Here is a 278,764-nt window from a genome sequence, read left to right as displayed (position 1 = left end):
AGTCAGTTTCAGCCCTTGGAAATTTGATCTGTGTAGTTAAGCAGGTTGCAGCCAGAGATTTGAATTTTGATGGTTTTATAATCTTGTCCCTGTTGTTGTGATGTGTCTCCTGAACAGAGCACACATCCTGTGAGTTTATCTCAAGCAGCTACATTACTGCAAATTCCTGCTAGGTACTTTCTACACATCTGGTTCCACCATCAGGTTGTGGGTAAAGAGGCAAGTGTACGTGAACTAGAACAACAGAAAAACCCACGTTTCTTGAGGTCAGATCCAGTGTAAAGGGGGAAGGAAAGGGCTGCCAGGAACCCTCCCACCATGAGTAGCTCTTACCCTGCTTTTCCCAGAGGACAGAAAAGATGAAAGGTGAACAGGGGTTGGGAGGGAGTAGAACACAGGCGGTCCTGTTGCTGCAGGGAGCTGCTGTGGTGCAGTGTTGTCGGCAGCCAGGGGTGTCCAGGGCGATGAACTGGAGGAGGTGGAGCTGACTGGGGAGGGCAGTGCAGGACTGATCCTTCCCAGCACCACCACTAAATCCGTTTTGGTTTTTGCATGACTATAATACATGTCAGAGCTCTTTCCATCTCCTCTGAGGTTCTAGTTGGTCTGTATAGATCAAAAACACAATGTTTATTAAAAAAAAAATCACGCAGAATTTTTGGCACTTGTGTGCGAACAGATTCGAGATGCACAATGGCCTGTTATTCATGAGGAGCTGGTAGGTGATAAACCCCTGTTTGTATGGTTGTGTGCCCTCTCAGGGGAATGCCACAAGGATTCCCCCAGGCTTTCTGCTACAGACAAGCAGGAAATAGAAAATGACTCGGGCAGGAACAAATTGCTCACATCCTATGGAGATGAGAAGAGATTGAATTACAGAGGCAAAATGAGCTGGAAGGAAGAAAGTATGACTGGACTGGGAAACCCCAGCAGAGTATCTGTGTGTGCAGACCTGTCTCATGGGGAGTCACACACCACTGAATGTCTTTGGATGACAAATTTCAAGTTTAAAGAGCATGATTATGAAAATAAACACACAAACAAAATGTTTAGGGAAAGTGGGAAATAGTTCTACCTGTGACTATCTAGAAACTCTGAACTCCTGAGTTTTATTTCTTATTTTGACTTAGTCTTCTGAAACAAACTTGGTCCATTAGTTTCTTCTCTGTGTATTTTAATTCCCCGTGCAGAGCCGCATTTGTGCCCCCACGGGTGTGATTTGAGGACAAATACGTTAATCACCGAGAAGCTCTTAAACACAATGCGATGTGGAGTCATCTAAGTTAGAAGTATAAAAAAAGAAACCAGTCTTGTCAAATGTTGAGATAAAACAGTGCTGGAGGCCAAAATACAAAAGTAAATCATGCATCTGCTTTTAATAGATGTCCCTAAGCCCAGTGTGAACCTTCCTCATATCACATCCATTTGGTGTAAAAGGGCTGCAGCAGATCACTGCGTGTCCAAACATACAGACATGCTATTAAAAAGGGACAAGTTAACACAAGGTGCTCTAGTGGATATAACTCCAAAAGTTTTATTTATAAAATAAGTAAAGCTGCTGAACTTTATTTTCCTCTGTGAACCCTGTGTTTTGTGCTTGGTCCCTGACTCCCTAGCTCGCTGTTCTTCCTGTCCATTATCTACATCTCAGCCTGGTTGTCTGTTGAAATTTAACTGGCTTCTATTGAAACATGTTTCTTTCCTTCCTCTTTATGGTTCTGCACCTATATATGTGATATTTTGTTTGAAACGCGTTAAGTTAGATCCACGTATTTGTGGGATGCATCGAGTTCATCTGGTTACGTCAGCAGAGGAAACTGCGTGGTGTCACACACGTGACACTGCACCTGTGCTGCTCGAGTCCTGCGTCTCCTTAAACAAGTGTGGGAAGGAAGGGATGAAGAAACTATGGAAGATTTTTCCCTTGTTCCTGCATGTTGTTTCACGCTTCCTTTGGATGTGACACGCTGCTCAAGGGGTGTTTTGTTGTCATTGTTCCCTGGTCGCTGCTGACCTTACACGCACACTCCGAGCATCAAAAGTGTGTCAAAAGCCTCGCCTGATGGGACAATGGACAGAGAGCCTTGAGGAAGATGTATTGGGGGGAAAAAACCACCACCACACACACTTAAGTTATCAGGATAATCCGAGAATCAGAAATGACTCTGATGGATGATAAATGTGAGAGAAAGAGAAAAAAGGAGTCAGAGAAGTAGAAATGAGGGAGCAGAGATACAAACTGGAAAGGCAGAAAAAATGATGCAGAGTGAAAGGCAAATGAACACATGAATTGCAGACAGGTGCACGGAAAAGCACAAAATCCTTCCAGAATTGCTGGCTTACTGCTGATTGTTGTTCTTATGTGTTAGTTGCCTCTTTAATCACTGCTATCTAAGAAGTGTCATTGCTTCACAAGCTTGAAGCTGGGAATTGCCAGGGTCCTGCTCATGGCACTGCTGGATTGCATCCTGATATGAGAAAGTCATATTGACTCTTAATTGGCTTCAGTATCACATCTGGGGTTTTTTTTGTATGTATCATGGTTAAACCCCTACGTATGTTTTTGACTAAAAGAAGGGGAAAAAATGAAGAGCTCAAATATATAGAATCTGTATTTTGTGATTTATAAAGTACATACAAAATAATAAAGTGTTTAACCCAGATGCTTTCTTTTTGCTTTCAGAATACTTTTCTGTGAAAGCATACTGTCTGGGTTTTTTTTTTTTGCTCAAGCTCTGTAACATTTCTACACCTTTAAAGATTCACAAGAAGACAGTAGCTGTGTACATCAGAATTAATTGGGCAGCATGACACTGCAGAGAGATGTGCATCCTGAGTGTGGGAAAGTGCCTTGTTAGTGTAGTCTTCTGTGCGTGTTTTCTTGTGGATTTTGCTGTTCTCTTTAGGCAGGGGTGTATCACAGAACCACAGAATGTTAGGGATTGGAAGGGACCTCGAAAGCCCCACAGAATGTGTGTGTGTTTGCATATGTTATCCAGTTCATTTTAAACTTCATTTTATATATGTTTGTTTTTAATTTTAGGAATCTTTCGAAGAAATACCAGCCCAAGAAGAACTCCAAAGAGGAGGAAGAATACAGGTAACTTCATGATCCACTGCTGGGTGAGCGTGAGTTGATGGAGGAAGGGAAAATGTTGAGTTACCAATTAGGATTGGCTTGTAAACCAGAGATTTTAAAGTCAAGTGAAAGAGTTACCGGTATCATAGGATAAACATGCTGATATGGTAGATACTAAGGAGTGGATTTTCAGTTTGAATTTGGGCTGTAACTGCTCTATTCCATTTATATGTTATGGTTTCTGGATGCCTGGTTTGGATTGCTTGTTGATGTACCTTAAAAACGTTAGGCCTGGTTCTCTGAAGCGAATGACTCAACTTTCGATTACTTCAGCAAGAACAGAAACGGTTCTTAATTTTAGCATGAAACTCAAACAGTCTGTGTCAGTAATAACTTACTCAAATGTAACAACACAGATTAGTAATTTACTAAAGGGCTAATGTTACAACACCACAGAGAAACCAGTGTGTATGGATATGGGTGGTGATGGACCACATGTCCTTAAGAGCACTCCTGCGCTTGATGAGATTGTAGATACTCGTTGAAGAGAACACTCTAGAGGAGGAGCTTCCCAGCAGATGGGCTGTAAGCCACAGCAAGAACCTTCTCCTTGGGGTGCTCGGACTCTGAAGTTTCTCAGTGTCAGTGCTGTGTGAAGCATCAGCTCTGAATGGAGGCGTCGCAGCCTGACCTTGGAGGCTGCTCTGCCTCTGGAGCGCCTGGCAGTGCATTCAAACCCTTGACCTTGAAATCTGAACCACTTCAAGTGAGTCTAGATATGGAGCCAACCGCACAATTACGTGAATTTAGAATTTTTGAGTCAGACCCCAAGCTGCTGTATACAACTCATATCAAGAGAGACTCATATTAACAGCCTTTTAATTTTCTTTTCAATTTATTTTTAGTTATCATTGTTTGGGAAGCATGCATTTATGCCATTGCTTCCTGAGATATTGATATTTACACAAGGAATCTTATGTTACCAGCACATCAGCTGTTCTGGTCTGTAGCCGGGATTAGGAATAATCTACCTTTGGGTAGCTATACCATAAATGGGGATTTTGAGTTTACAGCAACCTTTTTTTGACACATCTTTCATGGCTGGAAAAGGATATTGGAGTTAAATAATTCATGTGATGTGACACAGAAGAACTTGTGGATCCTTTGCCCTTTTAAATATACGTTCACCTCAGTGTAGCTTCCTCATGTCTCTGAATAACGTCTGAGGATTTGTGATGCGACCTTTGGGTGCCTCAGACGCTGCTTTGAGACAGCCTGTGTAAAAATTATTTGTTTACAGGCTTGTTGTCCGTCTGTAGTTCTGCGGCTTTGATCCCCTGTCTTTTGCATCCATTTCATTTTGCTACCGTTTCATATTAAGATTTTCTAGTACGTGCAAGTGTGGTGCTTCCAAGCTGCTGTTCTCCCGCTGACCAGCACGGCCAGCTGGGCTATTGAGATGCAGCTCTGTTGGCTCGGTGCTGAATATACCAGTGACATAATCTGCTCTTTTGAAATCGTGTGCACAGATGTTTGTTTCTTCCATTTGATAATACACGACATGTTGTATTGGAGATAATTTTATATGAAAAATAAACCTCGCCGTGGAAAGTACTAAAAAACATGGGTTGACAATGAGCACCTGGTTAGTAAGCTCAGTACCTTTTTGCAAACTTTATAAACTGTAGCTGATTTAAATGCAATGTACACTATGAAAAGTTGTATTTTTTGCACTGTGCTATCCAAAAAGTTGGATGTTAGGCAGGGTTTTGCCCCTGACTGTGCGCTGAATTGTAGCACTTGAAAGAGCGTAACTGGAAATGTTTGGTGAATTGAGATTAGAACAGTGAAGTCCCAGAGCTGTGCTGATAAAAACCCTGTGGTGTTTTAAGAGCCAATGTCAAACTGTCTAAATCAAGATGAACTCACCAGACAAGTGTCAGTGTGTGGGATAGGCTTCCTTTTGAGAAATTCCTTCAAGTGGATCTGTGCTAATCCATATGCAGCCTTGTATAGCAATATGAAATGATGATGCAACCTCCCTTTACAGTGTGTCTGTCTGAAAAGAAAGGGGTCAAAAGTAAAATGTGTGTTTGTTCTCCACAGGTACACGTCAACTAAAGCCTTCCTAGCCACTTTAAATGAAATGAATGACTATGCCGGACAGCATGAGGTCATTTCAGAGAACATGACCTCTCTTATCACTGGAGAGTTAACACGCTATGTGCAGGAGCTGAAACAAGAGAGGAAGTCGGTAATTGATCATTTTCTATTTTTCACATTTCATTGCTATTTAAAATGGGTAATTAATGGTAGAGGAGTTCAATGTTAAACAAAGTTTACTTGTAGTTAATAAACATGAGCTTTGCTAATGAACTAAGCATGAAAAAAGTGGGTTATGTGCCCTGGCCAAGTCACTGAAGCATTTGAATCAAATGTTATCAAATCAGACAACAGTGCCTTCAGGAGAATCCCTGCTAAATAAGGTCAGAGACCCATCTGTGCTGAAGGCTCTGGCCAAAAGCTTGGTTAGGGAGGAGTCCAGCAGCAATGCGTAAAACCTGAAATAAACAGAGAAACTGCATTACTAAGGTTGATTGAAAGAATTATTAGGATCTTGGTTCAGGCTCTTCTCGGTGACAACCAGTGATAGAACAAGGGGTAATGGGTTCAAACTGGAACACAAGAGGTTCCGTGTAAATTTGAGAAGAAACTTCTTCCCAGTGAGGTTGGCAAAGCCTGGCCCAGGCTGCCCAGGGAGGTTGTGGAGTCTCCTTCTCTGCAGACATTCAAACCCGCCTGGACACCTTCCTGTGGAACCTCAGCTGGGTGTTCCTGCTCCATGGGGGGATTGCACTGGATGAGTTTTCCAGGTCCCTTCCAACCCCTGACATTCTGGGATTCTCTGCTTTTTTGTTTAGTTTGTAGACTTTCGTAGTAAATATGGATCATATAAGTACTGAGTGAATGACAAGACAATTGTTGTAATACTGGTGGAGTGATAACAGCACGGGAGCAGCAAAACCCCACAACTGACTGTTTACCTGCTGTTGCTGCTAATTCATAGCCTTTAACAGTTGTCAGTCATGATTGTTTTGTTCTTGTAACATGAATATAAACTGTATGAATTATGAATCCTGTAGATTACTCATTTATGAGCTAATGGTGTTGAAAAGGAAACTCCTTTGGCCTTCAGGCATTTTTCAGACGTAGCGTCTCTCGCTTCATACCGTGAAACACAAGCGCATCCATCGGGCTGGCATCTGCAGGAGAGGAAGGTGCTGGTTGTGTAAATATCACACAGGGTTGATGCTTTGGCAAAACCTTTCATGATACGAATTGGTGCTTCCAGAAATTTTTGCTGGCAGAGTTCTGGTGCTCGCTGCTTGATATGGCATCAGCTATGAGAGCACAGAATCATAGAAACGTTTAGATTGGAAAAGACTCTTAAGATCAGCGAGTCCAACCATGAACCTAACACTATCACGTCCATCACGTTGCTGCAAGCTGTAAGACAAGATGATCACTTCTGGGGTGAGGAAGTGGGAGACCCACATTCTCATCCACAGAATCTCGTATCATTTGGATTAAGTCATTCAGGTGTAAAATCATACAAATGTCCAGTGATTTCAGTATGACTGAGATAAGCACCTTTGCTCATTTTGCTGTGATTTCCCGCCCGGAAGATGGGAATGATGCAGAGAGGTGTCATAAGGATAAATGTGCAAGAGGAACTCAAGTATAGCAGCAAATGTTCAGGAAAATACACCAGACAAGAGCTTCTGTTTCCAGAGGAAACCCCGTTGATATACAATAGGAATTGTGTATTTAGAGTCACGGGGGATGAGGGTGGTGATCTTCAAACACGTGGGGGCTGATGCATGCCTGCATCACTCTGTTTTCATGCTCATTTAGCTCTATTGATTAAAATGGAATTACACCAGCAGCTGATTAGGGTCACGCAATAATAAATCATGTTTCTTTTTCCTTGACAAGTACAAGCCCATAGCTTGTAAGCAGCACAGAACCTGGTAGTATATAAAGCTTTACATTGGTTTTATGCTGGATAAAATGAATTTAGCATGCAATATTTATGTATGTTGGATTTGTTTGACTACGGCGATAGCTGATTTGATGACTGCGTATGTCGTGTTTTTCCATACAAGATAGTTACTGATAGTGAAAATAAGCGAAGAAGCAGCTAATGAGAAATGGGATGGACAGTCTGGAGGTTGGAGAAGTCGGATGATTTGCAAATTCACAGTAGTTTCGTTCAAAGGACAGATACCTCCTCTTTCCTCTGGCCTGGTTTGGAGCTCAGGTCACCGTTATGTTTTTACTGATATCATGCTTTGTTGCGTGGTGGTTTCAGATTGTCAGAAAGTAGTAAGAAAAATCAAGCAAAGACTTTTTGTGCAACTTGTCTATTGTTATCAACAAAGGTTAATCAATGCATTAAACTTTATTGTGTTATGCATTCTTCTTCCATCGAATAGCCCTTGATGTTATCACCATACCAGATGAGCTGTTTTGCCCTCACAGTCGCTGCAGTTGGGTGTAAAGGAGAAAACTCCTTGTGCTGTTTCAGTTCTTCCTGCTGTCCAGTGAAGTGAAACTCTTTATGCTGTAGTTCCCCACTTGGACTTCTTCTTGCATTCTCTTGCTCTTAGTGTGTCTATGCTCTCATGTGAGCAGTTCTCGTGCTAAGACAGCATCTTGCTGGCTGCTTGAAAGCTGAACTGTCACTTGTATGTTATGTGTGAAGGTCATGTCCCATCTGCCTTCCTTTTGAGGTTATTGAGGCCAGGCGCATGTGATTGAATTCCCCTCTGCTGTACGAAGACTTTCATCACCAAGCCGCACAAATGTGTTTGGAATCACTGCTCAGAGTGGCTTGTGCCACCCCAATTTCAACAAGTCACTCAGCACACTTTGTTCTATTAAAAAAAAATCACCTAGACACAGGGGGAATTTTTGTTACCCTCTTTTGGGTGACGCCTGAGAGAACTTTGGAGCAAACTCGTAGCCAGTGCAGCCCAAGCATTGGGGATTTCCTTTTTGTCTTAAAGCTTCCCAGCAGATAGCCTGGTTTAGGTGTTCTCTCAACTACAGCTGAGGAAAACCCTCAATACTGTAGTTTGTCTGGATGGAAACTCAAGAATTAATTCTGGGGTGATTTTGATGTGTGGTCACAAACTAGGTCTGACTCATGGCCTCTGGCAGCAGCTGTTCTCTGTAGCTGTTGCTTAGGTCAGATTTGCTAAAAATGTATTTGGGAGTCATGAACTATCCCTCTCATTCCTGCTGCTGCTTTCACCTCTCCCTTCTGCTCCCCATGGGGTGGCTGGTTCTGCTCAATCAGGCCTGAAAGTCAAATACAAACCAAGAGCTTTGCTGCAGACTGATCTGGGGCAGCACTGGGGTTCTGTCGCTGGGACAGAATTTACCTGGTGTCAATACATTCCATTTTGTGTCGGGATAGAAGGGGAATGGGGAGTGAATGCATCCCTATGGGTACTGCGAGGGCAGCAATGGTCTGGTTCTTTATGATGGAGCGTGTGTGTTCTCCCCATGTGTATTTGTATGATGTGGATGGTCAGAGAACCTTCTGTTTCTTGCAGACCCTCATGTGTTGATAAAAAGTAAGTAATTGGAAGAATTCTGCCACGTTCATTCATTCTCAATAGTGCCCTGTTCTGCAAATAGTCCTGTGGTTTTCCACAGGGTTTCTCAGGGTGTAATACACCATGTCAGACAGGACTGCACAACTTTAGTGGTGTGTAACTGGGGTTCCTTTGGAAGGCACCGCTTCAGGAGGAGACAATTCCAGCTGAATTAGCAGCTTTGATCAGATATTCACATGGCCTGTTTTGGGTTTGACCCAGTTGATGGGTACACGTCAAGAATCACGTTCGCGTGAAAGGTTGCAAAGCAGAACAGGGTTAGACCACAGTATTAAGAGGTAACATTGATGACCGTGTGGGAAGGTAGTCATCTGTTTCATGTCAGCATTCACAGAACTGTCTTGTTCTGCTCTTATTACAAAGGAGAGTGATAAGACCTCAAGAGCATGTTGCTGTTCTTAGAAACAAAGATTTCTTCTGAGGAGACTGTTTCCTGTCTTTGTGGCCAGGAAAAAAAATAACAAGGCTTTTTGCAAATGGAGCTGGGAAAATTGAGGAAAAAGTAGTGTTTTCTGTCTCTAGTTTGCTTTTAATCATTGGCCATTATTTTAGGAATTGCTTGTAACAAAAATGGAGATAGTTTGAATTGAAGGAGGAAGCACTAGGTTGCTGGGACTCTGTTCATATGGAATATCAGCATGATCTGAGTGCCAGTTAGAGAAGCCAGAGGTAACTTTTTTCAATGTGTTATCTAGTTTGAAAACAGAAAACAAAGTGGCCTAATCTGGTATCTCTCTTGAAAATCCTGTAAAAATAGGATGTTGTCAAGTGAACCGTATGCTCTGCATAGAAATGAACTAAGACTTTCTAATACAAACAGACTGTAGATGTGCAAATCCCAAGTTTAACCACACAATCAATTGCTGTTTACTTCCTTAAGAGAAATAGGACTCTCTTGTTACAACCTTTCTTAAATAAAACGTTTCCCGTGGTCAGTTTGACGCAGCACAAGCTGTGCTGGGGAGCTCTGTGTTTCAGGCAACCCTTTTGCTTTGAACTGCCCAGGAATTCCTCAGCAAAAATTGTTTGCTGCTTCAGAAGATGCTTTTAACTACATCTTGCTTCACTATTCCTCTCAGAAGGTCAGAAAGAAGATAAGAAGCATCTTCTAACAAGCTTGTGCTGCCCGCTCAGGGAGCGGGTACCTGTGTAAACCCTCTTACATACCGGTAAAGTTTTGCAGAAATATCCCGCTGCTACTTATTGTCCTGGTGCTGGCAGGAACAGGCTGGGTTGTAGGTGACTCGCTCACTGCTCCCACTGTTTTCGTCAACACGGGTGAAATCCGAGCCTCACAAAAGTCAATAAGAGTTTTGTCTGTGATGGTGCAGTAGCCAGGATTTCTCCCCAGCTGTTACAGGCACAGCCAGCACGGCAATAGAAGCACACGGCTTGCTGTGAGGTGATTTAAAAAGGAAAACCCCATGCATACGATATGTCCATAGTAAAATTTCCTGCTCTTCCTAAAACTCTTCTTCCTATACAGTAACTGAGTGTTCCTTGAGGTGGGAGTTCTTAGAATAAAGTGACAGTTGATCTAATGCAATCTTCACATAAGCAACTTAATACTGTGCTGAACATCTCTCAAATCGTAAGAACGCTTGTGAGACACCTAAAACTGTTTGGTTTTTAGTTGGTTTATCCTGTGAGCACAGAATGGATGGAGGCGTCCACTCAAACTGTGGCCAGTTGTGGGTTGTTCAGGAGCATCCTGTGACATCCCACCCGTACTGTGCTTTAATACATGGGAGAAGCGGGCAGTTGTGGTCATGTAGCCGCTATAATTTGAAGAATGCTGCTATATTCTTAGTTATTTCGTAGGTCTGAAGCTTGGATAAAGTATTTTTCAGGAAAATCTTAAAGTTGGCCTGGTGATTGCTAGCCTGAGATACCAAAGTGTAGATGAAACGGTGATTTAGGGAGGTTGACCCATGAACACTAATAAAAATCAAACTCTTATGGTGTTTTTAATGTGTGTTTTGAATGCTTTGAATTTGTCCAAAAAGCCTGGGGGAAATCACAGTGTGTGAACACCCAGTGCTGCTGCTGCAAATGTCTCAGCGGCACACTGAATGAAGGGTGATGCGTTAATTCGGTGTCTTGCTCATAATCTGAACTTTTTAAATAGAAAACATGACTAGGGCGCATTAGTTTGGAGGAAAAAAAAATAAGTTAATATTCTGTATTGTATCAACTACTCTAAATGTACCACTGTGTGCTGCAGGAATGTGTGACTAAATAAGAATTGTAGTTTTCCATATGATGAACTAAATAATTTGTCATGCTGAATCATCAGTTGTCGAATAACCAATTATCACATTTGATTAGAAAAATTAATCTTTAAATTAGAACTTGTATATTGAAACCTTATCAAGGAAGAGTTTGATCTTAAAGTAGCTTTTGCTAAATTGGGGGGAAGAGCTAAAAGGCATTTGCTATTTTAAAGGGAAGGAAATGAGTTGGCGGAAATTGAAGATGGTGCAGGGCTTGAGGAAGCTGGAGGTTTCCTGTATGACTTCGAGCAGATCATTTAACCAAATGGTCTCAGTTTCCTTGCACATAAATGGGGGTAGTGAAGAACCAGGGTACTTGGAAGGTACTACTTCGTTGCTTTATATAAAAAAAGAGTTTTTGGAAGGCAGGAATCGTCCTTTGAGGGCGAAAGATTTGTGAAAGCAGAAGTGCTCTCAATACGTGCTACAGCTGTTACCATATGTAGCTTTATCTCTCATAACAAGGAGATATATGGGATAATACAACAAGAATTGGGGATTATAAATATTTAGAAAGTGGTTGAACTAAAAAAAGAGCAATGTTGTGGTGAGATCTCCAAAATGTGATGCACCTGTATTTATCAAACTGGAACATCGGTTCCTCTGTTGACTGTTTCATAATCCTTAGCAATGCCCATCTGACATTTCAGTGAATGATTTGTATAGAAGAGCTTCTCAAAAAAAAAAAAAAGGCAAAATATAGCAAAATCTGAGCAGGATGCAGCCGTAGTGCTCAGGCTTGCTGCTTCTCTCCTGTGTTCTTCCAGCAGCTTGTGGAGTTCATTTTACAGAGAAGGCAAATTTGGAAATAACAGGGTTGGCTTGTGCAGAACTAAAATTACATTATTGATTAATGACAAAGTGGTTTAAAAATACGAGCTCAGGGCAGTCCTGTGATTTGATATGCTTTTGATTCTGAGTTCATCCTTCATCCCCCATATTCAACTGTGTTCTGTTAAATTAACCTGGCATGTTGTTTCCTGAGGTTTCTGGGTCATTGACAGCATTAGGTTTCATGCAGCCCAGCTGTTCCCAAATCAAATCCCTTCCTGCACTCCAGCGAATTCAGAGACGCGGGATTGGGAAGCACGGACAAAGGCTGGTGGAGGCTCCAGTGAAGCACCAGGGCAGCTGAGGTGTTTTATTTGCACCTTCACGGCTAAAAAAATATTACATGCTCCATGCTTATTACCAAAAACGTTGAAAAATGCAGTGTTAAATTACAGTTGTTCCTTGGGACCGTTTTCCTGAACTCTCATTACAAAAGCCAGCCTGAAACGTGCAGCGTTCCGAAGCCCTTGGCAAGGGAGGCGCACAATCTGCCACACGCAGGGTTGAAAAGAAATGGGGATTGTCATTATTTTTAAGGCAATACAAGTCTCTTGGCCGTGGCATGACAGAGAATTGCAATTTTGGGGCTTTTCGCTGGTGTCTGGTGGAGCCAGGAGGACAGCCAGGAAATGGCATTAGCAGGTTCACTCAGAAACCTGCTCCTAACGGAGGAAAATACCAGTTACTTTAGTGGAAGATGCAGAAAACCAAGTAGCTGCCAATTATAAAGTGCTTGCAGGCACATTTTTCTAACTTGAGCTGTTTGTGGCAGGCTACTGTTTGAAGCTGGAGCCCTTCTACTGCTGATCTCATGTTGCTAAAGATATATTGAATATCTGATTATGCGCAGGCCTGAGAATGCACAAATTTTAGTGAGCTGCAATCGGATTATCTGATATTTTTTTTACTGCCTGAAGCCGTATCTGTATTGGAGTAAAACATCCTAACTACCAATAAATAATACAACAGAAAGGCAATTTGCTTCCTATTTGTACTTCGCTGTATTATTTATTTTACAGGGTGGTTTGTGAGGGGAATAACCCGTTCTTGCAGTCGCTTGGGGGCTGTGTTAATGTTCGTGTTTGTAGCCGGGTCATTGACTTGTGTGGTGATCTTGAATGAATTGCTTGTCCTGAGGAAAAGCGACTCATGGAGAAGGTAGAGAGGGTAATACCTAAAGCATATTAGATTTTCTGATGAAGACCGTTGTGTGAGGGCTACAAATGGTTAATTAACCAACTGCAACTAAGAGTCTTGCTCCAAAAGGCATGTCAGGAGAAGTTCCTTGTCATTTAGATTGTAGCTGGCATCGCGTATTTAAAATGTGTGTAACGCCTTGGTGTGTGCACATACACACACACCCCGTGTGTGGGAGAGGAGGGTTTCTGCAGGGACCCAAAGAATTGAATGAGCAGCCAGTGACTGGCAAGAAGAGGGTTTGATGTCGAGTCGGAATGAAGATCGGGCCAAACATCAGTTGTTAGAATGTGCCAGTCAAAGGCATCTTGGTGAATTCCACGTAGAGAGAAATTTTGATTTAGAGCTTGTGTTCTGTCAGTAACCAAAGAAATACTCTTCAGATAAAAGTGCTTCAGATTTCCTGGTATGGGAAACCAGTCATTATGAGATACAGTGAACAATACAAGGTAGAATTGCTAAAGGGATTAATTAGCTTCAGTCCAACTAACCACTATAATTGATGCAAATATACATCTGCAGCCTGCTGAGACATTAGATAGTCATCATATGCCTGCTCAAATTACCAGTGTTGCAGAACGCAGCTGTCAGAATCGTTTCTGGGTTTTTTTTTTTTTGCAACTCCTTGAGCATAATTGACTGTTCGTTCTTTTGTTCATAATGTTTTCTTTTTCTCTTTTCTTATTCTAAACAGCACTTCCATGATGGCAGAAAGGCACAACAACATATTGAAACCTGCTGGAAACAACTTGAAGCAGTAAGTGGAATCTTCCTCAGATGTGACACTTAGACCATTTTTATACTGTTTTGAGAGAGACGATTCTAAACATTGTATTTGGAAACAGAAGGGTGTATAGCTAAAAGCTCTAGAAATGGGAATTTAAAAATTCTGTCTCAAATATACTAGTAGACATGACAAGGTCTGTTTTAATAGTACATGTGGCTTTCGGTGGGATCTGTGTCTATCATGAGTAGCATTTCATTTGATACAACTTGAAGAGTGTGCTAAGCATTGCTGGAAGTGCAGAGTCCCTAAGGGTCCTCTTCAGATATTCCGTGGTAAGCTGAATAGCTTCATTCCGCTTGAATAAGTGGAACGGGACCATCCCTGTTGCTCAGAAGTAATTATATTGGAATTGTCATTTGTGTGAGGAATGAAAAGTGAGGCTGCAAGCAGAAGAGAGGATAAAGGGGACATCAGTAATCAAAAGTCCTACTTGCAAATATATGTATCTTAGTAAGTCCCTTGTTGCGCATTATAAAAAGGAGTTAAGTGTTGGAAAGGAGTGGTTTGGTCTACAAGAGCAGAGGAGATGCCAACAGGGAAAAAATACTGAAACACTAGTGATGTTGGTGTAATCAAACAACCTGAAAACACAACAAAAAATCTGTTTCTGGTAACTTCGATTTTTTTAAAGTTCAGAATCCCAGAATGTCAGGGATTGGAAGGGACCGGGAGAGCTCATCCAGTCCAATCCCCCCATGGAGCAGGAACACCCAGCTGAGGTTCCACAGGAAGGTGTCCAGGCGGGTTTGAATGTCTGCAGAGAAGGAGACTCTGTTTCTTTCCCACAACGAAGGCTTCTGTTTCTCGTTTTCAGAGTAAAAGGCGATTTGAACGTGATTGCAAAGAAGCTGACCGAGCACAGCAGTATTTTGAGAAGATGGATGCTGACATCAATGTAACAAAAGCAGATGTTGAAAAGGTAAAACAGAGGGTGGGGAAGCAGTTTGTAAAGATGGATGTGATGGATTTAGTTCCTCAATCCTGCTGGCAGGATAAACCCTCTGAGGCTTAATGCTTCACTTAAGTCAGTCTGTAGTTTAATTAAAAATAGGGAGATCTCTGCAGAGATGTATATTCACATAAAAATTCTCAATGGATACAGTCAGTTTTCTTCAGTAAGGTGATACCTGATTTTAAAATAGATGACATGACTCTAAATGAGTTGATGCAAAATCTGTTTGAAAGAACACCCCAGATTGTGTGATGGTGGAGCTTGCAAGGTCTCCTTGAGGGGGGCTCGTGGTTACCACACATTGTTGGTTGCTCTGTGATTCAGGTAGAACTAAAACTCCAGCCTTCTTAGCAACATCTCAAAGATGTCCTGGTGGAATTGGTGGAGATAAAGTATTACCAACATTGTTGTTCATGGTCCTACCTTTGGAACAGGACAGCTTTTCATGTTATGCAGAATCCTGGAATCCACGCTTGCCACAGGTGGCCCATAACTTTTATGTTTATTTCTCAGTTGCTGTCTGCTTGCAGAGTCATTTGTGGCTTTTACACATTGATTCCCATTCAGTGAAACTTTTGATCCGATGCTTAATTTTAAACATGAATTTGTGTTTCAGCATATCTGTCTTGAAATATTTTCTCTTTAGTTTGTGTCCAAATTAGATGTGCAGAAGGATGCTTAAAGTTTAAATGTCCAAGTCCAGTGATGTACCTGTAACTTAAGGAAGCGATGGAGAGGGAGAGAGCATGTTCAAATAGCTTGGTTTTGATGTTACGCATCTGCTCTGAAAATACAGTAATGTAGGTCAGAAACAGCATATTACAATGTGTAAGGGCAGTTTTGTCTTCCCTGAGTTTGATTCATAGAGGTAGAAAATAGCCACAAGACTTCAAAGGGTTTTTCTTTAAAAAGAAATGAAAAAAAGCGTAACAGAAAAAGACAAGAAAGAAAAAGAAAACTGAAGCTTAAAATATACAAGGTATTTTGTTGCAGGGCCAGAAAGGGAAACTGAATTATAGGTAAGGAATCTTTTCTAGTCCAAGGTAGGCCTTGTAAAATGTAGCTTTTGTTCCTCAAGAGGTCTGCTTTGTTCTGTTCTCAGTTGATTCAGTCCTGGGAAGCCATCAAATACAAATTGTTCTTTCTATCTGTGGGACCTTAAGGTGCTCCTAGTACACCGAGCATCACGGAGGTTGTCTAGCAGATGGGATCAGGGATGCTATTAGAAATAGGGACAGTAAATGTAAAAGAAGCTCCAAAAATTTCCCCGAAGTGCTATTTCACATCAAAGGAAAAAATAACCTCTATGCTCTTGTCATTCACTTGGCTCTGTTGTAAATTCACCATGCAGATTTGATCCTTTGTTGCCCTCTGGATTTGTCAGGGCACTTCACAGCTGAATGCGTGTACAGGATTGTCAGAGATGTAACACCACATGTGGGTCTTTCTGACAGAGGAGGATCATCTCTGCTTGATCTCTATAAAGTGATTTTTAGAATACATTTTTTATAGATAAAATTAGGACTTGCCCTAGATTTATTTCGAAACTAAGGCTGTGTCAAAGGGATACAAAGAAACACGACTTACTATTTGAAATGCAGGGCTGAAACTCCCTGCTTGTACATCCCTTTCTAAGGCATTTTCTGGTCAGAATGAAAGGCTGCATGTTGGCGGTTTATCAGTCTGAGAGGCATTAGGTAAATTCTGGGAAGCAATTCCTGCCCTGGTGCTCTTTCCCTGTGAAGTGAAGCAGAGGGGCTTCCCTTGAAAATTTCTCTAGCTTTGTACTGTATGTATTTGTAAATTATTTATTGCAAAGTGAGGCTCAATGGTATCTTCAAAGAGGAAAATAAAATCAGTTGCTGTTGTGTGTGTTGGCCAATCTCAGGAGAAGGCATTAGTTGACTTCCAGTCAGTCAGTGGGGTAGATGGTGAAGAAAAAGGTTATCAAAATGAGTGGAATGTGAAATAATATTACTGAACAGAGAGAACAGTGTTTTCCAAGTGCTTGTGTTAAACTGGGTTCATCCATGTCAGGCTGTGAATAATGCCCTTTCTTTGCTTCCCCCTGCCCCTGTGACTGGGACGGCTCTTGCGTAATTCCCAAGTGAAAATGGGATATTGTTGAACCAAGCGCTGCTGTCGGGAGCAGCTCCAGGGAGACGCAGGAACCACTCCGCTTCGAATGAAGCAGCATGATGGCTTTTACCTCCTTCTGATACAGCACTTCTGATTTCTCTTGCCACTTATGGTTTTGCTGTTGCACTTCTACTCCCAAAAAGCTCCCAGAAGTGTGGCCCGACACGCAGACAGCTTGGCTGCATTCAGAGCCAGTCCTGGTCACTTTGGCGGAACAAGGTGCTCTTCAAGCAGAGGGATCAGCTGCCCTTGTTTCTTTGGCTGGAGATTGACGCCTTGGCTACTTTAGCTTGTACCTGCAGATATGAGCAGACACTAAAGCTATTTTTTGCATTGTGCATTATAAAGTAATGGAATTCTGCAGTGATCACAATGACACATGCAATCAAGATTATACAGCTGCGGTTCCCTAATGCACCTAATGCTAAGCTGTATGCGGCTCTGAAATACGCGAATCTCTCAATCTTTTAGCCATTGTAGCTTTTGACAAGTGCAGGAGCTGCCACTTAACATGGCCTTACCTGAGGGATAGCTCTTGGTGTTACTACAGTTTGCTAGGATTAAGTCAACAGAATTGTGGCAGGGAAGCAAATTAAGAATTATTTCCCTCGTTGTTTCTCCAGGGCTGTTTTACCAAGGGCCTCAGGGCAGGGCTGGATGTGTGGGTGTCTTGTGCATGGTCCAGCCTCCTCCGCAGGACCAGTGCTGGGTCCATGTGCAGAGGGCATGTGCCTTTGATGCCACTTGCGTGGCCACTGTGGGCTTGATCACCTTTGCAGCCACCAGTCTGGTAGTTGATCTCATGCAGAGTGTGGTGTTTGGCTTTGTGTCCTCCTGGCTGCAGGAACACGGAGAAAAAGGCTGAGTTCGATCCCTGCAATGGTCTCAGGCCCTACTCGGGAATGGAAGGAGAGCAGATTAGGGCCCCTGAGCTCCCTTCCTGTGTTTGCACTGAGCTGCTAAATTACCAGCAGCTGACATGTGCAGAGAGATGTTCAAGCAGCAACACAAAGTGCAGTTTGGCACAAAGTTTTTGTCAGTTCAGTTTAGCAGAGTCACGGTAGGAACTTCATGTTGCAGAAAGCTGTACTGGGAAAAATATCCTTATTAACCAAATAAATGGTGCAACAGGCTGATGCTAATACCGGGAAGCCGTGTGGCTGTTACTGTAAGCCTTGGTTTCGTTTGGATCGCAGGGAGATGTGTACTTTAGAGCAGTTCTCTTTCAAAAACCACAGTGGAGCTGCTTCAATTTTTTGCCCATTTGGGGAAATGGTCTCTGTCCCCAGCGCAGAGCCGCTGTACATATAAGGAAGCGCTCTATTGTTTGTTCCTTCTCCTTAGAGCTGCAATCACTAAAAAGCTGACATCTTTATGGGATAACGTGGTACCCAGTGGTGCCTTTGCAGACTTCTTGCTGAGACCAACCATGGGAAGGGGCGAGAGCTTTGCTGCTTGGTCTGCACAGCAGCTGCGGGGGAGGACGGTGGTTTGAGGCCCTCGGTGTCAAGCAGGATATGTCCCTTTGGTGACGAGCAGCGCAGTTGTAGGTTGGTGACCTAGGTAGTAATTTTGCCAGAAAACAAATTCAGCCTTGAGCAGTAAGAAAATGAGCTGTGGGTTCCCCAGAACTGCTGTGCTGGGCTCGGGGCTCCTCACCTCCTTCAGGTTTTTGTTCCTGTTACGTTAGGAGGATTCCACATTAGGTGGTTTTGAGATTAATGTGTATGTATTGTGTGTTTAGAAAGTAGTTTAGAAAAATATACATAAAGTACAAATTTGACCTTAATGCGCATAAGTCAAGAAACTCCTAACACTGGTAAAAACATGGGGTGGCAATTGAGTATTGCTGTGGGGTTTCGACTGTTCTTTTAGTAAGTCTTCAAACCTAACCCAGAAAGGACAAGTTTGTATTAAGATTTTATTTGCATCCTGTGATATTCAGATATCTCTTCTGGGACAGTGGGGTTTTCCTATTGAATTTGCTTTCTTGTGTTTGTAGGTCATTGAGCTTGTTGCAAGTCAGCTGCCAGTTTGGAATCAAGATTACTCCAAAATTATCCAAACTTATATCCAAAGTTATTATTAGAGAATTATTGTCCCATTCCTTGTTCTCTTGTCTGCCCAATCCTAGGTTGTACCTAAAAACAAAAGAAATGAAAAAGAAAAAGTTGATGGTTCTGTTCCTGTGTTGATTCTGAGATACGTACAAGTTGGGTATTTACTGGTTGGTTGGGGTTTTTGTGTTTGTTTTTTTTTTTTTTAAGTGGAGAATCTGAGGAAATAGATGTAATCTCAAGTTTGTTGAAACCTGTAGGAGCTTTTCCCAGTGCCCTGTGACCTTCAGATCACGTTACGTCTGCCCTATCCAAGACTCTTGGAGTCCCAGAATAGCTTATGATTTGCATAAAGGCATAAAACCTCATAATACAGTATCACCATGACATTAATTTTCTAGACTGTAAATACAACTACCGAGAGATACTGACACTTGATGTTTGAAGTTTCATTTTCTCTTCTCTTATGCCACATTCCCTGAGTGCTCACCATCAGTTTCAGTGCAATGTAAAGAGTCTGTATCTCACCCTGTAGAAGACACATCCGCTTACGTTGCCTTGGGTGCTCATGAATTGAATTGCTGGCAGTGTCTTACTGAACATGGATGTAGAAATGCTGCTACTTTGGAGGATTCTTGGGCTAAGCTGATCTTCCCGCCTGTGCAAACGCCGTTACGCTGTCGATCAGTAAACTGCTTTTCCAGCCCCTAGCCTGCTGCGCTGCGGGATGCAAATCTCTTCATTAAGAATTTACGCATCCTTACAATGAAGGGTGCACTAAGCTATTTTTACTTGAGCCCTGGAGAAATCTCTGATCTGTGTTTCAGCATTACCCTGCATACACTGTTTACAGCACGTGTTGTCAAACAGCGGGCAAGTCCCAACGGGGCTGGATGTGCATCTCCCAAACCCACCAGCAGACCAGAGAGCAACATCTCCAGCTCAGTCACTGCAGCGTTCATCACTGAGGTTCAGTCGGTTAAGACCGTCAGGAGTGAACTCTGCAGCATAACCTGAGATTGTGGTTGCCTGCCTTTTGCAGGCCGTAACTACTTAACAGGCCTGATTTTTTAGGAGATGCCAAGTGACCTGCGCTGTGACAGAGGGGCTGTGGTGTCCCCTCCTTCTCCTGCTCACCTTGATGCACGTACGGGCATCATGAACATCTCAGTGTTTTAGAAGAGGTAGTGCTGTGCAGAAGTAGTGTCAAAAAGTGGACAAGCTCTACAGTGTTTGTCATTAATATGACAGTGATACTTATTGTGGTGAATAGTTCCAGAGGCTTTGCTTTTCCTGTACTCTGCTGGGAATTTATAACAGCAGCAGAATATCAGTGAAATGCACACGTAAGGTGCGTATGGCTTAGTCCTGAACATATGATGCAAGAGGGCTTGGCCTGTGTGTTTCTGATTTAGAGTTAGATATCACACAAGATTTTCCCATGTTCTCTGCATAGAGGTGAGTTTTAAGTAATGCGATTAGGCAGCTGCTTTTCTTTTGCTCCACAAATGGATCTGGCTCAACCCTTCTGTGTGTTGGCTTGTGACGTGGGTCAAATTTCCCATCAATGCAAGTGCAGTCTTTTCTTGGTAATACGTTTGAGTCCATTAGCTTTGCACTAACGTTATTTCTCTGGGTGATGCAGATCCCAATCCCCTTCCTGAACTGCTTCCTTCCTCGTGGTCCGTGTACGGTGTGAATGCCGAAGTCCCCCAGGACAGGCATTTGCATTTCTGGAAGAGGCCGCCTTGTTTACAGCCTGCTGTCTGTGACACTGTATAGAGCAGCTGTTTCCCTTTTGGTATCATGACTAATTCAGCAGGTTTGATTTCTAGTCAATAAAAGAGTTAATGACTGCAGCAGGAGTGGCTGGAAAACTAATAAATATCCGTATGTGTTCCCTGCATGTGCTATGTTTGGTGTTCAGAGATCAGGGAAGAGAAGCAGCAGTCAGTTTTAGTTTAAGATAAGGAAATCCATCTGAATATCTATTTCCTCTTAGCAGTGCTGCTCTGCAGGAAATCTCCACACAGCAGTCTGAGCGGGTTTTGTTACAGCACAGCTCTGTTGGGAGGCTGCTGAAAGAATGGACAAGTCAGGGACAGAAAGGGTGCGAAGGGGAGGCTTAAGAACAGCTTCGAAATTAAGGATCAACTGCAGTTTGTATCAGAAGTGTAACATAGCCAGTTCTTAGCTAATGCAAAGTGCTTGGTTTATACTATACAAGTTGGAAAGCTTGTTTATAGTCGTCCTTATTCTGTTGAAATATTGTAACAGGTGTGTTCACTTGTTGAAGAGCTAAGGGAAAATGAAGCAGAGAGCTCAGAATTTAGCTTTTTGTTCGTAAACTGTTCAGTTTAAGTGAATGTATTGCACCCATAAAGCTGGGCTTTAAGGCTAGCAAATTCATACCGGTAACTTTCTTCAACCCCGGCTGTCCATTCTGCATTGGCTGTGTTTCTAAGTTCTTTCTTGGAGAGAGATGGCTACAGCCGTGCCCAGTGTTCAAAGTATGAGCTAAGCAATCTATTCTACAGTCCCGAAATAATTTCCATTATTTATATTCAGTACTTATACACTGCAGAATTTAATTGCTTATGTTAGTACAACTAAACAGAGCTTCAGAAATCAAACTTCAAAACCTTTATCTGCTTGCCAGTTCGGAGAGACCAAACTGGTTATTGTACAATAGTAAACAATGGAGCTTGATTTGGAGGCTGTGTAAATCAAAGCCTGAAATCCTGGCCCTGTTTTTCAAGCCCATGGCAGAGCTCCCGCTGTTATTAATGATTCTGCAGATGCTGCCAGCATTGCTGCTCCCCAGAGGTGCCCGTTGGTGCCCACTCGGAACAGCCAGCGGCTCCGTGACGTTGGCTGTGTGGGGATTGCAGCCGAAAACCTGCGAGCAATTGAGAGCATTCCTGAAATTGGTGAAGTGTTTCTGAGTCTGCCTTTATCATTAAGTTATTTTGAAGGGATTTTTGGGTAGTTGAGGGGGGGACGGGGTGATTTTTCTCGGTGTGTGTGTTTGCATTTTAGTCTGATGTTGGATTTACCAAAGACAGATCTATTTTGGCAGGCAGCGGCCTGGCAGTGATGCATCTCACATGCTGTCTGGGTTAAAAAAAAAAGAGGGGGAGGAATGGGAGAAAAGAAAGAAGAAAGAAAACTACACCAAAGTTTTGACTGGAAACTCTGCCATTCTGGACAAGAGCGAGTGCTGAGAAGTTGAACTGTTCCACTCAGTGTGGATCAGCTGAATAACAGCCAAAGCTTTTATTCCTGCCCTTTTCAGTTATTCATATCACTCCCACCATAACAGCCTCGAGGAGCTGCATTTTTGTCTGTGTAAACCCAGAAGACAGTGTGTCTATTGACCCTCTTGCTGTTTCTGGAATGTGCCTTAGAAAATTGTTTTCAGCAAAATATCCTTCATTCTTCTCTGTATTGGAGACCGAAATGGCAGAAAGTGTACTTGTTCTTTAAAATTTCTCCTACGCTTCGTTACCAGTTGACTTTCATATCAAACTGGACTTTGGGAGGAGAAGATTTTTGCAGGTAGCACTATACAAAGATTAATAGTTTTAATTCTTGAAGAGACAGCATGTATTGCATAGCAACTTGCTGTTCTCCCACACCTTCAGCATTGCTTTCTTGTAATTTCTTATTGTAAAGCGGAAAGAAATACTCCCCTAGGTACTTTGGTCTTGAAGGATTTGAGAGAATCGGTGTCCCAGCCCAGTATCCATCACAGGCCCTGCCATCCTGGATTCTGTGTGGACTCATTTAAACATCTGGAACTAACTTTTGCTGCTGTTTGAACTTGGTGGTTAGGTAGAGGATCTGCTGGAAATGTGGGTAAAATAATCTTGTTTTATTCCTGCTACCTTGTAGAAGACATAGAAGCCATAGTGTGTGTTGCCAGTTCATATGGCTATTGAGTTCAGTGTTGTAAGTGCTGTTGAGGCCTGAGTTTTTAAATTAAGTGCTGAGGACAGCCACAGGTCTACACACCTTTCAACATCAACACTTGGAAAGTTATTCCTGCCCCACAGTTGGCTGCTGCCCTGTGTTCTCCCTTATCAACTAGCAAGGCTGTTGAAAGGAAGGAAAGAAGTTGGCTTTTGATGATGTTTAATGCCAATTCCGTGTTGGTTTTGAAAGAGAAGAGGTCGTGCATAACAAGCCTGACCTGTGTTTTTATCTAGTTGAGTACATCAGAGCTGTGCTTCCTTTACCTGGAGTTTTCTTCCAGTGTTACTTGTAGAAAACACTCCTGGTGTGGTCGTGCTCAAATCCGATGGCTGTGGCAGTGGAAACCTGGAGTGGCCCCGTGTGCTGGTTTCCAGGTTAATGGTGCTGCTGGTGCTGGGCTCTTTGTCGGTTTTGGGAGAGCTGCTCTTGCAGAGACGAGCGTTGGTGTGTGTGGCATTGTGGTTTTATTGCTGCCGTGAGTTCAGAGAAGAACTGCCTTAACAAAACCAGACTTTGCAGAGGAGGATGTATATATATACATATATACACACACATATACACTGTGCATGTTTCTTTGGGGACAAACATGTTAAAAGGTGTGTTTGGGGTGGAGGGAGTGTACAAAATCGGTGCCTCTCTTGCACATGGCGGAAACAGCCATTGAAGCAAACTGCTTTTCTTCTTCTCCCCTCAAATGTACAGAGCTTTTTCTGCTTTTTCACAATGCTGAAAGGTGACCTCATTCTTTCTCCCGTTCAAGGGGAAAGGCTTTTTGTTGTTGCGTTTCGAATACCCAGTCTTGACATCTCTTAGGATCGAGTAATCCGGCAACCTGTGGAAGATTTGGATTGTGGTTTCACGTGTGGTGCTTGGCAACACGAGCTCCTGCTCGCTCATCCCTGCCCAGCTAAAGGAGATGGGCTGTTGACTGAAACCTGCACCACAGTGTTAACCTCTTATATCTGAATTCATGGTCTGGTTTTCCAGACACCAATTATTCCAAAGCCTTTCCTCCTGAAAATACTGTGCAGAGTAAATATTTTAACGTTAACTCTTAAGAAGCCCAGGGAAACCCTCTTTGAAGCTGTTTCCATGCACAAGTGAGCAGTAAAGAAGGCAAAAACGTATTTTCTATAAAGCTCAACTATAAATTACTCCTGAAATAGCTCCTGTGGCTCTGTGCAGCTCCAGACCACAGCATCCATTACTCTGAATGGGAAACTTAATGTCATCAACCCTTTTTTTTTACCCTTCTATGCTTTAGTGGAGTGCAGGAACCTATAAAACAGAATTCTGTTAATGCTGGAAGTGATGATGTTAGAGTAAGTGACATACTCAAATGAAGTATTAAAAAAATGCTAGACTTCTAAAAAATATGTTTATTTTAAGATCCAAATACCTCATTGGAAAAATATTTAAACTGGTTGAAGCTTGCCAAGTGCATTAAATGGCCAGGAGAAGCAAAACATCACTGGGGCTCTCATACAAGAAATCTTGGGTTTGGAACGTACCCAATTTTACTTACTTGTCTTCTGCCTCTTATTTAGGGCCAGTTAAGCTAGTTTTGGAAACAGAGCGTCTGCTCCTGTGTACATTGAGGTCACAGTTGCTTTGCTCATATCCAGCCAGTGAGCCTGGTCATGAAGATGAACCCTGACGGCTTCACGTTTGCTGGGTCTGCCTGGAAATCCGTAATAGTGGATTTCTTGTTTTTCTGCTTCAACAATGGGGTCAAGGGACAAATTCCTGAGTTGCACTATTAAAAAAGAGCCAGCTGTACGAGTGGGGCTGGGGCTGCTGCAGGAGTCGCTCAGACAATGGGTTGCTCTTAGGTAGGTGAAGAGAATGAGCCTCACAAATGGATATTGATCTGCAGCAGCTGGGACTGGGGAAGGGCTGGGGACAAGCAGACGGTGCCTGTACAGCTGTCCACCGTTCCATGCCTTTGTTTTGCTGCTAAATTTGTGTTTGTAGTACAAGGCTGTATTGTTTTCCACTCGTATTTAATGCGGTTGTATATTAGGGTGTGGATGATGAAGTTAATAAGCTATGTAGCACTTGGGCAGAAAAATTATTGATATGGCTCCTTGGAATTTCGCTGCAGCAGGTAAACGTTCAGAAGTTATATGTGGATCCTTTACCGGAGTTAGTGGACAGTTAAAACTCCTGGGGAACAAGCCAAGTTGGAATTGTCTTGTTTTTATTGGATTTATTTATTTGGTTGTAGCCACAGGGTTTTCCGTTCGATGCTACTGTTTCATCTCCTATTATGCAGTTAGTGCCCAGCATTTTCTCATTGTGCTTGAATTATTGTAGTAGGAAGAATGTGAAGGACATGTTGGAAATTCATACAACTGACTGTGCTTGCAGAAGAAATAGCCGAATTGAGATGAAATAAATTATTAGGTGAGATGTGTGAAGTGGACAAATGGGAGGGAACCGTATGTCTTTGCAAACTGAGATTTGAAACCTTCTGGCAGAATTTGTTACCTTCCAGTTGTGATTACTAAAATATTCCGTGATTTGGTATTTCATGGATTTATTGTCAGGAAACTATTGTCTGCTTGGAACAGGGCAAAGAATAACCCTGTTCTGAACTGCTTTCAATGGGAGCTGGCTTAAAATGTGCTAAAATAATTTTGTGTTGTCTTCCCTGAAATACCCCAAAATACTTAAATATATATATATATATATATATTTTTAGCAATCTTTCTTCTTTCTTGAGGGTGTTATTCTGGAATCAAGGGTGTGATTGGAACACAATACTTTCTGCACACTCGCAGCAATGTTCAAGGCTAAGTCAGCAGCAGCGGGTCAGGAGGCTCCGAGTGCCTGAGAAACAAGTGTGAACTCAAGGTAGTTTAGCTTTGCAAAGCCAGGTCCTGGGCTTAATCCAATCCATGGCAAAGCTCCCGCTGGAGCAGGTGTTTGATCCGGAGCTGTGGGGGTTTGTGGGAGCAGCAGAGTCAGTGCAAACTGGGAGAGAGGGGAACTGGAACCAGTGGGGCAGGACAGGGAGTGAAGGCAAATGGGTGCAGGGAGCTGGGTAGGACAGGAATCATGGAAGAGCTGCTGTGTGAAGGCCAAGAGCAAGGAAGGAAAAGGCAACTGAAACAAACAGATGGGCTGGTACACAGTAGGGGAATAATTTTGGGCAGCGAAACAGATAACAGAAGGCCTTGGGAGGCAGAATTGGAAGGGGTGGAATCTGAAAATCTAAGAGGGTCACTCGGGGACAGATTGTTGTAGGGAAAGAAGTGAGGTTGGTTGCCCTGTGCTGTGCTGGGTAGCAAAGCAAATGATCTGTGTGAGTAAAAATAGGAAGAGGATCATGTCTCGGCTGCTACTCAGGGTTCTCTTTCCTTGTGCACTTCATGGCAGCACTATTTGGGAATGTGTAGATAAAGGACTTTGCAGAGGGCACAGCGGGAGCACGAGTTTTGTCATTATTATGTTGACTAAAGCATGTGGAATGAGACAAAACTGTATTGTGTTGTTTTGTCACTTCCCTTTCCTGAAAAGAATACTGCTTAGAAAAGTTGGTGCCGCCCAACAGGGCATGTGGTGGAGCAAGAAGGGTGTCCGCAAGCGCACAGAGAACGCGCAGCCTGCAAACTGGGCTGGTAGAGGGGCAAATGTGTTTCGGTGTTTTACATGCAGCACGAGCAGAGGTTGTTCACGGAATGCAGACTGGTTCATGGAAAATAGCACCTTGTAACACAAGAGAAGAACAGCAGTGCGCATGTTGCAGGGTTATGCTCGATGTACATGGACTGTTTCACAAAATACGAGTAAACCAAAAACTGAAGCCTTCAGTGACCCATATCCTCATATTCCTGTCCTGCCTACTGGTAAGGATAGTAAGATAAGGAGTAACAATGCAATTTCTGTCCATGTGATATAAATCATAAATTTCTTTTGGCATTTTTGTAGGCACGACAGCAAGCCCAGCTGCGACATCAAATGGCAGAAGACAGCAAAGCGGAATATTCTTCCACTCTACAGAAGTTCAACAGCGAGCAGCATGATCATTACTACACACACATACCAAACATCTTCCAGGTGAGGGTCGCTGATCCAGAGCAACTCAGAGTCTTGTGATGAGAACAGAGCAGCCTGTTGCACATCACCTCCATTCTATGACCCTGTCTTTTATTTTTGGTGATTTCGTCACTGTTAGCAAATTTTAGATGCAGTCTGCAACCCAAGACATGGAGAGCTGGGCAGGAGAAATTGTCCCTTTCTCTTAGACTAGATATCAAGTGATCAATAATATATAAGGAAGGTGACATTGAATTGTCATGAAAATGATGATAGTCTTTGAAATTCTCAGTCTTGCTCTGTTAACTTCTCATGTCCTTGCAGCTGGGGAATGAGAGCATTGTTCGCATTGCTGGGGCAGGAGTCGGCTGGGCATCGTTGCATCTGTAAAGCCTCACGGCCCTGTCTTCAAATCAGACTTGAAGATGTTTAAATTTAAACCACAATAATTCTGCACTAGTGAATGTCAAAGCTCACTGATTCTGTCTTAGGGTGCCTAAAGAAAGACTGTAGAGGAGGAACAAAAAAGTAATCAGATTTAGAGTGACTGAAGATCTGAGTTTGTGCTTGACTGAGCAAGAGAGATTAATGTAGTAGAACAGAAGTTCTAGATGACTGTTCCATTGTAATGGGTCATAAGCATCGGAAGTGGAAAATACAGCCTCTTTAAGAGAGAAAGTGTCACATGCTCATCATCTCATGAGAAATAACTGATATTTGTTTAGCAAATATGCATTTTCTTATCCATAGCTGGAACTTCTTGGCTAAAGGGACACCTCCTCTTTTGCTTCATGGTATTTCAAACCAATGTCTTGAGATAAATTATCCCTGGCATCAGATATAAATTTTTTGCAGTGTATTTGTATTTAACACTAGATCCGGTAAGTGCTCTGATTTGTAGGTGAGCGCACTTAAAGTGCTGCAGATGTATCCTTTTCACTACCAGTGAGCTCTAGCGCTTTCTCTTAGATGTCGAAATAAATTATTTACTAAAGAATTTGTGTTGCTTGTGGATCAATCGATGCAATGGGGATTTTTTTTGAAGTTGACAATGCTCCGCAAGATTCTGGCTGTCTAATGTGAAACAGGCCATTCTGTTCATGCCCTTTTTGGATCGTGTTATAATCTGTTGGTTGAAACTGTGAAGTTCATCTTGATATTTGATGGAAATGAAATGGAATGTTTCAGAAAATACAAGACATGGAGGAAAGAAGAATCGTGAGGATAGGTGAATCCATGAAAACTTTCGCAGAGGTCGACCGCCAAGTGATCCCCATCATCGGAAAGTGTCTGGATGAGATAACAAAGGCCGCAGAATCGGTTGATCACAAGAGTGTGAGTGTTGCACTGTTTGGATTGTTGATTGTTGTCTTTAGTACTGATCACTTGTATGTGGAGACTTAAATCCTGGGTCCAGGCTGCAGCACAAGAGCTTTGTAGTCATAGGAGTAGAACAAAGAATAGCTTCTTGTCCCAAGCTACTTTGTCTGAGGCAGGATGTGCTGAGATTATTTCCCAAATCTACTTAATACCCAGAAATGCCTCTACTGCCACATTTTTTCTTTTTCTTTTAGGAATATTCCCTCCTTTTAGTAGGATAGTTACTTTTTAAAATACTGCAATTGAAACATAGGCTTCTACATAGAATAAGGAAGATGCTGGGCGTGATTCCAGATACCTAATAATCACCAATTCTTATTCGAACAGGTCCTATGGTCCACTTTTATAAAAGTTGAAGGATGACCATGAGCCAGCACGGGGCCCTTGTGGCCAGGAAGGCCAATGGTACCTGGGGTGGGTTAGAAGGGGGTGGTCAGTAGGTCAGAGAGGTTCTCCTGCCCCTCTGCTCTGCCCTGGGGAGACCACCCCTGGAATATTGTGTCCAGTTGTGGCCCCTCAGTTCCAGAAGGACAGGGAACTGCTGGAGAGAGTCCAGCGCAGGGCAACAAAGATGCTGAAGGGAGTGGAGCATCTGCCGTGTGAGGAAAGGCTGAAGATGAAGACAAGTTCCCTGATCTTGGAATGGGAGGTGGAGTCGTGTGTTGATCTTGGGCTCTGGAAGGGTATTTGTTCCCAGCCTGGACACTGCAGGGGTTGGTCCCCGCACAGCGGAACTTCCTTGTCCTCGTCCTGTTGTCCTGTGCCACCGATTTGATGACAGCCCTCACCTGAGATGTTTACACTTGTACTGGATCTGTCCCGTTTCAGGATTCACAGATGGTCATAGAAGCCTTTAAATCGGGGTTTGAGCCTCCGGGAGACATCGACTTTGAGGATTTCACGCAGCCAATGAAGCGGACGATCTCGGAATCCAGCCTGTCCAACTCCAGAGGGGATGGGAAGTCAGAGCCAAAGTTTGGTAGCAAATCCAAGGGCAAGTTATGGCCGTTCATCAAGAAAAATAAGGTACTGACTTGCAAACTTGAGCTTGGTGCTAGTATGTGTGTAGTAAATGATGTCTGTCTTGTCTAGTAATCCTGGCAATTACAGTTTTTTTAAAAAGGATTTTAGACTCAGAAAGTTAATAACCGATCTCTTAATGTGGTGTTTTGTTGTAGTCTTTGGTTGCTTAAGTTTCTTTATATCTTTAAATTTTTTCTGGTATAATTTCTTTAATTATGTTGCAGTTTTTATATTAATTTAACTTTAGTTGTCATGTCTCTGCCATGGTCCATTTCTGTTCCTAACTCAGAGAAGGAGTTGTGTAGCGCTTACCTAGTGCCATGTGTGCTAACTAACGTTACTTTTGGGAAGCTTTAATGTGGCATTACTGTTTTGACACTTCTAAAACTCTCCTTGGCTTTCCATTTGCATTATCTTTTCAGTCTGTGCACTGGGTTCAGCAGTTGGGTGGCTGGGAACAAGGAATTGCTGCGATTTGTTCTTAAGCACAACTAACGGAGCATAACTAACTGAGCAGTCGACTTTTTTAGAAGACCATATTAACTTATGTATCCATTAAACCTTTTTTCATTTCACTGTCATATTTTACACCATAATGCATGGCAGCGTTTATCTGGGGTTACCAGAGTGTGTCAGGGCGACTGGACTGAATCTGTTTTCAGTAACACTGATGGAAACCCAGAGTAGCTTTGTTGTTTGGATCTCTGACCCCTACTTCTAATTACAGAGTTTTAAAATGTACTTGTTCAAAATGGGTCATTCCTGTTGTGTGAGTACAGGGGAGAACACGCTGTCTGGTGCTTCCATCAGTGTAGCCAGAAACAAAACCCAGGACTAACTCCTGAGCAAATTGACAGAATAACTTGTAAAAGTGAAGGGTGCACATTGCTGAGGTACATTTGAAAGCAGGAAAGAATGTGGTTTGTTGTTTTCCAGATAGTAGAAAGGCTTCTGGGCACTAAGGTACCTTCCTTATTTGATCCGTTTAAATTCAGGTATTTGAAAGCTCTATCCATGTGCATTATTCTGAGCTGTCCAGAGAGAACAGGGCAGTTTATGGGGATAGCACTGCATGGAAGAGTCTGCATGAGCCTCCTGCCAAAATACTTCTGTTACTCTTCTGTTGCATCACTTACTAAAACTTCCATTCATCACATTCTTCATTTAACACAACTCTTAAAAACTGCTTTCCCCCCTCTTTTGAACCATGGCCTATAATATTTAATTATTGATTTTTTTTTTTAAATCTGGATTTCAAATATTGGTTTTGATGCTTATTTTCGTTTTGTGTTTTATCTTTTTATTTTGGTTTTTATTCTGTCACTTCTCCATCTCTTATACGTAGCTTATGTCCCTTTTAACATCCCCCCATCAGCCCCCTCCTCCTCCCCCTGCCTCTGCCTCACCCTCTGCTGTTCCCAACGGCCCCCAGTCTCCCAAGCAGCAAAAGGAACCCCTCTCCCATCGCTTCAACGAGTTCATGACCTCCAAACCCAAAATCCACTGCTTCAGGAGCCTAAAGCGCGGGGTAAGTTCTCCTCTGGATACCTCTCTCTCTCTTTTTCTCTTTCCTTTCTTTCTTGCGCTTTTATTGCACGTTCCGTTATGTACAAACTTGTTTTGTTTTGTGAATGAATCTGTTGTGTTTTATCATAACATGCAGACAAATCCAAGGAATCCCAACCCCTAAAGCCATTTGTAGTCAAAAACCCCACAATGAAACCACAAAAAGTACAGTTGCTGATGGAAATTATCCACTTGGGTTTTTTGGGGAGGAGGGATTGTCCGAAGTATGGAAGGAAGAGCTGAACATTAAGTAATTCTCATGTAGAAAGTCATTAATTTAGTAGCCCTGTGTATGTCTGGGGCAGAGCAGGTTTGGAGGAGCACCCTGCAGAGGTTTGCTCTGATCCCTATGCTGTGTGTTTCTGCCTTAATGCGGGGAGTTTTCCCCTCTGACGGGCGGATTCAGCTTGATACACATCACAGGAGGAGAGGAAATTAGGAGGGATTCTAGAAAATAATTCCTCTGATTTGAGTTGGTGCAAATTCAGGCGTTTCCCTGAGAAGACCCGACACCTCTTGCTGTGGCACTGGGAAGGTGACTTCGCGGTGCTCTGTGGCCAAGTACGTGTCTGTGTGCGGTTCTGTGCCAGCAACTTGGCCTCAGCTGGTGCTTCAAGTGCCGCAGTGTTGGCTTGCTTAGTAAGTCTAAGCCTCAAGATAAAACAGGCAAGATGTGAAAGATGAACTGATTCTAGGTGGTAATAAAGTTATTTATTGGGTGCGTGTGCTTTAAACCAGGGTTGCCATGTTGCTGGAGAGTAGGGGGACACTGAATTTAATGTTCCCAGCAGCTCTAAATACTTGAGGTGATGCTTCTCAAGGACTTTATCTTCCCAGAAGCTCGCACGTTGGCACAGTTGTGCTGGCGGAGCGTGGCTTTGGCTCCGAGCTTGATGTCCTTAGAATTATTTCTTCCTGTAAAAACTACAGGGAGAAGACACAAGTGTTTAGTACTTTAAAACATGTTTTTGGGGCAGGCTATAGGCTGTGACAGCAGGGAAGTGGCTACTTGAGAAAGCCCGAATTCTGCTCCAGGGGCTGCACTGACATTTAGGGCTGAGGGCTGGAGTTGTAGAAAAGTAGAGATGACTTCAATGGGAAACTTCAGTGGTTAGTGACAGAGAACTGAGAACAAGTGCTGTAAACAAGATTTTGACTCATCTGGCTACAGACAGTACATTAAAAAACCCTGATGTTTTATACAGAATGGCTTGCACTTCTTTGCTAGGGAATTGCCATTTAATGGGACATTCAGAACCTGAAACATCACAGTTCTGGTGCGTTTCGTTGGGGAAGCGGGAAGTTTCAAAGTTGTCCAAAGGCAGGTTCTGTGAATGTCCCTTTTCTCAGTTGCAGTTTGGCTCAGAGCATCTTTTCTCTGTGGCTTTTAGGGGGGGAAAACAGGCTTTCGATTCCGCTTCTGCAGCAGCAAACCTGGGGACGTGCCAGGCAGCGGCTGCCTCGGTGGCAGGATTTGGCCGTATAAGCAGTTATAACTAATCGCTTTTAATATTTCCTGAAGAAAGACCATTGTTTTGTGTTGACTGAGAAGTCCAAGCAAGTCTCACAAATTCTGTTTACCATATTAGTTTTCAGTGCTTTGTGTGAAAGGTGAACCAGTGACAACAATTTCCGATAGTCTTCTCTGGGATCCCTCAAATTTCTGCTGACGCATTCATTAAAAATGCGCAAGGAAAGTCTATTGCTAAATCTTCATTTAAACCTTTCACTGTGTTCTCTTATATATCGTTTCCTTCCCCTGTTATATCTACTGGGATGTTTGGATGTAAATGCTCTTCCTGCCTGACTCACCCGCAGGGTCAGGGACCAGCGTTCACATCGTCTTTTTTGTCCCAAGGGGCAAATTCAGACCGGTTGGTTCATCTAGAAATAATGAGCCGGAGAGGCTGTGAAGCTTTGGCAGCCTCCTCTGTCCCATTTGAACACTTGTTTTTTAAAAGCCTTTTTTAAAGATTTTTCCTGTATTAAATTTTATAATTAATTTTCTCAGTTCTTTTCCATCCCTCTGTTAAATCTCAAAGTGATGATTTGTGCTCAGGATGAACAGTGATGCTATGAAAACTGGATCTTACCAAAGAACTGAGGAGGATGGAGGGAAACTCTCCTCTATAATCTGCTCTGTACAAAAGTACATGAGTGAAGCAACTTTGGGAAAAGTGGTGCAGGGAGCACCATGTAATGGGTGTTTGGCTTTGGACACTGAAAAATTTCATTAGCTCTAAATATTGTCTCTGCATTGCTGCTTTTGTTCAGAGGCCAAATTCTGCTCCAGCCGGGCACCTTGCAGTGAAGGTGACCACAGGGCATTTTGAGTGTTACTTTAGAGTATTCAACCAAATGTCAAGCCAGGTCCTTCCTGGCTTTGTTGATAAACTCTTAACTCCTACAAAAGCCTGGGTAACAGTTTATTTGAGAGGAAACAGGATCATGCTCCTTTTTTGCATTGGCTTAAGGAAGAAGTGCATGAAAAGGAACTACTTAATGTGAACAAGTCTGGTAGATACCAAGAGCTTAACAGGATAAATAGCAGCAGAAATGCACATTGTAGTTGATCCTTGGAACACAAGTGAGTGAATGGATTCCCATACAATTCCTCCATGAAATCTTTGATATCAGAACGTGTCTGCATAGACCGTATGTTTTAGTGATTTCCTTATAAAGTTTTGGGTTAGCATCTTATGTCGCGTTTGAAAACAGAAATTACGAAACTGAAGTGGAAAAATCACTGCTGACTGTTAAAATGAATTATATAATTAGTAATTATGTCTGCCCAGTCTGGTTTTAATACTTCACCCAAACCAAAAATCCAGTGATTCTTGTTTCCATGGAAGGAAGCAGATGCCTGAACAATTTACAACAGATGCAAGGTTAATGTAGAGGCGCCAATACCCGTATCGGTGATCACTGCCAATATGAAATCCTAGTCTGTTTAAAAAGAAATAAAGTCGGGTGCTGACTCCTGTTAGTGTCCGTGGTTTTCTAATCACACTTCGGTATTTTCCTCAAAGTTTTTCTTCTAACTCCAACAGCAGAAATGTCCATTATAGAGAATACCATAAAACAGATACAGCACTTATCACAGATCAGAGCTAGAAGAGGAGGGGGAGAAAAGTCTCTTTTACACAGTGTTTGAAAGCTGTTTCTAATAACTCTTTAAAAAGACAGAATGAAAGTAGCACAACACTTGAAATCAACTCTGTCTCTTTAGGGAAGTTAAAGCCAGAAGTGAACAAAAAAATGCAGAACCACTTACATAAGTCATAATTTCATTTATGCTTGCTCTGCTTTTTCTAATTCCATTTTGAGGACAAAGAAAACTCGATATTCTGCTAGTTGATATTAATTTTGTCTTCTTTTGTTTTATTGCTATAGCAGCAGTAACATCAGCACCTTTATTTAAAGAGCAAAACTTCTGAACTAACAGCATCCAGGGGTAGAACTTACACCTCTGAATTGCTCCGTGTGGCTTTATATGGATTGGCCTTTCTCTCTTGCCTCGGCGCCTGGGTTGTGATCGAGCAGAGAGGACCCGCGAGCGGGACGTGGATATTACTGCTATTATCCAAGTTCCAGCGTCCAGACGGTTCCATAAGGCACACGAAGCGACTTTTGTGGTTTCCTTTTTAGTGGAAGTTGTTGACTTCATTACAGTGTGATTTGATTTCCATTGCACCGGTTAACGTTTCCCCTTCGCATCCTCTGTAACGCACTGCGCGGCCTCTCCCTTCACCCCCGCGCTGTTGATCGGTGGTTTGTTGTTCTGTGAGCAGAAACATCAAACAAACCACCCCCTCCAACCTGCTCTCTCCATACCCATGGAAATACTCATTATTCTAACGTAAGTGTCTAAATCTGTGCCAAGACCAGGCTTTTTTGGCGGGTGGGGTCGTTAAAGCCGTGGTTTATTGTAGCATGGACAGAGTGATGTTTTCTGACCTTTTGTGTTTAAGCTAGCATTTAAAAATATAACAACTCTGGGTTTTGTGAGAATGCTAAGCTCTAACATTTGCCTAGTTTCTAGGAAGCTTGCACTTAAAGGCTGGTTAAACACCAAGCTGTCTTTTGCTGTAGAAGCAGTAAACACAGCGGTGCCGTGCTCGTCTCCAGTGTAACGGATGTGTGTTTTCTCTTGCTGACTCAGCAGCAGACACAGTCTTTGTATATTCACAAAGAACTCATGAAGAGGACTTTAGGGACACCCACCTGTGCCATTGAGGCTAGGGAATATGTTGTAAGTCCACGCGTATGGTGTGATCAGCCCCATACCGTTGCTACACAGTCGCTAACCCCACTTACAACGCCGGTAGAGTGTGCTGTGGAAATGCGCTTCGTAAAAAACATACAAGGACAATTTGGTGGGAGGCAAGTTGTGTTATGTGCAGGAAAGATCTGCCTGCTAGTTCTGGAAATGCTGAAATTGGCACAACTGAAGTAGCTGGACCTGTGAAACTCAGAGTAAGTACTACAAACAGGTTCCGCACGTTGATTCTAAATTATTTGATGGATGCGGTCTTGAGCATCGTGAGCCAGCCCCTGGTTTCCAGCCGTGCAGCAACACGATTTGCCTCGGCCATGGAGCTCCCTAGAGCTTTCTGAACCTTCCTGAACTACCTGTAACAATGATACTTCATGGAATCATGATACATGACCTCTAAATCTGACACCCAGATAAAGCCGACTATGGGGATATTGTTACCGAACGAGTAAGAAAGAAAATTACCTCCTGGTTGTGATTTATTTCAACTGTGTTTTCTGTAAGTGAGGTTGGTGGCCGTGACTGTCCAATAACACATGGACTTGCTGGCTTTCATGCTCTCTCATGTGTTATTGAAGCTTGTGGCTCTTAGGCTCCTCATATTTTCCCTGCAAGACTAAGCTAGGCTGGGTTAAAATTGACAGCTTGAAACCGATTTGCTCATTTTGAAGAACTGAAGTTTATTTTATCATTTGAGGGAAAAATGCCCTTGTTCTCCCAGCAGCTGTGAGCACGTTTCTAGCTGTGAAAACCCAATAGAATGGGCAACAGTAGTTACTTAGTGTTTAATGCAGATTTATTTCCAGTCTGCTCATATTTGTTTAAAGAAACTGAATCACTGTCCTGTAAAACTATGAACACATTTCAGAAATGGCAAACCGTGAATATGACTTATTTCAGCATTTCGTTGTTTCCAGTCTATGAACTGCTTTATTTGTACTGATTATAACAATCCCTGATGCACTAGTTGGAATTGCTATTAATAGAAGTTCTCTATTTTTGTCATGCTTAACAGCGTAAGAATTTGGCCTACAGTGTCTAGAACGCCTTTCAAATTTGCTGGATTTACAGCAAAAGAATAGTCTTGATGCAGATGTTCCCCGCAGTAGTGTAGTGGCTCTAGAGCGAGTAGCGCTTAGAAACTAGCGCATGTAGCATACATTCCTGCCTTTTATAGAGTGCTTCGTAGGTAAATACTTATTCTGCACCATGAGTCTTGTCTGTATATATGTACAAGGATCTCAATTTGTGCTGATCATGTCTATGCTAAAGTTCACAGGACTGCTAAAGCAATTATGCAAACAAAAGCTGCCTACGCTGAGTTTCTTCAGCAGCTCCTTCTTTCTCCTTCCTGTATGATTATTCTCTCAAATGAATTGGGTTTGTTTGCCTTTTTTTTTTTTAATGGCCTTGTAGCTGAGAGAGCGAATTTCTCCATTGCATTGTGATTATTATCATGTGTTGGCTTCCTAATGGACTGAACTTCAGAGGGAAGTTGCTGTGTTGCTGCTGAATGCATCAGCTCACATGGAGTATTTCCCTGTTTATTTCAAGGCTGTATCTTTTCCTTGGGTGGTTGGCGTGCATTACTGTACAAATTCTGGTAACTAATTATAATTGCTATTTTTGAAAAATGCTGTCCAAAAACATCATAGGTGTGGAGCCACCTTCTTTTTAAATCCAATCCTAAAGAACTGTGCTTTTGCTAAAAATTGAGCGTCTGTTTGAGAGCACCACACCTGAGAGTGTCGATAATAAAATAACGGCGACCTCTTGAATGGAAAGGTGCTGGGAAAGGGCTGACAGATCCCTGCCTGGAGCAACAGGCGTTTCCAGCCTTCTCATTTCAGCTGTCTCTAGCAGAGCACGTGCATTTTTGCACTTACAAGTTTGTTGCGTAGTTTGAGCATTTCACAACTGTCCCCAGGTTGCTGGCAGGTTGCAGGAGGAGCCTGCGTGTAGTTTTGATTCTCCCTTTAATAATCTGGCTGTGTATCTTGCATAGCAGCTGACTCGCGCTCTTTGGCCCAGAGCAGCAAAGCCCTGGAGCACTGTCAGTCTCTGATTGCTTGATCTGCAGCTGTCGTAACGCTTTGCGACACTGGAATTTGGTAATTTTGGTGTTTCCTGGGCAGTTCTGGCACCATCCAGCACTGTTGGGAGCTGCGTGTGCAGGTGATGGAGGGCAGAGGCAAACATGCTGCTGTGTGAGCTCCTTGGGCGTGTATTCTTTTTAGTCTTGCTTTGCCAGAGTAGCTATACAATATTGTTCTGGCTCTGTACCAGGAAATGTGGTAACCTCTGAAGAATTACATCATGTATATCCTTTAAGGAGCTTGAATAAGGTCTTACCATGCTGTCATAGAATCAATTTGGTGTAAAGAGCCTTTTTTTTCTTTATCCTTCTTGATCCTGACCTTGTCTGACTGGATGGCCAGAGTACAGTTGAGACTAGAGTATTTGGTTTTGAATTGTTCAAGAACATTAAATGACTTTGACTGCCAAGAGAGCGCTGTACACAATCCACAGGGATATTTCAGGCATGTTGTCCTTTGGACATAAGCCTGAGAGCTGAGAAATCACTGGAGATCCATGTTTACCGCATCTGGTCACTCGATTTTGGGTTGGTGTTACCCCTTCTCTTAAGCCCTCGCATAGAGGGGCTGATGCTCATGGCCACGTTTCAGCACGAAGTATCAAAGATTTAAAGTGACTTGTATACCTTTGCAAATCCTGAGGCTTTTTTCCACTTCAGAGATGTTACTGTCATGAGAAGAACCACTGTTGGTGTAGGTGCTGTACATAAGGCTATCCAGGGCAGATTTTTCCACCTGCAGTGCTAAGTGACACGTGCAGAGGTCCAACACTCCATTCCTGTTTCTGGCGAGGAGACGGCAGCTGATGGATAACGCTGGCCCATCTTGTGAACTTTTGCACAGATCTGTTAGTGTGACCCATTTTGCCTTCCAACAGCAAGGGGATTATGTGTCATTTTATAGTAACATCAGCCTGAAAACGTTCCTCTTCTACTGATGCACTGTTGTTTTTTTCTCTTTCTCCCCCCCCACCCCATATCTCTCCAATTTTTACATGAAGCTTTCTCTCAAGCTGGTAAGCACATTTACGGCATGCCTGTCCTGTGTTTTAATCACCATTTTCTGTGTGTTTTAATGTGCACTGTGCCACATCTGACATGACACTGAAATTAACTGTTAAATTTGTTTCTTCTTTGTGTTTGCTTTTTTTTTTTTGGATATTTATTAGATAACTCTGAATACGCAGGTCTGGAGTCTAATAGAGGTGATCGGAATTCAGTCTTTCTAATAAGCTGCTAAAAAAATTAACTCTAATATTTAGTTTAGTTTTCACTTTTATAATCTAGGGCTATGAAAATGTAGAAAAACAGTATTAAGTAATTCTGCTACTGTACAAATATACATTAAAACATTAAAGGAAAATAAAATCAAGGTCTCTTCTTGCTGGACCTTTACCAGAGAGAAATGCAAGTCTTTTGTATAACATAGCTGCAGAGTTTGCTTTCCATGTCCAGGTATTACTGGAAATCTGCACCATTATCACCTACATTTTACAGCCCTATGTAGTCCTTCAGAATAACTAATAATGATATTAAAGTTCTTTAAACCGTAACCAACAAGGTTAACTCGGTCTGATTCAAATTTGCAAATGGAGAGATACATAGGAATCCTAAATTCTCTCTTGGATGCAGCTGGGAAGGTTTCTTGAACTACGGTAAGCTGAATGTTACTGAGTTGGAATGGGAAGGGGTGAACAGATTTGGGAAAGCAAATGATGTGCTGAACTTCATACATGTGGTACCATATTGGCTGAGATGCTCCACACCTCGATGTGTTCCCGACAGCTCGTCTGTGTTCCTTTGCCCTTTGTGAGCTCATCACAAGGAGGATTCGAGTGGTTTGCTGACCCACTTCGTCCCAGCAGCACAAATGATTAATTGCTGTTTCAGGAGCTTCAGAGGATTCGCAGCAGTGTCTTAACCACATTAGCTTGAAAGCTTTTCTTGTTCCTCACCGGTCGGTGCCTTTAAGTGCTCTGTCCCCCCTTGGGTACATCATTGTGTACCTGTTCTGTTCATAGCAACTTATTAGAAATGTGTGTGCCACCAAAGCCACCTGGTGTGGCTCTGCCAATGACTTGCTTGGGCTCCACCAGCAATATTGCTTCTCACCAGAGACCTGCGGTGGGCCTGAGGATGATGGGGATCTCTACCTTACCTGCAAACCTTGTTCTTTGGGCTGGTAGTCCAAGGTATTTATACCAGGGAGTTCCATTTGCTGTTATCCTGGTCGCTTTCCTCCCTGTGCAAGAGCCAAAACTGGGGCTGATCAACCTCGTGCTCCTCCCCATTTGTAGCGTCAGCCCAGAAACTGATCCTAACACAGCCTCTTTTGTTCATAGTCCTTTGTTTTGGGACAACAGTTCACAACTTGCATCCTGAATCCCAGTATCTGTGTGCAAGGAACTCTACTGAGCACTGGCTCTGCTGGCCCTATGATAGATAGCACATCAAAAATAGCACAGATTTTCCCCCCCACCTCACTGTTGGAGCATTTTTGGAAAACGTAGGGAATATTCATACTTGAGAGATAGCCCAGGTGGGTTTTTTTTGCTTGAGAGCATGAGACGTGCCCAGCATGTGCAAAAATTGCTCCTTGATTCTTCCTTTTGGAGGAGCAACTGTAGCGTCTGTTACGATGAGAAGCGATTGAGCATGGAATAACGTCTGAGTGAGATCACCTCCTTGTCTTGGGCACGCTTCTCTATGCAACGCTGGTGCTTTGGTCTGAAGCATTGTGAACAGAAATACTGAATGTAGCCCAGCCCAGAGCTTTTGCGTGGAGCTGTAGTGAAGAATCAAAAAGAAAAAGCTTTTCAAAATTCATTTGACTACAGTTACCTCATTCTACCAATGTACAACTTGGGGATGTTTTCAACCATCTCCATCTCTTCTGGTTTGAGCTGAGAATAATATGTTAAAATAGCTTTTCTGGTAACTGCTGGTTTATTTACAAAGCTACATCCAGATGCTTTGCCTTAAAGAGATGTGTATAGCTTTAGTGTGTAGATCATCCATACAATATATTGAATCATTCTCACATCTAATGTGATGTGGGAGTTACTACCAAGCTAAATACTGTTATCATTAAAGAGTGCATTAAAATAGATCTCTTCCATACCGTGCACAACAACTAACGTTAGCACTGCTAGGACTTTGTGTGCTTTGAGTTTCAAAATGAGCGTGACTTACTTAGTTGTTTCCTTTATTTGTCTTAAATTTGCTTTCTCATTGTCTCATGAAATGGAATGTTAGTTACACAGATGATCAAGGCTTAACTGGACACATATGCTGCCTTTTACTGAAAATCAGTATGGCAGCAGTTTCATTAGGTTTGCTTGGTATCATTCCCCCTTAGGAATGAGATGTGGAATAAGCAGAGACCAAAACAAGAAAAGCTTTTACAAATTCAAGATCATGTACAAGAACCTCATTCCTTTATGGTGCAACTAATTAGTATTGATGTTTGTGCACTATAACCCACCCGAACTGTCCCCCTCGCCTTCTTGCAAGACAAAAATAGGTTGTACTTTAAAGAAAACAATATGGATGTATTTTATGTGTCATCTATCTGCTATATTAAATTGAGGGAATCAAGAACAGGGATAACAGTTTGAAGGCAGAGAAGGGCTTTGCAAGCAGTCACACAAAGGTAACCACTGGGGTTCAAATTGATTCTATGGCTTGAATATAACTCTTGGGTTTTACGTTAGTAAATGTGAGAGAGGAACAACTGAGAGACTTTGAGATGGAATGTGGATCCTGGAAAGTATGCAGCACGATTTTTGAATTGCAGAACCCCAGAGGAGGTGCTTCTATTGCCTTAGAGTGTTCAGGAGAGCCCTGACATAAATTACCTGTATGAGACCAACTCAGACTATACAGAACAAGCCAGGAATTAGCGTATGACACAGGAGTAAGGGCAACTTTTATGGGGATGCTGTCTGGAGCAGAGTAGGCAAGGCAGGAAAGATCAGTATAAGAATGAACACTGTTAAATAGAATTCAGTTATAACTATGGATAAAAATAGATTGTTGACTTTGCCATTGAATTCTGGCATTCTTTAGCTCATCTCCCATTAGGTCTTTGGTATGGAAGCAGGACGTGGTCCTGGGATTATTTCTAGGGCATCCAGATTGCTAGCAGTTAACTCTCAGTATGAATGAGAGCAATGCTTCAGACCATTGATTCCGCACAGTTTTTTGCGATATTCTCAAAACGCAGTCCTGAAGGATTCTTTCAGGCTCTGATTTTTCATCTCTTTTTCTTCCCTCCCTTTGTGTGCAGGGAGCAGGGCCAGAAGACTTCAGCAACCTCCCACCTGAGCAACGAAGAAAGAAACTTCAGCAAAAAGTGGATGAACTGAACAAAGACATTCAGAAGGAGATGGATCAAAGGTACGTTAACCTCCAATGAAAAATGAAACAGTCGCATATAGAAGATCCCAAGGTAACTCAGTGTTAAAATCAGATGTGAAATTGGAACAGAATGAAGGTATTTTAAAGATAGGATATGGTTGAGGAAGTATCACCAGCGGTTAAATAAGAGTTAAAAAAATAGCGATAATCATGACTCATATGTTTTCAATATTGTCCTTTAGGGCTTGAACCACAGAGCAGTCCCACTTCCTTGCCACCCACACTTTCTCCTGTTTTGTAGACACACAAGGCAGAGGCAGGCACAGCATTGCAATTGTCAAGAGTTTGGTGGGAAACTCTAAAATATAAAGAGTGTTAACTTGAGTCGTGGGACTCGCATTAACCTTTTTCTCCCAAGTAATGCCTAGAGAAAAGCTGAATAGCTGTGCCAGTAATACAGGAAATTAGCTCTTAAATCCACCCTCTCTAAGCTCTGAAATGTTCATCGTCATGCAGATAATATTTTTCTGTAAGTTCAGCCTCATCTTGCCTCAGATCAAAGGCAGCACGTTGCTGTCAGGGAGAGCTGCGCAGGCTTTCCCGAGGGACCTCAGGAAGGCATGTACTGCATTTATCTTGGCCTTACAGCACCGCATTTATCATAGTAGGCCTTAAAATTAACAATTCTGAAACCCTGGACGTTTGGCATCTGGGTTGATACAAAACACAGCCCCCAGAAAGAGTCTAGTGAAAATCCTGGATAGCTCAACAGGATGGAGGGTCACGTTATTTGGCCTCAGGTCCATCTGTCGCCGCGCTGGGACAAATGCAAACCATCTGGATTTAGTTTCATTTTAAACAGTGTGAAATATCTTACGAAGTATTTGGGTTGCAAAAGACAAACTGCAACAGGCAGGGTGAGAATTTCTGGTCAGTGCTCCATTTTTATTATTTATATGTCCATGTCCAACTCTTTGTCCCAGTTTCTCAAGTGGATTTCGGCCCATGATGGAGAATTATGATGCAACTGTTTGTCTGCGCCCCAAAAACTGATGATACTCATCTAGAAAGTTGAAGCTGCCATTCATTGCAGTAGTTTGCACAGTAAATTCTCTTCTGGCAAGTGATTTTACTGTTATTTTCTTAATTGCTGGTTCTATAGAGGGCAAAAAACCCTGTCTGGCTGTTCTGTTACCTTTGTAGGGCTTGAACCACAGAGTAAAGAAGAGGCAGATTATTATCCTTTCATTTGCCATCATTTAGGGAAGGGCATTTCTCCCAAGCCACACTGACACTTCCACGTTTTCTTTTTCTTCTGTCTCCCAGAGATGCCTTAACGAAAATGAAAGATGTTTATATCAAGAACCCGCAGATGGGAGATGCAGCGAGTGTGGACCACAGATTAGCAGAACTTGGACAGAACATTGAAAAGTTACGATTAGAAGTTCAGAAGTTTGAGGTATGGGAAGAGACATTTCACTAAAAAGTATCTCAGCATATGCTCGGTTCTAAGCAGATGCTTCACTGCTCTTCCAGATGTATTGAAGCATTTTCTTACTATTAATAAGTATGGGTACTTAAGCATTTGCATTAATTGAGATCTTTGAGCCTATTTGTGTAACATAAGTATTCACCATCTCTTGTCACTGTCAGGCAACGATCCTGCTGTTTAAGTTGCCACAGAAAACAAATTGTGAGAGAAAATGCAGTGCTCTCTGGCCTGCCCAGAGGGTCCTGCTGCTTATTGTGTTAAATAATTTGAAGCATCATGTTACAGATGTCTGTGGAAAATCAGAGGAAGATAAATGTAAAGCATCCTTGCCTAACAGCAAGACCGAAGCCATCAGATGAAATACATATTAAGGAACAGTCTGCCATTAATGGGAAGCTTCTTAGAGATAGAAAGTCTCAAGAGCATAAGGAGTGCTTCGAATATATGAAGCCAGTATAATTACACCAGAAGGAGTGTAGGGCTGAGGAAAGGCTTCACTCTCTAAATTATGCTGTGTACATAAATAGATACAGCCTGTTTCTTGCAGTTGTTTGCTTTACTGTCCGTTATTTATCCATTTGAAAATCACTGGGTCTTTTTTTCCTCCCTGGCGTTAGTCCTCTTGCATTCAGCAGTCACTGAGGTTGCTGTGTTTCTGGTGTTACTGAGGTTACTACAAGCTGCCACACATCTTTTCATTTATTGTGACTGTAGCATCATCTCCCATGTTTTTTCTCCATGTTTTCAGCACCCAGTGTCAAAAAATAATCAAATTTCAGTGTTTGCTTTTTGGCAAGAGCGATAGACTTAAAATACGCCTAAAACACACAATCTATTCTGTCTAACAACTGCAACCCAAAGGAAAATTTAAAAATGCTTACACACTGGTTTTAATTCCCTACTCTGAATCTCAAATATGACACAGCAGAGTAAAAGCAGCTTTTGTCCCCTTGCAAGGCGGGCGGGAGGGCTGTGTGACGCTGCGTTCCCTTGCAGGGCTGGCTGGCGGAGGTGGAGGGCCGGCTGCCCCCGCGGAACGAGCAGGCGCGGCGGCAGAGCGGGCTGTACGAGGCCCAGAACACCTCGGCCGTCAACAGCTGCGCGCAGGACCGGGAGAGGTACAGTATCTGTGCAGGCTGGCACCGGCGCCTGCTTTCCTCAGCTCATTCATTGGGAAAACCGGAGCTGTGCAGTGTTCAGAAACTTGTTCCTTAACCAAATGCAGGCACTCTGTGGAGCGCCTTGTTTTAGTGTGTAGAATATCCCAACTTTGAGCCACTTTTCTGATGATGATAAGGGCAATGAAGCTGGTGAGGGGTTGGGGCACAAGTGTGATGGGAGCGGCTGAGGGACCTGGGGGGTTCAGCTGGAGAACAGGAGCTGAGGGGAGACCTTCTGATCTCTGAACTGCCTGAAAGGAGCTTGGAGCATGGAGAGGGTTGTTCTCTTCTCCCGAGTAACAAGTGATAGGACAAGAGGAAATGGCCTCAAGTTGCACCAGGGGGATTGATCTTGGGAACAATTTGTTCTCGGAAAAGGTTGTTGGGCATTGGAACAGGCTGCCCAGGGCAGTGGTGGAGTCACCATCACTGGAGGGATTTAAAAGACGTTTAGATGAGGTTCTTGGGGACATGGTTTAGTGCTAGAGTTTGGTTAGGTTATGGTTGGACTCAATCCTGAGGGTCTCTTCCAACTGAAATGATTCTATGATGAAATGTTTAGTAGTCCCTACACTCACCGCTGGGAAGGTGAGTGAGGTAGGTGCGTTTTTACAGCTTTTGATGGGGAAAATGACTGGTCTCGCCCATTGTTTTGTGATGGCTGCCAGTGGTAACAACCAGTTCTGAGCACACTGGAATTGCTGAGCTGTGGCAGCTGCGGTTGCTCACCTTGCCCTAATGTCTGGTAACCGAGTTGTTCTCTTGGCTCCTGAGGCTGGTTGCTATAGTTGCTGTGTATTTTCCTCTCTTGAGCAGCCCAGATGGCAGTTACACAGAAGAGCAGAGTCAGGAGACTGAGATGAAAGTACCCGCCACGGATTTTGATGATGAATTTGACGATGAAGAACCACTACCCACCATAGGAACATGTAAAGCGCTCTATACATTTGAAGGTATCACTCAACCTTTACTCTCATTTTTCTTACTGTTTTGTTTAATTCACAGGACAAGTGGGAAACCTTCATTTAACCCCTGCAGAGCTTAAATAGACAAAAAGAGAGCAAGTGAGGCCCTGGTGTGATTCTGTGTTATGGAGGAGCACTAAGACAGTGATTTGTCTCCCATTACTCAGGGACTCTGCAAGAAAAAGAACCAAAACTCTGATGTCAGGATCACATTCAGCTTGTTCTTTGTGCACACACTGTCTGCAGAATCGCCTGCTCATGTTCTTGCTGATATTGATGCAATGGAGGTTGTGTCAGCACATTGTCCAAATGTGCCCAGTGCACACTCCCCTGCATCTGTGCTTCCCATTCTGCAGGACGGCCTAAACCCCGTGTTACTGTGTCTTGCAGGTCAGAATGAAGGAACAATTTCCGTAGCAGAAGGAGAAATGCTGTATGTAATAGAAGAAGACAAAGGCGATGGGTGGACACGAATCCGAAGGAATGAAGATGAGGAGGGCTATGTCCCTACGTCATATGTTGAAGTCTATTTGGACAAAAATGCCAAAGGTGCTATGACTTATATTTAATACTATTATTATTGTTTGCTTTCACAGAGATATTCAACCCCGAAACTGCTCTGTGTTGCAGATAGAGCCTTTTGAAAGTCTGTACAATGCCACAAGGTGCATTATTTCGTACATGGACTAATATGGCTTGCTGTACTGCAAAATGTGCTTGTTTTTGTTGATCAGAGAAGGGTAGTGTGGTAGACTGTAAACCTGGAGGGGAAATGCAGCCTTCCCTAGACAGTGCTTGTCCAAGCGTCACTGCCATTGTACACCCGGCTCAGTGCAGGAAACACAAACCCATTTGGAATAACATGGGCTCTCAGACATCCAGGTGGCATCTCAGACACATTCACCAATCAGCTGTTCATCCCAGTGGAATGTTATGTAGGAAACACTTAGACTGTGATTTTGTGTCTCTGATGGCTTTTCAGAGCCTAATGTGTTCTGTGGAGCTTTCGGCTTGAAATTTGGTTGTCATTTGGTTAGTGTGTTTGGAAGGGGAAGGAGAGATCTTGCCAAAACCTGTCTATGCAACACTCTGTGGTCCTTGATAAATCACTAAAACTTTTAGATCCTCTGTTCTTTCCCACCTTGATACATTTCAGATGTTATTTGCTGTTGCAGGTGACCATAACTTATGGTTTAATCTTTGGTCACACAAGATCAAGGGAGGCATTCAGAGCTCAGACTCTGCAATCTTCTGGTGTTGCTTTTAACTCCTCACCAACAGGTGTGTTGTGTAAGCAGTGGTGCTGCAGGGGAATCCTGGATAGAGTATCTGCTCTTAGAGCTCTGTGAACACCTGAAAGATTTTAGTCCTGTTTTAAATCAGGATATGTTTGAAGTCCATTGTTAAATAATTGATGTGGGTTTTTTCAGTCACTTAATCTTTCAGATTATTGTTGTTTCCTAGACTTTAGAGTTCTTGGTGTGAAACAAGTTGCCTCATCCAATTTAAAAGAAAACTGAACTCCTGTCATTGGGATTTAGGGACAGTAGGAGGAGAGGGAGGACTGTGTGTAAACAAGCACTACAACTTGATCAGTCTCAGATTCAGCATCACACAGCGCAGTGCCTTGTCTGCTGCAGATGAACATCCAAGATCTTGTTTCATTTTGCCATAATAGGGTAGTTTTGTGTTGGCAAACACAGAGTCAGTTAAAATGCAGGAGTGCGAAAACCCCAGCCCCTCTGTCAGCTGTTATTCACCACTGAAAGAGGAATTTGCCTTGTACGTTCTCCTCACTTCATGTTCAGAACACGGCAGAAAGCCCAGGATGGGAGATTCTGTCTCTTATCCCTGAGTTCTCTCCCGTGGAGATCGACTTGCTTTGCGTGTGGCAATAGTTGAAAGCAATGTGATTATTCTGCTGGAAAATGTGGTGTTCAGCGGTATAGGCTGCTTGAAATGGCCGAGATAGTCTGGCATCTAAATCTGTCTTAAGCAGCAGGTGCGGCTCTGCTGCCCTGGATACGCAGCATGGTTCACGTCTGTGGGATGTTACGGCAAATCGCATATTTACGAGCAGAGCAGTGGGTTGGGTGGGAGATGAAGCAAAACACATGAGAAACCCCGATGGTCCTGCTAACTGAACTCGAAGTTTGCCTTTAATTTACCCCCCTGGAGAGAATGTCACAGGTGTATTGCAATAACCAGCCAAAAAATCGTATTAGGGTGTTAATGGTATTATGTTAGTTGTAGGATGATGCTCAATGATGGTGAAGATGCAGTCTGAGCTGGGAGTGAAGGCTGATAAAGCAGCAACAAAATCAAATGTATCTGTGAATGTCTAATCTAAAGGAACCATAATATTCACCTATTTTATTTCTCAACTCTTTAGTTAAAAAGAAAATCTACAAGAGAACTTTCCATAAACTGTCCCAGAAGCAGTATAAAGATTTAGGGGAAGTGCTGCTGTGTTGAAAAGACAAACCTTGCTGCAAGCTGCAAATATCTCATTTGATTTTTAATATATTAGTAGAAGTGGCTTTGGCTCAAGTATCTAAAATGGAAACGATGACTATCGTGAGAATGACACTGAGTGCTAAAGCATTTACAAACTTTGGTAGCTCTTTCCTGGTTTTGGAAAGCAGCTTGAGCATCTCGAGGTTTGTTTTGCGTGATGGGCGGGAGGATTCGCAGCAGCTCTGAGCACACCCGCGGCTCTTGGGGCCTGCGGAACCGATTCTGGCGCAGACCTAGGTTGTGTCTGTGCCGGGAGCCGGAGGTGGCTCTGCCTGCTGAAAGCAGCTGGGAAACGCTTTCTGAAAAGCCACTGCTGAGCTTTTCCAGTCAGGGCTTTGCTGTCGAACCCAAGGTGAGCAGGACAGGTAAGTCGTGTGCTGCAGCCCACCAGGTCTGCACACCCTGCGCGAGGGCTGCTGGTGAGCTTTCCAGCGGTCCCTCCACTCAGAGCCTGTTAGCAAACCCTAGCACCAAAAAGAACAGTAACATCTGTCTTGTTTTGCCCTTTTTATTTTCCAGATATGTACAAATCACTTCAGAAAATCTGAGTAGGTTTGCATAGGCCTGTTCATCTTTTATTCTACTGATTTGCTGCTACGGTTGTTTTAAGAGCTCTGTTTCAGAAGGTTTTCTTTAGAAGAGGTGAATGCACGTGTCGTTTCTCCAGCAATGACAGACTGGGTTAGGTACCGTGTGCTCAGCTGCTGTGTGAGTTCACCTTGAAATTTAAATGTGCGTCGCTACCCATGAAAGTACTGACCTGACTGTACGAGTTTAGTTATAAACATTGTTATTGTCCTTCCCAATATAAATGAGAGCCAACACAGTTTGAATTTGGTTGTAAACAGCGTTATTGTCCTTTATAAATGAGCCAACACAATTCGTTCTCTTTGCTATTATAATTACTAAAAGACATGCAGACTAAAAATTGGATCTATGGGATGTAAACGGATGTTTTGAGGCTTACACCAACCTCTGATTTTTAGGGATGAGGAAAAAACTCCTCTATGCATACCGGGGTGCAGCTTCTTGCAGGGCTGTTCTGCACCCATCAGGTACCAGGTGCTGACAACTGTCCAATACGAGAACTAGTTGGGTCATTTTGCTCCAGACTGACCATTCTGTGTCCTTGAACATGGTACCTCATCATCTTCTTGGCAACAAAACCGTGTCTCACTGAGGATGTTGCGAAATAGTGCGATACACAAAAGAACTTGCGTGAAATAACAACCAGTTTTATATGAATTCTCCATTGCAGCCAACAAAAAGTCCCCCAGACAGATGGGCTGTTTGGGTGCACGCGAGGAATAGAGGAATAGAGGCTGTTTTGTGAACTTAAATTTCCTGAAAAACAATTTAGGAGCCATGGCCTGATTAGCATTTCAGCTCCTCTGCTGCCTTGGGTCTGTTCCTCCTCACCCCCATTATATAAATAAATCCCTATAGACAGCTCTGATTTCAGCCTCGCAGCTCTGCTGTTTGTTTGCTGTAACCGTTATGCAGAGCTTTGACTTATATAAATAAATAGGCAAAAGTTAACCATGCTGATGCACTTTTTATCTAGGATATATCTGATTATTTAATGCTTGCCAAATTATTTAGGGAACAGTAATTATAAACTGGACTGTGGCTTTTTTAAGATCCTTTGTTAAATACTTGCCTGTAGTTCTCCCAGTATAAAAAAATATTGTATATAACATAACTTAAAAACTAAAGTGACTTGAATTTGAATTGTTTTTATCCTTTTATATATGTGTAAGTATAAATGGGTGTATAGGCTGTTCTCCTTAACCTAGTTGGTGTTTTGGTGGCTCTTCAGTCCCTCTTACGTTGATAAGTGGTTTTGGTGACTCAGCTGCCTGTATCTGGTTGGACTTGCGTAGAAACTTGTGGTTTGTGTTAAGATTTGTTAATTCTGGCCAGTGTGGTTGTTCTGTTTCTGTTCTTATTTTTTTAAAGAATCATCATCTGTCAGGAATCTTGTTATAGCTTGATGTACCATGGTGTCTTCTAATAAACATTATATTTTCTCATTCCTGTGAGCTTTTTTAATGGCATTTTATTTACGTTTCACTTTACTAATGGAAAGCAAGTTGGCCCAGAGCTGCTTTTCACCTGCTTCCCACACTGAGTTATAACTGCAATTCCTTTTCGGGAAAAATATTTTGTAGTGGCTCTGTGAAAGCTCTTTGGTGCTGTTTTTTATGGAAGCGGGTGCAAGGGAGGTCGGAAGGTTCTTCCCCTGCCCTCTCGAACACGAGGGAAGTTTGGACTCCTCCTGCATTCCCTGGACATGGTGTCTTTGGCCAAACCACACTTCTGGATTGCAGCTTCGCTTGGCCATGGAGAAAACTCACCCTTGGCCAGGGGGCCCAGGGCCGTCCTAGGCTGGGCTTAGGGGCTGAGACTGTGTCCGCTCACCTGCTTCTTTCTCAACTTCCCTTAAGAACGAGGTGTCTTTGCAGCCTGGCGTGTAAGGCACAGCTAGTCAGGGCTTGTCTGGAACGTTCTTGGTGTTTTAGCTTCTTGTTGTTGTTCTTTGGTGTCGTTAACGGTCTCCGGAGCTGTCACTTGAGCAGATAAGAGTTCTTTGCAGACTGAGCATTAAAAAGCTGTTTGCTTTCTCTGTTGGACTCAGGGCTGGCAGGGTCTGCCGTCCTGGTGATGCTGGTCCCAGCGACGCTCATTGCTGGCAGGGCTGAGGGGCAATGGTGACACTGAGTGTCCCCTCTTGACCTGGCAGGCGCTTGGACGCCGCGGTTCCTTTAACCTTCGGCAGGCAGTGCCGCTCTGAAGGGATCCTGCGTTCCCCAGCCTCTTTCTAACCCAGTCTCTTTCTTTTTTTGTCTTTCTTATGTTTTAGATTCCTAAAGGTGTTTGCGCTGGTGCAAGAACCTCGGGGCGAGCTTGTCACAGAAGGAGAAACAAAATGGTCTGTTTACCCTGCAGGCAGTTAACACACGCCCACGGAAAGCCAGACTCCCAGTTGTCTGGAGTTCCCACTTGAAAAATTCAGGCCTAAATTCCATCCCCGTCCCGTTCAGACGCTTGCTCTGTTCCATGGCATGCTACTTGTGGCTCGAATTAACTTATCGGCCTCTCCCACCCTTCACCACCTTGGCAAAGCCCCTCTGGAAAACATAACCAACACTTTTCCCCCACCCGATTCCTCCCAACACCCATCAAAGAACTGCTGGCTGCCCTTTGCAGAGGACAACCAGAGAGTCCCACGCATGTCCCGGTCTGTCTGCTGTCCCCCCTTGTCCCTCGGTCCATCTGAATGTGTGCCCTGGTCCCTCAGCATGTCACACGGTGCCTTTAGCGTGGATCCTGCGGGTTGTCTCCCCCAAGAGCGGGAGGGAGCCGGTTGGTGTGGGAGCTGCTCCTGGGAGCAGCGTCACAGCAGCTGGACTGGGCTCTGAATTTGCAGATATTCAATTTGATCCATTATTCAATATCATGCTTTCCCCAAAAGGTCGCTAATACTTGTCAGCCTTTATTTTTGTTTTTAAATCTAGGCTGATGCTCATGCCAAGTATTAAACCCCTCTGACCTTGCTGTTTCCTGAAAGCCTTGAAGCTCACGTATGTACGCTTGTTTTCCTTCTTGTTCTGTCTGCCCCCTCCCCTTTATCCCCCATTCCTCTCTCCCTCCTCTTCCTCACGCACACACAGACACACACAGACACTGGCATTTCGGTTTGAAGCCCCATTTTGCTGGTCGCCACGATCTCCGTTTTGCTCTGGTTTCGGTCTGCATGCTCGCCCTGCTGCCTTGCCTGTGCCCACCTTCCCCGAGCCACCTCGTCCTGTGGCTCGCAGTTGTTAATCTCTTTGGAGTTCTCTTTTGTTGGTTTGGTTTTTGGTTTTGTTTCACCATTTCAGACTTGCCTTCTCCTTTTGCATGACCTCTGTGCGTTCTCATCAGTCCATGTTTGAATAACAGGAGTTTTTTAGAAAAATAAAAGGAAAAAAAAAAGAAACTGCACTCCATTTCGTTCTCCCATCTTGTGGACTGAACCTCGACCCAGCAGCCAGACAGGAATTGTGACTTATTCCTCAGCCATCCTGTTCTCACGTGGTTTTATTTGAAGCAGAAGTAGCACGATAAGTGATGCTGCACCTTATATCTCCACATATCTCACGATCCGGACCTCAGCTGCCTAGGAAAAGGTCAATTGCTTTTGAAACTTGTAAATTCTAACTCTTGGCTTCCCCTGAATCTTCACTGTTGCTGGGATTTCACAGTCATCTTGTCCACGTTTGAGCCCCGTAAGAGTCGGTTGCTACTGAATAGCTCTTGAGGGCCTAATTTACTCATAGATCCCCACATTTGGGCAAATCTACTTCTTTTAGGGAATTTTAGCATCTTTTGTAAAAATGCCCAGAATTTGAGGAAATTTCCATGGACACCAGGACAGGCAGTGACCCTGAAACGAAACCTCTGTGTGTCTGGTTTAGCTGCCTGTGGTGTTCTGCGCAGGGTCAGCACATGGAAACGTGTCCAGGAACCCAGTTCTCCCCATGGTTGGGGTTTTCCTCACTCATCCGCATTCTGGATAAAGTAATTTTTGAGTTGGCTTACACCTTGTGTTCATAACTGTCCTTTTCTCTCCATTCGAGACACCAACTTTTACTTTTCACAGTGTGGTCCCTCAGTCCTACAGTTTGTACTGTAGCTCTCGTATTATGGTGCTTAATTAATACCTGCGAGCATCGGCCAGCAGAGGCTGCGGTTTCTAATCTCGTAGCTCAGGATGAGCCGCGGGCGATACCAGCGCTGGGGCTGCTCAGCCGCAGCGTTAGCGGCGTCCAAAGGGTCATAATCGATTAAATCACCGTCCTTATCATTGCTGCTACTGGTGTCACTTAACTGTTGAGATCCATGAGCCTCCCATAGCAGAATGTGATCCCCACGGTGGCACCTGGGGCTTCGTACTTTGGCCAATATCCCTCTACCAGGGGATCAAAGTGGTTGAGCAGTTAATGGGTGTGCAAAAATACCTTGGAAATATTTTTGGCTGCAGTATTTTTCTTCTCGTGTCCAATGCACTGTTGAATCAGCAGCTAGGAGGATTCATTTTCACCTCTTGTTGTGCCATCTATGTAAAAAATTAGATTAAAAGTTTGCTTTTATATATTTAATCTAGGTGGACAGTATATTATTGTCAGCCTCTGTGAAACATTGGAACAGTTGCAATGTCTGTGTTGCTAACTAGCGCTTTAGGAGGAGCATTAGCTTTAGCTGACTGAGTTTTCTTCGGAAGTTTTATCAAAAGATAAGGAGTTTTTATAAACTTGGCAACTAGTTCCCAAAAGTCTCAGCTCTTAAAACTTACTGCAAGATTAAAATAGCGACAGTCGTGTCTTGTAGCCTAGGCATCTTTGTTCCGCTGCCTCTATTCAGGGTAACGAATGAGTAATTTTTGTAGCATTTACCTTTTGCAAAATCTGAAGGACTAAATATGTGACTGGTTTATAAAAACTCTGCTTGAATTTACTAATCTCGCCCAGAAGTGTGGACTGTACATCCTACAAACCTCATTACCCCAGCAAAAATCTCTAATGCCCTTTCTTAACACCTGTAAATAGAGAAGAAACATATTTACTGATACTGAAAGTTGTGTTTAATGCTGAGTATTTTTCAGAAGCTCATTTAGTTTGATGCATATTGTTCTTTGGTTTCCTGCCTGAAGAGTCAAAAGACCTAAAAGAAGCCAAATTCTATTTTAACATGATGATGTCGAGCACTTTTTTTATTTGTATATGTGTGTGTATGTGTGTTTGAGCACTGATCTCTGGAGTTTTGGTGGCATCTCAGTGTTGTGATTTCATTGCCAATGTAAATGGTTCTGGTGTTCCCCGTTCATTTCTGGAGACAGAATTCAACCAAATAAAGTGCTTCCATTTGAAAGCGAATATTGACCTTGTAACAATGAAAGGAAGAGTCATCCACGTATTTAAATAAACACTTAATTCCAGAAATACAGTTTCAGTGGCCCCTTTCCATCATCCAGAGAAGACAAATGGTTTTGTCGCTTCCCAATAAAAAGGGTTTTGCCTCCAGCTGTAAAATTCACAGCAAATAAGCAGAAACAGCCTGTTCAGGTGGGTGCTGTGTCTGCTGACACATGGGAACATTTTTACTGATGGCACTAATTTATTTTATTTCATACGTGGATTTTCAGGTATTTAAAGTATTAATTTGGCTCTGTCTGTACCCTTGAGAGTCTGTCCTGCAGGGCTGCTTCCCATCAGGTCACTTTGAGACGCAATTTTATCAAACTGCAACTTTTCCAGCCGGCACTGAAGAGCGACCGAAGTGGTTGAGATTTCGTTCTTAATTTGTTCATCTGAGGAGAAAGGAGAACGTGCCGATGGAGCCATTGGTGCACTCGGGAAGGCCGGCTGGTTCTTCTTCCCGCTTCGGTAGGAGCTGGGAGCTTGGGGAAGGTATTTCCCCTAATGGAGTTGTACTTGGTGTTGGAACAGGCAGAACAGGGCAGCGGTGCTGTCACCATCCCTGCAGGGCTCTGAAAGTCTGGTAGGTGAGGTTCTCAGGGCCGTGGGTTGGTGACGGTGTTGGGTTCGCACTTGGACCCGATCCTGAGGGTCTCTTCCAACCGAAGTGACTCTGTGGTTAACACGCACTGTGGGAGTCAGAGAAAAGCGCGGCTGCTGTTGGATTTCAAATAAATTAGAGATGCAGAACTGAGCTTTGAGCGTTTTAACAGACAGAGGGTAACAACAAGTACAACTCGGGCTTTGCCAGAGCTGTTTGTCTAGACACTGAATAATCCCCTCCCTCGGGGAGGGCGTTTGTCCGTGTCTCCTGGATGGTTTCGCACTGTTCTGCAGTTGCTGAGGTGACGGCGTTTGTTTGCGAGATGCAAGTTTTGATGGTTGGCTTCAAGTTGCTAAAGAACAAGCTGTGCATTCTTGTTAACCCAACTCCAGCTCCATCTCTTCAGATATTTCAGGCTGCAGCTTGTGCAGCGTCACTCGCTGGCTCCTGAGGCCTCGGGAGCGAAGCTGCTCTTGTGTTACCCGGGAAGTGGATTATGTTGTATGAGGGACAAAACCTTTGGCCACACAACAGCCTGATAGAAAACTCGTCTGGAAACCCAGAACAGCTCAATGAAACTTCAGCTCCTTCCCTTGCAAGTTACTTTCTGAGCAAGGATGGTCATGAATAGCACCTCAGCCTTTCTGAGACAAACTCAGCTGAATTGGGTAAATGAAACATGGAAGTCAATTTAAGCACTGGCTGAAAGGTGCAGGCGCCCTCCTCTGATGGAGCACAGTTTGGTTTAGGGGATCTATACAGTGTCAGGAGGATGGAGCCAGGCTCTTCTCGGTGACAACCAGTGATAGGACAAGGGGTGATGGGTTCAGACTGGAACACAGGAGGTTCCACTTAAATTTGAGAAGAAACTTCTTCATGGTGAGGGTGGCAGAGCCTGGCCCAGGCTGCCCAGGGAGGTTGTGGAGTCTCCTTCTCTGCAGACATTCAAACCCGCCTGGACACCTTCCTGTGGAACCTCAGCTGGGTGTTCCTGCTCCATGGGGGGATTGCACTGGGTGAGCTTTCCAGGTCCCTTCCAACCCCTGACTTTCTGGGATTCTGTGAACTGTGCTACCCCAGCTTGCTGCTGCTCAGCAGGATCTGCCCCCACAAGGGCTCTTGGCAGCAGGAAGTTGGGATTCTTTTACTTTTCCCAACCTTTTAAATACTTTCTCTTAACACCATGAACCCCTGGAAGCTGTCAGCCCCTCTGGCCACACAGGGCAGGCACCGAGCCACTCAGCTGCTTGAATGCACGTGTATTTATTGTAACACATTTTCAGCACAAAGTATGACACTGAAGCACAGGAGTGTTCTTAAACAATCTGTACAGCATCCTCGGAACGGCACAGACGACACAGACATGCAGCCTACGGGCTCGCAGCGGCTAACGAAGCTTAAGACAATGAGAAATCCCAACAGTGGCTCATTCTCTGACCTCCCCTCAGGCCTGGCTGGGTATTTACAAGCATCCAATAAACAGGATAGTAGAATTAACATGTTGATCCATTTACAGATACTTTTCTAAAGAAGAAATTGCTGTTTGCAGCAAACATTTGGTCTAAACAAAAAACAAATGAAAAACTGAAGGCCATGTTTTTCTTTCTGACACCCTTTCTTACTTTCCAAGTGAAAGAGCAGCTGCTCCTCCCTCTCTTCTGCATGGGGTGCTCAGGAGGTCCCTGGTACCAAGGCCACACTCGATGCTGTGGAACCACTCAGGTTCCAGCACCATGAACCCCAGTTTGGTTCCCCAGCCTGTGAGAGGCCACCTTTGCCTTGCTCTGCTTCCAATAAACTGCAGGGAAACACTTGCAAAGATTTAACTATTTTCTTTCTGGCTTACGAAATGAACAAAGCCCTGATGTGAAAAGTAGTGTTTTAACCTTTTCTGTCTTCATTCCTCTCTTAGCTGCTCCTTGGCTGCGTTAGCAGCAGTAGATGGGGGAGCAAATTACTTCTCTTCATTAAATAAGCCACTGTGTACACAAATGACATCTGTGTGGAGAAGCGGAATGGCCTCAGCACATGGGGGGTTCCTGTTTGCAGAAAGCAGCTCATTCCTAAAAAGCTGCTTCTAGAGCCTGAGGCTGGATCAGTTCAGCCCCAGCATGGAATTAACCCCCTGCCCGGGGTGAGCCCCGAACAGGCTCTGGGTGAAGGAAGATCTGGGCTCCTCCTCAGCCTTCGCACACCCTCTGAATGGGGTTATGAACCAGGAGTCCTGTGTCCTGCTCTAACGAATCCTGCTCATTAACAGCTCTGACACCCTGTGAGCCAAACACCCAGAGCTATAAAGCTTGAGTGGGAAGGAGGGTTCCTCTTCCAGCTTTGTTCTTTGAAAAGATGCTGAATGCATGAAATCAGATACAAGGAGAAATTAAAATCTGCAGGCCTGTGACAGTGTGGCTTTAGGGACTAGGGAAGAAAGAAACGGCCTCTTTCAAAATTTCTTAGTTGATTACCTAATTCTTGCAAATTCAGTTGCAAAGAACAAAACTAGGAAGTTGTGATATGTGCCCCACCAGCGCAAAACTACTGGGAGACCCTGTGGCTTAGCTTCAAATAACAGGTTCCTCATGCTGCAACAGTGCCCGCTGGGAACATAAATAACGCTTCATTATCTTTATACATATGAGTTTAAAAGTGCCAAAAGCAAGACCTGCGAAGGAGCAGAGACTCGGTTCACTGGGGGTGAGCTGGGAGCGCTGGTGTTTTTAACCCAACCACAGGGAGAGGGCTCGGGTCAATCTGTGTCCTGGTGAAGCTGGGCTGCAGGTTCCCACCACAGCATCATCCTGAGGTGAATTACGGAGAAGCTGCTTTTCTCCCGGTGTCGCCCAGCACCACCCCTGTCTCCAAAGCCCCGTGAAAGGTGAGTGGAGGAACCCACCTTCCCCAGAACTGGTGGTGGGAGCTGCACCCACCTGCGAGTACCAGACAACGGGTGAGGTTTGAGTCCTCAGGCTTCCCCAGCCTTCTGGCCCCACTCGGATCTCTGTGCCATTCCCTTCCCTGCCCCGTCCCGCACAGCTCACACAGCCCGCGTCTCCGCTTCAATCTTCTGCTCCCCGTGTAGGTTTTCCAGTTCTTGGACCTGGGCCACGTTCTGTCTGATGGCGATCTCTGGGCCCCCTCCGTACAGCGTGCTTAAATAAATCCACGTCTCCTCGGAAATCTGCCCGTAGTCAGCACCTGGAAGGGACAACAGCAGCAATCAGAACTTTGCCAGAAAAGTTACAGAGGAGGAACGCAGGAAGGGCTGTTTTGGGAGACAACCAGGATACAGATGTGATCTTTATCGGCTTGGCAGGAGAGCCCAGCGAGGACAGCACATGGAACATTATTTAAGAAGCTGGGCTCCAGCGGATGCTGAGTAAAGACCAAGTCAAGAGCAACACAAGATGAAAGCCACATATGTTCTCCTCTACCTTTTAGGGACAGGACAGCAAGCACAAGCCTTACCCTGCTTCACTTGCACATGGCCACCTGCTTTTGTGAGCGCAATCTTGCTGTTGTCAATCGGTCCGGGAGGCTCTGTCAGAGGAGAGCAAATGTGTCAAAAACCATTCTGATCGCCACCACATTCTGCTTGTTTCCCAAGTAGGTCTCTTGTTATTTCCGCCCTGCCCCGCAGGCCAGCGTGCTGGTGTCTGGACTCTGCTCGGCCTCCAGTCACACCGGTTGGGCGCTCACTGGGGAGCTGCACCAGCCACACTTGTTTCCATTCTACCTCTCACCCTGAACAAACTCCAGAGGTCTCGGGCTTCTTACCGTTATCCTTCCCCTTGACAAAGGCTTCCCACTCCCGGAACCACTGCATGCTGATACAGTAGATGACGCTTGGAGACTCCTCTGCCTGGAACGCCTTGTTCAGCTGGGAGAGCAGAGAACAGAGACATGCAGGAGGGATTTAACTCAGGAGGAGCCCCTTCTGTTAACTGTAAGGCAGCCTTGCTGCCCTTCAGAAGGCGACCTTATAGTTCTACCACCTTCCTCCCAACCTGTTCCTGCTCAGTAGAGCAAGCAAGAGACCAGGATGGTTTCAGACTTGGTGTGTGTGCAGTCACACACGTGTTATCGGGTTCCAGCTGCCCCTCCCCATGCTGTCAGCACCAGGGAACCCCCGATCAACCTCCTGGCCATGCTGCAGATCATGTTCTGGGAAACAGGGGCAAGAGTTTTCCCCTGTCTGTGACAGGTCTCCATCTCCCACCTCCTGCCGTTGCTGTGAGATGCTTCCCGTACGAACCTTGATGAAGGTGTCGATTTCGATTCTCCTGCGTTTGGCCAGCGCTTCGATCTCCACTTGGCAAATGGAGCACACGTACAGATGGTTCACAGCAGGGCCGCCCCCAAACCTGGGCACAGAAATGGAGTGGAATGGAGAATTGCAGAATGGAAATGCCTCCCAGCCCCAAACCCTACAGTATTGCCCTGGGACAATGCACTGATATTGATCATTTTGGTTTAGATTAGGAGGCTCTACCAAACACACATCTTTGCCAGTCTGCACCAACTACTGCGTTCCTTTCGGGTGCCCTGGGACGGGCTTGTGTCTCCATCGCTGCCCAAGGTGTGAAAGAAAAACCAAAACTCTTTGGGAAGAAGAATGAAGAGGCCATATTCACCTGTTGTAGAGATATTCCCACACATTCTGGGGCAGAATCACAACCAGGTCGTCGATGTAGTGGTACTTGTTAGGAGGGATCCCTGCAGAGGAAAGGAAGAGGGAGAGTTAATCAGGGAACTCATTGTTGCTGGGTAAAGACACAAATAAGGGAAGATCTTCCTTGCTGAAAACTCAGATTCCAGAACCTGCTTCCTCTGCTAATGGAAAACAGTTCATTAATTGTGGAGGTTTCTCAATTCACAGCCGCGATTTCTAATCAAGTGCTTCGTTTCCAATTGGTGATTTATAAATGTAAGGGCTCCCCAGCATGACAGGTGAGGCAGCAGAACAGTAAAACGCGGTACCAGCTCTCTTCAGTAGCACATGCTCCGTTCTCCAAACACTAAAGGCCAACGTTGCTCCCAGGGTATCACACATAAACGCTGCTTTATCTGCTTCCTACAGGTTTGTTTATAAAAACAAACAGAACTGAAAACTGTTGTTTCCCAGCACTACAGATCCCTCCGGGCCTCTGACCAGCAGGACAAGGGGCGATTGTCTCATCCCTCCCTGCAGGGGCTGGAGGTTCTGCCGAGGAAGCGGATCCCGCTGCAGCTGGAGCGTTTGGGAGCCGCGGTTCCCAGACCCCGCCTCACCTCCGTGGGCGCACAGGAAGGTGTGATTGGTGATGGGACCAGGCTCGGCAAAGGTGTTGAATTTATTGAGCCACTCTCGAGAGATGTAGAACTGCAGTAAACTGTGCTCCTTCATGCTGGCGAGGGACACAACTTTCTGACGCTCCCGCACGGCCTCTTCGCTGCTTTTCCTTTAGGAGGGAAAGGAAGAGAGAATAAGCAATTCCTGAAAACTTAGTTTTCCAAACACATTTCTAGGTATTGTGCAGCCAGCAAGGGGCTGCAGCATCACCTGTAGAACAAGACGTAGGCTTCTGCGTTCTGTACCACGGTCTCGTGGACTTCGGTGACATACTGGTCATCAAACTCGTACCACTGGCCGTTGATGACGTTCTGGCAGTAGGCGATGTAGTGCCCACCTGTAACAGAACACGCAGCGCTGCTGGGAGCGGGGAGGCCTGGGATAACGTCAGCAGCGCTAACTGGGTTGGCTGCTGGTAAAGAACGGAGAGAGACCAAAAAGAAAGCCAACTGGTAATTCCTGTTCAGGCAAGATTTGCAGGGGCTGGGAGCCAGGCACTGCCAGCCTGATTTGCCTTCCTTGGAAAGGGCCTCTCAGTGAGACTGAACATGGGGAAAGGGTTTGAGCCAACCCTGTGGTGAGGCTGAAACAGCTGCAGGGGATCAGGGGATCTGTCTGAATCTGTTGGGTTCACTTTTCAAAGGGCAGAGGAGGCTGAGCGAGCCTGGGAATGGAGGGGGCAGGTCTTACACTGGTCCTGGAAACACACTTTGCTTTGCTCCTGCTCGTCTCACTCCTGCTCACAGAAGCACTTACTGCCTGCTGTGCCGTGGTGACAGATGACGGACAGGAGATCGTAGGTGGTGATCTGGGAGACACATTCCTTGGCCAGGAAAGGTCGCAGATCCAGCCCTTCCAAGGGGAAGGAGACGTGGCTGTTGATCTTGAAGGAATACATCACCTCGTGCCGGAACCGCTTCAAGTGGATGCAAAGGATCTGAAAGATCAAAGACAGAGAACACCAAAGTGCAGTTTTACCATGGGTATTCTGATTAAACAGCACATCTCAGTGCCAGATCTTTGCAAAAGTTCTTCGCCTGTTAGTCATGAATCCTGCTGGCTCATCCATTTAGGATGGGAAAGGCTCTTCTGGTCTAGATACAGGACTGTGACACCACACCAAACTGCTCCTCTGTTCTAACTCTAACTTCCTGACCTCCTCAGCAGCTGCTGAAAGAAAACTAGGAAACAAGGTGCTTTTACTCACCTCTGGCAGCCGGAGGACTTTGCAGTACTTTACTCCATTCCGCAGTCTGGGGGAGAAAAAGAAACTGTGAGCAATCTCTAAAGCAAAGGGATGCCAAAAGGGCTCTTGCTTGCTTTGAAATCTAAGACAAATCCTGAATTCCAGCAGCAATAAATTCCAGCTCTTTGCAGCATCCCTCCCAAATGAAGCACGGCATGAGCAGCTTGTGATGTCTCCTCTTCAATAGCCTCATTACTGCCAAGCACATCCCTGTTCTTGTCCCCCAAGCCCAGCACTTTTCCCATCTGCCATCAGTGACTCTCAAGACCAGAACTCTGACGTTAAGGGCAGGGCAGGTTGTACTTGTGACTCAGCAGAAGGAACATCCATGCGGAGGGCACAGCAAAATGTCTGACAGCAGTCTAGGAAAATAAAATACCAGGAATGCAACACAATACAGAGAATGCAAACTTACTTTTTACATCGTTCACAGCTGTACATGTTGTCTCCTGTAGACGAAGAGAAGAAAGCCATTATGCAGTTGCTCAGAGCACAAGACCCCGATTCATAATGGAAAAGCAGCACCCCATAGCAGGTGGGAAACTCGCTCCTGCTCAGAGATGCTGAACTGCCAGCTTGCGGTACTGCCAGTCTCTAAGTGAAAGGATGAGACAGGATTTCCAGGTTTAATCTGCCCCAAACTGCATGTGAAATACCCCTCTATGTGGTTTTCCTTGTTTTGTGCTGTCAGACCGCACTGAAGAAAACTCACCCTTCAACTCATCGGCTGCAAAAAAGGCAGCAAGGCAATCCTCCAGCGTCACAACAGGACCCCAAAACCAGCTAGGGATACAGGACACCACGAATCTGCATGGGAGAGGGGATTTAGAGTTATACACAAAATAGTAGTTGGGTGCTTTGGCATACAAATCCCCAAATGGATGATGGGTTTCCTTTTAGCTGTAGGTCCTAAGCTCATCACACCTCCCAGAGGAGCAGGGAAAGCAGGATTTCTCTCAGCCGATATTCCTACTGTGACTGCTCAAACTGATTTGGAAAACTACACTAAGAATGAATTTGCTCTAGAAGGCAAAGTTAAAGGCAGAAAAGCAAAAGGCAGAAGTGAGGGGTTATCGGCTGCACACGAGATCTCAAGGTGTATGACGGAACAAGAGGAACAGCAGGAACTGGTTGACATGAAAAGGTTCAGAGACCTGCGAGTATCACTGACTGTTGTCCAGGGAATGGTTACAATTGAGGTTCTGCTGTCAACACCTCGGCTCGGGACAGCTGCCTCCCAGCACTGCCCAGAAAACCCCTGGAAAAAGAGATCCCGCCCAGGGAGCCCACCTGCGGATGTACTCCATGATGAAAGCGATCCAGCCCTGCGAGGCGTAGTTGTCCCCACATGTCCCCGTCTTGGCTGGCACGTTTTGGTAGATGGCAGAGTGCAGCTTGGCCAAGTCCTCCTTCCCTGGGATTGGGAGCGACAGGTCCTGGAATGTCTCCACTGTCGTAGAAACCTGGAAATATCCAAGAGGAAGAGGTCTGAGTTTCCTGTGCGTGTAATGGAGCTGGGACCTGACCTTCAGCACCTTTTGTCACTGCTTGGATTTTGTCTAAGCTGGAAACCTGAGCTGGCAGCAAGAGCAACTCACTCTGGCTAATTATTCTTTACTGCTGTCAGCAGGATGACTTTTGTCATGGGTTTTGTAGCACTGGAATCAGTTTTCTAATGTGAATGTGACATTGCCAGGTCAACTCAGTAACACAGATAAGTAAACAGAGCGCTGCAGAGAATACAACTTCTTGGCAGGCAGGTTTCTCACATCTCCCTCACCATCCACCTGTCGTCATTTTAGCAGGGCTACTGCATCCCACAGCGTTCGGAAATGGGAGCACCACTCCCTACGAGATCTAGGAGTCAGAAGACCGTGCTCTTTGACCGACAGCCGCCGGAAGACTCACTCTGTCACAGGTGAGGCACTGCACCAGGCTGAGAATGGAGCCGTCGAAGATGTCAGAAATCACACTGCGATAGCGAAGTTCTTTCTTCTTTTTCCCAGAAGCCTGCATCTGGGCTGAAACACAGACAGGGAAGCCCATCACATAGCAGCTCCTTCCTAGCATCCCAGCTCAGTAGAATCATGCAGCCACACAAGAAGAATGCAGGACAAGCCACTTGCATGCCAGTGAGACACTGGAGCCCATGCAGCTCTGGGTGGCACAAGGAAGCGGGACGTAGCAAACTGAACCAACACCAAGATGCTGTCTTTCTACAGGCAGAAATTGCCTCACTGTGAATCCCATCTCCATCCTCTTACTACACGTTCAGAAGTCTGGCCCTGCCACAGACAGTCCTTGCTTTTCTGAGGTCTTGCAACATCTTCCTCTAAGCTTTATGCTTCCTCTCCCCTCTCACCTGCCTGTGTGCTTTTGTTTGTTTTCTCCCCTCTGACATTTACCATGTGTTCCCAAGTGTCCTGCACCGGAGAGGACTCCCCACAGCAGGGACGGGCCAAACACCCAGTTCTGTTTAATAACAAACCCTCTCCCCATGCACACGTGCACGGAGACAGAGAGCTTTTTATCCAGCCAGAACATCTGTGGCTGTGCTGACCTCAGCCAAGGGGCTGGGATGCGGCTGAGGAAAGAATGTCATTATTGAGCAGCTGTAGGGACAGCGGTACGACCACATGCCATTGTGTTTGCGGGCTACGCAACGCTGAGGGATTTCATTTTGCAATTTGCTTGGGATGAAGAGCCCAGTTTGATAACAACAGAAGGCAGGCTCTGCTCTGAAGCCTCACGATGCTCCCAGCACTGGACTGACATCTGCAGCCTTAATTCTGTTATTGTGAGCCCAGGATGTCTAAGAGGCAGGAAGCTCTCGCTTGGTAACATCATCGTACAGTTCTTTGGCCCACACACTATGAAATGCAAGTCTGGCAGACAAATGTTTACACATCCCCACACTCCACTACAGGGGCAGAGCTTGTGCCTGGCACTTCACAGCCATGTTATTAATAACAAACACAGCGTGAAGATGCACACGTGGAAATCATTTGAGGCTCCAATATTAGGACATACCAGAACATCAGTTGTGCCTAGAGCTTGACTTTAACTGCAGGTTTACTGTAGTTTTTGCCTAGTGCTATTTTAGAAAGCGCTGATGTCCACGGGAATCAGCACTTTTTACAACTGTTTATCAGCAATCATGACAAATTCCTTCTCTCTTCTGTAAATGAACCCCTGCTCCTCTACGCGCTCCCCGTTGCTCCCACACCCCTCGGCTCTACCTTTCTTGAGGACGTAGGAAGGGCCGAGCCTGGCAGGGCTGGAGCGCGGAGGGCTGCTGGAGAGCTTGGAGTGCACATCGTGGTGGACCGGACTGCAGGGGCGCGAGGAGCAGCGCACGTAGGCATCGTTGTCAGGTTCTGTTTGGGAAAACAGGGAGGCGCTGGTGAAAATCCCACTGACAAAAGGCAACGCTACTGCAGTCAATGTCAGCCCAGCTCTGCATTCCAGCGTCTTTCCCAAGTTCAGTGTATTAACTGTCCGACTCGCACACGCTGGCAGATGCAGCTCAGTGCATGGATAAGTGTACTGAACAGCTAATAATTATATTTAAAAACAACCCAACAACACACACCAACCCAACGCGTCAGTTTTTCACACTTATGACTAATTAGGTTTTACAGCTTGCTCCTGTATCGCTCATCCACACAAAGAGCATTGCTGTCTCCAGTGCCAGTTGGCACAGTAGGACTCTTACATAAAGAAGTGCTGAAAGATCGGATATGCTCAGTTTGAGGTGACTCCACACCTACGTCTTAACTGCTGCTCTTTTCTTTTCCCTAAGACGCAGAAATGCACAAACTGTGTATGTCCCTGTTCTCTCTACAAAGCCCACAAATTAACAAATACAGACTTCCACAGCTATTTCCCCAGGTCAGTCTCTGAGATAAAGCAATGTACACATAGAAAACCTTTCTCTTCAATTAGGAAAAGGCATAAATGCAGTGTTTGCAGGTTTGGCAGGGCAGCTATCGCTGCCTTCAGGATGTAACCTCTACTCAGCCCCAGAGCAGTTTAGCCCGGCTGAGCAGCTCCGTGGCTCACGCATTCTGGTTTCTTACAGGAGCAATCACACACAAAGGCAGAACCACTGCCAGGGACACGGAATAAAGTCTTGAATGCAAAATCTCTTGAAACTCATAGAAAGAACAGTCACATTATGTGTTTTTTGCCAGTGTGAAGGATGAGAATGTCTTCTCACAAATGACACGACTGGAAGAGGTTTATACCTGGTGTCCTACAAGGGCTGGCGGGCCGGGGAGCTGGGAGCATCTCGGGGGAGGCTCTGCCATCAACCAGCATCATGGTGGTGTCAACATCCGCGTCCTCATCCACCTGCTCCGAGTTGCTGCGCCGATGGCCACAGGAGAACTTTCTGTCCTTCATCCTCTCTTTCTCAGAGATCCCTCTCCCTGCTTCGTCCTGGATCAACAGCTCTGTCTCTGCCAAGGAGCCGCTGCCCGTGCTCGCTGTGGTCCGGCTCTGCCCGTCTCCTTCGCCCCTGTCGCTGCTGGAGTCACAGGAGAGGAACTCGTCCTCAGAGGGACTTCGGTCACCCTCCCGCTTGTCATCTTGGTCACTCGTATCCAAATCTCTCGTCTCTGCAACAACTGGTTCCTTCAGTTCTTCGTGGAGCTGATCCATCAGGCACCGCAGGAACTCCTGAGTGTCCTGAAACAGGAGCAATCCCCTGTTAGTATCCACCCAGAAAGGGGGCAAAGGAAGAGACGGCTCCACTTGCAGCCTCGCAGTGCTGCCCACAAAGGTCAGGGACCTTGGCAACACAGGAGACCCTGCTAAAGCAAAGGTAAACATTTTATAACCCCTAACTGATAAAAGGCCCAATTTTTATCTGAACATCTTCAGCTGAAAGACACTGAGAAGCCAAAAAGCAGCTGCAGGCAAAGCATGAGCTTATTTATCAAGGGTTTATGACTGATAAGAGGTGAGAGACAATGAGAAGCCTAATGAAGACAGCAGGCCGCAGAGAACAGACTCTTATCCACTAGACAGATTTCATGAACACTGACTTCTGCTTATGGCAATCTCTCTCTCTTAAATAGGGAAGATTAAAATCTTTAATAAATAGGGAATGGAACCAGAAACCAGAGACTATACAGTCACGGTACAAGCTCCTACATGTATAATACGTGGTACAAGAGCTGCTAAGTTGGCTTCAAAGGACCTGCTGGAAAGCATCTTGGTATTTTGACAACTCCAGAAAGTTAATTATGATGTTTCTGTTATTTTATGGAAGTTTGGCTTTTAGCCTGCCCTGTCTTCTTTTCAACTTTATCTCTTTACAGCTGAGAGTTTTCCAATCCAACGTGCTTCACATCAAAGATGAATATAAAAGTTGTTTCGTTAATCATTATTTTTATCCTCTGTTTTGACTTCCTCTCAGTATCACAGTTTAGATGTACTGTCCTACCGTCACTTCTTTTGTACATTTTCTAATCATAGTTTTGACATTTACATTTCATTCTGAACAGTTAACACGAGAGATAGGCTAAAAAAAACTTCAAAGGAAAAAAGATAGTATCTTTAAATAAGTTTCAGTTTGCTGTAAATCCCTAGAAAAGAATATAGAACACTCATCTATTTAACGTTTTTGGAACAGATGTATCCAGGTTTCCCAGCTCTGCCATGAATAAATAACACCTAACTCTCACACAGCACGTATCAATAGATCTCAAAGCCCTTTATAAAGGAGGTGACCATTGTATTTTCAGCTGGCAGAGGAAAATGCATCGGTTTGGTAGCAGCAAGCCAGAGGCAGAGAACCCAGGTCTCCTCAATCCCGCCCCAGTGCTCCCTCCGATCACTAACACCGACACGGAACAATCCCATTAGCTCTGGAATGATGGGGTTTTTGTTGAGGCCTCACCTGCTGTGCGTAACCTCGGAACATGGGGTTGACGAGTTTGATTCCATGGGATAGGCTGCTTGGAACAACGTAACTCGGGCTGTTGAGATACGAACAACAAAGGAAGAAGTTTGCTTATCAGGCCTGGAGCCAATTTGTCTAATAAGCAACAGAACAGGGTGTGGTAACTAGTTAAAGAGGACAAAAGATATAACAATTATGCACCTGCATGTATTTCTCTATTAGCTGGCTGACATACAAATTAACAGACAGAAAACATCTTGCAGGCCTTTCCGTCTGTCCTTCCTGAGAGAATCTCCCTAGAGCACATGTAACTTAAAGCTCTGTCCAGGCTTTGAATTGTCTCAAGTGATTCTTTCCAGAGCAGGGGTTTGCAGTTCATTAGTTGGTTTGATTTTGCAGCACCATGTCTGTCTCAAAATCTGGGTGGGTTGGTCACCCAGTAAATGAGGTAAACCAAAACCAATAGAAAATGACATTATATCGCTTTAAAGGCCACAGCGTTCTCTTCCAGAAAGACACAGGTCACTTTTGCTCTATATCTTATTTACCCCTTATTAACAACTAACATAAAACAAACAGGCAGTGCCATTTAGATTCCTGGGTTTGAACCAACTTAGATGATGCACTGATCCCTGAAGATCAAATTTCCTCATTGCAGACTTCAGAACTAAGCTGAGTATGGAACCTGCCCAGATCAGATTAGGGGGTGACCACTCACCGTTTCTTATGCCAAACCTCAGACACCAGCTTCTGGTAGCTTTTGCACAGTGCTGGTTTCTTATCTGTACGGACCAGTCCCCCACATTCCAGAAAAAACTGTGTGAGAGGTGGGCTACAAGGAAAAAAGAGAAAAATTTAGAGCACAGAAATTTCTCCTTTGCTTCTGTTTAAGGGTTTATCAAAACATAAATGCATGCCTTTTGAAAGCATGCTTAAGATACTGGTTTTAAATCGAGGGCAGAAGTGATTCCAAATGGAGAAATGACTCCTAACTTGAAACAAATGAAAAAGGCTGATCTGAATCTGTTCCCAGCACAGACAAGAGACCCTGGAATTAGTTCTCGGTGGGATGTCTAGAGAATATTTTAGGATATTGGTTGTCAGAAGGGTATCACTGGGGAGAATAGATGTGACATGCCTTCCCATGCAACAAATACATTTCCATAACAACAGAAACGACGAAGTTTTACTTCCAGCGCTCATCTAAACACGAGTCTTCTATGTAGCCACAAGCTGGCTATTCATTCGGTTTCCTGCTGTAAAACTCCTGTTGCCCTGAGTAAACACTACATTTTTAATGTACCTGGCCTGGCCAATGTTTCTTTGCAAGACTCTGAAGATCTCAGGTCAGAGGCACCACTTTTGATACTTAGTGAAGTCCAGTAAAGACTCTGCTGAAAGGCCCTAGTGCCTACCAGTTAGAGAGAGCCTGAAGTGCTGCATTCATGTAGCAGGAGTTCCCAAGATTTTTCATTCCAGTAAGGCCTAAAGCACAAACAAGACAGGCATGAAACACTTTCCAGAAGCACCGCTTTCTACCTTCCTCCCCAAAGGAGAGGGAATTCAGCCCTTTCTAGGCAGTCTCTGCTCCTAGGAACCTCTCCATGCAGGTCCTAAGGATCGCAGAGTTACCCTGGCAGCCCTTTCACCAACTCGCTGCAGAGTTACCTCTTGGTTTCAAATCATCATCCTCGGATTCAGATTCACCTTCATCGGCCACGGCAATTGGAACAGCTTTCAAAGGGTGAGCAGGCAATGGAGAATCCTGGATTCAGGACAGAGAAATAAGCATCGGTGAGAGGCTTTAAAAGATGAGTTGTGAGAAGGATTGTCTTACACATAAATCGAGGCAGCCTTTAAAGAAAGCACTCTGGAGAGAGAACCAGTTGCACTGTCTACCCTTCTCACTAAGGCAAGGACAGAGTGGAAATAGTACCACTGCTGCTTCCAGTACCCATGGTCAGAGCGGCATCAGGAATATGCAGCAGTGTCACAAGGACGTGTGTTTCTGGTCTGACAGCTACAATTTCCATGGGCCAAGCACTGAAAATGAAGGTGTGACAGCTGTTGAGGTTCCTCCCAGCAAGAGACACCCCAGGGAGGCAGCTAGAAAATGTTAAAAATAAGTCAAAATGGATATTCAAGTTGTCTGGAAGTCTCCTTGCTGGGAGAGCCTGTAAGACAAAGCTGTTGGTCCTCTGACTACCAGTAGCCCCTTCCAGTGGAAGAGCTCCTTTCACAACAGAAGCCTGGACAATAGCAGAACCACTTGGCTCATTTTGCAACAGGAAAACAAAACTCCTGCCAAGCGTTCAACCCTGCCAGGCTGTAACACAGACCCACCGGCTCCGCGAACTTCAGCGGCGGTGCCTGCGCTGCCAGCCGCTGCTCCAGGAACACCTCCTTCTCACAAGCGTAACACCAGATGCGGAAAGTCGTCAGGTTCACCGTCAGGTTGTGCTTTTTGGCCTAACAATTAAAAGGTGAAATAACGGATCTCATTTGACAGCCAGCTCAAGCTGAAGCACCGAACTACCGCAACGGGGTGAAGGAGGAGCAGGTAATGGGAAAAATCCAAGTCTGTCTGTGTTAAGATGGACAACAGAGAAAAGCTCACCTGTGCATGAAGTGTGCTGTGGTCAGCAAAGGATTCCCCACAGCCAACATAGGGACAACCGATCTAGTGAGGGAAAACAACAAAGGTAAAATGGGCACAACAAATTAGACCCTTCACAAAAAACTCTCCAGCTCCAGTCCCATCAACAGCTGCAGCTTCAGAACTGGTCCTGCCCGCTTTCTAACCTGCTTCTTATTCAGGGCCCAGAATAAGAGGGGAAATGGGAATTGCTTGGTTTAAGAAAGAAAACCTGGAACCAGGTTTGCACCCACATAAAGGCCCCATTCCAAGGCAACTGCTCCAATGGGCAGCTCATCGGAGCAGTCTCAAACCGTCTGGACATTCCAGGGTGAAAATAAACTGCCCAGCCCACCCATGTGTCCCTTGTCATTCCTTCATGCCACACGTGCCTCCCTGCCCAGGTGCCAGCAGAGGCAGGACCAGCCAACAGTCAGTGCTGGGAATTTCATTCATTCCTTTTGGGCCTACCAGGGGAATCACCTCCAAGGAGTGTGACATATTCTGACAGCATTAGCATTTAATCTAGGGAGTCCATTCCTTTCCTTTCCTTGGAATCCATTCCACTGTGAACCCCCTCTTTGCTTCCCACTCTTTTTTATTATATATATTAGAGAGAAGTCCCACCATATCATGTACACAAACAGCAAGCCATTTTTACCTGAAGACAAGCCCAGAGATTTGGTCCCACAGCTCCACAAGACTGGCAAGTTCCCTGCATATTCATGATACAAGAAGGTTGGTTTGCTTGTTTTGTTTTTCAGTAACTTAGTCCTTCAAGAGTGGGAAAGGTCTCTGTAAAACAGGCCTCGCCAACCTGCAGCTCACGGTATTTCATTTGTTAATACCACGCTGCCAATTAAATACACACTTTGCAGCGTTTTAGATAAGTGACACATTTGAGCAGGATAAAATGACAGAAATAGATCAGACGGGATTGACGACGGCCAGTGCAGGGCCCATCAGCAGTGGAAGAGGAGTTTCTGCCTCTCCTTTGTGGAGACAGCCACCATTTTCTTGGAAAAACAAACATGCAAACCCATACACAATAGCAAAAAGGGAAAGGGCTGACAACCAGAACACCTCGTACCTTGGATTTGAGCAGCAGATCATCCCTGGTCACCTCTCCGATGGAGTCCAGGTGAGGACAGATGTCTCTTGTATCCCCCATTTTCACCAACGCTCACCTGCCAGGGGGTGTTTTCCTAGGACAAGATAGTTCCTTTCAGCTGCATGTCAGATTTGCTCTCACAGATTGTTAAGAAGATAAATGAGCGTGTTTTGTATATTAGAGATTACAATATTCATTTTAGAGGGACAAAGAGATCAAGTCAAATCTAAATGTGGAGCCAGTGGCATTAGCTCGCTCGGTTCTCACCCACTGCCGAGTGGCTGCATTGTGGTCTCGTTAGTAAGCGAGGAACACAATGGGAGACTTCAAACGTCTCAGTGACATGCAGCTATAAAAAAGGAGATTAAAAGAGTTTCTGTTTCTTAAGCATAGCATAAGTAAGTAACATCACTTGTGGCTGGTAAAGAAAAAAGAAGATAAGTGATACTAACGACACAGACCAGGATCCAGATTATTACTACTGGCTGGAAACGAAGCAGATATGAAAAGCCCACATCGCTGCAATAAAAGTGGAAAATTCTGATGAACTCGATGTTAAGAACTCCAGCAGCATCATTGCTAAAGTCTGTTGTTTTCACCTTTTGAGGACATTTGAAAGAATTCCCAGTGTTATCTTGTCCGAATCACTGAGAGCGGGGAGAGATTGAAAAAAAAGGACAAACAAGCTATATCAGCAACACTTATCTTGGGAGCTGAAAAGCTTGCCTAGCACCTCGCTTTGGCAGAAAACGAACTGCAAGGGTAATTCTATAACAATGTTTTCCCAGCACTCTTTGGAACTGAATAAACTGAACTGGAAAAGCAAAGCAAAACGGGAGGGGGAAGGAATCATATTTGCATGCTAGAAAACACAACAGTGGTTGTAACCAGGATCTCAGAACCTGTGAAGAGATGCTTAACAAACAACGGGGCATTTTCATGCAGCTTCACTGAAATGCAAAATAGTATCATGTAACATATACTGATTAAAAGACGAGTGACAAGAGCGCAGTATCTTTGACTAACGCATAAAACTGGGACACTTTCAGGCTCCCAGTTCCTTCCTCAAAACCGACCCCTTTTCCCAGATGCATCAGCTGGTCCAATTAAAATATATTAAAAAAATCAATGCCTTGTTGGCTAGTTAACCTTCCCTGATTTCTTATTCCTTTCCCAGAAGTTGTTTCCCAGGAAACCTAATGAACAAAATGTTGTTTTAAAATTAACTCCCCTTATCTGCACCAGCTGAAGCTAACTGGCAACCCGTTTTGGAGCACACTTACATACACTCTTGTGGATGTGGACGGTTTTAGTGCATTCCCTGGAACCACCCTTCTACTCAAAATTATAAACCATGCCTTTCAGCTTTCCAGCACTGAAATGCTGATCTTCCCACCCAGGGCTTCCCTTTCTGAACAAAACCAGGAAAAGCTCATTTTCACCTCTCCGCCCCAACTGAACGCATCAGAAAAGGTTCAATATTCAATCCCAGCCTTCCCACCTGCCTGAAGAGCTTTAGCTGGCGCACACAGCTCACAGATGCTGCTCAGGAAAGCAGGAGTTTAATAAAAGCACTCCCAGAAAGCTTAACGGTGATTCTCTAAATGCGCCGTGTACAATGGGAAAAGGAGTTACCTTAGAACAAGTCCTTTGGCCTGTCTTTCTCACGCACCGCTGTGGAAGAACAGAACACGACCATGTCAAAACAATTCCACGGTAACTGCAACCTACTTTCAGTTGCTTAAATTGCTGCCAAATCCCTTTCTCTGCCTTCTACAGCAACACATTTCTCTGGGTTTGCTTTTTGCTTAGAACAAGTGTGTGGTCTTGCACCAGAGCTAGGGCCAGCTGTCAGGAACACACGTAGATTCACAATGTGCCGAGTAACTGTTTGTACAAATAATCTTTGTACTGTTCATCCACAAAACAACCAGCAGGTCTGCTTGCTCATCTTGCATAACCTACCAAGATAAAGGAGTGTCTGAAGCTGTTATTAGCAACATTTTACACTCAAATATTTACTAACTGGCTTACTGACAAGAACCAGAAACCTGGCGCTTCTGACAGTTTGCTGAATGTACCGCACCACGTATTGGAAAGCCAGGTGTTTTATGTAGAACAGGCAATGGAAACCAGGTTTTAACACAGATTTCTTAGTGGATCACTAGCGGCACACCTACAGATTTAGCTTTTAAAAGAAAAACACCTTCTGGGACTCCCCCTTTGCCCTGCTACACCGCTCCTCAGGCACAGCGGGCCCCCAAAATACAAGTTCTCTCCCAACAGATGCTACAGCTGCCAAGATTGAAGTTGAACACAAATATCCCCCCACGCAGCCGGATTTGGGCAGGACGAGTCGCCCCGCAGGTCCCACTCCGGGGGTCGCAGGAGCCGCTGTCGCCCCGAACAAGGCCCGGGCACCGCGGGACCCCGGGGGGAGCCGGCCCGGAGCCTCCGAGCCGCCGCTGCTGCATCATCCCCGGCCCGACGCGGCGGAGCGGCCGTGCCGAGCCCCGGCCCGAGGCCCAACCGCCCCCGGCCCCGCCGCCCCCTCTCACCTGCGGGATGCTCGGGGCGCCGCCGCCCCCGCCGCGGTCGCGCCTCAGGCCGGCACCGGGTAGGCCGCGCCCTGGGCCCGGCGCGGGGAAGGGCCGCGGCGCCCCGAGCAGCGCGGGGAGGCGGCGGCGGAGCGGCGGGGAGGGGAGGGGCGGGCCGGGGCGGGGAGGAGGCGGCGGCGGGGCGGGCCCCGGGGAGGCCGTTACCCGAGCGGTGGGGGCGTAGCCCACGGGCATCAGCGGGGGCTTTCGGAGGGGCAAACCGCGGCGGCAGCGACACGGCGGTCCGGGCACGGCGGGGTTGGCGGCAGCTCGGTGCGGTGCAGCCGCGTGCTGCGGGACAGGGCGGGTTTTCAAACACGGGTGTGTGACAAGCGCTGCCCACCGCACCTTTTCTCTGTGGCGTCTCTGAGACACCCGCGGGCGGTGGAGGCTGCTTGGTCGGGGCTGCCATGAACACAGCGACCCCTGTCGCTGGCACGGGGTCGCATCGGTAACGATGACTCAGGGCACCAGGGCTCTCGGCCCCGCCGGCGGAGCGAAGGCCGGGACGTGCGGGGCCCGCGGCGCCTGCCCGGGCGCGGTGCTGGCGGACGAAGGGCGCCGCCCGGCTTCGTCGCGGGGCTGTGGCGTCATCGCCGCGCGACGCGCCCGGCGCGGGGTTGTTGTGTGTGGGGGCAGTGTGGCGGAGCGCGGCAGCCGGCGCCATGCCGGCCAAGAAGGCCTTCCGGCGGCGGAGGGAGGACGAGGAGGAGGACGAGGAGGACGAGCAGGTCGCTGAGGAGGTCAGGTGGGTCGGAAGCCGCCGGAGAGGCCGGCTGGGCCCATCGGTCGCGGCGCGTACGGGCGCGCCCGGCCCTGCGGTGGTCGGTGATGGGACCTGTGTCCGCGTTAGCCCGGTGGCGTCGCGCTGTCGTGTCGTGTCGTGATATCGTCATATCGTCACGTACCGCCGTGATGCTACAGCGCTGTGTCACGTCACATCGTCGTGTTGCGGTGCGATATGTGGTTATGGCGTGTCACACCGTTCTGTCGTCACGGTGTCTCCCGCGTGACGTCACGGTGTTTCCCGCGTGACGTCACCCCCGTCGAGTCCCGCCGCAGCCCCGTGTTCTCTCTTGTTACTGTTTCATCTCAGCAAAATACCGTATGGTGCATAATTAATGGTATATAGTGAAAGACGGGCTTAATTAGGAAATGTATTAAGAAATCCAGAACGTCTGTCAGTCTGTACAGAGAAACTGGATGTTTAAACTTACCACAGACTTTCCCCTGAGCCGCTCATGCCCTGACCTATCCTTATATTCACCTGAGAGCTGCTGCTAATTTTGCTGTAACTTGAGGGCTTCGTTAGTTCCCCCTTCTGAGACGGGACTGTGTTGTTTTAGTAGTTATGGTCAGTTGCTGAAGGAGTAAAAGTGCCCCGCATTAATTCATGTCACTTAGTGACCCTGACGACATGATCAAGGGACATATCCAGCAGATACCGTGTGATTTTGCTGATTGCTTAAATAAATTGAATTACTTATATAAAATAAAATAGAAATCTATCTAATCTGTAACCAGAAATGTGGACCTTGCTATGCAGAACTTTAAGGTTAGAAGATTCCGACTTAACTCCAGAAAATCGAATTAAGTTAATTAATTCAAACCAAAGCATCAAATACTAAGTCAAGTAATTTTTCTTCAGGTTAAAACTTGAGGAAGCCAAAGAAGTTCAGAGCCTCAGAAGGCGACCCAATGGGGTGAGGTAAGGGATGGAGCACCGCAGGAGTGAAGTTGGGTTGTGTCTGGTGGTGTAATGTAGCCGTAGATTTCTCTCTTCTCGTGTACCTGCTTGCAGCAGAAACCATTACATGTCAGATAGTGCCAAAACAGTGTTCTTGATAGAAGAGTTTCTATGTTACAGCCTGAGGATGGAAAATAAGGGGAGTTAGGGACAGGCGCAGTGTCAGCTCACGGCGAGCAAAGTCTGTTCTGTGCCCCAGACAGGAAGAAAAAGATGAGGATTGGGATTTATCATGAAATGTATTTTCACCAGATTGCTTTTGTACTGTGCACATGGTTTAAATCGGACACTTGCTCACCTCCTCCATTGCTAATTTCCCTCTCCCCTCTCATCTAGTGCCATTGATTAGCTGATGAGCTACTTGAAATGTGCACCAGTAATGAACTTGGGTCCTTATTTTGGTGACTCGCTGTAAGGCACAGAAATCTGCCTTAACTCCCCCAAATGGTAACAGTTCCTCTATCCACATGGAAGGATTAGGAAGATTGACAATTCAGTGTAAATACAGTGAGTGAGATCATTTGCTGTAATAGATTTAGAGAAGGATAAAGAAATGCAGCATTATTGGTAATACGTTTTCTTCCACTTAGTTTTATTAACTTTCTTTATGTGCTTGACTAGCGCTGTAGCTCTGCTTGTGGGAGAGAAGGTGCAAGAAGAAGCAACGCTTGTGGTAAGTGCTCAGCGCTTTGATCACCTCTGCGCTAAGATGTAACGATGTGAAAACATCACTGTGGTCCAGCTGATCGCTGCAAGTCTGGCCTGGGGTAGGACTGGTGTCCTAGCTCAATACTTAAATGTTTTCTGTGGTTTTGTCGAGATTTTGAAGACGAGCATTGGAAGGAAGCTTCAGGTTTTTCATTATTTCTTATTTTACAGGATGACCCATTTAAGGTGAAATCTGGGGGAATGGTGGACATGAAGAAACTGAAAGAAAGAGGCAAGGACAGGTGGGTGCATGTGAGCTCTGAAGGTCTCTCCCTGCTCTAGTATCAAATGACAGCTCGTAATAAAGTAACCAGATGTTGTGTCGTTTTGAAGAGTTTAACATGATGCCGCTTGGCTAGTTACTGTTACCGTAACTTGTCAAATTAGTTAAAGAAAAAAAAGACAAAACTGTAAACACTGTGGTTTCCATTTAGGATTAATGAGGAGGAAGATCTAAACTTGGGAACTTCCTTCTCAGCCGAAACCAACAGGCGGGATGAAGATGCTGACATGTAAGTTGTGCTGCGTTGTCTGTGATGTTGAATTCAGGGTTTGGTGTCCCCTCATAATTTATTTATTTACTTGTTTATTCTTCTGTCTTGGATATTGAATAGTCCCAGAACATCTTCCCAGTTCTCAGTGAACCTCCACTTGCTCTTTCACTTTCTGCCTGACAACCTTAAAGGCTTTTTCATGGACAAAGGTGGGAGGTGCCAATCAGTCAACCAGTGTGGTGGCTTTAAATACCAGAGGGAGCCTTCCCTGCTGGTTGTGAAAGAGCCTGGCGGATCTGATCATTCCTTGGACAATTGCTACTTGCAAGTGATGTTAGCTTAGTTGTTTTGGAGAGATGATTCTTTCCTCTCTCTGAGCAATCAGGATAGTGATGCAGCAGTGCTGGGACAGAGAAAACAGAACTAAATACTGTGTGTCCCTTGTGTGCTGCTCTTTAGGATGAAGTACATTGAGACTGAGCTGAAGAAGAGAAAGGGAATTGTGGAGAATGAGGAGCAGAAGGTGAAGCTTAAGAATGCTGAGGACTCCCTGTATGAGCTGCCAGAGAACATCCGTGTGTCCTCTGCCAAGAAGACTGAGGAGATGCTGTCCAACCAGATGCTGAGCGGCATTCCTGAAGTGGACCTGGGAATTGAGTACGTGGTTCACAGATCTGTTGGTTATGGCCTGAATTGCCAGGATGAGCAACCGTTAATTGGCTGAGCAGTGGCGTGGCTGGATTATACAGCTGCGTCTGACTATTGCCTTGGAAACAAAGCGCCTGTTTCTATAGCAGTGCCTCCTCTCAAAAACCACACCAAATACCATAGCAGTGCTATTACTATCCCCAAAATCCAACCCCTTAGCACTTCTACACCTACTACCCTTTTTAAATAGGAATGAATATCTTTTAAAATTTGTTTTTCTTCTAGCGCAAAAATAAAAAACATCATCTCAACTGAAGAAGCCAAGGCCAAGCTGCTGGCAGAGCAGCAGAACAAAAAGAAAGACAGTGAAACTTCCTTTGTTCCCACCAACATGGCTGTTAACTACGTCCAGCACAACAGATGTAAGTCTTGTGTAGCTCTCCTGACCCAGGTGGGACCCTCTCCTCTGCTGAAAACAAGCAGTCGGTTGGGACAGAGTTTATTTCAGGATAAATTAGTTCAGGTATCAGTGTGATCACGTCTGATTCCTTTTTCTGAGATGCTCATATAGACCCCACCTGGCTCATCAGCAAGGAGAGGGACGTGTTGCTCATGGCTTAACTTTCTGCTGTTGAACTCCCAGCTGACACCACCTCATAAATTTCAAGACTTTTTAAATCATGTCTTGAGCGTGTGCTGGAAATGCTGCCTTATCTGCGATTCTAAATGGCGGTTTATAATTAAGAGAATCCATTTTGTAGGCTGCCAAAGCAGACAGGTGGTCAAGCAAACACAGACCTTACTGGGCAGAGATGGGGATTAATTTCCGCAGAGCCTCTGGTAGTGCAGCCATCTGGAGGGAAGGAGCTGCCTGCTGTGTCTGACCGTGCTTACAGGGGTGATTTGAAGACGGTTTTGTCTTTGAAGGAAATGAAGAGCCTTTGGGCCACTTCTGAAGAAATGGTGCTACTGAAATGTGCTGTATTTCACATATATTGATTATCCATAGAAATCAATTACAGGAATGTCTGTTCTGAGGTTCTGTTGCTTCAGCTGAAGATCAGTCATAACAAGTGCCATAGCAATATATCTGAATAACACTGTGCCAGAAAATACTCCTTATTGATGTTTTCCTTCTTTCAGTTTATCACGAGGAGCTAAACGCACCAGTGCGAAGGAACAAAGAAGAACCAAAGCCCCGTCCGCTGAGAGTGGGGGACACAGAGAGGCCAGAACCTGAGCGTAAGTTCCTCATCTGCAATGTTGTAAAGAGAGACGCTGGAACTCTTCAGAGGGTCTTACACAAAGAAATGATTGAGCTCTTCTTACCTCCTCTTCTCTGGGTGCCCTGAGATAGTGGGGAAACAGGGAAATCGAAGTCTGAGAGAGGCTGTTGCAGTTGATGTACCCTTAGTAGTTCACACATGAAGCCCTGGGGATGGGCGATGTCTTCAGAGATGGCCAAGGATGAAAGCTGGAGCAGCAAAGGCTGTGAGTTGGGGAGCACTGAGAGCTAAAGCAATAACCTTTTCCATAGCGAGGGGCTGCGTGAGGGACATGGTGGAGGAGTTAAGGAAATATCATCTGTGAAAGGACAAGGAAATGATATTTCCTTCTTTTTCTTTTGAAGGGTCTCCTCCAAATCGCAAACGTCCACTCAATGAAAAAGCAACAGATGATTACCACTATGAGAAATTCAAGAAGATGAACAGACGATACTGATGAAAACGAACTGAAGGCTTTGCCATCGTTTGTATTTTCCACTATTAAAGGGTTTTGTGTCAATGAGGTGAAATGGAGTTGAGGAGAGTCACGGCCTTCGTGTGCCGGTGTCACCTACAAAGCTTTTCTTGTGGTCTTGTCGTGAATCAGTTTGCAGGTGATTGTGAACTCTTGGGTTGGTAAAATCTTACATATAACTTATTTTCAATTACAAAACTTCTATTATAAGAACGTGAGCTTTCACGTTTGGCATTTTTTTTAGGGAGAAAACAAACTTGCTTTTACAGATTCTTCCACCCTCTTCAAAAATATGAAAAAAATGATCCTTTAAAAGCAGCAGTGCTGTTTGCCTTGTAAATACTATAGGAAATGTTTAAAGCTGTTTTGCTTTAATATCACTTTGTAAGAGACTTGTAGTTTGTTCCTAAGGGCTTTTGCTATGCAGAGTGTGTCAGGCTCCGGAATAAATAATAAGTGTTGGCTGTGCCTGGCGCCAGGGATTTTATATCACGTGCCGTGTTGTTTTATATCTTTTTCTCCCTGTAGACTTATTTCTGTAGCAGTTTGCTGCGGTTTATTTTATCTGTGAAGAAGAAAATTAGATGAGGTTGTAGCTGATGAATTGGAGGAAAATCTCAATTTCAGCAGCTGGTGAAGAGGCCGAAGCCCCCACAGGGGGTGTCAGATGTGTCTTCCCGGGAGGTGGGACGTGTGGGCACTTTCGAAGGCAAGATTTGAAAGTAATAAAAGTGTTTTTCAGTGATCATAAATGGCATTTTTTCTTCAGGGATCCACACTGATAGTTTCTGGATGCTGGTGGTAACGATGGCCAGGGTGTCCTGTGTCTGTGTCCTGTCACTTGTGAGCGGAAGCTCCCAGGGTGGTGGGATAGCCTTGTTAGTTTCAGGGATTTTAGTTTAGGGATTTCATTTTTTTTTTAGAAAAGGGGAAAATCTCTAGGCCGAGTGAATGTGTGAGTGTGTGTCGGAGGCTGTGCAGGTCTGGGCTGGCATCCCCACCTGCAAACACGGCTTTGCTAATCCAAGTTCCAGCGTTATCGCTGGACTTTTGATGTTTAATCACTCCGCCACGCGAGGCCGCCATTGAGCCACTTACAGCCGCGGGCGCCCGCCCAACATGGCGGCCGCCCTCAGCGCCAGCCCCGCCTCTGCCCGCACCCAACATGGCGGCCGCCCTCAGCGCCAGCCCCGCCTCTGCCCGCACCCAACATGGCGGCCGCCCTCAGCGCCAGCCCCGCCTCTGCCCGCACCGAACATGGTGGCGGCGGAAGCGGCGTTAGCGGGGCGGAAGCGGCGGCGGAGCGGCGGGGCCGGGCGGGCCATGAAGCTGCTGCGGGCGGCCCTGGCGCTGCTGCCGCTGCTGCTCCTCAGGCCGGCGGGCGCCGTGGAGCCCATCAGCCTGGGGCTGGCGATCGCGGGCGCAGCCGCTTCGGCCCTTACCGGCATCATCTCCTACCCGCGGCTCTACTGCTACTTCAGGGAGTGCTGCCTCCAGCGGCACGACCAGCGCGTCGCCGCCGGTGCGAGGCCTGGGCGGGCTGAGGGGGTGCTGGGGACCAGGGGGGTCTGGTGGGGGTGTTGGGGGCCGGGGGGGGCTGAGGGCATGTTGGGAGGTGACGGGATGTTGGGGGACCAGGGCGGGCTGAGAGGATGTTGGGAAGTGAGTGGATGTTGGGGGACCAGGCCGGGCTGAGGGGATGTTGGGGACCGAGGGGATGTTGGGGGCCGTGGGGGGCTGAGGGGGTGTTGGGAGCTGAGGTGGGCTGAGGGTGTCCTGATCAGCTGTATTTGTGAATTCAAAGCACAGCAGTATAGTTCCCTGTTTTTAATATCTAGGATTTTCCCTTATGGATGGTTTCTGTGTAGTCTGTTCTTTGGGAGTCCTTGTAGCCACACAGAATAGATTTTGGATAGGCTTCTTCAGCCTGCCCGAACGGTCAGGTTCTGTACAACTGATACAACAATACAAACGATGACAAAGAGAAAAGCTGCCCATTGCCACCCCCCACGGGACGACCCTGAGCTCGTGTGACACTTGTCAGCATAGTGACATTGGGGGACCTTTGGAAATACCAATTCCTTTGGTTCCTTTTGTGGTTTGGCTTCACTGTCGGATCTTAAGTGGGGCTGTGTTGTGTGGCCCAGTCTGCCTGATACAGCGTGAGAACTTTTATCTGTCTGCTGTTGCACAACAAAATCTGAATTTAATTTGTTTCTGTGGACCTTGATCCAGGCTGCTTAAATATGACAAATATAAAAAATGCTGAGGCAAATGTAAACTACTTATGTAGGTGTGCTAGAACCACTTATATGTCACATTTTCAGAATACGAATTTTATCTGATTATACAGTGTAGATCAGCAGCTGTTTAACCAGCTATATGGTTCAGATTTTAGCTCACTCATTTTATTTTATGCCTCTTGTGCAAAGATAAAAACTAGAGTGACAAAATAATGTGAATAAACCAGATAAATGTCACCCGGGGAGCTGGGGGGCTGAGGGGACATTGCAGGGGTGAGAAGAGGGCGGTTGGGGGTGCCTAGGCCTCCCTGAGGCTGGCAGGCTCACCCTGGGGTGGATGCTGGACCCTCTGAAGGAGGCAGGAGGCGGTGGGAGCCCATGTCCGTGTTGATGGTGTGTTCTCTCCATCCAGTTCTGCAGGAGAATTTGGACAAGAAGCTGTTCGGGCAGCACCTGGTGGGCAAGGTGGTTGTGAAGGCTGTGAAGGGCTTCTTGAACAACACCAAAGCCAAAAAGCCTCTTGCCCTTTCCTTGCACGGGTGGACTGGAACGGGCAAAAACTTTGTCAGTAAGATAATCGCCGAAAGCATTTATAAGAGAGGTCTGCAGAGTAAATATGTCCATCAGTTCGTGGCGACTTTACACTTTCCTCACGCTCACAGCATCAATCTCTACAAGGTAAGAGTGCTGTGGAGCCTGTGCAGCGCAGCTCTGCTGCAGCGACTGCTCTATCGGTTTATAAATGTCGTGGCACGATCAATAATAGAAACCTAGGTGTTACTTTGTGCAGCAAAATGTGACCTGTGTCAGTTTTGGAATCTTCTTTACAGAACTGGTTAATTCCTAACATCTGCCAGGACCCATTTTCCCATGAATGTACAGTTTTTTGCATATATCTTGAGCATCTCTTTAGGGAAAAATGGTACGGCTGGTTTTCGCTCTAGACTTTGCTTAGAGACGTAACTGACTTACCAATACACATGATTCAGCAGGATTCTGGAGCAATTTGGAACTATATTTGGAACTATATGCCCGTTTGCTAAGTGTCGGTGCAGTCCTGTAGGCCTGTGGATGTCATGTGGAGCAGTAATTCAGATGGCACGTTTTCTGGGTTGGTTGGTTGGTTTGGTTTTGTTCTAATGTATACATTAAAAATGGAAATGGGATGGTCTGCTAACCTAATTTCTAAATGAAGGAAATATCTGTTTCCTCTTTTACAGCTTGATTTCCCCTTCTTGCAACTGAACTGTTTTAAAATAAAATGGATGCGTTTCTGCTTTTGTTTCAAGATGATCACACTTTGGAAACTTCCTGCCCAAGGCAGCAGGAGGAGCTGTCAGCTCTTATCCACAATATAACCAATGCCAGCGTCCTGTGCTGCCTCTGCAGCTCAGGGACTGAATAAACAGTGGATATTAAAAAATGATGAATTATTGAAAATGGTCAGAACGGTTGCTTCTCATTCATCTGTCAGCAGATCAACCTTTTTTTTCTGATTACTTCATTATTAATCTTAAATGTAACGCTTAAGTGAGAGAAAAATGTAATGCTTAAGTGAGATAATATTTAAGTATAATAAACAATTGGTGCTTCTGAACAATGTTCTGTTTTAAGAAGGGCTTGTAAATGCCTTCATTTAACTTCTGGATGATTAAAACATAGGTATGTGAATTAACTTCTGTTTCTACTTCTGCCAGTGCCTGCAGGTGCAATTTCTCAGTGGTGCTGTTAAGGTAGCAAATTTCATAGTGTTCATAGCTTTGATACCTAAGGATGTTTAAACCAAAGCGCTGCCAAAAGTCATTGTGTTACTTGTCAGGGCTTTGCTCTGTGCTGCTGTTCCTTGGTGATACTTGTCCTTTGTCCTACTGCGCACTTGAATTTTTTGCTGTGTTTACAGGAATGTCTTTCTCACAAGGAGATTTCCTGCTGGTCCCATCATGTGTCTTGTTATCTTAATTATTTTTTTTTCAGGACCAGCGTGAGGTTTGTTTAATTTACAGCTTTTAATCATAATTTAGTCAAAAAGCCAAGAAAGTTAAAATGACACAATTGAAACGACTCTTTCAGTACAAACGTCCATAAGCAGAAGTGCTATTTTTCAGTCTTTTCAACACAAACTCTTTCAGCATCTTTTTATGCCACTCAGGACCAGTTGCAGTCGTGGATTCGGGGAAATGTGAGCATCTGTCCCAGATCACTCTTCATATTTGATGAAATGGATAAAATGCACGCGGGACTCATTGACTCCATCAAGCCATTCCTGGACTATTACGAGTTTCTGGATGGGGTGTCTTACCGACAAGCCATCTTCATATTCCTCAGGTAAGAAACAGCTTCTCGGGTTTGCTGTTCTGTGCACTCGAAGCCTTTTAAAACTACCTGCAGCTACAGTCTTTGTTTCCTCTTTTCTTAGCAATGCAGGGGCTGAAAAGATAACAGAGGTGGCACTAGATTTCTGGCGAAACGGGAGGAGAAGGGAAGATATACAGCTCACGGAGATGCAGAATGCACTGTCTGTGTCCGTCTTCAATAACAAAAATAGTGAGTAAAACCGTGATTACTTGCGAGGTGGTAAAAATTCCACAAAAGGGGTGGGCTGCATTTAGCTGCATTTTTACAGCTATGGTTTCTACTTGATGTGGCCTCCAGTTTTCCGCTAGCAAGGAGCCACAATGTGGTTTTGGGGCCCACAGATGGCTCTCGAGGTGAAACAAAGGTTGAGGAGCTCTGTGTGCTCCTTGGCTGCCAGATTGTTTGGGGTCGGTTGGATTGCTTATGCTGGGGGATGTCTACGCCGTACGTTTATTGATGTACTAATGGGCTAACGGGAAAGCAAACAGAAATCCTGACAGCGAGGCTGGATGTTGCAGTAGCTGAAAAATCTTTAACCAATAAAGTGTTTTATTATGGGAAAGCCACTTCCTTGGTCCCCAAGCCACTTAGCCTGTCTTGCTCTCTCAGTTAAAAGCCTTCAGGCAGCTACTTAGGAGCTATTTATGGGGAAGAAGCTGTCATGCCAGCCCTGCTGTGAGCAGTCCAGAGGTTCCTCAGTTTCCTCACACAGGACTTGTGGTTAAAAGGGTTTTTAGTAGAATTACAGTCTAAAATTAGCATTGGAAGCAAACTTATTGCCTTTTTTTAAAAGGTTAGATGCAATCTCCAGAAAAAGGAGCAAGACAAGGTGCTCTGGGAAAGCTGCTAAGAGATAGAAAACCTGTTCTTCTCTATGTGAGAGAGGGAAAGGTGTGAGACTAGTGCCTGGGGAGCAAAGCTTGCATGTGTTCCATCAGGATTGTATCGTTGAGCTCCAATGGATGGCATTTATGTGTTTGTTCAAACCATTGTGCACAATACCGTGAGAAAGGGCTTGTATTTGCACTTACCAGTCTATTTTAGGGCCCTAAAAACACAGGTGAATTCTTGCTGGTATGTAGCAGAGAGCTACGATACGTCTCTTTCTCCCATGCAACCCATGGTGATCTTTCACCAAAGGAGTTAAACCCCTTCTCTTGTCCTTTGTAGGTGGATTTTGGCACAGCACCTTGATCGATAGAAATCTCATTGACTACTTTGTTCCCTTCCTGCCCCTGGAATACAAACATGTGAAAATGTGTGTCAGGGTTGAGATTGAATCCCGTGGCTATGTTGTGGATGAAGACATTTTAACCAGGATAGCCGACGAGATGACCTACTTCCCCAGAGAGGAGAGAATTTACTCAGATAAAGGATGTAAAACTGTGGATGCAAAGCTGGATTATTACTATGACTTCTAACACTTCATGGCTGCAACCTGCAAAGAAGGAAATTTAACTTAATTACCAAGTGGAGCACCCGGGACATTTCATTTTTAAGCACTTTTTAAAGAAAGGACCATTACTTGTTAACTGGTGTGTAAATCAGCGGCAGTGCCTCTGCATTTTAATTCTGTCACTAGTTACGGCTCCCAAGTACTTCAGCCTTGTGTTGCCAAGGTAAGGAAGAACTGCGTGGCGAATGCGGGGGTCTGGGGCTCACAGTGCAGAAGATTCCTCTGGGATCGTGTGTTGATCATCAGAACCGTTTGGCAGACTGTTGGTACATAGAAAAGGACTGAGACTGTGACCTAATTCTAATTGGGTTTTAGTTTGATGTGGATGATTTCTAGACAACAATGAGAATTTTAATCAAGTTTCCTATGGCTGTGAAAGCCTTCATTTGGCTTATGTGGGAATATTCCTAATAACTGCATTAAAAGTAGGATAAGTGTCTTTTTCTGTTGGTTCCAGGAAAGATAAGGAAGGGATTCTGTAATTAAAAAAATCCAGTCTTCTGTCCAATGTTGTGCAGTACCGTGGTCCTTCTCAAAATAATGGCATGAATTGGCCTCCCGCATGCCCAACCAAGAGTATGAAACTCTTTGGTGTGAATAGTGTTGAAAGGACAGACTTAATATTAGAAGAAAATGGGTTCAAATCCTTGACTGTCACTTCAGTGTAGTTGGTTCCTGTTGTTGGTGATTTTTAATGTATAATAATCCCCACAATGCACTCTCTAGGAGTGATCTCAGGAGGGAGAAAAGTGTTTTCTGACTGGTGGGTCAGCTTCATGGAAAGGGTGGAACTTAATGGGAAACACAGGTTAAATTTTACACCGAGGAAATGGAAAAGAGATTTTTCCTCTTCACCTACATGTAGAATTCAGGGGCAGCTTGCAGGGTTTTCCCTGTTTCCTGTTCTCTCAACACTCTGTGCCTCTGGTGAAGGGATGGAGTCAGAGCCAAAGGCATTTGAAAACAATAATGTGAAATGTGTCAACTGAAGTTACTGTGGAAGGGTGTCAGACTTGTTTTGAAATGTGAGCACTGCAGAAGCTTTTTTCACTCCAGTTTCTATTCAAAATAAACTTTTCTCATCAGAAATGTATTTCTCAGCTCCCTTCTGGCGTTCTTTGCATTGAGTGATTTGATGTAACTTGCTGCTTGTTGAGGAGGAGCACCCTGCAGTTCTGGCTGAAGTGTTCAGCTGAATGTAAGGGAAACGAAGTTTGAAGCAGAAACTGCACTTCCAGACCATTGGTGCTAATTGCAGTTTTTGTAGAGGCGGACTTTTTGATGGATGTGTGCTGAACAGTATCATAGAGATGAACTCGTCTTCTAGAGCCTAGTTAAAACCCTGCCTCTCGTCTCCTCCTGCTGACTGAACACCCTGCAGGCTCTGATTGAAGCCACCCACATTTTCAGTGGCAGCGTCTTGAAGTTTTCTCTGTAAGGGGGAAAAAAAAAAAAGGTCAGTAAGACTTCAGCTGTCCAGTTCCACTCTGGAGTTGTGTATAAGCAAATTGCTGGTCCTAGTATTCATCAGCAGATGAGAACTTTGAACTCAGGTATTTGTTTCTTTGACATCCTGATTATAAAAAATGACTGGCTAAAGGAAAAGATGTGAAAATTATAAATTTATACTACTGTCTGATACCTTCTCTTCAAAAGAAACAGTTCAACCGAGCAATATTGTGGCTTTTCCAGCATTAACTACGCTCTTAGTTCTGCTTTGTGTGCCACTGCAGCATGGATACTGGCATTTGACACACATTGGTAGCAAGTATTTAATTATGTCACAGCCCTAGATGGCTTAGAGGGGATGGAAGCTGCCTTTGGAGGCTGTAGGAATGATGTTCAAAGGTGGAGGCCGCTGCTGTTTGATCTCTCTTCTGTCCTTGGAAACAGACCTGGCTGGAGAAGTTCATTCCCTAACAAGGAGCATCTCCTGCATCTGGGTGAAAGAAACGCGTGTGCCCAAAATTGCTGCCAGCTTTGGTCCTGACGTTATTCCGCCCCATGAGACCGTGTGGTTTCAGAGCTGAGGTCCTCGCTCTTTCTTGCTGTGACCGGGTAACTTCAGCCAGTATTATTTTTAATAAGCCACTTGAAACTGGATCAGACAACTCAAAGGAAAACGTCAAAGGAGGGGAAAGGTCTGATTCCCACAGCAACAGCCCACTGGCCGGGTCAGAGCGGCTGAGCAGCCACTGAGACTGGGTTTTGTTTGTTCTTACAAAGTCCAGTACAGCCTCCTGCAGGAGCATTCCAGGATCTCATGCTTATAAAATCAGAGGCTACGGTTAAAATACAGCGATGTATTAAGTGCTGCTTTTGACAGAAAAGGGGCAGCCTGGCCCTGGAGATGGATCTGCCCGACACCCTGGGCTGAGCAGTACAGACATGGTGCAATGTCCTGGTGAACAAGACACGCTCCCAACTCACTCAGTAACATGTTTGCTTGTACATCCTTACAGCACAACAGATCAGAACAGCGTGAACAACCAGCTGTTCAGTGAGGTGCGAGTTGTTGCCAGCAGCTGTACCTCACTGTAAGGAGCCCCTTCTCTGCACACTGGCTTTTGTTCAGTGCTGGGGGGGCTGCACATGCCCTGGCCCATGGAGATGCGGTGAAAGCCCATAGTCCTGTCGTGCCTTTGCTGGCTAAAGGAGAGGTGAAGAACCACCTGGAATTACAGTTTTGCAGGCACAGCGCAGAGAGGGGATGAGTTAAACAAGGTACCTGAGGTTTATTCGTCTTCCACTGCCTGACAGGTTAGGAGATACCTGTTAACGGCTTTGAAGCAGAGCAGGCAGAGACTTTAAGGGTTTTTTCATAGGTGTTTGTTTCTATTGAGCAGTATTGAATTGCTGAATGCCTTACTGTGCAGAATGAAAAAAAAGAATTCCTGGTTGAGATAAAGACAATTTAATAGGACAGAACAGGAGAACCATAATAATGCTAAAAGAATATACAAAATGAGTGATGCACAGTGCAATTGCTCACCACCTGGTCATTGATGCTCAGCCCATCCCTGAGCAGCAGTTCCCCCAGCCAGCTTCCCCCCAAAGTATACCCTGAACATGATGTCATATGGTATGGAATCGCCCTTTGGCCAGTTTGGGTCAGCTCTCCTGGCTGTGTCCCCTCCCAGCTTCTTGTGCATCCAGCATGATGTGAAAAGCTGAGAAGTCCTTGACTACTTAACAACAACTAAAACATCATTGTATTATTAACATTATTCTAAATCCAAAACACAGCACTATAGCAGCTACTAGGAAGAAAATTTACTCTATCCCAGCCAAAATCAGGACAATGATTAAACCAAGAAAGAAAAGTGCCTTAAGATTTATTTCAGCTGCAGCACAGTAGTAATATATAGTGTTTTGAAATTGCACAAGTAGTTTGTATTCAGAGTAACTGAAACTGGATGCAGTATTTACATCTATGAATAAATCAGTTAATAGGCAAAACATTACACGTGAGAAGCAACAGTCCAATGTCCCAAGGTTAGTGGCTAGCTTGCGTTTGGCTTTGGAGACTGCATCAGCACAAACGGTTTGCCAACATTTGACAAATTCCAGGTGGGGTTGTAAAAGGCAACTGACACTTCTAGTCTGGAGTTTAACATAAATGGTAAACTCTGTTGTAATTTGAATTAACATCATAGAGTTGACACCTGTAAGTTCTGCAGCACATCTTAAAGCAAGTTGAAGTACAAGTGATGGAGTAGAGCTGCAGCACAAGAACAGCCCAGTCCCTCGTACCAGTTTAAAAAACACACTACAGTCAACTAAGTGATAGGCACTTCTGTCCTGTACTACAGTACGTGAGGCACAAGTGATGGATGACAAAAGAGTTAAAGCTTGCAGCTGATTTTAAACCCCAGCCTTACCAAGTGGGTAAAGGTTAAATCATCTTTCCCAGCTTCCTGACACCTCACTCACCCTTCCACACAGACATTCTTTTAAAACGCTACTATAAAAGATACTTATCTAGTGAGGTACGGCATTGTTGATTACTCCCATTTCCCTGTTGCTTACACTTTCAGTATAAAAATACTCTATTAAAAATAACTTCTGCCACGAAAGTGTCTTCCAAACAAGGCGAAAGCAGCATTACCCTCTCCCAGTCTGTTGGGTGCACTGGGGGGGACTACGAGAGACCTTGCAGACTTCAGGCCCAGGAGCCCACATGCAGATGAGCCAGACAAGCTCTAACAGTCAAACCTCTCACAAGAGATTTTTCTGATGTAGAAAAAGAGACTGGCTTAGGATGTTGTCACAGTCGGATCCCTTGGATGGGTCCCTCTGCTTAGGAAGACAAACACCCTGGAGTTACCACACAAATTCACTTAACCTCCTTCATTAGAAGAATATAAAGTTTCTTTTACAATTTCTTTTTCCCAAAGAAGCACAGGGACGAGCAGTTACTTCCCCCCACACCCTTTCTCTACTATTTAATAACAGATTTCTCTTTCCATATTACTGTAGCAGATGTGATGTGATGCCAGAGCTCAGACACAAACTATCATCATGTCCTCCTGTCCCTGAACAGCTGATGCTCTTCTGCAGAAGCCACAACAGCATCAATCTGCTGTGAAGGACAGGAAACTTTCCACCACATCATCTTCTTACTGTAACACATAGAGGTATTCACCCTCACAGACAGCATCATAGCCCTGAACACACCACAACTCCCTCATCTTCACCAGCCCATGAACGAGACCGTGCACAAGGAAGGGAATATGACTGCCTGGAAGAACTCCTCTGTTCTCCTTTGCTGCTTTGTAACTACTACTATAAGTGTCACTCTGACATTCTCTATAGGTTAAAAGCAACAATAAAGGGTTAAACATTTAGATAGCAGCCAGTTCAGAGATGAACACTGGGGATTTAAGTTAAAAAAACCCAAGTTTTAAAGCCCACCCAGCTGACTCTGGTGTTTTCACCGCACTCCCTGCAACAGTAAAAAAGCTTAAGTGCAAATACTCAGATTTCCAAAAGCTCTGAAAGCGCTTTGGAGACCTGCAGGGTAATCAACGCTTGGCTTTCATATCTCTCATCATAACATCTTCGTGAATATCCAGCTTGGCCTGTACAGTCTTGCAGCCTTTATCAGAGTAGATTTTCTGGGCTTTTGGGAAGAACGTCATCTCATCGGCCACCGCCTCAACAACCTTCTCGTTGACAGCGTAGCCACGAGCGACCATTTCAGCCCTGACGCACATCTTCACGTGCTTGTGCTCCAGGGGCAGGAAGGGGACAAAGTAGTCGATGAGGTTCCTGTCGATGAGGCTGCTGTGCCACAGTCCGCCTGAGGAGTCGGGGAAAGGAAACAAGCAGGGCAGGGTCAAGAGAAGAACCCTGTGGAACGAAGTAAAAGGAATTTTCCATTTTCTGGGGAAAGTAACTTACTGTTCTTGTTATTGAAGACGCCTACAGAGAGCATGGGCTCCAGGTCTTTCAGCTGAATCTCTTCTCTCTGCTTTCCACTTGTCCAGAAGTCAAGGGCTGCTTTATTAATTAAGTCGCCACCCGCATTGCTGTTCATAAAAGAAAAATGTACAGTGGTGAATACAGACACAACTGAAACAGAATTTCTTTTTTAACCGTTATACACATTGCTAATCTTAATGTCAAACGGATCACCAAAACAGAAACCCGTCAACCAAAATTTAGGGAAAGCCTTCAGTTCTTTAAATAGCCATCAGTACGTGTGGGGCTGGCCCTGGCAGCAGCCAAGCACCTACACGGCCACCTATTCCTTCCCTCCTCAGCAGGATGGAAAGAGAAAATAGGAAGAATAAAAGTGAGACTTGTGAGTCAAGATAAAGTCCATTTAATAGGCAATGAAAAGAGGAGGAAAAATCCCCAAGGAAGGCTGAGGAAATCACTCATTGCCCCCACAGTCAGACCAGTGCCCAGGCAGTCTCCGAAGAACCATCACCTTTGGAAGCTGAAGCCCCCCTTCTTTCTCTACCCTGTTTTTTATTGCTGAGTGTGGCATTGTATTGAACATTCCCCTGGCCAGTTTGGTTCAGCTGTCCCAGCTGTGTCCCCTCCCATCCTCTTGCCCACCCCAGCATGGGAAAAAGAGGCAGCCTTGAGGCTTTGCAAGCAACAGGCGAAACACCGGTGTTATCAACACTGTTTTAGCCACAAATCCAAAACACAGCACCAGACCAGCTGCTGGGAAGACAGTTAAGTCCATTCCAGCCAGACCCAGGACATGGTGCATCCATCCCAGAGAACTTCCCTAAAACGTGAATTCTGGTACAACCTGTGCTCTGGACCCAGGCTCGTGAGCCTCATCACATCAGACCTGCTCCACGACAGCCACAGGCCACACAATTCCTTACAGTGCTGCTCCCCTCTGTCTTTAGAGAGAGCATCTCCACTCCAGAGCAGTTCTTCAAATGAGATCACACAGGAACATCATTAGCACCATAAAACCAGGTTAATCTCAGTATCTTATAATGACTGAAATAGGCACTACAGACCTGAGGAAGATGAAGATGGCCTTCCTGTAGGACACCCCATCAACCTGCTCATAATAGTCCAAGAACGGCTTGATGGCGTCAATGAGACCTGGGTGCATTTTGTCCATCTCATCAAAAATGAAGACAGAGTGGGGACAGACACTGACGTTGCCCCGAATCCAGTTCTGCAGTTGTTCCTAGGACAAGAGGTTGAAAAAACACTGAAAAACGAGGTCTCTTGGGGATGTGCTGAAAAACATTTGTATGTGACAAGCCTGTGGGGACACCCTTTCAAATGTCAGCATCACGCACTCACTGGTTATACTTTTTCCTGAAGAAAGAACCATAAGATCTGTGACTGATCCCTTTAAAGTGTGACACTGAATTTAAATGGGAATTCTTTTCCTGCTCACAGATAAGACTTCCTCATTCTTCCTGCTGGAATAAGGCACAAAAGCCAGACTGAGATGGGAAATCTTGGAGAAGAGAAAGCTGCTTTTTGTTTAAGAAAAAAACAAATCAGTGTTTCCTCTCTCGCACAGAAACCACGTCTATCAGAACATCAGTTTTGTGCGACTTTAAACAGTAAAACACGACGATCAGAATTCTGTGATGTCCAGGAATGAAGTCACTTGAAAAATGTCCCATACCAGCTATATTTTCTCATTGCACAGTGCGTGGTGGGTTGACCCGGCCAGCAGCCAAGCACAGCAACGAGATGGGGGAGAGAGGACAAAGAATAAAAGTGAGAAAATTAATGGATATAGGTATAGTTTGATAGGTGATGTGAAGAGGAAAAAAAATACAAGCAAAGGGAATCACTCACTCCCTTGACACACACAGACCAATGCCCAGCCAGTGTTAGAGCAATGGCCACTTTAGAAGCCAAAACCCCCATCTTTTTTCCTTCTTCTACCCCAGTTTTTATTGCTGATCGTGACAGTATAAATATCCCTCTGGCCAGTTCGGGTCATCTCTCCTGGCTGTGTCCCCTCCCAGTCTCTTGCCCATCCCTGCTCACTGTGTATGGAGAAAAATAAGCATGTTTGGAGGCTGTGCGAGCGCTGTTCCATAACAGCCAAAACACTGGTGTGTTATCAATGCTGCTTCAGCCACAAACGCACAAACACAGCGCTGCAGGCGGAAAACACCTCCACCCCAGCCGGCCGGTACGGGCAGTTCTAATGTCGGGACTCTTTCCTAACAGCAAGCGCCGCAGGGATCGGCAGATGGCAGCAGGGAGAGCCCGCGCTTCAGAAATTACTCTCGATTTCTCGGCGTTTTGGTGCCTTTCTCTTTCACTTTCTGAAAACGTTTCCTCCTCCATCTCTCCCGAGCACCAACTTTGGAAATACCCAGCTGTACAGCCCCAGCTGTTGGGGCCTGGGGGACACACACAGCCCTGTACCAGAGGGTTCGGGGACTCGGGGTCACCGAATCACCGCTTGTGTCCCTCCTCACCTTGTAAAGCTTGACTTGCTCGTGGTGGGGGAAGTGCAGGGTGGCCAGGAAGAGATGGACGAACTTGCTGCGCAGGCCAGCAGGGTGGACGCGCTCGGCCAGGATCTGGCTGAGGAAGTTCTTGCCGGTGCCGGCCCAGCCGTGGAGCGAGAGCGTCAGCGGCTTCTTGGGGCTGGGGTTGTTGCTGAAGCCCATCACGGCCTTCAGCACCACATCCTTGGCCAGGTGCTGCCCGAAGAGCTTGGTGTCCAGCTGTGTCTTCAGCGCTGCGGGAGAGGGAGAGATCAGCATCGCAGGGCCACCAACAGCTGCCGGTCACTGGCCACGCACCAGGAAAGCTTGATATGGCCACCAGTGGGTGTTGGTCACCAGGCATGCCCTGGGCAGGGTCAACATGGCCACCCACGGGTGCTGGTCACCGGCCACACACCAGGTGAGCCCGGCATGGCCACCCATGGGTGCTGGTCACTGGCCACGCACCGGGCAAGCCCAGCACGGCCACTGCAGGGCACGGGCCTCAGCACAGCACGGCCACCGCCAGGCACACCGGGAGCCGGCCCGGGCAGTGCCCGCTTACCGGCCGAGCCTCGGGCAGGGCTGATGAGCCCAGCGCGACCCCCCCGTCCCCGCCGTACCGGTGGCGTTGATGCGGTGCCCGGCACCGGGGCAGCACTCCACGTAGTTGCAGTAGAAGTTGGGGTGGGACAAGTAGCCGGTGAGGGCCGAGGCCACGCCGATGGCCAGACCCACGCTGAGCGGCTCCAGCGCCGACAGCCCCGGCAGCAGCAGCCAGAGCAGCCCCAGCGCCCGCGGCATGGCGGCCCCGCGCGCGAACCGTTTCCGGCCGCGCGCCGGCACACCCCCCTGCCCCGCCCCGCCTCGCCTCGCCTCGCCCCGCCCCGCCCGTAGCCGCCGCCGCCATCTTTGTGAAGGGCAAGGGCGGTTGTTCGCTGGTGACGTTGCCCGGCCGTGAGGCAGCGGTGCGGGGATGACGTCATGGGCGCTGCGTGACGCAGAATCACGTTTTCCTCTTTGTAATACTTCATTTGGAATGTTCCTCTAGCAAGGAAAGCAAACCTCGTCACACACATATGTCCCTCTTTGGCTTACTCGATACCACAACTGTCGCAGTGTCCTGTGTGTCCGTTCAAGGGCTCTACAGGAGGTGTCTCCGATGTACAAACGCCCGAATCGCTTCCAGGAAGGGTTCCCTGTTGCCTGGACTCTGTCAGAGCTCCCTTGGAGACAACTCAAGTGGTAGTTTTACAAAGGTGGTTTAATGCTGCTGGAAATTACGCAGACAAGTGCCTCCTTGATGCAGCAGTCTGTGCATTTGTCTGTGCTGAACACCAGATGGGGCGTCGGACAAAGGTTTTAGTCTGGGATTTACAGGGTAGAACAACTCGTGCAGAGACGTGAGTCGCGCCTGGAACTGGAGAGGAGCGAGTACACATGTGCAGAGCTGAGCGCTTGTGTCACGAAATGTGATTTCTTGTGATTCCACAGGCTGCCGAGGGCTCACGGGGAGCAAGAGCCTCACAGGCACTGTCAGCGGGGGACCGAGAACAGCCAGAGTCACCCTGGAAAGGACAGAGAGTTTGAATACAGAGGTGAAGCTGTCTCGCTGGGGTCTACAGGCTCTCTTCTCTGTACACCTGAATTAACGGTGCCAGCAGATGCGTTGCTCACCTCACAGGCTTCAGCAGGTGTTTGGCCGTTCCTCTGTAGAAATGGAGCGTGGTCCCATGAGGTCTGAAATCCATTGTCACCCCTGCGTCTCTCTGGGACAAAGTGTAGTTCCAACTTGTGTCTTGCAGAAGGTGACTTGGCTTCGCTGTTTGTGGTCTGCCCTTTCAAACCTGGGTGGTGTGGAGCCCCTTCTGACTGATGTGTGAAGGGAGCAATGAGGTGTCCGCAGTAAATATTTCGTTGTGGTCTTGTGTCCTTTCACAGGGTATCACCACCCTCGGAGAGACCGCATCTCCCGTAACACAGATAGGAAATGCAAAGTAATATGCTAGAAACAACAGAGAGAAGGAGAATTACCTCATCTATGCAAAAAGAAGGGGTAGCACAGGACACATCTATAGATCTTCTTTCCATGTGGGAGGGAGGTGGCATATATTTCCTATACAACTATAGGATGTATGCTGCATAACAGGTACCAGATGGGTGTTTAAATAACCTTCAGCTGCAGCATGTCATGCTGTTATCTCATTATCCCTTACAAGTTAAATGGGTTCAAGCTGGGCCCGGACACGGATGAGATGTCTAATAGCGGTGGTGCGGCTGACATTGATGGCAATTTCCTTGAACAGCCGTCTGGAAGCTCCAAGTGGAGCACAGACCCCGCAACACACAGTCCACGGTACAACGTCTCGCTGCCTGTTGTGTTGTGCTGACGAGCACGTTGTTCTTCTGATCTCAACACCCTCCTGTGCCCTGGGTCCAGAATTGGCATCTTGTCCTGTGTTCGCACTGGTGCCCCTGCCCAGCACGGGATGCTGCTCGGCCAGCAGTGGGTCATCTTGGATCAGCTGCCACAATACTGAAGATGTGTAGCAGAGAAGAACTTCCAAAAAGCGCTTGGTGTGCGGTAGTTAGTTTAGGGTGTCTGTGATTTGCAGTGTTGGTCAGCGGTGGGAGTGTGTGGTGGGAAGGTGAGGGTGTGGGAGAGGTAAGCACGTGGGGGGATTATAGGAAGAGGGAAGGTTTTGGGGAGCGGTGCTATGGGCTGGAGGATATGGGGTGTTTGCAGTGAGTAAATCAGAGTGCTAAAGCTGTTGTGACAGGGGAGGCAGTGGAGATGGGGTGGGTGTGTTGCACAGGGATGCAGAGGTCAAGTACTTAAGTCCAAGGGTGAGCAGAAAGTCCCCGTTGCGAGCTTTGCCTGGCCTTACTCTGCTTTCAGTGTGTTAGATTCTGTCAGTTTGATTTGTATGTTGTTGGTTTAAAGTCAGCGTTCTCAGGACTTTGGGCTCGCAGCTCCATGGCAGAGAGCCTGGAGAATTTGGGATACGGCTGGTTAGCACAGCTTTCTGATCACGAGGCCACATACCTCGCCAGAGAGCCAAGAAACAGCGTGTCTGCAGCCAGGGGACAGTGTGCTCAGAACCCGCGCTGCAGCCCTCCCTGAGGTCACGGGGTGCTAGAGCTTTCCAGGTAAGAACTGTAGGATCAATGAGTCAATGCTTTTCCCAGAAAAAAAGTATTTTTGTTGGAGAATGTATAAGGTCCTCAATATTTCCAAGTGCTTTATGAAGGAAGTTTGGTAACATGGCTGCTGTTGTACATGAGGTGCTGGGCCAGCAAGAGGTTCTCGCTGAAGGTTTCTAATTGGAGAAGAAGAAGTGGGAGACTCATTTTTCCCTGTGCTCAGTTTAATTTCTACCTAAACACACATCCTCTCTCCCTGCCTTCCGGCTCCGCACAGACACTCTCTAACGCTCGGAGTTTTTCTGAGAGAAGTTTGGTTTATTTCTACCTTTCCTTTTTTTTTCCTTCCGTATGTGTGGTTTGGGTTTGTTTTCTTTCCCTCCAATTTCAGCGTCATCCTCCAAGTGCTTCTTATCCTAAACGCAGAGATGAGGCAGTGACAGGAAAGGGCTGCCACGCTGACGTACATTGGGATCTTTTCAGGGTGGGATTGTGGTGGGTTTTATCCAAATACAGAGCCTGGCTAAGCTCTGAGGGCTTCGCTAATGCTGTGGGAAGGCTCTGACTCACTGAAATGTGTTCATTGACCTTTCTATAATGTGACAGTAGCAATAACACAAGACACCAAAATCTACATTATTGTTGAGCAAACACTGTCTAATCCTAGCAACACCCAGGGAGTCAAGAGACTGTCATCCTTCTCTTGCAGGTAGGAAAATTGAGGTCTGCAGATGATGAAAGTTCTTCTTAACATGGTATTTCCTAGCAAAGGGTTTAGCATTCTGTTCTGTCTCTGAAATCTTTACTCAAGAGCTTGAGCCATGATTTGCCTTGGGCAGGGTTAAAAATCCTTGTCTGGGGTATAAATCACAGAGTCCCTGGGGTCAGTGTGTGCTGCTGTGCTGGGTGAGGAGGGACAGTCCGACAAAGAACGACATGGAGGAGCTTGGGATTTGAGTGAAGTGGAGCATCATACACATGTCCGAATAAATCTGTCTGTGTGAAATAATTCCTTTGATCATGTCTGAACCCTTTCAAAATTCTGATGTACTGGTTGGGTTTTTTTGATCTGACGCTGTCTCTAAAAAACGCAGTTGAGAGTTTCTTCCCTAAGACAAGAGAAAAGGATTTCCCTTCTGGATGCCCAACCATAAATCACTTTTGCCTGAGCCCTTCTTGCAGTCAGAGACCAGAGTCTCACCGTGCTGTACAAGCAGAACAAATATGGGTTTGGATGCAGTGGTGGTCTGGACCAGAGCTTTGCCTGGTCTGCACTGGTACGGCACCCACCCAGAGCATCCTACAGCAGCTGAGCATCAACCAAGGTTTACCGGGGCTGGTGAAGGATGGTGATCTCTGCAGAGGGAGACAAATGTGATTTTTAGTCTGATATCAAGTGGTTTTCGGTAGATGGAGTGATGCAGGTCATGTTACCTGGTAGAGGGAGAGGTGGTGTTTAAAGCCATGCTTGATCTATAGCATTGGTGTGGGTGAGGGAAGTGGCCATCTCACATTTCTTTCCTCCCGTGGGAACTTCCTTGAAAGGTAATATTTTGCGGATAAAAGTGCAAGGTGACAAGCTGGCAGGACACTTCTTGCTCTTTATATGGTGAGACCTGGTGCTGAAACCTGTTTGATCTTCTGGTCGTACCCACTCCGTCAAGCAGTGGTGGATGGAGAAGGCCCTTCTCAGAACAACAAGGAGTTATTTAAGTGCCCGGCAACCAAACGGGCTCTGCTCTTCACAGCCCTCTGTGTGCTCCAGAGGGAGAAGGGACGGAGGGAGGCAGCCCTGTGGCTTTGGGAGAAAGGACAGGTTCCTGTTCATATGAACAGACGTCAGGACTACCATAGTGAGAGGGTTTGAGGACAACAGAGGTTTTTAATCTTTTAATCTGGACGATCTTAACAGGTATCCGTTTCTAAAATGGACTTTCCTGGCATGGACACGCTCCAAGCTCATGGAGGATTTGGTGCCAAGCTTGGAGGAAATTTCTGTTAGGAGTTTAAATACCCAAGCTGCAAGGACACTGGGGCTCAGGTGGGTGTTTTATGTGCTGGTCTGGGTGTCCCCTGTCGAGGGTGAGATGATGCGGCAGCTCAGGGTCTGATGGTATCACCCAAAGCCAGGTGCACATAGGCATCAGCCACCTATGGACCATGCAAATCCACCTGGGCTGGCAGCCAAGAGAGGCGCCCTAGGGGCAGGAACTGGGGAAAAATGAGCAGGGTGTGGGACGGGTGTTTTACAAACCTCCCCTTTTCACCCCTCCTGCTGCAGAGCTGGCTTTGCTCCTGCCTAATTGCCTCTGGGTTCTGATTTCAGGTCCTGTGTTGTGCAAGGCGGAGGTGAATAATGTATGAATTGGTAGCGATAGCCCCAGTGGCCAGGCTATCGGGTTGCACTCACGCGCTGGCAGTTAGGCTCTGTTTTGACTTGTAAACTAAACACTCCTGGTGCAGACATCCTCTGTGGTTTAGTGATTAGATCTGGGGACTGCATTGTTCGGGGGTCAGGCCAAGGTGCTGTCACCCAGCTCTGAGCAGCATGGGATAAGTCACATTATCTGTGCTGTGGGCTCCTCATTGGGAAGAAGGGGAGTGGGGATGCCTTGAGAGTTTGATTTCACCCACCTCAATCCTGCCTTATGTTTTTTTCCCTTCTTTTCAAAACCGAGCTCAGAATCCGCAACTGGAGACTGTTCCTGTTTGATGGGGCTCCAGCCTGGGGCTGGGATCTGATTTCTGGATTTGTTCTCTGGGCTGGCTTGGAAGCAGCTGGAGTGGCTCTCGTGTGAGCCCCAGTGCTGTGTGTAGCAATACCTCTCATTGAGAGAACAAGAACTAATGGGCAAACTCTAGCCCATATTCTACCTGAAAACTTCAATTCTGTTGCAAATAATAATTTAGGGATAAAACCTGTGTGAAAGGGATGAAGAATGAACTTGGTGAAATGCTCTACATGGCAGGGGAGGATTGCTCCAGCAAGAGGATTATAGGGCATGAGTAATGCTGTGCCCTCACTCCTGTCATGGGCTCTGATGTGGCCAGTGGCTTGTGTTTCATCCAAAGTACATAAGGTGGTGGTGTATTAAGCAGACATTCCCATCCAACGCTTAGGGACCCTTAGGTGAAAGAGGATTTTAAAGTGCTCAATAGGTTTTGGGCTGGACTAGAATAAGAAGCTGCGTTTGGCTTGAGGTTTGCAAAACTAAACACCCTGCTCTTTCACCCGTCTCCTGTGGTAGAGCCATAAATACAGGTCACTAAAATTAGTCTTACAAAGCAGCTATTCTGACTGATGCCTCAGTTATCCCTGCTCCTCTGACTCCAACACGTGCTTGAGTAAAGACCTCTGCCTGGTTTTAATCAGTTCGTGTTGAGGAGCAAGGAGGAGAAAGCAACTAATTGCTGCTGCAATCATTCCTCCGTTTGTTCAGGCAGGCCAGGTCTGGCTGCCCTTGGAGGGCTGTGGAGGTTATGGAGCTGGGTTTGGTACTTACCAGCTGGTTGCAAAGCAAGAGAAGAGCACCAAGCAGTTATCCAGCGAAGGCTGCGGGACAGCAATGCCTCCGTAGGCTCCTGGTTTGTGGGAGAGCTTCAGAGGGGATCTGTGACCAGAGAACAACAGGCGCCAGCAGCCAGCAAACCTCGGCAGCAGCGGTGAGGTGTCCTGAGCACGGAGGGATGTGATGATTTCTCTGGAGACCACAGTGACGAGGCTTCCTGGAAACTGCACCAGGTCTGCCCGTCTCTGTGGTTTCGACATCAGGCTGTCGGTGCGGGACGGCCAAGGCATCTCTCCTGCTTGGTGACTCGCCGTCGGGAGCTTTCCAGTCCGTCTCTAACCTCTGTGTGGTTTCTTCTGCCCCTGGTGCTGGGAAGAACTGTGAAGAAGTCACCCAGAGTAGCATCTCGTAGAGCAGGACTCCAGCGCAGAGTGAAACCCTGAGATGATAAGCTGTTGGGCAGCTGTTGCTAGGTCTCAGTGTTCAGAAATGTGTCCCTCTATTTATGCAGGACCAGGTGAGAGGTTTTTATTTCATTTCTGCAATGTCCAGCTGAAATGCTGTATGGGAACCTGTTAATTCATGCCTCATATCTTACTCTGAACAACCTGGGAAGTATCACTGCCATACATTACATATAGAGACACATTAATTGATGTTAAACAAAGATGGGGGATCAGGAAGGGAGCTGAGATTGTGAGGTCCTTTTTCCAGCATGGATGTTATCTAACAGGAAGAAAAATGTGTTCTGCTAAAATAAAAGATTGCACGTAAGACTTCGGTTTCCAGCTATTGTTTAAATGTGTGTTTGAGAGCTGGGAACTGTGTGGCCAGCAGTGAGCTGGAACGAGTTGAAAACAGGAGAATGGACGTGCTCTACGAAGAACAATGTTAAGTCCACGTGAATAACAGAGAGAGGGGAGACCAGACCGTGCTGGAGGATACAGAAAAGCCCCGAAGGAACAGAGATGAGAAGCCAAATCTGTTGCTGTGGAGTGAGTGTCCCAGGGCTGTCTTCCGTAAGAACATAACTGGAATTCCTTCAGTTTGGGAGCAGCCCCTCCAGAGAACGAAATAACTTAGTGTGGAGTCATCCTAAACCCCTCAGTGAAAACTCGTGGTGTTTAGAATAAAAACGAGCTATTAGGAGGCCGAAGGGACAGTTGGAGTGCAAGGGGTGAGTTGGCTGCTGTGCTGGTCATCTGCTGCCTTCAGCCTTGCAGGGAAATATGAAAGTATGACTGGGATAATCAAAAGCATGGAGGAATCTCCTTTGAAGAGAGATGAAAGTGAACGTGACTGTGGTGAAGCTGAGTAAGAGGTGATTTCACAGCTGTGTCTTGAAGGAGTACGCTGGGCAAAGCTGAGCAAGAGCTGCTGTTCTTTACCCCACTGCATGTCTCTCCATGACATGAGCAAGAGGGGAAGGAGAGCCCATAAAAGGATCATTATTGTCTTAATCCAAGTTGCGTTTCATCATGGAACTCATTGTCCCAGGAGGTAATTTAATTTTAGCAGTTTGCACAGCTACTTGACGCATGTAATTATCAAGCATTACCATCATGTATGACAAGAAATTTGCAAGAAAGGGAATTAGATCTTGTGATTCAGAGCTTAAGTTAATCTCTGACTTCTGAAAACTGGATGAACTGGGGTTTATGGGGCCAGAGAGCCTCAACACATTGCTCTCTACCATAGGGGCTTGTCCCACCTTGAAACCTTGGTAAGCTTAAGGGCTGGTACAACCAGCGAGCTCCTGGCTCCTTGTGCGACAGCTCAAGCCCTGCGAATGTGGCTGCAATATCGCGTAGTGTCCTGTCCCTACACCCATCGCACGGCTGCCTTCCCACCTGGGTCCGGCTTCTCTCCTGGCAGCGGGGCAGCACTTCGTGTTCTGTTTGGGCTGAGCTGGTGGCACTGTCAGCAGAAACGTGCTGTGCTAGGGAGGTGCATTCTGCTGATCTGTAAATATTTGTAATGAGCGTGTATCTCCTCATGGTGGGCTGCGGAGAGCAGTCAGGGTTGGATAAACATGGGATGGAGCAGATTTCTGGGCACATATCGTGGATGTGAGGACATAGGTTACAAGTCAGCAGAGTAACCAAAGCGTGAGACCCGGGCAGGTTCCTGGAGTCCTGCTGATTCAGGAGGGAAAGAAAAATCTTAGGACAGTTAGTCCAAGCATCACTGTGTGTGAAGGGGCTTCTCTACTTCCTTGCATCATTGAGGCCAAATTCTGGTCTTGATAAAGTCTGGGAATCACGCTGGGCGATTGTATGGTCCTACATCCCCTTCCCTTTTCTCACTGCAGCTTTGGGAAATATGCGCTGTTTTTAGCTTTCAAGTGCAGTAGATCTTGCATTGCACAGGGTATGGAATCCCTGCTCTGATGTCCAGGCAGGGGCCTGTGAGCTTCATTCCCTTCTCCTTATCTCCTGCTCTGCTGCCTTAGGACGTGATTCCAGCCTGGGTCACACTGTGCGGGCTCCCACCGCTCTGAGCAAGAGGGCAGCTGAGACAACAACGCAATAAAAAGCTTCCGGGCAATGGGGGCTGTCAATAGTACAGCTAAATTACTCCCTGCTTTCCAGGCTGATTATGGGAAGGATGTTTTTAGCATCGCATGGGGTGGTGTTTGTTAAAAACATCAGAGTTGAGGCCTGGATCACCTTTCTCCTGGCTGCTGAGATGCTGAAGCAAGCCCAAAAGATGCATTGTGCATCACACAGTGCAGGGAAAAGGAAAGGGAAGGTTTAACATACACCTGAATAGGATAGGATAGGATAGGATAGGATAGGATAGGATAGGATAGGATAGGATAGGATAGAATAGAATAGAATAGAATAGAATAGAATAGAACAGAACAGAACAGAACAGAACAGAACAGAACAGAATAGAATAGAATAGAATAGAATAGAATAGAATAGAATAGAATAGAATGGAATAGAATGGAATAGAATGGAATAGAATGGAATAGAATGGAATGGAATAGAATAGAATAGAATAGAATAGAATAGAATAGAATAGAATAGAATAGAATGGAATAGAATAGAATAGAATAGAATAGAATAGAATAGAATAGAATACCTAAAGGCTGACAATTGACCCAACTCAAGAAACCTCAAACTACCGAGAAGCTCTGACTTCTGCCCGAGTCAGGTCTCGTGAGAAGGGGACCCTGATCTGCTGCTCTGGGATGCCCAGCACCCTCCCGCTGCTGAGGACCTTGCTCAGAGAGGTGAGAGCATTCAGGAGATCAGCATGTGTGATAAAGAGATTTAGAAAACATGACCTATAAGGGAGGGTGGGAGGAATTGCTGCTGTTTAGTCTAGGGGTGATGGCGGATATGCAGAGAACTTGGGGTCTTAACAATAAGCTCCGTGCTTTGGAAGGCTTTGTGGTGGGTGAAGCCCTATGGCAAGGTCATGAAGGAAGGTTCTCCTTGGAGTTGGTCTCACCAGAATGGTGTAGCCACTCTCAGCTGGGATTAGGGACAGGATTAGGAATGGCCTTTCCATTCCCTCTTGTCCTAGGTTTCCATGTCTCTGTGACAACTTGAAAATGCCTTTCTGTTGAAAACAGGACTTAAAAGGCTCTAAAATGGGCGATATCTGGAGCCTGCTGTTCTTACTGAGTTTCAGGGCAGGGTTAACAGCTAGGAGGTACCCATGTGCCAAAAGAGGCCCCTGTTCTGAAGCTGTTGCACTTCTGAGTGTGAGCAGAGCCCTGTGGATGTGCCCTTGGTCAGGCACTGAAGATGAGAAAAGCCATCTTGGTTTGTTCTCTGCTTTTCTCCTCGAAGCTGCTCATGTGCTGTTGAACGCCAGGTCTCCATAAGGCTGAAATCTGGGACCACATCTGCTTTCTCTCCCAGCCCTGTGAGTGAGCCAGTGCTCTTAAGGCTGTAAAACGTGTCCTGATTCCCATTTCTCCATGAAAAAGCATGTGGAGGCAGGACCACGCAGTATCCTTTACCTTTGCTCTTGCTCAAGTGCATCTTACCAGGAAATCTCTATTTACTTTGTAGTTTTGCAAATGCTTGAAGCCTAGGAAATGTTTTCCAATTCTGAAATTTTTGGCAGCAGGATTTGTTTCTTTTCTCTCCCAGCCTGGCGGGGAAACTCCCTCTTTTTGGGCAATAGCATAAGTGGTTTTTTGCCTGTTGTTTACCGCTGATGGGATCTGGTTCTTGGGAAAAGAAACACATCACGAGTTGCTGCGGTGTGGCAAAGTGAGAGAGACGCCGGCTCCCCGCACACCCCAAGCCCTGACCCCTGTGTCCAACCTTTGCCCATGGCATCAATGGCAGGTGCAGCTCTGCCTAAATCCAGCTTTTACGCTGCTGGTTCAGAAGGAGAAAGCAAGGGAGAGGAGAAAAAGCTTCCCTCGGCCCCTCTCCCAGCTGGGTTGCATCCCTGAAGGCACAGAGCAGCGTGGCCAAGGAATTCTTTCCTCTAAGAGAAAGCCCAGGCGTGAATCCATGTGAGGCTCAGAATAAGAGAAAATAATCTGCCTCCCACATGCTCACAGCCTGATGACCTCTCTTCCAGCATCTCCTCGCTGTCACAGCAGCAAGGGACACAGTGACCCCCCTGCAGCCGCTTTGTGGCAGGAGAGCTGGGCAGCAGCCTGGGAGCGGGCAGGAGGGGCGGTGGATGGAGCTGGAAGGAGAAGACAGGAGGACGTGCCACTGCCTCGCACTTGGCCGTGGGCCTGGTCCCTGTCCTGGGCTGGCTGAGGAACAGCAGCTTCTTCTGCTCCTCCTTGCCCGACACCCGGAGCCGCTGTACCCCTCCCCTTCCCCGGGCCTCTCCTGCTGCAAGCATCTCATCCCTGGAGCGTGCAGGACTGTTTGATAGAGCCTGAGCCTACATTCCTCATGCCTGAGGCCTCTCGGATAGCTCCAGCCAGCACAGTTGCGGGAAAAATGCTTTAAAATGCAAAACAGGCAAAAATCTACCAGAGTTTGCCAAAGGCTGAAGCATCCTCTTTGTTCTAGGAGATGCTAATGGTGGTGGTTTCATTGCTGAGGGGCTTTGCAGTATGTTTCAGGAGACACTGGTGCTTTCATTGCGGAGGGACTTTGCTGTATATTCTGCTATACTGCCTGCTGCAGGGAGCCCTAGGGCAGGGGGACGAGGAGCTGCAGGTGGAGCAACGGGATTTCATCCATCTGGGGGAGAAGGTGCGTCACGGGGATGTGACTTTTCCTGCAGGCTTGAGGAATGAATGCAGGTGGAGTGCTTTTCTCTTTAATTAGTAGCTAAACCGCTCATGCCTTTACTTGAAAACGTGGTTGTGTTTGATGAACCGACGCAGCACAACCTCCCGTGGGCAGCTGGATTTCCCAGGGCTGGGTGCAGCCCAGGGCAAGCGATCGCTGGGGCAGGGCATGTCTGCAGGCTCCGAGGCTTCATGCTGGGAAAAGTAAGTAGAAATGGCAGAGAAGGAGGGCACCGGTGCCTGCAGGAGTGTGGGAACAAGCCGGGAATATGGCTCAGCACTGGTTGGAGCCCTGGGCTTGCAAGAGCTCAGCTGGGCTCTGCACCCTCTCCAGCAGCACATGGGAGGATGCTGGAGAAGTGCCACCCGTCTGGCTGTCTCCTCTGGGCTGCTCCGTCGCCTCAGGCTCTTTGCCTGGTTGGGCTGTGGGATGTAATTGCTTGTTTGGGAAAATTTGTGGGACTCTGAGCTGTAATTGCCCAAAGCGTCAGTTGCTCTTGGAGATCGCATTGGAGCCCAGGCTGTGCCACCCCGGAATGTGTGCTCGTGCCCCATTGACAAGGATTTGTTACACAACCAGCCTTCTCATGTAGCTGCCACCAGGAAATTCCCCAGCATAGTGATAGTAGAAAAATATGTAGTTATAACACTGATGTGTAATTCAGCTGGTCAAACAAATACCAACCCATGCAGGAATTGAGAGTGGTTTTTATTCCATAATCCTTCCAAAGCAGGATTGTTATTAGAGACTTCTATTTTTGAGTGCATTTCTCAAGCGTCTCTGATGACTTTTTCATTCCTTCTGCCTGCCGCTGTTCAGTTCCTCTCCCTGCAAAACCCACCATCTTTTCACTACAGCTCCTGGGGTCAGTTTAACCCGATGACTAAATCTTTCAAAGCCTGAGCCTGATTCTTATTCATCATTTCCACAAAAATTCAGTGTTTTTGGCTAGCAGTGTTGATTTTGGGTATGTCTTGTCCTGGGCTGGGACCTCTTGTGCTAAAGGCTTTAGGCACAGCTTGTAGTTTGAAGATGTACTGTCCTTAGGGCCTGCTCTTCTTCGGGCAATGGTTCTGCCCTGGCAGGATGCGATCTGTGGAGGAGGATCAAACTGTTAATGTTAACAGCCTGTTTCCGCTCGGAGTATTGGGATGGTTGAACGTGCTCATGGGAGCTGCGTTGCCTTGGCTCAGGAAAGCCGGGAAGGTGCGACTGTGGATGTGTCTTACGTAGTGTGAGACCCCAAAAGCCAACAAATCGAGCAGGAGCTGGGATCATGGGAGCATCAGACCGGCCTGCACAGGCACCTTCTGCCCTCATCCCCCCCCAGACACCTGTCCTTCCTGCTGGAGTTCGGGTCTGTGTAACATTGAAAGGGTCTGAAATGCATAAGCATGCAAAAAAAACCCAAAACCAAACAAAACAAACTTACTTTCTTTGCTCACATGGGTTTTACGCTCCATGGAGCCTGCCCAGCACTTACAATGCCCACGCCTGGGTCTGTCCCAGGGGCTTACGCCTAAACGAACTGCTTCTTGTTCACTCCAATCTATTTAAATTGTGCCAGTTACTGGTGTGAATTGTCCAGGGCTTCCTGCCAGCGCCTGAATAATGCTGAGAAAGAGAAAGTCTGGCTGGCTGGCAGGAGAAGTCCTGGCTTGTCTGCAGGTGGTACCAAGCTTGTGTGTATTCCTGCTGCTCGGCCAGGCGTGCTGGCTGCCGCGGGAGGGGAAGAAGGTGCCGAAGGAAAAAGGTCTCGCTGCCGAAGAGCCTGCAGGCTGGATCCTCAGCTGGTAAAAACTGGAGTGGCTCCACAGAGGGTGTGATGTGGTGGTGAAGGGTCTGGCTACCTGCCCCAGCCCCAGGCTTCTGGGAGAGCTGGGGAAGGGGTGGATGGAGAAAGTCTCATCCTGGGCCCTTGCACCACCCCAATGCTTGAGCACCGAGGTCTTTTCCACTACGGGTCTGCTCCCTATCAGCTACAGAGAGGGGAGAAGGGAAGGAGCAGTGCTGGGGATGTGGCTCTGCCATCGACTGCTCATGCTTGGCACTGTGGTGTTTATAATACTCCACCCAACTCCAGGGAGATGTGAGTGGGGTTGGATGCAGTTTGGTGGCAACGCAGGAGTGGGGTCGAGGGTGAACACCCCAGCCCTTACTGCTGTGTTTGAACCCACGTGGCTGCTGCCTGTCCTGGTGTCCCCGTTCCCAGCCATGGGGAAGCACCCGATGGAGACGCTCGATGCCGAGCTCCACGCTGGGCTCTGCCGGGACTTGTTGTGCAGCCGCCCTGACGCCAGGGTGGTGGTGACCAGCTGCAGGTACCTCTCCCTTGAAACCAAGCGTTTTGGGATTTGCAAAGGCTCTCTGCACACTCGGATGTCATGGGGCTGAGCCCCATCATGATGAGCAGTGCGGCATCTTCGGGTTTGCAGCATCAGGGCAGGGAAATCCGGAGGCAAACACAAAGAATTTGCAGATCTCCATGCCGGGAGGGGTGTTGTGTGCTTTGAGGGTCTTTCTGGTTTTGAGCCCTGCCCTGCCAGGCTGGGAGCAGCACAGGGGTTGGAGCTGGGCAGGCTGGGGTGGAAGGAAGGAAAGATGGACATCTGCTCGATATGGGCAGGGAAATTGCTCAGCCCTTGGCGGGGATGGCTGGAGCAAACAGCTTGTGTCTGAGCTGAGCGTGGCAGGAGCAAAACCTCTTCTGTATCACCTGGACCCGGGGCTGCTGTGCCCCAAACACGAGGCTGCTTTAAATTCACACCAGCACACCAGGAAAAAGGCTCCTGTAGCCCATTCTCTCCAGGGAGTGAGGTGTCACCAGTGTCCCATTGCTGGGGACAAACCTGTCCTTGGGCAACAGGGTCTGTAGTGATGGGACCAGAGCCTGGTCCTGGGCTGAACACGATGCTCCTCTTGGGTTACTCTGGACTCTCTTGGAAAGGACAGGATTAATTTTGTTCAATGGCAATTAAAAAGTTAAAAAGCCTTGAAGAACAAAACCAGTCCTAGAATCACCAACGCTTTGATAGATTGTTTTGTAAATGACAAACCCTTGTACTCTATTCTTTGCTTTTTGGGGTATTCTTCTGGCTTGAAACTTTTGTATTTTCTTTATTCCAACATGTCAGTGAATTAAAAACTGCTCACATCCTCAAAGCACTCATTTTCCACTCAGTCTGCAACAGTTTCCATTTGCCTGAAGTGTCTAAGTCCAGCCCTTCAACACTAATAAACTGGAGAGCTCCAGTCTGCTCCGCACTGCTGGCTCACCGGGGATTTGCTGATGCTGGTGCTGGGGAAGAAGGGGTTAAAGGTTTGCGTTGGAAGAGCAGCCCAGCTGCCTGCAGAGGCTGAGATCCTGCTCTTTCTTCACCAGTGTTTGATGGCGGGGGAAAAGCCAGCTCCAAATTCAAACACCACTTTCTAGACTGAGGACAAAATTAAACCCAGCTGCCCTGATTCACCCTCTCGGAGAAAACCAGGACGAGCTGGTTTTGGGGCTGGGCAGGCTGGAGTTTATTGCTGCTCGCAGGTTTGGGGCTTTGAGGTCAGTGATTTGGCTGGTTGAGCTTTCAGTCTGGTCCCTCCGGGTGCTCCCCTCCCAACCGGGGGGCAGCCCAGACCCCCGGGTGATGGTTTGAGGGACAGCTCTGTCCCTTGTCCTCCATCCCGTCCCTTGGCAGGTGGCTGTGCAGGGGAGGGCTGGCCACACTGGGCGGAACTGGGAGTGCTGGGAGTGCTGCCACGGAGGGGTGGGCTGTGGGATCGGACGGAGGGAGCGCAGAGCACGGGCTGGATGCGGCTGAGGTAGGTGCCGACGTTCTTCTTAACTTCTCCTTCTTCCCAGGGCTGCTCAGTTCGTATCCCTGGGCGAGGGATGCTCTGGGCAGCTCTGTCCCTCGGGGCACAAACAGGAGGGGACGTGGGGCCGGGGGATGGCGATGGGCTGGTTTAGGGAGACAAGAGGTCGAGCTGTGTCTCACAAGGTGGAGGTGCCGGTGTCCCAACTTGGGTCATCACATCCCCACGGCGCTGGGGGTGGCAGGGAGCGAGGAGCTGCTCCGTGTCCCGCTCTGGGGCTCAATCACCGGTAGCTCTGCTGCCTGGTTTATTCCTGCCCATCCCAAAGGGCTGTATGGGGGCTGGGGGCTTTTGCTGGAGAAGCAGTTGTGGGTTCTGTGGTGTTTAAAGGTGGCTGTTCTGCCCTGTCCCGCAGAGCCCTCTCACAGCCCCGCAGGATCTCCGCTGGCTGGGACTGCAGCAGGCGACCGGGCGGCTCCTTCCCCAGAACGATGGAAAACAAAGTGCTTATGTCGTTTGCATTCTACAGCACGATCTTGATTTTAAAAATGTATGTTGTGGCCATCATTACAGGACAAGTGAGACTCAGAAAGAAGGTAAGTTCTACTTTCCATTTTTCTTCTTTTCTGGCGTTTTTCTTCGGTTTCTGTGGTTCTTCTTTATTTTTTTGTTTTTTTGTTCTTTTTTTAATTTCTGTAGAGGCCGACAAAGTTTTCCTGAAGCAAGCTGAGTTTTCTTTGACTTAAGTTGAAAGTAAAACATGTTCCATAGCTGTGGCAGATAAATATCTCGCTTCTCTTTGGCTCCTTTTGTTTGTTTCTACCATCTGTAGCTTGGTGTTTATAATTTCTGAATCCCAATCTAAATAGTAATTTCAGATCTAAAGTGCCATGCAGGTGAGCTGCTTCCTCAAAGAGACTGTTTGCACTTCATTTGCCGTGTCTGGAAGAAAAGAAGGAAGGGGAAAATGGTTTAAGAACAAATAATTGCAATGGTCCTTTTTTTTTTTGCAATGTAAAAGGAAGGTTTCGAGCTTTCAGAGGCCGAATCAGTATGTGAATGCTCCAGGAGAGCAGAAAGTCATGGGGAATAAACACAATAGCTGGAGGAAATGGTCCTGGGACACAGGGGAAAATACAGGGAGGACCAGGAGCTCAATCTGCTGTTGGGAGACGGGGTTAACCAGACCTTGTATCGCCTGCAGCCCAAACTGAGCTTGTGGCAAAACTCAGCTGTCTGTGAAACCTGTTTTAAAGTATTCGAGAAGTTTTCAACTACATCGGTGGAGCAGAAGGGAGAGATTTCTGCTCTCAGATAAAACACGAAGTAGATCTCCCTGTGTTGTAGCATCATTGTAATGGGTGATTTGGCTTCTCCCCTTTTTTTCTAAACGATGCTCCAGCCCTGGGACAGTTGGGGCTTGTAACATGATTAAAACAAGCACCAGGGTCCTTTCCAGGCTGCAAAGTGAAGCTGCCGCTTGTAAGCAGGTCCCTGAGGAACAGCTTCTGAGCATAGGTGGGGAGCTCATCTAAATCATTTTTATTTGTACGTTTATTAGTGTAGGATCCGATTCCCCTGGGGCAGGTTTCACTCACCCAGCATCTCTGCCAAAAAAGCCAGCCGGGGAATATCCTTCCTCAGTTGGTTGAACTAGTCTGCCGGTCTCGGTTATCTTTTGGATGCCGTGTTCAGTGTCTGCAAGCTCTGTGCCAGCGGTGAGCTCATTTGGTGGTTGGCAGAGTCTGCTTTATGTGCGTTTCACGGCCAGGAATGGACTGGGATCAGGCTGGAGCTCCCTTGAAGCCCCGAGTTTGGGATCTGCTCACTGGGCAGAGTTGGGTTTGTCAGAGGATAAGGAAAACCCATCGGGAGGTGCAAGATTTAACCCCCAGAATGGTGTACATGGAAGTGCAGCTGCTCTTGTGCTTGTGAAGGGTGGTGAGAAACTTAGGCTGACAGCTCTCCTTGGGCAGGAAGAAATCCCCACCGGTCTTAAAGACTGGGAGTAAAGCTTCTACCTGTCAAGATCCAGAAAACATCACGAGCACATATGTTACAGAGCCTCTCTGTTGCAGGCGTTTGCAAACCCGGAGGACGCGCTGCGCAACGGGGGGCTGCAGTACCACCGGGAGGACCCCGACGTGGAGCGGTGCCGCAGGCGAGTACACGGGCCCTGGGAGCTGCTGCAAAGCAGCAGTGGGAAGCTAAAGGATTCATTAATTAAGTAATTACCTAGATGGGTTAAATGCCTGGAGCTTGGATGTGGAACCCTGCACACTAGAGCGGTTTAATCTTTAATGGGGTGCACTGGAGCAGGGACAGAAGGAAGGAGGCAGGTTTGGCATCTGACTCTGGCACAATTAAACTAATTCCTAGATGCTCAAAGTCCCCCAAGTCTTGTCCCGTACCCACACCTGAAGGCTCCTTGTGTCCTGCTCTGACATGACCCCAAATACCCCCAGACCCCCACGCAGCTTGGATAGGGAACTGAGTGACTGGTCCCAGTGTGGCCGCTCTGTTTGGGGCTCTGCAAAGAGGGTGCCACGATGACAATAACTTCTGCCTCCCTAACTGGGCAAACTCTGACTCTTCACCCCTCTTCTGTGGGGCTCACAGTTCCTCAGAGGTAAAACCCAGGGCTATTCAGCCCCAGGCTTGGTTTTCTGTCCCCCTTACCCAGAAGGAGGTGCCTCAAGTGCTGGGCTGGATCACTGGGGACGTGCAGGAAAGGGACTGGAGCCGTGTCCTGCTGTCACCAAGCCCTTGGCCACCAGCTCTGGGTGGGAGACTGTGCTTCTCACCTCTGCTGCCTGCAAGATTTGCTTTAAAAAACATCCTGTGCCACCTAATCCCTGGGCTTGCAGTGAGAGAAGGAGGGGAAACAAGCTGTTCGCTTGCTAAGAGAAAGAAAATAATACTAGTCATAGTAAAAATAATCCTCATTTGATTAGTCAGAAAAGAAACAGTTCCATAAAAATAAATATCCAGAGCTGCCGAAAAGACCTGGGGAAGTCTGGAATCTGACTTGTGCAGTTAAAGCTCTCGGGGTCGGTCCTTGCAGATCTGCTCACAGCCCTGGGGAAGAAAAATTAAACCCAAGGTGTTTCCCCCGAACAAGGGTGATGCAGCTTGTGCAGGAGAGCAGCACAGGCATCTTGGCCTTGTTTCAGGCCAGAAATTGCTTAAAATATTCTCTTGGCTTTGTGAATATTCAAACATCCTGGGGCACAGGAAGGGGGAGCAAGGGCAGCTCTTATCAAGACTTCATCTCTGCCATGCAAACCTTTAGAGGTAACAGGGAAAAGGCAACTGAACTTTGTGCCTGGGTCGCTCTCCAGCCCAGATCTGTCCCCACTGACCTGAGAGTCCCCCCCATTGAAGGACTGGATTCTGCACTGCAGAAAGCAGCTCTCGCATTGCAAGGGAGCAAAAGAAGGAGAAGCAGAGGTGATGGGAGGGCAAGGACAGCCTCAGCACTTCAAAGGCTGGTCCCTGCAGAGGAGGGACAGAGCCTACGCACGGCCAGATCCTGTTTCGGTAGCGATGTGGGTGGTGGCAGGTGATGCTGTGATGTGCGCATGTTCAGATGGAGTGTGGGTTTGGCCCCGTCAGTGTCACCGTGTCACCACATGGCCACAGTGGTCCCTCCAGCTTGATTATGCTGCAATGAAGCAGGTGCTGCTGGCACAGTGTGGGGGTGCAGGGGGCGCTCCTCCACGGTCCCATTTGGATGTACTTAGGAGAGGGACGAAGCCACGAACCCTTCCATCCTTTCTTCTCTGGAGAAAGCATGATCTGGAAATGGCCTCATTATTGTATAACATGGCCACATCTGGGGCTGTGCCATGCTGGCGTCGCACCAGCTTTGAGCTTTTCACAGCTTTGCAGGGGCTTTGTTTTGCTTTGTTTATTTGAAAGCTCTAACACCGGAGCTGTTATCTGTCACGGCAAAGGTGTCTCAGTCACAGAGGGCAAGCGTCAAGAGCATCCCACAGGAGAAACACGGGCTGTGAAATCCTGCTGCCTGCATGTGTAGGAGGGATCTGGCTCCTTTGGGGTCTGCTGCCGCCCCATCCAACGGAACTGCACCCCAGGCTGTGTGCTTTGGCTGGAAGGGATGGGAGACCACAGGGATGGGAGGTGGCAGAGATGGGAGACAGCAGAGAAGCTCGGTGGGAAGAATCCAACTTATTTCGCTTTTCAGGGCCCACCGCAATGACATGGAGAACATCTTTCCCTTCCTTTTCCTTGGAGCCATCTACTCGCTGCTGGATCCCAGTCCTTCAGTGGCCAGGATCCACTTCTTCATCTTCTGCGTGGGGCGCATCGTCCACACCGTCGCCTACCTCCTGAAGCTGAAGGCGCCCACGCGCTCGGTGGCCTACAGCGTGGCACAGCTGCCCTGCTTCTCCATGGCTCTGCAGATCCTCCTGGCCACCACCCCGTACTGGTAACCCCCAGCGAGACCAACCATCCAACCCCCTCATCCTGCGCTCTGCTGGTTCCCCCGGCTGGACTGGGTGCTGCGTGTGCGAGTGTGAGTGTGCACGTGTGTGTGTATGTACATGTATGTACATGGCTGCCAGGGAGGCCACCTGCACCCCAGGGATGCTCAGTGCAGCCTTGATAAAGGTCTTGTGCCACCGAAATTGAGCAGGGAAGTCATCAGAGAGAAGAGGAACGTCTCCCCATGGAGCGGGAAGGGGAGACAGAGGCAGGTTTCTCTCACTCCTGCTAAGGGTGGGAGGGGGAAAGCACCCGAACTGCCCCTCAAGGAAGGGGCTTATTGAAGAAAAGAAGGTTTTCTGGCCCAACTGCATTTGGAACTGGGAAGAGGAATATGTGCCCTTTCCCCTTGGTCACAAATACCCCGTGAATCAGGAAGAGAAGATCGTGAGGGTCTCACAAAGTCTTTTGGTCAGCAGACGTGGGTGATAGCAGAGTGGGGGGTTATAAAACAGCCGCCCTCCTCCTCCCTAGCTGTGTGAGTCTGTGGAAAGGGGGTTCCCTGAGGTCCCCTCTGCGCTGAGGAGGACAGGAGGCAGGTGCCTGCCAGGCAGCATAACGCGGGAGTTGACATCTCAGGGGTGACATTGTGAAGCCACTGAAGCGTTCAGTGCTCCCAGCGCTGCCTCATCTCACACCACGGGACACAGGTCCTGCCGAGGAGCCTCGCTGCAGGCAGGAGCCGCCTGTCCCAGCACAGACACCCCACAGCCGCTGACCAGCACCTCCTGGCCAGCAGCACCTGTGGCTTTTCCATCTTGGCCTCATCGTGGCAAGATTCAGAGGGATGTGCCTGGAGCAGCCGTCAGGAATTGCTTCCCCATCAAGAGCTGGACACAAAGCTCTGGGACTTAGGGAAAGACTGAGATGCTCACACAGAACTGGGGGTTTGCAGTTTACAAACAGAGTTTACTCCCAAGGGCGATATCTGTGTTCACGTGCTGCTGATGGCTGAAAACGCTCCCAGGGCAGCAGGCTGAATTTCTCCCCCTCTGTTTGTAGCCTTTCTCTGGCCGCAGGATGGCCATTACTATTTGGGCAATGTGCCGTGACCGCTTTGGTGGTGTTTTGTTTCAGTTGTTTCCTGCTGTCCGCCGCTGCCGAGCCGTGCGCAGCTGGGATTAACTGGTGTTTGCAGAAAGCTCTGGAAATGAGCAGCGTGGCTTTGAACCTCCCTGCAGGAGAATACCGCTGCCCTGCGGTGTCACCTGAATACCGCTGCCCTGCGGTGTCACCTGAATACCGCTGCTCTGCGGTGTCACCTGAAAGCCACCATGTTGGAGAGGAGGGGCTGGGATCAGGGTGCTGCAGGATGACAAACGCTCGTGGGCTCCTCTGCTCTGCGGCTGTCCCGAAGTGCCGAGGGCTGGTCCAGGCAGCAGCAGCATGCGGTGGAGCATCCCAATGCAGGACAGGGCAGGGGGAGGGCTCTGCTGTTCAGTGCCTTCTCCCTCCATGCAGAGCTTTACTAAGGTCACAGGGCAAAACCAAAATGAGCAGAAAATAAATTCCCCTTCCACCTGTCCTAAGCACTAAAGCTGTTCCCTTAACCCCGCTGTCCTCGGGGATGCTCTTCCCGAGTCCTCACTGAGCGTGCACAGATCACGGGGTGAAACACCAGCTCAGACTGATGCTCTGAGCCCTTGCCCAGCTCAGGTCGGAGCTTCTGTACCAGTAACTCCTGACCTCAGCCTAGATGTGCCCTTAGGCGAAGCTGTTTGCTGAGGTTTGGGGCAGAGTGCTCTGCTGTCCCGCAGGGGACACGAGGCCCACGGGCTGTGGAGGGTGGGCAGGACTGCGGGTTCAGCAGTTTGCTCTTGGCCACTTCTCATTTACACAGCCCCAGCAGATGTCTGGTTAATACATCCCCCCCTTAACAAGCGTTTTCTGCCTCACATGGTGCACAAGGTCCCGAACTCCTGTACATTTTGCTGCTGCTGCACATGCATCCTACTGGCAGGAAGCAAATATTCCCAATAAAAACAAACCATTGTGCTCTGATACATCCTTCCTTCAGGAACAGCAGATGCAGCTGGGTAGCAGCTGGGTCCAGCCCCAGCAGGACGGCTCCCCAGCTGCAAAGCGCTTTGCTAAACCCCACTGCAGAGCCTGAAGGGCCCCAGAACACCTAAAGAGATGTCCCTGTCCTTGGGGCCCACCTGCCCTGCAGAGACAGCTGTTTTCCAGGTGTGCATTATTTGTGCTGATCCTTTAAATTCAGCAGAGCTGAGCCTTGCTGGGCTCAGTTTTCCTTTCTAGAGCAGCAGGTTGCTACAAAGCTTGGTGTTCCCTAACTCTCCTGCATCCCAGCTCCCCCAGAGCAGGTTACTGGATGAGATGCTTTGTCCCAGCAAGTTTTCTTCACTCCTGCCTGCATTCAGCCAGATGCTTTTTCCCCATGGGGCCAAGCTGGGTCTTAAATCCTGGAGCGCTGGAGAAGTTCAGGTAAGATGTGGTTGCTCTCATTTCTGTGCTTACACCTTGCAGAGGAGCTGCCTGTGTTTCTCAAGCTCAGCACTCCCTCCTTTTACTGGTAGCTTACTGGGAAGCAAAAGCCTCATTTCCCTGGTTTTCCCCTATTTTCTCAAACTGTGTGTGGGAGGTGCTACCCCATTGGTGTATGTGTTACCTGGCTGAAATGGACAAAATTACTCCACTTGGTAGGTTTTTTTCCTTTCCCTCATGCTTTTTGATTTACAATAAGAAAGGCAGTGGCTTTATAAAATGGACTCTCTCCAGTACGTGTTGCTGTGGTTAGAAATGTAGCTGGGACTGAGATTTTTTTTGCCATGCAAAGGAAGAAATGGGGCTGCAGAACCAGCCCCTTCCCCAAATCTCCAGAGCTGCCAGCTCCTCCAGCCTCCTCCTGCCTGTTTGGTGCCTGATGCCCTGCTCGGGGAAGCTGGGGTTACACGCAGAGCTCTCCTTGCTTCTTTTTTATTAAATAAAATAAAATAAACCACACTGTCCTGGCTACAGGGAAAAGCTTGGGAACGTGAACCCTCCTGGCTCCAAAAAAACAAACAGTAAAAGCCCACAAGGCAAACTTCAGAGGCCCAACCATTGTGCTTATTTTGAAACGCTGCGGAGGTTTGTGGGAGGCAGGACAGAGCCCGGCTCTCGGCTGCTGGTTCAGCCCCAGCACAGCCCGTGGTGTTTGCTGTGTGCGGGGCAAGTGATGAGCTAAAACACCCCCTGGCTGTTCCCAAATAATATCCTGAAGCTCCCAGATTCCTGCTCCACATTGGTGTGGGGGAAGGATGTCCCCAGGCTCCCTGCAGCTCCAGGAGAGGGGGGACTGTGGTTGCATCTCCCACTTTCTGGGTTTTGGTGTGTGTGTGATGCCAACAACTTGGTTTTCGCACCTGGCTCAAAGCTTAAATGGTAACACTGTGAAACCCACCTGGGGCTGCAGAACAACAGAGTTTGGTGCCCAAATATCTGAATATGATTCACGCTGCCAGTATGTGTCTTCCTCCTGCCCTGCTGAGCCCAAGGTGTTTGGAGGTGGGGGAAAACCAAGAGAAAACCCACCACAAGCAACTTCCAGCCAGTCCAGCCCCAGGGTCCCTCCTACCCCTGAGCTCTGGGGTTGCCCCTTCCTTACCCACCTGTGCTGCTTCCCTTCCCCATCTGGGGTCTGGGGCCACGATGCCCCTTTAGCACCTCTCCTGCGATACAGGTCATTCCTCCTTCTCTGCCAGTGCAAAATCTCCCATCTCTTCTAGCACACGTGGGACTCTTCCATCTCGCACCACACAAATATCCTTAATTCTTTCAAGGAATTAGAATTCCTGTGACTTGTAGGGAGAGCAAGTAGTGCCAGCTCTACAAGTGTGAACATCCCTGAGGTTTTGTCCCCTGGAAAAAGTAATGGCGTTTCACTGCTCCTCTCTGGCACACACGGGGATGCAGTTGACACAAGGGAAATTTTATCCACTGTTTTTATATTTGTTTCTTATTTTTGATGTTTTGGTTAGTTGGTTTGGGGGGCGCTCTGCACCGCACCCCTCCCTGCGCGGGGCTGCAGCGCCCCCGTGTGGCGGCGGGGGGACCTGGAGCCGCCTCCGGGTGCCACGGGGACCCCCCCCAACCCGTGGGGACCATGGGGTGAATGGAGAGATAGACACATGGATGCTGGGTGCTGTTCTTTGGGGAGCTCGTCTCTGCCCATCAGAGCAAGCAGACGCGATGTTCTGCCTCGCTCCCAGCTGTGCATCTGCATGCAATAATTCTTCCTTGGCTTTGTAACACCCACTACAAAGCGAACTTTTGCTTCCTCCCTCCTTCCCAAATCGCTACAGAGCGTTACCCCCCCCAAGCATATAGCTGCCATCCAGCTTCTCAAAAGCTTCACTGCCGCCTTAGGTTGCTTCTTTTTGGGGTCTGGAGAAAAGCAGCAGCAAGAAAAAATATCAGCTGCAGAGAGGAGATGCTCCTTCCAAATGCAACACGGAGTTTGGGGTGACCATCGCATCCCCCAGGACAGGAGGGGCTCAGCTGCTGGGAGCTGACATATTGCTGTCATACGTACATGTGTTTCTGTAGCTCGTCGGTGGTGTCAGCAGGACTTGGAGGGTGTCTGGGCCAGCCCGTTGCCACCAGAGGGAGAAGGGCTGAGCGCAAGGGTGGTGGCAGAGGAGATGCTGTAACCGCTGCGTGTCTGTACAGCTCATTCTGGCCGCGGATAACCAGGCTGGCATCCCTGCGAGCTGGAAAATGTGAGCTCTGTTTTGTCTCGCTGCCGTGGCAGCCGATGCTGATGACAATATAAAATTGTTCTCATTAAAATATTGTGGGAGCAAACTTCAGCTTTTTGTTGGTCAGAAATCTGTGCACAAGTGTTGGGCTGCGGGGTCAGAAACGAGGAAAAGGGGGTACAGGGAGGTGCTCCCATGAGCTGAGACTTGCCCTTTGGGAGCCAGCTGGTTGAAAACCAACTGCTTTGAGGAAGGAAACTTAACTTGCAAATAATGTTCTTGCAACCTTCCCTGCTTGCCTGTCTCCTGGTTTACAGACCCCTCAGTGGTCCATCAGCTCCTGGGACCTGGCAGACTACGCATTGAGACCTTCTGCTCTAGCAGGAGTTGAACTGAAGCTGGGACAGTTCAGACAGGAAATAAGTGACATATTTCCAGCAGTTAACAGTAATGAGTCACTGGAAGAATCTGCCCTGGGACCTGCAAGCTCTTCACTTCCATGGGTCTTTTGACTCCAGGCTGGATGCTCTCCAAAGGGATGCTCTGCACTGGCCACATGCTGAGGACATGAGGATGCTGCTTGGGATCTTCTCTGCATGGGGCTGGGCAGGAGGTTGGGCAACTGCCTTTAATGATCTACAAGTCACTTAGTAACAGATGCTCGTCCTTGATGTCTGTGGAGCATCAGTTAGTGTTTACAGGTTTCCACCCCCATTTACAGCGCTGGATTTGAGCTGATAACCTGGCAGCAAGGGGCTCTGATGCCTGCTCCTGGCCACATCCCGTCTCATCCCATTTCCTTGCTGCTGGGGGCAGGTGCGAGTGCTGCTCCCAAGGTCATGAGTGTGAGGCCAACATTAACGTGAGCTGCTGTTTTGTGGGGAATTTGCAAGCTGCCTGTGCAAACTCTGCCACTGCTGGGGGGATTGTGAAGGGGAAAAGCAAACGGAGTCCTCTTCCCCAACACTCCTTCCTCAGTAGCCCACACTCATCTCCAGAATGAAATAAGATGGATCTGGCAAGGCATTGCAATTAGCTGTTATACAGGGACCTTCATTAGGTTGTTTTCTGTGCCACTGGAGTATCCACTGTCTCCATGGATCAGCTTGAGGGCTCCCAAGCTGATCCAAAGTCTGGCAGCTCTGCTGTGGGACTGTGGTCCCCCTAACCCATCCCAGCTCCAATGGGGCCTCAAAATGCTCCCCCCTTGCTCCTGTCCCTCTCCTGAGGCATGTGGACCACTTTTGGGAGCCTGGGGTGAAATCCAGGTGTTGAGGAGAAGCTGTCAGGTGCCAGCACCATGCAAGGTGAAGGTGGCCAGATCATGGCTCTTGTCCCGTGTCTGGGTCATCAGTCCCCTGCCTGTGCTGCTTGTCCAGGGCAGGTGTGGAAACTGCTGTGGCCAGTGAGGAAAGAGCCACATCCCCATTACATCCACAAACACAACTCTACTCAGTAAAATATTTATTCCTCCATTATTTCACAAGAGTTGTTTTTACAAAAACCTTACAAAAATTTCCAAAACACAGACATGCAGAAGAAAAAAAAAAAAATCCACTGTGGATCTTGTTACAAGTAATGGAAATGTACAAATAGAAAGGGCAGGAGGGAGTTTAGATTACAATAATCCCTCCGTCCTGCTACCCCTCCATGGGTGCAATTTGTATCTCGTCTCGGTGAGGCTTTGGCGTTGACTGACAAGCCATGATAAGCTGCCAAGAGCACGGCGAAGGAGGGGCCCGAAGATTAGGAGTGAATGTTTTCAAATATATATATACATATAGATATTTAGTGAAGAAATATTTATTCCCTGCTTTTTTTAGGTTTACAGAAATGGCATCTGCAAACTATTAAATGGGTTTATTTTCATTAATGCTCTCAAAGAGGCAGCGACATTTATATCCCTGTGGTTTCATCTTGTATAACTGAAAAAAGAGCCCTGTGCTTTCCATGGGAATAGGACCCCCCTGGCCCCCTTCTCCTGCCCCAAGCGGCATTTCTCATGGTGGATGATCTGATCCGCAGAGGGTCCATCTCCCCCCCAGCCTGGCACATCTCAGCTGTTGTCGTGTCTCTGCGCGGTGTCTCGCTGCTGTTGGGGGAGCTGTGTGCTCCCCTGCTGGCATGGCAAACACGGGGATGCCAGCCTGGAAATGGGGCTGGGAGGCACGTGGTGGGTATTTAGGATGACTTTGCTCCCTGGATGGGGTTGGCAGTGTTGGTCAGGTTTGAGGAGGAGGTGGTGACTCTTCTTGACCCGGGGGCTGCATCGGGTGGAACAGAGAAATCTGGGGCAGGATGGAGGGACTGATTTGCCCCCAACCAGAGGAGCTGTGCTCCTCTCCTGGTTCTCTCATCAGGTCTCCAGCTGCCCAGGGTGAATTTGAGGGTTCTGGTGTTGCAGCTGCTGGGTACCATGTGCAGCTGCAGCGAGAGCCCTCCTGGGAAAGGGAGAGGATGCTCCTGGGAGCAGTGGGGACTTGGGTGGAGTAGCTGGGATGCTTTCAGCCTTGGTGTTGCACACTGCAGGGTGTTTATCTGGAGGAAGCACCTCAGCACTTGATGTATTCATCCTTGGATCTACTGTTGCCATCCCCAGGAGGGCTCGGCCCTTTTGGGCAAGTAGGGCTGGTGCCTCCTCTGTCCAGGTCGCCCGGTTGAGCTGGTGATGTCCCCGCTCTTGGCTCATGGCTCTTTGCAGTGACTGAAGAAAGAGTGGTCTGGTTTCCAGAGGGCTTTGTCCACAGGGTAAAACCTCCATCTCTCCGTCTCGTCCCCCATCGCTGCAGTATGGGCAGGGGAAGGTGCATCTGCCTGCGCCTCAGTCCCAGGGCAGAAGGACTGGGGTGGCTTAAGCCCGAGGCAAGGCTGCCCACCCTGTGTCCATCCCCCTGTGCATCCCACCTTGCTACCTCATTAGGCTGCATGGCAGGGTGAGTCAAGGGGGGTAAACCATTTCCTTTCTGCAAAACCAAAAAAGCCCACCCCCACGGAGTCGCCAGCCCCAGACCCCCGCGCACATCTGCGAGCTGCCGGTGGGGAGGCTGTGCCTCCGGAAGGCGAAGCCTGCTTTGCCGTTGGCACGAAGTGCTGGGAGCCGCCTACTCAGCTCAAACCCAACAGCTTTTTCCAATTTTCTCTTTTCCCTGGGACGCTTACATGACCTGGAGCTCTGCAGAATCGCTGGCAAACCCCCTGAGGCAGGGCAGCGGTGCCGGCTTGGCGACCCGCGATGCTCCCCACAGCTCACAGGCTCCAAGCGAGTCTGTTGAGACGCTCCAGCCCTCCTCGCCCCTCTGGGTAGGGACAAAGCCTGATACCATTGGCATAGGCAGCTCCGAACTGCAGGCAGCATGATGCAGGAGCTTGTCGGGACCCGCTGCGGTAGGGGAGAGCTGTCGGCTTCCCAAAGTCTCTCCCAAGCACCGCGGCTGGGGATGCACAAAGAGGAGAACACGCGGGTCGGCTTTGGCATGCATGTTTGAGTGCCACAAGTCACAGCCCAGCGGAAAGGGGGGCTCGTGATCCTCCCACCACTGCATGCTGTCCCTGCGGGAGGAGAAGACCCAATAACTCTTTGGCTCTCTGGGCGAGATACCCAAATTGGTCAAATCCAATAGTCCAAGATCCTTCCATGTTTGGAAGCAAATTCTCATTCCCTTGGCAAGTCTGTTTGTCCTCGAAGAGCGCGTGGGGGGTATGTGTGTGTATATATAGCCTTTATTATAAGGGTGTGCGGAAAAGCAAGTTTCTAACCAAGTTTGCTCCATATGTGGTTATAATTATGTGCCACTTCGGCCTGGGACTGACTCTACCTTCAAAAGGGAAGAGGAGAGGAGAGGTGCTGAGACGTTGGATGAGTGACACGTGGGTTGGGCGGGTGGTGGATTTGTCCTGGACTGGCACAGGAGCTCCACACTGGATCCCGGATGAGGCCATGGGGTGCGCTTTGCCCTGCTCAGTTCACGGTCGGCACCTGGTTCTGATGGAGGCTGAACTCTTTGGCTTTGAGGCGCAGGCTGGCGATGCTGTTGGCCATGTTCACCCCTTGGGTGGGTGTCGCGGTCCCACTGGAGCTGTAGGAGGGCACAGTGCTGCGGGGAGGGAGCAGGGGAGGAATGAGCCATGGCCCACGGAAGAGTCCCTGTGCCCCATGAGGTTCTGCCGTCTTCCCAGGCCAGGTTGGCCATTCCCTCTTGGACATCTCCCACAAGAGTAGTTGAGGCTTCAGCATTTTTATGTGGCCGGATGCACGTGGGAACCCCCCAAACTATGCACCAGGAGGCCCTGCCTTGAGCTTTTGGATGAGATAGCTGGATGCAGAGAGCTGGGAAACAGAAGGGACCCGTGCCACCTCCCATGCCGAGATGTGGGAAAGGTCAGTGCGAGGCCAAGCAAAACCCTTTGCAAGGACCAGGCCACCACTCCAGCCTCCAAATGCACAGAGGCAGAGCAGCCCACTCAGCAGCAGGCAAGGGATGCTCAGATGAGGCTGAAACAGGTTCCCAAATCAAAGCCAGACGAACAACTTTTGGCCCCATAATAACCCCCATGTCCTCTACAGTGGCACAGGGACTCCTGTGGTGGTGGGGACAGTCCCTAGGCAGTCTGTCCCATGGCCACCTCCACCCCAGCAACTCTGGTGCCTGCACCTACCTGTACGGGGAGGTGCTGGTCCAGGAGAGATACTCTGGGGTCAGGGCGGTGGGCCTTGGTGCCATGGGCTGCTCAATGGCTGCTTCTTGGCTGTAGGATTTGAGGAGTGATGCTGATCTGTTGGCCAGCATTGCCCTCTCATTACGGCGAAACTTGGCCCTCCGGTTCTGAAACCAGACCTGCGTGGGGGGGAAGGTGGTCAGCAGGGACCTCGTGCCAGCAGAGATGTCCCAAGCATCTGTCCTACTGATTGTGGTCATGTGCAGGACGAAACGAGGGAAGGGATGGTCCCTGTTCCCACCTGGGGACAAGGTGGGGGTGTTGTCTTCTCCCACACAAACCTTTGCTCACCTGGACTCTCGCCTCGCTGAGGTTCACCCTTCTCGCCAGCTCCTCCCGCACAAAGGCGTCAGGGTAGTGTGTCCTCTCGAAGACCCTCTCCAGAGCCTGCAGCTGGCTGCTGTTGAAGGTGGTACGGTTCCTCCTCTGCTTCTTCTTCCTCTTGGCCGCCCCACGGCTTGGGCTCAGGCTCTCACCTGTGGGGAAAGCACAGAAGAGGCCACGTGAGAGACAGACCTGTGTGAGACCCCATGGACTCCATGTGGGGACCCAACCAGGCTTGGGTCCTCCTAGGGGTATCTGTGACCTTGTTCCATCCCAGCCATGCTCCCTGCGGGCAGCAACGTACATACAACCCTGGAGTCTCCACGAGGATCAAAACCTATTTTAGCATCTGCTGGAGCTTAGGGTTAAACCCAACTTTTGCAAAGACCTGTGGTGGTTTCACATCAGGCTAAAATCACGCAGGACCTGACTTTGGATACAAGCCTCAGTGGACTCGGGGAGCACTTGGCCCAGACTGCTGAGACTGCACCTCACAGCCCACCAGCAATGGGGACATGCCCATAGGGTGTCTTGGGCTTGGCTTTTGCTAAGGGTTTAGGTCAAGTTTTCATGGATGGTGATGGAAATTCAGCACCAAAACATCCCTGAGATCTGGGTCTCCAGCACCCTCTGAAACCCCTGCTGTGGCATGTCCCCAGGGTGACACAGGACAACAGACAAGCATCTGCTCGTAGAGCTAGGAACGAATGCGTCTTGCAGAGCTCAGCCTCCGCAGTGTTTATTTCTGGCTTTGCTGGCTCATGGAAACATGAAGCTGAGGGTGTAGTTTGGTTTCTCAGTATTGATCTTGGGCTTTCAGCCAGACTGAGATTAATCTCCTCTTTGTCACTAATATCATCAGGTTTAGGCAAGTTTATGAAGTCTTTTTTTCTGAGACAGTCAGCTGCCGCCTGCGAAGGCTTCGTGGGGAACGCGTCTCGCTGTCGTTCTTCTATATGGAGGTACTGGTTAATTATTCTTTCTGTTAATAAAGCATCTGGATCCAATCTGTACCTACTGGTGGGAAAGTATTTTGGAATTATTTGAGATGTTAATAGTTTTATGACATTCTGATTCATAGTAGGGTTATACTGGGGTTTTCTGCTCTATATCATTGCAGGGGCCATGATGGCAGGAATTACTGCTCTCTGAATATGCTCAAGAAATAAATTCTTGCTAATAAGCTATCTGGATACTTATTAAGTAGGTGTGGAGCATTTTCAGATGATACTTGAGCAAGTAACAAAATCTACTGGAAGGGATATTAATTCTCCTGTTTCAAGACACTGCCAAGCTGTTGAGCAGGAGGAAATGATACCTTCCAAGATCTTTAGGGCCAGAAAAACGTCCTTGGACCTTAATTCTGAATAACTCAAACCATGAAACCTTCACCAACAAGTTCTCCATCAAGTCCCTAAGGTCCCTTTGTGCCCAAGTGTACTGCTCTCAAGGGCTGTCCCATCCTGAGTTGAGCCATGAAGACCAGAGAAACCGCAATATCTGCTGGCAGGTTGTTTCTGGGACTAATCACCTTCTGCCTAAACCAGGGTCCAAACTTAGAGCTGCTATGGAGCTTCCTTACACCTTTCTCTGAAAACCCTGCTGCTGGCTGATGCCACCAACAGTGTCCCAATGCAAAACACGAGCTGCTCCAGGAGATGCGGCAGAGGAGGAAGGGTCAAATTTATTTCCATTGCTGGCAGTGGCTGCCTGGAAAAAGCAGATTTCTCGTCTGGCATTTTGCTGTAGTGAGGACCAGCACCAGGGCTGGGGAGCGCTGGGTGCCTCCAACACCTGGACTGGTTAAGGGGTGAAGCACTGTGCTGGAGGGAGGTGCAGGGATGTGGCGGTGGGACCTGAGTACGACCACCGGCCCCATTCTCCATCTCCCAGGCACATGGAAGGACATTGCATCATTTTGACCATGATGCGACCAAACTGCTGAGACTGTGGGGACAGGGGAGCACCCCTGGATGGGAAGGGGTTGAAAAGGAGCTCTCTCCACCTCCCAGGACCTCATTGCAGCCACTGGTATTTCTCTGGATCTTTTATTGTGTTCTAGGTGCATTTGGACTTTGGTTGACCATCCCTTGGGCTAGAAACGGCCTGTGCTCTTATAGTTGGGACATGGCCTTCTTGGTGGGGTAAAAACACGATGGGCTGTGCTGTGCCTGGAATACATGTGAGTTTGAGGCCCTTTCCCTGGCTGGGAAACCACAGGCTGCCCTTCACCACCGTCCGTGTTTAAAAGCTCACAAATAAAATTCCGCAGATTCCCTCCAGCCCTTGTTCCTGCAGCTTCAAATGTTCTGCCAGTCTCTGGTTCCCAGTTGCCCCTTTTAGTTAAACTCCTTTTTTGGTCCTGTTTTCCTTCAGCAAGCTAATGAGACGCTGGATTAAAATACATGAAGTCCAGCCATGGTTGTCCCTGAGTTTTCCGGGAGCTTGAGACTGAAATGGGAACCATCAGGCTGGGAAGGAGCTACGTGATGTAACAGGTCAACAGACGTTTCCTTACGGGTTTATGGCCACCCTGTAGAGCTTCTGGGGAGTTATAGATCCAGGCTTCATTCAAAAAGTGCCACAACCAAGGGTGCCCACTGCCCCCCCACTGAACCTGCAATGATTTCAACAGAACCCCAGTAAATGTATAAATAAAATTTATAAACCTCCTTTGGTTTTGTCCCAATTTAAAATCTGGCTATAAGACTTTTCCATAAGTGATGGCTTCTCTCACCCACCTGAATTTGGCTGAAAGCAATGAGGACTTGGAAAGGTTCCTTAAACTAACTCTCAACCCAGCTCTGTAGGATCTGGCCCCATTTCTGACTGCTTTCTATCTACCCAAACACGCAGAGGCAAGACCTAAACATCCATGGGAGCTGTGTGGTGCCTGGCAATTTCCATATAGGACTGGTAGGCACATCAGGATGGAGATTTAAGACCAGAGTTGGGTCAGGATGTGTCCGGGTGCTGGGAGTTCCCCGGTGGTTGGAGAGCTGCTGGCCCTGGGTTGAGGCATTTTGTTCAGCCCCTATTGCTGGTTTTAATGGAGGGACCTTCTGCACCACAAAACCCTGTGGGATTGTTCCAGGGAGTTTCTCAGAGGATGCTGGGGACCAAAACCCCTTCTCCATCTACTCGCACCTCCCCTAAAACATGCTGCACCCTGGTGTAGCTCAGAGCTCCTTATCCCTCACAGAAACCTTTGGTTTCCGGCTCAGTTCTTCACTACGTTGGTTTTTACCCCCATTTTCCACCCCATCTCCATACTGCAGGGAGGCAGCTCGGTGCTTGGGGACCCTGCCTGGGTTCTCTGCTCCACATGAGGATGAGCCCTGGTAACAGATCAACATCTTTTCCCCATTACTTCAGGTATCGCAGGCTTGTAGGATCAGATAAATGCCACCTTAATTGCTGGCAGTGTGCGTCTGACAGGTTTACAGTGTGCAAATTCGGGCCGGATCACTTCTATCAAAGATGCTTTAGTAACCCCAAATCAGCTTCCAAAAATGAGCATCGCCAAGTGCTCTGCAGTGCTGGAGAGGAGATAATTTGTTATAATTCGGGGGTTCATTTTGGGGCACAGCTGGAGGCATCAGCTTGATTGTCCAAGCCCAAGGTCAGAGGGGACTCCTGAGCTGTCCCCCAGCCACCTTCGCCTTCCGTGTGTTTATCTTCCACTGATTACAATTGCTGCTAAAGGCAAAAAAAGCAGGGGAAGGGGGAAAACAGAGAGGATAACATTTTGTATAATGCAAGATGACACGGGGAGGATGGAGAAAGGGAGGCGCGGGGGCTTTGCACAGAGCAGGATGGGCTTCACAAAAAACAAAACCAACTTAAATTGCCTCAAGTGTGTTAGAAAAGACATGCGTCTTTTTGCCTGCGCTGTGGATGAGTTTTGGGGTGCTGGCTGCAGCCTGGGTAACCTCCAGCCTCCTCTCTCCCAACCTCAGGGGTACAGGCTGGGGGTCACCCCAAAACCCTTCTCCACGTGGGACCACCGATGCTGGCAAGCCTGGACCAAGCTGCCACACCACCAGGAACTGGGGAGCAACTGGTCCTATCCTGTTGCAAAGGCGATGGTCCCAGTGCCACCGGGTCTGTGCCGCGCTGGTTCAGCTGAGCTGGGACCAAACCCGCTTCTCCAGCTCTTGCTTTTTCCCTCAGTGCTTCCACCAGTTTTCTGTAGGAAGGACTTGGTGCTGGGCTTGCCAAGGTGGCCCCCATGCTGGCAGAGTCCCCAGCCTCCCGCCCGGCAGCTGCCGAGTGCTGTAAAGAGGTAATTTTCACTCGATTTCCACCGAGGCTTCGGCTTTGACTTACGACCTCCATTAGCGAGCGGTAAACGACCTCCATGCAGCTGTGAGCCAGACCCAACCAGCCTTTCAAATCCCAGCCGCTCGCACACCTGAGCCCTGGGGACCGCGATGTCCCCGGCAGGGATGCTCCGGCGGGGCAGCTCGTCCCTTGGGATGGTTTTCAGCGGTGGGTTCCATCGCCAACCGTGCTCAGTGTCCTGCTGTGGGGCGGCTCCCCTCTGGATGTGGGGTTTGGGGGGGGTTCTTAACAAAATGCTCATCCCAGAGCACAGTGTTCACCCACCAATGTGACTGGGGATGGTCACCTCAGCCACAAGCCCATCTGTCCCTTGTTAATGCTGCAAAATCCCCCGCTGCACCGCCTCGTCCCTGCTCCAGCTCTGCCGCTCGGCTTTGGGGTGCAAATACCCCGCTTTTTGGGGGGCCATGCCAGGACGGAGCAAGTTCAACCCTCTCCTGCAAAAAACCCAGGCTACGTCTCCTCCAACGTGTTTCATTTTCCATTGCGCCGCAGACCCCCGAGCCCCAAAGAGTTTTCTGCCGTTAAATTATTTCACGCGTTCCATTTATTTGCAAGCAGTTTGCCAAAGACCTTTTAAGCTTTAAATTTTTCACCCTCCCCCAGCCAAATGATCAAATCTGCCGTACCATTTACTTCCCTTCTCTGCCTGGAACGGCATTTTTTTTCCCCTTTTTTCTTCTTGGGTATAATTTAAGGGTTGAAATAGCCTGGAGGGAATTAGCTGTAAATTCTTCCTAAGACAAATAAATTCAGCCCTCTGAGTTTCTACGTTTTTCAAACTGTTGAGAGACGTTTTAGGTTTGTTTTACTTGAAATAATGATCGTGGCATATCTGACCCTCAGGCTGCGGCCAGCTTTAACCAAATAAATAGCTTTTATTAATTAAGGTTTATCCTTAACAAATAAAACCCCAATTTGATCTCGGCCGGCTGAATTAGCAAAAATAAACAACGGGTTCTCCGGGCACTTGATGTGGATTTAACAAATTAACGCTGGGCCTTCATCAGGGAAGCCGCAGGGTGGTGGAGGCCTTTTACAGCCAAGAAATCCTTTGGAAAAACAATGTCTTTCGTTTCTCCCATGGTCTTTCTCGGTAAACATGTGCACTCCCTTCATCCCTTTATATACTCAGGGGAAGCGAGGAGAGCTCCGGCGATGACGTTCGCCAAAGTTTCATGTGCAATTGTTTAACTTGTTCCTCTAAATCATGCGATGGTGAGGAAGCGTTTCCCTTCGGATTGTGTTGCAAAGGTCTCGGGTTTGGGAATTGCTCCTCTGTGGTGTTCACCCGCTCCGGCTCCTTTTCATCCCATAACCTTGAGCTGAGATAGCCAGTGCCAAGGGGTGATTTGGGAGTGCATGGGCAGCCAAGTGCAGCTGAACCCCCTTTCCAGCATCTATTGCCAGCACTGCTCTGTCTGGGGACATGGCTGGGGACAGCCTGGGAGCCCATTCGGGGTTTTACCTGCCTGCACTGGGGATTCGCAGCAAGGAGGGGTGGCAGGAGGGACGATGCTCTACAGACCAAGGGGGAGCCGGGAGCTTGTCCCTGCTCGCGGGTGCAGGCAGCACAGGGTTTGTCACAGACGCGATGGTGGGAGCTTACACTGGTCTGTAATCTCCCCACATCATCTCGGGAAGCCCAGGGGGGCTGAGAAGCAGCTGTGAATCTGCTGCTCCATGTGTGCTGGGTCACCCAACTGTGGTGCCTTTCCTGCACCCACCAGCTAACCCAGCCTGGGTGCGTGGGACCAGCGTAGTGTCACAGCTCGGGGACAAAACCACATCAGCGTAACCCCATTTTCTGGGTGGTTTCAACCCTCAATCTGAAGGAAAAGCCCCTTGGGGCCACCAACTCCAGCCCACAGGGTGCTGGTCCCAGCTTTGCTTGGAACAACGCTGTGATTTCCAAAGCCATCCCGAGAACAACCCGTGGGCACAGGGGACAGGGTGTCCTAGGGGAACGGGGCTGCCAGCCCTTCCCTGGGCTCCCTCACTGCCAGGACCGGTGTCCCACCTCCTCACCTCAACCCATCACCACCCCCTGCTCCCCATCCAGTCCAGCCCCAGCCCCACGAAGACCCTGGGAATGCCGAAGGCTCTGCTGGTGGGGGCAGATTGAAGCCGGGGGGGTCCAAATGTGCTGAGTCCGAAGGAAACTTTCTCGGCTCAAGTGGCGTACATGAAAAATTTAAGAGAGGGGCAAGTCTCAGCTACTGGAGAAACATTACAGCGAAATGTTTCCGAGGATGTTTCACCTCATTAATTGTGAAAAATCTGAAACGCTGACACGTTTTTACAGGCTGCCAGTTTTGCTGGGGGAAAAGTGTCTCTGTTAAAAAGGAGCAGCTAAAGCCTGGACCAAGAAAGAGGCCAAGGCTGTCCCGGGAGGGCTTTAGCCTGTGCTCACTGACAGGCAGCAGCAGACTGTTTTATGGTTATAGAGCTGCTGCCGCACCAGCCAGAAACCACCCAGCGCCACGGTTCGCTGCCCTCGGCCGTGGGGATGCCCAGTTTTCGGGAGGCTCCCACTCAGCAGTGCCGTGACCCTGGAGATGCTCTGTGCACAGCCCGCACCCCCCAGCCCAAGAGGTTTTTCTTCTTGTACCCCCAGAAGCCAAACTTGCCACTCGGCGGCGATGCCAGGGACAGCGTGTGGTGTCTGATCACCCACCCTGGTGTGTCCAGCTAAAAGCCCCAGTGAGCTGGGAAGGTGCTGGAGAGTCAGCTGAGCTAGCAGCATCCATCCCTGCATCCCAGCAGGGATTTGTGCAGCCTGTGCTTGCAACCCAGTGGTGGCACAGAAGCTATATTTTGGCTCATCCCCATCTTTAGTGCAGCAAACATGGTGGGAACGTGATGCTTAGCAGGATTTGGGGATCAGAAGGAGCCTGGAAAGGAGGAGCCCAGTGTCATGGGACACTGGCTCTCTTAGGGATGGCCCCAGCCCAGCAGCAGCCACCAAATTCACTGGTCAGAGCTGTGAGTGGGTTCAAAGCCATCTCTCCAGCAAGAGCAGTGGTGATTTATCTGCTGCAAAACCCAAGTGCACAAAGGGACAAGATCGGGATGTCACAGTGACAGGAAGAGGGGATGAAGGAAGAAGGGGATGAAGAGAAGGGAACCAGATGCTGGAGGACCCGGCCAGCCAAGCCATGTGCTGTGATTTAAAGAGAACACCCTGGAAGTTGAAAGCTGCTGAGATCCACAGGGTTGCAATCATCTGCCACAGGTAAAGCCCCGGGCTTTGACATGTCCAGTGCTCCCCAAACACTTCACAGCCCTTCCTACGGTGACGGAGGCTCCTGCACTGGCCGGGGGCTCACAAACAGCCCATCACTGCACTCGCCCAGCTGGGGTCAGGCCCTGGGAATGGTGTTTTGGCACAGCCAGCTCCTGAGTCAACAGAAATGTTTAATGAATTAATTGCAGCCATGCTCCCCAAAGGAGGATGCAGCGTCAGTGGGATGCTGACAAGTCTCAGGAAGGGGATGGGGAACGTCTTTGGCCATGAAGCTCCAGCGGGAGCTCCAGACAGCTGGAGGAGATGGTGGCATCACCCGCCTTTAACCCAAAGTGGGAATCACCTGCCTGTGGACAGACCTTTGGAGAAAGGGACATGGACAGACCCCACTGTGGGGCTCACCAGCTCTGGGATGGACCCTGGCACCCTGTCCCTAACCCTGTGGTGGCATCCAGACCACAGAGCCTGGCACTGTCAGCGTCCCCTGAAACAACTGCTCCAGAAACAGCCTTTAAAGATGTGCAAAAGCGTTGGCGCCCAGCATAGGGCTCAGCAAAGCCTCTTGCTGTGCTTTCCCAGCCGCCTGGCTCCCCTGCACCCCAGGAGCCGGAGCCGGGGCCATTGTGCAGGGACACGGGGCTCAGACTGCCTGGCTGTTTCTGCTGATGAGTGGCATCAGCCCAGGGCATCCAGCCCGGGACACCAAGCACATCCCTGGGGCTTGGTGGTCTGCAAGTGAAAAATTCCCTGCCAGGGCCATGCCCGCACGGTGCAGCAGGTGACCCCAGCCTGGCCAAGGGGTTTTGGGAGCTGCCAGGAGCGTCCTATGCACTTGGAGGGGGCTGCAACTGCAGCCCCACGCAATGGGCTGTCCTGGATCCAGCGCCCACATCTCCTCATTGTGCCAGGTCTCCGTGGGGAGCCGAGTGGGGGACAAGACAGGGAGCTGCTCCCCCCCAGTACCCTGTTTTTTCCTCAAGGGATGGCAGGGTGAGTAAAGCCCAGGAGACTTTTACCAGAGACAGTGGCACTGCAGCAGTCACCACTGGGCACCCCAGGTGGCTTTTTGTGGTCAGGGTCTGGCATCTTCCCTGCTCGGTGCAGGGAAACATGCAGCTCAGGAGGGTTCTCTCCCTTCTGGGGTCCCACTTTAGGCCTGGGGCCACACAGAACCTCCAAAAATTCATCTGGGATGGTGCTGGTCTGCGATGTCCCTGGCAAATGGTAAAGAGGGAGAAGGGCAGATGGGATAGATCCAGGGATGTGTGTCACGTCGTGATTCCGGATTTGCCCAGGGATGCTCAGGGAGGCTGTGGCAGAGCAAAGGGCTTCTCAGGTGGATGCTCATGGCCATGGGGCTGGGGGTGGCTGGAGCTGCTCAGTTGGACAAACCAAATCCCTCAGGGCACAGCCAAGCACCTCGGGAAAGGCACCATGGTGGTTTTGACGTGCCGAGCCAGGCCAAGGACAGAGCAGCACGGACCCACAGGGGAGCAGGAATTTTAATTCTGTTCTCCCGCAAATCTGCCAGCCCCCGCGGTGGAGGCCTGGGGACCAACAAAAGGCGCTGGCTCTCCCCCAGCCGCCGAGGAGGCATTCACCGGGGGGGTTTGCTTTCATCTCCCAGCCAGGAGACCTTGTGGTGGGTCGAAACCAGCGCTCGGGCTGTCCTGCACCTCGCACACTGTGGCACCCCGGGATGGCCCTGGGGACAAAGCCACCAGGCACCCACTGGGGACTCAGCCAGCACCGGTTATGTCGTGCGTTAGGTATCTGAATGCGGAGAGTGGCAGGGCCGGTAGATGGTTAACAGATGTGTGAATGAGTTTCTGCGGGGAAACAGCAAAATGCTGCCAAAATTCTGCGGTTTGGGTCAGCCCCGGGCACGGCAGAGGCGACGGCCACAGCGGCTGCCGACAGCCATCAATGAGTGGGGTGCCGGGATGGATGATGGGGGGACGGACGGCGCTGGGATGGACAGACCTCACTGTCCTGGGAGAGGCTGAGCATGGCAGATGCTGCTTCTCTTCCACAAACATTTTAGGCACCGTTTGCTGCCATCAGGATGCAGCCACAATGGTGCCAACATCTCTCGCGTGCAACCGCCTGACATAACAGGTTATACGGTTTCCGAGCAGGGCACAGGGCATGTGTAACTAATTAACACTAATGAGACCTGTGCAAGCAACAGCTCTGAGAGCAGCACCCATCTGTGCTTGCAAAGTTCCACCAAGAATTCAGCTTTTAACTGCAAAGTGGCTTTCCCTGTGGGCTGGGAAGGGGACGGGGTGGCGGGTGCCTTGGAACATCATGGTGTCAGGAGCTTGCTGGGACTTTTGCGTAGTGTTTAAAAAATAATCAGCCAGGGCTGCACAGCAGGAACGCCGTGTAGAGGGCTGGATCCCAGCCACGGACCCCTGGCATGGCGATCCCAGCCTTCCTCTCCCCGCCAGCCTCCCAAAAAGGTGATTTATTGAAATTTAATATGCAAAAGCCCGTAGCAAGCCAGCTCCAATGGCATCTGGCACTGAAACCCAACCCCAGACTGCCAGGTTCAATCACAGACCCCATCGGATCAGGGTCATTTCCAAGGTGGGGGGAAGAGGATGGGAAGGGACCAGGGTCCCTGTGCTGTCCCCTCCTGTCACCTGCTGCCACCGACCTGACTCCCCTCTCTTTTTGAGGCCAATTTGGTGTTTTTCACACTCTGGCCAAGATGTTTTATCAGCAAGTGCCGGCACCTGCCAAAAGCACGTCTCGTAGCCACCGGCCACATCCCTGGAGCAGGGACACGGGCAGGTTTGGCCAGGGCACAGGATGGGCACAAGCCCCTGGCCAGGACCCCATCCCACCACTGCTCCCAGTACTCCCAGTAGGACCCTTGTGGGCGCCTGCACATACAGACATCCCGGAAACCCTCGCCAGCGAGCAGCATCGCTGTCCTCCGGTCTGGTTTTCATTTGAGGTCGGTGGCCTCTCGCCAAATTTATTGTAAAACATTCATTTTAATAAGTGGCTCGTATCTTTTTCTTTTTTTTTTTTTTTTTTTAATCCAGCCCAGTTAACTGTTTCCAGGTTAAAGCAGAGCAGCAGGGATGGCGGGAACGGTGGGGATGGCAGAGGCGGCAGGGACAGCAGGGACAGCAGGCAGGCGGCTGGGGGCAGGTGCCACCTCAGCAAGGTCACCAGGGGACACCTCAGAGATGCCAGGGTGGGGGCAGCTACCTCGAGGTCCCACTTCTGCAAAGCCCGGTGGTGCTGAGACCCTCACCTTGGTCACCCCAAGTTTTCATCCCCTCTGGGTCCCCAGGGAGCCCAAGCACCAGTTTGCCATGCTGGGGACCCCAGCACCAGACTGGCTGAGGCCCCAAAACCCAGCCAGAAGCAAAGGGGGAGACACATTGGCACCTGTGCTTGGGGTCCTGAGGCACGGATCGGGGATCTCCAGGCACTGTCCTACAAATGTCACTAACACTTCACCCCAATGGGAAAGTGGTTTGTGCTGAACATGCAAGGGCTTTGCAAAGTGGACAGTGCCTGGTAGTTTAGTTTCAATGTTTGTTTTAAGTTTCATAAACTTCTAATACTAATAGAAATGCTTTAGTGTCTTTTAATTTAAATGAAAACAGGTTGTTTTTTCTTTTAATTTAAAAATTCCCCTGAGGTATTTACAACCCCCAAATCACAGCCACGTGGCCGGCCCAGCCAAGAAAGTGAAATGGGTGAGGAAGGAGCGTGGCGGCCCCCCCGGCCCAAGCCCAGCATGGCCCCGAGCAGCACCCCACTGGTGGCTGTCCCCATGTCACCTGTGTGCCCTCCATAGCACCCCATGGATGCTTTGCACCTTTGCTGGGGCCGTGGGATCCCAGTCCATGGGGCAACAGCCCCCCTGAACTGCCAAACAGCTGTCCCCAGCAGGATGGCATCCTTCTGTCCTTCCTGCCTTCCCTCTGTCCATCCCTTTTCAACCTTTCCTCTCCTCCTCTCCTTTCCTTCTCTCTTCCCCTCTCCTGGACCGCTATCAAGCTGCTGCCAGTGGGTTTGGAGATGCCCAGTCCCACACCCTCCTTGGCCGTGCTGCTGCTGGACCAGGTTCTTTGCTCCCCACCACCCCCCAGCACTGTGTGCGGGGTCGCCCGTGTGCCCCCCTTCAGCATCACAGCTACTCCCACCCCAACACACCCCGGCAGCAATGCCAACCCCCCCGCCAACCCCCGCAGTGCCCTGCACAGTTGGGGGTGCAATGCAACCCCCCGAACACACATGCAGTGCACTGTGCGCCTTGGGATGCAATGCAATCCCCTCCCACCCAAGAAATGTCCTGCATGACCTGGGGTACAACGCAATTCCCCTGCATGATTTGGGGTGCAATGCAACACCCCCTAAACACACATTGCAATGCCCTGCACAGCTCGGGGGCAATGTAATGCCCACCCAAACAACGTGATGTATGAATAGGGGTACAATGCAATCCCCCGTGCCACTTGGGGTTCAATGCGCACCCCCCCCAAACACGCACTGCAATACTCTGTACAGCTCACAGTGCAACACTCCGCCCCCTGCCCCGAAATGCCCTGCATGACTTGGGGTGCAGCCACAGCCCAGGCTGGCACCACAAGCTCTGCACCACCCCCCTGCTCCAGCTCTGTCCCTATGCTGCACCCCCAGCCCCCAGCCTTGGCACCGGGGCTGTGCCCCCTCCCCACTCGTGCCCGCGCTGCCATGTGCTCCCCGGCGCTCCCCCGGCTCCCCCGCCATGTGCACTCCAGTTTCCTCGCGTGTGAAGCCGGCAGCCTCTCGGATTCGGTGGCTGGAAAGGATGGCGCCTCTCCACATCTGGTTCAGCGCGCGAGCCTGGCGCCGGGCTTAGCCACAGTCTCCATCCAGAGACACCCAGACGTTAATAGACTCTTACAATTCCTCCTGATCTATCGCTGCAGCCGCAGCTGAAAAGCTGCTTTATTATCCGCACTCCAAAGGGGGATGAGGAGGGAAGGGGAGGGGGCCGCCGGCTGGCGGGGCTGCTCTCAGAAGGCTCCCAGCCCACCCGGTGTCCCCCCAGGACCTGAGCTGTCCCCCCACCCCAGGCCCTGCCCAGGCTCCCAGGATCTGTTTGCTCCCCAGCCCTGGAGTGTAGGAGCAGTGCTGTGGCTTCATTATGCCTCCTGCTTAATTAACGCCTGCAGCCCCCTCGAGCTGCCGTTTGCACCCCCAGCAGAGCTGCAGGGGAGGAGGGTGGCAAAGGGGATCCCGTCTGTTCCCATAACATCCCCAGAAGGCTGTTGCTCGCCGCCAAGCTGTGACAATTGTGCCCAACCTCTCCAACATCAGCGTCACATTTATCCCCCACGTCCCTGCTATGGGATCCGCAGCCAGAGCTGCCGGTGTGGCTTGCCCATGGGTGAGGGGCTGCCCCACTGCACCCCCAGGGATACCCCCAGCAGGTCCCAGCCCCAGGGCTGGTTTTCCTAGGGGGAGCGCAGGGCAAGGAAGCGGCCGGCAAGGGATGTTGAGAATGGACGGGGCATTTCGTTACGCCATGGGAAGGCTGGAAAACATCGCCCACAGCCATGTGTCCCTTGGGCGAACGCGATTGCTGGGAATGCCTTTAGGGTGAGGATGGGATTTTTTTTTAATTCTAGGAAATCTGGGGATGTCCAGTGAAAAACAACCCGGTTCAGTGGTGCCGTGGCAGCACTGGCCAACAGGAGCTGGAAAAATGCCTTGAAACCCCAAATCAATCCTTCCTCACCAGGACTGGTTGCTTTCCCCATCATTCCGGACCCATCTGGGCATTGTTGTCCCCACACAGGGACAAGGCAGGGGACAGCTGCCTCTGTCCCCACACTTTCACCCCCTTCCCAGTTGCTTTTTTCAGACACAAAAAACAAACACCTAGATTTACATTAACCTTAGTCTGAATCTTTGCCCAGTCCCAGTTTGGCCCAGTAACAACCCACTTCCCTGGCATTTTGAAGGATGCTCTGAGCCTGCCCGATGGCTCAGGATCCCATCCTGGGAGAATAGCTCCTTCCAGCTTTTGCTTGTGCCACAGGGAGGGGACAGGGTGCCAGCCTGGGGACACCAAGCCTCTGCCAGCCCCAAAGCACCTGGAACCCATCCCACTTCAAACCCCACCCCTTCACCCCCATGATTTTACAGCCCCAGAGGGGAATCGCCTGTTGCCAGAGGAAATCAGCGCCGGGATAAGGGGTGATCAGCCCCGCTCCCTGGGAGAGAGGACGGTTTCTAACCAGGCAGCCTCAAAGCCCCAAATCATTTCATCAGCCTCCCAGCTACAGACACACGCCCAGGCCCTCTTAAAATGCTGATTCGTTGAAATTCGCCCATCTTGGCTGCGTGGAGTTGAAATTTCATATTTTTCCTGTGAATCAGCCCCGTTCCCTGAAATAACAGCCCAAAAGGAGAGGGGGAAATAGTCTCGCACTGAGCTGTTCCTGGTCGAGCTAGACATAACAGCCCGGGGTGGGGACGGGCAAGGTGTCCCCGCACCTCGGCACCCGCCTGGGCTGGATACAGCTGTGCCGTGGGGTGTTTGAGCTGCTGTGGGGGCTTCAGGCCCATCAGTGGGTGCTGCCGGGGTGCCAAAGGGAGTGCGGCAAAGCCCTTTGTCCAGCCACATGTAGGACACCCCCGCTGTGCCCTCTGGACTCTGTTGGGAGGTGGCTTTTGCAGCTCTGCCCCACACCCACACTCCCTTCTCCCGCTGGAAAGGGGGGATTGGGAATGAGGAATGGGCATCCTTGGCAGCAATGCCTGCTGAAAACCCGGCTGACTGGGGGTACCGAGGGGAGAAAAATCCCAGTGATGCGGAGTGGGGGGAAAAGTGATTTTCCTGCCCTGTCGATGCAGACGAGGCTGCTCCAGCTCCTGAGCTACCCCAGCAAGAGGGGACCCATCTCCTCAGGCCTCAGTTTGGGGTTTTTTTCTCTTCACCCTCTGGCAGCGGTTCCCCCAGCACAGATGTGTGTGTGGGGACCCCACAGAGCCCTGCAAACACTGCAGAAACGTGCCGGTATGTATTTCCCTGCCACCCTGGGGAGGGCTCTGAGTGAGCGGGGCTGCTTCCCAGGGCTGCAAAAACCCCAGCTCCAACCCAGAGGTCCCCGAGCTGGGGTGGGGGGAGCCTGGAGCCCAGGTGCGGGTGTTCAGCCCATTTGGGGGCAAATTTTCCCCAAATTGGAACCCAGGTGTCACCAGTCAGTAAGAGCCTGACTGCACCCCAGGACACACAGCATCCTCCCAGCAGCAGGGTGGTGAGTGGGTGTCACTCTTTGGGGCTGGAGGGGATAGGGAAGCATGGAGCGGTGGTACCAGGGTTGGCCACACATCAGAAGCTCTATTAGACCTGTGTCTTCCAGCTGTGACCAAACTCAGCCCCTCATCCTGCCCACACCATGGGAAAAGCATCTCTGCTGTGGTTTTTGGATGGATGAGACCCAGGGACCAGTTTCCCCTCATCCATGGGGACCCTGAGGTAGCCCACGTGCAGGATAGGGTGTCTGGTGACAGTGACACAAAGTGAGAGCCATGGTGTGGGGATCTTCAGTTAGGGATGGGGAAGCCTGACTGGAGGGGTCAGAGTCATTTTGGGACTGTCCCTTGTCCTCTGCAGCAGCTCTGGAAGGTGCAGGGTGAGTCCTGCCTCATAGCCCCCGTCTTTTCCTGACCGGGATTCACTGGTTTCCCTGAGAGCAGCTGTAAACTGTCTGGGTGAGCTGGGACGGGTCAGGCTCCCTGTTCATCCATCCATCCATCCCCCACCTGTCACCAGCCTCACACAAACAAACGTGGTGGGACCAGGATATGGGCTGGGGCAGGGAGCTCCCGCACGGACTAACCGGTGCTTTCTCAGTCTGCGCTGATGGATGCTGCACGGGGGACCTATCAGCATCGGGCACTGGGCAAGTGCTGGCCTTGGGCAAAAGGTCCTGGGTGTGCTGTCCCCCCGCTGGGGACTATTTCATTCCCACCACCCAGCCATTCCAGGCTGGGGCAAGCAGGTCACAATGTCACCTCGAGCAGCAGGGACCCCTGCTGTCCCCTCCCTCAGGGGACAAAAGCATGAGAGCCTCTCATTACAGAGCTGCAGCCACGTCCATCAGACACTTCTCAAAGCCTCTTTCCCTCCATGGGGGCTGAGTCGGGGTCCCAACACCCCCGTCTCTCCCTGAGCAGTCACCCAGAAACCATAGAAAGTCTCCTGGTAAGAAGGGCTTGGGGATTTCCAGCACTTTGGGGGCTTTGGAAAGCAGATGGGTGCTGGAGGGAGGAGTGTAGGGTCTGGGGTTATGGAGCAGAGGGACCTCGGTGGCTTCCCATGCCCACAGCCCAGCTCTGCTAGCCCCAGAGGTCTGTACTGCCCTGAGACAGGCACAGGGTTCGGCAACGAGTTAATGATGCTGATTTTAATTGCAGCCAAGCCGTGTACGTGCGTGGATGTCCCAGGGAAGGCAGATCCCCGCGGGTACATCCCAGCCCTTTTTCAGTGGTGTTATGGTACAGGGCTGCCTCTTGTCCCCACAGACGGAGGGACCAAGGTGTCCCTGAGCTGTGTGCCCTGTCCTGTGGGGACGGGTGGTATTTTGGAAGGCAGAGAAGCTCAGCCAAAATGGGCCACCACAGGGACATCAGCTCAGGTGGCTCTGCCTCAGGTAAGGTGCCCAAGCCCTGGGAACAGCTCAAGGCTGTTTGGGGCAATCAGCCACCGCTTGACCCCACAAGCAAATCCCTTCCCCTTTTCCATTCTGTGACCAGGTCCCTGCCCCTCCCTGCCTCACTTCTCCCTTTCCAGCTCTCTTCATTTATGTAATTAAAACCAATTTGCTTAACACCATGTTAATCTCCTCAGCCTCCTCAGGTGCAGCCTCTCCTCTCCCTTCATCACCGCTCTGCTCAGCATCCTCACAGCCCTAGACAGAGGGTCCCAGCCCCAGGAGCTGCTCCACAAATGGGGGTGCCCAGGGACCACCGCATCTCCCCATCTTGTCACTCAGTCCCACCGGCTTCAGCCCAATGGGCAATGCACGACGGAGGATCCCCTCGGAGGGGCCACAGCCCTTCCTCCGAGCCCAGCCATGACAAAAGTGACTCTTTCTGAGTTTTCAGCCCCGAAGTGGCCGCCAGAGCCAGCGCCCGACTCCCTCTCCCATCCCCAGGCAGCACCAAAAGTAAGTTCATTGTTTGAAAAGCCATCAGTCAAGGCCTGCTGGCTAAAATTACCCTCCTGCTTTATCATCTTGAGAACATTAAGGGCTGTTGTTAACAGATGTTTCGCGTTACACATTATTTGTTAGTCTAATGAAAGGAGGTGAACAAGCTTTCAAGACCTCAGAAGTTGTGCTGAAGGTTTTTGATGGGAGGCTGCTGCACTGTTCCAGGGGAAGGACGAAGATGAGGATGGGGATGAGCCCTCACCACCCTGTTGGCATTTCCCTGCTCTTACCTGGCTTGTGAGATTGCTGCCTCTTAATTTTTGGGTGCCCTGAGAGCAACGTGCTGCACAGATATTTGTACTCGTCCTCCCAAGAGGATGCACTGGGTGCCCTCAGGGCCAGTCTGGGGCTCCAGCCAAGGCAGGGGCTGGCTGGAGAGGGAGGTGGGGACAGCTCTGGTCCCTGGTGCCAGTGGGAAGGGATGTGCCAGCCCTGCAAGGGACTAACGGTGGGCCTGCTCCTGGAGCAGAGATGTGTCTGGGACCCCAGATGTGGGGCTGTCCCCAGCCCCCTCCCAGCTGCGGGCAGTAGGTGAGGGCTGGGAGTTGAATCCCTCTCCGCAAAGAGTAAAAATATTCCTCAAACTGCTCTTCCTCTACCCCACTGGTGCGATGACCCTGATAACAGCTTCCCAGTCGGAGCACAGAGCCCCATCCCGCACAGAGACACTCGGGTACCAGGGTCCATTTGGACAGATAATAAACTCACTGCCACCAACCTGTGAGGCGCTAACTTTGCATCTGGCAGAACAAAAAACCACACTGGTGAAGAGAAAGATGAGAGACAATGCCGAGAGGCTGTTTTACTTTAGGATGCCAATAAAAGATAACATTACCAGTAAAAGTTCCTCTGCTGTCATCACAGTGATGCCGAAAGCATCGCAGATGTGTAGCAAAAGGCTGATGGCTTGCAAAGGCAGGGCATTTGCCTGGTGTTTCGAGTCTTCCCCATCTAGATTTAGGATACTGCATCCCAGTTTAGGCAGTGGCAGCGGGTAACGGCTCTCACAAGTCAATGTTTGCATGCACTCTTAGCTCCCATCCCTCATGTATTTGTCTCTCCAGGATGAATCAGGAGGAGAAATGCTTCCGCTCCTGGATGGATTGTTGGAGCATCCCAGACCCTGACTGTGTCTTCATCCCTGCAACCTCACTGAAACAGGTGCTAACAGGAAAAATCCCCTGTGGTTCAGCAGTGCTGGGATCAGCAGGCCAAACCCCACAAAGCCCCTGCTCCAGGAAGAATGGGCTTTTGGGGTGAAAAAAGGGCTCGTGTCAGGCTGCTTGCCTCTCTCTCTCTGGTATTTGCATCACCCCCAGTCCTCACCAAGCCTCTCTGGGGTGTGTTAAGACCTCAGCATGGTGACAATTTCTCTGCTGTTTTGCAAATAGCCCTGTGAGATGCACTGGTTGCTGCAGGCTGGGACAGGTTTCCAAAAACTGTGCTGACCCCACACATCATGCTGTCTCCCTGTACGGTCCCATCAGCGGGTGAAAACCTCCCTGCAGTCCCAAAGGCAATGCAATAAGTACAAAAAAAACCCAAGAGAAGGGGAGGGAGGATGGAAAGTAATGCCAAAAATACCAGATTCCATCCCAGAAAGCAGTGCTCAGCCTCACCCAGCCCTCAGCATCCCCCACAGAGGCAGGTCGGGGGGCTCGGCGGGAGTTTCTCCGTGGAGGAAGGAGGTTGTGCAGGGAGTGAGATGCAGGTGAGAGGAAGATGCTTCAGACCCACAAGCAATGCGGGAGCCACTGGAGGGGAAAGAGAGAGCACCCTGGCATAGATCCCCCTGGGACCCCTCACTGCAGGTCTGGGCAGCCCGATGGGCTGAGCCCCCCTCACCGGCACAGCTTCCCAGGGGGGGCTGTGCAGCCAGGGTCAGGCACCAGTCATGCCCTCGGTGGGGCCATCAGCACCCCAGGGTTGCAGTTCAGGGGCTGCAGAAAATAAGCCTGGGGTACCAAAGCACAGCAGGGGGGCAGGTTTGGGGGATGCCACCCACTTGGTCCCCTTGGGGTGGGCACCACAGCCCGAGCTTTGGGGATGGAGGCTGCACCTCCACCCCGTGCTCTGTCCCCCTTTTCTTCTCCATCCGCGTCTCCCCTCTGGCACATCTGTGCCCCGACAGGACACCCGGCTCCGGGGGGATCTGGGAGCCATCGGCTGTCCCCAGACCAGGACTTCGCCGCAGGGACGGGGCGAATCCTCCTCGCCCCTGTCCGGGGCACCGGAGCCGGGATGAGCCGGGATGCGCCGGGGCTGGCGGAGCCGCGCGGGGGGATGCGCGCAGCGCGGACCGGGCGGCAGCTGCGGAGCCCCCGGACAGGCAGGTTTATCCCGTTAAAAATGCGGCTCCCGCCAGGACCAAGCGCCACGAAGCCGCGTTCCGGGTCGGTCCCCATCCCCTCTGCCAGCCCTGGCTCTGTCCCCGCCGCTCCGTTCGTGCCGGTGCTCCCGGCCCGGAGACGCTCTGCGGCAGCCGCCGGGAGGGGACCCGCTGCGTCCCGGTGCGCCCGGCCCCGCCGGGCCGCTCCGCTCCGCTCCCCGGGCCCGGAAACCGAGGCGGGGAACCCCGGGGAAAGGGGGCCCCGCAGGCTCCGGGACGCACCGGCTGCCCGGGACCGTACAGAATCCGGCACCTCCGGTGGCGGCAGGGCTACAACAGGTCCCTCCCCTCGGTGCGGGATCCTTGTACCCCTCGTCCCCGGTGCGGGGTCCCTTCCATCGGTGCGGTGTCCCCGAGCCCTCTGTCCCTCGGTACGGTGTCGCTGCCCTCCGATACGATGTTGCTACCCCCCGGTGCGGTGTCACTGTTCCCCGGTGCGGTGTCCCTCTGTCCCAACCGTCGGGGTGTCGGCACCCCCGCAGCTCGCTCCGACAGGGTCACCCCTCGCCTCCACCCGCCCTCCCGGTCCCCCAGACCCCGCCGCGACGGGACACCGACGCCCTTTGTCCGCGGTGCCCGGCGCTGCGCACGGGTCGCCGGTTCCGCTCCCCGGCGGGGAGACCCCATCCCCACGGCTGCCCCAAAGCGTGGGGAGCCTATCCCGGGGCGGCGGGACTCACCGTCCTGGGGCGCTGCCTCGCTGCCGCTGCTGCCTCCCGACGGCTCCGGCATGGCCTTGCCGCCACCGGCGGGCGGGGGGCCGGCCGGGGGGGTCCCGTTCATTCCGGCTGCTACGTCCTCCAGGTCGAGGAGATGGCTCACGCTGAAGTTTTTCCGGCTTTGAGGATTTTCGGGCGGCTCCGGGCCTCGCGCGGCGCTGGGGGCGAACGGCTTGTCCATGGCGAAGGCTGGCGCCGAGTCCATGGTTCCCACCCCCAGCCCACCCCGAGGTGCCGGGATGCTCCCGGCCCCCTTCCCCTTCCCCACTCCCCGCCAAAAAAATCCCAAAAAAAAGATAAAAAATATAATTATTATTTTTTTAAAAAAAAAAAAAGTATAAAAAAATCACGGCTGCCCTGTGAGTCCGGCTCCCTCCCCAGCCCCTGTTCCGCCTTGTGCTGACGTCTGGGGAAAAAACCACGCTCCCAGCCCAAACTTTCTTCCCCTGCTCTTTGCTCTGGAGCTGTTCAAACAAACGCCCCTGCTCCGAGCCGAGCGGGGCGGCCCCTCGCCCCCCCCCGGCACGACGACCTGCCCCCTGCCAGGGGCCGAGCACCGCCGGCAGCCCAGCCGCCAAAAAGGGGGGTGGGGGGCAGAGAGGGAAGGAGACCCGCTTTCACCCCCCACTTACCCCACTCACATCATCCCCCCCCAGCCCTGCTTTAAGTGCTTCTATCAACAAGTGTAAGTGGCTGCGCTCCGTGGGGAAGGATGGGGGGAGTGGGAGAGGGGCCGGGTTTCCCCAGCCCCAAATGGGGCTGGAGGGAGAGGTGACCCGCAGGTTAGCGGGGGACACGGCCCCCCCTCCACCTCCAGCCCCCACCTCCCCAGTCCCCATCAACCCTGGAGCAAGGTCACCTCTCCTGGGAAAAGCCTGGCTCTCCCGTCTTAATGAGATAATTACGTCCTGCACCACAGTTAAAAACTCATAGGCTGCTTCCCTTGGGGTTAGAAAGAAACCTCCCTAATGAAAACCAGCCACCGGGAGAGGAAAAATGAGTTTTTCCTCTTTAAAAATTATATATATATTTACATATTTATATACACCGATATGCAGGGAGGAGGTGGTGGGAGGGGGTGGGCAGAGCCAGAGCCAGAGCCAGAGCTGGGGCTGGTTGCTGGTGTCCGGCAAGGGCTGTGCTCGGGGAGATGAACAGAAATTGAAGAGGTTAACACTTATTATTTCTTTCCCCTTGATTCCAGCGTGTCCTCCTGCCCGCCGCTGCCAGCACATATGGACGGGGCTACGCGCACGCAGGGTTCGACGCGAAATCTCCGAGCAAGATCGGCCGCCGCAGCCCAGCTCTGAGCTCATCAACATCCCCGCTCCAGCGCAGCCCAGGGAGGCAAACCCCTGGCTGAGTTATTTTAACATTTGTCGAAAGCTTTTTCTTGCGCTCTCTTTCCCTTCAAGTCGGAGGCGTGTAGATTTTTCAGCCAGCCAGTGCTGCCAAATCTGATCTTCCTGACGGGGAAGTGGCTTCCCAGAGCTCTCCAGCTTGGAAGGGGTGTAGCTGGAGGCAGATTTTGGCTCTCTCTGACTCTGCGGGGGGCTCCCCGAGTGTGCAAAACCAGCCCAACCCCCCTTCCTCCCTCCTTTTCTTGGGGGGATCCATTTATTGGCCCTATTGGCCCAATTTATTGGCCCTAGGGCCACTTTAGGAGTCAGCTCTGGCGTCCGGTCCTGCCTCCCTTGGCTGTGTAAATCCTGTGCTGGTGTCACACCACGTTGTGCTCTGCTTCCCTGGGGGATGCTCCCCAGGGACAGGTGTTTTTGCTCTGTGCAGCACCCAGCTGGATGTGTCCCTGGCAGTGCGTGGTGCTAGGGCGATTCTGTGCATTGTGGTGGTGCACTCAATGTGTATATCAGAATATAGATTGCATATATTGCCATCAGCCCTCCTGGCTGCTCCCTGCTCTCGGGGGGTGACGCCTGCATTACCGCTGGGACCACCCAGCCTTGGTGGACCCAGCACATCCCTGGGCCACCCCTCCTTGGCCAGGTACTTTAACCAGCTTGTTCCCACTGTGACCGCAGGGACAGACCCTTCCTGGGATGGGGATGACACCACATCTAGGAAAAACTGCTTGAGGAACAACCTGGAGGGACAGAGGTGTCCCCTTGGAGGACAGTGACCCATGGGCTGGCGGGGGGGCAGTGAGGACCCCCGTCCTTCCCCCAGCATTTCCCCCTTGGCACTGGGGGCTGGGAACCTCTTGCTGTGATTATTTTGGGGGCAGCTGTGGGGTGGCCGGTCTTGGCCCATGATGTGGTGAGGGCAGGAGGGGGATGGACTAGCCCCAGCCCCATTTACAACTCTTTTCCTCCTCCTTTTTCAGGGCCAGACCTTATTCTTGAACTGTCTGGCTTTTCCAGGGGAGACGTCTTTCCCTCTGTTTGTGGCATTAAATAATTAAATGGAGGGAATAATCATCGGCGAAACCCCCTTGGGTTCGCACTTCCTCGGGCCCTGTGATTGCTGATATTTTTGGGGGTGAAATATGACCTTTTTTATGATCAAAGGGGATCCAAGTTCCAAAGGAAAGTTAAAAAAGAAAAAAAAAAAGAAAGAGGGCAAGCATTTTCTTTTTTCCCAATCCTAGCGGTCTGGTAAAGTTTCTTTAGACATGCAAAGATTTACACACCTTTCTGCAGGGTGCCTTAAATTACCCTCTGACTCTTTACACATTTCCATGAGCAGAGCAAGAACAGTAAGTCATTGAGAAATTAACTGGCCTTTCAGTAATATCCCCTGTCGGCCTTTCAGAAGGAGAATGTCTAATGACTTTTTTGAAGTAGAGGTCAGGGTTTGCTTTTTTTAAATAAAACAATCTGTATTAATGCAATTTCCTTTTTAGCTGTAGGATTTGCCTTTTTTTTAGCATCTTTTTTTTTTCAAGTCCACCAAGAAAGACCCAGTTGCTTGAAACTCACCCTCCTGGTATTCCCAACTCTTGTGCACGCTCTTCTTTTTTTGGAGGGGTGGGAAATGTGTTTTAAGTGACTAAAACTGGGCTTCGGAGCTGGCAAGGTGACTCTTCGCCATGCTTAGGGCAAAGCACGGGTGGTTTGGAGACAAAGCCAAGCAGGTTTGCTTTGCCTGACACCTGGATTTTGCTGAGCAGGGGGTGTGCTCAGAGCCCGGCTTTGCTGGGCCGGAGCTGTTGGGCTGACGAACCAGAGCGGCACCAAACGGGTAGGGCTGTGGCAGGTTCCTCGGGGTGAGGATCCGATGGGCCAGAGCCTGCCAGGATTGCAGCTTGGAGCCCTTGGGATGAAAGTCTTTCTGTTTGCGAGCCATTCATCTTCCACTCTTTAAGAAAAAAATGTGTTTATTTTTATATATATATATATATTTTTTTTTTAATCTTGTTTTGTGTCTTCCTAGGGGTTTCCTTATTTCTCTCATGCTGTGACAACATCTTCTGCTTCTTCCACAGTGTTCGCTATGGCACAGATCTGGACGTGCTCCGCCAGCCCCATCCCTCCTCCTCGTCCCCGGCTGGTGGCAGTGGCTGGGGAGGGGTGGCGCAGCATCCCTGGCTGGGGCTGGGGCTGGTGCTGGTGCTGGTGCTGGTGCTGGTGCTGGTGCTGCTCCCTTTGCTACCTGGCTACTGATTCTCCTTAATATTGTCAAAATCTTGTCCTGGAGATATCGTGCAGAGGAACTGGGCTGGCTCCCACATTCCCCCGTGGGTGAAAGGGGTTTTCATACTATGGAAACGCACCTCTGCTACACTGTAAGGAGGATGTTTGGAGTAATGAGATAGTAAGGAGCAGAGTATGTGAGATGGTGGGGGCTTGATGGTGCCTGGCCAGGACCCGGTGACGGGCTCTGGGGGCAGATGGCTGTGGATTGGTCCCATCCACAGTGCTGGGGATGCAGGGCTGGCTGTCCCATTTGTGTCCTGCCTGGGGCTGGGGATCGGAGCACCCTGTCCTGTCCCTGGCATCAGGCAGGGGTCCAGGCAGCGCTGCCCACAGGGGTGACAGCTGGGGGCTCTTGCTGTAGGAGTCCCCCCTGTGCCCAGCTCTGCCGCTCCCAGCAGGATTGATTTCTCTGTCCGCTGAGCAATTCCCATTTCTCCATCCCTGCCAGACCCCGAAAGCGCAGCGTGCCCTGGGTGAGCTCCTCTCTTCCTTTCCCCTCCAGCTCTCACAGCTCCCCCCATTCCCTCCTGGCTCCTTGTCTCTGCAGTTGGTGGCATTATAAAAACCCCAGCCAGGCTCTTGGTGAAGGTTTTTCTCCCAGCTTTCTTATTCCCTCTGTTTCTGCCTCTTTCTTTCTCTCCCTTTCTTTCTTTCCCTGCCAGGAATCCCAGTCCCAGATGAACCAATACTCCGTGGCTCTGCTATTTCCCTTTTATTCCCCCCCTCCGCCTTCAACAGCGAGATGGGAAAAGAGTGAACTAAAAAAAAAAAAGAAAGAAAGAAAGAAAAAAATCAAAGCTGCACATATTGGATCCAGATGTGCTTACAGCCCTTTCCAGCAATTTAATTAAATTCCCCCAGACAGCCAGGAGGATTTCTTAATGATCAAATTTCCCTGGCTTTCCTCCTAAAATGCCCCTCTTTCTTCGGCTGGCTGTTGCTCTGTCTCCCTGATGGATAGCCAACTCACATTCTTCCTAGTCCGCCCTGCCAAGGCGATGGGGAGGAAGGGGGCAGATCCCAACGCTTTTGTTTTAGTCGGGCACTTGAACGGCACAGCTGACCACGCCAGAGACATCCCTCTTTGCAAAACAGATGTTTTTTGCCCGAGAGATGTGGGGATGGGGAGTCACCTCCCCAGAGGTTGTGGCCATGGCAGGACAGGGCAGGGATGCTCCTGTGAAGGGCTCCTATGTGTCCCTGCTGGCCTTGCCGTGCTGATGGCCAGGGAGGGGTTCAGCCCTTGGGTCTCTGGGCTTGACACCTCCCAGGGCTGGTATTGAGCTGGGTTTGGCTCCACACTGCACCCCCAACGCCTCCTTTATGGCCAGGGGGGTTATTGGGGTGGGGACAAATCCTCTGCGGGACTCTCGGGGTCATGGCGAGGCTGGCAGGGTCCTTTGGGACAGCCCGAGGTCCCCTCTTGTCCCTGGGACCAACATGGCCAGGGTCAGAGGTGACAGTGGGGTGACCCACACTCGCTAGCCCTCCCTTCCCAACCAACAGCGGGGAGTGCAGGCGGGGGTTCCTCCAATAGGGCCAGTAAATTGCCCCCCACCCTGGCACCCTATTTTGTGTGGGGAAGGGAAGGGTGAGAAACAGGGGGGAGCGTGACGGCACGTCAGAAAAATGCCCCACCAGCGCAGCCTCTTCGCCCCCTCTGCCCCCAGGCCATGGCTGCCCGCTGCAATCTGGAAGCGCTCCACCAGAATAAAATAAATACGTAAATAGGAAACCCAAGGCGGCTTCAGTTATTGCCGGCTCTCCAGAGCTCCCTGTGTCTGGAAATTCCACCAGAATAATAATAAAAATAATGATGATGATAATAGTACCAATAAATCCTGGGGTAACACTTCCCCCATCAGCTCTTTCAGCAGGGGAGGGGCTGGGTGTGCTGTGGGCAGCAGCACTCGAACCCCTGACACCCCGAGCCCCCCATTCCCCGAGCTGCGGGAACGCAGCAGCCACTCGGTGCCACCTCCCCAGCACCCCCAGCCCGTCCCGGCTGGGTGTGAGTGGCCCCGGTGACGGGTGCGCCCGGGAGGGCAGGGTGCTGGTTGGGGATCTGGGCTGGTGCGTGGGGTTGCATGGCCACATCACACGCGCACAGCCACACCCACGGCCACACCCACAGCCAGGGGTGGCAGAGCTGTCGCCGAGGCCACTACGGGCGCTGGAGGAGGGGATGGAGCTCTGTGTGTGTGTGTGCACACCTCGCCTGTGCACTTGTGCGTGTGCCTCTGTGTTCGTGGCTGTGCACGCGTGGGAGCAGCTGCGCACATCTGCGCTGTTCGCAAGGGTTGTGCTGGTGCGTGTTGGGCGGTTGTGTCCGTGCACGGGGGCGTGCCCGTGGACGCTGGGTGCGGGGTGTGGGGGGTGTGCAGGTCCCTGGGTGTGCAAACACCCCGTACACACACCCCCACACCCCCACACCTGCGCCCGGTGCAAGCACACGGGGCGGAGCGCGCAACTCGTGCGTGCGCGGATGGGCGTGCCCCAGGGGGCGCGCACCGCGGGGGTGTGCCCGCACTCGGAGGCGCGCACAGGGGTGCACAGCGGGGGGATGTACCGGGGGGTGCCCCGGAGGTGTCCGCACCCACCGCCCGTCGCGCTCACCCCGCGCCCGCGCGTTCCCGGTGCGCCGCTCCCGGCTGCCTGCTGCCCCCTGCCGGCCGCACCGCAGCCCCGCCCCATCTAGGCCACGCCCCACTACAGCCCCGCCCCGCTGAGACCGCGCCCCATTACAGCCCCGCCTCAAACGAGGCCACGCCCCGTATAAAATACCACGCCCCTCCTGTCACAACCGCCGGCTTCCGCTTCCGGCGGCGGCGCCGAGGCAGGTGAAGGGCGGCGGGCGCAGCGGCGGGCGCTGTGAGTGGATGGTGGGTACCGGGACCTCCGGGGCTTTCCCCGCGGAGCATGAGGGCCGTGCGAGTACTCTCGGCCTCACTCCGGGGCGCCGTGGGGTCCTTAGGGGCCGTCTGGGTGGGGTCCCGGGGCTCCTGGCGTTTCCGCCCCCCGAGCTGCTGAGGGTTTTGAGCCTCTGCGCTTCACCCGTGGGGCGCGGGAAGATGTAGGGGCCGCTCGGTCCCACCCCGGGGGTGCCGCCTTGTGCCATGGGGCGTTGCTGGCCCTTGGGCTGGCGGGTTCTGCCCCAGCCCCGCTCCCATCCGAAGAGCAGGCGGGGGCTCGGAGCCCCTCTCCGTTCTGGCCGCTCTCCCCCTGCCAAGCCTGGGCTCTTGGGGTTTGCCCCAAGCCTGGGCTCCGCCTGTCGTGTTTTCTTCCTACCCCCAGATAACCCCAGTTTGCAGTTCTGCAGGCAGGAGATAATTTGAATACACCTCTGTGGTGCGTGGGAGGAGATCCTTGCACTGGTCTTTATTGCCTTTTGGAAATGCATAGTGGCGGGGAGGCTGTGGGGTTCTTTTTAAATGCAGAACTGCTAGAAAGGCTTGTTTGTTTTAAAAGGAGGGGAAGGCCTTCTGGAAACCAGGCAGCACCAGGGTCTGCCTGCTGAAGTTCTGAGCAGGGGAAGCCGCCACTGCCATGCGGGGGGTGCTTGATGGTCTGTGTGCAGAGCAGAGCACGATGCCTTTCCTGCACGGCTTCCGCAGGATCATCTTCGAGTATCAGCCCCTGGTAGACGAGATCTTGGGGCTGCTGGTGATACAGGATGCGGACCAGCAGAGTGACCTTGAGAGGTAACTGGATGGGGCTGTGAGCAGAGTTCTGGGATGAAATGCCCACTTGGTGTGTTTGGGGGCGATTGCTGGAGCTCAGGGGTGTAGCCAAGGTCAGACCAGCACTGGTTGGGAGCAAACCCCAGTGCTGGGGAGCAGCTCATCTCACAGACACTCCTCATGCTGCTGTTCTTTGGGAACATGGGGGTGGAGCAGAGCAAACACGGAGGCTCTGTGTCCCCCAGGAACAATCCTTTCTGCCTGACCCATGGGAATAAAACTTAAACTGGGGTTCAGCTGTGACCCTGATGCTGCCCACAGCCAAGAGGTTAGACACCTGATAGTTACAAGACAAGAGGGGAGACCAGGGACTTTTCTTCTTCCCTGATGCTACTTTGACCCTTGTGCACCCCTGAGACGTGTGCTGTTCAACTGAGTAACTGGTGGCTTTTGTGTCCCAAGCCCTGCCTGTCTAGGCAGTGACAGGAGGCAGCTCTCAGCTGTGAGAAGAGTCTTGGAGAGGGAGACCCAGTCCCCATTTTATCGGGAAGGTGTGAGCTATGCCCTGCTGAAGGTCACCGAGCTGGGGCTCATTCCTGCCGCTGAAATCCTCCTGGAGTTCGGAGCTGACCTCAGCTTTGAAGGTGAGGCTGGTGGGAAGGAGCTGGGGCTGTTCCTCAGGCTGGTGAGAAATTGCTGGGAGGGGATGACAGCTGGGGCAGAAAGAGGGGGTGCTGCCAGATCAGACCCCCTCTCCTTGCTGGGATGGTGTGGATTGTGGCAGCCCTTGGCCGAAACCAGCCACAGGGATGGACTGGGGCATGGTTGGAGGCTTGGGGGTCAGTGTGCAGCTTTAAGGGCTTTTGCCAGAGGTGGAGTCACTGCTAAAGCAGTGTCTGTGGGGTGTCTGTGACAGCCCTGTTTTCATTGGCAACACTGCACTTTACAGCTGCCCTTTTCCCCTTTCAGTGGGTATCAGGGCTGTTCTGGGGAACCCCGTAGTTCTCTCTGACTCTGTGTTTTTCAGATCCAGTCACCTACTACACCCCCCTGCACATCGCAGTGCTCCGCAACCAGCCAGATATGGTGGAGCTCCTGGTGCACCATGGGGCTGACATCAACCGGAGAGATCGGGTATGGGCTCAGCTGCTGTGGCACGGCCAAGCTGAGCCGCCTTGAGACTCAGCTACAAGGGACTGGCATGCAGGGACAGCCCTCCCTGGCCTCACTGTGTGCTGCTTTGGCTGAGCAAACCTGCCCCTGCCATGGAGCGATGGGTGGGGGAAGGCTGGAGCAGACAAATCTCTGCCCACGGACACACTGGGGAAGGTTCACTTCAATTTTTTGGGGGGGGGGTTCAAATATGCTCTTATGTTGGCTGTGAGGAAGCCCCAGCAGCAACTCTCCAGACCTCATAAATAGCCTTCAGTGCTGAGCAGTGTTTTGTTTTCTCTTGCTCTGTGCAGATCCATGAGAGCAGTCCCCTTGATCTGGCCAGTGAGGAGCCCGAGCGGCTGCCGTGCCTCCAGCGGCTGCTCCAGCTGGGGGCTGATGTCAACGCAGCTGACAAAAACGGTCCGTGTGCCCTATCTGTACAAAGTGGTTGGAAGTTGGGCGTGGGCTGCAGAGCCTCCCTGCTGCCCTGTGCTTTCTCCTTATGTCTTGGCTGTGTCGGGTGCAGAAGGGAACTGAAACCAGCTCTGTGAAGTCCATGGAAGATGGGATGGGGCTGTGCCTCCATAGCCCTGTGCTGCCCAGGCACTCTGAACCCCACTCTGCTATGGCACATGTGCCCTCTGGGGCCACCACCAGCCCTGCGCGTGTGGCCTGTGACCCTGTCTCCACAGCTCTGCACCATCATGGGGACAGCGGGAGCCTGCCAGGAGGGGAAGGGCTGTTTCTTCCCACGTTTGGCTGTCTGGTTGGTGGGTGGATTGTTCTTCCTCCCTTTTGGGGGTGTCACCCTATTTTCATCTGACTAATTGCTCTGTTGCAGGAAAGACAGCGCTGTTGCATGCCCTGGCCAGCAGTGACGGTGTCCAGATCCACAACACTGAGAGCGTCCGTCTCCTGTTGGAAGGAGGTGAGGACAACCTTCTCCCCGCCCCACGCACAACCCCTCCAGGCCTGGCACTGGCAGATCCCTCATACAGCACTGAGCGCTGTTCTCCGGGCTCCTTTATGTTCCTACCTGAGAATAAAGCCCAGCAGTGCCAGTTGGTGCTGTCCTGGCCTCGTGGTCCGCAGTGCCAGTTATGTTCTCTGTCCCTTCCTTCAGGTGCAGACGTCAGGGCCACCACCAAAGATGGTGACACAGTCTTCACTTACATCATCTTCCTGCTGGGCGAGATGGTGTGCAGCAACACAGAGGAGGCACAGGTGATCAATCACTTCTGCTTCCGCGTCACGCAGCTGCTGCTGGCCCATGGTGCCAACCCCAGCGAGTGCCCGGCTCCTGAGTCCCTCACCCACCTCTGCTTCAAAAGCTTCAAACGCCACTTCCCGCTGCTGCGTTTCTTGCTGGAGTCAGGTGCTGCCTACAACTGTTCCCTCCATGGTCCCTCATGCTGGTCGGGCTTCCACATCGTCTTTGAGTGCCTCTGCTCGCACCTCAGTGTCTCTGAAGATGACAGCTTCTCTACAGATCTCATCCAGAAGGGTCAGACTCTGCTGGAGCTCATGATGGCCAGTTCACAAGCCATCCAGCTGCCCAGCAACTTTGAGGTCAACACCAGCAGCTGTAGGTACCATGGAGAGAAGATCAGGAATCTCTTCTCCTCTCTGAAGCAGCTGGAGCGCTCTCCACAGGCATTGAAACATCTCTGCAGGGTGTTTATCCGGCAGCGCCTTAAACCATGGCCAGTAGACGTCAAAATCAAGGCTCTACCTCTTCCAGACAGGCTTAAGTGGTACCTGCTCATTGACCACGCTGCTGCCGGGCACGAGGACCTCTGAGCCTGACTCGTGCCTCTGTTTCCCCGCTCCACAGTCGCGGTGTGTCTACAGCCACCAAATCTCTGCTCTGGGCCAGTTTTCTCTGCAAGAAGTGGGCTGTCCACATGCTGTCCATGTGCCCACAGCTTGGCCAGTGCTGCCCACGTGTCCTGCTGCTGTGTTTTGGGGGGGTGTGCTTTTTTTGGGGTGTGATGCTGCATGCATGTCCATGGAGGCCTCATTGCTCTAGGGCATGTTGTGGGGAGGCGGGCAGAGCCCCTGGGCATTGGGGAGCTGGATACTAGGGCAGAGGACTGGTTTGTGTGGATTTTAAGAACAGGCCTGGCAGGCAGAGCCCGTGGGGTGGTTGGGGACAATGTGACTGGACAGGCAGCGTGTCCCCTTTCTCTCCAGCCTGGTGGGCGCAGCGGTGTGTTAGGCGAGTGGCAGGGTTGTGAGATGCCTCAGGGTGCTGGGAGAAGAGCTGTTCCCAGCACTGGCATGGTGTCCTGCCTCTGGTCCCACTGGTGGGAGCAGTGGTGGTGGGGGCAGGTCCAGCATCTCCATGCAGATTTAGTTGTGGATGTGATTTCCTTCTTCGCTTCTGAAACCAGGCGCGTGACGAGGGGCAGCGGTGGCTGGCTGCTCGGCACCCTCTGGGTACAACCTGTCCTCCTGGCACAGAGGAGCATCCACCAAGGACATCTTAGAGGTGCTGAGCTCCAAAACAGACAAATGGATGTTTCCTGACTTTTTGGTGTGTTTGCTGCGCACAGATGAGGAATGGGCGGCTGACCCTGAGTGCCTTGTGCCTCCCTCCCCACTCCTTGGTGGCTGCTCCCAGGACCTTGGTCTCCAGCGCCTCCTTCTCAGGAACAAGAAATTACAGCAGGACTTGGGGTTTTCTTTCCACGCTGCTACTGGAAGCTCCAAACTGGGGCTGCATGTGGGGGTCCTGTGACCCAGCTGTGCCACAGCTGTCTGGCTCCCCCTTCTAGGCATCTGCTTCCTCGTGACATGCCAAAGACTCGCCACAGAGCTGAGCACCCCCACATGTTTGGGTTTTTTTGTCATGGGGAACAGATGCAGAAGAGGATGAAAAGAGGGGGAAAAAAAATCTATTCTGAGCAGGTGCAGTTTATAGGAGGTGGATCTGGGGTCCATGGGCAGTTTAGCTGCACAAGGGTTGTCTCTCCCCATTGCCCTCCTGTGTTTTACCTTCTTACACCCTGTGGAACTGGAGCTGTGCACCTTGATGAATTGATGTTTATAAAAAATAATATTGTGATCAAATACTCCCCTGGTGTCTGGAATGGGAAATGAGCAAATAAATGAGGCTTTTTGTAATAATGACAAGGGGCTTGTTTCTTCTGCAGAAGAGATGGGGCAGAGGAGGGGGCCCTGTGGGGAGGCGGGGAATTGTGTGGAGACCTGCTCATGGGTTTAAAGGAGAGGCCCCCACAAAACCCCAGAACCTGGTGTTGCTTCCCCAAAAGGGTCAAACAGCCAGCAAGGAACGGAGCCCAGACTGTCACAGAGGTGCTGTGCCAGCCAGACCCTGGTGCTGCTGCACTCAGCAACCTGTGGGTGCCCACAGAGCACGTCCCTTACAGGGGAGACCCTCTTGCTCCCATACGGAGCCCCCAAAGGTGGCATCAAGCCAGTGCTGTGTCCAACAAGCCCACATGTGGAAGTACAACAGCAGGAAAATGTATTTGGCAAACACCTCTTTTCAGAAACAGCAGCAACTCGGAAGATAAAGCCTCGTCCACACCACCAGCCCTGGAGAGAGGGAGTCACAACACCTTCGCCACCGTCCACGACCCTGCGGTGAAGGCAGAGTCCTCACCCCTCCCAGCGATGGCAGGAACCACCATGCTGGCCCTGGAGAGACCTCCCACCACCAGCCATCCTCATCTCATGGCAAAGGTGTAGACGTGGTAGATCTCATCAGGAAAGTTCTCCTGGCGCTCCTCGGCCAGCAGGTGCAGCCCAGCCCGGCGAATGATCTTACGGACCACATCCAGGTCCCGGCAGACGCTGCTGTCCACATCGTCCATGATCACGCCCTCCTGAGCCATGTTGTCCTTGATGACCACGATCCCGTTGGGCCGCAGGCCGGCCCGGCACCGCTTCAGGAAGTCGGAGAGGTGGTTGTCGGTGAGATGGCCTGGAGGGGCAGAGCAGGTGTTAGAGGGCAGGGGGTTGAGCAGGGCAGCACCCCAGGAAGCATGTGGTACAAGGGGAGGAGACAGAGAAGCTGTGGCTGGGATCCCTCCTGATCCAGGCAGCCAAATATTTGTGCCATTTACAGGTGAAAGCTTTAGCTTGGGGCTGTCTGGCTTGTGTCCTGCAGGCTCCATCCAACCCACACCTCTACCCTGGACTCCCAGAGTTTGGGGGAAAAGACCCCACAGTTCAGTGCCCTCAGAGTGCCCCTCCATGGGGCAGGGACGGGGGGCAGGTCCCAAACCCAGCCTCCCACCCACGCTGTGGTGTTCATTCTTCATGCAGACCTCAAGCTGCTCTCCCCAGTGTGTGGGGAAGCTGGACAGAGAACAGACTGGGGACACCCAGCGACCCTCACCAATGACCCACTGGATCCAGATGACATCGTAGGAATTCGGCTCGGGGCTGAAGTCCTGGAGGCCGCAGCAGAAGTAGTTGCGCACCCGCCTGCCCTCCTCCCCCAGGTAGCTCTTGGCCTTGGTGAGGAAGTCCTGTGTCACATCCACCATGTCCACCGTCTTGAAAAGAGGCAGCAGTAGCCTCTTGGTGATCCGGCCGATGCCCGCCCCACAGTCCAGAGCGCGCGTTGTCCCCGTCCGGTTGGGACCATCCTGGAATGACAAGTGTAAGGGGCTGAATCCCACCACAAGGCACCCATGGAGGAGAAATGGGGCAACCACACAGGAAGGGGCTGAGGTTTTGGGAATCCATTGAAAGACAAAGCTCTCCCAGCTCACATGCAAAAGAACATGGAGCAACCCAGAAGGAAGAGCCCGGCTTTGCTGGGCAAAGGATGGGGCTTTGGGAGCACAACAGACGGGGCCACCTACCCGCAGAAACCTCTGCAGGAACTTCCTGGAGCTGTTGATGTCGATGCTGGAGATGTGGCCGTAGCCCCCCAGCATGCCATCCACCGTGGCGGGTACATCCTTCCAGTACTTCTCTGCCTTGGAGTAAAACTCAAACTCGTTCTCCACCACCTCGCTCGTCATGCTGGTCAAGGGCCACGTGCCCACGCAGGACTCGCTGCTCCTCCAAGACAGGAGAAACCACCGGTCAGGTCCCAAAGAGCTGTGAGTGCAAAGTCCCCCCTGAACTGGGGAGGAGGCAGCTCTGCGAGTACCCCAATTTCTATTTATCACCCCTTTCCCCCTCCCCAGGGTTATTTCAAGCCCTAAAAACCTTCTGTCGAGAGCAAAAAGGAACAATGATCTAAACCCTGGTATTTTCTGGAGACCAACAAGCCCAAAACCCCTTACTGTGGTGTAACCCCAACCAGCATATATGAACAGTTCAATAAAACAATAATAATATACTACTACTATATATAAAAATATAAATTGATGCTTAAGGCAATCACTGATTAATACCAGTCCTCTGTCTCTGGTCCCCAACAGCCCAGCCCTGGGAGAGCAAAAAGGCAAAGTGCTGAAAAACTGAACTAACACGTAACTAATGTGGAACTCCTGAGCGGAACTAACTAGCTGGAAAAAGCCAGCTCCAGCTCTATACGGAGCACAATTCCATAGGGAATACTTCATTGACCAGCCTTGATGTCAATCCAGGTGCTGTCCTCTCTGTGCCCCCTACCAGCTGCTCTTTGCACCTGCAGCTGCGAAGTTGAAAAAGTCCTGGTTCTCCTTTGCAAAAGCCAAAATATCAGTAAGTTCTTCTGTCCTTTTCATACCAACTCAAAACCACAGCCTAGCTACTGGAAAGAAAACTTCAACTCAAGGAAAAAGTGTGTTATCACATTATTCTCACATTAAATCCAAACCAAAAGACTGTGCTAGCTACTAAAAATAAAATATTCTGTCTACTATGAAGAAAATTAACTCAATTCCAGCTAAACCAGCACAGCCCCTCCTAGGCAGGGATGCTTCATCCAGACCAGTCATCCCAGAACTTTGCTCAGCAATATACCAAATTAGATTTTCTTTTAAGGCTGACCCACCCCTTTCACCTGTTCTGCCTCCTCTCTCTCTGTCTTAGGAGCATTAACATTTTAGAGATGACATATTTATCTGTGGTGACAGCCCCATCAGTCACCTCCAATTACATCTGGTGTTGCTAAAAGTGATCCTAAGCACCTACCTGAGGATTGTAAATCTCAGCCGTGACCACAAGTTAGATATTTGTAATATAATAAAGTCAAGGTATAATCAGCAATACAAGCTATAAATCCCCCCCAGACATCTCATAATTCAAACCACTGTGAATTTGATTAACTGCGCTGGGGATTAGAAACTAGATTTAAAGTGGCCAAAGGGTAAATTCAAGGACTTCAAACAGCTTTACAAATAAAGAAATATATAGTGTTCGTGGCTTGAATTTGCTGGCAAATATCCCATTAGACACAAAACCTTTTCTATGGCGGTTCTGGTGGCCCTGCGCGGTCTTGAGGAGCCGAGGAAGGAGCAGGGGGACGCAGCATCTCACCTGACAGATCACCGGTTGAAATCCAGTTTGGCTTGGTGGTGCTGGGAGCCGGTCTGTGCTGTGATCTGGGGAAGAAAATACAGGAGTTTAGTCCCAAATCACCGTTTTCAGTCCCGCAAGTGTGAGCAACGCTGACTGCAGCCCCAGGGCTGCCCAGACCCTGTGGAGACCCTGTGGGGACCCTCGTGGGGCAGCTGGGGGGCAGCAGCTGTGCTGCCCCATCGCTCAGAGGCCGCAGGAGGCTGAGCCATGGGGGCAGCTGGTGCATGGAGGGTTTTGTCCCCACTTTAGGCAGCACTGCCATTTGATCTCAGGGGTTGGGACCCCAGTTCGCTCTCCTGGCCTCATCACCCTTTCCTTGCTCCTGCATTCAGCTGGGTGACCTCCTGGTCATGTTTTTCGGGGTGTCACAAGCCACCAGCACAGGTTCAGTACCCACCAGCCTGGACCCCCAGTGAGTCCCCACAGCCCTGAAAGCCCCTAAAACGCTGCTGCTCCCCAGCTGCCGTGCAGACAGGTGCCGGTCGGGCCTTACCACACAGCCCCCGCCCTGTGACCAGCTCACACCGGGGAAAAGGTCACACGTCGGAGAAGCCACACCAGCCCTCCCCACTTTCGGGGTGGGGGGGTCACCCCAGCGTTGGGGCCCTTTCCCCGTCCCCTGGGGCCATTTGTAGACGGGGTGGCCGCAGGGAAAGGGGGTGCGTGGGCTGAGGGTCTCCAGGACGAGCGGGGGCTGGGGGGGAAAACCGCCAGGGTGACACTGGGATCCCACCCCCGGGGTGGGGGGTTACACCAGCCCTGCCCGAGGCGTGCGAGGGGCCGGTTCGAGGCCCGAACCCGCCGTTTCCCCGGTACCTCCGGCTCGGGGCTGGGCCTCCCCGCGCTCCGGGGCTGCGGCACGGGAAGCCCAGCCCGCCGCGGGGCCCGATCCGGCACAGGCAGCTCCCCTGGCCCTCCCGCCGCTGCGGCCCCAGGGACTGGGGGTGCCCGGTCCCCCAGCTCCCCGGGGCCGAGCGGCCGCGACCCCGACACCTCCGGTTACCTCCGGCGACGGCCGCGCTCTGGCTCCGCCCCGCTGTGACGAGCGGCTGCAGAAACCAACCAGATGGCGGCGCTCGCAGTGACGTCAGGATGAGGGCGCCTCGGGGGGGGAGGCCCTCCCCGCTCTGCTGCCGGCTGTCCGCGCGGGGGCGCTGTGGGGCGGACGGGGACAGGCTGGGGAAGACTGGGGAGACCGCAGCGGGGTCCGGGGCAGCATCGGGTGGTGACTGAGGGCCGGGGGGCCGTTCTGCCCCGGTGCGGGGCCCGGCGCCCCGACATGTGCCCACACTGTATCACGAACGGCCTCGGGACCGCCCGCGGGCTCCAGCGGAGCTTCGTGCAGCCCCCCCGCCCCGCAGCCGCTGCACCGGAGCCCCTGCCCCGGCACCGTGCAGCTGTTGGGGGGCAGGTGGGCGCGGGAGCCCGGCGGCGGTGGCACCGGGATGGCGGGGTCCGGGGCAGGGCGGCGGGGTCAGGGTGACCAGGACAAGGGCCACCCGGGTTTGACAGCCGAGGGGGTGTCAGGGTGGGGCTGCCCGGCCCCGGTGCCGTCCCGCCGCTGTCCTTGTCCCGTCCCGGTCCCGTCCTGTCCCGTCCCCTCCCGCCGTGTCCCTCCGCAGCCGCGTGGGGGCGCTGTTGTCCCGCCGTTGCGCCGCCGCGAAAACTTTGCTGCGTCTTGAGGGGCGGGAGGAGCGGCCGGACCCGCACCCACCCCCGCACCCACCCCGGCCTCACACCCCCTGCCCTGCACCACGCTCCGGGCACCTGCCCGGCACCGACCCCTTTGGGGAAGCTGCCTCCCTCCCCGCTCCGCTGTGATGCTCTGCGGTGGGGGCAACATCGCACCCATCGTCTCCCATCTGTACCCCCAGCCCAACTGGACTGGGTTGACACCCCCACACTCCCATGGACGGGAGAGGATCGCTGTGGGGACAGGGACATAACTGGGTTCTCTGGTGTCTAATACAGGGTGAGTCCCTCCCTCAGCAGGACACCGGCATCCCCCTCACCTTCCCCTGGACACGGACCTGCACAAAACCTGTAGGAACAAAATCTGCCTGAAATCACCCAAAGCAGTCAGCAGGCAGCAGCACCGGGGACAACACTGCACAGGGCGAATGGGACCCATTCCCATCCTGCCAGCATCCACATACACCCCAAAATGTCCTAGTGGCCCCAGCGAGAACTCATTGGCTCCAAAACAGAGCTGCTCACCCCAGTCATCCAAAAATCCACAGCACAACCAGGATGCAGCCTCAATGCAGGAGCCTCTTGCCGTCCTTCCACGGTGCCACTGCAGGAAACGGATGGAAACCACCTTTGGGTGGGCAGCTGTCACCCCAGTATAGTTTTGGGGTTCCTGGTCCCCCGAGTCCCTGCAAAAGGGCCCAAGTGACCCGAGGTGCGGGGCAGATGGTCAGGGGCCAGGAGCGTGTGTTTAGTTGCCTGTAGGGTTGGGGATGCAGCGAGAGCATCTCTAAGCACAGAAAGCACTGCTTTTGCCCCATTTTGCTTTCCAGATTCTAAGGAAACAAGGCGCTCTGTCACCAGGGAGGGGACACTGAGTGCAGGGCAGCAGTGTCCTGCTGCTCCCGAGATGGGGTGGTGTTTGGGGAGGTGCATGGGTGGGGGTGCATTGGCACTGAGCGTCCGCCCATGCACAGGCACCTAAATGGCCCAAATCCACCAGTTTTCTCCTCATTGAAGCCACCAGCAGCCATCGCATCGCTCTGATTGTCACCTCTGTTCTCAAGTCGTCCATGGGGCAGCCACATCCCGTCCATGGGAGCCCATGGTATTTGTCCCACCTGCTTCCTAAAACAGACATTTTTTGTCCTTTTTTTCACCATGTTGCACTGAGGCTCCTGCAGACCCTTTCCATTAAGCCCCAGCCTTCCCCCCCATCCTTCCCCACCACTAAAGTCCTTTGTGGTGACAGGGAGGGGACAGTGCTTCCGTCCCCCCTGGGACTGGGGTTCCACATCAGCCTCTCAGGTTTCAATGATATCTGCAGTGATTTCCTTGAACCAGGGGCCAATCTCACTTGCAAAAGTTCCCCTTGAATTTATACATAATTTTTTTTGTATTAAGGCAAGGAAGTGTGGCTTAAAATTAAGAGAGGAAGAAGAAATTGGTTGAGCATGTCTCAGCTCACTCTGGTCCTGAGCCCTGCAAAGGGCTGGGGATGAGGATCCCACCATTGAGGACATTGAGTCCCACTCTGCTGGTGACGGGTCCAACCTTGGGGCCAAATTGTGCAAAGCCAAGTCTGCAAAAGACGTGGCAACAGCTCTGGCCGCACTGCAGAGCTGCCTGCTCCCCTCCTCGGCTCAGCTGCCTCCCCGTGGTCGCTGCTGCCGGGAAATGTTTTTCCTGTGACCAGTTTCAATCTTGTCACTCGGTAATTCCTTGTGCGACGAGACAGAAAACACCCCCCAGACCCTCTTCTCCAGCCCATTTGTTTCCTTGCACACTCTCCTGCTCCCGCTCACTCGCCACTTTTCAAGGCAATCACTGGTGCTGCAATTGCTCTTCAGGAATATATATATTTTTTTTCTTTTCCCTAGGTGCTTAATCACCCTTATTACCCTTTTCTGATTAATTAATTCTAATTAATTTTGCACTATCATTTTGGAGAAGAGGTGACCAGGACGGCACATGTTGTTGCAGGTGATTTGCAAGGCAGGTCCTGCAGCGCTGGCTCAACCCTCCCCTCGGCAGCGGTTAACCCGGGTCTGGGTGGGCGCCTGCTGCCCCATTTGCTGCCATTAATGACAATTAATGGAGCAACAAAGCCCTCTGGGGCCCTGGGCAGAGCTTCCAGATACTTTGCTGGGACCCATGCAGTTGGTCCCACCACCTTTGCTGGGACATGGGCTTCACCCCAGCCAAACCTGCCCCTGTCCCCACGTTTGCCCAGCTCCTTCAGCCGCTTCTGCCACACCATGGCCAAGGTTTGGCAAGTTGGAATTAATTAGGCCAGGCCTTCCCCCCCACTCCCTGAGAGCCACCAATGCGCTTGGAGGGGTGGCAGAGACATGGGTCCCTTGTCACCAGCCATGCTCTGTCACCTCTCATCTCCCAGTGCCAGCCCTTCGGTGGTACCAGCACAGGCTTCACCGCCTTCAGAGCCAAAACCCGACGTGGTTTGGCTGACACTGCCCTTAGAATGAACGCAGATGTCCTGGGGACAGAGGCCAGCATCCCTTTGCTGTTTGTCCCCAAAGAAACCCCTGGTCTGTACCTCATCCCCAGCAAGGAGAGGGGACACAGGCTGGGAGGCTGCGGCCACACTCCTGCCCAGGAGACATCTCAGGGTGTCCCTGTCTCTGTCCACCAGCTGCTGTCCCCAAATGGAGCCAGCTGGGCACTTCTGGCCAGCGGCCACCCAGTGCAGCTTCTGCTGGGACCATCCATCCCACCTTGTCCCTCAGCCACTGGCTCTCACCAGGAGGCTGAAGCATCACCAGTGACACTGCTGAACCCCCCCAGCAGCCCGAAATATAGAAAAGGTATTTATTTTATATAGCGTGAAATATACTATATACTACAAATCATATGCTATAAACTAGATAGTGGATATTGTGTGTATATATATACATATAAAATACACGGCGTGTATAGTATTGTGAGTACGATAACTGTGTGTGTGTGTGTATATACACATACATATCGAGTAAATTGACTATTTATGCCTACATGTATACACATACATATATGTACACTGCATATCATACATACCATACATATATACACATTTACATATGCATATAGATATATGAACATGAATATATTCACATATATGTGCACACACACAAATATATATATATATACACATATATAAAACTAGTACAGGTATATAGGGTGTGCATGGTATGGTGCGGGAGAGAGAGAGCATGTATGTACATGTGTGTAGTGAACAGTGAAGCTGCTCTGGCTCCATGGCTGGTACAGGGTGGTGGGGAGGAAGAGGAGGAAGAGGAGGAGGGAGACAAGGAGGAAAGCGCACAGCAGGGAGAAAGAGGGAGGATACAAACTGCTCCCAGTTACAGAAGCTCCCCTCTTTGATTAATTGTACTTTCTGTTTGATAAATGTTACGCACGAGTATAAAATATGCAAAGCACTTAGCAAGTTCACACTGTTTAAAGAACTCAACTAACTAAATTAAAATTCGATGTTACAAAGGGAGCTGCTGACGAGCAGCGTGGCAGCCCGAGCAGGGACCCCGCGCCACGGCCACGCGTCCCCCCACGCATCCCTCCCCAAACAAACGAGGGTGGTGGGTACCAGCTCCCTCCCGCCTGCATCGGAGAGGAGAAAGGAGGAAAACCCAGCCTAGGTCCAGCCTGCCGAGCTCTTGAGCAAGAAACCACAGGCAGGACAGAGGGACTTGACTGGGGGAAAAGATTTCTTTTTCCAAAGTTAAGCCTTCACTGGACTGACAAATCCTCCTGCAAGGCACAACCCCACACCGCTCAGCCCTGACGGGGAGAGACTAAAACAACCCACGCTTTGCAAAACCTCCTGGAAGTTTTTGCCCACATGGTGCGGTGAGGGACTGCTGGAGAGCCAGCCCTAAACCCAGCCCTACGCCCAGCCCTGAGCCCAGCCCTGAGCCCCCATTACACCCCACAGAGGCAGGAGGTAGATCGGATTCTGGGTAACAAGCCAGCTCAGCTTATCCTTGCAGTTTGAGCAATAATTTAGCCCCTCTGAACCCACCCGGCTGTAAATCCTGGCACAGACACGTCCCAAACATTCATTTCAGGCAATGCAGTTTGTGTCATCTTGGCATTAGCATTTACACTCTTATTAATTAATACTTGTTAAACTGCGACTAAAAATAAAGCGCTCGGCTCCTCGTCTCAGCTAACGCTTCTCTGCCCTCGCCCAGCAGCGCGGCTGGGCTGTGGCAGGCTCAGCTCCCTTCTCCATAGCCAGAAAGGAGGGCGGTGAGGGGGGAAATAAAGGGCTGTGGTGAAGCAGGAATCCTGCTAAAGCAAAATTCACCTCTCTCCACACAGCCTGGGTGGAACAAACCGACGGCTCAGCTGTTGCTCAGGGCATGAGGCAGCGTGAGGTTCGCTCTCACCTCTGCTCCTCCCCGGGACGAGCTGTGGGGTGACGGGGATGGCAGCACACGAAAGATTTAACCTTTATTTTTCCATTCCAGCTTCTGAACTTGTTTTGCTGCTTTTTTTTTCTCCCTGGACTGGGCCTGGTTGGCTCAGTTGCTTTTCCCATTGGGAGCCGGTTTTGTTTCACAGGTGGGACACCCTGGCAGGGCTCATGTCTGGGAAGGAAAGGGTTAAACGCAGTGGGCACAGGTGGGCTGTTGTCCCTGCACACAGGCAATTAAACTGGAAGGGCAGCAGCAAAATCCCCTTTTCCTTCCCGGGGGCTGCTACCCATCAGTGTCCCTGCACGTGTGGGTTATTGCTGCTGCCAGGGAGAAAAGGGCCTGAAATTGGGGTGGAAAAAGGCTTTTGGAGAACACCAGGGATGAAACCAGCTGGGTTTGGTGCTCCTACGCTCCAGCCAAACATAAGCCCTGCGAGTCTTCTTGTTTCCTCCCTTCATAATTGCCCGAGCTCTCGGGGCCCCTTCAGACCTCAGAGAAGCGAAGAAAGCAAAGTCTCAGCACAGGCTGCTTCCCATATAGATTCCATGCATTGCCCATAGCTCTATAGCACACAGACCTGCAGTGCATATAGAGCTGGGGCACATGGCTGGCACGGGCCTGGCTGGGGGAGGCTGTGCGGCTCCCTGGTGCTATTGCTGGGGAAAGCAGTCTGCTCTGCAATATTTAATAACATTAATAACATTAATAATAATAATAATAATAATAATAATAATAATAATAATAATAATAATAATAATAATAATAATAATAATAATGATGTTTTAAAACCTTAACTAATGAAAGCCCAAAGCCTGCAAATTCATGCAACACTGGGAAAGCCCCAGGTTACCAATCTGCATGACTTCAACCACTGAATCTTGCAAGACTTGGCCATGACCTCTGCTCCTGGCTTGGGTGCTCTTCATTTTCCTGGAAAGCCCAAGCTCCAGCAGAGCAAAGCTGGACGTCAGGATCCCACATTCCTGGCTGTGCTGGGGCAGCCCAGTGTGGCGCTGGGGGTGCTGGAGCTGCCGATGCCCAGGTCTCATCTGAGCCGGGTCAGGTACCGGAGCCGGCGGCACTTGGTGGTGCAGCACAGGGGGTGAATGTTAATGATGCCGAGCTCCTGGGAGAAATGATCAAATTCTCTGTATAAAGCAGGAAGGAGAGGAAGGGAAGGGGGGGAGAAAGGGAAAATACTCCACAAACTAATTCTGCTGATGAAAATTAAAATCAGGCGTCGCCAAATCAACCCCAGAATGAGCTGGAGCCACAGCCCCAGCCTGGCCACAGCCACCCTTCAGGATCGGGTCTGCTCGAGTTTTGCTCCCGTTTGTCTCCAAAAAGCCCCCAGATGTGCTAAGCCAGCAACCCCCAATGCAGCTAAAGGTGCTTCAGCCTCTGGGGCAGGATCAGGCCAACCCAGCTGAGAGCATCACGGCTCCAAGAGGGTTTATCTTCACCTCTGGTGCCTTCGCTTCACTCAGCTTTACCTGCCCTGAGGGTGAGCACCCAGAATTGTGAGATTTCTTTCCATGTCAAAGATTAAAAAAATGCAACGTTGAGAGCTTTTTATTTATTTTTATTAACTTCTGGGCTTTGAGCCTTTAAAGATTTACTTTTCCCCCCTGTGCTCTGCAGCAAGGACGGCTCTAAAGGTCCTTCTGGCCTGAAACAAAGGCAGAAACTCGGCAGCGATCGCAGGACTCCAGGAGCTGCTGCTTTAAAAAGAAAACTGGCCTTAAAAAGAAAATAAGGTAAGAGTTTGGGATTGGGCTGTGCTGCAGCATCCAATCCCACAGCCTGGAAAACCTCCCACTGAGCCTGGGAAGTCCCATGGGAGGGACACGGCTCCAGCGTTCTCGGGGTGGCTCTGGGGACACATGGGGACTTTCCTGGTCTCGGGCAGTTCGGATGGCACCGAGGAGGGCGCAGGGCTCTGCACCAGCGGACACCAGGGTTGGGGCCACAGTGATCCTGGGGGATACCCATGGGTGGGACCCCCCCAAAACCCTACCTTCCTTCCCTTACCATCCCCTCTCCCTGGCCGTGATTTCATGCTGACCCCGGGCTACTTTCCTCCTCCCTCCGTTCCTCCTCGCTCCCTCCATCCCTCCTCCCTCGCTGGCTGCTGCCAAGTCCGCAGGTTCCCGCTGTGACCTTGAGCTGGTTCCTGGAGCCGGTTGTGGGTTTCTTAAAGGAGCCGTGGGTGCTCCCAGCACCCCCCTCCTGCTCCCCCAAACCCCAGCACAGCCACATACTGGGACTGCAGGGGACGGAGGAACCAGGAATGAAACAAGGGGGGCCCAAAGGGCACAGAAATTGGGAAAAAGTGGCCAAATCTGAGGCCATGGCTTGGCTGCTGTGTTTTCTCTGGGGCCAAACAGCCATGGGAAGGGGATTCCCAGCCACCAGACCTGGCACTGAGTGAGGGGTGGGTGGGCAAAGCTCCGGCTTGTGCCTGGTGCCCAGTGCTGGTGGGTGCATGGGGGAAGCAACAGCCCACCTCCCATGGAGATCCGCACCTGGAGCCTCGGCAGGGCAGAAACCTCCCAAACTGCCCTTGCCCAATTCCCTAAATACACCTCAAACCCTCCCTGAACAATCCTCTGGGTTAACCCTGCTTGGCCAGGGCAGGAACCATCTCTTGGGATGAGACTGAGAAGCCAAAAAGCATCTCAACGTGCAAACAGCTCTGGTGTGGACATGCGCATGGAGACTCTGCTGGGAGCAGAGGTGTCCTGGCACCTCTGCCATGGAGGTTTTAAGCCACAGCTTGGCTAAGCTGGGCAGACAGAGGTTTCAGCCTTGCTTGGCCAGCCCAGGCCATCCTAAAAGCTCCATCAGGTGGAGAGGACCCCAATCAATAATTGCCTTCAAGGCAAGCGATAAAACTTTGAAATTATGCAGGCAGCAATCACTGCTCTGCAGTGAAGGTCCTGTTTAATTCATGGGGATGGTCTTGGGGAACCAGGGAGGGGGGTCTTAAATTAGGGAGAAAGTACAAGGGGCCGCACTGCTGCCATCTATGTCGGGTCTACGGTGCTTGGACGAGCTTGGAAGATGCTGTGGTGACAAAGCTACTGCCGAACCTTCCTCACTGCAGTGCCCCAGCGCAGCACCTCGTCCAAAACCCGCTGAGGTTTTGGAGAAATCCAGAGGTACCCCAGAGCCCCTTCTTGCCTGAGCATCTCTCGATTCTCAGGAGCTGCTGCAGCATCGCTCCCTATGGGTGCCTGGATCACAAGATCCCACAGATCTGCCTGGAGACCCCAAAAGCAAGTGAACTGGAAACCAGCAACATATTCTGACCCAGGTATGGAGCCCATGATGACCTGTAGTGGCGTGGGAGGGGATGTTCTCAGCCTCCTGTGTTACAGATACATACAGGGGAAACTGAGGCATGGTGGGGTTACAGAAGCAGAAGAGGTAACTGATGGTTAACAGAGACATTCAGCAGGGCTCATGTCCTGGAATAACCAGCCTCTCAGGGGAGGAAAACCTAGAGATTGCCCTCTGTATTACTACAAAAATATGGGCCACGTTTGGACCACATAAAGGCACCACTTGGCCACCAAAAGTCAGAGCCTGGTAGCCAGGGCACCCTCAAGAGCCCCTGATCCCACTGCGGAGAAAATGTTCCTCTGCCACCTTCATCCCAGCTGCTGGGGCTGGTGGTCTGCGCAAGGAGCCGGGGCCAGCCCGCAGGTGACAAGGACCAAAGGGCTCAGGGTTGTTGAGGCAGCACGGGAGGCTCAGCCATTACCACCACCTTGGGGACAGCTGGGGACAGCCCGAGCCCACATCCCACGCGGCGTGGGGACACAGCTCTCAGCGCAGCCAGCGCCGCTCCGGGGAGGAGAGATGGAGCAGGAGAGAGGAAAGAAAAGGAGAAAAATGAGTTTTCCTGCTGCCCCAGCGGTGTGGCCATTGATCGGGCGCAGGCTGGTGTGGAGCGGTGCTGAGAGCCTCATTCCCCACCGCCAGCTCACAATTATTGGAAAAAAACTGGCGCTGCTGCTGCAGTGAAATTAGTTATTGATCTCTTGTCTGGGTGACAAGCACGGTGCTCAGCCGCGGGGCTGCTCTCCTCCTCCGCTCGCCCCGCCGGGGCTCAGCGTCCCTGGGCTGTCCCGCAGGTGGAGGTGACAAGGAGGCGAGCAGAGGTCTTGGTGCTCACCCCGGCTCCAAAGCTGCTCCTTGAGGAAGCAATGAAAACATCAGCGGGAGAAAAAAGGGCTCTGCCCCGCATAGGATGAGACCCCTGAGTGCTGCCAGGCTCCTGCATTTGTCCTTTGCCAAGCTTCGCCCCCAGACCCACAGCCATCACCCACCCCTGCCAGGGCTCCCATTGGGGTCAGGGTGTCGTGGGGCCTTTTCCACCTCTGGATAACCCATCCATGGTGGAGGGAGCTGCAATCAGGCGGCTTTTATCATCTGGACGGGCTCTGCACATCCCTGGCTCAGTTGGCTGGAGAGGCTGGACCAGCACTGGTGGGGACAGGGACACAAAGCAGGATGCAAGGCTGGAGCAAAGAATTTTTGCCCATCCTAGGGACATTTTCAAAGTTTCAACCAATAAAAAAGGTATGTTCTTGTTATAAGTCCCAGTGCAAGGCAGGAACAACAGGGGACACCTTAAAGGATCCTGTTTTCCTCCAAATGTGGTCACCAGAGAAACGCTTTGCTCAGGGCAAAGTCAGGCTTTGGTTTCCAGCAGGTTTGTTTTGAGTCTCACCTTTGCTTTGAGATAATTCCGGAGTTTCTTCTGCACAGAGCATTGGGAGCAGGGCCGGTGGTTTGGGGCTGGCACTGGGGTCCCCTCCCTCACATCAGGATTGTTTGACTGTTCAAAGGGGTTTTTTCCACCAACTTTTTGCCCCAGAAGGAAGTTCCCCGGAGGGAACCCTCCCCGGGTGTGATTAAAGTGGCTTTTGGGATGTAAATGAAACGCCAGGTGATGGGTTCCAGGGGCAGTGGCTTCTGCAAAACCCACAAACTTTTCGCTTAGGTTTTTTCTGTGGGTCCGTGTGAGGGGAATGCGGCTGGTGTCCCTCTGCCTGCAGGGTCCCATGGGTGCTGGGGTGTTCCTGGGGGGCCACAAGCTGGTGGCACTGCCCATGGGAGGAGACATGGTGGGGACAGTATGGACCAGGACCTGTCCCATTAGTAGCTCCCAGAGATGGGCAGAAAGTGGCAGGTGAACAGTGGCAGGGAACAGTGGTCAGAGGCCACCGAAAGCCACCAAGGTGGCTCATGGGATGTCCCCAAGCCTTGCAGTGAGGGACACAGTGAGCGTCTCTCACCTCCTGCCTCCCTCTCAGCATCCCAGGCAGCACAGGACTCTGTCACCATGGGTGTCCTGGGGGGGCTGGGGGGTCCCAGCCCTGGACAAAAACCCAGGAACAAAAGCTGTGGGATGCAGGAGGCAGCTCTTGGGATGCAGGAGGCATGTCCCGGCCAGGGGGGTCTGTTTAGCCCAGGGGGAGGCGGAGAGGGGAGAGGAAAACTGCATTTCAAAGTTTTCACCCTTTGTGAACCATTCACAGCCCTCCCAGTGCTCCCCACATGGCTCTGGTACCTTGGCGAGAGGGCAACGGGTCCCCCTGGGGCTGTGATGGGGATGGAAATGGAAAAAAAAGGGAAGGGAGAGGGAAAGAGGAGAGAGAAGAGGGGAGAGTGGAGAGGGGAGAGAGGAGAAGGGAGGAGAGGAGAGGAGAGGGAGGAGAGGAGAGGAGAGGAGAGGAGAGGAGAGGAGAGGAGAGGAGAGGAGAGGAGAGGAGAGGAGAGGAGAGGAGAGGAGAGGAGAGGAGAGGAGAGGAGAGGAGAGGAGAGGAGAGGAGAGGAGAGGAGAGGAGAGGAGAGGAGAGGAGAGGAGAGGAGAGGAGAGGAGAGGAGAGGAGAGGAGGGGAGAGGAGAGGAGAGGAGAGGAGAGGGAGTGGGAGAGGAGAAGATAGGGAATCCCCCATTGCCCTCACATCCAGGCAGGGAGCGGCTGCGTTGAAGAGCCACTGGCATCTTCCCCTAAGAAGCAGCTTCCCAGTTCACAACTGGGCACTTCTCCAGTGAGTTCAGCTCACCCCACCGTGGGCATGGGAAGGCACTGCGCGAGCGAGCCAGTGCAGCTCCAAACCCCAGCAAAGCTGGGACATGGATCCCGACCCCCCTGCACAGAGATGAAGCAGGAGGAAGATGCAGGCGCCGGGGCCGACCCCATCCGCCGCTCTCCTGCCTCCTGCTGCCCTCCGGCGCGCTGGCGGGAGCCAAGCCCACGCCGACGGCGGCGGCTGGGCAGATGGAAAGACCAAATGATGGCTTTGCAGGGGGCCTGGGATTTGTTTGAGCCATCGCTGTCTCAGTGAGTGACTTCGAATAACGGATACACTTGAGAAAATCACCATCTGCTCCCGGACAATTCGCAACCAGAGGAAAAGGTGAAATAAATTCGGCGACTTGTATTATCTGCCCGTTCCCGGCTCCGACAGCAGGGTCAGGCTTTGTGCAGCGTCCTGAGAGTGACTGGGAATGAGAGGATGGTTTGGGATGAGCAAAGAATGGCAAGTGGGAAGAGGGTGGAAGCGGTGAGGCCCTGGGATGCTGCGCCCACAGCTGGGCTCTCCTGGCATCCTGGCTTTGGTGAGTTTGGCAGGAAGACAAAATCTCACCAGATCCACTATTTCTTTCCATCTGAATTTCGAGTGCCTCCTGCTTCCAGCTGGGCTGGAAATACCACAAAAACAGATGCTACAATGCAGCGCTTTAGTTCTTTGAAACTGGGAAGAAACCAGACATGAAAAATAAACGCAGGGGTTTGCAGTTCTGGCCCCACCGGCCAAGCTGGGGATGGGTCTGGGGGCGGTTGGAAGAGCCTTCGCACCCCCAGACCAGCCCTCAGCAGCTCCCAAAATCAAACACCCAACACAGTGTCACAGGGAGCCCCCCAGGTGGGTGACATGGATGGGGGGCCCCGTACAAGGTCTTGGGGAGGGGAGGGGGCTCACTGCTGAGACCCATAGCCAGACCCAGGTCACATCCCCCGGCACAGCATCCGTGAGCACAGCGCTGCCAGCCGGTAACGGGCAGGATGCTCCGGCACACGCTTCGGCTGCTCCCTGCAGCCGGTCCCAAATCCTCACCGGGGACCCCAAGCAGCCCCTCACTGAGCAGCACGGGCACAGTGAGGAACAGCAAGTGCTTGGGAAGGAGGAAGAAGTGGAGGAGGATGGGGATGAGGAACAGGATGAAGAGGAGGATGAGGATGGGGAAGAGGATGAGGGTGAGGATAAGGATGAGGAAGAGCAGGATGAGGATGAGGATGAGGATAAGGATAAGGATAAGGATAAGGATAAGGATAAGGATAAGGATAAGAATAAGGATGGGGATGGGGATGGGGATTGGGGATTGGGATGGGAATGGGGAGAAAGATGAGGGTGAGGATGAGGAGAAGCAGGATGAGGATGGGGATGGGAAGGAAGATGAGGATGAGGAGGAGCAGGATGAGAAGCAGGATGAGGAGGAGCAGGATGAGAATGAAGATAGGGATGAGGATAAGGATGGGGAGGAGGATGAGGATGAGCAGAATGAGGAGCAGGATGGGTATGGGGGTGAGGATGAGGATGGGGAGGCAGGCAGGTGGGACGGCGGGGCAGATTGCACCACCAAGCCGCAGCGAGCGGGAGCGGGAAGGCGAAAGCTGAGCGAGCAAAGGGAGAGGGAGCAGAAATCTGTTGCCCAGGCTGTGTGTGCTTCGCTGTCAGCCGGCTCTGATTAACGGGCTGCCTTCCAGCTCCGCGCCGGCTGCGTTCCTGGCAGGATCGGAGCCCCCCCGGCTTCCTGCCGTAGGAGGGGCTCGCTGAAAGGTTACATTTGCACAATGTGCCGCTGGAAAAGCGGTGCCAGAGGTTGCAGGCGGGGGAGCCGGGTGAGCAGGCAGCTCCGCTCCGCTCTTGCGCTGCCTGTGTAATGGAAAAAACCCTCTGGGGGGAACGCGCAGGAAAATATTAAGTTACGCTCCCCCAGCACGGCAGAGATGGGCCAGGCCGGTTGTGGATGGGGGGAATGAGAGCGAGGGATGGGGCAATGGCGGTGTGCACCCCCAGATCCTTAGTGCTGCTCCACATCAGCCAAAATGTGGGGAAATATACGGCTGTGCCCGTGCACCCCCATCACCATGGGCTGCAGGGCAGTGAACCCTCCTGCGCAACACCGGGCTCCCCGGTAAGGGTTTGCAATCGCCATAATCAGGATCCAGCGTCTCTGCCGCTTGGTAGGGAAAATTGAGATGGTTGAGGGGAAATTTCCCAATCTGGCAAGGAAGAATTTCCTTCGATAGAGCTTCGTTCTGCACCGCTGTGATTTATGGGGCTTTGCACTGCCAGGATTACATCCACACACATGCACATCTCATGCCCAGTTTTCCCAGCCCACTGCCCCATAACTTTTGGTCTGATAATATTATATTTTGGTGTCTGGAAAGTCCAGCTCCTTGTGGGATCGCCGAGCCCACCATCGCTGCTCTCTGCCCCACAGCATCACCTAAAACCTTCACTCGCCTCCTCCATCATCCCTCTTGCACCAAAGCAGCCTCCTGAGCGGCTCGGCACCCTCCAGGGTGAAGCTCTTCATCCCTTCCTGCACAAACCCTTCCTTTCATCATCTCGTTTTTTATTTCATCTCAACCTGGACACCTTCTGCTCCTCAGCCGCGGAGGAGGGGTCAGGGCAGCACCCACCCTCACCCCTGGGTGCTGGAGCCAGCTCGATCTGCCTTGCAGGAGCCAACATTTTCCTTTTTGTCTCCTTGTTTCCTTGGTTTCAAGGTTTTTCTTCCTCACTGAGCCTGTAATTAAAACAAAACCAAAAACAACAACAACAAACTAAGGAGGATTCCCAGATTGGGAGGGGGACTGCAGCTGCCCCACAGGCTCCCCCTCCCTGGGCACAGGACTCAACAGTCTCGCCCTGATTCCCTGGTTTTGCCCCAAAACGTTTAAATCTCACCCTCCCCCTGTGCTGGAGCCGGCCAGACTCCAAACCCCACTAGGTCCTCTGTTCAGCATCACCCAGCCCCGGTCCCCACCGCGCTGGGGTGCGAGTCCTCCCCCTCCGCGGCCCTGGCTTCCCTCTGCGTCTGTTTTCATTCAGATTTGGAGATAAGCTTCCAAATAAAGGCAGCGTTTTTAACCACTTGGCCTTATCAGCCACCATCCACCCACATTCGCTGTCCACCCAGCAGAGCTTGGAAGATGCTCCGAGGGAAAAAGGGACCCCAAATATCCAGACCTCTCCTTCTCTAAGCTGCAAACCAGCCCCCCGGCCTGTAGCGTCGCTCTGGAGGACACCGGTGGCTTTGAGAAACTATTTCTCCCATTAATGGTCCCTGCCCAGGGACAGCAGTGTTGATGCAACCCCATGTGTGAATCCAGCCAAGGACCAGCTTGGCACAACTGGATTTTATTCCTGGTTTTGCCGCTGGCCCAGGGATGACCTTGGGCAAGTTGTTTCCCTTCACTGTGCCGGTGTTTCCACTTGCTCTCCCATTATCAGCCCTTTCTAAGTCCAGTGATGCTCTGCCCAGAGAGATACCTACCAGCTTGAGGAGATGCCATCCGGCTTCATATCACATCACCCCAAAAGGTGTGTGAATGGCAGCAGCTCTGAGCATCGGTGGGTCCTACACCCTGCCAGCATGAGCCTCGCTTGAGGTGTCCCCTGGGATGGGCTAGAAATAGTCTTACTCTCTTCCTCTGAGTCTTGGGGACCATGGTGGGTGGAAGAAGTCCTCCAAGAAGCATGGGGGAATAACACCAATGATGGCAGCAAACTTGGCTCCCTAAAGATCCAGCTTTTGGAGGTAGCAAACCAACCCAAATACCCCAGGTAAACCCTACAGCTGTGCTCTAGGAGCCCCCACCCTGCAGAGGGTCCCCATTAGAGACCCGTTACTGGCGATGGAGGGGCACGTCTACCTGGATGGTATGTCGGGAAACACAACCAGCAGCCGTTTCTTTCCCCCACTGGCTCCCAGAAACCTCCCCTGTGAGCCCCATTGCAAAGAATCCCAACATCAAACCACAGCCAAGCCACGTGGCTCATTGGGGAATCAGACCTGGCCACAGCGCTCAGCATCTACAGAAACAGCATGGTGGCTTTTGGGGACAAGTGTGTCACGCCAGGAGCTGCTGGGTCCTCTGTCCTGTACTCGCCAGGTCAGAGCCTGTCTCAAGGATGTGGTTGTTTCCTGCCCTTTTCCCAAAAAAGGTCCCCAGCCATGCCAAAAAACCGTGAGTCCACCGAGCCCTTGCTTGTGGACAGCAGAGATCTGCCTGATTGCCTGCGGTTGGTTTTCTTCCTCCTTTCCAGCTGTTAAGTTGCATTATAGACAGTTAAAAATACATCACATACTTTCCTAATGCGACTTTTCCATGGTAAACAAGCAGCACGGCCACCACCGAGATGCAGGAGGTCGCAGGGAGAGCTGCTCGCCTGTGCCCATGAATGGCCAAACGATCGGTTCTTCCGGCTTACAAACGCCTGACCCCAAATTTGGGTCCCACAGAGGGGAATCGTGTGGCCCCACAGCAGCTTTGGCCTTGGCAGACTGACCCACTGGGCTCACTGCCTCTTGCCTCAGTTTCCCCACTTGTAAAAGCATTTATGGTCCATTCTCTGTGATGAGATCCACATTAACCAAAACTTGGCATTCTCTGTTCGGTTTTACAGGAAAAGGGCCTTTCGCACAGGGATCAGGGGTTAATAGAAGTACAGAGTTGAGCTAAAATTATCTGCTAACAGCATTAACAGGGAAAAGCCAATGACTGGCACTGGCGCCATGGCATCCCATGGAAATGCCAGGCACAGAGCCCTGTGTGAGCTGGGGTGAACCTCCTCTCCTAGCAGCACGGCAAGCTCTGCTGAGGTCTGGGCTGGGTGGAAACAACACCTCCTTTGGGTTTGCTGCGGTGCTGGAAGGAGCAACCTACATCTCCAAAAATGGGTTCCCTTGCGGCCAGGAGACATCACGGTGTGAGGGAGAGCAAAGGTGCTGAGAAGGAGCATCATTTCCCTTCACCTCAACCAGGCTGCACTGAACCCAGAACAACCCCGGCAGACACCTCCTCAACCTCTCGCAGGACCAATGCCACAGCCCCAGCACCCCAAGGCAGCAGAGGCACCCTGGATCCCAGTGAGGGGCTGGGATGGGGAGGAGAACCTGCAAAAGGGTGAGGAAGGAGTTAAATCCTCAGCACAGCCAGCTCCCCCTCCTGCTTATCTGCTAACTTTGGGAGGAAGGGAATAGCATAAAGGTAAGAGTGGAGGAAGGAGAGAGGAGACAGATGAGAGAAGGAGCGAGCGAGGGAGAGGGGGAGCGAGGAACAGACGGCAGAGAGGGAGAGCGTGGGGGGGAAGATGCTGACGCTTCTCCTGCATCTCTGCAAGAGGCAGATAGAGGGGAGCAAGGGGAAAAAAAAAAAGAAAAGAAAACGAAAAAGAAGGCAAAGACCAAGGGAACATGGGAGAGGGAGAAGGAAGGAGCCGGAGCGAGGGAGCATGTGTGAAAGTCGCAGTGAGAGAAGGGGCCTCTTTGATTCCCCGTGCCTCATACCAGACAGTGTCTAGACTGCAGCAATTATTGTCAGCTCAGAACACCCAGGCATTGCCATTTCAGCTGAAAGGGAGCTTAACAAAGAGCGAGGAAGAGAAAAAAATACCCTGCCGGCAGAGAGCTGGTCTCCCTCCAGCACAAGGGGCTCTTCGGCAGGTCCCCCACCACCCCGGGTCCCCATTGCCCCCAGCCCCGGGTGTCCTCGCAGCACGGGGAGCAAAGAGTTTGCAGTGGAGAGGGGTGGCTGCAGGGTGCGAGTGGTTCCCAGCCCGGTCCCAGGGTCCTTGGCTGATTTTGGGGTGCAACCACCAGGCTCAGCTCTCCCTGCAAGCCCAGGTGATGGGGTGAAGGGCTGGGGGGAAAGGGCCCCCCAGGGAGGTTGGGGGTGGCCCAGCAGAGGAGCAGTTTCCCCAGCGGGCAGCATTCAGCTGTGAGTGCTCATGAGCTGCTCTCCCAGCCAACGGTGGATGGACAGACGGACAGCTCAGCCTCACCACGGAGTCGGGGAGATGCGCACACCTCCTCCGGGCAGCTGGGACATGGACCATAGAGCCGGGCACCTTGCTCCTGCTTCGGGACCCTGATGAATGCTGCTCCGGCAGCTCTTTAGCTCCTTTGGGTTTAAGGAAATAATGGCAGGTTACTCATGCAAAATCACGAATAAAAATAATCCACCCCATCTCCCCACTGCCATCGGCAGAGTTACCCTTTCCCGTCTCAAGCCCTTTGCCCTCTGAGGGGCTTTTGTGCCTTTGGAAGTTTGGGATGTGGCTGAGCCTCCCAGGAGGGATTTAATGCCCAGAACTGGCCGAGAGTCAGGAATTCCTGCCGTCCACTGGAAATACCCGCCCTGCGCCCACCCCGGCTCTCTGGTGAGAGCCAGGTCCGAATACCTCGGAGGGGAAGAGGTCAGAGGAGAGCTCGTGCGCCCTGTCTGCACCATGCCCGTGGCTTTGGGGGTGGCAATGATCCTACCCCACTGTCCATGGGGCTGCCTGTAGATGTGCCCCTTTGGGAGCATCCCCAGCTCCAGGGCAGTGCCAGCCGTCTTCAAAATTTGGGTGCAAAGAGCAACGCAGCCCAAGACCTTCTCCACTGTTGGGTGGCACTGGGGACTGTCCCCACAGAGACCAGCGGCCTCTCTGCTGGGAAAGGCGGCCCATCCCTGCAGATGCCAGAGCGCAGCTCTGGTTTAATTAGCACTTTCAATGCTTGGAAAGGAGGTGCGAGGGAATACCGAGCAGGTCGGACACGTTTTCCTCACTAGTGATCTGGGCTGGTGACAGAGAAGCTCCCCAGCTCCAGCTGTCTTGGCTGGGAGGGTGCGATGTTACCCTGGAGTCTGAAACACGGCAAATACCCTTGGTGAGCCCCATTTGGGCCCCTCAGAGCAGGGACATTCTGTTGAAAGGGGGTTTTATAGAAAACCCAAACAGTCAGCACACTGACAGTGTGGGACGCAGCCTGAGAGGTGCCCGACCCAACAGCAGCTCAGCTCAGCTGTTTGTCCTTCTCTCTGCCTTTGGGGAACAAGATCCATTTTCCGCCCAGGTCTGGTCATGTCTGCTAAATCAGTGACTTCTCCCATGGGTACATGGCACTGCTGTTGCTGTGTGGTTAAAATCGGTCCCACTCAGGATCTGGTTGCTGTGACATAACAGATGTCAGAAGAAGTCCTACAGAGGACTGGGATGGCAAAACCTGGCTGAGGAGGGACTCATCCCCTCAGTTTACCTTGTCTGGCCATGGCATGTCCGTGGAGACGATGCTGTTTCCCGGTGCTGGGTTCTCTGGGCGAGGGTTGGAGGAGGAAAGTGTCAGCATTGCCCATTGCTCACGTCTCCCGTCACCACCTCATTGCAGCAGTGCCAGCATCGCTTCTGCATCGCGGAAACAGGGTCTCCAGCTCCCAATTGCTTCAGCAAAGTCCCACACCTTGGGCTTGTAATGCTTCTGTGGTGGAGGACACTGCATTTCCAACAAGTGTGGGTCCTGCAGTGAAATAAATACCTGGTATGAGCAGTAGTAGGTCTCCACCTTGTGAGCTTGGGCCAGAAACTGTTTGACCTTCACAGGGAACTTCTGGTGAGCCTCCCTGAGCCAGGGCTGGACCACGAGGAGCCCAGACCTGCGACGCGTCTCGTGGGCTTGGGGAGGTGTTTCCCCGAAGATCTGCCAGCGGCAGGGCTTCGAAACCACCACCCCAGGGCTCTGCACCACAGACCAAACCCAGCCCTGCAATGCAGGGGGGCTGCAACTGCGGCCTCTCTGCAGTTCTCTGATGCTACACCCCCACCGAAGCGTGCTGAAGCAATGGAAGAGGGAAGACCTTGCTTTCTCCTCCATGATACCTCCAGTGTCCCTCCCTCGGGCAGCCTGGCCTGCCTGCAGAGCAATTTTGGGAGCCTCAGTTCCCCAAGAGAAACCCAGCCCTGCTGAGACACGGGGTCCCACCAGCCCCCCTGAGCCCCATGCTCCCCCCAGATCTCTGAAACTGCCACAGTCCCACCCAGTGGGGAGAGGAGCGATCCGGGAAGCCACAACTGCCGCAGTACGTGTCCTTCTTTGTGTGTGAGCGGGTGGGTGGGAAGGAAACCGGCCGCATCCTGCCCCCAGCGCGGGGGGCACCAACATGTGCCGGGAGCGGCCGGAGGCGGCAAAGTTGGCAAAGGCGCAAGGCAGCCCAGGCTGTCTGGCCATGGCAGGGCCATCACCAGCCAGGCCTGGCACTGCTGTGTCCTGTCCCCCCCACAGCGCCAGGGCCATGCGGGGAGGCACAGGGGCACCCTGGCATCCCCACACCACGACCCTCGCCCACCTCCTCTCTGCCAAGCTGCCTGCAAATGCCAACTGCCTGTTTCCACTTCCTCCAGATTTACCCCCTTCGTCTTTTTTATTTTATATTTTTTTTCCTCTGCTCCCCCCCCGCCCCCTTCCGTCCTTTCTTCTTCCTGGGTTAAAAATAATCAAGTTTCTGGGAAGCAGCAACTCCTGCTGCGCTGCCTCCCTGCACTCGCCCCGGAGAATCGCTCGGCTCTCCGCTCCGGCCCCTCCTCGCTGCTCGCTCCTTCCTCCTCCCCACCCCCTACAGGGATCTGACTAATATGCTCGGGCTCTGCTTGCCAGCTCAGCTGGAAAGGAATTTAACCATTGCCTGGCCTTGGAGGGAAGGAGCGGAGAGCCCAGACCTCCCCCGGAGAGGAGCGACCGTCACCCGGGAGCCCTGGGCTGGGTGATGGAGGAGCGGGGATGCAGGGTGCCAGCAGTCCATGGAGAGGAGCAGTCACAGCCCCGAGCCCCACGCGGGTACAATAACCCTGGTAGACTCCCTCAGAAGTAAGTGTCCTGCCTTCCCGTAGGGTGGGCAAAGCAAAATACAGCACCCCAGGGGCTGTGGTCCCCGTGGCAGCTCCTCATCCAGCCACAGATGCTCCCTGGGCACCCGCACCCCGAGCCTGCAACTCTCTACAGGGCTCAGCACCGGGTGAGGGTGGGAGCTGGGGTCCCATGCATTGCTGCTCAGGGGTCGCAGTGGGGCTGGCAGCTCCAGGCCCGTGGCCCTGAGGTCTGCGGGGGGGGAGTCCCGGGTGTGGGAGCCGCGGCTGAGCCCCGCTGCGGTGCAGGAGCTGGCAGCTCTCTGCTGAGGGCAGGGGGTCAGCTTCTCCTTCAACGCAGTGGGCAGGAAGCGCTGAGCAAAGGCAAAGTCACGCCTGGGTAAAAACCACGCGATGAGAAAGCTCCCCTGTCCCCCAAGACTAAACCCCGGTGCAACCCCAGTGCTAAATAAACTGGTGTATGTGTGACCCCCTCTGCTCTCCCCGCTTGCCAGCCAGGCTCTCAGCACAAGCAGATTTAGCAGCACAGCAGCAAGAGCTGTGGCTCTGCTTTACAGCAGGACAAGTAAAGCACAAAGCCTTGACCAAGGTTATCCCAGACAGTTTGTTGCAGACTGACCCACCCTCCCAAGGCTCCAGCTCGCTGCTGTATTGCAGCATCTCCCTGCTCCGACAAGAACTCCCCTTGAAATCTCCTGGCCCTTGCAGGAGGACTTCAGGGCCAGAAATCTGAAGCCCAGCACCCCAGCGCTGAGCCGAGCCAAGAGGCACCGGCTCGGCCGCCGTTACCCCCTGCGCTGGCTGGCTCAGCGCGGCCGCTCCGGTGCCAGGGCACAAATCGTCCCGGAGGAGGACACCGGTTTTCCCGGAGCCCACTGCCGGGCGAGCTGTCAGCACTGCCTGTCCAGAGATGGGGCTGGGGAGGAGGAAAGGGCACCGAGCGCAAAGCAGAGACCCAGAGAGCACAGGAAAGCTGCAGCCAGAGGTTGACCGCTTAGCTGCTGGGATGCTGCGTAAAGCAGGGTCCAGCATATGCCAGGGGAAAGGGGTTGTGCTGGCAAGAAGGAATCTGAAAGAGGAAGATGTCTTCTCTCCAAACCCTCCCTTAAATGGCAGTTCTGCTGTAAAGTAGGGTAGGAGGGAGCTCAGTGTTTGTTTTCTCTGCAGGACATGAGCGCAGCTCAGCCTGGGAGTGCAGACTTGGGCTGGGCTCCTCGCTGACGCGGCCCCCCAGGAGCAGCAGCGCTTTCTGCAGCCCCAGTTCGGCTCTTGCAAACGTCCCTGCGGAACCATCGGTCGGTGCAGGGACTCAGGGCACGGGAGAGGGGGGGAATAAACATCCAGCTCACTCTCACCTCCGCTTTCTGCCCCAGCTGCGGGGGCTCGAGGCAGCAGGGTGGATGCGTGGGGGACATGTGAGCCCCAGGGATGTGCAGCCAGAGCCCCTGTGGCCCCACACAGCCCACGGTCAGGGGATGAAGCAAGTGATGGCAGGACACAGAGTAGGACCAGGCTCTCAGCGAGCAAGGACACTCCTGTTTGCTCCCCCATCCTAAATTCCCCGCTGCCTCGGGAGCTCCCCCCAGCCCTGCCTGCCCCGCAGCAACCTCAGCAGCCAGGAAACGCTGGCGGGAGCCAAAGGGATTGAGAAACTGCAGGCAGCAGGATGAGACACGAGCCAGCACAAGCAGGATGTGACTCGGGGGTGACGGGGACCGCCAGAGGGGTGTCACCGGGAAGCGGTACCTGGGGCCCATCCTGTCCCCCCCGCTGTGCTTACAGCTGAGCCCCAGCACAGCCTCTGCTCCCACACAAGTCAGCAGGTCCCGTTCGTGTTTCTCCACCACCACCTAAATTCTTTTTTAACAACAGAGCCATGTCTTCTCCCTCTGTCTGCCATATGGTTTTGCACTCCCACCCTTCCCGGGGCTGTCACCCGGGGCTGTCCCTGCCACCGCAATGCCCAGCCCTGTCACCCCATCTGCATGACAAACCTGATATTTCCCAGGGTTTTTTCAGCACAGGCTGGACGGCCATGGTGGGAGGTCTGGGGCGAAGCGGGGCTCGGGCACTGGTTAGACCTTGACCTGCCTCACACCAGCTCTTGTAGCACTGCGGGGAAGGAGAAAGGAGAGGAAGAATGAGGAGAAGCAGAGGAACAAAACAAAACAAAAAACAGGAGGAGAAATGATTTTTTTTCCCCATTAAACACCCAAAGCAGCTTTGATTTTGTTTTCCACCAACTCCCCGGCTGAGGCCGGCTAATCCTGGGATGGCCCCTTCCATGGGTGCTGTCTTCCCTGCCTCTCCCATCTCCTTGTCCCTCACCTGCCTGTCCTCTCTGCCTGTCATGTTCCCTAATGGGGACTCCAGCACATCCTCACCTTTCATAGCTTCAGCATGGCCAAGGAAAGCCAATTCGAATGCCATTCCTGCAAAATTACCTGCCTAGGAGGAGAGATCCAGCCCCAGGCACGAGCCATGGTACTCAGTGTATTAAAAAGCAAGAAGGGACGAGTAAAGAAGCCGCCTGCCAACCCAAAATGCACTAAAACCATTAAAACCCGAAGAACTCAGTGAGCAAGACTGGACACAGACTCGCGGGATTTGTGGCGGTTCACCCCGTATCAGCCCCAGCTTTGGCTCACCCCAGTATGAGTGTGGAGAAGGAAGATGCATGATGGAAAAGACCCCGTTACACAAACAGCTCTGACCCTGGCCCACCAGGCAACAAAATCTCAACGACTAAAAGATGCTGCAGCTCTGCTTTTCCATCTCTGCATGCAAGCAGGTCAACAAAGCACAAGGTCATGCTCCCAAGGAAAGAAAGCTCCAAAGCTTTGGAAGGAGGAATGGGATTGCAGGCATGCAGTTTGACCAGAAGGCCAGGGGGTCCTCCTGGGACATCTCTCTGGACCCAGGAGGATGCAGGAGCAAACAAACACATCACAGCAACTCCCTGGAACATCACAGTCGCCCTCTGGGCAATACAGTATCTCCAAGGTGGGGTAAAACCTGTAGCTTTCACCCGTGATGCAGAAAACATGGGGTGTCTTCCCATGGCCAACTCCAACCCTGGACAGGGGTCTTGCTCTACTCACTTGGTCTCTCTCAACTTTCTAAGAGCCAAGGGGGATTTTTTTTTGCTTGTTTTTTTTAAGGAATAGTAGATTTATCAAAAATTGGAAGATTCAAAAAGGCTGAATCATCCTGAAAGTCAGGGTGAAGTCGAAAAATTGTTTGGAATGAAGAAAAAGAAATAAAGCAATATGTATGTTGGGCAAGGGGAGAAGGTTTTGAACACGTTAAACCTCCTTCTTCCGTCACTCACATGATAAATTATTGTATTTGGGCATTTCTAAAAGAATCTTTTTGACTTTTTAATTCCAACAAATCTATTTTTTTCAGTTCAAGAAATGACCTCAATGTAAAAGAAGACATCTGCTTAAAATCAGGCAATGCCCCAAAATCAAAAAAAAAAAAAAACAAACCAAATTTTCAGACCAAAACAAATATTCTGGCTTTACCTAAAACAACTGTTTGCACTGGTTTGGGTTGTTGGTCTGGTTTGGTTTGGTTTGGTTTTTTTGTTTTTATTCCCTATTCCACTTTGCCAGAAACCACCTGCTAAATCCCCATTCGGGGTTGACATGGTCCAGTTCCCACACCCAGGACATTCCTTTTGGGCACCAACTCACACTCTCATTCTCCCAGCAGCATGGTACTCCATCAATAGGCCAAACCCACTGGAGTAACTCTTCTCCAAGAAGGATGAACACTTTGGTTGACCTTGCTCACAGACCTCTGAGCCTGCCCTGTGCACCCTTCACAGGACCCTCACCCAACCTCGAAACCCTGGTCATTAGAGGAGACTTAAGCCTCCTCAATAATAACTCAACAACACAACAGCCATCTCTGCTCTTACATTGGAGGAACCTCCTCTGGGTGGGGGAAACAGAGTCTGTTCTCAATGGACCAGCTCTCCAACCCAACCCAACCCAACCTACCCCAATCCAACTCAGCTCAGCTCAACCCAACCCAACCCAACCTTCTCCTTGCCACCACCCATGTCCGCAGCCTCCATTCCTGGCCACCCAGGCCAGGTGGCACCACTTCCAACTCCAAGCTCTCCATACATGGCCAAGAAGAGAGATTTAGCACCCAAAAAAGGCAGGTTTCCTTAAGACTGCCATGGGGGAGGTCTTGGGTGAGGGGGGGTTCGACAAAGATGCCAGGCTGCATTTCCAGCCCCTGGCTGCAGAGGTGATCAGCTCTGCTCTCCAACCCCGGGCAAAGAGGTGAAACCCCAAGAAAGCAGCAAACAAGTCAAGGTGTAAATACAACACGAATCCATGGCACTTCAGTGTGGCTCGTTATCTCCGCTTAGACTGGAGTCGGTGGAGCCAGGTTTGAGAAGAGCAGAAATATCAGCAATTAAAGATATGTCGTGTCAAAAAAACCCTAAACTGATTAAAGTTGAAGGCTCCGTTTTCTTCTTTTCATCAGAGAACGGAATCAAAACCTGCCTGGAAAGACGCGCTCCCCCCGTTCCCAGCGCTCCGAAGGCAGCGCCTGCATCCGTCCTGCTGTGTCCCTGCATTTTAATTACCACCTTATTAATATTCATGAGGCTAGGCACTCAAGGGGGATTGCAGTCTGTCATTCTCTCTCTCTTTCTCTCTCTCTCCCCCCACCTCTCTCGGCTGAATCTGTGTTGTTGTGGGTTTTTTTCCTTCCCCTTCCCAACAGTTGCTGTGCTGCAGATCCGCACGCCGCCGCGTGTGCACGCAGCCCCGACGGCACCGAGCGTGCGAGGGACCGCGGGAGGGTGCGTGTGCTTGCCGGTGGCACAGTTTGGGGTGCAGTTGGGTGGGTGGGTGCAGAATTACCCTCAGGACACGTGGCAGCCCCAACAGCCAGAGATAAAACTCAGGGATGGCAAGCGATGCTCCGGCGTGGAGCGAGCATGTGTGTTTGCATGTGTGAGTGCTGCACGCTCGGGGAGTGGTGCTGGGACGTGAGCGGAGCGGCCTGTTGGGGAGCGGGAGAGCTGGGGTGCAAGGAGGGGGTGTGGGGTGGACGCACATCTGCATGTGAACACACGCAGAGCTTCTGGCAACAGCGTCACTTCTGAGCACTGGGGTGATGGTGCAGGACCCATGAGAGAAGATCGTGGCCATGCGGAGTGGCACTGGGTGAATGCAGCTGGCCCCAGTCCCTACCCAAACACTTCTCCTTGGGGACCAAGTACCCTTCAACCCAGTTCACCCCGCACCCCATTTCAGTTCACCCCACACCCTAGTTCAGTTCACCCTGCACCTCAGCTCTTCATGCTCAGGAAGAGCAGCTGCTGCTGGAGCAGGAAAGAGCCCCACATCATGGTCAAGGGGCCGCTGTGTCCTTGACAAAGCCAAGCTCCATTGGGGTAAAGCGGGACTTAAGGGGTCTTGCACACAGCCAGCAAGGGGGTGGCCCCCCAGCTGTGCCCTGTTTGTGGGTGCAGCTGGCCAGGTCCCATTGTCCAGCTCCTGGGAGCAGAGAGGGCGGAACACCCGGCTTGAGGGCTCGGGGGGGGAGTGGGTTGTGGATGGAGCTGGAGGTAAATCGATTTTCTCATTCCTAAGATGAGCGATGTGGGGTTCACCCCCTCCTCGCTGCCATGCTGCGTTTAACCCTTTCTGTCTTACTGAAACCAGCGGCCAGGCGGGCAGCAGAGAGCTCGCCTGGTTCTGCAAACCCTGCTCCTCCCTCACTGGAAGAAGCCACAGGAGGGTCAGGTTGTGCCCTCACAGGTCCCTGTCCCCATCCCGTCCCAAGGGACATTCTGGGGCGATGCAGAGCCCAGCCATGGGCAAGTGCCCCCATCACCCACACTGCTCAAAGCCATTGGCAAAGGCACACATGAGCATGCCCCATCCAAACAGCCACCGGTTGCAGGTTGGAACCCACCTTCATTTTCTAGGCAGCCGGACCACAATCCCACCTTCCCCCAGCATCTTCCTCTTGGCTAACACCACCCAAAGCATCGTCATGAGCCTGAAACCCCTTTTGGGAACGAATCCTGCAGCCCAGAGCGCTGCCTCCCCATCACCAACCACCTGCGAGCAACCTGTCGAGAGACACTCCACCTCGGCGGCTCCCCAACGCCCCACTTGCTCAGCTCCACAAATATTTGAATTAAGGTCCCCTGGGGAGCCGCAGTCAGAGAGTAACTGATTTCTCCTCCTTCATTATATCTCTGTGTAATTTACCGAGGGACGGCAGCGTGTGCCTCCGTTGGAGCGAATTCCCAGCAGGACTCCCGAAAGCTCACAAATCAGGCAAAGGCAAGGCATTAGAATATGAAAGGTGAGGCTGGTCTCCCCACCAAGACTCATCTCACTCTTCTCCAGCTCTGCCAGCCCCAAATTGTGTTTTATTTCCACCTGCTGCCTCTTGTGTGAGCGGAGAGGTGATGGGTTAGGGACGGGCCATGGGGCTGTGTCCCTGGCTCTGTCCCCAGCTCCTGCTCTGGGCAAGATGAAGAAGAAAAGTGTCACCTCCTTGTTGGCAGCATCTCAAGAGCCAGAGATGCCAAAGAAGCCGATGCAGCAAAGGTTTCCAAGTGCAACTATGTCACCTGGCCATAAAACTTGACTTCTTTTCACCCAGATAAGTAGCCTGTGCCTCAGTTTCCACATCTACAAAAAGGAGTAATCATTCCCTTCATTTACTAGTTTAAGACCCACAACATTTAGATGTTGGAGCTCTACAAAAGCCAACTGGTGTTACGGATCCATCTGTGTTGCATCTCCAGCAAGGAGGACCTGGAGGACAAGTTTGCCAACGTGGCTCTATAGTTACCAGAAAGAGCTCAAAGAGTCACCAAGAAGAAAGAAAAGGGAGAAAAATGAGAAATTTGAACCAAGGATGCAAAACTGAGCTGCTTAGCACTGTTATTTCATAAAGTGTGAGGAGGCTGGTCTTCAGTGGACCCATCTCAATCTGAACTCAACCCAACCCAACCCATGGCCAACCTCCGCGTCTCAGCCCCGTGTGGAGGGTGGGAGCAGGTCACCCGAGAGTTGGGAGGTGTTTGCTAGTGGTGGCTAATGGAGGATTACCAGACCTCTCACAGGTCTTTGCAGCATCTGTGGGCTGGGTAGGAGTTGTTCCACTCCAAAGCACCTGGCCCTGGCCACCACTGGGGATGTTACACTGGAGCAAAGCACCGGCTGGGCTCGGACGCAGCGAGATCTCTGTTCCAGCTACACTGCAAACAGCGGAGGGCAACATTTTGCTTCCTGGAAACCCAGAGAAAGAAGTGGGGTTTTTTTGTTGAAGAGCTGCAGCTCATAGACAACCTGTAATGGAGATTTCAAAAACTGGGTGTTCCCCCTTCCAACCTCCTCTGCAAAAACAAAGACTTGGTTGATAGTGGTGGTGCTTCACTGGGCTTCTGCGAGGCTTTTCTTTGAGAGCTGGGTGCATGAACCCACACTCTCACGCTTCCCTTAGAGGTGTGAGCAATGCGAAATCTGCCCATCCCAAAATCCCCAGTCCCTGGACTATCTCAACTTCTCAGAGCTCTTCGCACCAGGTGACTTAAAGACCTGGGGCTGTTCAGCCTTTAACAAAGAGCTCCTTTCTCCCCAACCTTCTCCAGTCGTTGGAATTAAATAGGCTGCGCTGACACCAAACCAAACAAAGCCCCTGCAAAGCGGCTCCAAATCCCGTTCCCTCGCCAGCGCTCTGGATTTTCCCCCGAGCCTGGCCATGTTCCTCCTTGGCGCTACAGCTCAATCCCCGCTCCGAAAGGCGGGCACGGTAGGCTGAAGTGCTGGGGTTGTGTTTGCTCCTGTGCTTCTCACGACCGGGAGGCAATGAGGGGGTGTCTGGGGTGGGGGAAACGTTCCATGGAGCTGCTCCAGCCTCCCTCTGCAATACTCCTGCTCCAGTTTGCTGGGGACCCCGGCCCTGCTGCTGAACCCCCACCCTGAGCAGAGGATCAGCCCTCTTGGGTACTATGTGGCTTTCCCAGGCATGGTGATCCCAATGGGACCTTTCCAAACACGCTGCCCAACCCACCCCCTCGCAGCCCCCATGGGGCACGTTCATTCACCCTCTCCCATTTTGGGGGGCAGCAGCCCCATCACTAAGCAACGAGCCCTTCTCCTCCCGGCATCACTGCTACCAATTTGCTGAAGCAGCCGCCTTCCCCGAGCAGGGAGGTGATGGCAGATGGGGGTCTCCGTCAACTGGGGGTGGGGGGGGGCAGAATTTTAGGCAATGTCGGCTCCTGGAGGGACTGCTGGCTCCTGGGCCCCCATGTCCCAGGCGTGCGAATCGCAGGGGTCCGGGGGGGCTCCCTGTGCAAGCAGCTTGTGATCAAAGCTGGGGGCCGGGGGGGAGGCAGGCGGTGCGAGATGAAACAGAGCAAAGTTCTCCGGGTTCAGACGCGGGAGTTGGAAAGGATTCGATGGCAGCTTGGAAAAGGAGGAGGAGAGGGCCGGGAGCAGCAGCGTTCAGCAGAAAGGAATGTCCTGATGGGACGGCAGCCTGAACGCCGGCCAGGACCCCCCCTTCCCAAAGCTGTTTAAAAGCCCCGGACCTCTCCAAGCCCTTTAATTGGCGCTTTAAAAAACTTCCTTGTTCCTTGACGCGGCGAGGTTTGCGTTTCATGCCCAAAATGACTCAATTCCCCCTCTTCCCCCCATGCAAGAAAAAAAAACCTCCTTTGAAAGGTTTGCTAGAAGCCGGTTCCGTCCCCTCCCCACCAGCCCCAGTAGCCCCCAGCCCTCACCCCCCCAGCCTCTTGTGTGTATTCTTGTTCTCCCCTAATAATCCACATCCCAGCTGCCTCCCTCTGCCTTCGCCCTCCTCCTCCTCCCTGCCTCTCTCGCTCCCTCTTTCTCTCTCCTCCCCCCTTCCTCCCCCCTTTCCATAACTCAAAAGCTTGTCAGGCTGGTTCCAGACTGCTGGCGCCAGGCTTCACTCCAGGAAAAAAAAATAAAGCAAAAGAGAAAGGCATGCAAGGCAAAACAGCCCCGCCACATGAACACACATCAAACCAGCCCTTTATCTCCCCGGAATGCTCTCCCCGCTACAGAGCTCCCTACCCCGGCCTGACACACGCGTGTCCCCGTCCCCGGACCCCTCCTGCAGCACCGCCGGGCTGCCACCGCACACGCCCCGGCACGGAAAAGCGAAGGAGCAAATACAAGATCTATTATTTATCAGCAATATCAATTATTTAGAGCCCCGGCGCAGGGAAAGGGGTGGGGAGATGAGGCCGTGGCGGAGGCAGCTTTTACTCAGGTAATTCAAGTGAGGGGCTTCTGCCCGGACCCCCCTCCCTGCTGCACCAGTGGGGAGGTGATGGGGGGTTCTCCAACCCCATCCCTTCCATCCCACCCCACCACTATGGGGGTGTTTCTTACCCTGACCCTTCCTGCCTTCCACAGAGCAGGGCTTCCCTCCGCAGTGAGCCCCCATATCCAGCTCCAGGAGCATCCCCATCCTGGAGACGTTGGATCCAGTACCCAAACACCACCCCACACGCAGGGTGACAACCCCAGGAGGAGGGCTGTCACACGTGGGAACCTGGCACCCTGCCTCCTCACCCAGGGGACCATTCAGCCCCCCATAATATGAGTTTTAGCATCAATACGTACTTCCTCAGGTACTTCCAACAGCATTCTGCTGGTTTGGCACTGCTTCCCTCCCACATCTCCCAACAGCCTGGGGATGCCCCACACCTGCTGGTCAACACCTCAAACAGCAGCGGGGGCCGGTGCAGGGCTCTGGAGCCCCACATCACCCCCATCCAGTCAGCCCTGATGGGCAGGAGCGGGAAGGTGTCCGTGGCTGGCCACCTCATGTGGGTTTCAGCTCAAGCCTTGATCCCAAAAGGTCAAAACCAGCATCCCAAATCCAAGACCCAGCCTGGGCTGAGGGAAGATGACTACACCAGACTACACAGCCCCTTCCAGCTCTGTTTTCTCTTGGATTTTGGAGCAAGCCCCAGCCCACCATCTTTGAGATGCTGCTGGCAAAGGGTCACAGTCACCAGGCAGGTGACACCGATGGGCATGGGTCGGTCCATGGGCGATTGCCACAAGCTCGCAGATGGCAACCGCAACCTCCCCGCGAGGTGGTCGCCTTTCAGCGGCAGATCGCACGAAAGCAGCTACAGTGGGAACGTGTGATGAGGTGGGTGTGCTAAGAAGACTTTTTTTTGGCAGACTTCGGGATGACTTTATTGCTCACAAGTTCTCGAGTCATGGCTGAGTAACACAGCGCATGTCTGAAATAAAAAAATCCCTTACCCCAGCACAAAATAAACAGCCTGGACACAGCGTGTTTGCTTTGTCCCCCTTCCACACTACAGCTTTGCATGGCTGGGAGTTGTGAGGCTCCTGCATAGGCTGCAGTAGCCACTGCACTTGATATTTCCCTGAGGTTTGGGAAGAGAAACAGGCAGCAGCTCCCACCAGACACACACATGAACACCAGCCCCATCCCAAGACGTCCCCCAGCGTGTCCCCTTCCCAGCCAACAGGTCCAGGTACATGAGACAGAGCAGCACCGTCTGCTCTGATGGGATCTATGGGAAATGGCTTTAATTTGGTGACCGAATTAGTTCTGCTGAGCCCAGAGTTTCGCAGTGGAAGGTGCAACCTCAGCCTGCCATGTCCTCAGATGTTTTCTTCTAAGGACCAAGAGGCTCCTGTGCTGGGTCAGACAAGACCCACCATGGACAAGAAGTTTCTGAAATGTGGCTGCTGGTTTGGATGCCTCTGGGTACCAAGAAGGTGCAGAGTTGTGTTCTCCAAGAACAGAAGTGTCCCCACCTCTGGTGCCTTCAAGTCTGAGAAACCAGCCACCGCTTTTGAAGGGCAACTGAAGTATTTCTAACCTGGAAGGAAAACTACTATCCTCTGCTCCAAGCGAGTCAATGGTGGCTGATCAAATCCCCGCGGCAACTCCAAGCGATCAACCACCTACCCGAGCCCATGGGCGTGAAGAGCGAGGCCACGCGAGGAGAAGGTCAAGGGCATGAGCACCTCCAGGTGTTGCATTTGGGTGCCCACAGCTTCACAAGTTCCTCTCCAGCCCCAAAGGAAGAACCTCAGCTGGGACAGAAAAATCTTTCCCTTGAGGAAAGAAAGAGCAGGAGCTGATTCTGCCATTTACTGTCCCAGTTCTCCCTCACCAAGGCCAAGGACAGATGAGAACTGGTTGGAAGAAAGGGGAAACAACCAAAAATTATTCATCACATTCCATTTTAATGCATTCGAAAGGGACATTTTTGTAAAGTTTCTACTACATTTTCCTCTTTTTTTAATTTGAAAAAAACAACACTCCAGAAAAAACAGTCCCTATATTTGCTGTTTCTCCTCCTGAAAGAGCATATCTTGGGGAGGAAAACAGGGCAGCTTAAGGAAGGGAGAAATTGCACTGAAGATTGAGGAGGGAAAAGCAAAAGGACAGGAGGAACCTTTCATTTAGAAATGTCATGGGCACTTTTGCGAAGAAGAGAAAAAAAATCCCATTAGATTGAGAATTTTTCATGAAAACTTTGCGTGCGTTTGTTTTCTAAAGGCTGTTTTCTTTCCAGCTAAAAATAAAACTCCACATGCAAAAAGAAAAAGAAGCAAACCAAAAAATTCAGTTGTCCCTGGGCAAAGCCGAGAGCGCTTGAAGGGACAGCAGCCACCCTGGGATGGCCTGTGCCACTTCTCCATAGGCGGCCCTGATGGTGGTGACACCGCCGGCCCTCGCTACGTGCCGGGGATGGTTGGAAGGACACGATCTGCCCCGCGATGTCTCCAAACAACCGCGGGGAGCGGCTGGCAGCACGGCGGTGGATCTGCAGCGAGCCTGAGCTGGGGATCGCTGGATCGGGGCGGCTGCCTTGCAGCCAGCTGCTGGCACAGGGATGTGGATGCCCGAGAGCATCCCTGGTGGCTGCTGGGTGGCTCCTGGATGAGCTCCTGAGCTGCACAGATGAGCATTTGCTGCAATCCGTGATGGGCAGCTTTGGGAGCCCCGACCCTGCCTGTTCCTCCAGCCCATAGGATCATTTTGGTAGGAAGAGACCCTCAAGATCATAGAGTCCAATCGTTAACCCAACACAGGCACTAACCCGTGTGCCTGAGAACCTCATCTCCACCTCTGTTCAACCCCTCCAGGGATGGTGACTCCAGCACTGCCCTGGGCAGCCTGTTCCAATGCCCGACAGCCCTTTTGAGTAAGAAATTATTCCCAATATCCACCCTAAACCTCCCCTGGCACAACTTGAGGCCGTTTCCTCTGCTCCTGGCGCTTGTTCCTTGGGACCAGATCCCGACCCCCCCTGGCTCCAAGCTCCTTTCAGGCAGTTCAGAGATCAGAAGGTCTCCCCTCAGCTCCTGTTCTCCAGCTGAACCCCCAGGTCCCTCAGCCGCTCCCATCACACTTGTGCTCCAGCCCCTCACCAGCTCCGTTCCCTTCTCTCAACTCTCCCCAGCCTCTCAAGGGCTTTCTTGGCGTGAGGGGCCCAAAACTGGCCCCAGGATTCTAGGTGCAGCCTCCCCAGTGCTCAGGACAGGGGGCCAAGCAGCAGTAACGCTGTAGGGACAGGAGACACCGGTGCTGCAGCCGGTCCCAGCTGCATCCTTTTCCCGTTTCCCTTCCGTGCATGCAGCCGCCCCGCTGAGCTCAGCTCCGGCTATTCTCTCCCGCGTTTCCCCTGCTCCTGCCATGCACTTCCCCTCTCCCTTTGATATTTCACCTTCGCTGCGTCATTCCCCTGTGCCGTTCTGGGGCTCGGGTTCACGGGGACGTGCTGTTCCCGAGCCGAGCCAGGGCTGAGCTGAGCTTCAGGGACCGCTCGTGCCGGGGAGCAGATGAAATAACCCAGCTCACACAGGTGAGGGTTCAGCTCAACAAGCACGAGCCTGAAGGCTGGGCTTGCACCAACAGCCTTGAGGTGTGCAAGACTAAGAGGGGGAAACACCATGAAATATAAGGAGGAACTAGGAGGAAACAAAGGCTGGGTGAGATGGAGACCATTTCCAGCAGATGGAGATATTAAAACCCAGTGGTCTGCTCGCAGGGCTGGGCTTAAGCAGAGCTGAGCAGGACCTGGCCTGGGTCGGGCAGAGGAGCCGTGTGGGCCACACCACCCTTGAGCCAAGGGAAAGCCCAACATGTCACATGGGGACAGATCTCTCCCGGGTGTCACAGATGGGACACCTGAGCACCCACCCAGCTGACGCGGGGAGCAGCAATCTGCCACAGCTCGAGCAGAATCCCCGGCGGGGTTCGGGAGGGAGCAGCTTCCTCGTGCTCCCACAAAGCCCCCGGGAATTAAGCGCCGAGGAGAGCAGCTGGGCTCTCCCCAGGCAGAGTGGCTGCCGCGCTCACACACACCCCGCTTCAGCCAACTGTCCTTTCCACCGAGGAGACACAACGCTCGACAAAAAACATCTCCGCCAGCCCCTAGCCATGCTCCCCGCGTGGCACTGGGCCAAACCCGTTAATAAAAGACGACTGAAACAAGAGCACGCATTAACTCCGTGGTGGATTCCCCTTGGTGGACCCCAGCAAGAAGCATCATCCATCCCAGCCAGGAGCATCATCCATCCCAGCAAGGAGCATCCTCCACCCCAGCCCGGCCAGCAGCACCGGCATGGCTCACCCATTAGGGCAGCTGTGGTGACGGGGTCACTTCGAGCTGCCCAGACCCGTTGTGTCCCCAAGACACCACTCCAGCTCTTCACCACCGACAGCTGGTGACCTCCCGGCCGCGGGCTACAGCCGAGCCGTGACAGCGAGACGAGACGCTGCGCACGGGGGCTGCTCCCTGTGGTTTTAAGGAGGAGGTGGGGGGACTCTCATGACATGAGAGCCTGGAAGAGGGGCCTGACCCCAGGTTATAGATTTCTTTCTTTGCCTGTTTCGATGGCAATCACTGACAAATGCTCATGAGGACATTTCTTTGGAGCAGCACAAGCTCATTGAGATGAGCTGAGGGAAAGGCTGGATGTGCTCCCAAGCCATCACAGACAGCACTCATCGCTTGAAATCTCTATTGGATATCATCTGTATGGGAAAAAAAATGCTCAATGCCCACTCTACGTTTCTTTTAGCTCATGGATGCTCAGGACAGGGTTGATGCCTTCAAACTCCAGCACAACCACCTCTCAGCCTGGACCTTGTGGGTCCTTCAGGAGCGAGGAGGGGGCTGAGAGATGAGAGATGTAGAAAAGATATAACGGTAATGGTTCGTGGACTTGGCAGCCCCAGAACCTAAACCCAGCTCTGGATGGTGACAGTCACCCAGCACATTGCAAGGGGCAGCAGGGAACAGGCACCATTTTGTGTTTTCAGGCTCAAAAATAGAGTGTTCTTGTGAGTCACAGGGATTCTTTTCCCTCTCCCGGAGGCCTTACATTCATTCATTCTTCCTTTCTTTTGTCATTTTTGATAACCTGAAATATTAGTCAGCTGGACTGAATCTGCAGGTTTTACCAACTCCAAAGGAAAATATGTCGAAAAAATAGCCCAAACCAGCATGGCCAAAGCCTGAGCATCCAGAGCTCCTAAAGATTCCCAGACCATTGAAAAATCAGAGATCGGCCTTTAAATAACAAGATTTGCAAGAAAAAGAAGAAAAGAAGAGAGACCGGTTGGCTTGCTCTTATTTCCCTGTTGGCTTTCGAGCCTTTAGGCTGGTCTGACGTCGTGCTGCTGAGCTCGGCTCTGCAACCGTGAGGTAAGAAACCCTGAAACCAGCAAAATCCCCGCCAGCGCTCTGCAGCCACACGGCTTCAAAAAACAGAAGGAAAGAAGGAAACAGTGAGGGCCAAGGGAAGTCTCAAGAGGTTTGAAGGACCTGTTGTAGGACCAAGAGGAGCATCAGCAGGCAATGCAGAGCAAGAGGCACCTCGAAAGCCCCTCTCTGCCTGTGTGGTCATGGAAAGCTGGGGAAGGGGTTTTTGGGAGCAGGGATGGGAACATTGCTGGGCGCTGGCATGGCCATGGCACACGGCTGGCTCTCTGTTGGCGGTCAAGGACGGTCCCAGGAACGTGAAAAGACTTCCAGTACATCTCAGCAGTTTCTGGTCCCAAAGGAAGCGTCTTTACTGGAAACCATTTTCTGCATAAATAGCCCTTTCCTGCTGTTCCCACAAACTCAGACTAAAATAATTTCCTGGGCTTGAGGATGCCAACCCACAGCTTCCTAGGTGGATGCACAAAGCCTGACCTTGAGCAGGAGACTGAAGACATCCCCAAAATCTTGCCTAGAGCCTGTCTGGCTCTCCCAAAGCTGAGGTTTTACATCCCCTGCCCAGCAGTGCTTGTACCAACTGCTTCAGTGCGTTCCTCTTCCCCAGCACCTTCCTCTGGGGCTCTCAAAGTCCTCTGCAACCTCAGCCCCATGCACCTTCTGCATGTGTCCTAGGAGGGAGCTTTACCCCGAATCACTGCTCAGCACACAAAGAGTGAGGAGCAGCTTGCTCCAAGCTGCTAAATCATTCTTCAGGGCCCGAAGGACCCGTGTGCAAGGGGAACAGCAGAGGTGGAGACAGCCAAGTGACAAGGCTCTCCCAGCCCATCGCAGGACCAGTATCTGCTGCAGAGCAGGTGTTGGCGGTAGGAACAGGTCCCTGTTCCCACCAGGAGAACGCGGAGGTCCCCTGAAGAGCTGGTGCAGCGGTGCTTTGGGGGCTGCAGGGGAAAGCGGTGGTGCTGCAGAGGGCAAGGACCAAAATGGGGTCCCCTCTCCAACCTCCCCAGGTCTGCAGCCCAGCACAGGGTCCCATCAACCCTCCTCTGCCACATCACCTGGGCTGGGACTTGGCTGGGACAGGTTGAGCCTCCACAGCGCTGTCCCCTGCAACAAAAACACTCGAAGACCATGACCATGGTGGTGAAAACCATCATGCACATAGCCTGATCCTCCCCAGAAGAGCCCTTGCCCTGTCCTCCAAGGCCAAGCAGCCCGTGGACACTGCACGCCGAGCTGCTGTCCTCGAGGTTAGGACAGGGAGCAGAAGAGGAGGATTTCGAAATGTCTCTGAAGCTGTTTGGGGATGAAGGCAGAGGGAGTGCAGCTCTGTGGAGCTGGAAGTGGGCAGGACACAGTTAACGCCTGGTTCCTCATGCGGGATCAGGAGGAACTTGGCTTCATATTTCACGTGTGGGATGTTGCAAGAGGACAAGGAGCCCTGAACCCCAGCAGCACGCATTTTGCCCCCAGCTCATTCGCAGCCATGGAGAAGAAACCATGACGTGTCCCGGTTCCTCCCCAGCACAGAGGGCATTGCTGGCGAAGCCCAGTGCCAACACACCAAGAGACACCAGAGAAATGCCAAACCCATTCCGACTCCACCGTGGCATCGAGATGCCGACAATTTAATAAACCACAGCCAAGCGGTTGACGCTGCTGGTGAAGCGGCCCCATGCGTGATGAGGAGCTGGGGGCTTTGCACCCCCGGGATCCCCAGTTCTTGAAATCAAAAATACAAAGGGCTGGGCTCCCCCAGCCCCGGCTGATGCTCCCCCAGCCCCGGCGGATGCTCGACCTCTCCGTTGTCCTCGCTGCACGCCTGTCCCAGTTCCAGCAGCCGGTTGCTACAGCAACTGAGCTCTGACTAATCATTTGCGCAATGACCTTTTTTCCCCCCAGAGAGAGGGAGGGAGGAAGATGGAGAGGAGGGAGGGGAAGAGAGGCAAAGCAAGCGGAGGTTAGCGAGAAAAAGCAGCCAGGGAGAATGGGGATTTTTAGGCGATGTGAGATTTTTTTTTGGGGGGGGCGGGGGGAAGGAGGGAGATGCAGGTGGTGGAAGGGGGAGAGGAAAGCGGGTGTTGAATGGGTGTCCCTCCACCCCCCGTCCCGGCTCTGTGCGTGAGAAAGGATGGATGGGGGCAAAGGCGGCTGCCAGCAGGCAAAGCGCCTCGCTGGGACTGTTTCCATGGGCGAGGGGGTGGGGGGGACTCCAAATGGAGCTGACACCACAGCCCTCCTCATCCTCCTCCTCCCCACCCCACACCGACCCTGGCCACTGCCGGAGGGCCAGAAGTCAAGAAATTGGCTCTGCCTCACCTCCCAGCGCCTGCACGGGGCTGCCCGGCTCCAGCACCCCACGCACAAAACCTCACCGGTGGGTGGTGTTTGCGGGAGCTACAGCTGAGCACAGCTAAAAAATCCCATTTCAGTGCTACACCAAGGGGGAGCACGGCCGGACCCCACTGAGCCACGAGAACCAGCGGGGAAGAAACCTGAGCCCAGCTCCAGTGGCGCAAATGGTGTCACTGGGAGGGCTTCGCTCCCACCTTCAGCTGAGAGAGACCAGGGCCAGGTCTGGCTCCAAAACAGAGTAAATAATGCAAAAGCCTCTTTCTGCCCAGCTCTGAGGAGCACAGGTGAGATCGCATCTTACTGACCCGGTAGGAGAACATGGTTTGGAGGTTGCACGTTGCTCCTCGCACCAGTTGGCACTTAGAAAACAGAAGCTGGTGAAACCAAAAAAGCGGCAGCAAGCAGGTCCTCCTCACCGAGGGGTGCGTGGTTGTGCCGCCAGTCCCGAGTCTTCCTGGCAAAAGGATTTGGGCTTTTCTCCAATTGGATCAGAAAACAGTCACATCTGACCTCTACCAACCACAAAGTATTAAGCCAGCTGAGATGGACAATAATGGAGATCCCTGGTGACCAAGAGCAGAAACCTATGGAGATTCGCAGAAGAAAGGCTTGGCCATTTGGAAAGAAAAGGGTGTTTGAAGAAAATAACATGTTTTTGTGGACAGATATTCCACAACAGAGCCTGACAAACTGCAGCACTGTTGTGTGAATTGGAGGAGAAGAAGAGGGAGAAGGACTTGGTATGACTAACGAGCAAACCAGGAGAAGAACAAACCATCTCCTGAATGGTGCTGAGCACACACTGCCCACAATCAACTCCTGCCAGCACATGCTTAGGACAGGGAGATCTCATCAGCGAGGACAAAGTCTCGTTCAAAGAGATGTTTTGGTAGCCTTGGCTGCTCCGTCCTTGCCCTGTCCTTCTGCACCAAAGACGGACCCTTTCCTTTAAGCAGCTCAGGCAAATCCTTCCTCCAAACACTTCCAAAAGGTCCTGGAGCCCACCCTCTTTCAGCATACCATGCTTCCCTCTGCCCATCAAAATATTGCAAAGGACAAGACACTCCTAGCAAGCATTCCCCAGCCAGTTTGCACAGCTAGAAAACGTAAAGCAAAACTTGCTAAATCATCCACGAGTTATTTAAGGCACAAAAAGGAGAGGCCACGTTGTGAGGAATACTCTGCACGCAACATATTTCCCTTATCAGCACGACTTAGCACCTCCAGAAATTCCCACCACAACATCTGATCCCAAACTGGGAGAAACCAAGAGGAGGGTTCTCATCAAGCCCATACCATGGGCTACACCGTGGGCCCCCACGCTGCTCTGCTTGAGCTGGAGCAGATCAAAGCCACGTCAAGCCCGATGTAGTAAGTGCTGCTGAACAGCGAGGTATGTGAGCTGGGGCTTGGTGCTACGTGGCCACGGTCACAGGGCTTGCAGCCCCAGCCCAAGCTCACGCCTGTCTCCAACCCACGTTGTAGCTGAACCCGGGGCTGCAGCGAGCTTGAAACACAGCGTGTAGAAATGAAACTCCTTTTCCACCTCTTTTTGGATAAATCACTCTGCAGCTTTGCAGAGCTCCACCAAGGACAATTATTTCCAGCATGTGCCGTGCATGAATGCTGCGAGCAAGACGGGGCCGGAGTTTCATCACAGCGCGGCTTTGTGTGCAGAGTGAAGGAGGAGAAAAAAAAGAGAGAGAAAGAAAAAGGAACTTGGAACTGGAGGCCCCCCCGGCCTCACCCTGATCCCGAGGAGGCTCCACTCTGCTCTTGCTCAACCCGACACCGAGAATGAGGAAGCGGAGGAGACAGGCGGGGGAGGCGGAGGAACGGTCAAGCTGAAGACAAACAGCCTCTGAGCTCGCAAAGCTGCTGGAGCGAGAGGGCAGGGGAGCAAAGAGCAGGTTGTGTCCTGTGCCAGCCCTGTCCCCAGCTGGGCTGTGTCCTGTGCCAGCCCTATCCCCAGCTGGGCTGGGGGGCCATGTGGTCCTGACCCGGAGGATGCTCTGGGTTTTGATAACCTGAGTCCAGGACGTGGTCCCCAGCAGGGAGATCTGCAAAGCCTCATTGCCTTGCCAGCCCAGACCCTGCTGAGCTGCTCTACCTGGGTGTCCCTGCGGGATGCAGGGACAGTGGAACCCTCGGTGGGCAAAGCGGTGCCGCGCCATGCTGTGCCATGCTGCACCGGCTCTCCCCTGTCTTTCCGCACCGGCAGCAGCTCAGCAGCTCGCCTCTGCACTCTGCAGTACCAAGAACTGCATCAAAATTTAAACCCCAGCCAGGTGCAAGATGTTCCAGGCAGCTCCACGTGCCCGAGGCTGGTCCTCTCACAGCACAACATCCCAATGTGCTGCACCTTACCCCCCCGGCCCCTTCCCTGTCCTGTTGTCCCCATCCATGCACACGGGCTGGTCTCTCCTCCTTGGCTTGCCCTGGAGGAAGAAGAAATCCAGCTGAAGGGACCCCATCATCTGCACAGTCTTGCTGGGGACAGACCAGACCCCAGCGTGATATTCTCCTGCTGATTTGCCCTTACACCCCGGTAGGCCAGTAAGAAGGTACCTTGATCTCATCCTCTTACAGCAAAGGACGTTGTAGCAGGGACATGAAGGGACGTGCCTGAGGCCAGGGAGGACAGAGAACCAGGCAGAGGAGTTGGTTGGACCCACTTGTTTAAATTTCTTTATGACAAGCGATATCAGCTCTACCTGAGCAGCGTTACTGCGAACGAGGGATGATCAGAAAACTGTGACCGATCAGTTCAGGACATCCCCAGCGCTCAGGCAGGGTTGTCCCTGAGCATCACAGCGATACAGGCGCCGTATGGGATCCCACCTGGCTTGTCACCCTCCTGCCACACAGCGCAAGGATGGGGAAGGAACATGGCTTACATGGAAAGGAATGAACACATCGGGTTGGGGGGATGCATAAGTCTAATTTCTGTTAAAACCACACCTTGATTTCACCAAGCACAGGGCGTGTGTGGAATATCCCTAGGGGGGGTTCACGTTACTGAAACTCAAAGATGAGAAATGGCCTCTAAGAAAAACTCCACACCCGAGTCTCAAGTCTCACTGGGTCCACCAGCAAATGAGAACCAAGACACCAAGATGCATCAGCTCAGTTGTCCGGTTCCTGGAGGCTCACACCAGTGAACCCCAGGGATGGAGCAGTTTGGGGGTCACCACATCCCCCTGAACACATGCTGCCCCAGCTGCCTGCCTCCTCGGAACCCCGAGGTGAGAGGGGCTACAGCGGGAGGGAAAGGAGAGGTTGATGAAACCCATCCCAAGGAAAAGGGTTTGCTGTTTCCCGAAAGAAACAGCAAATCCGAAGGGACCAGCCCTTCAGGAGTTGCCAGGGAGGCAACCAAACCTAGAGAGGGACCAGAAAGGAGAGGGAAAACCCAGAAAACCCTGGGGAAAATGGAGTTTTATTTCTCTTCTGCAAAACCATCACAAGGCAGGAGCTGGGGCAGGAATCCACTACCCCCTGCCTGGGCCTGCCAGAGGAGATGCTGTGGGCAGGCGAGTGGTCACCTATAGCAAGTGACAATTCCAGGAAGTTTACATCCAACTTGCATTTGATCCCAGACTTTTTCATTGAGAACATCCCTGGAAGGGAAGGTTTACTGCCAAAAACCCATGAGCTCCGCCTGCCCGGATTTTGGAGGGACAGCGGGTTGTTTGCATTTCCAATTTGGCTGGGAAACTGGAAAAATACAGACTTCAGAATCCAGTTCCCCCAGTCCACCACCTCCCCCAAAATACACTGGTCTACAGCCCAGGAAGATGCTGGACTGGCACACCAGTGGGGCCCAGTGCTCTGTGGCTGGACACTGGGGACCTATGGACGCGTGATGGTGGCTCTGCAGTGAGCAGGGACCAGGGGGCTTTTGGAAATGGGGCTGAGGGAACAGCAAAGGGGCCAGGATGTGGCCTGGGGGCACCAGCCCCACATTTCTGTCCACCATTGAGTCACCCAAGGGACCTGGCAAGGAATGAGCTCCTCAGAGCAACAGTGCTGGGTTCAAATGAATAAATACAATTCTGCTGAAAGGGAAAGGAAAAAAAAAAAGGAATAAAGGATGTGCCTCTCCAGCACCTCCTCCCCTCCTAGAAACCTGTGTGCTATGCAAATATATGCAAATGAGACATGGAGGGGGGATGAAACTCTAACCAGTGTGGTTTTAGACTGGGAAGCGTTGGAAGCAGCTTGCTGGAAAGTCGAGGCAGAAATAGCTGCGCCATGAGAGGGACGAGCAATGACGAGTGGAGGGTACGTGTCCCAAAAACGCCTTCGGCAGCGGGATCGGCCCCCGCAGAGTCGCGCCAGGACACGGCGGCAGCAAACCCTCCCTCTTGACACCCCGGTCCAGCAGCCGATCTGAAAGCGCTCCCCAAATCCCACTGCCCTCCAGCCCAGGAGTGGAAAATAATAAAAACAAAAAGGAGAAAACTCACTTTGCTGCTGTTTGTGATCTCCCCCCCCGTGATTCCTGTGAAGGGATGGCAAAAAGCACTGCTGTGTGTGGAAACCCAGGCAGCTCGGTCCAAAGCAGGGGACGGTCAATGTGGTGATGCTCCCCAGGGTGACCACTTTCCCCAGGGGCTCCTTAAAGAGTGACATCTTTCTTTGATGAAGAATGGGATCGTACAAATTCCAGCTCGTTTGTTCCAGGCAATTTATCCACCCAAGTATTGCCTTGTTCGGTAACATTTTCTCAAGGGATTTCTACAGAGAAGCAGGTGAAATCTAGAAAGTCTGAAGGCTTCGAGGTGTAAACACCATTTGCCTGCGCGATGCTGCTCACGTTGATAGTCAACGCCTGAGCGTTTTTTGCTCAGAAACAGGAGGGGGTTTTGTGTTAAACACTCTGCTCAAGAACAGACCTGGCTGGAGCAAAAGCCCCTTTCCTGCCTCCTTACCCAGCATATAATTTTTACAGGAATATCTCAAATGCTATGAACACACTGGGAAGTTTGGGCTGGACTGCTAATGTCCCAGGCAGCCCTGGACCACAGCAGGTTCCTGTTAGCATCCATAGGATGTGGTTGGGAAGTCACCCCCTGACAGTTATTACGGGTTCAGCACCACACGTCCTCCAGACAGAGGTCCATTACCCGTGTGGCTGCAGCATCCTGCAGCCCAGCACCAGCTTATCGCCCTCCCTGGACAACGTATGTAAATCTGGCCCATTCCTCTGCCACAAACCCAGCTCCTCTACTTGACCTGGTCTATAACACAGCGACAAGCTTGAGCATTTTTCTCATTGGTGTTTCTTTGAGGCAACAACAAAGCATCTCTGGCTCTTCCTTGTGTTTTTCTCTCTTTTCATCTGCCCTTTTTACCCTATTTCCCTGACACCTCTCGCGGAGCTGCCCTGCACTGGGGATCCAGCAAGCGCCTGTCAGTGCACGTACGCTCTCCAACCACAGCGGTGTTACACAAACCTTCGGAGCACCCAACAGCTCACAACAACAGCGTTTTGTGACTCTATATTAAAAACACAGCCTTAACCCACCGCCCTGAAGAGAGAGGTGCTATGAAAGCGCTGTGGGGTGGCGAGTCCAGGAGACGCCTGGCAAAGGGAGAGGAGCTGCTGCTCGCCTGACCCCTTTCCAGTCCCTTCTCCAACTCCTGTTCCCATCTGAGAGCTGCTCATTTCCTCCTATACCCCACACAGCAAAGCCCTGCGAACCTGAAGAATAAAAGGTGCAGCCTAGCTGGGATTTCAAATGCAGTGATTAAGAAGGGAGGCAATTTCTCCCCTCCCTGGGCTGACAGAGCCGGCAGCAGATGAGGACGGCTTTCTTTGCGTGCTGCCAGCAGCAGCGATAGGCGCCTCTGCCGTCACCAAGCAGAGAGATTATTCTCTGGATCTCCCGGGCTGTTTATCAGGAACACTCACTACTGCAGCCGCTAAACCAGCTTAAATACCAAAATTAAAAAATAATTAAAAAAAAAAATAGATCTTTTCTGTAACCTTGGAAGGAGAGGGATTGGGGAAAGGGAGGTAAAAGCACGCGGGAGGCAAGTCGGGGTATTAATAAAACAGCCATGGGCACAGGCAAAACGGTCTCCACAGCCACCACTGCAGGGATCAGCATCCCCAGCCGGAGGGATGGAGCAGCAAAACCCGCTGGCAGGGGACGGAGGGACCCGCCTGGAGCAGGCAGCTGCCAGCCGTGGCTGGTGGCACTGCTGGGACACCAGGACAGAGCCAGCGGTGCCTGCGCTGGCTCATCTCCCCAGCCCTGACTTCAGCATCACGGGGTGGGGAGACACTGGGAGCATGTGAGGAGCAGCAGCTTCGCACCACGGCCGGGGTGGCCGAGCTCTGGTACCCGAGGAAGAGCGGCAGAGCGATTCTCCCTCCCCACACACAGCACGTGTCAGGGATCGTAAACTGCATGAGAGTCCGGATCTGGGGACTGCACGGGAAGAAAAGGCACGAGGTCTGCTCTCCTTGGGCATCAGGAGCCTTTGAAGATCAGAAAGCAGCTAAGTGGAAGGCAGCTTTCAAGCTGGCAGCGCGGGTTAGCGGTGGGCCTGGGACTCCCCGGGGAGCCAGAGCTGGAGGATCCCGGCTGCCGGGTTGGATCCTGATCCCAGCTGCAGACGGGTAAACAGGAACAGCTCGATCGACGCTGCAGGAACATGTTCCTTGATGGGCCCTTAATTAGCACGTGGGTGCAAGCTGTGGAGGACGAAGCACCATGATCATCCTGGCATGGCCCCCTGCTGCGATCATCCCCCTCGATTCTGCCCAGACATCCCGCTGTGCTAGGGATGGTCCCATCCCCTGCTATCAGGTATGATGGGTACCTGCCCCACCTTGGAGGCAGAGTCAGAATCTCCAAACCTCCCACTCCCCTGAAATTCAGGACAAACGAGACCCTTCCAAGGGCTTCTGGTAGGCAGGGAACATCCCAGCCACTTGCACGAAAGGTTAATACCACTTTCCAATTAGAGAGGCAGGAGCCATTGCAATAAAGCTCTTCTGAGGGGATATTAATCAGGGCATCTTCCTCTTGCAGAAATGCAAATCAGCAGAATGGAAACAGGAGTGATTAGAGCCAGGGAGTAACACGGGCACTTTGATTCCAGCTCCCTGAGCAGCGAGGGGCACGAGGTGCAGGAGAGGTGCCCTGAGCTCCTGTGACAGCCCCAGGACCCAGGTGGAGGTCTCGGGGACCCACAGGCTCCTCCTTGGAATATTCAGCATCAGGTTTTCAGGTCAATGGTACCACCAAAGCCATGGGAATGGCAGCAGTTACAGCAAACCAGTCCCCAGCTCTGGGGCTGGCTGCAGGGTTTTGGTCCATCCTCTTACAGCCACCCAAGGAGGCTGGAGGAGATTTGGGCACTACAGGCACATGGGTCCAGGACCCAGCAGGAGAGATGGAGAAGACAGCAGTGAGGGCAGCAGCATCAGATAAAGGATGTAGGAGGGAAGGTGAGGGGATGAAGAGCAAAAGGCAACGCAGAAAGGGGCCAAAGTGTGGGTCAAGGTGGTGGGTGCACAGAGCATCTCCCTGTCCCTGCCCGGGGAAGAGCTGCACCGGGGCCAGAGACAGCTCTGCTCCTCGTGGCAGGAGGCATTAGATCCAGCTGAGCTGCTTCAACGCAGCGTGCATGTAAATCAGCTGGACAGGCAGAGAGGAGAAAAACAAGGGGGATGAGATAAGAGGATAGAGAGAGAGGAAAGGGGAGGAGGAGGAAGGAGAAAAGGGGAGGGAAGGAGAGGAGCAGGTGTGGAGAGAAAGAGAAGCAAAAAGAGGGCAAAGGGAGAGGGAGGAGGAGGGATGGGGAAGCAGAGAGCAGCGGGAGGGCAGGGTGATGGGCCGGGGTCGGTCTGTGCACCGCGGTCCTGCCCGAGCAGGGGCAGGGTGAACGGGGTGGATGTGCCAGACCATAACCCAGCCTGACCAGGGCTTGGGCGTCCTGCTCCTGCCCCTTGGCTTCCAAACACACAGCACCCCCGGGACCCTGCTGGGCTCAGGCATGAACCAGCACCACACAGTCTGATTTCCAGCCGTGGATGTCTAATGGACAAAGAAGTAGCTAAAGTCTGCCATCCTGTAATCCCTTACCCACAAAGATGATTTCCTCAGATCACCTGTCCTGAAACCTGAGGACCATTTATGACGGAAGAGTTGGTGGGTACCAACCTAAAGGTGACAAACAACATGGACATGTCACTCCTCTAAGTCAGGAATATCTTGCAAAGCACAACAAGAGAGTCCAAATAAATAATAACTGGTCCCTGATTCTTTCAGCCGGGCAACTCAAAGGTAAAATATGATTATTAAACTCCTAAGCTGAGGATCAGCAGCTTCCTGAGAAGTTCTCATGACTGGGCAGGACACAAGGATCTCCTGACATCAACACACACTAAGCAACCAATGCTGATGCAAATACCATCTGCTGTAATCATGACATCATCTTTAATTACGTTACAAATGAGGATGTAGCCACATGCAGAGCCCTGACATCATCAGCAAAGCTGGGAAAAGATCTGGAGTAGGATGATCACAAAAAAACTAGTCCAAAGGAAGAAGATCGCAGTTTGGAAAAGCAGTAGCTAAAGAGGCACATTCGTGGCCTCAGGAAGGTGAACCGAGATTGATTGCTCACTGCGTCTCCCAATAAAAGAATTAGGAGATATCCAATAACATTAAGAGGCAGCAGGTTCAAAAGAAACAAGAGGAGATGGTTCCTCACGTGGTGCGTGGTTAAGCAGTGGAAGTCCTTACCGCAGCTCTCCAGGGATGATTAAAGCTTACGTGTTTACAGAAATCAACTAGACAAATTCATGGGAAATCCATTGAGGGGTATTAAAGACAAAATGCCACTCGGGCTCAGGGAGTCCCTGAGCTGCCACTTGCTTGGGGCTGGGAGATGCTCAAGAGACACATTGGTGCTGGTCATCGGGGGAGGATGGGCAGGGGACAGGGGACAGCTGGGGCAGGGGACAGCCCTGCACAGCTCCTTACGCTGCGCTGAAGACAGCAGATGACATCTCCACGCCAGCACAGCAATGTCAACATGTTCTGCATCACACCCTGAGCGATCCCAAAACCCCAGCAGCTGGGTGCATTTACAAGCCAGTCTTGGGGGACGCTGAACCCCCCCAGATACAAAGTGCATAAGAATAGGACCATGCAGTGCCACTATGGATATCACCAGTTTAATGCGACATGGAGTACTGGGTTACTGTCATATTACTTTGCCAAAAGCTGTTTCATAGAATCATAGAGTAGTTTGGGTTGGAAGGGACTTTGAAGGTCCCCCAGTGACACCCGTGCCATGAGCAGGGACATCTTCACCAGCTCAGGTTGCTCAGAGCCCCATCCAGCCTGGCCTGGGATGTCTCCAGGGATGGTTCATCCACCACATCTCTGGCCAACCTGGGCCAGTGTTTCACCACCCTCATAATAAAAAATTTCTTCCTAGTGTCCAGCCTGAATCTCTCCCTTCTCTAAGTTTAAAACCATCACCCCCTGTCCTATCACAACAGACCCTGCTAAAAAGTCTGTCCCCATCTTTCTCATCAGTGCCAGGACCCCAGACCCCACGATGAGCCCGGCTGGGCAGGGGTCCGTCCCTCGGGGTCCTGGCCACACACCTCCCCACGCAGCACCCCGTACGTACCAATCCCAATTAAACCCAACTACATCGCAGAGGGGCCCAGCAGCACCGCATTTATCAGCCTGCCTGGAAGGGGCTTGTGCAAGCTGTCCCCCCGGCTGACGGATTAGACAGCAGACAATTAGGTTTCAGACACACACACACACACACACACGAGCACACGCGAGCACACGCAGGCACACAAATCCTTTCTCCTCCATCCATCTGCGAGGCCGAGGCAGCCGAGCCCAGCTGCGCAGCCGGCCGGTGCTTCTGAAGCCGCGTGCAGCTGAATAAGAACGAGCCCCCGCGCCTCGGCTTTCAGCGCCCGCGCTCGCAAAAATGAGCGAGAGGTCCCCAAAGAGATGACACAATTGCAATGGAAATGATTAACCCTTGGCGGGCCGGTTTCGCCGCCTCCGTAACCGCCGCAGCCAGCCCGGCGGCAAACTCCCACTCTTTGGGTTTCAAGGACAAAGCCGGAGCAAGTTAGTGCTCAGCCAACGTCACGGGGAATGAGCAACCTCCTGCGTCTGTGCTTCGAGGCAAGCTGGGCTTTTTTGGAGCTCGGATTATTTCAGATGCATCCCTTTGCTGCTGGGAGAGCCGCAGCTGCTGGGAGCGGGGATGGTGCGTCAACCATTTCTGCAAAGGTTCCACCAAAAACATCCCCGCTCGCTGCCCAAGAGCAGAAACTACAATTGCGACATCCAGACCCTAGGTGCAATGCAAGCCAGCATTGCTCCTCGGATTGTCCCTTCCAAGGGCTATCCAGAACAATAATTCAGTATTTCAAAATTAATTGAAACGTGAAATGGCTGAGATAGAAATGGAACAAGCCAGGGTGGTTTCTGAAAGGCAGAGCCCGCACGTCCATTCTGGGAGAGGATTTCTGATGGAAGCAACAAAACAACGGATAAAGGGAAATCAGTAGATATAATTTATTGGGATTGTCCTAAAGCCTTTGATAAAATCCCACATGAGACACTATTAAGGAAACAAGCATTATTGGGCAAGATGTAAAATCTTTCTGGGAAGTGGTAAAGTGGCGCCAATTGGTGTGTGAGGAGGTGGTCAGTGCCCGGTTGGGAACCGAGACTGCCAAGAAGGCAATGCTGCAGATGTTGGGGTCACACCAAAACCTTCACAAAACAGACCCCACAGTCCGTCCCTCCTCCTTCCTCGCTCCCCATGGTCTGTCTGTCTGTCCCAGGCTGCCTGTCCTGCCATGCGGGCAGGGGTACAGGGCCGTGTGTGGCCCCCCAGCTCCCTCCATCGCTCACACCTACTTGAGGGAAGATAAACTGAACATGACACCGAAAAGGACCCTGTCAGTCCCCAGCCTTGCTCCTCACACTGCAGCCCTTGATCTCCCCATGTCCTTTCAAGAACATCTTTCAACTGTCCATTTGGAGAGGAGAAAGCCTAAGGAGATAAATCTCCCACCCCGTGTTAGGAGCGGGACATGCCAGGGGAGGGAGGATCCTCCGGAAACATCACTCTCAGCTGTGCAAAGAGCTTTCTAAAGACAGCACCACGTTTTAATTTTGTCTTGTAGTTAGTTTTTGAAGAAAGGGAGATCACATGAGAAGAGGCCGTCTTGGTGCCCAGTACCCAGTTTCCTCTACCAGGTGGAGGATGCAGCCAGCTCCAAGATACACAGGTTGAAATGACCACAGAGGTAACCTAGCCCATCCCTCAAACTAATACCAGCAATTTTTCGAGGTATATTTTCACAAAATACAGACATAAGCCCTCGTGTTACAAGATGCATCATCCACTAAAGTTAGAAGAAGCTCTCCAGATGCACCAAGGAGCATCTTAGATGTTTGCCAAGGAAGATTGCTGCTCTGGTTATTAGTAGTAGCATAATACTGGAGACAGGAGGGCGGACTTGGCCCCACAGAGCACGCTGTACAGGAATGTAGGACTGCCTGGAGCCTGACGCGTTCGTCGCCTGCGAGCAGCCATGTCGTACAACCAGCTCTGCCCCACACGCGCTGCTCCATCTCCAGACCCACCGGCTTTTCACCTGCTCCCATGGGGCTGGCCCAGAGCCTCATCCCTCCCTTCACCAGAAACAGGCTCCTCGGTTTCCAGCCTGAACTTATTTGAGGGCAGTTTATAGTCATTTGGTCTCGTGCCAGCGATGTCTGTCAGTGGAACAGCTCCTCTCCCGCCCTGGCGCTCCGTGTGCCCTGATCTACCAGATTCACAAAGCTGAGCTTGCAGAGTCTCGGGAGATGGGCCGTTCACCGCTTCTCCTTGGGGACTTCGCCATCATTTTGTGTATCAATCCATAAATCACCCCTCCGGGTTTATCAAGGACCTCTGTGTTTCCCTCTGCAGCACTAGACAGGGTACCAGGGAGAATTTCCTGATAACTACACTGCATTTTCCTCTCCTCCTTTCATCCCATTATCCATAGTTGTATCCCTTAGACCACTCTAAATAATTACTCAGCTGGGTGTTTGTGACCTTCAGATATTTGTCCATCCCTGGTTTAAGTGAACTCTTAGCCAAGCTATGCCTAGTATTTAGACTGCACAGAGAAACGCTTGTGTTCAAAATACTTCCAGAAGTTGACAAAAAGGGCTGATCCTGCACCATTTGCCACAGCTCTGGGGCCATTTGTCAACCCCAGGCAGCTTTCTGCTTCCTCAACGTGATGTTTTCCCATTAAAACCCCCCGACACCTGGAAACCTCCCTGTCTGTGCTTCCCCCCCACCCTTAGCTTAGGGAGAAAGGAGTGAAGGGACAGTTTATACGGGGCAGTTCACACAGAAGTGTGACATCTACAGATGAAGCTACCCCGGCACCTCCTTTGGGAGGGAGAGTTGGGTTGTCTGGAAAAAGCCCTTGGGAATTACAGGAAAGGGAAGAACAACCCCTGCTGCTTGCAAGAGGAACCAACCTCCAAAATAGCAGGTGATGAGGACCCAGCGCTTCTCTTCATGCCAGGAGCACCCCCAGTGTCAGCAGAGATCCCTGTGCCCCCCCGGCCTCCTAGAGACAAGTGCTTGGGGGGGTGAGGGTCACGGCCACAGCGAGGGATGGCGAGACTGGCCACAGTAATGGAGAATTACAGCTCCGAGCCCTATCAGCTGGGCCATCTGGACACCAAGCGCCAGCACGAGTTACGAGAGGACACAGCCTGATGTCGTACGGGCACAAAGGAGGAGAAGCAGGAGATGCTGCGACAGCCTCTGCCCATGCAGAAAGATGGTGGGAGCTCTGGGAGGGTTTCTACTGGAGCAAAACCCCAACAAGGGGAAGGAGAAAGGGAAAAGAACACTTGGTTGAGGGTAGCTATGGTTTATCTTCTGCTTTTTGATGATTCAAGGGGTCACATTTTCCTTCATTGCTTTTACTATGGTCACAAGAGATGGAAAGCCTACCTTTACTTTTTTACGAAAGCTGAGATCTTCTCCCAGATATCAGACTCTGTGACCTGGACCTTTGAAGTAAGTATTTGTCATTGATAAAGCAAAAAGCATGGGTAGGTGACACCGTTTTCTAGGGCAAAACCTGAAGAACTTGGCATGAGGACACACTCTCTTTTCTCATAGCCAGCCCAGGTTTCTGTTTCTTTGCAACAAGCTTGGTCCCAACGGTTAATCCCAACACATACCCTGCAAGAGGCCCCAGCCTGACTCACGGAGGGGAAATGACTCGCTGTGGTTACAAAACATGACTTTCCCGAAGAGGAAAACAATCCAGCAAGTGAAACAAACCCTCTTTTCCTTCCTCAAAACCAGGCATCACCTTTCAGGAGACAACGGACAAACCAGCTTGACCCACACACAGACTGGGAAACAAAACCTGGCTTGCATGGGTAAAAGAGTATTTCCACCAAACCTATGTCAGCTCCTGGGATCAGCCTCCAGGTACCATCCCAGGTACTCCACAGCCTATGTCACCCTACCCCTGGACTCATTTTGGTCCTCTATGGGTGACATAGCTGCCTTCAAATCTCCAGCCCCAAAGGGAACAGACCTGGTCGCATCCAGCCCTATGGAAGGGCATCCTCCACACGCTCCCTTCAGCCCCCACACCGATACTGCAGAGAAAGGATCCCCTGGTTGCCCCCTTTTCCTCAATGGCTCTTTAGAATGGGGGATGATTCTGGCTCGAGAAAATCAAATAGTGTGAGGGGAGGAAAGCAAAAAGAGGAAAAAAGGACAGAAATAGAGCCGGGGATGCGGGGGGCTGTCGGGTCGGGGCTCCCGCAGGTCTCAGCCCAGCATCGGGCTATTTTCTGCCTTTTCCTCTTCCTCACTGCCACGTCGCCATGGCAACCCCATCAGCTGAGCAGCTCCGCTTCCCGCTCCATGGGGATCTTTTGGGTGGTTTTTTCCGCCCTTTCTTCTCACCCTGATTTCCCGCTCAGGCTCCCACCTCCAACCCCATCCCAAGAGGCTCCCAGCCAGCGCCTGGCAGTGCCAACCAGAGATTTCCAAGGGCTGCTCATCATTGCACCTCAACCACGCTGCACAAGAGAGGCATCACCAGCAGGACCCCCTTTGCAGATCCCACCAGCACCAAGGAGGGGTGATGGTCCCCAGCACCGGTTTTGGGAGCAGAACCCTGCACTGAGATGGTCCCCGCTCCCCGTTGCCCTGGGAAATGTTCTCCCCTGCAGCATCTCTGACCCCGATGTCTCCAAACATCTCCCTGTTGCAAAGAGCAGGTGTTGAGTTTTTGGGTGACCACCCCACGGAACGGTGCTGTCCGGGGATGCAGACATCACACAGAGAAACCCCGGAAAACCCTATGCAGGGTGATGGCCTCTGTCTGCTGGGAGAAGTTAGATAAACACCATCTCAGCATAAATCCTCCTGCCATCAGGGTATATCAGATGTCCCCTCCAGCCCCATTTTCTAGGACCTAAAATACCTAAATGTCTCATTGAAAAAACTGGCTCAGTGGTTTTAGAATTAAACAGAGGGAAAGAAAGGTAGCAAAGCAAAATCATGACAGAGGATGCAGAAGAGCTGGAAGAGAAGGGAATGGGAGGAAGGAAACAAAAAGCTTTTCCTGCTCTCAGTTCAGACAGCGTGTCCAGGTGTGAGAAAAGAGCCCTCCACAAGGAAAAGGGGGTTTGAGAGCATCCCCTGGCATTAGGTACCTTCTTCCCCCCAACATCACTGTTCTCCTTTTGCCCTTTGAAATGTCTTAGATGCAAAGGGAAGTTCCTTGTCCATTGAAAGCATGACTTTGAGGAGACCAAATCCATCTCCACAGCATAATCTCATCTCCCTCGTCTTGCGTTTGGCCCTGCCCAGCACTGGGCTGGCACATCCCCAGAGCACCCCGAGCTCATCCTGCCTGCCCAGCTCCTCACCAGGACAGAGAAGCCCCTTTGGGGTCTTTTGCTTCAGTTCTGGTGCCTTCAGAATAGCAGTGATTGGGAATCAGAGACTGGGTTAATCTGACCCTGTCACACATATCAGATGTGCAGCAGAAACAGCCCTCCAGTAAGTGTTACCACGACATTTGGGGAGGGTTGTTTTTTCTTCTTCTCTTTTTTATAGCAGACATCTGCAGCGGGAGAAGAGGGATAGAGAAGAGAGGAACGGGAAGGAACAGCAATTCTGACAGCCAGACCCCACTGACTCACAGCCCCCTCACCATCCCCAAACCCCAATTTGCTCAGGGTCAGACCAAAACCCCTCTCCACACACAGCCCCCTGGCACAGAGTTATCCCTGCACCGCGTTCTCACCAGGCTCCATGTTTCTTTATACACAGAATCACACTGACTTAACTTAAGGTGCAATTTTGCAGCCGCTTGCTAGGCAAACCGAGTTTCTTTCCTCGTGGTTTAAGTCAATTAGGAGCAGGTTGAAGCTGAAGTGAATTAAGGCTTTCAACCCCAAATACGAGCGCCTGCCGGGGGGAAAGCGGGGGGAAGGCAGCTCTGCACCACTTTTGGCTAATTCAGTGCAACTCAAGTGATATAAATCCGAGAACAGACAAGGCAGCATCCTTTCTCCCTCCTCCTCCTCCCTCTTCTCACGTCTTCTTCCCCCTCCTTGCTTCCTGCATCCTTCCCCATCCCCTCCCTGAAGACTTTTTCTCCTGCTGTTCTTCTCTTCCCCGCTTTCTCAGCCCCCTCCCGGTGCCCACATGTGCGAGGGGGCCGGGAAGCAGTTGGAGATCAAAATCCTGGCAGCACCGAAGCATCGGCCGTGCCGAGAGCCCGAGACGGCTCCGGAGCAAGGAGGCAAAGGAGCGGGATGAGCGAGAAGCGGGTGGTTTTGGGCGCGAGCAGAGGAGCTGCCTGCAGCCTGGGAAGCTCAAGGATGTAAAGTGTCAGGGGAGAGAGTCTGTTGTATAGAACCAAGCACGCACAGAGTCGCTGGGGTTTGTCCCCACGTAGACCTGCCTGTATCCAGGATCAGGGCAGGGAGAGCCTGTGTGTCCCAGCGGCTGCTCTGGTGGCACAGGGACAGCTCAGATGGCTCGAGGAGGGATGTGCTGTGTGGGCATCCCCTGTGGTATCCCTCACTTCTCTCTTGTCTTCCACAGGGAAACATCAAACAGTGCTTTTGAGCCCAATTTTAGGGTGTTTGGAAGCCTGTAAGGACTCCTGTTGACACAGGGAGGTGCATTAGCGTGAATGCCGCAGGGTGTTTTTAAAGTTAAGAAGCCCCTGAAGTACCAACTTCCTCTATGCCCCCCTAAAAGTCCTTAATCTCCCCAGTTAACATCTAGAAATAAAATGAGCAATGTTGAACTTCTCCTAGACCTCTTCTTGACTCAGTTGTCAAAGCCCCTGGAATAAGGATGGCTTCTGGTCCCACACCGCCATGGCAAGGGGTGTGGGCAGCCCCTATGCACACCAGAACCAGCTCCAGCTGCTGTTAGCGGCTTCCCTCGGCACTGGGAAGAGCACAGAGAGGATTAGGCAACTCCAAGCTTTGGCTTTTGGATGGTGTGGGGTTTCTTTGTTGATGCAGAGCGTCTGCATCCGTCCCCTGGAGCCGCGAGTGGGGTTTCCCCAGGAGGCTGGAGGAGGAGGATGGCAGCCCAGCCCCATGGAGCTGCTCAGGGGCTGTTTGGGGGATGCCAAAGCTCCATGCAAAGGCACCTGCCACGCTCTGGCTGCTACCAGGGACTCGCACATCACACAAACAACCTGCACGAAGAAAATGCTGCCATAGCGAAGTCACACATACCCTGCTCTGCACCACAAGCCGAGCTGCAAAATCCTCTTCCCTGGGTGCTCTCTGCTAAAGGGTAAAGACATGAGATATTTCCAGAGATCCCTGCTGCAGGTTGAGCCAGAAGCACTGTGCAGTTAGTCTCCGCGGTTCACGGCATTGGCTGCTGCCAGCAAAGAAAAGGAGGAATTGACGGGGAGAACAGAGCAAGCACAGCGAGGGGACGGTTAATTAGAAAAGCCGCCCGAGATGTGGGCCTGCCAGACAAACTTTGGGATGTCCCTCCGCACCTCATCAGTGCAAATGAAGCAGGAGGACCCAGGGAGACATCCTGGGCTCCCCGTTGGGTTTGTACCCGGGTAACTGGATGGCAAAGCTGGCTCCTGGCAGCCCCCGTGCCCACAGCATCCTCGGACCGTTGATGCAGCCACTTGGTCTCCACCAAAGCTCGGGCAAAGATGGGAGCTGCCACACGCCGAACCTGCTGTGCTTGTAAACAAATTGACTCCAAAATGAAACGTAGTATGGACAGACTTACGTAAAGGAGCCCACAGCCCACCACGAACATCTCTCCCCTCCTCACACACACCAACCTGCTGGGGACACGCAGCCCTGGGACCGCTGCCGTGGTCTCCGCAGGCACTAAATGCCTCAAAAATACCAAATCATTATTTTCTTCCTAAATACAGAAGCTTCTCAACACCTTCTGGTTGAGCACATGATGGCAAAGCAGGAGGACGCAGCCCTCAGGGTCTGTGCTCCTGTTCCAGAGACACAGGGGCTGGCACGGACACCCCGGGACCTGGGTGCAGGATTTCGGGAAGCTGCGGCTGCAACGCCGTGAGGCGAGCACGTGCTGAGTGTTGGGGAGGAAGGCTGGACATGGGGGCCAGGAAACCAGATCCCGTTCCTGCCTCTGTCCTCCGCTTCCCCTGTGACCTTGGACAAATTCCAAGAGCACCAGATTTTCAGGCAGCTTCTGCTCCCATTTGGACTTTCCCGAGCGGAGCCTGGCGTGGACGGAGGATGCTGAGCAGGCTGGAAAGCCAAAGTCTGGTCAGCACCTCAGTTCCTCACCCTTGTGAAGGGCATCACCAAGGCTGCCTTCCTGCCAGCCCATTTCCAGCCAGTTTTTCAGAGGTATTGGGGTGGGAAGGAGATGCTTCACATTTGTGCAGCTCTCTGGGAGTTGGGGGAAAGCCCTTCTCCTGCAGAACGGCTTGGGGGGTGTCCAGGAAGAGAAGCAATAAGGAAAACCCTCCTTCGAAACCAAACCAAAGCGTTGGGTTTTTGCACAGAGCCAGGACGGAGGGTGGATTCACAAGTCCTATTCTCTCAAGGGACACCAGACACACATTTAGGCACAGTAAAAATCTTCGGTGTTGAAACTCAGCGAGGCTTGAGAGGGACTTTGATGTTTCCCTGATGCTCTGGGGTGCCTGGAGCCCAAAACTGCCCCAAAAGTGGCAACATTTGTGCTTTAAATCACTGGTATGGACGCAAGGATTTTGGAAAAAAGCAGCAGCAGTGAGCACTGGATCTGCCGAGCCCCATCAGGCACGTGCTGTGCTGGGCTGGCCCTTGCTCCCTGTTTTGCTGTCCCCAGTAATTGTGTAGCTGTCACCCAGCCTTTTGGACCCTTTGGGGCAGGAGGGGCGAGCCAGCACCTCATCCTGCAGCATCAGCTCTGGCTGCTCCAGCCCTGACAGCAGCAGCGAGGAGGAATGGAAAAATACAGAAAGGATCTGAAGAAAGCTCCCTCGTAAAAGGGCTCGGACCACATTTTGGACCCTACTTCCCACCCTTGGTCCTTTGCCTTGACAGCTGCACCATGTATCCACAGGGAGAGAGCAGATCCGAGCTGCAAAGTTTAAAAAAAAAGGAAAAGAAAAAAGGAGAGAGAGAAAGCGAGCAAGCGAGAGAGTGTCTGACTACAGCCCTAAGGGCTGTCACAACAGATAAAACCTCAGCCAGGCTTCGCAGTTTGAGCTCCTGCACGCTAATGCACAGCAGAGCTAAAAATACCGACGTGTGGAAAAGCAGAGGCTGCTGTTGCTGCCTTTGGAGCTGATCGCGGGCTCCAGCTTCCCAAGCAGCCCCATGCAGGGCCACGGATTGGGCATTGCAGCCCCGGAGAGGGGCAGGGGCACCCCGGGGTCTCCCCAGCTCTGGGGCTGGTTCTGCCCACCCCGTGCCCGGCCAAGCCGTCTCACAGAAAGGGCTGGGTTGGGTTTGTGCTGACGTGAAGGAAAATATCTGGGCCATGCGCTTTCTGCTCCGCAGGCGCAGGGGATGGCAGCGGAGGGATGGAGCGGCCTTGGGGAGAGGGGCCGATGCGCGAAGGAAGGGGAGGATGGGGCCCGTGAGGAGGAGGAGGATGCAGCGACACTTGACGAAGTGGCAAAGAGGCAGAGCAGATCCAGAACGCCATCCCTGGGGCTGCAAAACCAGCAGCCTGGTGCTAATTGCCAAAGTCAGCCTCGTGCAAGACAGGAACGAGCTCGTGGCCGTGTTGCCACATCATCCCCTGATTTATCCAGCCTTCCCCCCTGCTGCAGCCGTTACCCTGTCTGAGATGGGGAACGGGAACGTACTTAACCATGCACTTAAATTCAAGCATGCACTTAAGGTCTGTTCTCTTCAATGGAGCTGAAGGACGTGCTCAGGGTTCAGCGTGTGATCAGCCGCTTGCAGCAAAGGTCAGTTCTCTGAATTGGGGTTTGCTGAGGGCCCCTTCTCCCAAAGCCAGGGAGGGCACCCGGGTGTCCCTGAGCTGTTAAATTCCCTCCTGCAAATTCAGACAAAGCCCACTGCTCCTGAGGACGACCGACCTCCGAAACACGGATTAACACCAGCCATGGAGCGCTCGTCACCAGGTTTGTGTTGTCTCTGTTGGACACGGAGCGGAGCAGCCGCCTGCCCAAAGCCCTCGGCTCTGCAGCCCGGGAAGGTCTCAGTCTAATTTTGGAAACCATCAGGATGATGAAGGCTTGGATGGTCTCCCTCAGCTCACAGCCAGGCTGCATCTCTCATGTGCTGTGCGTGCTCCTGCTTGGTACAACAGACACAACCATCTCAGGGTCACTTCACCCCAAGACCTAGAGCACACACTCAACATGGGAACACCAAAAATAGAGGCTCCAGTGTCCTGGTTAACACAGCCTGCACTGCCTTGCTACACCTTGCAGGGATCAAATCCTCGTCTGTTCATCAAAATCAGGAGAGAGGGTCACCCTCCCAACTCAGCACCCCCATACCACCCCCACATCACACCTCCCACATCAGCACTGACCCACCAGCCGAGTTCACAGCCCAATTACCCCCTGCAGCGCCCAAGTCCTTTTTCTACTCGCAATAACATTCAAGGCACCAGCGCAAAGTCCCCGTGGATCTGTTTCAAGCTGCATTATCAGCACATTTGGCATTTTCATCATGCTTAGGACACGATCCCCTACAAAAGGCCAATTTATCTTGAAAGCAAAGCCCTGCCTCGGAGGCTGCACTTTCCAGCAGGCAGCGGTTGTGCCAGTGCAGCCTTGGGGCAGGGTGGAGAGTCCTGCTGAACCCAACAGCACCCACCCTGCCCCGGGCAGGGGCACACGGCCAGCCCCGGCTACACTGATAACCCACATTTCCAGCACCTGAACTGGTTACTGTCACCATACCAGAGCAAGCCATGATAGTAGAGTGGTTCTTGAATAATAACTGTTACTCAGATTAATTAATTGATGTTACCACGTTGTGTTGAGGAATTAAAAGGAGGGAGAGGGTGAAGAAGGGGGCAAATCAGCAAGAAAAGTGCTACCTAAGCCCATAGAATGAACACCATGCAGGAAGAGTGGAGCAGGTTTTTATAGTAATTACAACATCAGTATTGATGGATTAGGCCAAGAACGCCAAATCCTGCCTTGGTCCAAACTCCTAAAGATGCTCTTAAGCTGGCACTGCCTGATGGTGCCCGGGCAGGCTCCTTTCGCACACTCCTGTCCCAAATTCATCCGGCCTCTTTGCCAGCTCCGGCCTCTTGAAATTCTGCACACTAATATAATCCTGACTAATTTACATCCCAAATGGGGAGTGAGTGGCAGCCGTTGCTATAGAAACCCTCTCCAGAGCCTGGGCTCCCGGCTGCAGCTCCGAGATGAGACTGGAAGGCAGGTGGGACCCCAGTCCCAATGGCACTAGGATGTCCCAGGGTGATCGGCTGGTCCTGCGTAGGGTGACCCTGGAGCTGCTGCCCAAGGTCCCACTGCAGCAGGGCTGGGTAGAGGATGCGGTGGCCACCACCACCACGAGTCCCAGGCGTCCTGCGTTCCTCCAGGCCCTGCCTTTTGCACCCTCCATCACTGAAGTGTCAAGCACACATGTCCCAGATACGCATTGGTGGAGTGAACGTGCTTCCCCCGCCATGGGTGTGTTCCTCCGGTCTTCTGGGGCCCAGGATCCAGCCCACAGCACAGATGCTCCTGAGTCAACCCAATTTTCCCTTGGCCAAGATGTCAAGCATGTGTGAAGGTTGCTCAGCAGAGACATCTCCCTCGTCTCCTACATATGTGTGGTGCCACGTGGGCACCACCAGTCTGGGGTCGCGGGTGGTGGGAGGCTCCTCGCCCATCACCTTGTCCTCAGGGACAGATGTCCCCATGGTACCTCAGGAGCTATTTATTCCTCCCTCCAGCCCTCAGCTGCCTGCTCCGTCACGCAGGGAAAAACTGACTCAGACCTTCCCAAGATAAGACGACCACATCTGCAGCTCAGCTCCCCAGGAATGCAATCAAAATAGCGACTGGCAGCCCAGGCGAGGACAGAGAGTTTTTCACTGCCGACTCCGACCCCCGACGGACCGTTGCCATGGAAAGCCGGCAGCCAGCAGCCCCAGCTGGGGTCCTGCTGAAGGATTTTCCCTGCTTGGCCTGAGGCGAGGGCAAGGGGGAGAAATGCCAGGGAAGAGTTTGCATCTGGTGGCGACAGCCCTCCCCTGCTAGCAGGTGTGGAGCTCACCTCCCTCTTGGCTGGAGCATCTCGAGATGGTTCGAGACCCAGCACTGGGCTCAGATGCTGCCAGGCAGTGTTTGAAGCCTGGTGCAGGAGCGTGGATAATAAACCTAATAAAACCAGCTCTGTACTGATGACAGAGGGACCAGGGAAGGGATAGACAGACATTAACCTAGAGAAGGGAAGGGATAGAGAGACAGTTGGAGACTGCACTGAGCTGGGCACTGCATGATGGTTTCTCGCCCCAATGGAGATGAGGTGGAAGGGGCCGGAGCTCGAAGCTGCCTGCGCACATCAGAGCCTGGCTCAGGCACCAGGAGATGTGCTGCCAGCACCCAGAGGAGCCGTCACCCCTCCCGCTGCCTCGCCGGGAGCTGGCAGGAGGGGACGGACAGCTGCTTCTCCATAATCATCGCTCCACCACTGACAACACGCTGGAGCTAATTTTCAGAAGACACCTTGGGAAGAAGAATGCATTTACAACAGCTGAAACACCAGGATGAGCATCTCCTTCCAGAGAACCAAAGATGTGCAGCAAAATAAAATGTCGCTTCTCGTTAACCCTTGCTTGTACCTAAACAAGCTGGTCAAATCCTGCCCACGTTCCCAGTCCTGTCGCTTTGCCGATTGTCTCAGTGAGAGGGGGAAAGTGACTGTCTGTTCAGAGACATCACTGATTGAAAACTGTCCCTGAAGGAGGGACATGCCCCAGTTTGAAGCCAAGATTTGCTCTCTCAGACGCCTGCTGAGGGCTGGGTTTCAGCGATCGCTGTTCCCGGCTCCGCTCAGCCGTTCCACGCATGTGTGGGACACACAGCAGCCGGGATGGGGGACGAGGTGCAAAATCCACCGGTTACAGCCCCCAGCCCTACTCTGGCTTTGCAAAGCATCCCTGGCCCAGGAGGGGAAAGGAGAGATGGACAAGGGGAAGGGCAGGGGAACACCACCTGCCTATTGATCTGATGATATGAAAAGGGTTTTTCTTCTGGTTCCTGAGCTGGAGACGGGAACCTATTGGATGAAAACCTCAGCTGTCCCGCTACCCTGGCTTCAGCCAGCTCAGGCTGCTGAGTAATTAGATGAGCATTAGCAGAAAGGCAGCTGGGAGGGGTCCGGCTCTCTGTACCCCGCGGTCGCCCGCTCGACAGGAACGTGCTGCTGTCAGAGGCACAGCTCAGCCGTCCCAGTGTCGTCCCAGCATCTCCTGCAGCCAGGCTGGACCGGCTGGGAACTGGGCAAGACCCTGGAGCCACTGGGACCCCAGACACCTCCATGCAATGCGAAAATTTTTCCCCCAAAATTTCCAGCAGCCACATGCGAAGCCCAGCGACGGGACAGGGTTTCCCCTTGCATCAGGTTTAGCTCAGTAACGACCCGGGAGCTGCAGAGGCTGGAGTGTGGAGCAGGCGTTTTTCCTGCCTGCATCCTATCTGGGAGAAATTACAACAAAGTTGTGAAGGATTTGCAGTTATTTTCACACTCCTTTTCCCAGATTAACACATGGATCCACTTTCTGTTCAGCAGCCTGAGAGCGTATTGTTTTGTCCCTGTCACAACCTCGCACTCCTGCATCCCAGAGCTTTCCAGAGCCCCACAGATGGGTATGGGATATCAGTAGGAACAGAGGAGCTCACGTTAATTAGCGTGCACTTCTTAATTGGACTGCAAGCTCCCCAGCAAGTCAGATAGTGTTTTACCTTCACTTTATGGACCTAGGAGGCAGCAGGAAGATCAAGGGACATGACCAAGGGTAGTCGGCAGGAAGGTGGCAGAGCAATGGAGACATGCCACAGCCCTCCCTGTCCCCGTTACCTGCACTGAACCCAGCAGTGCCATGACCTCTGTTTGCAAGGAATAATCGGAAGATCCCGTATTACCCGCTTGCATAAATCGGCCTTTCTCTGTTGTTATCAACCGAGCAACACAGATTCAAGGAAACCAGGTTAGATCCACGTTTATATTGGGATGCAACACTCACGGGTTAAGCAAAGCTCCCCCAACTGTCAGACTGATACCAAATCCCACCAGGGGAAAAACCCTGCCCAGATGGGGCTTTATGTCAAGGCTTTACCAGGGACACAGGGCAAGCTCTCATTACGTGTTGTAAAATAAACTTTGCAGCAGAGCCAGGGTGCAGCTGTTTCAGCTGCTTTCAGCAGAAAACATTATCTGAGGAGCAGATAAACCCAGTTCAGCCGTACCTGGGGCTCCCCAGCAGCGTCAGCACTCAGCTGGCTGCTATCAGCACATCTGCAACGCACCCGTGCCGGAGCAAACTTCTGCCTGCTGCTTTGGAGGGAGGAAGCCAGAGCCTTTGCATTGTCCTTCTGCAGTGCTCTGGCTGGACTGGTCTGAACTGGCGGCGGTGGGACCAGGGACACATGGCACTGGTTTCTCACCCTGTCACTTTTTTGTCCTGGGTTGGGTGAAGGTGCAACCCACAGCCAGGTTCTCCAGGGCCAGAAACCAGGAGGGATGAGGGAGCAGAGTGTTGGTTTATGTCTCCTCCTCGCTCTCTTACTGTTCATCATCGCTCTCTGGGGATACTGCATCTGCCCAAGGAGAGGTGTTGCTGAGATGCACAACCCACCGTGGGAAGATGCTGTGCCCAGCTCTGGAACCTCCACAAGGTCCAACAAGCTCCAGCCAGACATGAGTTGTGCACCGCCAGGTCCGGAACCCATGCATCCAGCTCAGAAAACAGGTTGACCCATATCTGTGAGAAATAAAGGGAATTTGGGAGTGTGGAGACAAAGCATCAGTGGAGATGGGCAACACCAAACCTGTCAGCTCTGTGAAGTGCTGGGATGCCTGGTGTTGGCTCTGGGCTTCTCTCCTTCAGACAAGTCCAAAGGATAAGTTTTCCCTGACATTTCACAAGACCCAGCGCAGCAGCCCGCACACACGACACACTTCGACCGCTGAGCCCCACCGCCACGCACACGAGCACCAGAAAGCTCGCACTTGCAAAGCATCGAGCACGTCCCACTGAGCAAAGACAGAGCAAGAGCTGCAGGGAGGACGGTGCCTACACCTCCACGCAGGCAACCCATCGGATCCAAGCAACCCGTCGGATCCAAGCAACAGTCCACAAGCAGAGCGAGAGCTCCAGGCGCCAGCGTTCCCCTCCGGCTCCCAGCATGACTCACACTGGTTGCCATGAAGAAGTCAACATTTGCATGCAGCTACCCCACGGTGGAATGAGAAGCTCCCTCAGCTATTTGCCGACTCTCTGGGGGAGGACAGCAAGCGGTGGGACCTCAGAGGCCAGCGTGGTACCAGATGGCAAAGTCTGGCATTTCCACAGGTATCTTCAGGCTTCCACTGACACGGTCTGTATGTGCAGCCCGCCCCGGGCGATGCTCCCTGCAGATGAGATGTTCAAAAGAGAGAAGGGAGCTGGGCATGCAGCTCCCATTGGATTTAGTTTTCTTTCACTTTCTTTAAACTCCCACCCTCGCCAAGCACCGTGCAGAATTCGCTACCCGCGGAGCGATCGATGCCGGCGAGGGAGAAGTGGGTGCAGGTTCGCACCCATTCAGCACACACTGCTCAGCACCAAGCGAACACAAGCACACAGACCCAAAGCTGAGCTCTAGCAATACCAAAACCCAACATATCCCCGGGCATTTTCCCCCACCAAGATGTTCTCCCGAGCGATGCCCCCACCCCACAGCGGGCAGCAGCTCCCGCAGGCGTGTGAAAAGCCCCAGCTTGGGAGAGAGGAGGGTAATTATATGCCAGGGGAGCAGCTGATTCAAACCCTTCCTGACCCCAGGCTGAAGAGTTCTCCTGATCGATCACGAAGATGCTCTTTCATTTTCCTCAAGCATTTCGCTGACGGATGGAAAAATCAATGCCCCACAGAGGAGTCTGGAGGGGGGTGGAGCAAGGGGAAGAAAGGGAGAGAAAGAAAGGGGGAATGGAAAGGAGGAGAAGGGAGAGAGGAGTGCGCTGGGGGAGGCAGGGGCTCCTGGAGGGGGTGGTGGGAAGGCGGGTGGGCTGGCGGCACCTACAGCCATCATCTGCCCCAGGGGTTTGGGATCTGCCCCCCGCATGGAGGACCGAGGGCAGAGCAAGGCTTGTCCCAGCTACACACCACCTCAGAGCCCCCACCGGGCTGGCGCCGCCCCACGCCGAGCACTCTGCAGCGCCCATGGAGACCCCCAATTGCTGGTTTCCACGGAAACACCTCCCAGTTCCCCACACAGAGACCCACAGTCAGATGTGGGGGATGAAACCCTCAAGGTCCACAAGGCTTTTGGGTGAAAATTCCCCATTACCTTGTTTTTCATGAAAACTGCCCTGCTGAGCTCCCCCAGCTCTGACTCACTACATGGGTTCAGTCCAAGCACCATCTTGGGGTCCCATCCTGCCCACGCAGCTCTGCGAGGTGCCCCGGGCTGGGACAGGGATCCCTAGAGCCACCAGACCCTGCGAATCCAGCATCTTGCCAGTCCTGTTGGACAGAGACCCTGCCAAATGGGACTGCATCCCTTCACGAGATAAAAACCTTCACTAAAGACCAAGCTGAGACCCACACAACTCATTCAACTCCTTGTTTTCGGACTGCTGCGGTTTTCAGAGAGGTGGTCGAGCCTCTCTGTTTGCACTCGCTGACACCAGCCGCTGGAAAAGTCACCCGCGGATGTCCCCTTGGGTCAGGGGAATGCCAGGGCCGTGCTGCATGCAGATGAAGTGGCAGCTTGCCTCCAACAGTTGGGGTTTTCCAGTGTTTTCTTCCCCACGTCCTATTAATAATTAACACAACTGCAATGAGACCGGCTTTTAAGAGGCTGCACTGCCATGGGCTACGTTAAAAGTCCCTCTTCCGGGAGCAAAGGTTTGTCTGTTACCACCGGAAACTGGGGACACTTCAGTCTCAGCCATGGATGCCAGAGTTTGGGGTTCAGGGTGGTATCTGCCTACTGGTGCACAACCCCATCCCCTGGCACATGTGAAACTGCGAGTGAGCAAAGCCAAAGCAGCCCATTTTAGGTCACTTTTGCGGGTGTTTTTCAGGATCTCCCTTTCCAAAGGACAAGGGGCTCCTTCCACATCACTGCATCTCCCAGCTATCTGGCTGACCATGCCATGCCAGGCTGGGGATGATGCTCTGTACCACCTGGGAAGGGAGAACAGGGTTCAAGCCATCCCCTACGCCTAGGACAAACCGTCCCCAAAGCCTAGGATTCAGATCAAGCCACCTCCACACCTCCAAACATGCTGCTCCAGAGAAACGCAAACAGAAAACATGGGATGCGATAGAAGCAAAACCCTCAGCCTGACCAGCCCCGTCTCCCAGTAATTGCTTTGTCCCCGCTGGGCTGGGGCCCCGTTACCCCCCGGCCCCACGCGGAGCGGCCGCACCGGCCGGGCTGGTTGGGGCGGCCGTGGCGCTGCAGGAGGCAGGGGGGGCCGGCAGCAGCCCCGGCAATAAACAGCTTCCACATGCTGCCGCGTTGCCTAACCAGCACTCCCCGCCCCGACATACCAGCACACTTATTCATCGGCGTGCCGAGGACCGAAACAGCATCCAGGGCGTGTGGTCCTGGGTGCTGCGGTGCCTGTGAGCTGCAGCCCCTCCTGGGATGAGGTCCCCGGGGGGCGGGTGGTGCGCGGTGCCCATGCCGAGGCTGTGCCGCGGCTCCAGGGGTGCTGCGGGACCCCCAGGTTGGCAAACACCAGCCCTAAGTGTGGACATCAGTGCTGCAATCCCCCTTGATCCTCCTTTTCATTGGAGCCCCAGTTTTCCTCCTTATCCCACACTGTCCACGTCCCCCCCAGACCACAGTGCCGTGCTTCTCCTGCAGTGAGGACCAGATCAAACCCACCAGGCTCAAACTCACATCAGCTTTTCCCCACCCCCCCAGCAACAATGCCCTGACCCCCCTTGTCTTCTGTATGAGAAAACCTCTTCAATTAAGGGTTGGAAAAGAGTCTGAGCCCCCAGCCATGTGGCAGAGGGGGGTCAGAGTTCTACAGAGCCTGCAGCCACAGGGACGTCAGGGACACAGGGCCCAACAGGATCCCATTGCTGTCCCACCCCATTTGGGACATCCGGGGATGGGACAATCCCATCCTGGCAGCCTCTGGCAACGATAAACCCCCTCGGAAGGCAGAACTCTGGCTCGCCGGCATCCTGGTGGGTTTACGAGATTTTTAGCAGCACCAGGAACAGTCCCCAGATTAGAGCTATAGGCTTCAAAAGGAGCTGCCGAGCGCGAGAGCCGAGGGCTGGAGCCGCTGCGGCTGCGAAGGGAGTGCTGCACATTATAAATAGCTGCTTCACTGGCAGCACATCTGTTTCAGGCAGCGGCTCGGGAAGGCTGTGCGTGTTCTGGTTTGGCTATTTTGGGGGGGAAGAGATTTGAAACTCGCTGGTTATTACTATTGTTCACCCAAGAGATGTGAATGATACCCGTTTCTCCTGTGCCTTTTCAAATAGAAAGCAAAAGGAGGCGAGATTAAAAGCACGCTGTGGAGTGGGGTTCCCTAGGAGTTGCAGCTCTTGCTGGGAAATGGTACGAGCACCCCAGTGACATCTGGATTGATGGGTGGTGGCACTAAACAAGGCTGGCCAGGGCACGGGGACAGCACAGCCCTTGTCTCTGCTGAGCCACGAGCCACCCTCCAGCCTTGGGAAGCCATAGAGGGGTAAGGAGACAGGCAGCTCCCCAAAATGCCATGGGCACATCCGCAACCACCAGACAGGACAGCCTTGTCCCCACGCTGATGTCACCACCTCCCCCCATGGCTCTGGCCTCTCCCTGCACTGGAGGAGATGCAGGACCCTGCCTGGGACACACTTCGGTGCAGAGGAGCGACAGGGGGTGGTGGGATGAAGGCCACGGCCCCAGGGCTGCTCCAGCACCACCAAGACAGGGGACAGAGATGTCGCAAACCCAGCTGCCCCAACCCTTGAAGGGCCAACATCCCGCGAGAGCCCGCGTGTGCCGGCGAGGTGTGTGGCATTGCCAGACCGAGCATGCCAGGGGCAAGCGGAGGAGGATGAGGAGGCGTCCAAGGTGCGTCGGGGCAGCCCCGCGGTGCTCAGCGCAGCCCGAGCGCTCCCGTACAGCCCGGCCACAGCTCATTAATCACCCGGCACGGCGGCGGGATGGAGGCCCTCGCCAACCGCCGCCAATCCCCGCGCTGTTACCACAGAAACAACCCTTACCCTGCACAGGCTTCAAAGGGTTTTGTGCGTGTGCCTGTGTGTGCTGCTCCATCTCCCCCCTCCCGTTGTTGTTTTTTGTGTGTCTGCACGAGAAAGAGGGGTTTTTTTTGTTGTGTTTTCTTTCTTTTTATTTCTCCCCTCTTCCCCGGGAAGCTCTTGGCACCAGCGCTTGGATCATGTGAAAAGCGAGCGCAGGAGAGACGGACAGACAGACGGAGCGAAGGAGAACCGGGAGAACAGCCGTGATAGCCACAAGGCTGGGGGGCTTTGGAAAGGAGAAGGGGGGGGTGGGCGCGAAGGCGGCTGTGGTGCTAACAAGTCAAAAATAAATATTTATACGAGGAGAGTTTTAAAACCCTATTTTGCATCATTATAATAAATTATTCATCTGCCTGTTTCTCCCCGCCCGCCTCTCCTGTGAAGGGGATGGTGCTGCAGGGGTGGAGGTGGTCACGGCTGACCAGGACCCCCCAGCACCCTGGGAGAGGAGGACGGGAGGTTTGGGAGGGAAGCAGGGACTCGGCACAGACGCAGCCAGACCCCGACACAACCGGTGCCAGATGGGGAAGGGCTGGGAGAGCTGGGTGTTGGGAGCAGCCGGTTGAAGGTGCCCAGGGGACAAGCGACCCCCGGTCAGAAACAACACGGCTGCTCTCGTGCTGTATGCTGGTTTTGGATGGAGACCTCTGTGACTCCCGGTTCCCAAAGCAAAAAATTGTTTTGGCAAAGACACCAGTTTCCAGCAGGCTGGCTGATGCCCTGCAGTGTCCTTCTGAGGAGGTGGGGATGGGGAGCTCTGCAAGGAGCCCCGTTCCCCTGGCTCCCCCACTGCCCCGGTGCACGCACCGAGGGCAGGAACACACGTACAGGTAGCAATGCAGCTGAAGAACCTTGGTTCTTCCAACTGGAAATCCCACCACACCAGCTGGGACAACACCTCCAGGAGCCACCCTCACCTTCACATCCCCGCACACAGGACACAGCCCTCTGCAAAGCTGGCAGCAGTTTCCCATAGAGAGCCTGGAACAACTCCTCCGAGGTTGCCCCCAGACTCAGTTCTGACCCTTCTGGGTACAGCAAAGCGTATATTTTGGTCAGTATTGCACGTCCTGGTGCTCTGATTGCAGCTGCCATTACCTCCACCAGCATACAAGGTTTGAAAAGAGCCACCAAGCACAAAGGAAAGGTTTGGGGAGGAGAGGCTTGCTGTGAATATTTCCAGGCTTGCTGCAATTGTGTTTGCCAGAACTGCTGCAATGGAGACAAAAAGCAAGGAGAGAGAAAGGCACGAGCCTGGCTGAGCAAGCCACAAAAAGCCCCTTGCCTAGCTGGAGGCTTCCAGCATATGGAAGGGGAGGTGAGAAGGCTGGAAAGGATGAAAGATGATCTTCTGGATCCCCCCGCTAACCCCTCGACTCCCGTTCAGCCTCTCCTGGCAGCTGCTCGTCTGACCTGCCCCTCTTGCAGCTCCCCAGCAGCTTCTCTGGGGCTTCACCCCCAGGATATCCGAACATCAAACCTAAATCTCCCTTGTGCTACAGTTTAAGCCCGTAATTTCTTGTCCTACCCACCACAGGACACGGAGAATCGTTTATTCCTATCCTGTTTGTAGCAGCTCCTGACATATTTTTGAAGGCTGTTATCACATTTCACCTTCAGTCTTAGACCTTTTTCATGAAAGATGGAACAGAAACACAGGTTTATGATGGGGAGGAAGGACAGAATAACAAAGAGGTTTTTCTGGATCATACATGGAAAGCAGGGAGCCAAGGAACGAGCAAGGCCTGTAACACCAAGAAGAAGCTTAAGTGCCACCAGCCAAGTTCAGGACATGATGGGAGATGCTGGAGACACAGCTCAGCAGAGAGGAAAAGTGATGACACGAGGGTTGTAGTGACACGGTGCAGAGCACTGGGACAAAATGGGCCCCGGGTTCCCACGCAGGGTGACGTGGCAGTGCCACAGTGCAAGCGGGAAGAGGATCCAGCTGGCTTTGCTTTCGCTGGTACCATTAGTTATAGCCGGTAATGTGACAACTTAGTCCTAAGGTCCTTTAAGGTGCAACGGAGAGACATGAACAACAGGCACCCAACAGCACGATCCAATATGCTTATTGTGCCTTTGCATGGCCGCACGTGCCAAAAGTGCTTAGAAGAAGGAGATAATCTAATTTGATAAGGGAGAGGGTAGAGGAATAACACGGTGGGCACAGATATCAGGAGCAGAAAACAAAGGAGAGACTGCGGCAGGCATCTGCTACAGACCCCCAGGACTCGAGGAGAGAAGGAAAGAACAAAAAGATTCCTGAACCAACTATCAAAGAGCTCGCGAACACAGGATACTTGTACTCAGGGGGCACTTTAACCACCCAGACATCTGTTGGGCGACAAACACATCAAAACGTAGTCAGAACGGTTTCTTCGTTACGTGGAGGACAATTTACAGATGAAGGAACTAGAAAGGCTCCACAAATCCACTTGCCAATAAAAAGACACCGCTAAAAAAACAACTGTAATAAGGGAAGTTTGGAGCCTGTGATCACAAGTGACACAAACCCACCGGAGCGAGGACGCGGCAGCACGAGATATTTACTTCTCAGCAAGAAGAAATATTTACTTCTCACAAACAAGGGGAACTAAGGGACGGGGAAGAGCAGCAGAGCTCTGTGTGCGGCTCTGCACTTGCCCCTCCAACAAGGCGGCTGTCGGTGCGGGATGGATAAACCTCCCAAATGTGCCGGAATGAAAAGAAGCAGAAGGACCAGCATCAAAAGCAGGTAAAACCGTGGACTGTGGACCCAGCAGCAGCTACAGCACATCTCAAAACTGCCAAAATCAGGCTTTTTCCCAGAGCACCGAGCAGATAACGCAGGAGCAGGCACCCTGCAAGAGCTCATTCCCAAACAGCCAGACTTTCCGTGCCTGTTGCGTGAATAAAACCAGCTCTTGCACATCCCCCCAGGAGCTGAGCGCTTCCAAACACCCCTCTTGAACATCACCCCTTGTGCCGAAAGCACAAAGGTCTGAGTTTTACGGAGCAGAGCCCCAGCGCAAGGTCTGTGCGCTGCCGTGGCTCCGGAGGCAGGAACACAGCTGCGATATCGCGTGGAAAGGGGTTTCACAACGTCCAGCGCTACAGACACAAAAACACTCTTGCAAAACTTGGAGATGCAAAAGTAAACACATCTGACAAGCCCGTACCGCAGCAGAGGGGCTTTCCCAGCACGCAAAGCCCTTTGGCTTCTACAAAGGAAAGTAAGTTTGTCTATGAATTCCGGGAAGAGTTTGGAAAAGATCTGGCTTCAGCCGTGTTGTGTGTGCTCCAGGGAGAGCCCCGGCCTGGGGGGCAGAGCAGCAGGAGGCTGCTCATGGGTACCCCCCAGCCCCAAATCTGCATCCCCAGCACCCACAGCAGTGCGGTGAATTGAGGCTTTGGTGCTCTATAGCGGGGTTCAAATCTAGCCAGGTTTTAAAGGGGGTTTATGTTTAAAGACTAAAAAAAGGAGTGACATGAAGTGCCTAAAATACACCTGAAAATCTGGCTCTTTGGCCCTGAAAAGACCTAAATTTCACTGAAGGGGGTAGGATGCAGCATGAGCCTTCGTTTCCCGTTTGGAATCACCCGGGTGATGAAGGGACGTGTCATCCCCTGCTTCCCACACCAGGAGCCACAACCTCTTCAGCCTTTGCGGTTACCTCCGAGCAGGTGCAAAACTGGAGATCTGCAACTTCAAACAGGGTAACTTCAAAAAATACCATCACTGGGGACAGGAAAAGCTCCCCTACTTCTGACCACCTTTCTAAAGGTGTTCCCCGCATTTCGGCCTTAGCTGGAGCACATAGTTTTGAATTTTATTTATACAGAAGTAGCTCTGGGTATACAAGTGTCCAGGTTTTGTGGGTGTTGGTTTGGAAGTGCTTTGGAAAAATATAGCTATTTTAAAGAGAAGGGAAATAAAGTAGCAGCAAGCATAGACTGCCCCTTTGCAGGGAACAACTCTTGCTCCTTATTTATTAAAAGAAAAAAACCCAGTGTGGTTTTCCAGGCCTGAAACCCTGACTTCACTTACGACACGTGTCTATTTATCAGGAGAAAAGCTGAATATTTCTGCTATCACGAGATTATTGCCAGTGCTTGGATTTTTCCCTAACCTCCAGCTAACAATCCTGAGCTCTGGAAATGGAACGGCATACAAAACACGCTCCCCGACTCCAGAGTTGGAGCCTCCCCCCCTTTCTCCCAATAAACAATTTTGCATATATTTAAACCTCCTTCCTCTGGTTGCCCCAAGTCCTCCACCCTCCCCAGCAAAGAAATTACGAAAATCCGTCATTTCTCTCTTTTTCCCTTGCACCTCCATCTATCAGCGTTTCAAAGGCAGTCTCCTCGAATGCAGAGCGGAGCAGGAGATGGGCAGCGGTAATGGGAATGTGCTCCTGACTGTGCAAACCCACACAGAGAGTGAGGACAGGAGAGACTGCATTTGCATACATATTAAACGAGAGCAGTAAAAAATGCAGACGTGCAAACCATTTGGACATGGCTCGCCTCGGCGATGCACCCTGCAAGGGAATCAATCTTCTGCGTTCTTAAAGGGAAAAAGCTGTTACGGAGCAAAAAAAGCGAAGGCAGAGCGATGTCCGCTTGCAAACACGGTCAAGGTTGCTGTGCAAAGGCTGCTGCGTAGTGGGGGTGAGACTCCCCCTCCATGGGAGTTTCCACCTCCTGCCCCTTCAGCCTTTGGTCCTCCCACCGTGACCAAGGGGAGGAGAACTGGTGGGATCCCCTTCCCCAGCCAAGCTCCTGGCTCCCTGCTTTAGCTGCAGCAAAATGTTCTCACATAGACCAAGGCCTCAGGTGAGGGAAGCACAGAGACCTCCCTGAAGTAGCCTGAGCTCTACAGAAGAAATAAGTGACACCTGGATGTCCTGAAGAAGCTCAACCTCTGCATCCCAGCACCTTCACCAACTGAACTGTCACACTCTGCTTTGGCCCTGGGTGGCATCCCAGTTTTGATGAGCTCCAGAAAGCAAGGCAAGGAGCCTGGAGAGTGTGACTCCCCAAAATGGCTTTGATCTGAAGTCTTGAGGAGTCTCTTTGCTTGGCCTCATGGAGCTTTGCATCCAGCCTTCCACACACGGGCTGACTGCACCCACAGGGCACGACACCATCGCACACGCAAGTATCTCCCACCCTCAGGATCTACCTGGCCCTGGAAAGACCGAACACCACCTCACCCCCACTTGTCTCAATGTCCTGGTTAAAGACGTTCCTAAGATAGGTTGTTATACACCAGACAACAAGTACGTACAGTGGAGCTTATAGAGCAGATCACTCCTAGGTGCCTGCAAGGGTACGGATCTAACGAGGCAAATCACGCAGGCAAACCTACCGATTTCAAAGTCTGCAGGTTCAGATGCATAAAAAGTGCAAAATCAGTAACTTTTATATTGCCACTCAAGGAACCACAAAGATAAAAGCAATATTCTGGGAGTGAAGATACCATGAATATATCTCATCTGCACTTATAAGGGATATTGGGGACCAACGGCTTGATTCTGCGTTAGCCTTGTTCAAATGAGTTAATTTACATTCCCTGCCAGCTGAAAACAGGCTGTCAACATATTTACTTGTGTCAAGGTTTCACTTCCCCACCACAGCACTAAAAACCATTAGGTGTGTGTGGAGATTAGAGATGGGCAGCAGACAGGTCCAGGACCAGAAGGATCGGTGGGGATGGGGTCCAGTGCGGACACCTCAGTATGCTCCAAGCCAGCAAAGCATAAAAGCCCTGCTGGGAGACACACCAGGATGCATCAGCAGTGGATGTTTAGCACCACGTCCTCCCAGAATCGCCTGTAGCTCAGAGGACACCAAGGGGAACATGCTGCCAGCATCTGCCTGTCTTCAGTGGACCTGCCCTCCGCCACCCATAGGCACCACTTCTTCCAGGTCCACCAAGCAGCGAGTCAGTGTTTAACTGTCTTCTGCTTCTCTACCACCTGCCAAACAGGGCAGTTTTGGGGTGGGAAGACAAATGAAACGCAGTTCCCAGTGGCCTTTCCAATGTGGATTCTCTGGTGTCTCGTAAGGGTTGAGTTCCCATGCAGCTCTCGAGCGCTTGAGTCTCTCCTCATTACCCACCCCCCATTTTCACAAGACTGGCGGGAGCCGTACGAGAGCTCTTACCCTTCAGCCAAACGCAGCTGAAACTCGTCACTGGGTAAAAAATGGGGAGGCGGGAACAAATGGAGAGAGAAAGAAAGGAAGAGAAACACATATGAACACATGCACAGACTGGATCGCAGCGGCCCTATTCCCTTAACGAAAGGGAATAAAAGAATAAAACAAAGTAAGACCACAGTGGCAACGTGCACCAGTGGAGCTGTTGGTTTGCTTGGACGCCGCGCAATCCCACCCTCTGCCTCAGCTGCTGGGGATTTACAGTCACGAATGATCCCGGGAGGGTCGGTTCATCCGCACACAAGTGTTCCTAAAGCTCCCTGCGTAAGAGTGGCCCCATTCCCAATAGCAAGTGACAATTCATAAGCATTTTTGACTGTTAATTATATTCTGATTGGATTTTTTTTTGCGATACCAATAGCCCCGCAAACGAGGAGTGCCGAGAATTTCAAAGAGGGAACTCAGGGATTTCCACCCAGAAACCGGCCACCTGCCTCGCCAGAGAAACGTGAAGGCAAAAGAAAGTGCAGTTCGACAAAACAACAGAAAAACAACTTATTGAATAGCTGTCGTTTGGCAAGTAGAAATATATTAGTGATTGTGTTGATATCAAAGAAGATTAATTTGATAATTGCCCGCACAGAGCAAGAAGAAACACAATCAAGTGTACTGCCACTGGCATCCAAAACACCTTCCTTCATTAAATCAATTTCCCTTTTTAACTTAATTTGAGTTAATAAGAAAGTTTGGTGTAGCCACTATCCAAAGATACCACCCCCCAATCATTTATTCCTGTTTGACCGATCTTATTTTGGCATCAGCCTGACAGCCCAGAGCAACCAAGGGCCAAGGACTTTATTTGTCAGTTTGAGGTAGTTTAAGAGACAGTAGAAAAATGGGAATTCTTTTGCTGAGAGGCTTGTCCGCGAGCTTCGGCAGCACCGCATCGCGACCCCCGTGTGCGCTCGCTCCTCCGGCGGGACCCGCGGCAGCGATGTCAAACTCACCCCGCAAACGGCCCCAAATGACATTTTTAGAGAGGCTCTGTTATCTGAGACTACAAAATTAGCACTGTATAACAGTCTTGGGTCTGCAAGATGGTTCCTGCCAACATCAATGGCGGTGCTGTGCGGAGATCAAAGGTAAAGCGCAGTCCTTCAGCAACAGCAAATGTTGGGGCTGGTGGGGGAGCATGGCAATCGCTGCACAAAAAGCCCCGTTGGACCTCAAAAAAAATCTCCAGAGTGAAAAAATTATCCCTGTCATTTGCCTAAATTAGGGAACCCACATGCACAATTCTTCAGGAATATCCAGAAGTCATTTATTCAAAAATTTAACAATAAAAGCATTGCCCTTCTGCCAAAGAGTTAACAGCCCTGAGAGCGACTCGGAGGTCTCGCTCTTGCTGTGGGATTTCTCCCAGTGACACCATGTTCCCACTTGGAGACAAGTTTCTTTGTTTGCTTTTCCCCAGTTATATAAGGGACATAAATTTTTGTTGCGGAGAGAGAACTCCAGGCAATCTGCATCTCCCTCCAAGTCCGCGTCTCCCTCCGAGGCTTCTCACCATGTTGTAGCTTGAACACCACTGCTGGTGCTGCAATTTCCCAGCTCCTGCCTGCATCTGCACTAAACCGTCTCCCCTGCCCCGGGAAGCAGGAACCTGCCCAAAACGCAGCTCCCCAACGGGTCTAACCCCGTGGGAGCAGCCAAAGCCCTTTGCCACCCACCCCTGGCATTGCAGGAGCAAAGACACCAGCACAGATGAGCTACAAAACCTTGGGCTGGCACAAGGACGTGCCCAGAGACGCTCCCCTGTGCAAGAGCATCTTGGACAAGCTCAGGCTGCTGCTTTGCAGATCAAATTGTTTCCAACCGGTCTCCTCCAGCCCCTGTTTTTTCCCTGACCCCCAGTCCCATCACCGGGTGCCAAAGGAAGGAGTTGGGAGGGGAGGCCATGCTGGGAAGGCTCTCAGGGTGCTGGGGCGAGGGCTGGGTGCTCTGGGCTGGCCGGCGCCGCATTGCACGCATACCAGCAAACCTCAGCCCAGCAGCCCCGGATGGGGAATGCAGCAGCCAGCAGAGCTCCCAGGCCAGCGATGAAGCCTTAACCCCTTCCCCGCTACAACCAAGGGGCGGCTGCAGAGCCAGGAGGCAGGGGGAGAGAGGAATCCGCCCTCAGGCCAAGCATACTGCTGCATCGCTCCCTCCCTAACAAAAAATACATTCCAACACTACCCTAAAAAATCCCTGGGAACGCAGCCCTCCTCTTCCCCTTCCCATGGCCCGATGGAAGGCAGGGGACAATCCTCACCCACAGCCAAAAAATCATAACTGCTCCCAGCAGCCAGCACAGCCCCTGGTGGCATGGAGGAGCATCTGGGGTACCCCTGCACTTGGGGTCAGCCCCTGGAAGATGGTCTCAGCAGGGTCCCGTAGGGAACCTGGGGACAGCCACAGTTTGTTCTGCACCCCAGGGAGCGGGCACTTTGGGCCTCTCCACCTGCAGCACTTAAAATCATGGTGGCAAGAAGGGTTTTTCTCATCAACACTGCTGGAGGAGAAACCCCCCGAGGTGAGGTTTTGCTCTCGGGTCCATGGGTGTGAGTCCCGCTGCGACTCAAAGGCAGGACTTTGCACACGGGCGCTTGCGCCCATCGAGACCCAGTTGACACCATTGGGTGCCCAGGGAAAGCCTGGCTGTCCCCGCTCTCCCCAGCACCTTTCTCAACCTGGTTTCTCTCAATCTCTCCCCCTGAAGGTGCTTGGGCTCTGCTTGCCCAGCAAGGCACAACCGGCACATGGGTCCCCAAGAGCCAGGGCAGGAGGAGGTGGCACGTCACCTCTGGAGCAGGTACCAGCACTCCTCACCTCTGAGAAAACAGCAACCAGGTGTTACCGCAACCCATGCGAATGGACTAAAAATGCCCCGGGTGAGGCTGTGCCACCGCAGTTGGAAATCGGCTTGGTCTGAGCAGTTTCCAGAGAGTTGCAACAGCTTAAAAATCACATTTATGTATCCAACATGACAGCAAACACTTTTTCTTTTTTTTTTTTTTTTTGATATTTGGATTAGGTGGAAAAAGCAGACAAAGCCCAGCCTAGGTGGGATCACTAAAACCCAGCCCCGCTGCCCTCCTGGCAGGGATCGGATCTCCCACACCGATATTCAGCTCTGCTCAGCTCCCTCCAGCTCCAGTCCGATCAGATCAGGCCCAACAGGATTAACCACATAACACAGCGCCAGCCGAAGGCAGATTTGCTATTTTAAAAGAAACACACACCCCAAAGTCTGCGTTAAAGAAACCGCCTCGGTTCAAAAGTTGCCTCCAATTTTAGGGTTTCTAAAGTTAAGATTCCATATTTTTTTTTTTTTATAAAATAGAATTAGTGCCTTCATAATAAATTAATAATCAAAGGCCCACAGAAAGCTTTCCATAAACTATTTCTTTTAATTCCAAAGGAAACCGTTTGTTTAAAAGAAGCAAGTGTTCCCCTGCAGAGCCGGCACTCCAGTAATTGCAGCATGATGATAGAAAATGGGGCTGGATAGCAAAAATAACTTAAAACTATTCTAAACAACCATGAAGCTGAGTCATCTGTTTCAAAGTCCAAGTGGAGATATCCCAGTGACAGGGCCCACAGAAAATGCTAAGGTGCATAGTTAAAAGAGGAGGGGAGAAACAAAAACAAACAGTAAAAATAGCACAAATTCCTTCAGATACTATTTGTGACAAGAGATGAAAGCTGGGATTTCCACCCTCTTCCCAACATCTTGACTGCAGTGAAGCTCAGGGTTTCATTGCACCACGCACCTCTAACGCAACAGTCCCTCAACAGCAAATACTGAGCTTAGTGTTCCTCTAAAAGAAATAATCAAAGACATATAAATGCACCCTCTCCCCAGCCGGTATCAGCCAGCGCAACCCCATGAAGAACAGGGGAAGGAAAGGCCAAACCCTGATCTCTCAGTCTTTTGTACTCCATCCTCACCGGTTCACACTGCTATCGCACTACAAAATGTGTAAGTCGCTGTATGAATGGCAAGGTGCCACCGGCATAAATACTTTCGTATCTGGACAAAGGATCTGTCCACACGTCAGGATCTTCATTAAAAATGAGTTTCTAAGCACTTCCCCTCATTCTTTTGGTTCATTTCCACAAAAAACAAAAATGCAGCATTGCGTCAAAGCTGCAAGGACGCCCAACACGAGACCGGACCAAGTGCTTGGTGCTTCAGACCAAGCCAGTTGTGCTCCCACAGACCTCCCAGCTTTCCCAGCCTTGTCCAGGCACGGGTTTAAAGTTGTGGCGATTGATCCTGGTACTTGGCTTGATCTAACAACGGGTCGATCTAGAGCACAGCCCGGCGTGGGTGCAGGACGGCCATGGGTAGAGTACGGTGGGGAGGTGAGAAGAGATAAGCTGGGGACACGCTGTGCGGGATGGTGAGGGCTGTGGGAAGCAAGTGTCACAGCCACCAGGAACAAAACCAGCACGGTTATTTAAACACAAAGCGGCGGGTATGGCACCTTGCTCTGAAGGTTTCTCGGTGGATGTTGCTGGGGATGCGCAATCACAAAAGGAAGATCCTCAGCACGTTGTGAACGCGTGTTCCCTCAAAGAAGGGCAGACCTGGTCTTAACCAACGTGGCCGGTCCTTTACACCGTGTTACCAAGACTAATTTAAAGCTAGTTCAGGTAGATGTGGGCACACTAGACTGCAGATTGCCCACATCCAGTTCACAGTGTGGCATTTCAAAGTCAACTGGAAGGTGCTGCAAACCATGAGCAGCAGTGGTCCTGGAGCTGCTTTGTGAGTCGTTCAGCCCTCTGGTGTGAGAAGCCATGGAGAGAGCAGAGCCGGAGCCTCCTCCACTGTCCTCTACCTTGTGGCTGGGGCTACAGGGACTATTCTCTTCCCTCGAGGATTTCACAAGCAGCCAACAAAAGCAGGAACTCCAGAAGGAGGTGACAAAATGACAGCAAAAACAAGCAGCCTGTTACAACCGGTGGACAAGCGCCCAACCTTTCCTTGCACGTGCTTGACAAAGGCACGCTGGAAACCCGGTGCCATTCCTGCTGCCGGCACCTTTCTCTCCAAAAAACATTTCAGACTTCCCTTCTCCTCCTCCGAAAGATCCAACCGTCTTTAAATTCTGCCTTGTGCTGCTGTACTGAGGGAAGGGCTCTTGCTTTCTGCTTACAGATGAGCAACCAACATCCAAAAAATGAGCACGGATCAGAGGCAAACAGGGTTTGCAGGGAGAGGTCTTAGCTTTTATCAGGCCAGCTGACAGAGCTGGAAAAACAACAGGCTGAATTTGGGGCACAACTGGCTTTCCTCAAGGTCTGTCTATGTTGTATGCAGAAGACTGTAGTTCAGACAGGGTGTTCCAGTTCTTTTTTTCCTAGGCTGCACCCTCAGTTAAAAACACCACTGGATGAAGGGCTGGAAAAAAACAATGAGTTCAAACAGGAAGGCATCTAAGAGGGGGAATTCCAAAAAGGTGGAGAAGAAACCATCAAAGCAAGAGTTCCAAAGAGCTCGGTGCGTGGGATGCTCTTTGGGCAGGGAAAGTTTCCCAAGACCTGACTCCAGGACAGCTGCAAGACAACAATGCTGTCCATGTGTGAAGCTGCCTCAGTCCCCACTCCGACACAGACCCAGGTAGGCAGGTGACTCAGCTGGAGTTAAGAACAAAGCACGATCTGAACCTCGTGTCCTTTTACACAACTCTCTCATTGTAAAGAAGTCATATAGCAGAACTTCCCCTAAGCTGATGTACATCTATTTTAACTCCTTTTCAGCAGATCGAGGCATGAAAGGGACTCAACACATGGAGAGTCAAGCCTTGATCAGCACAATTCAATCCTCCACCTCCCAGCAGCCAGGCAGAAAGACCGTGGGCTTTGTCCCAGGTCATTGCTGGAGCACACAAGCACCTTCCACATCTGATGTTGCAGCATCTCCCAGGCTTTGCAGAGTCTCTAGCAGTGCTGTCTTTGGGAGACAGATACCTGCTGGATTTGATGCCTGGCTGCAGGGATGAAAGTCCCTCCTTTTGCTAAAAGAGCATGCAGAAGGGGATGGGTTGTTCCCTAATGTCAGCCACCATGTAGATTTGCGCAGCCTCACCCAGAAGACTGTTCCCACTCCTGCCTAAAGTACATTGTTGTAGGCCATCGCCAGATTCACAGGTCTCACAGTCTCCAACACGCTTGTCCTCTAACTGCCCCAAGAAGAAAGGCAGCACTTATCTGTGCTTCACAGATGGGTCAGTAGAGACAGAGAGACAAAGCCCCAGCCTCCCTCTGCGTAAACTCCTCAAAGCACCAGGTCTGAGGATTTCATGGTGTTCAGACACCTCAGTCTGGGTACAATGTCACCCAGAGCAAAGAACCAACCCCAAAATCCCCAAATCCAGGCCAAGAGCCCTGACCACTGGCCACCCTTGCCATGTCCTGGCCAACTGAGATTGCTCTCCTGGGTTTCATCCCAGCCGTCACACTCTGGGCTGTCTCAGAGGAGCAGCTTGTGCTGCTCAAGAACAAAATTCAGCCTTTGATGCCATTGGCACTTCCTCCATGAGTTGCTTTGAAGATTAGGGTCAGAGCCTTAAATTGGATTCAGCAGCTGATGGGGAGCCAGTGGAGCAGCTTGAGCTCCGGTGGCCCAGCCCTTCAGGAGGTGAGCAGTCGAGCTCTGCACCAGCTGGCCCCACCATCCTGGTTCTACCGCAGCTTCTGTACAAGGCACAGCAGTACAGTCAGCTGGAGCCAAGCAATGGGGTTGACCCAGTGGACAAAGTTATCCCTAAGCTTGAGGGAAGAAGGCAGCGTTTTTAGAAAGATGCATGGTCTGCTCATTGCAGCCAGCAAAGAGGCCAGAAAAATTGGGATTCTCCAAACCGCACCCATAGTTCAAGGCAGCACAATGACAACAGTAGGCAGGGTGTCAACACGGGCTTCAAAGCCTCACGTTTTCCAATCTGCTTCCCCTCCATCCTCAGCTCAACTCAAGCGCTCATACCCATATCTCACAGCAGCACCAGCTGGGAACAGCAAACACGTCCATGGCTTCTCCATCTCCCCTCCTGGTGGGACCCCCTCTCCCCCCACCACCACACATCCCCTGACTGCTCCTGCCTGGTCCAGGGATGATGGGCAGCAGCAAGAGTGAAGTCTCCTGGGAGTGAGCGGGCAGCATGAAGGCCAAGAGCATCAAGAACGCTGACAGGAGACCAGAATGGGAGTGTACAGGTGTGTTTTTTGTTCCTCTGTGAGTTTTTCACCAGACTAGTTTTGCACTCACAGCATCAGGCACTGGCACCCACAAACACACACTAAGGGACCATCTTTGCTCTAATCAATACAAATTTCCGCCCTGAATAGTGCCTGTGGGGTTCTGCACACAGAGCTCAGGCTCCAGGCTCTCAACAAAACATCCATCCCCTGACCACATCCCCTCCCCAGCCTCCCAGCTGTGAGCCACAGAGCAGCACAGCTGGATTTCACCTGCACCCACCACCCAACCCTGCAGCATCTCCTTGGACAAGCTCTTTTGCCCAAATTCCTTCAACCCCTTTGGAGACTGCCAGCTCGGAGGACGCTAAGGACATGGGTGGCCCACAAAAAGCCACAGCTCACACTGAATCCCCAAACGAGGGAAGAGATCCACACACGCCAAACTCGCTTCCAAAGCATCTCCCCTCTCCGGGAGCCGGGGCACAGGGTCAGCAAGACGCTCTGTGCTGTGAAGTGACACGCGCTGAAGTAACATGTGGCACAGTCACAGCAACTCTATTAATTTAAGTTAATTTCCTGCAGTTCTGTCTTAGTTTTCCTGCAGATTCAGGACTTAAAGGTTAAAGCGTAACCTTGTCTCAGTAGCTTGCTATTCGCTCCATGCAAATGTCTACCTACAGCCTGGTAATTACATGCATTTCCAAAGAGCCAATCCGCCGTCAGCCTGACAGATACTGATCTTCCCGTTTTATTTTTAGCTCTGTGCTTCCCCCTCTAGATGCAAAAAAAAATTCTGTTTGTTCCATCTTTTGCTGCAGCCTTTTTTCCCCAGCTCACCAGCCAGCTCCCGTCTCAGCCGGGCTGGAGCAGCGAGCAGCAGGATGGGAAGGCACGGGGGTCCCGCTGGGTGTCCCGTGTGGGTCCCCAACACGGTGAAAATGGCCAGACGGGTCCTTTGGGACCACCCAGGGAATTTGTCCTCTCTGACAGAGAGAGGTGTTTAAATGGGAAACTCAAGTGAGGCATAAAGAGCTACACCAGCCCTTTGTAGGGGAGCGGGATGCTCTCTCCTGGGGACATCTCCAGGTCACATGCATCCAACCAGGACCCAACTGAGAGAAAAGGGGCCAAATTTAGCAAAATTCAGCTGCATGTTACTGGCTCTGCAAGTCGGGGGTTGGTCATCCTGCAAAGGTGGGTGACTTCCCCCGTTAGCCATGGGGGGACCACCCAGAAAGAGAAGGCGATGCCAGGAGGGTGGGCAGCGGAGGCACGTCAGCCACACAGTGACAAAGCTTGGTTACCCAGAGCGGTGGTGGATGCCCCATCCCTGGAGACATCCCAGGCCAGGCTGGACGGGGCTCTGAGCAACCTGAGCTGGTGAAGATGTCCCTGTCATGGCAGGGGTGGCACTGGGGGAGCTTTGAAGGTCCCTTTAACCCAATCTATGATTCTGTACTACGACACTTTCAACCCCTAGCACGGGCATACGTGTGACAAAGTCTGCCTGGTGCCACCGAGGCAAACATGCTGTCCTCCTCCATGAGCTGCTGTGGTGCCTTTAGGGAGGAGGTAAGGTGTGCAAACCACTAGAAATCTCTGTCCTCCACAAGTTTAGCCCCATGAGGCAGCCCAGCACCAAAGAGCAGCCCAAGGGGCTGGTTGTAAATGATGAGACTTGGAAGAAACAGAGATCAGGTTCTTCTTCTTCACCTTTCCCTTTGGAAGGAGTCTGGGAGTGAGGATAGACTGGGCTTTGAGGGGTGAGGTCTGCACGCCTCTCTCCCCCTCTGTCTCTCAAATGCATATTTTAGATTTAAACCAGAACAAATTCACACAAACTTTCATTTACATGATGGGGGGGAAAAAAAAGACACTGAGCCTCAGAAGCAACACATGAAGAGAGGGCTGGCTGTTGTCACCACAGCACGGACACCAGAGTCACCATGGTCAACACCGACTGTGCGCTGCAGGGTGCAGCTTGGGGACATTAAGGGGGTGAAAAGTGCTTGCACAGAGGAGAGAAAGGAAACCTACATGCAGGGAAGCCACATAATAAAATGCATTAAACAAATAGCTGAAGAGAAATAAGAAAGAGGAGCAGGGATGAGATAAAGCAGAGGGAAGGGTTGAGTGTGGCAGTTGCAATGTCTACGAGGCTGCAGTAAAAACCAGCAGAGCTGGGGCTGAGGCATCTCCCCAACACCATGGACACCTGGACATGTTTTGGGTTGGAAGGGACCTTCACAGCACACCCAGTGCCCCCCCTGCCATGAGCAGGGACATCTTCACCAGCTCAGGTTGCTCAGAGCCCCGTCCAGCCTGGCCTGGGATGTCTCCAGGGATGGTTCATCCACCACCATCCCGTTACAGAGCTGGGAGAGACAAGGGACAGAGATTTCAGAATTTACTTAATAGCCCACAAGATCCCCAAACCCCATCCTTCTGCACCAAAATAAATAAATAAACCAACCAAACAACCTGCCATGCATCAAGGAGTCGTTGGGGAACTGCAGGGAAGCTTCTCCACCCTCTGCACAGACACGAGCCCTGGCTGAGCTCCACCACAACCAATTCCTCCAATGCCAACGAGTTTAGCCAAAGGAGTCCAGGGTAAGCAGTGAGAAAAGGCTGGTGCAAACCTACCCCTTCACCACGCTCCTTCAAAGCATCTTTAAATCTGAGAGCTTCACAGAATCATGTTTTAAACAATTCCAACCTGGCACTGCCAGCCCTTCGTTTGAGAGCCACTTTCCTGCTGCTGGCTCATTTGGTTGGGTTTGTTTTTCAACCACTATTCAGTCTCCATTCTCCTTTGTGCAATTCAATCATGTCATTCCCACCTGAGCTTGAAATTTGAAAGGCTGGGTACCCCCAAGCCTCTTCCTTTGTGTTTACACCCTTTTTTTATAGAGAATGACGACAATCTCTGCCACACGTCACTCAACCAAGGACTGCACCCATGGTGGGGACGTCTCCAACCTGCTGGCACAACATCCCAGCGCCAGATACACGGACTCAACAGAAGCCTTTCCTCCGGCTTCATTCTGCTACTCCTCCTCGCCTCTGTATTCCCTCATGGGCTGCTTTTCTATTTGGGAGCCCATGATTGTATCTGACAAGGTCTCCTAATTGTCTCCGCTGATTTTACCGGAGACTGATTTTAAAAGCAGCTCAGTAACTTAGTCACTTCAATATCATTGCTGAATTCAGCTCCCTCATTTATTAATGGGCCTACTTTTGCTCTTTCTCCCCTGAAGTGTTTGCAAAATCCCTTTTTATTTCTCTTAACCCCTTTGGCTAATGTTAACAAGCAAAAACTCAGTAATATTTGATATTATATGTGTATAAATAAAAGCAGGAAAAGATCTTATTCACTCCTGTTATAGCTACTAAAGCAGGCCTAGGGCTCTGGAATAGCAGCTTTACTGCATACATTAAATATCTCCATCACTATTAATGTGCAGTGTCGGAATTTTATTGGATAGTTTGGGTTATTTACCTTATAAAGTAACACGAGCATCACAAACCACGAAAAGAGGGTATTTAGTACCTTCTCCTCAAGTCTGCATCTCCACAAAGTGAGGGAACACAAGGCTACAAAAACAGAACCCCATGTGTACATGTTCGTTCTTTTATGAGAGGGGAGAGCAGCGGTTATCCTGGCATCAACACCATCGCATGCTTTTGCTCAGGAGGAATTGGGACGAGTAGTTTGCAAACGGCAACCCCAGTCTGTTTTTACAGCCACAAAGGCAACCAGCAAGTGCAAAACACCACTCGTCTGGCTAGAGAGAGGTTTTGGGGTGCCCCTTCCTCACCCACAAATCCAGAGATGACAGGAAAGAGGGAAAAAAAACCCACAACACCCTAAAATCAAATGACACAGAGGAGTTTCCAAGAGGGAATTTTATGTCTTTGATATTTTCATTGACTTCTCAAATATTGTTCAAATGACACCCTAAACCGTCAGCAAAATTGTAATAATCAGAACCACTTAGCAAAGTTACCAAAAAATAAACACCACTTCCAAAAGTCTTTGAAAGAATTAAAATGATCTGGATAAATCAAGTCGGTCCTGATGAGAGGTCAGCTTCCCAACTCCACAGGCTGGATGGACTCTCATTTATCTGCCTTTAAATCACTGCCTCCACAACCTGGGCACCCAGAGACCAGCTCTGGTTCCCTGCAGGGAGAAGATGGGCGGTGAAATACAAGAGATCGCCTGAAAAAGCTGTTCCAGGGGCCTGTCCCCAAATCTCAGCGTTACAGCTCCTTGAGACCCCAGTACAAAAGGGGTCCCATGGGGGCAGCAATGGGGCTGGGTGACACGAGCTGAGGAGAGCGTGTTTTGGAGCTGCGGGACACCCGTCCTGGATGCCCCACGCAGAAATTCAGAGTGATTTCTTTTCCGATTTAAAGCTGTGGTGGGGGGAAAAAATTATCATAGAAAGTAGAGCAACACTTGATCCTTGGCAAGGCTGAGCTCAGGTCGCAAGTGTCTGCCACCCTCGCCTCCTCCAAGCCATTGTCACCCTATTTCTTTGCTGCCTGCCCCTCCATTCTCAGCAGATGCTGCTACTGAAGAGAGGGAGAAAATGCTAAGCGAGAAGTCAAAAACAGGGATGTAGAACACAACATTTCCTTCGGTTTCCCCCACTCCAGCCAGTGCTGGTCCCCAGGGACACCAAGAGACAATAGGGTGGCTGGCACAAGATGGCTTTTGCCACACGAAACCCTTCGCGGGGGTCGAGGATGCAGTGATGGGATGAGCCGGAGGATGGAGGATGCTCAGACCCATCTCTGCCAGATACACAGCGGCTACAGGGTGAAATCCTGCCCGGCACCACTGCGATGGGCAATTTGGGGTGAGCTCAGGTCACCCCCAGCAGAGCTGAGGTAACGAGTGACAACACTGTCCCTGCAAACACTTTCCACCCACTTCTTTGAGGCGCAAAACCACAAGAACCCAGACTTTCCCCATCAACCTCCGCCGTGCTCCCATCTTCAAGTGCAAAACTTCCCCTCACCACCTATTTTTAAACCCAGCCCAGCTCAAGCAGGGGCTGGGATCTTCTGGGTTTTTCTTTTCCTGAGGGCTGTGATTTTAGGCAGCGGCAGGGGGGCAGAAGCACCTGCTGCCAGCCACCCCGCAGACCGCAGGCAGCGGCGAGGGAGGGCAGGCGAGCAGGCTCCCCTTGCAAAGTCTGTCCTGTGCTGTCTAATAACACAAGGTGTCATTGTATACCCAAATCAGTGCCTGGAGCTTTATTTATAACAACTGAAACACAAAACCCAGCAGGCCAGAAACGGCGACGGGGAGCGAAAGATCGGGGAGGGCAGGGAAGCAGCCGGGCGAAATCTCCCTATTTAGCAGGATTTGCCTTGAGATTTTCAAGCTGGATTGAGGCTGGGGAGGGATGCGGGGGGGGCAAGGGAGGAGGGAAGAGATGAAAGGGAGGGAAGAGGGAGCTGGCAGAGCAGCGATGCCTCCCTGGCTGTGCGGGACGAGGATGCCGGCTCCACGGGGAGTGATACAGGGAGCGATGCGGGTGCTTCGCTCGCACCCCCCACCAGCCAGCAAAGGCTCCAGCTCCCCTGGGACTCTCTGGCTTTTACAGCTATTCTTTTTTTATAGGCTATTTGTGGCTTTTTAGCCACCCCTTCCATCCCAGGAAGAGCTTTGCAGCTCAACAGCTGGCTCCACTGGGCCCCCTCTTGCACTGGAACAGGCTGTATCTGCAAATTTGGCAGGAGGCACCCCAAGGGACTCGCCCAGCCCGGCGGGCAGCAGTCCCAGAGCGCTCCCTCGGGCACGGCTCCCATCAAACCCAACGCCGGCGGTTGCACGACCCCGCTCCAAACTCTTGCTGAACTCAGAGGGAGCAGAGGCAGCTCAGCAGTGAAAAAGTCCCAACCCTGCACTTACAGCATGGGGAGATGCGCTCTGCTCGGGTGGCTCCAGATGTTATCGCCACCCCCGGAACCTTGTTCGGCTGCTCCCTTGTGCCGGAGGCTCCCGCTGCCGGCGCGGCATCGATGGAACAGCTCTCGGGCTCTTCTCCATGGCTCCTGGGCAAAGGCCTGGCAGCTTTGCCAAGGATCCCCTTTCCCCAGTGGCTGGAATGAAGCCGCTGCCAGACTTTGTACTGGAGCGGCTCAGGTGGGAGCATTTGTGCCCCATTCTCCTGACTCACCGTGGAGGGTGGTAGGCAGCGGCGGGAGGGAAATAATAAATAGCTGGAGGGGGTAAAGAGGGAGGGAATATCTTAAGGAGTCGCAGGTAGGGATGCCATTTGGTGTTCACCTCCCCTATAGACAGATATTTAAATCTCCAGGTGCAAAAGCCACTGAAAGTTCAGGCTGACTCAGAGCTCGAAAATCTGACCCACTAACAGGCAACAGAACAGGCCCATTAAGAGATAAAGCTGAATCCTGAGCCTGTCTTACACCAGGAGCTGCTTTGGTCCAGCTTTGCTTCTGCTGAAGCCAGTGGGATCCAAACCGTGTTTCCTTCAAACAAACTACAAAAGCAAACCCATAATCCATAAAGGAAAAGACTCCCGTTAACTTGACCAAGACTTTAAAATCTCCCTTTCCTCCCACTCTATCCCGGTATTAGTCTCAGATGTTTTTCTGACTCTTCATTTGAAGAGGGAAAACAAAACAACCCCAAACCCACAAGGCACAGGGGGAAGCAGCTTTCGCGTTCCATCGCCAGCAAGAGCTCGTCCCAGCTGCACGCTCGGCCTCCCAAAGCCTACCTGCAGAATTACATCTGCAAAACTGTTGCCCAGGAAATGTGCAGCTAAAATCTGTGAAATAAGCATGCCTGGAATCAGCCGTTCCCAGTGTAGTTAAACAACCGTGCCTTGAAATCTGCCTCTGCGTTTAGCCACGCTGCCATGTACAGAGCTGCAAAACAAAACGCTCGGCTTGTTTCACATCCCAGCCCCGGCACCGGGACTCTTATTCCCTGCAAACACTGAGCCCAAACTCCTTCCCCCGAGGACTATAGGAGTGTGGCAGCAAGAAGAATGGAGATATTGGGGCCCTGCACCTATGCTCATGTACAAAATCAGTCCGAGGGCTCAAAGCGCAAGGTATTGCCCTTGCAGTTGCTCAGGAAATAAAACCCCGGCTGTCTCCAAGCAGAAGAAATAGAGAACCAAGAGACTGGAATTCCCCATCTCTTCCACCGTGTGTTCCTCTTTGCAATGGACGGAGCCGATGGGGACAACGTGACCGCAGCTGCGTTGTTTCAGCATGATGAAAACAAGAGGTTTGGTGGGGAACGGCAGGACCTCGGAAACATCCACCGAGGTCTGTCCGGGGCAGGATGGAGCCGTCAGGGCAAACAAACCACATCACGGGGCATCAACGGGGTGAAACTCCGGTCCTCTCAGCCCACGCGAGAGCTGTCGTCACCAGTCATTCCAGAGAAGGGCTCAAAAAGCCTGAGCCCCGCTGGAAATTTCTGACGGGTTATTTCAGAAGGGTTTGTCCTATGCAGTAGGAAGGCAGGATTTTTTATGCTTTTTAAGATTTTTGTGGACAGGAAAACCTCTTTCCTTCCCCTCTCCGAGCTCGCCGTTCCAGTCTCACATCCCGCTGGAGTAAACCACAGGACGCAGCCTTTCCCACTCGCCTCTTTTCCCAGCAGCAAACAGGTTTTCACTCCATCTTTCCTTCCTGGGGAGACAGGAAGGTTGGCAGCAGAAAGACACAGCCCAGCATGAAACCACAGCCCCACTGCTGCCCCCAACCCCTCACTGGGGGGAGATTGCGGGGTTGGGAGCCCCCCCAAACTCAGCTGCTTCCCAGGTTTCACACAGCACTGACACCGGCGAGGAGACACCGCACGACCCAGAGGGTATCGCCTTCCCAAGACAATTAGATTGTGTTCGAACCACAACCTCGAGGAATCTGATTAATTACAGTGATGCCGAGCTTGACTTCGTCTACAGGGACAAGTCATGTTTGACATCCCTGCCAGCGGGTTACAGGAGGATGAGTGAAACCCAAACAAACGGTCCCTCCCCAGGCTGGTTTATTGGCACACGTTTGGTGACAGTGCAGGTTTTGGGGAGAACAGCCTGGCTGAAAGCCTCGAGCAGGGAAAACCAGGACAAAACCTCACACCGGAGCATCCAGACAGACAGACAGAAGCCGTGTTGCAGTGTCACGCTGACACATGCAATTTGAAGTGGTAGAAAACCAGGATCTTCCAGCAAGTAATGGTCAAGTTTCATGGAGCATCCAAGCAGGGGATGGCTTAAACTGTTGTTTTAACACAGAGATCAGGAGATATTCTCAGGGAAAGGCAACAGTTCTCACTCATGCTCCCCAGCCTGATCCTCAGGTTCTAGCTAGCATGCGAACATCTGATATTATTTCTCACCTGCTGCGGGGTCCTGACTATGGGAGGATTATACACGGAGTTACAGACGGACCTACAGGCTGGAGCAAAGTCTCCCCAAAGGGTCAGCATCTCGCTTCCCTCTGCATGCCCTGCCCTCGCTCCAGGGCTGCCCACGTCCTCCCACCAGACAAAACTCTGCCTTGAGAAGCCTGGAACACTAACACCAAAAAAAAAAAAACCGAAAGAAAAACCCAAGCTGATCTTTGAGGCCAAAAAAGGGTTTTGAAGCAAAGGGGAAGAGGGGGAGGTGGGGAAGGAATCTGAAGTTGCATCATTTGGAAATACCCGCGCGCTTTGGAGATGTATGTACATGTTCGGCTTCTTACTGTTTCTTCAGGAACCTACTTACGAACGGCAAAGTGACACCAAAAGGAGCCCAATGACATTTGCCTGGAGCAAATAAAAACAGCCTTGAATTTAACCCAAATTAGCCCATGTGCAAAATATTCCCTTCCTTGGAGCTATGCACTTTGGGGGTTTGGAGCTCCAGGCAGATGAGTGGGGGTGAGAGAGGTTCGAAATATAAATCAATCGAGAGCTTTTGCCCTTTGGCTGGGCTCAAAACCAATCCAGAGACGTTCTCCGTGGTATTTCAAAGGTTTCTCAGAACATGGAACTAAAGCTAGGTTTCATTTCCTTCAACAGAAGTTGCCACGGCTCCTTCATGACAAGGAAAATAGATTGGAGGATAAAGTCTTATTTTCAGTAAAAGTTTTGTTCTTTCAGAAAACCAGGCTAATTTCCAGGCAGCTTTCCTGCAGACAGAAGACCTGTACACTTCTCCCAGGGTCAGGTCTGCTGCCACCCACACAGACACCAAGGAAAGCACATGGACAGTGTTGCGGGTGTGATCCCATTCAGGGAACGTGATGCTCCCCATCCAGAGAGGCCAGTTTTGATGTGCAGCCAGGACACATCTCTTACAGGGACCAGTCCGGGTCTGGCTCAGCTGAGGAGACACGAGCCATTCGATGTGCTGGGCCAGCAGCAGACCTGGTGCTGCTCACCCAGCCCCAGGGGTGTAAAAGCCTTTGCTCCTGCCCGGTGCAGGCAGGTCTGCCTGCCACCCCCCTCCCAGAGAGACCCAGCTCCCAGGGGCTCCCTTCTGCAAGGCATAAGGCAGGAGGAGGGGAAATATGAAAACTATGAGCCTGACGCTCCATTTCCAAAGGCCACCGTGATCCAGACTGGAAGTGTCTCCACCTGACGCCTGCAGCCGCAGGAGGCTCCTCGCTGGGGCTGTTCCCTCTCCCCAAAGCATCCCCTGCTCCCCCGCATCCCCCGGGATGCTGCCCACGCAACCGCGCGCTGCTCCTGCACAAAAGGGTTAACACGGCAGGCGGGCCAGGTGGCTCAGGTGTGCATGCCGAGCAGCTCCATCTCACCTGCAGCGACTTGTCGAGGGGGAGCTGCATCTGCCCTTTCTTGTCTGGCTTTAATCTGCCTGGGGAAAAGGGAGAAAAAGAATCGGGGAAGGGTAAACACAGCTTAGGCAGCTGCAAGTCCCGGCAACCAAAGGGCTGAGCAGGTGATTCAGAGAGCTGGGGGCCTGCAGACACCCCGTCCTCCGCCTCCCACCGACATCTCCGGTGATGGCAGCAGCCTGGGAACTGCTGGGGTAACGCGCTGGCTGCTGAGGACACCGTTTTCATCGTTAGCCCAGCCAAGGCAGGACAAAGAGTCCATGCTGCAGGGTCTGGGTTAAATTCCTGCCTCTTGCTCTGCCTCCCTGCAAAGACTGATCCCACCCAAAGGACAGAGCACCCAAGGTGAGTGAAGCAGCACATTGGTCCTGTATCAGCAAAGCATTGAGCGCTGCTGCAGACACCTCCACGGCGTTGGCCCTATAGAAACACGGCTGTACTGTCACCCCAGCCACAGCTCCGGCTTCCTCGGGACCACACTTCCGACGTGAGCCCCTCTGCTCAACAGCCTTTGCCACTAACACATCCCAGTATCACCAGCTTCCTCACCCTTGGCAGAAAAATAAAGTAGGGCTCATTTCTGCCTTTGCTTCCATCAGCCCTTCCACAGCCTGAAAAAAAACACAAAATCCCAGTGAATGTAGAAAAAAAGACCATTTTGCCCAAAAAGGTGGCTGAAGGCTTTTGGTATGTGAGCTGATGACTTTTGATGCAGGGCTCTTACACAGTGCCCAGCACTGCTGCCCCTGCTCCATCCTTTCTCCACCCCGGAGGCTCAGGGTTGCGAACACCCCTGTGTACAAGGCAGGACACAGTTTCCTGGCTTTGCAGGGATTTTTTTTGCAGCTAACCAGCCCTGCAAAGAGCCAAAACCCCACAAATCCTTCCCCTGCCTGCCGTGTCCTCGCAGACACCATAAACCCATCACAACCCCTTTCCTAAGAGCCGCAGTGCTCGGAGCTGCCCCAGGGAGATGGGAGAGCCAGTCTGACTGGCTCAGGGCTCACCCACTGCTCCCTGGACGAGCAGCCGTCCTCACCTGGGACACACACGGAGACCTGTGTTCCTAGTTACCTCCCGAGCAGGTCAGGATGAGGGCCCTTCATCACCCCAGCCTTTGGCCTAATTATTTTCATTCCTGTCCCCACACCTTGCCCATAACAGCAGGGATCAGGACGCCTATTACAGCACACGAATTTTGGAGGCACTGCCAGCAGTTTAGAGGAGGTGAAGTGGCTGAGCCAGAAAGAAAAGGCTTTGCAAGACCAACCTAAGAGGTTGAATCCAATTTTTTTGGTATTTGGGGCAGGGCAGGTGTGAGGATGGGGCAGAAGGGTCCCTGATTGCAGATGCAAACACCCAACTGGGTTTGCACCCAGGCAGACACCTCGGTGCTCATGTCCATCGTCAGGACACCAGCGTGGCCTCCACAGCAAGGCTGTGATGGGGAAAAACCCTGCCAAAACAGTCCCTTCATTTCCCAAGTGGCAGCAACACTGCACTAGGTGAGGGTAAAAGTGCCTTAAACTTTTAGCTTAACCAACGAGAGGGGGATATATAGGAATGGGGAGGAAACCTGTGCGTGTAAGGAGGGAAATATCAGGATAAAAACCCCTAGAAGAACTAAATAAGAGGAAAGAAGAGCTGTGAGAAAACAAATGTGGGTAGAATAGTCAGGCTCTGGCAGCAATTAAAACTTCCATGTGTTTAGATCCCTGAATCAATGGTTAGAGATGCTGCAACAAATGTCACCTTCATGTGAGCACCAGAACTGCAATTTTCTCATCATCCTTTTTTTTTCCTCCACCCGTCTGATTGCTGTTTGAAGCCTGTTCAGAGGATAACCTGTTGGGGGCAACCCTGGCACCCAGCGGAAGGCAGGTTTTTCTCCTGGGTTCCTTTCTCACCCTCTCTTCTCCTCTCTTTGCCCTGCACACACCAACTCCCTGACAAGTTTCTGGCTGATCCAAAAGGAGACGTCGGTCCTGCCAGCTCCAGTATCCAACTGCTCTTCACCAGGCCCGGGAGCTGCAGTAACCATAGAAACTGCATCCAACGCGCAGGCTCGAATGGGGGGGCGATAGGATGCTCACACACATGCACAGGCAGGTAGGGACCAGCCAAGGCTCCACCAAAACACCTCCAGATGATGCCCAGGTTGGGGAGAGAGATGAGGCAGAGTAGGGAAAATCAAAGCTTTTCTCCCCAAAACCTCACAGCGCAGCCCGGAGCGGTGTCGGGAGGTGTTTCATCTCTGGGCTGAGCGCTGGCTGGCCGGTTGCAGAGCTGACGGTGCATTTTACGGCACGCGGGGAGATCGGTGAGGTAATTGGGAGGATTCTGTTGCAAAGCTTTGTCTTGGTCTGCCCTGCGTTTTATCTGCAGACTAGATGGGTACCCAGGGCTCCCGCTGGCCTGAGAAGTAATCAGTCATTAATCCTTCGGTCCTTTTTGCACTGTGAATATAAACAGGCCAAATCCTATCCCTGGCTGTGCTGGGGAGAGTATGTTGATGGCGCTGGCAGCAACATACGTGCCTCCAAGGACAAGATTTGGACTGGCACAGCTAATGTGCTGATCCAAACATCGCATTGATTTTACAGCCCTCCCAACGCAGACATAACCCCCGCTTTCAGCAGCACAACTCGGAGCGGGCTCGAAACACGACCACCCCTTCACAGACCTCACGTCGAGCCCTTAAATCCACGCACGGCTACGGAAGAGGCGCGATTTTCATAGTCGGTGGGCACAGCAGATGCTCAGTGTCTACAAGAGCCAGACAGCATCCATCTGAGTGCCAGGAAAGCAGATCGGAGGGGGTCTGGGGAGGAAGGACGGGGAAGCGCTGCCTGCAGATGTCCACGCACACCCCATGGGACAGGAGGTGGCTCTGGGACCAGTGACCAGGACACGGCACGTGGTGATGGGCAGACCCTTACAACGGGAACAGCTTAGTGGCTTCACCAGCTGTTGGTGGCATCTCTCCATCCTTCTCACCCGCTACGGACAAGGGCTTTTGGGAGTGCCACGATGGCACCATGGGGTTTTCCTCTTCTCTGCCCCTTATCTCCATCACCCAGCCACGGCAGCAGTTGGTGGAATGAGCCTCCCACTCCTGCATCAGGACAGAGGTGCTCAGCTTGTGAGGCATTGTAAGCACCTACGGGAAGGTGTAGGGTGGGGATGAAAATACCATCAGTCCTGCCTTTTTAGCACCAAAACAACAAATAAAAATAAGTTCACACAACTGCCAGACTCCCTCCTTTCTTCCCCCTCTCCAAGCCATAAATACTCCACAAAATCCCCATGTACAAACAAGTCGTGGCCTCTGGACAAAGAGGCCCAGCCTCCAAATGGCCACCAGGCACATATTTTGGGCTGTAACTCGGCCAGCGTGGAACAAGCGGGCTCAGCTGTCCTCCCCATCCTCAGCCCGCAGCCGGGCCGGCCGAGCTCAGCCCCGGCCCCAGCCCTTCAATGGCCCCATTGTTCGGGGCCGGGAGCTCAGCTGCGACCGGGGCGGCCCCGTCTGGCTCCCAGACATCCGGCGTGGTGCGGGGCTGCAGCCGGTAACGGGGCTCGGCCATGGCGGGGGGGACGCCAGCCCGCGGCTCGAGGTACCCGCAGCCCCCCGAAGGGGAGGGAGAGGAGGGGGCTGCATCCTGGCGAGCAGAGCTGGGCTGGGGTCTCTCCCTTCCCAGGGATGTCATCGGGAGCACACAGGGTGAAAATTGGCTCCCGCATCCTTTGGGGGCTTTTGTGGGGGAAGAAGGAGGAATACGGCAAAATGAGGAATATAGGAGTGGAGTTTTCCTCTCTCACCCCGAAACATGGCTTAAAATCTCCTTGTTTCCCCAGCCATCTCCCCTTGTCTTGCTCCCCCACGCTGAACTGGGGGTGAAAGCAACCCCACAGATATCTCCCATCTCCAAAACAGGATCACAGGGCACACAGACCCTCCAAGCAGCCAAGAGCAGACCCGATCACCGGCTGGCGTCGGGCGGACACACTCCAGCGGATCCCAGATCCACAGGAGATACCGGCGCCCACGGAGCCTTCCCGCGGCTCGGCGCCCCGCCAGCCCGGCACTGCCGAAAATCAGAGCCCCGGAGCTATGGCGCGGAGAGGATCCGGCACCCTCCGCCCAGCCGGCGGCTCCAGAGCTCTGCTCGACACGCAGACACCTCTGCCAGGAGCTGAAATTTTCCGAAAAGAAGGTCAGTGCCGACATTTCTCTTTAAACTCCCAGGAGTTTCCTCCTGAAAGATGCAAGAGAAAGGTTGAAAAAAAATCTCTTCCTTGTGCAGCGTGAGGGCAGCATCCTCAGCAAGCTTCAAACACCACCCAAGGAAAAATGTTAAAGAGACTAAAGAAGCCTAAAAAGCCGCCTAAGGCATCTTTACACCATTGTTTTTTCTGGGCCAGGAGGGGCGAAAATGCCCTGGGAGCATTTGGACATTGCTTTAAACACCAACAAGACACACGAGGGACTGTGTCCTTTGCTGTGTCACATCGTGGTGTCTCGCTCTGTCCCTGTTGCAAGTCATCGCTGCAGCATCCCAGCCCGGGCCGGTCACACCGGTTTAACCACAGCAACCGGGGCGATTCTCTGTCGATAACGGCACGGTCCAGAGGGTCGCCCGCGTCAAACACATCCCGGTATCAAACCTCCCGAGCCAGCCCCGTGCAGCAGCACCATCACGTACTGGTTGAACTGGCAGGCGATGCCTATCAATACGAGACGTGCCTTCTTTTTGCACAGCTCATTTCTCCCTCCTGAATGAGAATAGCTTTCCTGGCAGCGACAGGAGCCCACGCGCAGGAACAGCTTGCTGTTTGCACTCGAAGCGGTGAAGTCGCAGAGCAGCCCAGCTTAACGTTACTGCTCTTTCAATAGCAGTGGTACTGGTGCGAGGCTGCGCAGACCTGAGCAGGAACCAGTAAAGCAAAGGGGGGTTTGGATTTTCCCCTCAAACGTGTGCCCCCATGAGGGCAAGGGGGGCCAGCCTGTGCTGATTTATTGGAGGAAAATACGATTTAAATTCATTTTCCCTTCCAGTAACTCTACAGCTTTGCAAACAGAGCATCTGCAGCTCTCATGCTGTCCACACAGGCTCTCTCCAGTAATCCCAAATGAAGAATTCAGCCAAGCAGTCCCCAAGACCAGCTACAGGTGACACATGGCTCCCCAAAACAAGGGATAAGGGCAGCAGGTACCTCTTCCTCACAGCATGTCCCCAAGACCAGACCCGAGAGAAGACAACCCATCACTGCAGCGTCATGAAGGCTGCACAGCCCTCTCCCTCCCACCATATTCTTCTTAGAATATAAGACAGTTTTTCACATCTGTTCTCTGCTTTGGAAGAGCCTCTGTGATGGATTAAAAAGCCAAGAAAAAGAGAAAATCTAACTGGACCATCTCCTTCGCAGGCTTTCCTCATAGGATTTCTCTCGTATGGGCCTGACACCTCCCTGTGTCACACAGGCTCTTCAGCATCTTCCATAAAGGTCATTTAGCAAGCGGCTCCTTCTCCCATAGTGACCTCTTCTATCTTTTCAGCTGCCAGTGACCCAGTGCTCAGCTCACAGAGAAGGACTTTGCTGTTGCTGAATCCAAGTACCCAGGAAACAGAGCTGGATGATGCTATTTATGCATCTTCTTCAGGTGGTTTTGCCCAAGTAGCCTGGAAGCAATGTCACCTCCACAGCTAGTCAGACGCAGGGGGAGCCCCGTGCCAGATCTCTGCTCTGACAGCTCCAGAGGATGATTCACCGAAGAAATATTCAACCCAGGGTCTCCCTGTCCAGAGGGAATACCCAGTGATCTGATCTCTCAGGCACTATATTTTACTCAGCATTTAACGCTGGCAAAACACTTGATAGGACCCAGAGGGATTTCCACACCGGCTGATCCGCTGCCTCTTCTCTCCGTTCCTCTCCAAGTTTTCATTGTTGCCTTGAATTTGACTTCAGCTTCCCTCTTTTATGGTAGGTTGTGATTCTATCAGCATCCTATCTCCCCCGAACTTTAAAACCTACTGACCCGCTTCCAGCCAAGTTTATCGGGGCAGGTGGAGACCCGAGAGATAACATTCCTGCAGCCACAGAGAGCGAACGAGGGGCGGGTTGGGGTGCAAACTCTGCTAAGACATCAGACAATGCACACAGAGCAAGACACTACGGTTATTTTTCCCTAATCACAGGGAAACAAAACAGAACATGCTTCAGAATTACAGCTCGTGTTTTAAAACCCAACTGCTGGACAAAGCCTGAATTGGATAGATTTAGTAGCAGAGAGCTGGGTGATATCACAGTCACCGTAGATACATAACCCAACCCAGAATATACCACCATACGCTTCCCCAGGAGCTGCCAAATGAAAATCAACCAAGAACCCCAGTGAACAAGCCCCAGCTACAGAGCGGGAGAGATCAAGGACATGGCAAACACCTCATGTTACTGCTGGAGCAGGGTGAAATTCCCTGGAGATCCTGGGAAAGGGATCATGCCCCACGCTACAGAACAGCTCTCCTGTCAGCATGGCCAGGATCAGAAAGCTCAAGCCTCAGGACAGCAACCCCGCAAACAGGCATCCCGGAGATGTGACACCCCGAGGAGCACCAGCACGTCCCTCCCGTCCCTCCTCTTGTGCCCAATCTCCCTGTTTAGCAGACAGCAAAACCAATTTGAGGTGTCGCCTTGATATACCAAGGGCTGCAAATAAAAAATATCCTCTCTTGCAGAAAGCCTGTAGAAGGCTGGAAGCGTGAGCCTAGCAATGCAAGAGCATCCCAAATTCCTCTTCTACCTGGAGGGGCAGTGCCTGACCCATACCCCATCCTAGCTACCAGACCATCGTTGCCACCAGTCTGTTACTGGACATCCCATTTCATTACGGACGAGCCGCCGGCTCGCACAGCCTCACCCAGCTGGCTGCCCAATTTACTCCGCCTGCCCCAACTCGGGGACACGAATCTATGTCAGACAATCTGCAGTTATTATCTGATTAAGCCTATTTGATATTGCGGTGCCTGATTCAATACCCATTGAAATCAAAGGTCCCTTGATCTCAACAGGCACTAAATCAAGCCCCGGTTCCCTCCAGCCGAGCACAACCATCCCGTCTTCACCGGTTACTCTCACAGCCTAGGCCACCACTACATAATTAGAGGGCATAATGCTGGGATTAACCCAGTGCACCAACATGGCTTTTCTTATCAGTTGTGAATTTCCCCTACTTTGGACTTCTGTTCCAGAGGAGTTAAGTGCTATTAAAAGCTTCTGTAACCACTCTCATCTGAGGATCTCAAAGCACTGCAGAGACACCAGTGAGTGATGTTAGCAACTCTCCTAGGAGAGTTTGAGCAGGGTTTAATTCAAGGCAGAAAGGGAAGCACCAGGAGACTAAATTGGGTCTATCCCAAAATGTCCCTGGGCCCAATTACCATTTAACACTGCAGATGCAAGTCAGAAGTAACTACCCCGAGTCACAAAACTGAAAAGAGAGCAGAAACCTGGCCCGTTGCACACAAGCTGCAATTTGAGATGCTATTTATTTTCCTCTTGCTCATTCAGGAGCAGAGCTGCCCGTGTTAGCAGCCACGTCAGTTCTTGGCTCCACCGCACCCGGGCTGAATGACGAAGCAGCAAAGGGAAGAGCAAACCAGAGACCACTCCACGCTGTGTAAACGAGCCGGGGATCTTTTCTGGGAACCTGACACTTGCGCCTGATGTATTCTGGAGCGAAAGGGGACACGAGCTCCCAGCCCTGCCATCCCTTGGAGGTGTGTTCCTCAGCTCAGCTTCGCGTAAAATGCCTTTGAGGCAGCAGGAAGACATCCACCAGGATTTGGCCATGTATTGGTGAGCCTCCGAGTCTGATCGCAGGAACCCCATAGGGTGGTGATGGGGACAAAAGAGGGACTCAGAGCTCCCCTCTAACAATGTCCCCGTGTCCCAGGCTGTCCTAGAGCAGGGGCTGGGAGGTGGCACAGGGAATGAGCGCTCCTGCCTCCAGCACAGCAGATTCACCATTTGCTGCTCCAGCAACAGCAGCTGAGATGGCAAAATCTGTTGCCTGAGCAGAAAGGAGAGAGGGATGGGGCTGGGCAGCAGGTGAGACACAGCCTCCTTCGCCAGAGCCATCACTTCCCAGCCCGCTCTGCTGAGAGCAGGAAAATCCCTTCTGTAAATAAAACAAACAAATAAGCAAAATAAAATAAAACCCCAGGGTCGGGGGAAAGGAGAAAAATCCAGCACTAAACCAAAGCAGCACGTTGGCCGAGCAGCAGAACTGCAAACAGCAGAGTTCACAGCAACGGGCGCTGGGAGCTGCGGGGCGGGTGGTTTATAGACCAAAAAGTGGCTTTATAAAACTGGGTCTTTAAATATTTGCTCCGACGTGTCTCGAGTCCCATCTGCTGTGGCGGTTAAAGGCTCATGGTCCTCGCACGTGTCCAGTTCTCACAGTAATTTTGGGAGGGCAGCTCCAGCGCGGCAGCGATTCCCTGCCCAGACCCAGGGGGCATTTCCATGCAAACCCAGCCCTTTCCTCCCCAAGCTATAAAAGAAACAGATGTGAAAAGCAGTTGTTCCTTTCCCATATCTCAAAGAAGAATGATAAAATGATGAAAGTTAGCCAGAAACCCCAGATCTGCTCATTTTAGTGATGAGGGAAAGATCACCATCTGAAGAAGCTACTCCAGAACTAAGAATTAGTGGATGGCGAACAGAACAAGCAGCATAAGAGCCAACACTGCTCTCTGCCTTGGGGCTCTGCATTTTGGACACAAGGACCCTCCAGGCCACCTACAGTGACCTTGTCCCCAGGCTGCTGTGGGGCAGAGGAGCCACATTTCTCTCAGGTGACCATCCAACCACAGCTCCATCTCCAGGCTGGAGGACAAGGGGACCTTCTCCCTGCACACAGGGCTCAGTCCTGCCTGTGGCACAGCTGAGGCTGCTGTGAACTCAAAAGGAGCCCAAAAACTTTCAGAAATGTTTGCTACACGAGCGGTGCCTTTCCCGCAGGTCCCATCCATAGCACACACGTCCAGCACCACAAGCCGCTCAGAACAATCAGCAGGTCTGGAAACCACATGTCACCGTACATGGGAAGCACACAGCCTGGGAGAAGAGCTCATGCACCAGCCATTGCTGCTGACTCCTTAGCAAAGGCTTTTTGCTGCATTTTCCACCTCCAACCTCCTCCCCTCCCTGCGCTCTGCTCCTCCCCAGCACAGAAACTGCCCCAGTGTTTCCACAGAAGCAGCAGCTGCTGGCATCAGAGAGTCTCAGGACATTCGTGCTCGCTCCAGGATGGGATTTTAGGGTGACCCAAGGCATTCTGTCCACAGTCCCCCACCGCCCCTCTTGTCCAAGGACAGCGTTCAGCATTTTGCCTGCATAGGGTTGGGAGAAGGCACCTGACCAAGCACTTGTGGGCATCAACCTCTCCTCAACACCTGGAGCGGGCGGGCAGCGCGGGCAGGAGGGTCCCAGGAACCAGGGGGCACCAGGCAGGGAGCAAAGCAGCACGATTCAGGCACAGTTTCTGGCTCAGGAACCGCCCGAGCCTGTCCACATCCAAGCTCTTTCCTGAGCTCAAATCGCAGGGTTTCTGAAACTCCTTCACTCCAGAAGCAGCAAACAGCTGCAGCAAGCTGGGTTTCTGACCACGCTGCTGTAAAGCCTTCATTTCCCAACAACCGCCCCTCTCCAGCTGAGAAACACGGGCTGACCTTCCCCATGTAGCACCCAGCCTCGCCGTGCCGAGCTGCCATCGTCCCCAGCACCCTCCTGCCTCCCCCACCGTCCTCCAGTCCCCGCAGGGCCAAACGTGCTCGTTTGCTTATGAAAAGCCTGAAGGTGCATTTCCAGCACAGGGGAGCAGCATCCAGGCTGGTTCATTTTTCTCCTTTTCTCCTTCTCCAGCTCTTTGCTGAAGCACAAGAGCTTCTCCTTGGCACCCTGTGCTGCTGAGCTGCCTCCACCTCCCCAGCTGGAGGAGAAGTCTTTCCTCTCCCTCCCTTTGCATCGGGTCTGCTGAGCCGCTCGGAAGCAGCTTGCATGAAAGGTACTGACAAAAATAAAGTTGGATTGTACTGCATTATTGAAAAAGTGACCTCCAGTGGTCAATAAAGCCTTTGCCCACCGTTTCCAGGCAGCGGTGCCTGTTGTCAAGCTCTGCCTCGGATCAGCAGGACGGCGGCTCCGTCTCTCCCGGTCCCAGCTCCCATGGGTGGCTCGTTAAAACTCAGAGGCTGCACTTTGGTAACGAGGAGCTCAAAGCACTTTAATGCACGGATGCAATCATGAATGCAAACAGGCTGCAGGCGAGAGCGCAGCCTAACAGCAGCCTGTTCCCCCCAGCTCCATCCTCACAGCCACTGGCTCTAGGCAAAAGCACGGGGTCTGATAAGAAAAGTTGGCAGGAGGCACAGTTCTGGGATGAGGCATTTTTCGGTTTTACTGCAAACCCTCAGCCACGCTGCATGGGGAGAGGAAGAGGGTGTCCAGGGAACGTCATTCCCTGCGTCTCAGCAGCACTGAGCTCAGTGTCTGGACCAGGAGGAGGCCGATGGACCCCACGCAGACCGCACACAGGTTCCCCCTGAAGACGCCCTCCTCTGTGCCACCACGTTCCCACTCCTTTCATCTTTGATTTCTATGAACAATTGCACAACTTGCTGCCTCCTTCCCTCCCCTACCCCCGCTGCAGAAGGCAGATCTGTCCCAGCCACGTGAGACGCTGCTGGAGGAGGTTGACCTTGGCGTGGAGGGGGAGCAGCCCACCCGCAGCCGTGCCCTCCAGGTCCCGCACCATCTGAGGGATGATGTCCTCCCACCTCGTCTGGGATCTGGGCCCAGTGAACAGCCCCGACACCTTCACAAGGCAGGCCAGGCTGGGAAGAGCTCCCCACGCCTTGGCAAGACACTCGTGATGGGAACCGGAGCCTTTGCAGCATCACCTCCCCTTCTCGCCAGGGAAATCTGTGCAGGGCAGATAACAAGCTTCACAAACACGTTGCAGAGGGGGTCACCAGCCAGCGGTGTCCATGAAACACAGGCAGCGAGTAGTGGGGGGAGAAGGGGCTAATTAACCATCTCCTTCCCCAAGGGTACTGGTTTAGGCAGCATGAAAGATTAAAGGTTTCAAGGATGCAAGAGGAGGTGGAGGGGAAGGATGTCCTCTCATCCAGGCACCACAAAGCTCATTGGTACAGGCAGGACCAGGCTATGAGCCGGGGACATGATCTAGCATACCACGCAAGGAGATAACCAGCAAAATGGTATCCTCCTAAATTTAGCAGCCACCATGTGTATCATCTCTCAACCCTTCACCCCCACAGCCCACCCTCAGAGCTGTGCAAGAGTAATTTCCATCAAGGGCTGTCTTGGAAGAGACTCTTTCCATTTCAACCCGTCCGCCAAGTGCGGGCAGCCTTCCCCAGATGAGCTCCCCCGTTCTGCAGCGTGCCAGCAGCATGGACCGCGCTCCTCTCCGCCCAGAGCAACGTACCCACGGCACCCAGACAGCAGTTGCCTGCAAACCACCTGCAAAGCAGCCTCCCCTCGCATGGAAACGTGCAAAGCATGGGTGTTTAACTGCAGGATTGTAGGACATTTATTGAAGGGTGGAACCGCCATCTTCTTCCTTCCATTATTGTGTGGTTCACAGCACTGGGATTGAGAACAAGGACAAAGCTCAGTGTTCCCCAACATCGTTGCCTTCGCAGGTCTCATTTGGAGCTGCCCCAGCACAACCCTCCACAAACGGACATCACGTCCACCCTCATGTCCACCATGGCAGATCGGGTCTATCAGACAAATCTGTGCTCAAGTTACAGCTTTGCAGCTTCGAGCTTTAGAAGTTTTAAATAATAATAAGTCATAGCCTTGCATCTCAGATCAAGCTCCCTCTTGGATCACTAAAGCCACAGCTGGGAGTGCTAAACCAGACAAGCAGGACCAGAAAACATTCCCATCCTACCTCTGCAAAGAGGAGCCTCCACTCCACACCCGCCCAGTCTGCCCCTGGGGTATCTGCCTGACAGGCAGGGCAAAGCTTTGCTGTTTAAGACAGCCTAATCCTGCAACCCTTACATCAGTGGGGCCAGATCTTGGCTCTCTTAATTCACCCAATGTTGGGTCCTTCTTGATTCACTCAAGGTTGGGATGCAGCTGGGGAAGGGGGAAATGACTACAAGGGGCAAGAGAGGGGACACAATTTGGGGTCATCACGCTCCAAGCAGCCAAGCACAAGCTGTAACAGCCCTTCCCTTTTCTCTGCTTCCCTCCTGCCTCCGCAAACCCCCCTCAGCTTCGCCTGGTGAGCGGTGCTCAACCCGAAACCAAGCTGCACGTGTCGGTGAGTCAGAGCTGCTCGGACAGACAGACGCACACCAAACCTTCCCCCACAGCCCCTTTTAACTCCTGCCTCCCTGACATGCCCTCACCAGCAGCTTAAAGAGGGCTTTTTTTTCCCCCTCCACTCTTCTCTCTTTATATTTTTTTTTTTTAATTTTCTGTTCTTTTTTTGTCTTCCGTCCTCCTAGTGGGTGGGGAAAATCCCGGGTGTCAAACTTCAAACGGGAAGCCTTGAGTTCACATCGCATTCACGTCCAACACAGCACCGAACCACCGGCTCCCACACGCGGGGCTGCTCGGGCAGGGCTCGGGCGCTCGCCAAGGATGCGCCAACACCGCTGCCTCCCCTCCCTGCAGCCCCGTTCAGCTGGGGGCGTCCGTTTGTCCGCCCATGGCTTGGTGCAGAGGCGAGAGGAGGGTTTGGACATCAAGCCCTGCTCAGGAGCATTGCAGAGCTGGGATTTAGCCCCCTGCCAACAAGCCCGCTCCAAAAGAGCTCCTAGAAACCAGCTCTGCAAGAAGGAGAGAGAACCCATCGCTTTCTCCTCCCTGCTCAGCACCGCGTCCCTGACAGCGGCTTTGCGGCACAACGTAGCCCTGCAACCTGCCCCATGCGGCATCTCCGTGCCACTCTGCGGCCCTAGGATGCTTCACACCAAATATTTTGCTTTGTGCATTTGAATTTCACTCTTGGCCCAGATGATTTTTGCCAGAGACTGCGCCCAGCCGAACAGAGCGGCTAAGCCAAGGGAGAAGCAGAGCACAGACAGGCACAGAGGCATACGATGTGCTCCGTGCTGTATGGCCAAAAAACAGGAGGCATAAGGAGACAACCCTCGTGCAAGGGCTCTGGTGGGGATGAACGGTTGGATGAAGCCACCTGCACCAAACCTCCGTGCCCTGCAGAGCTCAGGTGCTCTCTGCTCACTGCAGAGCCTTCAGCCTCACGTTCATCCTACATACAGCAGCCCTGACCCACCCAAACCACCTCCTTCCCATCTCCTGGTTTCCAAATTCACAGAGCAGGGCAGTTTGGACCCGGTGCTTTCATAACAAACCTATTTTCTTTCCCCCAGTCACCTGCAACAAAGAAAACGAGGCACACAGAGAGTCGAAGGAGATGTAGTAGCTATTTGATTTTCTATTGTGCTCCTGAATAGTAAGTTAAAGCCTATTCACAGCTGATTTGGTTCTGGTTTTGGTGGCATTTGAGACCCTCAGGCTTCCTGGGGAGAGGAGCTCACCCACAGAAGAGCTGGCAGGAGCCAGACTCGCAGAGTTAGGAGCTGGGTCAGTCCTGGGAGGTGAGTCAAAAACCCCACAAAGAGGGGAAAAAAGGGATTCTTGGAGCAGGGGAACCCAGACCTGTGAGTCTACACCAGGAGGCCCATGGTTAGAGAAGGGAAAGAGCTTCACTCCCTGCCAGGAGCAAAGAGAAACATCAGAGTGGCATTTTGTTGAAAGAGGATGAGCAGGAGTGTGGGAGGATGTGTTGATGCTCCCTCCCCGGAGGAAAGGGCACAGTTTTCAGTGAGAAAAAGCTGTCTTGGCTCTGTAGCTGTGCCAGGGAGGACGGGGAGCACTGGTTGGGCAGTGCTGCAGCCTCCCCTGATGCCCAGAGATATGTCAGGACAGCTCTGACACCCACGTTGACCCGTAGCATCTCTGGCATCTCAGCTCTGCTGGCCACCACCTTGCAAGCACCCCGTTACAATGGAATAAGCCAGTGTTCTAGGATTGCTGGGATGAACCTTGATTTTAAGAAAGTGCTCAAACATCCTGGAGTTGCAGGGAGGCTCAAGAGACGGAACATCCGTGCAGCAAGGTAGCTAAATAACAGCAACCACATTTCCCACCCTGAGCCCTTCCTGAGGAGAAGGACAGCAAGAGGTCCCCAGCATCCCCCCAGAGCTGCCCCCAGCAAACCCTTCAGCCCCAAATTCCACTTCAAAGGGGTGTCCACTGCAGGATTCAGACAGGAGCCCAGGAGCAGAGGGAAGGGGGCTGCCTTTCCTCCAGCCTGCGAGCCAAGGGGTACGCACGTGACCAGGTGTTGGCTTGGATTTCCAAGCCCTGCAACAACACCAGCTGCTCCTGCCCATCCCTCTCCCCCCAGAGAGGCCCGCAGATCAGGTTTCCCAGGCTGCCACATCCAGGTGAGTCCCCACAGACCTGGCTGACGTCCCCTTCTCTGCAGCCATTCCACAGAGATGTCAGACCAGCCCCTCGGCAGGTGGGCACTGGAGCATCCCCGTGGGCTCCAGCTGACACCTCAGCAAGGGACACCAGCGGGTGTCACCTCCCATGAGCCCAGGGGATGCAAGAGCAGGGACTCACCCCAGCAGAAACCAGATCTGGGCCATTCTGGAACCAAAAATAACCCACCAGCTGCCCGGGAAGTGAGGAAAGCCAAGTGTGCACAGATCATGCACATGTCAGAAGGGGAGTCATCTGCACCCATCTTTGGGGATAACAGCGGGGAGCATTGTTTTTGGTGTAATTCAACGGATAACGGCAGAGCGGTTGCGTAAAACAGCGTCCAGGTCTTTTTGGGCAGCAAAACAGCAGACAGCTGATACCCCCAGGGCCTCATCCTCCATCTGGGGAAGAGCTCCCATGCCCAGGAGCCACAGAGAGCCCCGGTGCAGCTGTGCTGAGGAGCAGAGACCCCACTGCATCTCTCCTCTCCTTCCCCAAGAGACAGCAGCAGCACCAGAGCAGCTGGGAGCTCCAAGAACTTGCGAACTTATCTTGCATGGGAGGGTGTTCTCCCACCCCTGGTGCTCAGAGCAGGCTGGAGAAACAGGGAAGAAAATCCAGATGTGCCAACCAGAAGTAAGGGGGCACCGGGGCGGCCATCTGGGGCTCGGGAGTGATGGAGCAGCAAATCCAGAGCTGCCTTCGGGTGGAATGCAGCAACCAAACCCCCAGAACAACAGCCCTCTGGGTAGACACAAGATTACCAGGACCCACACATGTCCCACCAACAAAGGAGCAGAAAACAAGATGCTCGCTCAGCAAACCCCTTCACTACCGGCACTGGAAATGTGCAGTCCCCTCTCCAGGACATTTTGGTGTTTTGCCAGTCAAAAACACTTTTCCTGGGACATGTTTGCAAGCAAGGCCATAGATTTTCTATGTCAGAAAAATACGATTTTCCAAATCCCATAATTACACACTGATCACTACCAGGACTGGAGCATAAGGTTAGGCTGAACTAGAGAAGCAGTGGGTAGCATTTCTGCATCAACACATACTTCAGGGACTCATTTTTCCCTGATCATTCACTTTCCTTGATCTTCCACTTCTCTCAGTTCTTCCTGCCAGCGAGGCACTCTCAACCTGACAAGTTTCAGGACCTGCCACCTCAGAGCAGGTCAATACCTGCCCTAAAACCCAAGCAAGGAGCAGAAAGACCTGGTAAAACTCACTCAGCAACCCAACTTCATCAATGTCCCGAAGGCACCGGCGTTTCTCATCTCCAAGCACTGTTACCAGAGCCCAAGGGAGGGCATTCACAGGGCACACCTCATGGAAAAAGCTCTATAAAACAGGGCTGAGCCCTCAGTGGGTACAAGCCGACCTCAGAGAGCAGAGCTGACCTCAAGAGGAAAGCAGGAGCATTTCCATCCAGACCTGGGAGGGGAGCTGGCAGGGACAGTACAAGGGTGCAGCATTGGAGGATGCCGGTGTTCACATTCGCCCATGGGATCAGGGCTGGTCTTGCTCCCTCTGGGCAGGAGGAGACAAGCAGGAGCTCGGTGCTCCTGGAGCCTCCATCCTCCCTGCTCACAGCAGGAGGAGAAAGCAGCATCAAACAAATTCAACAAGTCTCGAGCTGCCAGCTTCCCAGCACCCTCGGCAGCACTGCCTATGCCGGCACAGCGCTCCTGCACCTCCTTCCCTCCTCGGCATCGCTGTGTCTGCAGAGAGAGAAGGAGCAGCTTTGTTTCCCAGCCCAGGGAAGGATGTAGCTCATTCCTCCCCATTTCCCAGCCCTGACACTGCACCAGCCAGAGGGAAGCGTCTCCTCCCTGCTGCCCCCACTCCTGCGACAGCAAGGGCCAGATAGGAAACCCCAGCACGGGGCTGTCACTTCCCTGGGAAAGTCTCATCTGGGCAGGGCAGAAGAAGCTCTGGAACTTCCCAGCTCCATCATCATCTCCCTGCAACAATTTGGGCAGAGCTGCTCCACGCAGGTCTTCCTGCTCCTTGCTGGAGCAGGGGAGACACTCACACATCTCTCACACCCAGACTCTGCTTCATCAGGAGAACCTCCATGTGGTTTTGGACCAAAATCTCTGGTTGACATCAATGAGTCTTCTGGGCAGGAGGTTCTAGAGCCTGGCACTGCTTGCTCTGCTCAACTAGTGCAGGGAAAAACCTGTAACACTGCTCTCCAATGTGGGTCCTCAAAGCACCCACTAGGGACTAAGATGCTGCTGTCCTGACCCTCAGCATCCCAAAGGACAGAGCTCTAACTCATATACACAAAGAAGAAAGAAGATCCACATTGGTGCTCTGCACCATCTAAAAGCCTTTTATTTCGTTTAACTTGCTCTCTCATTTTAAGCTAGGCGCCAATACCTTGGGAAACACAGGCTTGAGAGACTTAGGATTTATTTTTGAGAGCTTAACATCCATTATGCTCTTAAAAAATTTATGCCCTTAAGCATCTCTCCACAGTGGCTGCTGAACACCCATTAAAAAAATTTCAACCATTGCTTAAGCCTGACAAGTCTCACCATCGAGAGACACCTGGTAAAGACCTGGCAAGACGCTCAGCTTGAGCCCTGGGCTCCTATGACCTGACCAGAGCACAAACAGCCCTGGGAAAGACGTTATCCCCCCAAAAGAGTGAGACACCAGTGGTGAGGTTTACATCCCCGAGCAACCACCACGCGCTGACTTTGCTGCAGACGACCGTGGCAGGACAGCTTGATGTGTCAGTTGGAAATGCAATTAACTTTGATGTGCAAGGGGCTAAGGGAAGAACTGAGGTTCCTATGGATGCAGTTGCTCGGCTCTTAATTCCTCTAGCAACGCTAGCCTAGCGATGTTATCCATGTTTCATTTCTACAGCAGGAAAAGGTCCCTTCAGCCTTGGGAGCGGCTGTGTGCATGGGAAAGCCATGCAGCGTGGCATTGATGTTTGCAAACAGCTTAACCTCCTGGATCCCCAGCCCACAGCTCCTGCTGCCTCCTCCAGCAGCTGCATTTCACCCTTTGGGGCTTTGCCTCCAACAAGGAGCTCCAAGGACTCTGAGGGTCTGGGCTTGGTGTGGGTTCCAGTGGGACTGTGCCAGAAGCAATGAGCTCAGGGGACACAGAGGGGTGTTCAGGGCTCCTCCGAGGCACCTGCTGTGACACAACCATCACAACACGTTAGGCAGCCACAAAGCTGCTGGTACAAGGCTCCCGAATGGCAGGCAAGGGATGAAAAGCAGAAAGGAACAAGCAACAGAGCTAGACAGGCCTGCAGGGGAGCTTTCCTGCGCTCTCCTCCACCAGACAGCTTCACCAGCTCCCCATGCAGCCCATGAACTCCCCTAAACGCTGCATCAGGGCTCACACAGCCTCGCAGGCCAGTCCCCAGGCACAGCACGCGCACGTACAGGAGCTGTTTGCGAGACAGTGAGTGTCAGCATCGCAGCACCAAGGAGCACAGGGAGCGAGTGACCGGACCAAGGCTGAGCTGTGCAGCTCAGCACAGAACAAATGCCACCTCACGTGGCCCCTGAGCAGCCAGGCACAGCAGGGGGTGTTACACTGCGCACCCACCCTCTCCCCTGCATCCAGGAGAGGTGAATTTGTTTCCCCCCACACGATCCTCTCTGTCCACACCTCCCCATAAAGGATGCTCTGCTCACTCTCCTGCGTGTTGGCCACTGACGAGCAAGGACCCCCCAGGCTTCTCATTTCAGCATCCACGAGACGGGAGCCTGGTTGCACCCGCAGCACAGAAGCAGCATGGGCTCCCTGCGCCTTGGGCACCACGGGCTCTCCGCTTAATGCGGCAGCCAGCAGCTTGTCACAGGCAGCCTCTCCCGTTCCACTGCTTCCTTCTGCACAGAAAAGGACCTGGTGCAGACTTTGCTGCAGCCCAGAAGGGACTTTCGACAGCCCATGATGCTCCCAAGTCACAGCTGCACAGGTTGTGATCCAGCATCCAACCACACGAGTGCCTGCGTGCTGGGTTGTGGCGTCACAGCCACAAGTTCTGATGGGCTCCAGCCCTTCTGTTCCCACCGTGCCACACATGCACCAGGAGCTTTCTGCGCCCTGGGGAAAAGTTCATCTGCTCTGGGTAAGAATTTCACCTAGAAAACACCAAATCCAAGCAAGATTAGCAGCTCTGCCTGCTGCCAGCTGCGCTGGAAGCAGTATGGACATGAGCCTGAACTCACAGCATGGACCAGATGGAGCCCAGTTCCAGGCAGGATCAGGCATGCCTGATGCTCCTTCCAACACCTGCACCCATGAGCAAAAAAGAATAGAGCGTGGCCCCTCAGCAGCCAAGCTCCCAAGCCCTGCGCTGCGAGGAGGCTGAGCTGCACCCAACAGCCCAGGAGAGAAAGGTTTGGCCAAGAGCGCCGGGTTCAGCCCTGCCACCCAAGCCCTCCCCTCGCCGTCACACCGATGGCAACCCATGGGTGAGCCGTGGCATGTGACCATGGGCAGCGCAGGCAGGTCTGGGTCATCTGCCCCAGAGAATTACCCAGCCCCAGCCAGCTCAGCTGCTGGCTCCCTGCAGCGTCACAGCCCTCCCCGCCAGTTGCGATTCGGTGGTTATTCCTGCTTTTCCAGTCAGCGAGGTTCCCGTGCCGCACTCCAGCAGCCCTTCTCCAGTGCTTTCACCTTCCAGAGGGATTTCATCCCCCTCCACTGAGGCAGGGAGGCAAGGAGAGCCAGGACAGGACAGTAGAGACAATTTGAGGCAGCCAGGTACCAGCCCATGGCCGGCCGGCTCTTCTGGGGCAGACGCTTCACGAGCATCCCCATCGTGGTCCCAACACAGGGTTGCTCGCTCGGCTGCAGCTCCCACCCCATCCCCAAGCCAGCCCCATGGCAGGCAGGAGCTGCTGGGGGGCTGGATGCTTCGCTGTCGTCTCCCTCCAGGTTTGCACAAGCTGTCTAGAGGTAGCTGCCGGCAAGGGGCCAGGCGAGCCGTGGTGCCTTTGATGTGGGTGTCTGCTGGGCACATGCCAGGGCTAGGCCAGGGTTTTGGCTGGAGGCACCGGGTGCCAGACTGAATTACGCCAGGAGAGGGGGAAAGAAATCCCCAGGTCACGGCTGTGCCACCATGCCCACACCATCGCAGCTCCACGCTTCGCTCCAGAGCTCTTTATCTGCAGGGCTCACAAGCAGGGATGTCTCCCCTGCGAGGAAACAGTCACGGCGCTAATTTTCCATGGCATAGAGAGCGATGGATGATTCGGCACCCACCTCCCGGCACCACCAGGCTCCTGGGCACAGAGCAGCAGGGGGAAGATGCTCTGGAGGGGATGCAGGACCAGAGGTGGTCCAGCACCACGGTGAGGCAGGCCCAGAGCTGCCGAGCCAGGCTGCTGGTGCCCAGGTGCCGAAGGAGTTACTGAGTTCGGGAGATGTCATTAATAAGGAAGACCATGCGAGCGATTTTTATCTTTAAAAAGCCCACAGCCCAGGTTGCACGGCTCCGCTAGGGAGCTGTCTCGGGCACAGCCACTGCTCCTTTAAGGTATTTAACAACAAAGTGGGTGAACACGCTGGCTCCTCCCCGAGACCGTACATTCCCTCCGGGTCCCCCCGCCCCAGCCACCAGTGGCAGCGGGGACCCACACGCCAGGTCCTGGACTACCAGTCCCAGCATCCCCAGTACCCCTGGGGGTTTGCTCCCCGCCAGGGACCGTAAGTCCTCCTGCCACCGTCCATCCATCCATCCATCAGTCCACAGCGCATCGCAAGGCCACGCTCCTCCCCGGCTGAAGGGCTCTGCTCAGAGAAAGCTGCAGTTTCCATCGCTGACAGGCAGCGATTAACCATTTCGGAGCCCTGCGTCAGCTAGCAGCACGAATCGTACATTTGGAAAAACTTTTAGTGACAAAAGGGACCCCGGAATAGCTGGGGCTGGGAGCCCAGGCAGGTCCAACACAATATCCTGGCGTTTATTCCCCACCCGAGCCACAGCCCCAACTTTAATTCAATTTTTGCCCCAACTGTCCTCCCTCCAGACTTGGAGAACACAGAGAAAGGGGAAGGATCTGCTGCTTTGGTTGCTGAGGATGCCAAGCATCACCGCGAGCCCTGGGAGGGTGGTCTCGCTGGAGATGGGCAATTCCTACCACAGGAGTTGCCCAAGGGCCCCCGTGCCAGACGCTGCCTGTGCAGTAAGACAGGCTCTGCCCTGCACAGATTAGCATCTAGAAACCACAGAGTGGGGTAGGTGGGAGGGAAACAGAGGCAGAGATACATGATTAGCCCCAGATCACAAGCGCCTGGTCTCCAGACCCTCCCATCATAGCATCTTGCTGCCCAGACTCCTCCGAGAACCTGCTGGTCCCATCAGCAGCAGATTGGACCACGGTTGCAAATCCCACTTGGTCCTCAGCAAGTCCCATCTGCTCCACCGGGGACAGGGGGAAAAGTGATGTGCAGGTAACGTCCCTCAGCCACGCTGATGCTGGAGACAGACTTTCCAGTTCACGTAAGGACTGTGCTCCAGCACAGCCACATTTACAGCTGTAATGCGAGGTCAGATCGAGCCCAGGGATCAACCCTTGGCCACGCAGCATCAAAGACTTTGGGATATTTGATGTAGCAATTAAACAGTATCGCTATCAAATACCACAGCCCAACAAACAGCCCTGGCTGCAGGAGATCTCACCCCTCCTGGAAGTGATGCTCTGGGCAGGCAGCAGCGAGACCCCAAAGTAAGCGCCAGGCATTCACCGCTGACGGCTGTGCCTGCCCTGCGCCAGGATCCCTCATGTCCCTGGGAGGGCGAGCACCATGTCCATCTGGGACCTGTGACAAGCTCCCTGGGGTGGCAAGGTCCAGGGGAGCACCCAGTCCAAGGGGCAAAATACTATTGCAGTGGAGGGAGCAGACATCAGCTTCATCCCATCTTCCCCAAAAAGCACCTCCTAAACTTGCTGCACCCAGGTTATCTTGCAGCTTTAGCATCCCACAATTGTTTTGCAGGAAATCCATGTGCTCCAAATGCCAGAAAGAAGGAGACAAGGCACCACCAGAGACCAGGACAGTCGGACAGGCTCACTACAGACCTGGGGAAGCACCTGTGCCAGAAGCTTTGCAATGCTCACAGAAAAAATTTCATCATGGAAGGTGTTGTCAGGCATTGGAACAGGCTGCCCTGGGAAGCTGTTGAGTCACCATCCCTGGAGGGGTTTAAAAGATGCATAGATGAGGTTCTGAGAGACACGGCTCAGAGGTGGACTTGACAGCGTTAGGTTAACGGTTGGACTTAAGTCTTTTCCAATCAAATGAGCCAGCAGCAAAAGCATGTATGGGCTAAAAAACACTGGTGCAGGCAGAGGTCCCCATGTCTTTTGGGTCACATCACCAGCTGGCCAATACAACATTTGCCTGCTCATGGTAGAACAAGCAGAGCCCATTGTGGAGAGGATCAGCAATAAGATCCTGGTAGCACTCGCCTCCTCAGTTCCACTCTCCCACAATTAATCAAAGCAAGAGTCACAAAATTCTCATCCAAGGGGACCTCCCAGCAGTTTGGTGGGAGTACAGAAAGCATCCTGAGCACAGGGTGGGTTAGGCTGGGCTTTGCCAGGCTGCGCGGAGAAGCAGTGCAGCAAGGGCAGGGAAGCTTAGTGGTTGCACCCATACCCTGCACAGCAGTGCCCAGGGTACAAAAAATGTCTGAAATCAGTCAGTGAAGTTAGGTAGGAACAGAGACCAGATGAAATACTGAGCACTTCACCCGTGCCCCTTGCTGCAGTGGTGCTTGGGAGGCGTTACACAGCTCCCCAGCTACAAACAAGGAGGACCAACAATTAAATGGATGATTCTCCCATATGCTTTTGTCCCTATTTTCTCCAGGGTTTTATACAACATACTTGACTGTGGTACCAGAACTGTGAGAAAGAGCCAACAGCTCTCAAAGCAAGGTGACAGCCTTACCCACAGTCCCCTCAATCGGGACAGATGGACATGGTGCTCCGAGGGCTGCCGGCCTCTGCAGCCAATGTGCCCCATCTCCCCTTGCTCCTGCGGACCCTGTGGGCCCATGCTGCACATTCCCCCAAGTTGGGGAGCAGCCTGGGGGGCCAGGCAACATCATGCCTGCCCAGTGCGGGGAAAGGATGGCAGAAGCCGGCCCTGCTCCCAGAGCTCAGCCTGAAAACCTTGTTCTGGCTTGTTTTCCCACTAGCTTTGGGTGCCTGACTTGTAATAAGTAAGCCTGAAAAGCAGGCTCCTTTTCAGACATGCCAGGCACCCGCAGCTCCAACTCGCAGACGCGTCTCCAGGGAGCCGAGTTCCAGGTGCACCCAAAAAAACTCGTGTTTCAGCCAATACCCAAATGCCTCCGCTTCCTTGTCTGAGAAAAGCTGGGCAATGCCCAGGCCCAGGACTCTGAGGCTCAAGGGGAAATTGCTCTATAGCAGCCAGTCTAATTGCACTGAAATTATGAGATCAAGCAGTAAATTCACGTCTGTGTTCGTTGTTCTGGGTGGCAAAGCTGCACCGGCAAGCACCTGATCTCCAATCGCTGCAACTTCACGTTTCATTGGGAAGGGAAGGAGGGGGTTAATGAAGGAGAGCATTGCCAGTTGGAAGTGCTACCTAAAAAGGGTTTCTCCTACTAGCTGAAGCAAAATGGTTTCTCTTGCCAGCTTGTTTACTCTGCAGCTGAGAGCAGTGGATCGCCAGGTTTTGCTGCTGGAGCCCGCTGCAGGATCGACGGCTGCGAAACCGGCCCTGGCACCAGGACATCGGCGAGACTGGACCCGCCGTGGTCCAGCTGCACCGTCCCCAGCCCAGGGCCAGCCCCACGGTGCCCACACAACCTGGCCTTCAGAACCAGAAGCTTCTACACCAGGAAATGTGCAGCTACAGCCCTCCAGACAGCAAGTCTTGGACCCATCCTCCCTTCCTTGGGGGAAATAATGGTACTCGCCATTTAATGGCCAGTTAAAAGCTGCAATTATGTTTAACCGAGATGGCTTTAGGCCAACCGTCCCCTATAGCAGTAGGGTCCTTAAGGCCCTTTCCCATGGAAAGGGCCCACAAACCCCAACGAAGACCATGGAGTAGGGATGCTGGACAAGACACAGAGATTTTCGTGGGAAAGGCAAGTACCAAACAAACCCATCCTGCCCCAGCTTGCTGCTGCAGAGCCAGAATACGGACAGGACTCGCTATCCGCTTTTAAAAAAGCAGAGTTTGCAGTCATGCCAAGACAGGTATCAGCCAGATTCCCGTATCGGGGAGATTTTGGAGTCCACAGGCCACACTGAAGCGGTGCAGCTTTTACAGCACACAGCCCGTCCCAGCTCCAGGATTAAAGCCACCGTGTCTGCAAACAAAACACTCGCACCTGCTGGGAGAGCCAGCCGGGAAGGAGAGGCAGCAGCAGCCAGCGCCGGCCTCGCCAGCCGCAGCGCAGAGCCCTGCAGTCAGCGGGAGGATCAGACCCATGTTTTATAGCCTTTATATTAATTACCCAGAGTCTAAATAAGATTAAAGTTTTAATTCCATCTTCATCTCCTAGAGGCTCCTGCTGTGCTCTTGGGTTTTCCCTGTGCCACGAAGCTTCTCAGGCAGCTACGGCAGAGGGCACTTCTCTGGCAGCCAGAGACGGCAGCATCTCCAGCATCAGGGTTGCCCCACAATGCCCAAACCACCCCGAGGATGCACCTCCATCAGCCCAGCACTGCTGCAGGCAGGGCCCTGTAAAGTCCACCTGGTTCTTGAGCTAAAACCGTGACCCAAGGCCAGCGGGGCCACGCGATGATTAAAGAGCACAGAGCCAGCACTGGGCAGTATCCACGCTGCTAGTCCGAGCCGAGGCACAATGGATGGCGAGCAGGACCTCAAGGTGGAGGATGCCTGCCAGGGCGATGCTTTGCTGCTGGCATCCTCCACACTGCCCAAGCCACCCCATAGCAGTCGGCTGACGGGCAATTCAGGCTCTTAGCCTGGACCACCATGGCTGGAGTTTTACAGCTGGAGATGGGCCAGCGAGCAGCAAATGCCAGCTGAGCAAGAGAGGCAATTGCTGCCTGCGCTGGCTGGGTGGAAGATGTGGCACAGGCTGGCGGCAGCAGCACTCACTGCCCTGGTTCTCCAGTGCCCAGGAGGCCACAAAAAATACTGCAGAGCCACAGCTGGGGCTCAGTCCATGAGCACCCCATTAGGGCAGAGCCTTTGAGCTTGCAAACCAGAAGTAAGGACTGGCTCAGGCCACCAAAGCGCCCAAAGCTCAGCACTGGTTTGCATGATGTGCCCCAAACCCCAGCCCTGCTGTACCCTGTATTATCTGTGCTGACCAGCCCTGGGTGTCACCTCCCAGATCTGCAGCTGCAGCACAGTCACAGGCTTGGAAAAGCCAACGTGCAGCCAGGAAAGGTCACAAGGGAGGGAGACCAGAGGAGAAGAGAAAGGAGATGGTACAATCCCCCACCTCAGATACTGCCTGTACCCACTGCCTTCAGTTACAGCCACGCTCTAGACAGAGTTGTAGTTGTTTTCCACATTACGAACAAGGAACCAAGTCAAGAGCATCCAACAAGAGCCTGGGAACACACAGCGTGTCATTGACTCTGGTTTGCATGGCTGAGGGCAGATTGTGGGGAAGGTTGTTCCACAAGCAAGGAGGACTTAGCCCACTGTCGCTCAGGGGACAACGAGCTGCCCCAAGAGCCTTTCCGCAGGGAGAAAGTCCTCCATGGTGCTGGGCCTGCTCCCCTTCCCTTGGGTGCAGGACATGGGTGAGCTGAGCCAGCAGAGTTCAACCGGACAGGGAATGAAGCAAAGCCCCCAGCCCTCAGAGCATGTCCCAATGGCCCCAGCTTTTACACAGTGCCCCCAAAGCTGACAAGCCCAGTGACCACCTCACACAGCTGTCCCTGTGGTTTGGAGGTTGGGCTGCACTAGTGGAAACAAGGGCTTGGGGGGTTTGATATCAAGTGGGGTCCCCACAACCTAGAGATGCAAGGCTGCCTGCAGTCACCACTAAGATACACACACCAGCACATCCCCCAATTCAGGCACCCAGCGTGGGGAACCTCCACAGTCAGTGGGGAAGCCCCATCCTCTCCCTTCTGCCTTTTACAGAAGATGCCATTTCAGAAGCAGGTCTGCAGCCCCCATTGCCCCAGCACCACAGCCCCTCCAGCGCTTCCCAACTCATTTTTCCTTCTCCCTCCAAAACACCACAACCCTCTCCCCTGAGCCTTCCAGCCACACACCCACCACCAGCTCTTACCTGCTGGCCAAGAGCTGTTCCTCTGCAGTGATACCAGCTTCCCTGAGTAATGCTACTCCTTGGGCAGATGGTTGTGTCCCTCGGTGGCCAGGTCCTTCAAGCAACAAACATGGAGTCAGCCCTGAGCCCCTACAACCCCCCTAACCTCATCCACCCCACAAGAGCCTGCCCAGACACCCCCCCCATCACATGCACCCTATGAGGGAGCACCCAGCAGGGACCCCCCTCCCCGCCCCACTGCCCTGCAGATTCAAAACATCTGTGTGCAACGAGGTGTGTTAGGAACCCTTAATTAGCAACAACCCGTGCATGGTCCTACTCCCACTTTAGTGGAAAAAGTGCTGTGATTGGGGTCAATTTCTGAGCAGCGACTGATGCACAGTCCTGCTCCCACGCAGGGGGAAACACCCGACTCCTCTCTGCCATGCATGGGGTGCAGGTGGGTGTTTGCAGGATGGGAGATGGGGTGTTCCTGCCGGGGGCTGCTCGCTGTTGGGGTGCGGGAGGAACCAGCAGTGCCAGCCCGTCACAGCCCTTAATGCTGCAGGGCTGGGGCACAGCGGAGGGGACACACCGGGGGCTGCAGACGGGACAAGCGGCTGCGTTCCACCGAGACGGGGCAGCCCCTCTAGCACGCTCCCGGGGGCTGCCGGTACCACCATAGGTGCCGGGAACAGGCAGTGCCCCGGGGATGTCACTATGAGAGCTGCATAGGGAGCCCGGTGTCCCCGGAGAGCTGATCGGGGTGGCCCGGGCTGCGACACCGCCCACCGAGGCGGGAGCCGCCCCCCGCTCACCTGTGCGAGGGGAGCAGCGTAGGCTGGCGGTGTCCCGGCCCTGCCCGCTACCGCGGGACCGCACTGCCCGGCACAACCCGCCATCCCCCACCCAGCCCGGCCGAGACCCCACCGGGTCCCGCCGCCCTCCCGAGCCGTGCCGCGCCTGGCAGCGTTTGAACGGCACGAGAAACCCGCCTCGCCCCTATTGGCCATCGCGCCCGCCCGTCAAGCCGCCCACCGCCGCCCTGTTGGCAGCCCGCGCCGGGGGGGCGGGGCGGGGCCGGCGCGGTGCTATAAAAAGCGGGGGCTGGGCGGGCGGGCGCTCAGTGCCGCTGCGCGACAGGTACCGGCTGGCGGGGGCGGAGCGGGGAGTGGGCGGGGCGTGGAGGGAGAGCGCGAGCGAGGGGGCGGGGCAGGCGCGCGCACGCGAGAAGGGCGGGCGGGGGCGGTGCGCGGGGAGGGCGGGGGCGCGCGCGGCGCTGGTGGCGCTGGCTGCACGCGCCTGTCCCCGCACGGCTCGCGGCAGCGGCAGCAGCGGAGCCACCGGCGCGCACGGCGATGCCCGCTCTGCTCCCGCCGCTGGCCGCCCCCTGAAGACACCCCTCTCTATTTCCCCCCTTCTCCAGCGACCTCAGGTTCTTTCCCCCCCTTTTCCTCCTTTCCCCCCCCTTCTGTTTCCCTCCCCCCCCTCCCCCGCCTCTTTATCCTTTTTTTTGCGACCCTCCGCACCCTTCCCGGTCGCCGTGTGGATGCGGCCCGGGGTGCCTGGCTGCGCGGGTGGCGAGAGCAGATGCTGAGGGGCCGGAGGAGGATGGAGTGCACCCTCGATGCGCAGAGTTTGATCAGTATTTCCCTGCGGAAGATCCACAGCTCCCGCACGCAACGAGGCGGCATCAAGCTCCACAAGAACCTGCTCGTCTCCTATGTGCTCCGCAACGCCCGGCAGCTCTACCTGAGCGAGCGCTACGCCGAGCTCTACCGCCGCCAGCAGCACTACCCCGACGGCGCCCCGCTCCTCGCCATGCCCGCCTGCCCGCCGCCCGCCGCCGCCCCGCCGGAGCTGGCGGTGCTCCCGCTGCCCGCCGACACGCAGGACCGCGAGGCGCGGAGCTGCGCGGTGGTGCGGGGCGGTGCGGAGCTGCTGGAGGTGCCGGTATGCGCGGCGCCCCCGGAGCTGCAGCGAGCGCCTTGCAGAGACTCGTCCCCGGGCTTCTACCGGGCTACCGGCAGTGCCGGTCCCGGCGGCGGCGGCAGCAGCAACAGCGCGGCCCCGGGGCTGCTTTACGCCGCCGGTTGTGACTTCGGGAGCGGCGGGGCGCCGCACTGTAGCAGCCGCACCACGGTGCTGGATTTGGACACTCACGTCGTGACCACGGTGGAGAACGGGTACTTGCACCAGGACTGCTGCTCGCAGTGCCCCTGCTGCTGCCAGCCGGCACCGGGGCTCGCCTCCCCGCCGCCCACGCCGGGCACCAAGCGCAAGTATTACCCGGGGCAGGAGGAGGAAGAGGAGGGGGTGGAGGAAGGGGAGCCGGGGGGAGGCGGGGTGGCGGGCGGCCCCCCCTTCGCCCCGTGCACCAAACGCGCCCGTTTCGAGGAGTACAGCGCCGAGCACCCCCAGGACTCTTCCAACATCTCCAACTTGATCTCCATCTTCGGCTCCGGTTTCACGGGGCTGGTGAGCCGGCAGCAGGCGGACTCGGAGCAGCCCCTCAACGGGCAGCTGTGCAGCAAGCAGGCGCTGGCGAGCCTGGGAGCCTGGACTCGGGCCATCGTCGCGTTTTAGAGAGGAGCTGGGAGCAAAGAGGGGAGGGGGGGGTTGCAAAACGGGGGTGCGATCCGAGGGACAGCGGCTCCGGAGAGGGGGGACCCTGAAACAAAGGCGAGGGGGGGGTTGGGACGAGGGGAGGGGGGGTGGGGGTACTGAGGGGTGCGCAGGGGAGGCGGGAGGGCAGAGCCACGCTAGTGTTTTATAAATTGTACAATAAAGAAAAAAATAATTAAGATCTTGGGACTTTATTTTTGCAGAGATGAGAGAAAAAAAACAACAAAAAAATAAGCAAACAAAACAAAAAAACAACAACGAAGCACCTATTTAAATAATCCTCTTTGTGTCCGCTCGGGTTCTCTTTGCCGCGGGTTTCCCGGGGCCGGTGCTGGCGGCGGGGAAGCGCCACGTGAGAGCCGGGCCCCGCCGCACCGGCCCCGGGACCCCCGGCGGGAGCGGCCCCCGCCCGTCCGGGCTGCCCCCCGGCTCCGGTAGTTTTGGGGTGCAGGGAGGAGCAAAGTACCCGCTGCCGGTTCGCTTTTGTGCGTTTCTTTATATATTTAAAAGAAAAAAAGCATTAAAAAGAGGTAGAAATGAAAACATTTCAACTTTCCTCCCAGAAGAAACGTGTGCGATGTGACTTCTTCCCACCGTTTGTGCCGGGGTAACGCTGGAGGGTTACAAGAGCTGAATTTGGGGGGGGAGGGAGGGGGTGAAGCAGGGGCCGGGGGTCCCTCCGGGCTGCTCCCCGCCGGGAAGGGGTGAACCGCCCCCGGGCAGCCCGGAGCCCCCGCCTCGGTGTGTGTTTGTGATGCCGCAGGTAACCGTGTAACGCTACTCACGTCTCCGGTGTGCTGTGTCGGGTCTCTTACTCTTTTTCTTTTCCTTAAGTTCAACTGTTCTGGTTTCAGCCTTCCAAACCATAAAACCAGCATTGTTTGGTCTTGTGAAGAGATCTGTCTCCTGTAGAGTCTCTCGGGTTGTTTTCATATTTTTTTCTAAAAAAGAAAAGAAAAACCTTTTGTTGTAAAAAGGTGGGTTTTCTGCTCGTGTCCCCCCTCCCCTTGTTTATTTTCTTTGCAGCCTGTCCACTCCCAACTTCACGGTATCAGCACTATGTGTAACTGAGGATGCTTTGCCAAACGGTCTGTTGGGGTCTTTATTTCTTTTTTCTTTTTGGTTTTTTCCTCCTTTTTCTTTGTTTGTAAGCCTGTAATTTTGTGCATATGGAATTGTATATCACCGGGTAAAACTGTTCAGATTTGTTTAAATTTATAATCTTAATAAAAAGTCGATTATAAAGTTGCTGTGCCCTCGCTTTCCTTCACACCGCAGCCCGCGGAAGCCCCGCTCCTGAGCCGCCCCTTCCCCTCTGCACCGGGGAACCTTTGAGGAGGCTCCGACCACCCCCCCGCCCCGCAAACCCCCTTTGTCCCCATCCCAACACCATCCAGCTTCACCCTCTCCCCCCCGTCGCCCCTCGGCTGGCAGGAGGCAACAAAAGCCCCCGGTGGGTCTGGAGGTGTCGCGCAAAACGAGTCCCAGCTGGGGAAGGGGCCGGGGGTGGTGTCCCCTCCCCGCTGCCCTGGCCGGGGGAGCAGAGGGAACCCCCGGCGCTGTCTCTACCTGCGCGGCCCGGCCCCGCGGCACCTGGGCAGCGCCGCCACCTCCGCGCTCCCCGATGCGCTCGGGAAGTTTATTTTGAGTTGGAGTTAGTTCTCGCCGCGCGGGGCCGCTCGGTGGTGCGTGCGGGTTCCTTCTTTATTTATTTATTTGTTCCCCCCCTCTCCTTTTTGTGTATTCCCCCCCACCCTCTTTACACCAAACGAACGGACCCGCGGGCACTCCTCACCCCCCACCGGCCGAACCTCAGCAGGGGACTTTTTAAAAACATGTTTTAAAATCCCGTGCAAAACGCGTAGTTTCCAGCATCCAGCGAAAATCCCGCAGCTGGCCCCGCTCCTCCACCCCCGCATCCCCAAGACCCCTCCCCAGCATCCCCAGGACCCCTCCGCCCAGACCAACGCCCGGACTAACCCCCGCGCATCACCGCGGGAGCGCAGCTTTCCCCTCTCCCGGAGAGAGACCCGAAAAACGGGATTGCGGAGCGGGGTGGGGGGCTCGGCGGGTGCGCTCCAGCCGCAGAGGAGCCGAAGAGCGGAGCGCTCCCCCCACCCGGCTCCGCTCCGCGCCCGCTCCGCACCCGCGCCCGCTCCGCGCCCACAGCGCCCCCTGGCGTCTGCCGCGGGAGCCGCAGCGCCCCACCGGGGCTGGGGGGCGGGGGCGGGGCGGCCCGACCCCTCTGGGGGCAGAAGAAGGGACAGGGGCGGCCGCGGTGTCCCCCATCCCACCCCTTCGGGCAGCAGGACCCGGCTGCGGGGCTGAGCCACGCATCATCTCTTCCCGCTCCTCCAAATAGCTCCAGAAAATAGATCAAAATTAAAAACATAAAACCTGAAACCCTCCCGCCCAGGTGCAGCAGCGCTGGCGGGAGCACTGCTGAGCACACAAGCGCTCTGTGAACCCCAGGAGCTGGATGCTCTGACCAGGGGACA

General features: G+C 51.7%; 10 protein-coding genes and 1 long non-coding RNA gene across 37 annotated transcripts in view; 6 read left to right on the top strand and 5 right to left on the bottom strand.

The window, feature by feature from the left end:
* The window catches only part of FNBP1 (formin binding protein 1), an 82,654-nt gene extending 28,822 nt beyond the window's left edge, over positions 1 to 53,832 (top strand). Inside the window, exons 3-17 of one of the 14 annotated variants that reach the window (XM_065854005.2) lie at positions 3,044 to 3,100; positions 5,186 to 5,333; positions 13,759 to 13,821; positions 14,666 to 14,770; positions 26,908 to 27,036; positions 28,204 to 28,350; positions 29,224 to 29,421; positions 30,764 to 30,946; positions 38,357 to 38,371; positions 41,644 to 41,753; positions 43,041 to 43,173; positions 44,203 to 44,324; positions 45,180 to 45,319; positions 45,722 to 45,880; positions 50,712 to 53,832. In XM_065854005.2, the coding sequence (XP_065710077.1) occupies positions 3,044 to 3,100; positions 5,186 to 5,333; positions 13,759 to 13,821; positions 14,666 to 14,770; positions 26,908 to 27,036; positions 28,204 to 28,350; positions 29,224 to 29,421; positions 30,764 to 30,946; positions 38,357 to 38,371; positions 41,644 to 41,753; positions 43,041 to 43,173; positions 44,203 to 44,324; positions 45,180 to 45,319; positions 45,722 to 45,880; positions 50,712 to 50,719 (1,717 nt within the window). In that variant the 3' untranslated portion in view covers positions 50,720 to 53,832. Of the gene's footprint in view, positions 1 to 3,043; positions 3,101 to 5,185; positions 5,334 to 13,758; positions 13,822 to 14,665; positions 14,771 to 26,907; positions 27,037 to 28,203; positions 28,351 to 29,223; positions 29,422 to 30,763; positions 30,947 to 38,356; positions 38,372 to 41,643; positions 41,754 to 43,040; positions 43,174 to 44,202; positions 44,325 to 45,179; positions 45,320 to 45,721; positions 49,882 to 50,711 lie in introns of those variants that run through there. The other 13 variants (XM_065854010.2, XM_065854008.2, XM_065854003.2 and 10 more) reach the window with 13 other exon arrangements.
* Positions 53,833 to 55,659: 1,827 nt separating this feature from the next.
* USP20 (ubiquitin specific peptidase 20) lies at positions 55,660 to 73,770 on the bottom strand. Of its 3 annotated transcripts, none has more exons than XM_065853505.2 (25): positions 73,587 to 73,770; positions 72,277 to 72,315; positions 70,621 to 70,735; positions 70,192 to 70,245; positions 69,513 to 69,575; positions 69,239 to 69,364; positions 68,564 to 68,660; positions 68,311 to 68,380; positions 67,614 to 67,727; positions 66,893 to 66,971; positions 65,235 to 65,676; positions 64,227 to 64,364; positions 62,896 to 63,008; positions 62,278 to 62,450; positions 61,700 to 61,794; positions 61,403 to 61,436; positions 60,949 to 60,994; positions 60,498 to 60,678; positions 59,952 to 60,078; positions 59,681 to 59,850; positions 59,044 to 59,125; positions 58,665 to 58,773; positions 58,187 to 58,289; positions 57,878 to 57,949; positions 55,660 to 57,607 (listed from the first exon to the last, which is right to left on the bottom strand). In XM_065853505.2, the coding sequence occupies exons 3-25, from the start codon at positions 70,699 to 70,701 to the stop codon at positions 57,447 to 57,449; spliced, it is 2,730 nt and encodes a 909-aa protein (XP_065709577.1). In that variant the 5' UTR covers positions 70,702 to 70,735; positions 72,277 to 72,315; positions 73,587 to 73,770; the 3' UTR covers positions 55,660 to 57,446. The 3 variants fall into 3 exon arrangements, with proteins under 3 accessions (XP_065709577.1, XP_065709576.1, XP_071673603.1); XM_065853504.2 differs by lacking the exon at positions 73,587 to 73,770 and adding an exon at positions 73,200 to 73,334; XM_071817502.1 differs by lacking the exons at positions 72,277 to 72,315; positions 73,587 to 73,770 and adding an exon at positions 71,094 to 71,113.
* A 64-nt stretch (positions 73,771 to 73,834) lies between these two features.
* On the top strand, positions 73,835 to 79,327 carry C20H9orf78 (chromosome 20 C9orf78 homolog). The gene is made up of 9 exons (XM_065853507.2): positions 73,835 to 73,986; positions 74,887 to 74,946; positions 75,607 to 75,658; positions 75,865 to 75,935; positions 76,128 to 76,205; positions 76,647 to 76,844; positions 77,121 to 77,257; positions 77,979 to 78,077; positions 78,466 to 79,327. Exons 1-9 carry the CDS (start codon positions 73,904 to 73,906, stop codon positions 78,555 to 78,557), a joined length of 870 nt encoding a protein of 289 aa, XP_065709579.1. The 5' UTR covers positions 73,835 to 73,903; the 3' UTR covers positions 78,558 to 79,327.
* A 532-nt stretch (positions 79,328 to 79,859) lies between these two features.
* On the top strand, positions 79,860 to 85,722 carry LOC136110573 (torsin-1A-like). The gene is made up of 5 exons (XM_065854110.2): positions 79,860 to 80,097; positions 81,231 to 81,496; positions 82,968 to 83,143; positions 83,235 to 83,362; positions 84,344 to 85,722. The coding sequence occupies exons 1-5, from the start codon at positions 79,899 to 79,901 to the stop codon at positions 84,592 to 84,594; spliced, it is 1,020 nt and encodes a 339-aa protein (XP_065710182.1). The 5' UTR covers positions 79,860 to 79,898; the 3' UTR covers positions 84,595 to 85,722.
* A 1,805-nt stretch (positions 85,723 to 87,527) lies between these two features.
* On the bottom strand, positions 87,528 to 93,409 carry TOR1B (torsin family 1 member B). Its single transcript, XM_065854112.2, has 5 exons — positions 93,193 to 93,409; positions 92,558 to 92,823; positions 91,118 to 91,293; positions 90,033 to 90,160; positions 87,528 to 89,931 (listed from the first exon to the last, which is right to left on the bottom strand). Exons 1-5 carry the CDS (start codon positions 93,371 to 93,373, stop codon positions 89,654 to 89,656), a joined length of 1,029 nt encoding a protein of 342 aa, XP_065710184.1. The 5' UTR covers positions 93,374 to 93,409; the 3' UTR covers positions 87,528 to 89,653.
* Positions 93,410 to 107,770: 14,361 nt separating this feature from the next.
* Positions 107,771 to 117,574, top strand: PTGES (prostaglandin E synthase). 2 transcript variants are annotated; one of them, XM_065854109.2, is made up of 4 exons: positions 107,771 to 108,000; positions 108,670 to 108,850; positions 110,333 to 110,415; positions 112,462 to 117,574. In XM_065854109.2, the coding sequence occupies exons 2-4, from the start codon at positions 108,746 to 108,748 to the stop codon at positions 112,709 to 112,711; spliced, it is 438 nt and encodes a 145-aa protein (XP_065710181.1). In that variant the 5' UTR covers positions 107,771 to 108,000; positions 108,670 to 108,745; the 3' UTR covers positions 112,712 to 117,574. The 2 variants fall into 2 exon arrangements, with proteins under 2 accessions (XP_065710181.1, XP_065710180.1); XM_065854108.2 differs by lacking the exon at positions 107,771 to 108,000 and adding an exon at positions 108,023 to 108,260.
* A 1,340-nt stretch (positions 117,575 to 118,914) lies between these two features.
* On the bottom strand, positions 118,915 to 142,677 carry PRRX2 (paired related homeobox 2). Its single transcript, XM_065853960.2, has 4 exons — positions 142,400 to 142,677; positions 122,471 to 122,655; positions 122,120 to 122,298; positions 118,915 to 121,557 (listed from the first exon to the last, which is right to left on the bottom strand). Exons 1-4 carry the CDS (start codon positions 142,641 to 142,643, stop codon positions 121,422 to 121,424), a joined length of 744 nt encoding a protein of 247 aa, XP_065710032.1. The 5' UTR covers positions 142,644 to 142,677; the 3' UTR covers positions 118,915 to 121,421.
* Positions 142,678 to 148,881: 6,204 nt separating this feature from the next.
* On the top strand, positions 148,882 to 154,061 carry ASB6 (ankyrin repeat and SOCS box containing 6). Of its 2 annotated transcripts, none has more exons than XM_065853975.2 (7): positions 148,882 to 148,973; positions 149,560 to 149,792; positions 150,234 to 150,415; positions 150,799 to 150,905; positions 151,238 to 151,346; positions 151,768 to 151,854; positions 152,050 to 154,061. In XM_065853975.2, the coding sequence occupies exons 2-7, from the start codon at positions 149,638 to 149,640 to the stop codon at positions 152,724 to 152,726; spliced, it is 1,317 nt and encodes a 438-aa protein (XP_065710047.1). In that variant the 5' UTR covers positions 148,882 to 148,973; positions 149,560 to 149,637; the 3' UTR covers positions 152,727 to 154,061. The 2 variants fall into 2 exon arrangements, with proteins under 2 accessions (XP_065710047.1, XP_065710048.1); XM_065853976.2 differs by having other exon boundaries at positions 148,902 to 148,962.
* Positions 154,062 to 154,393: 332 nt separating this feature from the next.
* Positions 154,394 to 158,466, bottom strand: NTMT1 (N-terminal Xaa-Pro-Lys N-methyltransferase 1). 4 transcript variants are annotated; one of them, XM_065853979.2, is made up of 5 exons: positions 158,419 to 158,466; positions 157,374 to 157,438; positions 155,765 to 155,960; positions 155,293 to 155,545; positions 154,394 to 154,875 (listed from the first exon to the last, which is right to left on the bottom strand). In XM_065853979.2, the coding sequence occupies exons 3-5, from the start codon at positions 155,924 to 155,926 to the stop codon at positions 154,619 to 154,621; spliced, it is 672 nt and encodes a 223-aa protein (XP_065710051.1). In that variant the 5' UTR covers positions 155,927 to 155,960; positions 157,374 to 157,438; positions 158,419 to 158,466; the 3' UTR covers positions 154,394 to 154,618. The 4 variants fall into 4 exon arrangements, with proteins under 4 accessions (XP_065710051.1, XP_071673424.1, XP_071673423.1 ...); XM_071817323.1 differs by having other exon boundaries at positions 155,765 to 155,966; positions 158,419 to 158,442; XM_071817322.1 differs by lacking the exon at positions 158,419 to 158,466 and adding an exon at positions 158,232 to 158,396 and having other exon boundaries at positions 155,765 to 155,966.
* Positions 158,467 to 171,875: 13,409 nt separating this feature from the next.
* On the bottom strand, positions 171,876 to 274,546 carry LOC136110590 (uncharacterized). Of its 7 annotated transcripts, XR_011742010.1 has the most exons (5): positions 274,460 to 274,546; positions 273,663 to 273,756; positions 180,474 to 180,591; positions 176,038 to 177,136; positions 171,876 to 175,757 (listed from the first exon to the last, which is right to left on the bottom strand). It is a non-coding gene; the product is annotated as an uncharacterized lncRNA (long non-coding RNA). The 7 variants fall into 7 exon arrangements; XR_010652633.2 differs by having other exon boundaries at positions 171,876 to 177,136; XR_011742007.1 differs by lacking the exons at positions 273,663 to 273,756; positions 274,460 to 274,546 and adding an exon at positions 258,000 to 258,142 and having other exon boundaries at positions 171,876 to 177,136.
* A 361-nt stretch (positions 274,547 to 274,907) lies between these two features.
* IER5L (immediate early response 5 like) lies at positions 274,908 to 276,277 on the top strand. The gene has a single exon (XM_065854187.2). It carries the CDS (start codon positions 275,232 to 275,234, stop codon positions 276,225 to 276,227), a length of 996 nt encoding a protein of 331 aa, XP_065710259.1. The 5' UTR covers positions 274,908 to 275,231; the 3' UTR covers positions 276,228 to 276,277.
* Positions 276,278 to 278,764: the final 2,487 nt, after the last annotated feature.

The sequence above is a fragment of the Patagioenas fasciata genome, chromosome 20 (genome assembly GCF_037038585.1).
Source record: "Patagioenas fasciata isolate bPatFas1 chromosome 20, bPatFas1.hap1, whole genome shotgun sequence".
In the NCBI taxonomy this organism is placed as follows: Eukaryota; Metazoa; Chordata; class Aves; order Columbiformes; family Columbidae; genus Patagioenas; species Patagioenas fasciata.
Note: the sequence above shows the minus strand (reverse complement) of the source record. Positions and strands in the feature narration are given on the sequence as shown.

Coding starts and splice junctions, on each gene's coding strand:
- PRRX2 (XM_065853960.2), bottom strand. CDS start 142,643: ATGGACTCGGCGCCAGCCTTCGCCATGGACAAGCCGTTCGCCCCCAGC. Junction 122,299..122,470: donor TCAGCGAGGCGAGAGTCCAG/GTGAGCAAAGGT, acceptor CCCCCCACGCAG/GTCTGGTTTCAGAACCGGAG. Junction 121,558..122,119: donor ACCAGCACCTCCCCGTACAG/GTAGGTGCAGGC, acceptor CCCTCCCCGCAG/CACTGTGCCCTCCTACAGCT.
- ASB6 (XM_065853975.2), top strand. CDS start 149,638: ATGCGGGGGGTGCTTGATGGTCTGTGTGCAGAGCAGAGCACGATGCCT. Junction 149,793..150,233: donor CAGCAGAGTGACCTTGAGAG/GTAACTGGATGG, acceptor TTGTGTCCCAAG/CCCTGCCTGTCTAGGCAGTG. Junction 150,906..151,237: donor ACATCAACCGGAGAGATCGG/GTATGGGCTCAG, acceptor TGCTCTGTGCAG/ATCCATGAGAGCAGTCCCCT.
- IER5L (XM_065854187.2), top strand. CDS start 275,232: ATGCTGAGGGGCCGGAGGAGGATGGAGTGCACCCTCGATGCGCAGAGT.
- PTGES (XM_065854108.2), top strand. Junction 108,851..110,332: donor AAGTGAGACTCAGAAAGAAG/GTAAGTTCTACT, acceptor TCTCTGTTGCAG/GCGTTTGCAAACCCGGAGGA. Junction 110,416..112,461: donor GACGTGGAGCGGTGCCGCAG/GCGAGTACACGG, acceptor TTCGCTTTTCAG/GGCCCACCGCAATGACATGG.
- NTMT1 (XM_065853979.2), bottom strand. CDS start 155,926: ATGACGAGCGAGGTGGTGGAGAACGAGTTTGAGTTTTACTCCAAGGCA. Junction 155,546..155,764: donor TCCTGCAGAGGTTTCTGCGG/GTAGGTGGCCCC, acceptor TTGTCATTCCAG/GATGGTCCCAACCGGACGGG. Junction 154,876..155,292: donor CTGGATCCAGTGGGTCATTG/GTGAGGGTCGCT, acceptor CTGCCCCTCCAG/GCCATCTCACCGACAACCAC.
- USP20 (XM_065853505.2), bottom strand. CDS start 70,701: ATGGGGGATACAAGAGACATCTGTCCTCACCTGGACTCCATCGGAGAG. Junction 61,795..62,277: donor ATCATGGAGTACATCCGCAG/GTGGGCTCCCTG, acceptor TCTCCCATGCAG/ATTCGTGGTGTCCTGTATCC. Junction 61,437..61,699: donor TGCAGCCGATGAGTTGAAGG/GTGAGTTTTCTT, acceptor CTTCGTCTACAG/GAGACAACATGTACAGCTGT.
- TOR1B (XM_065854112.2), bottom strand. CDS start 93,373: ATGCCGCGGGCGCTGGGGCTGCTCTGGCTGCTGCTGCCGGGGCTGTCG. Junction 91,294..92,557: donor AGCAAGTCAAGCTTTACAAG/GTGAGGAGGGAC, acceptor CTCTTGTCCTAG/GAACAACTGCAGAACTGGAT. Junction 90,161..91,117: donor GCCATCTTCATCTTCCTCAG/GTCTGTAGTGCC, acceptor TTTTATGAACAG/CAATGCGGGTGGCGACTTAA.
- LOC136110573 (XM_065854110.2), top strand. CDS start 79,899: ATGAAGCTGCTGCGGGCGGCCCTGGCGCTGCTGCCGCTGCTGCTCCTC. Junction 81,497..82,967: donor ACAGCATCAATCTCTACAAG/GTAAGAGTGCTG, acceptor TATGCCACTCAG/GACCAGTTGCAGTCGTGGAT. Junction 83,363..84,343: donor CGTCTTCAATAACAAAAATA/GTGAGTAAAACC, acceptor TGTCCTTTGTAG/GTGGATTTTGGCACAGCACC.
- C20H9orf78 (XM_065853507.2), top strand. CDS start 73,904: ATGCCGGCCAAGAAGGCCTTCCGGCGGCGGAGGGAGGACGAGGAGGAG. Junction 77,258..77,978: donor CTACGTCCAGCACAACAGAT/GTAAGTCTTGTG, acceptor TCCTTCTTTCAG/TTTATCACGAGGAGCTAAAC. Junction 78,078..78,465: donor AGAGAGGCCAGAACCTGAGC/GTAAGTTCCTCA, acceptor TTTCTTTTGAAG/GGTCTCCTCCAAATCGCAAA.